Source organism: Dermacentor variabilis, chromosome 10 (genome assembly GCF_050947875.1).
Source record: "Dermacentor variabilis isolate Ectoservices chromosome 10, ASM5094787v1, whole genome shotgun sequence".
In the NCBI taxonomy this organism is placed as follows: Eukaryota; Metazoa; Arthropoda; class Arachnida; order Ixodida; family Ixodidae; genus Dermacentor; species Dermacentor variabilis.
In genome coordinates this window covers 24,067,375-24,273,430 of record NC_134577.1, presented here as the reverse complement: position 1 = coordinate 24,273,430, position 206,056 = coordinate 24,067,375, and the positions used below count along the sequence as shown (strand labels likewise).

The following is a 206,056-nucleotide window of genomic DNA, read 5'->3' as shown; positions in this document are numbered from 1 at the left end:
ATTTAGTGTCCTTTCTTCGTGCACGTATCATAACTTCGCGAACGCCGACGTGTTGTGCATGCTTCCCTGCATGCGCGTTAGGGTTGAGCTGCAAGCGCATGTCGTTACGTAGTCAGTTCCGACGGACTTCTGTAGGCGCCATAACTGGTTGTGAAAGTAAAATGACACGTTTCTTGCAAGATTCGTGAATTGGAGTCCAGAGCACTGTCGAGCCAGCCGCGTTTTAAGTTTCAAATCGCGCGCGCGCGCGTTTCGTAGCCAACCGTCCGCGGTTACGTTTTCGAAACGACGCTCGCGCCACCTACGTCACGCGTCGCGAAGCTCCAGCCAGTTTCGGATTGCGAGGGGATCCGCCGCGTCGTCTGCCGGAATTTTACGCGACCGAATCGCCGCCGAAACGTGGTGGCGACGTTTCCGCCCCGTTTTGGTTTTTCTAATCGCGCCCAAATAACGCGCACTTCAACAACGCTAAACGCAGCCGAGATCGTTTTTTTTATTTTCGGGACCCGGGGACCCTGGGTCCGGCGGCAAAGACGCGAGCAGCAAGAACAAGCGAAAGCGAATGAACGCGCGCGCTCGGCGACAGTCTCCCACAAAAAAGAAAATACCGCTCGGCGCTCGGAGCCGAAGGGGGATGGCTGGCTAGCAGCCGAGAAAATGGCGAACAGCTGTTCCCCCACGGAGCGGTTGCTACGGTTGTGTTGGCTTCTGCACTCCGCTCGCCTTGCAGTTCCGCTAGGTGAGTACGTAAGTCGTTTACGTCACCGTTTAAACGGCTCGCGAATGCGTGTGACAGCTCGGCCGCACAGTCAGTGCGATATGCGGATGCGGCTCGAGGAAGGAGAGGCGATGCATCCTTCCTCCTGCCTTTTCTGCTTTATTTTTCATTTCTCCGTCGTTCATTTTATCCGTCGCAATCGCTCAGTGCAGCTGTGGGGTTTCGCGCGGGAAGCTGCTCGTGCTCGGCACTTCTCGTTTCGTAAAGCGCCAAGTGTACGAGCCCGAGTTGGTTCAACGCGCTGCGCTAGCCTGAAACTACGATGACCAAGTGATTCCGCGGCTGAGAGCAGTCGTGCAACGGCTTTAGAAAGGGAAAGAAAAAGAGAAACTTGGTAAACGATACTTGTGGCTGTACGTCTGCAGTGCAACGTCGATATTTGCGGCTTGTTTTCTGGAGTTGGAGGCCAGCTTCGATCGTAGTTTAGCGTGCTCGCGCCTTTACAACGGGTTGAGTCGATCCCCGCACCCCGTACTGTGAAATATGCCATTGGTATAAGCCGTGTCAGCGTGAGTTTGAAGTGATCAATAGCTATTCATCTCTCATTAGCCATAAGCGAATTGCGGGACATGCTCTGAACTTAAATATTCGTGTTCGTATTCCGCAATGTGCTCCCATTCATTCACAGCGGGCGCGTTTGTAAATGGCAGAAATGTTCCACTAATATTATTCACACGCGCACTTGTGTGTGTGTGTGTGTGTGTGTGTGTGTGTGTGTGTGTGTGTGTGTGTGTGTGTGTGTGTGTGTGTGGCAGAAAATGCGATAAAAAAATAAAATGCAATACTTAAGCATAATCAAGTCAGCTTGAGTGGTATATGTAAAATGTTCAGTCAATGGGCAGCCAGCTAAGAATGAAACACAATCTCATGACTGTACAGTTTCTTAACACTACTGAAACCACCATGATGACTGCATTGACAGCCTAAAAGTTACACCTAGACTGCGACTGCATGGTCAGTTGCAACATTGATTCTACTGCAGCTGCAGCCCATAGTTTACTGCAATACCTGTTCTCTTTTCTTTCGTATAACCAGCCAAGTGTTTTGTGTGTGTATATGCCACAACATTGTTATAAAGCCAGTGCACTTGTCAGTGCTCATCATTCATCTTCACTTCTTCCTGGCCTTGTGCCTTGCCTCACTTGACTTGCTCTCAAATGCCCTCCAATGCCACTGCTTCTATGCGTTTCAGTCGCTGATGTAATTTAACTTGCTATGCAGCATTTAAACAAGCCCCATCAATTACAACTTGGGCCAGTGGCATTAAAGGGGGATGTTTCAGTCTCCAAAACACTTTCGAAAGTTCATTGAACCTTACGACACCACCCTTTTAAGAAATAGAATTGACTTGAATCCACAAACCATAACAGCTACTTATAATTGGCCATATCGTCTTCTTAGAATCTGCTCCAGCATGCTAGTTTCTCTGATTTTAATCATACATTTCCTATGTGTTAAAGACACCCCTTTATTTAAATAGTTACAGCAACTTCACTGGCTTCTGTGTTCACTTATACTTTCATTCTGAGATGAAATAATCACGGTGAAACTTCTTTTCTACCTTGCACTGCTGCTTACCTTCTTGGGCGCTCCAGTGTACACCCCTTCAGATGCCTACCAGGAGAGCCTTCTGCGGCCATATCGGACATTCAGCGATGTGGCCATCTTCCACTTCACAGTGCCTGCTCAAACGTCCCGGGCAGCGTGGCAGTTTGTGGCCTTCATGGACGATAAGCACTGTCCGTCACAACCAGTTTACATGTCAGTACGCCTTTCATCATCGTCCGCAGCCTATTTTAATCCCACTGCACAAAAAAAAAAAACTTTTGTTTTATCTCCCAGAGCTCTTCACTTACCCTTGTCATGCACCAAACAAACCCGTCCCATGCCTCCAAATTTCCTAGTTCCGTGACTCCATCTAATCCACTGCTGTTTTATACAATACACAGCGACAACATAAAAACTCACTATAAGGTGTACCCACGGAACCTTACTGTTGTGTGCCTCTGCACTCCAAAACATGTACAACTCCAGAGAGGTGCTGATGTTGAAGTTTGTCTCCTATGTGATGTCATAGAAATGAGCAAACATAATTGGTGTTGCATCCTTACGAATTCTCTGAGTTGGGCAGCGGTGGGTTTCTTAGGCCGTCATTGCCTATAGACTACACTTTCCTACCCTTGGCTTCTAGCTTCTATTCTAGAGTACTTATTTCAATAGATGAACAGTTATGTGCTTTACATATTGCTTAACCTGCTGAACAAGTGCTGATATTAAACATGATAAGCGTAATGTTAAAAAGCCACTAAAGAACATTAGCTTGACTGTTACTAGTAAATTGTACCTGTGCAATAGGCAGAATGGCCACTCTTAGTTACTGTGAGATGATGCTTGGCGAACCAGAAAAGATGCAAGAATGAAATGGTGGTGTTGATGCCACGCTGAGGTTGTTGCATCATTTCAGTCGTGTATTTTGACTGCATTTGCTTGGACGTAGTTAATTCTTTGCCATTGAAAGACTAGATGACATTCAAAAGCCACCAAGGACTCAGCTTAGCAAATTTCAACAGGTTTTCTTGCGCTGAAACAGCCTAAGTGGCATGAGAAACCATTTTGAAATCTGTGACATTGCACTGATATATCACTGTCAAGGTTTTGGCATGAACTTTTTAAAAGAGAAAGGTTTGTCTTTTCCTTGTCCAGTAATAATCAACCCTTTATTGCCCAATGAATAAAAAGAAGGATTTTCAAAGAGTGATTTATCAGTTTGAACTGATTTCGTTTTGCTATTTAGCGTCTTTTGTCAGTATAAACTGCAGGTAACATGTCGGTACAGGAACTAGACAGTTTTGGCATAGTATTTTTCACTTTATGTAATTTAAAAGCAATTGCCCTGTAGGACACAAGTTTTTTTTTTTCCTATCCCTTGAATACATTCAGTTAGTAGGCAGGGTGCCATCTGGTGTCTCGTGTTGAAGGTGTCTAAGCCAAGACTATACGTGAGGACCCATCCTGTTGTTTCTTTGTTGACATGTTTCATCAGGTTTGCAGACGCCAGATTCAGTGAACAGTCTCTGAAATTTGAAGGGCTAACCACTCGTAGCTTGTGTTTCAGTTGAGCTTAGAGAAAATGAAAGGAAAATGCACCATTTATTGGTGATCAACAGTAGTGAAAATGCAGCCATCTCAACATTTCACACTGTAGTAGGAGCCAAGGGTACCACCATGCTAAACAATTTTGTTTCTTATACGTAAACACTACCTATGTTAAACTAGCCGACTAGTATATGTTAGGACAGTGTATGTAAGCCACTGAAACCAAACAGCGTATGCTAGAAGAGAAAATAAAATGTGGTAATTTGATCAATATCAAATCGATCAATGCTGAAAGACTGCCAGCTTCTGTATTCTTTTATAACACGGAGCATATGCAGTGAAGAGAACACTGTTTCTTCGTGTACGTTAGTGTTCATGTTTGCTTGCGAACGCTATGTGATGTGTGCAAAGTGTTCAAGTTTGCTTTGTGAGCGCTATTCTGAAATTCCCTAATCGGTCCACAGCTGCGGGAGTTGCTGAAGTCTGTTGTTTTTTGTTCTGTTTTGCAGCTACCTCAGGCATGGCAGCTATCCCGTGGTGGCAGCAGACAACAGCTCTTTTCCCACTCATACTCACCTTCCGAGCCAGTCCCTATATCACCTCAAGACAGAGACCAAGTTTCAGCCCACGGAAATGCCAGAATTCCACGTGCTCAACCCCCTGCCTGGCAGCTGGTTTGTCATTGCCTTTCTTCAGGAGTCGAGCCGGCAGATCAAACAGCAGGTACTCAGTGTCTCCTATTATTGGTGCACACACTTACACACTTTAGGGTCGTGCTAATACTGAGACCAAATCAAATGTGACTCAAACATTCCCAGAATCAAATCAAATATTTAATGGTTGACGAATAATGAATAAATAGCTTTTCTCATTATTATTAAACTGAGAAAACCCTAACACCATTCCACATCAAGGACACCTGGCGAGCTTTACCTCGGCAGTGGAGAGAACATTGGAACCATTGTCTCAGGAAACGTTCTCGAAACTTCTTTTTGCTCATTTAGAATACGATGAAGTCCATATTTACCAATAAAAAGAAATTAACTGCGCTTGAGCAGACACTGTGAAAATTCTTGGCATAATGACGAGCTGGTGCAGGAACTTCGAGGCAGTGTCGCTGCCTGTCTTCGGTGTTGCGTCCTTTATGGCTTGCAAGGCCTTTCTTTAATCCAAGAGTGTCTTTCTTGGTATTGCAAAACGGTAATTTACTTATGCAACTCAAGTTATATTTCCATTTAGTGCCCCTCTAAGAGTTTGCTATCCTCTACGTTGTGTCAAGGAAACCACATTACAATCTGTGGTCTTATTGGTTCACACTTTCTTCCTTCGCTTATTTCACTTTTATTTCTTTCATCATTTTATAAGACTGTCCATCTTTTCACTTATTTCAGGGAATTCACCGAAGCTGCCAGTACAGCCTAGGTAGTATGGCTGCATGGACGCACCACCATGAGGTCATATTGCTCAACGTTGGTATGCACCTCAACGTTACTTCGCCGCCTCAGCTGACTGTGTTCAAGTGAGTATAGCGTATTTGTTAACCAGTACTTAAACCTTAATCTTTTGGTACTAAGCATGTACCTTGCACCACTTTGGTAAATGGCATGCACTTCAAATGGGCCATGAATAGTCACAGTTATGTTTTATTACTGTCTATATTTTTTTTTATTAACAGTGCATGCAGAAACTAAAACAGCAGTGCATTTTCTTGCACTTGTTTCTTGTTATTGGTGCAAGGCGGAAGGTTTCTAGCTAAAGGTTCTGCCTTGAAGAGTGGCTGACCTCAATTCTGCAATTACAACATTCCCCCTAGAGTCTGTAATAGATGATTTTAATTAGTTAGATGCTGTTAATTGCTGTGTTGCTGTTTATTGTACAAATGATGATGCCCACTGTTGCTGTGATGTTAATACAGTCATTTTGTCTCGAATCCTCTGTTTTTAATAACCCGAGAGAGGCAGTCATTGCAGAAACATGCAGTATATTGCAGCCTGAAAACTTGTGCAAGCTGACACTGTTTTATATATAAATGCCACATGTACATTACAATGTACTGTTAGACAGAGCACCCATTTAGTATTTAGCTAAAAGTTGAAGCTCATATAGGGCATAAAGGCATGCAGATTATGTATTTGTATTTCTTAGTTGTTAGTCTAATGCACCCTGTGAGCACCCCCCCCCCCTTTTTTTTTCACTGCAGTAGAAGAGTTTCATTTATGTTGACTTTAAGAGTAGTGCTTACTGTACACTGAAATAACAATACTTCTTAGGGCATGGAAGTCATGAAAAGCATAAAGCACGAAGTATCTTCACCACTTGTCGTGTAATTGAGAAGAGGTGTATCGAGATTGTACTGAGAGATCGACACTGCATCTTTCAATTCTAGGGTGAACGTGTTGACCACAAGAAGGTTCTTGCGGATGCCATATTCTGAAAACTTTGGAGATTAAAGTTATGGCCATAGACAAATGAAACTACAGCTCTAAGATATTGAGATAGATCAGAAGAACACGTGACAGGTTCACAATATTACAGTTGAGGCTGGTGTAATATTAACTTTTATTCTATCATTTCTTTTATTTGATTTCTGTAAAATGTGCACATGTGCGTATTAACATGGTGTGCTGTTGGTCATATAAATGTTATGGGTAATTCTGAATTATAAGGTAATTTTCTTTTCTCTCGTTCTCATGCAGAGTCTACGTTCCCGACGGTGCATGGCAGCTGCTAGTGAAGATATCGGGTTGCGTCAACATTTCTTCAAATTTCTCCTCAATCAAAAGCAAGGCGGTTGCGCCTTGCATACGAAAGTTTGCGCTGCGTGCGAGGGCCCTGCCGTACGCGGAAGACGTTAACGTCACCGGAAGCGACTTCTACAGCATTGTTCCACAGCCGGAGGTGGAAGCATATTACTACATCGCCGTTGCTGCCGACATGCATGTTGGCTACTCTATTGTTGCCGACATAAAAGGTACGTGCAGAAGAATGTTCGCAGGTTATGTGGGATCAGGTTACAGCCGAACACACTTGTAGCGATACTGGTTTTAACAGTGTATCAGATATAGGTGGTACACCATCAACTTTTGTATGTGTTCTATGGCGAAATAAACAGCTTGCTACAATACTACTCCAATGCAGCGTTATCGATTATGACAATTAGATCTGCCTACTGGTTGTGTGTGAGTCACCTACCGGTGTTGTGAAAGGGAAAGGAATGCAGAAAAAAGAAAACGAAAATGTGAGGTGCCACATTTGCCGTTGCCTTAGTGCCATGCACACCGCATGGAACGCCTTTGTCTTAGTGCTACACTGTAGCATCTCCGTACGCATTGCTGGCTGCGTACCCTTCTCCCTTCCACCTCTCTGAATTGGTGCAGTCGACTCACTGTAGGCTCACTGGGGTAGGAGGGAGACAGGAGAGGGGGCATGCAATGTATAGGGTGGGGCAACAGAGGCATGCCATGCAGGGTGCAGGACACAATGGAGAATGTGGTGAAGGTGTGGGGCACGCCAGGTTGATGTCCTAGCTCGCATTTTTCGTTCCTTCTTTCTTCTTCTCTTTGGGATCTGTCATGACAACTTCTTAGAAGTTCTGTATCGCTTAAAGGAGCCAGGTGCTCTTTACTCAAAGCTGTTTCGTCAAGCAGCCTTTTTAAACGTGTGACATGGCTTCCATTTGCACTATCTTCTTCTCAGTGTGAGCATTCTTATTTCATTTAAGCTCTTTAAACTTGAGAATTCCTACTTATCAGTTTTACAACATTTCGATGCCCTTCTGCTTGTGCTACAAAGGCCTCTTGACGCTCTCAAACTATATCTTATTGCAGACTGCCCAACCCCATGGCACTTCCCAAACCGCAAATCGAGTCGACAGCCACGCCATTTGGCCTCCGGTTTCAACGAGTCGGACTCCAGCAACGAGACCTCGTCCAATCAGACGGCTTCCGCCCTGTCCGCCGTCAGCCAGCTGCACGAGGATCACCAGAAAGTGGCGTCGGGTCCCAGCGCCACCGCGACCACGACTCCCACGGAGTTTCAGGCCCACACGGCCCACTTCGTGAAGGAGATCTTGGGAGAACAGGGCATACTGGCCGCCATGCAAGGATGCCTGCCGATGATACCCCTGACACGAATCAAACATGCGCAGGACTTCTTGGACTCTTTCCTGGTGCAGGTACGTGATAAACTGTTCCTGTTTGTTCACATATTAAAAGGGGCACATTAAAGAAAAATAAATTGACCTGCGTTAGTAGGTGTCACCCTTCTACAGTAATAATAAAAAAAAAGCTCTTGCCGCGAGAGGATCCCTAGAAAAAAGAAAAAACACAGCAACAGAAGATGGATTGCAATGCCCTCCTAATGTCCCCGCACTAGCACGCTGTGTCGTCTTGGATTTCGATACTGTTTTCTCAGGCCTAGATAATTTTTTATCAGTAAAGATGGACTACATTGTATTGTAAAGAAACAATAGACCACATTGTTTTGAAAGCTTTTACTGTGCTACAATGACCCAATTACAAGAAAATGCATTGCAATCCGTAATGTCATGCTGATGTACTGTTGCTGTGATTTTGGTGCCGAATTTTAAGAAATGGAGGTTTGGCCTTCAGTGTCTCTCCAAATAATCGACCTTACCACGAAATTAATGAAAATAGAGCTTTTAAACAATGCATAATCAGTCGATACTGATTTAGTGTCTCTCATGAGTGTTGATAGTGCCGCATTGTGATGTTGACACGAGTGACCCTCTGATCCAGCGAACGAAACGTAAGATCCTCATTATTCAGGACTCGTGACATTGTGTACAAGACTAGGGCCCAACGTTGGCAAGTGCCAAGCAGAACCTAGCACAAGGGTTGTTTGTTCATGATGGTTTTTAAAGCCGTCATTAAACAGTTGGTATGGGCGCTTGTTTTATGCCTGCCTCTTCTCTCTTTCTCATTGATTACATTGTGCCAAGTGGAATAATCTATAGCAAACCAGAATACCAACTTGCCTGAGAACAAGTTCCTTTAGTTGTGAAATGTAACTGTTAGCTCTACCAGCGCTATGTCTCTGGTGTTATTGTATGCCGTAAATGGTGATACATCTCCAGGCAGGCTGAAAATCGTTCTTTTCATTTGCCCAGCATGCTGCATTTGTATGGGGTACCAGTGTGTTCCCATGCATCCCGTTTTTTTGTGTGTGTGAAATCATACAGGCAATGTGCCAAGCTCTTCAAGGCTTCCGTATAATTTTTCTAGGGACCAGAATGGTTTTCGTCATGGCTTGGCCTCACAGATGCATTCCCAGTCGTGGTTGGCCTGCAGCTGGAACCATTTGTGGACATAGGGGGCACGCTACAGACAAAGATACATCTGGACAGCATGGTTAAGGTAATGGGGCTCTTCTTGACCTGTCACTTGCCGCAATAGCTGAGTGTCTATGGCGTTGTGCCGCTGAGATCAAACTCGCTGGTCTGATTGCGGGTGTGGCGGCTGCATTTCAATGGATGCAAAAGACAAGACCATCTGTGTACTTATGTTTAAATGCTCATTAAAGAACCCCAGGTAGTCACAACTGATCCTTAATCCCCCTGCTACGACATGCCCCATTATCACATTGTGGTTTTTATATGCAATACCTCAGAATTTAGTTAACATTTTTTTCCCTCTTGACCTGTCGTTGTGCAGCATGACAATAACAGTATCACTGTGCAGTGTGGAGTGTTGTAAATGTTCTTGTGAAGTTTCATGTTATAGTTCAGTAATGAGCCTGGTGTAGAATATTCGTTTGGGTTTTAAGATTAGCTTCTCGCCATGTTTAAACTTGCTTTCAATGACGCTTTTCTCCAGCCATAATGTTGCAAACTGCAAACTAGGAGTCAGTAGCCAACAGAAAAAAGACCACGAGATGAAAATTTTTGCCGACTTCACTCCAGAAAGCTTTGAATACAGCCATGAGACTACATAGTCATGTACACATCTAGAATTTCCTGACTTAAGCACAACTGTTACAGAAAACCACTGTTTGTGTGAACCCATGCCTTCAAGTACTCATCTCTTTTTTTTTTTTTTTTTTTTTCTGGAAACAATCTCTCATTGGAACGCATTGCCCGAAAATTCTTGTTAATTGCAGCCACCTGTGTGATGTATTTTTTGTTTACTATCTTGGTATCTTTGCTGACTGCTGATATTATTTGCGTATTCACTTTTTGTTTTTTGTCTATCTGTGTTCATCTTGCAGCCACCTCCTGCTTGGATATTATGACTTCAGTGTCGTGAAAATAAATAATAAAGCAAGACTACAACCATAGCTTGTTTCTGAGCAGTGTACTCGGTCTTCTTTGATGAAGGCACTTCCATCGTGCGCATAAATAACTTGTCTTTTTCTTCTCCTTTTAGAATCTAACATCCCAGGTGGTCATCGTAAACATCTGCATTCACCACAATAGCCCGCCGCCATACCTGTCGGGACGCATTCAGTGCCCCCCAGGACTCGCGCTAACCGTCGCCACCAACGACAGCTTGGTTGCAATCAAGTACTTCCCTTTTCCGGAGCCCGGCACTTGGTTCCTATCCTTCACGGCAGCATGCTTCAACGGTTCCAGGTTAGTGGCCTTGAAGAGCGTCAGCGCTGATCCTAATTCCAAGGGCAATGAGTATGATAGCACATGCGAGCGTTGCTCAAAGAGCAAGGCAACAAAAGCCCTCAGAGGCAAAGTCGTCCCCTTGTTAGTAATGTTTTCTGCGGCAAATGACCGCACCATGCGAACACCACTGATAGACAAAGAAAATATTGCACCAGCTCAATGAGACCTTGGTTTTAATATGTCTCCGCTAACGATATCATGTTTAATAGTTCAGGTACGGACTGGGGTAAGGTCATTTGCATTTAATGTCGTCAGCTCATGGAAGTGTGCTCGGTGCTTCCACAAGAGAGCTGGCTCCATGGTTTGGAGCGTGCCTGGTCAAGCATCGTGAAGCATGTTCAGAATGGCTCCATTCTTCTCAGCATTGTGTGTGTTGGTGGGGCTTACGAAGTATACGAGACAGAAAAGTGCAAATTTCCTCTGCGCTCTGCGATTCGCATCAGACTGGCCTGGTAGTGTATGTTACTCTCTGCAGTTCATGTCAGATTTGCAAAGTCTGACGAATACCGAGTAACTGCGGCCGTTGGCTTTCAGGAGTAATATTGTGCTATTAGTTGTGTTACTGGGTTTGTAATTGTTAGGAGAATTTTAGCTAGCGCAAGTATATTTAGCATTATCGTTTTAACGAAATACTATTGCAGAGCCATTAACTACAGCACTCACCGTGACATAGATTCTGTGCCCAACCAATATACAGTCGCACCCATTTATAACAAAATTAATGTGCCAGAGAAATCTCATTGTTATAACTGGTAATTGTTATAACTGCAGGCACCTAAACATTTTAATTAGGCAATAAAAAGTACAGTTGAACCCACTTCTAGTATTACTGGTTTTAACTGTACTTGTATATAACAATGAGCAACTTTTCTTTCTGTGGTGAAAAAAACCGCTAATTAAAATGCTCCCATGCTGCATTATCAGTTATAACAATTAAATCTAGCTACTGAATGTGTGGTGGTAGAGCGGCAGGTGGTGCAGCATTAGAATATGAGGCTTTTAATCTAAAGGTCGTAAGTTCAAATCCTTGTCCAGGCCGCTACATTTTTCAGGCTCGGAATGGCACCTCGCCCTGCGTATTGCCAGCCTAGCATGCATTTCTTCCTTTCTATTTTTTAGGAATTTTGCTTTCTTTCTTTTTCAGAGCACACACCAAGTAGCTGCATTTAATTTTTATACCTGACAATTTGGCATGGAAGCATTGTAGTAAGCAGCTTGTTTTGCTGTAGAACATATACAGTAGTTTAGGTGCATCGGCGACTCATTGTTGTATCCGATATAGTGTCAAAACTGGCATCGTTATACAGGATGTATTATTGGCACTTTTCTGCGTCCAAAATTTTGTTTCAAATAAAGACATTGCTTAGGTACACAAAATACTAACTGCATTACTAATACAGCGAATCCGTACCAACTTGCCAAAATATCAACATCACCATTCAACAAAGTCACGCAGACCTCCAGTTTCACTTTCCATATTTGTGCTTTATTATGTGCCATGTTCGTAACCCTGAATTGCTTTTCCTCATTTAGAGGTATTGCGTAGCAGAAGGGTGTCCCAGCACATTGTCTTGTTCAAACACAGCTTCAGGAGGTGCTGCCACCAGCGCTGCCAGTAAAACAAAAATGTATACATGCTGCTTAGAAAACTCTTGTGTGCGATGTAGTTCTGCAGCATCCTGTGGGAAACCTTAACGTCCCCCCTCCCCCCGTTTCATTCTCTCCACAGCTCGTGGGCGCCCGTACGATGCGAGTTGGAGCAGACCATAGTGGACCTTCGCATCCGACTTCAGCCGTGCGTCTTCGAAGGTTCGCCCTGTGGCCAGCACGGCTACTGCCAGGAGAATCACTTCCGGCAGTTCTACTTCAGCTCCTGCCACTGTGTTGGAGGTGTGAAGTGTTACCTTTTTTTTTTTAACATTTCCTCTCTTTACCTGCCCCAGTGGCTGCTGGGCATTAGGTCATGGGTTGGATACCCAGCCGCGACAGCTGCATTCTGATGTGACGGATTACAGCACCACTTGTACGTATACCGTGATTTCAGTGTGGGGTCTGTGGAGTTGTAAGGCAAAAGTGAATATTCGTATAAGGCAAATATTCGAAATTTATATAATGTAATAAGGGCGAATAGCCCTTGCATTTCGTTTCATATTCAGTTTACCTCGTTAAAGCAAAACCCTGTTAACATAGATGGCATTAAAAATCTTGAAAAAAAATTTTGAGATGGGTGGAGTCTCAAGATAAGTGAATTCACGCAAATATAAATCCCTGGCTGTGCATAGACCACAGAGAGCCTTTCAAAATAGGCACCTCTAGCTGCTAAAATTTTCGCAAAAGCTCAATATACCAGGAGTGGTATATTCGGTGTATCGCTTATGACTCGGCACTCAACACGTTGGGCGTCCATGGCCAACAATCAATCCTCACACTGAGCCAAGTAAACACTGTTGCATGTAGGCACTGATGTGTCCAAATCCTAGTCATGTGAAATATCGCGAAATTGCTCACATCAGAAAAAAAAAAAAATAATAATCAACCAGGAATACCGCCCCAGGGCCACAGTCTTGTAGCCCTGCTTTCTGCTCTGGTATACGCCACTCTTTCATCCGCCGTTTTCAGCTGGCTTGTCCCATTGATGATGCAGGCCAAGCGTCTCTATCACCACTGATGAAGTGCAATAAGAAAAGACGTTGGAAGAGGCATCGCTACGAACTTGTGGTCCCGTCACTTTTTGGCAATGTCGCTAGTGCGTACAAAGCATGGAAAGCTTTTTGGTAGGGACTTTTTCCCAACATTTTAGCACTTAAGATTTCAAGATACATGTTTGGACCACAGTGCTAAAGTATATTGAGATAGGTTGAAAAATACATGCGGTTCACACTGAGCCAGGAAAAAATTTCGACTTAACTGACGTTTCGAGATAGTATCAGAGTTGATGTTAACCAGGGTTTACTCTATAAGAAATAAGAACACTCATTGGATTCTAGATGAGGGACGATCGAGGCAAGCAATGGCCATTCTAAATGGCTCTGCTCTTTTTGAACTGCAGTTCTTTGACTTTATCGAAAGAAATGTTACCAACATGAGAACTTGAAAAAAGGGGGTACCAGCGAAACACAAAGGACGCGCACACAAGGAAAAGGTGTTAGACACGGACGGACGCTGGACTTTCAACTGTGCTTTATTGAAATTTACATTGCCGCACATAACCTCCAACGCACGCGCATCTTTAACTCCTCCCAAGACATGTGCACAGATAACATCTCGAAGATACATTACCATGTGAAAAACAGCCAACGCATGCGCAACTTCTACTCCTCCGAAGACCTGTAGTTTTTTATTAATCAAATTTACCTACTCGATAGTTAAGCATGTTTCTTGTTTACCAACACTAATTAGTTACCAACACTAATGCGCCCACTTTATGAACAATGTCCCACGTCATTCTAGGCTGGCGTGGCTGGGGTTGCACCGACAACAGCAGAGCAACACCGGCTCCTCTCCTTCTGATGCGGACTCTGCTGCTGACACTCAGCAACCTGTTCTTCCTGCCTGCCATCGTCCTGGCGACCAGACGTCAGTTCTACACCGAGGCTGTTGTCTACGGCGTCACCATGTTCTTTTCAATGGTAGGTCTCCCATTTGAGCCAACCTTTACCCACTAAAGGCCCATGGGAGTACTGTAGGAAAATTTTCAGCAATTAAGGGGAAATCTTCGGTCAAGTATGATTTTGCCGTCCGAATGTACATGTGAAACACAAGCACTTTCGAATGAAGCGCATGCTAATGCAAAGTATGGGCAAAAACATGGTGGGAGGACATACATCAGACAGATTTGTTTGTTTGTGTTATGTGTCCAGTCACTCCGTTTGCCCATTTTTGTGCTCAGCATGCCTTTCATGTGAGACCATGACAAATTATCATTTCCACATCATTTCAGGATATAACAATTTTCCTTTTGCAGCTTCTGAGCCAATTTCAATTATATTTGTTGCATTTGAGAGAGGAAGTTACATTCTATGAAGTGTTCGAAAGATAACTTTGGTTTGGTAACCTAAATATTTTATAAATGCTGCAGGAAATTCGCAAATCTTTAAAATGTTGAAGTATGGTCTCTCCTATCATCTCTTAAATGCCACTCTCATAGTCATTGTGTTGCTTGGAAATGTTAGATGCCATCAATCAATCGGTTGATGACACCTCTCCAATGCTCAGCATAACATTGTAGGTGTGATTTCTGGCTGTAAACCTGCGTTTTGACGCATGCAAAATACAAGAACACTTGTGTACTTGCTAGATTTAGGTGTGCGAAATAAGAAACCCAAGCAGTTGAAATGAATCCAGAGGCTTCTGCTGTAGCATGTTTCATAGCCCTGGTGTTTTTGTGAAACAGGAAGTCCCAGAAAGCAGTTGGTAATCATGGCACTGAAATGTTTTAGAAAATTGCAGAAAATTGGCAGTTGAAGCACTTTTTGTTACAGCATATCCCAAACATGGCTCTCTTAGCTCTCTTAGTCACAATCTTACTTTAGTACAGGAAACCCCAGGAAGCAGTCAGTGATTAAGACATTAAAATATTTTACAGATATTGCTCGAGGTTGGTCAATTTTTTAAAATTTGAAGCACTCATTCACGTGGCAGCCATTGAACATGGCTCTCATAGCCACAGTTCTGCTTCGGGATTTTCAAATCCCATGAATCAGTCCTATGTAATAAGGAGGCCACAAAATCATAAAACTCTCAGGAGATCACTCTGACAGTTTTGTAACTGCGCGACCTCTTTAAGGTACTAATAACAAATGAATAAATGAAACAAAATCGGTTGTTGACACCTCTCCCTGGCCTGTTCCGCAGTTCTACCATGCCTGTGATGTGGACATGTTTGGCTTCTGCCTCCTGCGCTACGAGGTGCTCCAGTTCTGCGACTTCTTCTCGGCCGTGCTCTCGTTCTGGGTCACCCTGGTGGCCATGGCTCACGTGCCACCCACGCTGGCCTCCATCGCTCACGTGCTGGGCGCCCTGGGCGTGGCCCTTGGCGTCCAGTGCCAGCGCACCAGCCTGCTGGTGTTTGCCGTACCGGCAGGTGTCGGAGCCTTCCTGCTGTCCGTGTCGTGGGTGAGGCCCTCTTTACTCATTAGTTTCGGCGGCATTGTTAATCGGGTCAAGTAGCCATGGGGGCATCTGGAGAGGAAAACTTCCAGGCCAGTAAAGATGGGCTTGTGCTAATATTCGAAAGTTTCGAATATTCTATCAAATATTATGCTATTTGATGTTCGCTTCGACTTGCATTTCATGTTTTATGCAAATCCCACAACCATTCGAACTATTCGCTTCTAAAATTTTCAACACAAATTACTATTCCCTTTGACTTTGCTTCGAACCAAAATATTGATATTTGCACAAGCCTAGTACATACCCATAAGGCTAAAGTGTTGCATATAATACAGAAAGTTAAGAAGCTGAGGATTGTGCTATGAGCAGTGGTCTGGAAGATGATGGGCATAACATTAAGAGATGGGAAGACAGCGACATGGACTAGAATTTCTGCTCCCCAAATGCAACACAAGCGAATGGGGATGATTTATATTCCACTTGAGTCTCTGTGGAAGAAGTCGGCACTCCACATAGTGCATTGAGTAGGTACCACGGTGGTCTTTAGATTGGCAGAATGGGTGCCAAAAGAACAAAAACAGTCCAGAATGGCACAGAATTAGGTGGTGTGATCAAATTAGGGAATTGGCAGGCATAGGACAGGGTAGGATGACTCACTTGGAGATTACTGGGAGGGTAGGATGACTCACTGAGAGATTACTGGGAGAGGCCTTCATTCTGCTGTGAACATCAATTAGGCTGATGATGATGACACTAGGTTTTTACAGCGTTAGCTGGTATGGTTTGAGCTCTCGACGTGTCTCTATGCCTAGTCAGACCGTCCCACAGAACAAACTCTTGTACACAACCTCCATGGTTGCTTTAACAACATGGACACTGCCTAAATCTTTCTGCAGCACTTATACTGGCCGACATTCATACTTCAACACTCGTACTATAAGTAAAAGGCATGCAAAGTGGACAAGCATGATCGATTGCACCCGCAGGTACGCAGGTGCTACCAGTCCCACTCGTGCCAGCCAACACTGCGCGAGTGGCTGACCAACCTAATTCCTGGGGTTCTCCTCGCCGCTGTCGGCCTAGTCCTTTTCGCCTTCGTGGAGACCGAGGACAACTACAAGTACATCCACAGTGCGTGGCACATTGTGATTTCTCTCTCCATCAGTTTCCTGCTCCCCAAGCGCAACATGAGCAACGTGACGCAGTGCAAGAACGGCTGCAGCGCCTCCGTCATCAGCGGGGACACCATGCAGTCCATCTACGAGCGGGTGCAACCCGTGCTGAACAACGACTCAGAGCTCGTCGACATAGCCGACTACCGACTCGATACGGATCTAACGTCGCTGATCAGGGGCCTCCATCCTTAATTCACCCGCCCAAGGTCCAGCAGCTAATGTGTTGTTATCGTGCTTGAGTGAGATCCACCCGACGATCTGCACGAGTTCGCTCTGCAATCTGTGGGACGAATTCTCAGTGAACTTATTGTTGGAGTGAACTGCTGGTTCAATTGCGAGGTCAGAGTGAGACGCGCAGCTGTGTATGACATGACGTCATATGTTGTGAGGCATGTTTAAAACATCAGAGCAGTGCTTGGGTGCAGTCGAAGCATCTAAAAGCATTAACTCAAGCTTCAAAGTCCTCTGAACGGCCAGAAAATTAATGCAGCCAGCTTCTGTTAAGATGAACACAGCGCCGTGCAAACTTGGTTCAAATGCAGGGGCACCTTTACAGATCTCTGAACAACGTCGAGTTAAGGATGGGTCAGATTCATTGGTGTCGAATTGCTGGAACTTGACGGTACCTGCAACTGCATGGGCTAAATTCTGGAAGCTCAAACTGGCTTTGCAAATCTATTGCACCTGATTATCCAATTTGCACGTCGACACTCGTGTTTCAGCAAACCTGTATGCAAAAATGTGTTCACGACTAAACGTCGACCTGACGTGCTCCAACTTTAAACTGTTGCAAACTGCGTTATGTGAGCCCATGTTGGCAAGCAGCCAGCAAACGCAATTGGTGAAATCATACTGCCTGTCGCATCACAATGACAATGCTTACTAGCATTGCTTTCCAACCGAGCATGCGTTACGAGGCTTCATGCATGAAGGCCACACTAACATGCCAACTTGTCAGAGCTGCACCGTCTTTCTGCGCCACTGTATGTACATAGTCTTCTTAGAGTGTGCCCCTGGCAGCTGCTAGTCACATAAATCTTTCAGCTTTCAATTTATTTACACATCGAAATGAGCAAGCAGTCCACGCTTGAGCCATAGATTTCTTTGGGAAAAGTGATATGGATGGGCTTCGGTCTTTCTGGCAGTCGAGCAGCTATGTCTAAGCAGCTTGGAAGTTCTTGGCAGGCAGCGTCTGGTATTTAGTGTCTATACCCTATTGCAAAAAAGCAAAAGGTCACTGGCTTTGGCCAGGTAGCCTTTATCGACTATGACTTGACCGCTTTCCACTAAGACCTGAAAGGCACTTGCAACCTACGACTCAGGTGGCCTCTACCGGTGACACCTTGGTTGGCTTTAACTGGAGTGGCTTTTACCGGTGACACCTTGGGTGGCTTTAACTGGCAACGACTTGGATGTCCTTTTAATGACCAAGGCCAACTTTTATTGGCTACGGCCTGCTAAGCTTTACTGGCTACAGCTGGTTAGCCCTTACTGGCTACTGCTGGCTGGCCTTTATGTTTCTGTGGCAGTGTATACTATTGGCAATAAATAGTTAGGTGCACAATATCCACAAAAAAAAACTGGATGTTTCGGCAGCCTGGGCATGCAAGCTGTGCCATTGTATGCAACTAACATGGTGTGTCACTGTTTTGCTGACCTTAGGCACAAACCGCATGCAAATCTGATCTTTTTCTCTTTTTTTTTCCTTGTTATTTAATGTTACCAGACAAGAATGACATTCTCATTCAAGTGAGTTCAGTGAGATTATTAGCATCTGTTTCTGAACTAAATCTGTAGCCTCAGCCAAAGGGCAGCTGCAAAACGCACAAACCTACTACGGTATATAGTAAACTGAAAAGTTGCGATTTCTGGTAATACAAGTGCTCCTTTCTTTGCCGTGGGAAAGTACTGATGTTGTAAAGCCAAGAGAGCTGAAATCATCTTTAATTAAGGAAATGTGACCCAAGACACTTCGTAAATCCTTTTGGCGTGCTCTCTGTGTGGTATTTTGTTTTTCATGTCGTCATTGTGCTCACCCACAACTGTCATTATTCCGATCGCTTTTTATAATTGCCTAGCATTGAATGCCATGTTATGTGCTGAATGTTGTTTACTAGTATTATAATTACATTGAATTTTGTTATGTCACCTTACCGTAAAACTGCCTGTACTCTTAAGCGCAAACTGCACTTGAAAAGCTGCAATCTAAATGCGGAGCGATTCAAAAGTTATGGGGAAAATAAGCTTAGATAGCACAAAAAGTATAAACTATAGCAAGATGTGGTTTTCAATGCATAGGAAGGCCTAGGGTTTTCTTTTCTTTTTAATGATAAAGAATGTCTTGCTGCCAGAGCAGTTGCATTTGTCCCAGCAAGGTGCTAATGTTTTAGCCCAATAGCCACCTTGTTTCAGCAGTGATGCCATTAGAAATCATTGTCATAAAGCACCACCTGCTAGTGGAAAAAGATATAATCTGGCTAAGAAGTGTATTGTAAAAAATTCCACGTCTTTTTGTGCATATTTAGGAAAACTGCATCTTGCAATGCTCTATACTTTTTATTTAAAAATTTTGAGTTTTTTTCCTGCTACTTTTGGTTCACCCATTGGAATAGAGATAAGGCTTTGCTTGGAAGCCACTGTACCAACTCTAATAAGGTTCACTGCATTTGAAAGAGGAAGTTGCCTATAGGAGTAGATCTGCCTACTTGAAGTAGACTGCCTACTTAAAGCAGATCTTTAATGTAGACCCTCAATTTTTGTTTTTCACAATTAGAATTACTTCCAGGAAAGAAAAAAAAATTGTCACCCACCTGACTCTAGCACGAAGCCACAGAGGAAATCCAATATGGATTTCTCAACAAGAAAGCTTCGCAATTTAGAAAAATTTGTCCTGCTCTAGGGATCGAACTAGGGACCAACGCCTTTCTGAGGCAGTCGCTCTACCATGTGAGCTTACCACGAGGCTAGCAGATCACGGAACAAGGCTGAATCAATGGAAAACCTGAAGCACAGGGACACCGAATATGGAAAATCAGTTCTGCAGTGATTTGAGAGTTGGAGTAAGGGAAGGACCATGTGAGGTAAAAAATTGTTATCTGCCTTACTGTAGCACCAAGCTACATAGGATTGCAACAAAAAATTACTTCCTCTTTTGAATGGAACAGATTTAGTTCCTATTTGTACACTTGTCTAATTGGTTCCTACACTGTGCGTGTATTTTAATTGGGAAATCGGAGTTGGCCCCAAGCATGTTTCTTCTGAAAGGAGTACAGACATCACATTTTCAACATTTTTTTCATTAAATAAAGGTCCAAACTCTCTAAATCCTTTTAAATATACTGCCCAGCATCAGCGCATCCCAAATAATATACTGTAAGACCTACTTCTCTGAATCAGTTTTGGTATCGGTAACCAGCAGTTCTATGCATCATTGCGTCCTGATACACTGAATTGCCCTATTCCTGCAGTCACTGTGGCTTCCTCACAGGACTGCAGCCAGAAGGTACATGCAAAACATTTATGTTCATTTTTCATGGGCAGCATCGTCATATGTAGGCTTAAAACTACACGGCGTCAGCAAATTTTGCTATGTCTTGGGACGGCGCAATAATGTCAATGACGCCACGGCAGCATTTTGAGAGCAGCTTTAATATCAAATTAAAATGTTTTACGAGTGTATTGAAACCTTCACACTTGCTAAGTATCAACCGTCTACATGTGAGAAGCATGGGGTAGAGTTTCTACAACCTCAGAAGTGTATGCAGTACTCTTTGAAACAGCATAAAAAATGTCATGGCATTGTTTCTTTCACTGCTAGGCAGCCGCTTTCTCATTTTAAATATTGCGAGAGATTGTGCACATGTCTGTCAACCTTTGTCTAGCGCTTCTGTACACTGTTAACACATTTTCGCGCATTGCGCAGCAATCTGGCAAACTGTCGCCAAACTGTAATGTTTCTCACCCAGCCCAGACTGCTCAGTCAAAATAGGCAGTCCTGCACTCAAGCTCATGATAAGACTCTGGTCAGTTTTTGTCTGGTGTGGGATATAGGCAGCAAATAGCAGATTGTGCAGAGTCATGGCCATGGCTGCCAGGTCTGCCAAACTTGTGCTGAACTGGCTTCTTTTAGGACCCCTTATTATGCAACATATATGCCTTCTTTTAAATTTAGCTACTAGTTGTCTACTTTTCACACTGGTATGGGGCAATTCATTAGTGCTATAAAATTGCTGCTAATGTTAGATTTTGCTAGAGGAGTTATGTTTTGCACTTGAATAGCAACAAATCGGCAGCTACACTACATATCGCTGTCTCCCCAGGTATGCCAAGGAGCAATATTTCTGTCATTGTTCAACGGCATCTTTTATGTCCACTCGAGTCATGTAAGTGATGATACCTGCGGTGGCTGTTTAGTCTAGGCTTGGCTACTGTTCTCGCTTGTGACCCTGGCAGTGTTTGGGGAAATATTGTGACTAGGTTCTGAGTCTTAGACCTGGCAACTCTGGTCATGGTCAACTGCTCCTGAGGCAAGCGGGCAGAGGTCAGCAGATTGAAGTGCTCAAGGTGTTCTCTAGTGATGTCAAAACATGAAGGTTTCGGACTTAAAGGGATGCCAAAGGCTAACTCATTGCCTCCTCAATTTAAAGTTCCTGAGGAACGGAGAGGCGGAAACATTGTCTAAATATAAGACAGCAGAGCCAAGAAATACTGTACTGCTCAACGATCTCCGAGGTCTTGCTTTACCAGAAGCTGCTGCATTTGGTGATTCAGTTTATGGCAGACAGTGGCATGCTCCTACAAATAGCTGCATGCAGTTTAGTGTGAAGGGTGTCATAACTGGAAAATCCATTGCAAAAAAAGTTCAATTAAATTTACAGTTATTATCTGCTGTTAACCATCAGCAAGTTGTTGACAAGATTATTTATGTCACTGGGGTCCTGTATCCCACATTTTCAAAGTGGTTGTGCTATTCCTTGTTGGTGGTTACAGCATTTCCTCGCTTAGTGAAACTGTTCTGTGGCAGACTTATTACTTTTGTTATTGTGCTATTTTGAAACACTATATTCTGTGAATATTCTGTGAATGCTGTGCTGTCGGTGCAAAATGTGCAAGATGGCATACCCCATGGCAAGTTTCTGAAGGGATCCATATTAGCCCAGTCTCAAGCTTTGCAACTTTTTTCTCAAGCAAGCCAATTGTATCATGCTAGAAGACAACAAAAGCGGCTCACCGTTGCTTTGGTTTGCTTTTGCTTCACTGATTATTTCATTAGTTCTAGCTAGTCAAATATCAATTTGTTGTTTGCCACGTCTGCCAAGTGTTTATCGTATTGATTCCAGCAAGCTGGAACAGAACAAAAAAAAAATTGTTTGTGTTTGCTAGTCCTTCTGCAGAGGCTTAATTTTCCTTGTGTGCATTTATGCTTTGTACAGTATCATCTATTGTTTTATAAGCATCTAGTCAACCATTACATTATTTTACATTTTAAGTTGTGTTATCGTATTTTTCACAGCAAGCCTTTTTCTGCTTGCTTCAAAAGAGAGCCCTTGCCCAGAACGACGATCACACAATAATGTTGTCAATCCAACAAAATATTCTAGCAAAGATGTTGTATCAGAGCGCATTTGTTCAACTCATTATGCACAATGCTTGCTGTGTCGACGCTGTTTGTCTGCTTCGCTAAGAGGAAGCATTTTGGCTCTTTGCCTGCTTGCCGGGCTGAAACGAATGTGAAATGCAGGAATGCTCTAGTTAGCCATGCAATCTACCATTTTGTGTGAAGTATATTGGATCTAAAAGTTGAAATTGTAGTAAGTTATTGGGAGCTGATGTTTTATTTAGGCACTAATTCTTTGTTAGAAAATTGCTGAAATGGAAACTTTTTGAAAATAGAAGCATATTGTTATCAGCTGTGTAACAAAAAGTGGTATGGCAGTTACACAAACCAAATTGACCAGGGTGCGTAAAGCGAACATGCATTTCTGTGGGCCCAAATGTTCGTTATTTCGATCCTAGAATTGGCCTTCACCGAGTAATCCAAACTTGAGCCAGCAGCATGCATGAACCTGCCCCTTACGGCGACCCTAATAGCGATCCCATTGCTTGCAGCGTATGTCTCGGGAGAGCTTAAGTGACAGTGAATGTGTTTACGTCAAATCTCATGTCGGTAAAGCCAATTTTTGGCCTGCCCTAGGGCGATTTTCAAGCAATAATGGTACCTCACAATGTCTGATGACGGTATTTACCAAATTCTAAGGCGTGACCCCCCCACCTCTCCCGCTAATACGGTAGGCCGAAACCGCCTACATGGCGATTGCATGCTTTTGGCATAATACAGCTGTACTGCGGTGAAGCTGGCTTTAGAAATTCGGCCGCCACTGTGCAAGACATTTAGACCCTTGCTGATTTGTCTTGCTAGACAATCGAGTGCAGGTTATATTTCTGCTTTGTTTTCGGAGGTGTAATATTATCTGTACGTTACTTTTCTACTTTGTACACGTAGAAAGCTGGCACACGTTTGTTTTGGGGGCATGTTAGAATTGATGTTAGAATTGGGCAAATACTGCAAATAATTAATTGTAGTGTGTTTAAGTATTTCCATTTTTATTTAACTTGTTTCACTCAACCTACCAGATAATTCGGTCCATTTTGGCGTTCCCGTCAGGGTCGAATTAATGGACACCAATTGTATTATAAATTTCTTGGAAACATCCGTACAATTCGTGTACTGCAGAAATTTCGATAAACCTGCATAAACGATGCGAGGATTTCACCTGAGTAAAAAAGTAGTGCTTCAGAAACTGTAAGAGGTACAGTTTATGGCATTGTGATATCTGCTCTTTGTGCGGAATTAGTGGCTAAACTTATTTACCGACTTTTGGTAATTTGCATTAAAAATTTGAAGACCTAAATTAAATGTCTTCCTCAAACAGTCACTAAAGCAGAACTTTTCCTTTAAAATTCAACAAATTTCATTCAAATTGGTTCAGCAGCTGCCTGACGAGGATTTCTGCGTGTCACACATACTCGAGTTGCAAAATAAGAGTTGGCAACAAGAAGCTCGCTCATAAGAGCTCCGTTTGATTCAGAAGCACTACTGCACAAAATTTGCCCTTGCAACATGAAGGAGCCCCACATATCAGCAATACACAATGTACAAGCCATCTTTGTTCCTGTTTCACCAAGTTGTTCCATGTCATCACTGTGAGTGTGTGTGTTACTAGCCGCCAACAAATGTCCATTCGTACTAGACAAAAGCAGATACGCTTTCCGAAGCATTGTAAGGCAGCGTTAAGTTTTAAGAATGTTGTTCTGTGTGTTTGATGGCTTACTTAGCAGGAGGTTTTCTCTCTCCCACCAAATGAAAACGAAACCACTTGTTTTGTGCATTCGTTAAGTGTACACTCATCGTCGTCGGGAGGCAGCTTGTGCACTTTGTGCGTGCGCAGGTCGTGAAACGCTGATGTAATTTTTTGCAGCAGTAAAAAAAAAAAACACTGATATTTTCTTTTTCCCAACAAATGTGTCTTGTCTTCTTCATAATTATCATCCTAATTTATTTTTCAGTGCAGGATGAAGGTCTCTCCGAGCGATATCCAGTTTACAGACGTCTTGGACTTGATGACTCCGTTGAGTGCCTGCAAGTTTCCCAATTTTATCACGCCACTCAATTATCTGCGGTATTCGTCTGCAGTCTTTCTTTTTCCCCATTCCCATGTCACCTGTTCAATTACCCTTGTAGGCTGCCAGTTATCTGCTCTAAACATTACATGACCTGCCAGACTATTTCTTACTCCTAAGCCTACACAGCCCAACCTATCATTCTTGATATGCTCTATTTTATCATCATCATCATCATCAGCCTGGTTACGCCACTGCAGGGCAAAGGCCTCTCCCATACTTCTCCAACTACCCTGGTCATGTACTAATAGTAGCCATGTTCTCCCTGCAAACTTCTTAATCTCATCCGCCCACCTAACTCTCTGCCGCCCTCTGCTACGCTTCCCTTCCCTTGGAATCCATTCCGTAACTCTTAATGACCATCGGTTATCTTCCCTCCTCATTACGTGTCCTGCCCATGCCCATTTCTTTTTCTTGATTTCAACTAAGATATCATTAACTCGCGTTTGTTCCCTCACCCAATCTGCTCGTTTCTTATCCCTTAACGTTACACCCATCATTCTTCTTTCAATAGCTCGTTGCGTCGTCCTCAATTTAAGTAGAACCCTTTTCGTAAGCCTCCAGGTTTCTGCCCCGTAGGTGAGTACTGGTAATACACAGCTGTTATACACTTTTCTCTTGAGGGATAATGGCAACCTGCTGTTCATGATCTGAGAATGCCTGCCAAACGCACCCGAGCCCATTCTTATTCTTCTGATTATTTCCGTCTCGTGATCTGGATCCGCCGTCACTACCTGCCCTAAGTAGATGTATTCCCTTACCACTTCCAGTGCCTCGCTACCTATTGTAAATTTCTGTTCTCTTCCGAGACTGTTAAACATTACTTTAGTTTTCTGCAGGTTAATTTTTAGACCCACTCTTATGCTTTGCCTCTTCAGGTCAGTGAGCATGCATTGCAATTGGTCCCCTGAGTTACTAAGCAAAGCAATATCATCAGCGAATCGCAAGTTACTAAGGTATTCTCCATTAACATTTATCCCCAATTCTTCCCAATCCAGGTCTCTGAATACCTCCTGTAAACACGCTGTGAATAGCATTGGAGAGATCGTATCTCCCTGCCTGACGCCTTTCTTTATTGGGATTTTGTTGCTTTCTTTATGGAGGACTACGGTGGCTGTGGAGCCGCTATAGATGCTCTATTTGCTGCCTCCAGACTCTGATGTAAGTGGGGCAAAGTTAACACAAAGCCACTACGGCAGACTCCACTTAAATGGAACTCAAAATGACAGGAAATACAGTTTTGTTTTATCAGAAGTCTCGTTTGTGTCAAGGACGCAACAATATCAAAAAATGGTTTTATTTCACAAGCATCAAGTGTTCTTAATCTCACTGTGGTTAAAAAAGAAAGACATTATTGAACTCTGCTTGGAGTAGCGCAGTTTCTTTTGCACAAGGTTCATGTACTCTCGGTTTTTGACTGTCGCCATCATGATGCAGAACAGCCGCTGATGTTCTTGGCTATTTGGCATCACCACTTGAAGTTCTTGTCAACCTAATGCTATTTCATATCAAATATGACAACCAGTGAGGTAGGTGCAGTTTCGATTCCAGTTCCATTTAACCAGTGTTTAGAAAAAGAAGTGTTCCGTATAAATGAAGCTTGTTAACATTTTTCCTATCGGTGGCCAACCAAGGTCGGTACCCTCATCCCGTTTATCCGGCATTTCCATTGAAGAGGGTTTTGCTTATCTGAGGTCCACTGTAGTAGAATTTTTTGATACACTGAATCAAGTTTTCAGTTGTAGGTAGTTCACTATTATTCATTACTGTACTAATCATTTGTGCAAAATTTATCTTTCTCTTTAAAAGACAGGAAAACTCCAAATTTAAAATAAATTTTGATTGGAGTTTTCTTTGCTCTTTAATTCAGCTGTCCCCTACCAAGCAGATATCTGCCGAATGTTTACCTTTATATATATATATATATATATATATATATATATATATATATATATATATATATATATATATATATATAAGAAGAAAGGGGGTTATTCAAGGGGCCTGATATGTATTAATCATGTCATAAGAAGCCAATAAACAATGACACCAAGGACAACATGGAGGAACTTACCTTTACTTAATAATTGAATTAAAGGAATAATAAATTAATGGAAATGAAAGTGGATGAAAAAAACTATATATATATATATATATATATATATCGGCAAGGTATTGTCACTGTGCACCTCGGCTCTGTGCAATACAAGTTAAGTAAACTCCTAGACAAAATCTTGACACATAATATCTGAACATAAGTATCTGAAGCACACAGACGTCCTAATGATTGAGCACATTGTAATTGATTGATTATTTAGGGCTCTTGCTTTTCATTGAATTGGCCATTCGGAATGTTCGACAGGGTTCGTGCCGATTCCTGACCAATCCTGCAGAATGGTTATGTGCCACTGACACCAGACATACATATCCCTAAATGTATCTAAACGTGTGTCTTAGCTCTGCGCATACACCTGTCATAGCCATTCTTGCATCGACAAGATTCGTATGTTGCCTTTACCCGCCGTGGTTGCTCAGTGGCTATGGTGTTGGGCTGCTGAACACGAGGTCGCGGGATCGAATCCCGGCCACGGTGGCCGCATTTCGATGGGGGCGAAATGCGAAAACACCCGTGTGCTTAGATTTAGGTGCACGTTAAAGAACCCCAGGTGGTCAAAATTTCCGGAGTCCTCCACTACAGCGTGTCTCATAATCAGAAAGTGGTTTTGGCACGTAAAACCCCAAATATTATTATTATATATATATATATATAGTTTCTTTTTGTACAAATGTGCTCTCCATGACCATAAGTAAAGGTGAAGTTTTTAATTTTTCTTGTGGAATGGTAATAAGCCTTTGTGGGGTTAACTTTATATATGTGCCGAATAGTTACACCCCGCTATAATAAAGTTGCATCCCACACAAAAATATATTCGTATTTTATTATGTACTTTGTTACAAGTGTATGTCCATCACATGTTGGTACTATCAGGAAGACCCATTTGAGATTTACTTTGTTCATTCGTGTCTGTCAGTTATTTGATCAAGCTTTGACTGTACTGGCCACCGTTGTTTGAAGGTGGAGTAACATCTTAGTAAAACCTATCAAAGCTGAGCTAACGGTGACAGCACCTGCGACACATAGTTGAGATTGCTGCTTGTTTCACATCAGACAGCACAATGCTGTTGTGCACGCTGCTACAATGTGGTCGCTAGGTTTTAGAATTTATCCCTGTATCTAGCTCTTTGTAAGATGTAAGTGGCACCCGCCTAGTTACTCAAGAACTTATTGTAAAGGCCGAAGCTACTCCCCCCCTCCACCCTGCTTGGGCCCCTTAACTTCTTTCTCAGTAAAGATGGACTACATTGTACTGTATTCTCAAGAAGCCAAAGACTAAACTTACCCAAGTTTCAAGAACTTTTACTCTGCCACAGCCATATAAATTCATGAAAGTACTTTGAAATCTGTGACATCAATCAGATGTACAGGCATAAAGGTTCTGGAGCAAAATTTAAAAAGAGTACTTTGGCGGTTATCTTGTATTGCAGTAAAGAGCCTCGAACCACAAAAGTACGGAGAATAAAAGAGTTTCGCTAAAATAATTTAGCAGTGTAAACTGACCTCGCATTTCTCATTAGTATGCCTTTAAATACACACAACACATAGCGGTGTCAATATCCAGAGGCAGCTTTTCATCCACACCAAAGAAAGCGAGTACAAAAGCAATTTATTTACAAAAAACATTCTTTTTTAAAAAGCAACTTTTTTACATCTATTAGCCCAGCTTCATCAACATGTATATGACAAGAAACACAAACAGGGAGAACATCATGAGGTAAAAGATGTAGCGGTTGTGGCCAGACCGGCTCATCTTCACGAGTCGGCCCATCGTCGATTTCAATATGCCCTCGCCAGCGTCGAAGTCCATGCCCATTTCATTTAGCATCTTGTTTTGGTACTTGACTTCCTGGCCAATGTCTATTGACACCTGTTGCATAACAGGTAAAGAAAAAAACACTGACAATCAAATTTAGTGTCTCAAGTCAAGGTTAAAGACTAAGAAAGATATTGAGCACTATAAGTTAACGTGCACAGCCTAATCGAAAGGCTTCACTGATTTAAGAGGCAGTGATAGGATGGTGAACGTTGTAGTTGGTGTTGCATTACCGCTGGTTTGTCTAATGAATCTGATCATTTATGCCAGGCATAACATTTCACAGAATGACCTGCAGCGCAATTAACGGCAACAATGCTTAGTTTGTTCCTGAAAAAAAAATGCCATTAGTAACAGGAAGACTTAACAAAAAGCTCACATCACATCCCATCAAGCATAATTAGGGTCTTGGTGTGTTCCAGTAAATATTAGATTGGTTTTACAACTGGTCAGCCAGGTATTCTGTTGAATTACATTACCAAGACGTGATACTAACAGTCTCTCCGAAAATTTTGTTGTGAAGGCCTTTGCAACATTTACGGTAAAACACGTTTTTATTTCCCCCCATTTTTCTTCACCGTCACACAGTTCTGTAACATATTGCTTTGTATTTAAACATGCGCTGCAACTTAAAAACTGGAACTGACGTACTTTAGCAATGCACCACATCGATCCTTACGTTTAATAGTCAGCTGACAGGTCAGCGACTTTAGACACTGGGAACTTTCCATTTCTTTCATACAATGAGGTGCATGGACATAGAGGAATTGGAAGCTGGTTAACACAGACGTAAACTGTTTAGTTCCATTGCATGTTACTGAGCCACTGGTATTTATTAGGTCACTTCTGTCGTGCCGTCGCACAATTCAACAAGGTACTACATTATCAGATAACAGAATGTTGTATACCGTCTTCAGAGCAGAGATCTTAGATTTCAGGCCGTCAATCAGCTGAGTATTGTCCTCCTCCACCGTGTCTCTGTAACTGGATCCATCTGAAAGGTCATTTACGTGAAATTGCAGACGAGGAACAATTCCACCCGGGATGATATCACGTGCATGCTCATGAGTAAGGTGACAGGCAGGAAACGCCGGCGACTAGTCTTCCTCCAAGCGCCACTGAATGAGGAAATAAAACTTCTTTTCCTTTTTTCTATTTAGTTACACTAGAGCAACAACGGCTGTCAGCGTGGTCACTGAGTTCAACTGCTGTCGCTGCACCCGTCCACTTGAAACTACACATTGCAGAAGCGAAGTTTCCATTGAGTTGTGGTTTGCAAGTAAGTAGGAAGTGTCGATTTTCAATCGGTATGACCTGGCCTTGATCCCCAATAAGTTCACCACTCGTAGCACTGAACTGCCAAAGCACGCGTCACTGTGATACCAGCGCGTAACTGATCGTGCCAACGTAGCGAAACTTCAGTTTGATCGTGTTTGACCAACATCCTAAACACAGCTGCTCCAATCGACACGCCAGCGTTGACAAACACTTAGTACCACAGAGTTTAAAAGGTAAGGCGCACTCACTGGCATATCCTTGCGATGACGTTTGGGCTCGCCGCATTTTTTGCTAAGTTTGGATTTTGCTAGAGTATCAATATTTCCTGATAAATGCCAAATCCATCCGGCACACAGGTGATTTCGCAGCGCTCGGCGCTCAAGTTGGCTCAAGCAAACAGGGCTTGCGCTACGTCATCAGTGCGCGCTGCTACGTCATTTACGATGTCAGCGTTGCCTGATTGCAGCTTTCAGACACAGCTTTAGGTGGTGTCCAAACGTCTATGACGTGTTTCGGCTCTCGCAATCGCTTCCGCCGCTTACAAACAGCAAAAGCATTGCCTTCAAGATTTACATTTTTTAAATATATGAGACCTTACTGCTGGAGTCTAAATAGATGGTGTCCGAAATCCGACGTGTATGATATGTTTTTCGGCTTTCGAAGTCTCATTCGGCGCCTTCAACCAGCAAAAGCCATGAGCAAAAAGCACAGCCTTTAAGGCTAGTATTTTAAATTCAGAGGGCGCCACCACATAAGGCGTGAATTCGGACACCACTTATTTGGCCACTTATGCGCCCTCGCGTATGTTTAAAGTGATCACAAAGTACTTCAAAGCTTTATATGTGCTCAAAGAGGACTTGTTTTAATGAAGAAGCCGATAAGCTGATCTTCGATAGGTGGGGTCCAAAACGGGATATCTTTTCAGCTTCCGCCGCATGGAACCAGTGAAAGCATAGCCTTTAAGATCTGCATTTTAAATTCAGAGGGCGTTACTCTATGATGCGTTATTTCTACTATAAGCCGAGCCAATCCACAATATGTTATGACGGGATTTGAGCGTCTGTTTGCTGTGATGGGTTTTTCGGTTATGATGATTCCTTGTATGTAGATATTTCAGCTAGGAATACCAGCGTGTCGTGCGGCAGGGCTTCAAGATTACTGTGACAGCCATCCTGTGTTCGTGAGACCCAGCGGTTTCGGTCCCTGACCTCCCAAAATGGTAGGTCGACAGCTTTCGTGCGTGTTGCTTGTTTACGCATTTGAGCAGTAAGGAATGATCGTTGTCTTCAGATTATTCTGATGCTGAGACGGTGACACTTGCACTCTTGTGTGTGCATCCCTTCTGTATCAATAGTAAGGAATGATCGTTGTAATCTAATTTTTTTCTGATACTGAGACGGTGACAGTTCGACTAGTGTGTGTGCCTCCCTGTCTGAAACACGCTCTTCTGTATCGGCATTAACATTGTCTTCTAATGATTCTGATGCTGAGACGGTGACAGTTCGACTAGCGTGCCTCCCTCAGCAACATCCTTTTCTGTATCAATACATTTCTGGGTGGAAACAGCTGACAGAATTCAATGCTTGCTTACCTGCTGCTTGACCGGCTACCTCATTAGAAAGCCTTGTGGCGGTGGATGTTGTCGTCTAATATTATTGAATTATAGTCAACTCTCTTTAATTCGACCTCGGTGTATTCGGCTTTTTCGCTTATTTCGAACGCATTGAAAAGTCCAGTCGAAAAACCATACTTTGCTATGGAAGAAAAACTTTGCTTAATTCGAATGCGAAAGCATGCCGCTTTGATTAATTCGACCCCTGCCAGCGTTACCTCATGCGCACAACTGTTACTAAGGCTAGAAAACACAAGATAGTCAGCATACGGCGCTAGCGCCTCCCTAGGTGTCAGGCAATTTTACTTTACTTTTTGGAACTTTCGGAACTACTATTCTTTTTTTGTTCAACGCTGAGGCAGCGTTTAAACATGCCGCTCGTCACCGCATGCCAGTTGTGCCGCGCTTCAGCAGTGTGAAGAAGAAAGACATTACAGGCTACTTTGAGCAATAAAAGTATATTTGGATTCAATAATTGTGTCTCGTTTATTAATTCGACCTTTCGGATGATTAGACCAAGTCTTGCTGTATTTGACTGTATTTGGTTGCAGGAATTCGAATGATGAATGCAGCAAACTTTCTTGTAATTTATTGATTCTTCTTCTCCAGGCGGAAAGGAAGGCAGTGAACAAATACTACCCGCCGGAATGGACTCCTGGGCACGGCTCCATCAACAAGTTTCGAAACTCCCACCCATTGCGAGACAGAGCCCGCAAGTTGCACTTGGGAATTCTGGTCATCAGGTGCATGCACTCTTTCATCCTCAACTGGCTTAACATGTTTCTTTTGATCAAACATGACAACCCCGCGATTCTTACTTTGAGAGACAGTTTGGTAAACAGGGCTTTGAAAGTCTCCAGGTTGCTGTGCTGAGGATCTATGTTTGGAAAACTTGATGCAGCAGCGTTTGGACATATATCCGGTTGATCAAGACATGATCGTCCTGTTGCCATAGTTAAAAAAAATTGGAGTTAAGTTCAGACGAGCGTGACATTTATTTGCCAGGTACGAAACTCACCAAGATTGTTTGCAACTCGCCAATAATTTCGAAAGCTATGTTGTAAAGTGTTTTCCAGATGTGGAAATTTGAATGTCACAAACGAATCTTTCTTGTAGTATTCGTTTGGGAAAGACGTTCTTGTGAAGACCCGTCACGACGACTCAGTGGTTATATTGTGCTGCCACCGACCACAAGGTCATTGATTTGATCCCAGGGACGCAGCAACCGCATTTTGATTAGGGCGGAAAGCTAAGTCATTGTGTACTGCACCTTTGCTGCACATTAAAAAGTCCCAAGCAATCAACCTCTCTCGTAGCCTCTGTGTTGCTTTGGTTCGTTAAGCCTCATCAGTGACCATCAGTCATTCATGTGAAACCAATTCATTCACATATGACTGCTTTTGACCAGTGCAACTCAAAGAAACTATTTCAATGATGCTACGACACCCGATTTTACTGTACGGTCGTGAGTAGTAAGACTAATTATTGTCTGCTTAGGTTCGAGATGCCGTACAACATATGGTGCGATGGCTGTGGCAACCACATTGGTACGGGCGTGCGCTACAACGCGGAGAAGTCCAAGGTGGGCATGTACTACTCAACGCCCGTGTACAAGTTCCGCATGAAGTGTCACTTGTGCGACAACCACTTTGAAATCAAGACCGATCCACAGGTAAGCTGCAGTAACTATTGCTCAGAAATAAATTCACCACAATTTATTTTTTTGTAACTTTGCTGTGATGTTTCTATTAACCTTAAACCTCAAGCTGAAGCTGTGCTCATCCTGCCAGTTTGTACCGATGTTCCCACGGATGAGTTCTACTCATTCGTGACGCACTTTGCATCACTGTGGTAACATGTGTTGCGTGTTGGCTCATTTCACCCATAGCTGCTAGCTTTGCGCAGTCGTGGAGGTCATTGTGTAGCTTACACTTTGTTTGCAGCTATGAGTTTAGAGTATGGTAATACAGGCTCATATGTTCTCTGAGAGAAGCTCGGCTGATGTCTTACTCATTGTTTCCATTGACTACGAAAAAAATAAGATTTTAGTTATTTTATTTAATGAGAACACTATATGGCGATAAACTAAGTGAAAATATTTAGTAGTTTTTGTGAACTTTCTTCTGGAAAAAACCCCGGAGTTAGTCAAAGGGTAAACTTTAACTTAGCTAGTAGTAGACAAGAATACACAGAGATAGATAAAAATTGTTTCCTCGCCCGTGCAAGTGTTTTGGCCAATCCTGTCGAAGCTAAATTTGAGTTGGTGGTTGTGTTGTATCGGCAGTTCTTGCATGAAATAAATAGTGCTTAGGTAAAAAAAGAGTATTCACATTTCACTATCTGAAATCTAGATATGTTGCATCATTTTACAGTGGTAAAACCAGGTTGTGTCGAAACCAATTAAAACCAACAATCTTGTATGTGCAGCATTTTCTGAACATTCTTAAGCTGCAGTGAGAATGCATAACAAAACAGACAGCTACATAGACTTAAAATTGTGGCCACTCCCTCAGTGTCAGATGGTTCGATGACTTGGCTTTACCTATGTAAACAGACTGCTACCACACCTGTCTTGAGGATAAAAGAAGTTTTCATCGAACCGTGGTCTGCGCAGTGTGCACATAGAAGTTGAAAATTTTATTTCCCTTTCTTCAAAAATTACATAAAGAAGTGCAAATACACCGTGGCCATGCCTTGTCATGTTAGCAACACCTCAAAAATAAAATATGGTTACCTGTCGCATCAGGGGCCTGTGTGCATCAGCTAATAGATGCGCAAGATCCTGATGTCAGAAAGTTAGCCAAACAGCTAGCCAGCATCTCTCTAAAGATTACAACACAAAAAGAAAGAAGGAAGGAAGCCTCACTCATACGTGTTTTAGGGGCAAGTATTATAAAACTTTAATACCATATTGCAAGCTATATTGAAATTGCAGGCACTTTTCGTGATTTTAATATAAACGAGCCTGACTGTATGTGAAAAATTTGAATACTAGGCTAGAAATGCTTGTTTTCACAGACGGTTCAGATGGTGCCTTAAAAAGCATCACTTGCTCTGGAATAAGAAAAAAAGAATTGGATGCTTTTTATTAGGAACTATTTAAAACGAAAGAAATAACAGGACAAATAACGACCGGACAAGTTGCTTACGTGCTGTTGTTTCTCGTCTCATCTTTTCGTTGTGCTTGAAGAAGTTCTTAAGCTGAACGTCTACCAATTAGCCTGTTTGTCTGCCTTGCTGTATTCAAGGCTTTACTAACTATGTGTTTGAATATGTTCCTTCATGCCTAAAAGGTGAGGCAGCACTGAGCTCATGAGACAGCTCTAGCATTGGAGACTTGGTCCACAATCAGAAAACTTTAATTCATTTTCTAGCGTAGTGGTTATGGCTTTGTCTTTAGTTCATTAGCTCCAGTTGCAAAAACTGAAGCATAATGTCTTTCGCTTCCTCTGTTGCCATTCAGAATAGGGACTACGAAATCATATCAGGAGCAAGACGTCAAGAGAGGCGATGGGACCCCAGTGAGAACGAGCAGGTTGCCCCAGATGGTGAGCTTTCTTGTTTTCTGTCGCTGTTATGGCACATCCTACTCATCGTATTGGAGCAGTTGCCTGAATCCTTAAGTTAGCATTTGGATTTTGCGAATCCAAATTTGTGAGAAAAAAAATGAAAACTCCATGCTTGGTTACACTCAAGCTGTTGCATGGGGCCAGCAGTACACAGTGTGCTCTAGAATGGCTTCTTGTCGAATCCATGCCTCGACAGCAAATAAAAAAAGAAAGAGTGACCTGCCAAGGAAGCAGGATGATTTGAAGTGTCTACTGTGAAACCATCTTGCCGCCTCGAAGCCAAAAAGCTGTGAAGAACAAGACGGGCATGTTTGCTGAAAGTTACGGCGAAGTCTCTGAAAAAAAAAAAGTTAATAAAGGACAACGGAATTAAAACTTCAGTGCTACCGTTAAAAGTGGTACATGTTTCCCTATCTGCCTTCAAGCTCCACATATGGTTACCATAACGACAAAGTAATAACTGTGAGTTATAGCAGTGAGTCAGAAAGACAAGTCGATAAAAAAGTTGGGTGATGGGGGGGGGGGAGCACTGCTACTCTTGATAACAGTGGCACTGAGATTTCTGTCTGGTGACCTATTCGTATTGCGTAATTTGATTTAGGTGCACATTAAAGAACTCCAACTGGTCAAGATAATCCATGGCCCTCCACTATAATGTTTTCCATAACCCACAGTGCATTCTATTATTAACATATACCATTCTTTGGCTAGGTGCCTCTGGTAATTTTCTGCTTTGTTCCTTAGGTCCTTCCATTTCGTGTTCCGAAAAACCTATAACGCCATGTAGGCTTGAATAGATTAATTTCTGTCTGGTGACCTATTCGTATTGCGTAATTTGATTTAGGTGCACATTAAAGAACTCCAACTGGTCAAGATAATCCATGGCCCTCCACTATAATGTTTTCCATAACCCACAGTGCATTCTATTATTAACATATACCATTCTTTGGCTAGGTGCCTCTGGTAATTTTCTGCTTTGTTCCTTAGGTCCTTCCATTTCGTGTTCCAAAAACCCTATAACGCCATGTAGGCTTGAATAGATTAATTTCTGTGAATACATAAACTTTTGTATACTTACTGCCGCCTACTTGTGGCACCATGAATCGCCAGCATAGGTAATATTCTGTCAGAAAGCTTCAAGGTGGCGACACACATCAGCACAAAGAGTTTTGTACAATAATTACTAGAGGAAACTCTGGCGCTGGTGTCTACAAGAGCCATAAGTGGGGCAGTTCTGCCAGCATGGGAGTAAACTCATCATTTTAAACGAAGTACTGTGTTATAAATAATCAAATAAACGAAAATAAAACCATCTGACTGCAAGATTCGAACACACCACGTCTAGTACAGAAGCTCGCCATTGAAACCATTATGCCACGGACGCATATGCATCGACAAGCAGCATGGAACACCCTCACAAATTTCTCGCGGGCACGTGAGTGCATCGAGACACCCAGCGCATCTTGATTCGGCCTTACCGAAGCGCAGTTAGAGCACAGACAAGAGCTTGCGTGGGCAAGGTGTGCGTGGAAAACACAAACAACCAGGGAATTGTGTCTGTAACAACAGGGAGAGACTTCTGACGAGGATGCATTGGAATGCAGGCGAGCGTGGCAGCAGGCAAATTATGCAAGAAAAAAAAGCATTACATCAACATTTATTTTATTTACCAAAAGCAAGATTGGTAGTAAAAATGAGTTTACTAGGGAGATTGTCATATTTTGCACGATAGTTTTTTTCATTTGCAGTCTTGTTTTCAAGGGTAGAGTATAAGCTTCCCAAGTAAGGATTATAAAGAATGCTGTGCACTATATGGCAATTCCCCATTGGGGAGTTCGTGCCCTAATTATTATTATTATTATTATTATTATTATTAATGTTGTTGTTGTTGTTACCTGTTGTAGCCTGTTCAGCCTCTCGAACCACATGCATCTGCAATTCCCCCCTCCCCCTCACATAGGATTAATGGTTGAAGTACTACCTCAAGAAAACAATTTTTTCTGCAGGCTGTGTATTAGAAAACAGTTCATGCTGAATAGCTTGAAGTTTCGAGGCTTCAAATCGTAATTCCAGTAACAGTGCACGGTTGGAAATTGACTTCTTATGGCAAATCAGTTATGTAGAACTCCGCAAGGTGCAGGAAGTTAAATGAAAGAATAAAATTGTCATCTGTCCAAGAGTAATACAAACCTACAAAGGGAACCAAAACATATTTCTAAGACAGAAAGCTTTGTAGTTTAAGAAAAGTTTGACCTGGTCGGGACATTGAACCCATTGCCACTGCCTTTTCAGGGCATTGGCCGTCATAGTCTGGGCATCGAATCTGCAACTACTGCCTTTTAGAGGTGGTCGCTCTATTGTACGCACTGACAAGGTGGCTAGCGGGTTGACAAGTGAGGCCAAATCAATGAACAACAGGAAGCGCTGTCACACTGAATATGTCAAATCAGGCTGATATGGCATAGGAGATTGATTGGGTTTCCTTTGGTAACTTCATGCTACTGTTAGGTGGCTCACAATTTTCTTCATTTCAGGCTACTTCGTGTGCTATTTCGTCATGCCAAGCACATTGCATATGACTTTTCAACACATAGTTGCTTTATATTTGAATCCATTGTTAAGAGCGTTGCGCGTTCAACTTTGGGCAGAAATTTATCAGTCACCGGCACTGGAGTGTCTGTGCCCTTCCGTGAGACACTTGTGACGGTTGTGTCCTTCATGTCACACTATTGTGTGCCTTGAACATTGATCGCAACTTTTGCAAAAAGCTTGATCTCACTTTTATTTAATTTTACATTGGACAGGAATGCAGGCCTTTTCAGTATTCAGTAAATGACAAAAGTGATTCAGACAATGGTAAATGATAAGATTCTGACATTGAGAAAGTAAGGAGCTGTTTATTGTTTTTGCAAAGGACATTCCCATGGCCCCATCTTCTGTTTACAGCTTTAAGCAAGGTTATCAAAGTTGTATGAGTAAGTAAGTAACTATATAATAATTATTGCTCTTGTATTATTTTGTAGCATATCCTTCATAGCTGTCAGGTTAGTGAATTTGATTGTACTCTGTTGTGGCATGCACTCATTCATTCTATCTTTTTTTTTTTTCTCAGACAAGGAAATTGGCAAGAAAATGGCCACGGATGCCATGTTCAAGCTCGAGCACGATGTTGATGACAAGGCCAAAGTTAAGGTCGCAACACCTGCTCTGGCCAGGCTAGAACATCTGCAAGATCGTTGGCGAGACGACTACACTGCCAACCAGTTACTGCGAAAGTCATTTCGGGTATAAAAGTACTTTCTGCTGTCTTGAACGTTGTCTAAAGGGAATAATTCTCATTTATTAGACAACTTAATAGCAGGTGCATAGCCAACTAATTAACGCATTCAACTGTGGTCGACTTCCACTATCTCAAACATATTGGGGTGTCCAGAAGCAGTGCAAATTACATACGAGGTACGTATTACTCGTTCTGGTTAACTCAAAATATCTTGTGATGGCAGTTGGCACTTGCGCCTGGAAGTGGACTTTTTGCGAGAGACATCAGGGCATACAGTGGGAGGGGGTGATGCCGAAAGTTTACAGGACACCACTTCCCCATAAAATCCGAGTTTCCACACAGTTTTACAGTGCAGCTTATCAAGCAGTTGAGTAATTTTCCGGTGGGACATTATTCTATAGGAGGCTGCAATTTGCAGTTCCAGGCTAAATGCCTGGACTTAGCAGAAATTGGGCTTTCTTAAAAGATTTCATGCCCTGTAAACTTTTGACATCAACGTAATTTGTCATAGTAGTTCTGCGGAAACCCGCAAGGTGGAGAGAAGTAATTAATAAAGGGAAAATCAGACATTCACCCGTTCGTAGCAGTTGCTACAAAGTAAGGGTTTCCTTTGTAGCAACTGCTACAAACGGGTGGATGCCTGATTTTCCCTTTATTCACAACGTAATTTGTAGGGCATCGCCTGCATTGTATTGTTGTGGCTTTACCACAAGGCCATCTCTGATTTCCTTATTCAACTACATGTGAAACGCATAGATGTTCTCATTAGATAGCTACTCAATTGATTTGAATTAAGTGTGTTGCATTCAAAAAAGAAGGCTGAATTCAACTGACTGCAGAAATCACAATGTTGATCTGTTGCTTCAAATTTCCACCCAAAATTGGCGGGTTTAAACAATGATTTAAGCAGGAAGTTTACAAATATGTAACTCTGCAACAAAAACAGATGCAATCAAAGCTTTTTAAGCTACACCTGTTAAATCATCTGAAGTAGACAAATATGATGTATTGATTTATAGCTTGTGTGAAATTGGTCGCATCGTTTATCGGCTTTGGCGAAGGTTTACTCTCAGATAAGTGGTATATCTGGAGTGGTTTATTATACATTGGACTGATCCGCTTTAGATGTTTCAATAGGTGCAGGTTACAGAATTGCTATATATATTTTTTTTCTTTATTCCTGAATTGCAGAGTTAACTTGATACTTGACTTTGATTTCCAGAAATATTGTGCAGAAATTAATTGCCTAAATATAAAAATAAACTTCCTGCAGTCGGTTGACTTTAACACTTCCATATGGAAACACAAAGGTACTCATCTATACCAAGATTTTAAAACTTTGTAAGGATAATCAGGTGTTCAAAATCAGATTGTAGCCCTCCACTATGGCGCATACTATAGCCCCTGCACTGTGTTTGGTTTAGTCAGTTAATCGATTGGTGATTTAAATTCCAAAGAAATCCTCTCATTTCGCCACTGCTCGACTGATTTCTATTAGATCTGTTGCATTTAGAGGGAGAAGTTCAGTTTGGGTCACTTTTGGGGGCAGTTTTAAGCTTAAAGACCGCGTTAAGGTTAAAGGTAGTGGACAAAAAGACATGGTTGACATGGACTTGTTGCCATTCCATATTTCTTCAAGCATTTCTTGCTTGCTCTCTTGCAGTGTGTTGAATGTGCAACACCTCTTGCAAGTTGAAATGATAAAAGTGACCTTGCACCACAATATACACACAGAGGAAGCCATTGTAAGACTAATAAAACTGCCATGTTTTTCTGTGTGTAACCTGCACCCTCAATAAATACACCCCAAAAAGAAAGAAATCCACACATAAAATAGCCCACAGAAATAAGTGAACGTGAACACAACGACACTCGAATGCTTATAACAGTCTCGCACATGCACAACTCTTCCACATCATCTCTTCGGTCAATGGCTCTGGTCCCCACCTCTTCAGCAACACTGATAACCTTCTGCTAGACTGTAAATGACTGCCGTCGAGTGCAGCTCTCGTGATCCTTCGAGTTCTGGTTCGCTGGTGTCACTTGCACTATTCGCCAAGTGCTAACACAGTGAAAATGTGTTCAAAAAGAGAATAGGTGACCACGAAAGAGGGTAAAGGGAGCTTCAACATACGTGGGTTGGGCTCCCTAGCAGACAATGAAACCTTAAATGGCAGAGAACTTTGCCTTGATGTGTGGATTCACGCCAGCATGTTTCACACTGACGTGAAGCCATGCCTCCAGGAGAAATTTGCATATGCTACCAATCTGCTTCTTGACTTTATTGCTCAATATTATAATTTTCCTGTGGGTTACACGCACAGAAATATGGTAATTTGGTCATTTTTATCGCTAATGTCTCATTCATGTGCATAAAACCAGCTCCGCTATGTTTATTGACTGTGTCACTGAATTTAGACCATACTTCTTATATAGAAGTACGATGTGTTGGGCACTGTTAAATCAGCCTTTTGCTGGGTCCAAGACCTGTGCCAACAGGTCGAATAGCTGTTCTATCACTTCTGGGAATACTTGAGGCCTCGGTGGCTTGAATTTGACTCAGTGGGCTAAGCTCACGAGGCTGCAGGTTCAATTCCAGATGGAGTGGTTCAGTGAGCACAAGATACAAAAAGGCTCATGTACCATTCATTGAATGCACATTGAAGCAACCCAGGCGGTCAGAATTAATTTGGAGTCCCCCCCCCCCCCCTACTATGGCTTGCCTCATAATTAGATTGGGGTTAGGACACATAAAACTGCAAATTAAATTTTTTTTATATTTGGGGCTGAAAGCGTTTCTAGTACAACCACTTTGCTAATGGCATTGTGTCTCTTATCTTTCATGACCCATTTGCAACAGAACAAAAAGAAAGACCTGCACGTACAAGCCGAGAAGGACAGAGCACTGCTGAAGAAGTCGTCGCTTCACATAAACCTCATGCCAGAGACACCGGAGGATAGTCGCATTGCCAAGCTGCTCACGTTGATGCCCACACAAAGTATGGGGACCTCATTGATTCTTAGCTGTTTCGGCGCTTACCATTGAGTGCTATAAGGACAACTGCAATGAAATTTTTTGTTATGTTAGTATCAATTTCGTATTGTATGCATAGAGGCAGCCTCCACATGAAATTTTACATGGGAAATGCTTATGCTGCAGCACTAAAATTTAGCCAAAATTTATGTTTGTTATACAGAAACTTAAGAAAACACCACCGTTACTGCTTGCTGAAGTCGATGCAGAACCCAGAACAGCAAGTACTAGCATGCCAGTGCCTCAGCATGACCTCCAAGACCAGGTGGTGCCCACGCTGCACTGAACATCTCGGAGGCTGTGTTCCAGGATCTTTGATAGTGTGTATGCTGCTCATTTGTGACCAATTTAGCCAAAGTGATATTTTGTTGACCTTTAGCTGTATACTGAGCAAAGGCATCACACTTTCAATAAAATTTGGCAGACTAAACTGTAGTCGACATCTGCGTAATGCGAAGCATTCATGGTCTGCAGAGAACATTTGTAGAAATAATGTAATTTGTTGTGTAGTAAACGGTTGTGTAGAGGTTATAGGCTGTATATATTAATAGTTAGTAAGACGATGTTTGTAATCACAAGTTATAATATTGAAAGCAAACTAAGACCCAGTGGCGCCAGTGTACAAACCCAATTAATTGCCCCTGTGGCGCCTAATTTTAGACGACATTATCACCGGGATCGGCTCGCCCGCCAAAATGTGACTGGGCCCAGAGAAGAATACTTTGCATTAATAGTGTGGGCAGGAACACCTCTTTTCAGTCTTTTAGAACAATCTTTTAAAGCCAGTTGTCACCTGTCGTCACCTGCTGTCACCTCAGTGTAGAGCTTTCCTGCATGACATTGTTATGGCAGTTTTCAAAAGGTTGAAATGTATGCCATGTCCACTCAAAGATGCGCAGGGCTATTTGCAACAGGCGTTTAACACTTTATTCAGAAAATCACTTTCTTTAGATGGCACTAGCTTTTAGCCATTCTCATAAATGCTGTGACTCCAGGTGCGTAGGGCTATTTGCAAAAAGCATTTAACACTTTATTCAAAAAAACACACACGCACACACACAGGCGTAAAGGTATATTGGTGGCAGTGTTTGGATTTAGATTTACAGGCTAACGCATTCTCTCAGCAGTTGAAGGTCACTTTGCTAAGGGTGGCAGGCAATCCATGGCCACCAGCACCGTGATGGTTCCACTCAGGGCACACGCTTGAAAATGTAATCGCTTACCTGTGACCACTGTAGTACATAACAGCGGTGTGCTGCATGTGGGGAGTAGCTTTTAGAAGACGTGCAGGATGTTCGTGAATATTAAAGTGGTACTTCTGGCTGAGGCAGTATGTGACAAGGTTCTCCTGTGCGAGCTGGACCAAAGGAACTTCAAGGAGCACATTTCATATCTAATGCGTACATTTGGACAGCGGAACCTGTATTGTTCTTTGCCGAGGTCTTGACCGAAATGAGGCCATTTGTCAAGAGCTCAAAAATGTTCACTCCAATCTGAGGCTGTGCCTTCTTCCTTCTCTCATCCGTATCTTTAGGAGTGCTATCTTGTTATTTTGCTTGCCCTGTGCCAGTAAGATTTCAGGTCAATGCATAAAATGGTTGAGCTCTATCCACGAGCAGTTTGTTTGTGCCTGCGCAAAATGCTTTCGTACAGCCTCAGGAGAAAATCCCCCCCTCCATCCCCCCAAAAAAAAGCTACAAAAACACGGTGCAGGATACAATTATCAGACCTACGATGTTTAGTCGCCAGAGGTCTGATGGCTAAACACCATAAGGCTTATAATTGACATAAAAGTTCTGCGGAAGCCCGTAAGGTGGAGAGAAGTAATTAATCGAGTAAATACGGTACACACAAGTGTTAAATTAGACATATTTTTCTGATTTTCTCTTCCGTGTTTATGCAAATGCGAAACCGTCATGCATAGAAGCTATGCTGAGAGTGAGAGATAATAAAAGTCTTTATTACGTGAATGTAGCTTTGGGCACTCATTCCAGAATGCCTTGAGCTCGGCCGTTACCTGATTCAGTATTGGTTCCAAAAAACCGAAAGCACTGTCAAACGCTGCCCGACATCTTGGTGCAGTAGAACATGTGCCCCACCCCTGTAGCCTTCTCTTCATTGCCACAGATAGTTTCTCGTTGGCATAGTCGGACGAGAGATATGTGTGCTTGGCAATGTGCGAAGAATGCCGTCACCCGTAGATGCGTATGCATCTTGTGCTAGTCACGTGAAACTGAAAGTACCCCCTAATTTGCCGAAGAAAACTGCACACCTTTTCTTGGGCACTTGTGAAGCAAAGCGGCTTATTTTCAGGCAGCCATGTTTCGGGCCCTCAATATATTCAGACAATCTAATCTGAATATATATTCAGACAAGGTTGCTGAATTGTACTTCCTGGTGGCTTTGCTTCATGGCAGAACATGTCCAGACGGAAGCGTGAGAGAAGAGCTCGGCTACAATGCACACTTTAGGCATTTTGGCTTTGGTGATACGGTGTGTCGCTGCACGCTCCTCCATTGTTGATCGCATTAACGTCAACAAATATCTTAAGCTGGTTGCTGCCGGGATGTTTTCTTGTGAAGTTGCACAGTTAGAAACTTGGCCTTTTAATTTCCCTTCACAAGGTTTTTTTTTCAATCTGTACATGAATCCACGAGTTTTGGTAAAGAATGAAATTCACTTTGAGTGTCTTCATACCTTTTGCAGCATCTGACGAAAGGCAGAAGCTGAAAAGAACAGAGATAGCCGTCCGACCGCTGTTTGCGTCGCAAGCACCAAGCACTAGCGCTGCAAAACAGTCTTTCACAGCGCAAGGCCTCGATTCCACTAAGTTGGAGCTTGATTCTGGGACGTCAACGCCGCTGCAAAAGGACCTTGTCAGAAAACATGCAGAAGACGAAGCCAAGGCACTGTCTTCCCCCCGATCACTGTCTCCAGAAAGGACAATCTCCTTGGTTTCCGACGCTTACTTTGACGACTCCTCTGATGGTGAAACGTAGCGCTCTTGTGTGTTTATTGCAAATAACCTGGAGCAGTCTATTGTACAGTATTTCGTTATGCAGGCATAAATACAAGGTGTATATAAAGCAATATTCAGAGTGAAGCATGTGTCTTCTGTTTTCTTTTCCACCACTGAAGGTTGGCCAGAGAGCTAAAGGTAGGTGGAAAGGCTGCTCACCACGGCAACAACCAGTGAGGAGCACACTTAAACAGGTAGGTCTTTGCTCACGACCGACCCATATTTTCCATTCCAAATAACAGGTTCAATACAAAAATGCCCTTAATGTGCAGTTGTAGAAACTACTTCAAGAAAGTTTGTTGATTCAACAGAGTATGTCAAATTCTAGCTGTTGATGATGATGGCACTCGTAGAATAAATTATTTCTTTAAAACGAATTTAGTTAGCTTTTGACATAATCAGTGACGCAGTTCACAATATTGGAATATCTACTTTCATTTCATAGTTGCAGAGTTGTAAATTTAATTATATAGTGTTCCTACTTTCTAGCTGCACCATTTTTCTTTAATTAGAGCAATATAAGTAATGCTTACATCATGTTTACCTTTTGAGTGTCCAGACTGGTAATCTGTAGATTAGTATTCTGTGCAATTATCTGCTGAATGAAGCTGTGTTAATTACCTCATAAAATTTGATCTAGGGGGCTGATGCATTCGAACAGTTTTAAACCGGACCTCTGTCACGGCGAACAAGTTTTCCATTACAAGTCTCGTGAGATGTACGCAGACAATTATTTCAACTTTGCAGGCTTAGTGAAAGTGCATTCCTTATTGAACAGTAATAACTTGCCAACAGCTATACAACTTGCGAACACTACCAATGCTACAACAGACAAACCCCATAGTATTGGCTGGCCCACCAACATGTTCAATGTTGAAACGTGCGGCATATGGCAGTTTTGCAGCTGATATGATCAGAAAACATGAAACTGAGTTGGCGAATAAAAAAACAGTATACACCGCTTTTTTTTTTAAACTGGTAACACTACAATCGACAAACTCGGTAGTGCTTGCCCACCAGTATGTTACGTGTTGAAACACGCTGCCTGGGAAGTTTCTCAACTCGCATAATTAAATGCTACAAATCAATTGCAAGAAATACACATAACCAAGTAGTTTATTTGATGGCCGACAGTTACCATTGCAGTCAGACAAGTGAAAGGGGCTAGGCAACTTTTGTCACTGCCCCATATCAAAGGGGATGCCAGTAGGTCGTGATAATCGTCACCCTGGTGTTGACCTACAAGCGTGGCGAATGTTAAATGTGCTGCCTGTTGGAGTTCACAACTTGCGTAGCTTTAAATACGTACAATTGAGCTGTAAACATTAACGTATAGTTCATTCCTTTGCCAACAGGTGGCTCTGCGATCAGCAAACACCGTATTATTGATCAAAACCGTGTCGAATTTCGCAGCATGAGGCCTCTGATCAGCATAGTTGAAAAACATAAGTCTGTGTTGAAAAATAATGAGAAAGAAAACAAACCATTAATTAGTTTATGTATTTGCCAACAGGTAGCGCTAGCATCAATAAACCCCTTATATTTGACCCAAAAGGGGGGAGCGCCCGCAGGATGGTCAAAAACGGAAATGATAAAAATATTGCTGCAGAAACTCCGCAGGGAGACTTGTCAGACAGTGAGTAAGCATTCTCTCCAGCCGCTCATTTTGCACGCGTACGTACCTCTCTGACGTATCCGAACGCTTCTAGTCGTATAATGGCGACGCTTGCTCGTTTATTTGTAATTAAAACTAATTAGTTGAGTAATTAATATCAATTATACTTAATCAGTTCGGATTAGCCTTAATTCAATGTTGGCCATTCGAAACTAGGCTTAATTAACCTCAAGTACCCTGAATTTACCTTCATTATTAGTTACCGTAACCTCAACTTATCTTCTTTGGGCTAGTTAGCATAAACAATTTAATTAGCATCACTATTCTTTAATATCCTCGCTTAATCGCCATTCAATCGCCTTTAATTGATAATGTTTAACCTTACTTTATTTAATGTTAATCGAAATGAGGTAAAGGAACATTAACTACCCTTTATTAATTTTGATTAGCCATAATTAATGACTTGTCTAATTAGACTTCATTGTTGTGGCAACTGTAACAGCTAGCTTTATTTCTGCACAGACTGCACGGTACGTTTGTTGCAACAGCTATAGCGGCACACTTTCTTTTTGCACTAACTGTACGATATAGTTACTTATTGTGGCAACTGTAGCGGCCGGCCTTATTTCTTCACCGACAGTATGGTTTACTTACTTGTTGTGGAAGCTGTACGGATCAGCTTTCTTTCTGCGCCGACTGTATGGTATACTTGTCGCAACAGCTTTAGTATGGTATGGTATGGTATGAAGAACTTTATTGAGGTCCTGAGGAGTTCACGCAGAAAGAAAGCAGGTCAGACAGTGACCTGCTTTCTTTCTGCGTGAACTGTATGGTATGGCTGGTTGTATGGCATACTTACTGCGCAAGCTGTAGTGGCCTAGCTTCTCTCTGCATTATCTTTACGTATAGTACAAAGAAGAAAGAGCGGAGAGCCTGCACAGTGGCAGCGAACTTCAAAAGACTGGCGCTACTTAGCTATTTTGTCGTCCGAAAGAGCGAAATCGCCCTGAAAAAATTTTCCCACGGTCTGTGCTGTTGTGAAGCCAACTTCTCGACGAATCCTGTGCTGCGGCGAAGCCGACACACGGTTCCGGAAGGCAGCAGCGTCGCCGTTGAGGATGGTGACAGCTTTGCTTTTACCTTTGTTCGTTACGCCTGTTAATTAAATCTCAAGATGGTGGTAGGTTGCGGCGACCCTTTGTGCGTGGTATCGACCCAAAAGTGCCCCATAATAGTCACTTTACAATCAAGAGAGAAAAGAAATTAAGAAAGTGTGAGGGCCTATCTGAAACGATCGGCTCTAAAGCACGGTGAGTGGTATGCAAAACAAAATGTACTAGCAAGAAGCATTTTTTTCAATTCAATTCAATTTGTATTTTTAAATATACATTCGTTAAATGCAGCATTCAATTCTTTGTAACCGTCCCCAAATACATTTGTTAAAGGTAGCATTCAAATGTTTGTAACCGTCCTCCTCATCCTCTGGGATATTGCTAAGCTACCTACGAAATGTAATGCTTAACTCGCACAAAGGAAAGCGGCACACACATTAACCAATTCTCTTTCCGAGGTCTCCACGCGATTACGGTCGCTTAATCGAGACGAGCGACAATCCTGATTCACGGCGCTGATGTCGGCGCTACGCGTCTGCTTTCCCGCAACACAGGACGCGACGAGAAGTTGCCTTCACTACAATACAGACCGTGGGAAAATTTTTCGGCCCGTTTCGGACGATAGATAAGGCAAGTAGCAGCATCATTTTGAAGTTTCCCGCCCTCACGCCGGCTCTTGCCCTTTCTCCTCTTCCCGTAACTCGCCCCCCCCCCCTAATCTCCTCTCTTCTATTGGGCAACAGACTCCACGTCACAACGCGCGCTTTTTGGAAGTTATTGTGACTCTGTGTAATATGCACTGTGAGCATGCGATAGTTTTACTCCAAGATGAGGCCTATTTACACCACACGTCTCGAAACGATGTGATTTTTTTTTTTTTTTGCCATAGCAATTACAGAAGCGCTTGAGGCGCGCTCACGCCGTCGGCGCCGCCGCCGCTGTCACGCTGACGGTGCGTGCGCGACTCCCGCGCGGCGAGAGTGAGGGTAAGCGTTTGGAGGAGGAGGAATGAGCGTTTATTTAAGGTCAGTAATTTCACACGGTGGGTGGTGTCCTCAGTCCAGGACCTCCGGTGATCTTGATTCCGCAGACGCCAGGTCTACCAGCCGGAGCTGGTCCTCGGGGAGAGCGCTGTCTCTCCCACTGCTCGTAAGAATGATTAGGAAGTGCGTCTGGTAGGATATGATTACGCTGACAGGCCCATACCACGCGGTAGAGCGTTGCTGGCTCGCAACAGACAGGATTGCGCGCGGAGGATCACATTGTCTCCTGATACGCATGGAGCGTTTCAATGCAAGAGCGACGAAGGGAAGTGGAGCGCTGGCACTCAGTCATCTTGGTGGCGGAGCAAGTGCTACGTTATGCCTTCTGCTGCAAGGATGAGCGCGCGCACGATGCAAGCACACTATAGGCGCTTCTGCTTAGCTGTTTCTATGTGCTCTGGTCTGAGCAGTGAACGTCAAGCTAACGTTATATATTATTACACTGGGCGCTGGCTAACGCCGGCGGTTTCCCGTCGGTCTCCGCGTCTCATGCAGCGTCGAGGTACCACTCCTGCGACGCCCCCTGGCGGCGCTCACGACGCCAGCATTCTGAGACGCCTGGTCGCAAGGGCGTTGTTCCTTCTGCAGAGCAGGCGTTGTTTTGCGGGCTGCGTCGCGCCAGCATGTGGCCCTCGCTTATGGTTAGAACCATGGCTAGAAAAACCGTTAGAGGAGTTCAAGCAACGAAACGCTTTTTTTTTTCTGAAATAACCAATGGGCCGGTTTTAATGAAACTTGTTACGCTTGAGAGAGAAAGTTATACTCTAGTGACCGGTGGCAGTAAAATTCTTATTTAGGGCTCGAATTCTTTGAAATGAATTTCCAAGAATTTCTAAACTTGAAAAAAAATATATATAGAACAACGAAGTTTACAAATTCGCAGTTCTGCAGCAGTAAGAGTTTTGCAGTTACATAAACTGCATCCGCTAGAGCATCTAGAGCGAGCAAATTTGATATACGAATTTGTATGTTACGTGAGTTTGTTACATTCTTTAAAAGGGTTTTGCGAAAGTCATACTCGCATATTAGAGGTCTATTTCAGAATCGGGTATTATACATAAATTTTGAATTATTTAGATGTGCTATTAAATGCAATTTGCAGAATTCTCATAGCGTTTTTCATTGCTGAATTAGAGTTGTAAGCTTGTTAGTTTCGTTGCCTGAACATTTGTGGTTTTCAATAACTTCTATTAAATATTGACGGCCTAAACCAAAACTTCGCTAGCAACAGTCACTACATTGTAACTTCTTCTCTTAAATTCAACATACCTCATCAAATTTGATGCAGTGGTTGCCGAGAAAAGCCATTTCTCCTTTCCCATCATCATCATCATCATCAGCCTGGTTGCGCCCACTGCAGGGCAAAGGCCTCTCCCATGCTTCTCCAACAACCCCGGTCATGTACTAATTGTGGCCATGCCGTCCCTGCAAACTTCTTAATCTCATCCGCCCACCTAACTTTCTGCCGCCCCCTGCTACGCTTCCCTTCCCTTGGGATCCAGTCCGTAACCCTTAATGACCGTCGGTTATCTTCCCTCCTCATTACATGTCCTGCCCATGCCCATTTCTTTTTCTTGATTTCAACTAAGATGTCATTAACTCGCGTTTGTTCCCTCACCCAATCTGCTCTTTTCTTATCCCTTAACGTTACACCTATCATTCTTCTTTCATGTGTTTATAAAGGAGCGCCCGAGCTAAAGCTTCCTCTTAATGCCAAAACGCCCGTGTACTGCGCTTTGGGTACACGTTAAAGAACCACAGGTGGTCTAAATTAACCTATGGTCCCTACAACGGCGTGCCTCATTATCATATTGTGGTTTTGGCACGCAAAACACCAGAATTTAATTTTTTGTCTGCTGTCCGTGTAAGTGCACGCCCTGCCCTCAAACTGTGAAGTTTATTCACTCACTGTCGTTTTTCTTGTCACCACTGAACAGAAACGGCAAAAAGATAATAGCGTAGTGTCACGAATGAATATAGCAGATAGTATTCAATATATGATTGCAAGCTTCAACGTAGTCAGATATCACGTTCTCAAACGTTCATAAGAACTACGAATTACTGATAGTGCGAACGTGTCGATGAAGTGCACAGCGTAGCGCACGATGGGCGATAACGATAGCAGAAACGAAGAGCGCTATTGAAGAAAAAGAAATGGCCACGAGACCTATGTTGCCGAGATTAACTCGGCTCGGTCGCCTAGGAAACCGACGCGCATGCGTACTGCCGTGTGGCAGCGGCAGAAGGCAGTCGGCGACCAGGCGACTGTCTGGGAACGACGTGGCTGCAACTGCGGTAAGTGGAACCGATTTTTTTTTTTCCTTTGCCCTAATAAGCCGAATGTTGTGTTTGCGAGCATGGTTACGGTACTTAGGTTATCAGAAAAATGTGTACGCATTGGTGTAAAGTAGGGAGGGAATGCAATTTCGCTCGGAAGTGCTGAAAAACGCTTTCGCGCTGCTGATTTTGGTAACACTAATGATTGCCTTGCCCTCAAACACGTACAGACTCTTTTCTATCTGATGGCATCGCCTCACTACGCGCAATAATAGCACAAGTGTGTCAGTTGTAAACCGCAGGCTTTTAAGGCGACGGAGTCTCTCCTGCTTGAAGAGCTTGCATCTAACGTGTGTAAACTGACTGATTTTAGGAAAATGATCTCGTTGAGGATGTTTAGTTAGTGCCTACAGTGAGTGGTAGCGAGAACTAAAAAAAAAAAAAAAAGAGTAGCTGAAACAATATGCAGCTACTCGCCTTGAGCGCATTTTTCTGCTTCACCGGTGGACTGTGATCGACATTTCTGCTTGGGGTACCTTTGATGTGCTAATGCCTAATCCGTCTTCCTTCCGAAGCATTCAGTTTTCGTCTCATCGGTTGAATTAATTCGATGTGTGGCGTCAATTCCACAGCTGTGATCGGCGCCGACAGCGGGAATCGTACGCTGATTTCTGGCTCGCCTATCGTGATTGCTTCACTTCAGTAACTCGACACGACGTTTATCATTCCTTCAACTTCAATTCCGTCTTGTGTCAGCTATGAGCGCGCAAAGAGAAATGCAGTTAGCTTGAACCGTGGTTAGCCACGGAAATTTCGGAACTTTCTCATCGGAGCCGCAGGATATACTATGGTGGCCGGAGTGTTTACGTGCGAAGAGTTTGATGCTACGAGGCACGAAGATGATGTTCACTTGCTTATATAGGTCGGTTGTGTCAAGTATTAACTAATGCGAATTTGTTCGCGTCTGTCGCAGCTATCAATATTGACACGCGAGCGTTCTTTGGCTTCTGAACGGTGACCGCTTCCATATCGAAATGACCTTGTTAGATTATCGCTCTGTACGCAAGAGGCGATTGCTGCGTTCGGAACTTCGGGAACGTTGTCCCCAATTCGATAGCGAGACAGGCTTAAGATTGCACGTGCTACAACGTTCAGAACGAGCTGCATACGCGCGAGCCGTGGTTGGAGGGCTCACCGGGTCGAGCCTAGAGCTGGCGGCCCTTGTGCTTGAGACGTCATGCTAACGCTGTCGAGAAAAAAAACAAAAACAAATGGAGAGCGGTTTGCCGTTCCAGCAGCGTGCATACCGCCCCCCCCCTCCCCCCCCCCCCCCCGATTGCTTTCTACCCTCTGCTTTATTTGCGGATCAGTACGGTGGCTCGCTGGTGAGCTATCGTTCCACCGCAAATAAAAGACGGAGAGATAGCGAGAATTTAGTTACAAAGCATGCTTCGCTGAGGTTTATAGATGACGCCGAGCCTGGGCCGAGCTATGACAGATAGGGTATGTATAGGTACTTTCGTGAAATCTCAGCTACAAGTGCGACTTCTCTACTGCGTGGCTACATTCATATCGTCATAAGTTTTTATTCAGAGGGATGTATTGACCAACCTTCCTCGGTGGCCATTGATGTGAGAGACTTGTACCGGCAGCTTGAGACGGCTTCGTTGCTGATCTACGTTGCAGCCTGCGAAGGAAGGACACTTCGCTTCTACCCTCCAGGGTAGCTGTTTCGGTCAGTCTGCTACCGCTGAGTCACGAACATGTTGAGCCAAGATATTAAAAAAAAAAAAACACTATCGAGGCTTCCCCGTTTCGCACGCGGTCTGTCATAACTACGAGAACAACAATAACAAAGACACGGGGCAGATCTGGTGAAGCTCGGAGTTCTCTCAAGCAACCACACAGTTCACGGCTTCGGGTGCAGTGCTAGGACTGCCCCAGTTCCACCAGAGCTGTCCACTAGAGCACTTCACAAGAAAAAGCAGTCCGCCAAAGCGGTTCACCGGGGAAATCGGAGCTTGCCGTAGTCACGTCAGCACTTTCGAACGCGTGGGTTCGGCTGGGCCGAACAGCGTATACAGAGTCGATATCCTTGGACGGAGCGCGGAACGCGGTCTTCCGCGGAGATATTGCACATTGCCGCCACGTGGCACTTTGGCTGCTTTCAAGACACACTGCAAAACACAGAGAACAGAAAAAAAGAAAGAGCCAGTTGAGCAACACATTGTGACGATGAAGAAGACTGCGTCACAGGCACTTATATCGACTATCTGCAAAAGTCGACCCCCCTCTGCTCTTCCCTTTTGGGCGTTCTCCTTTGTGTGTACAAGGTCGTGGGTTCGTTTTCCTGCCTCAGCGGTCGTGCGCACGTTGGCATCCATCTAAGGAATATAACGCGAAAGTGCAGCAAGGGGGAAAGTGTACGGGTTCTATTGAATAACTGCATTGTGTTCCGAGTATCGAAGCAGCTATTTCCATTTTTCCCAGGATCGCTGTACCCATTGAGTTAGCTAACCGTGCAGGAAGCAAGCAGGTGATATTGTCGCGTTGTAGTGACCGTCAAGAATACAGTCGGAAAACTTACTTTTATTGGGCGAACTTGTGCCCACAAGAGCAAGTGGCAATGAAACCACAACGAAAGCGTCGGCTTTTGTACGTGAGTCATTGACGGTTCCAGAATAATCGCTAGTGCCGGCGTATCTTCCAGTAAGTACTACACAATTCGCGCCGCGCGTACAATCAGATTACACGAGGTTCGGTGACAACAAAGATAGAACCATCGATAACATTCGAGCAACTTCCGATATATGCAGCCGCGTCCTGAACTGAGCGATAACGTTTAACCTTTGTTGGCCGCTGCAAAACCCGTCACTCGAGGAGGGTAAACAAGTACACGTGTCAATATGACTATAGGACGACTTTATTGAAACTCCATACATAACTTTAGCGACAACGCCGAGTGCTGTCTTTTACCCTTTCGTTTTGTCAGCAGCGATAGGTTTCCTAGGCGATTCACACCTTGTTTGGTACATCTGGAGACGTTAATTAAACTGGTACTTCTCTCAAGGGTATTATAGCGATAATCAGAGTAACTGGCGGTATCTGTGGAATGCGATATGCGAGACACATTTGGAAAGCCATTCGCATTACGGCATCATTTGTTGATATGCAATGTTCGTCCTGCACATGGTGAAGCACCGAGCAATTACTGGCGCAGACAGTAGCGGCAACGCCATCGAAATCGAAAGCGTGGCGCGTTGCTTCACCGGAGACCTCGGGCGCTTATGAGTCGGCCCGTGGCCTCCGAGATTGCACCGGTGCACTGTTGCAATCTCGGAGGTCACGGTCGGCCGATCCTGCTTGTTGTAACCGCCGTGCTACGCGTCAGACAGCTGAACCTTGCAATGCTCAAGCCACACGAAGCTGTCGTCACCGCGATAGTGGTAGTGACACTAGTATATTGAGAAATGTGGGATAAGCCAAGGTACTATTACAGAAACGTGAGTAGAGGCTCTTCGATTCCGGTGCTGCAATAAAGAAGGGAGAGGGTGGCTAAATGTTTGCCCGAAAAGCAAAAAAAAAAAAAGAAAGTGGGAAGATGATTTTTAGTGCTTAGGAACAGGCTCATCTTAGGAAGAGCGCGAGAAAATGGGACACGCGAGGAGGCGCGGCACGGCCCGTTTTATGGCGCTCAAAATTTCAACAGCAAACCAGCGAAAAACACGCGTACGCAATGCAAGATTTAGAAAGAATTGAAATAAGTTACGCAGAAGGGAAATCCTGCAAAATGAAAATAAACATATTATGTCTTCTGTTCAGATACTGTTGTTTTGTCTCCAATGGTTTTGCGCACGAGCTATGTTCTTCTGTGAATTTTTCCTTTTATTTGTGTGTGTGTGTGTGTGTGTGTGTGTGTGAGCTCAGATGTCGTCCTTCTTACTTCCTCCCTCGAGTACGCGCCTTTCTCGCTCATTTCCAGTTCATTATTTTTTTTAAATGCGCACCGACTCGCCCAACAAGAACTCGGCTGTTCAAGAAACGAATCAACACCAATTCACTCAGCTCGCAATCACACTTTGAACAGAGTAAATCAGTTCTGCGGAATCCCACAAGGTAGAGGGAGCGTTGCGAAAGCAAAAAAGAAAAGAGAAGGAAAAAATTTCGTCTACCTGAATGTAGCACGAAGCTACAGAGGAAACCTTTACGGATTTCTTAGAAAGTTTGGCAGTCGATTAACAATTATATCGTCCTGGCCCGGGACTGGAACCCAGACCCAACCACCCTGGAAAGGCGTTGGCCCCGCGTTCGAACCCCGGACCAGGCCGAATTCCTTATCAACTGCGAATCTTCCTCTGAAATGAAATTTGTCACGTCGCAACAATCTGTGGTCCTTTCATCGTACTGAGGCAGCAAGCATCCTTGTCCGACCGCACTGACAGACACAAAGCATCAAGTAAAACTCTTGCTTGGGCTATTTGGTTCATGCTTGAATGTGTAAAGAGCCGGGCGCAAAGATCAGGACAGAAGAAGAACAGGCGCTGGTCCTGTCGTTCGTGTTTTTCTTCTGTGCTGATCTTTGAGCCCTGCTCTTTAACACATTCAAACAAAGCATCAAACCGAGCACGTACCCTCCGAAGTGGGGCAAGTCGTCGAGCAGCAGGCAGGACGAGTAGAAGCTGGCGTCGAACGGGGGCAGGGGCTGCTGGTCCAGGGGCAGCGGCGGTGCCTCGTCGGCCGAATCCTCTCGCGAGCTCAGCGAGTCCCCCAGGTGGCCCAGCGCGCGCAGGTCGCACATGTTGAGCGTGGCCAGGGGCTCCTGGATGTCGTCGTCGGTCTGGTCCATCGAGGACGTCCGCTGCTGCAGCGGCACGGGAACTTCCAACGAACACTGCTGTCCTGCGGGCAGGGGGTCGGTACATCGTCCACGCTATTATACGGGACTCCGGACTCGATGCGCGGTTGTGCAGGAAACGCATGAGTGAGAATTATGCTGAGTTAACCGGAGCAGGCGTTTCCTCACTCCATGTCTAAGCTGCCCTACAGGCACGTTGCCGGAATTGAAGTAATTAATCCGCTGTATATACCAATGCCTTATTCGCGATCCTAGTCCAAGGTCCGCCATCTTTATTTGGTCATGCGATATGGTATGTACGCACTTGGGAAACACGACTGCGGAACTTTGGATACCCCCTTTCGTGGTCTTCTAAGAGGGCCCTGAACGACACAAATTGAACGTGGTTTTCCGAGGCTACCAGTTCAAGGAAATAGGCCCGACAGAATCACCTCGAATCACCATGGTGGCCCGGTTCCGAAGGCATTCTGCCAAGAACGGCGTCTCGACGTTGGTTCCTAGCCATATCGGCCACGTTTCAAAAAGCATAGAGTGGAAAAAAAAGTTTATGGAGGTTGCTGCACTATGGTGGCCATTTCAGGCAAACCAAATCAATTACCTAGCTCACCGGCAATGTCACCGGAGGATATTTCCGAACGTGGAGGGCACTGCCTTCTTTCCAAGTTCTCATTTTCATTTTGCATTATATAGTTGCCACACATTGCTCTACGGTGGCAATCTCAGTTGCCTTGCACGTAACGAGTTTTCGTTCTGTATGACTGCAGTATTGAGACAGGAAGCCCGCTAGGAAGTGCCAAAACGTGAGCTCACCTCCTATGGACGTGAAGTGGACGTCCGAGCGCGGCACTTCGAGCAGGACGCTGGTCGTGGGACTACGGGGAAGGCAGGTGTCCGTGAACGAACTCGTCCGGAACAGAGGAATCGGGTAACCTTGAGGGTGGAGCCTGTGCCGACGTAGATTCGACTGTTAGAACTCACGCTTATAGGTTTCTTACGTAAAGAAACTGGGTCTGCGTTCACCTTACACGTACGCTCTCAAAAGAGTTTACACCCTTTGGGGCTTATCTTGTGCCCAAACAGTAATCGTTATTTGCCTCGCTTGCGTTTTCTCTCTTGAAAACTCGGCGCTCGCTACTTTCCTGCTGTGAATGCTGTGTCAAGCTTGTACAACGCGCAAGGCGTTCGTGACTAGGAAGTACCGGCTCGCAGCGTTAAAGAAAGGAAATGCGGGCAAGACAGATGACGGTTATTGTTTGGGGACAAAATACAACCCAAAGAGTGTAAGCTTTTGTAGAGTGTATTGTAAACTGGTTTACACCCGTAAGGGTGCTTTATGTCTCTAACTCACACTATTACACCCTTACAACTGGAAAGTGTGAGTTATATACCCATTTGCACCTTTGTGTTTCTGCAGACCGCATTATTCCTATAGACTTCGCTCATGTTGGCAATGCCAATAAAAAAACAACGATAATATATAGTGTACAAACAGTGTCGTGTGCGGACCAGTGACCTCATTTCGTGTACACGCGGTGTACTCACTTGTCGTCCGAGAGTCCCGGACTGCGGCCGTAGCGGCTGTTTGGTGACGAGCGGCAACGGATGTCGTTGTCGCTGTGGCTCAGCTGGAGCGCTCTCGACGCTGGACCTGCAGCGTGCAGACGCGAAACCAGAGCGCCAGCTGTTAGGTGCAACGAGCAAGCAAAACCACATCAAATCTTTATTTTCCACCATGTACGTTACAGATGGAGTTTCAAAGCCCGACCCTTACAATGACGACCTTACACAGTCCACGGATCGCCTACATTTTTTTTTCTTGCAGGCTGTTTGCCTTTCTGACGTTATTTTGTCCGTATGGAGAATATACGCCGTCTTCAGACAGGTTACCTACTTCCTCTGATGTATTGTAGTCAATGAATTTGCGAACGTATGTGTTGTGTTGTGCTCAGGAAGTCTGCATATATATTAGCACACGTTGCCTCGTCCTCCGTTGCCGTTCGAATATCGTGCTAATTTCATTTTACGTAGACAGTTGAACGCCGTGCAGATATATAGTGCATCTCCTATAGCCGGGATTCAGACAAAACGAAGAGCAGCGGCAGTGAGGGAGATTAAGACTGGAGGTGGCGTTGACGCACGGTTATACGTACACCTCATGCGACGTACCGAGTCTCCAGACTGTGAGCTGTCATATGCTTTGTGACTGCCCTCGGTACGTGGAAGGGCGACAAATGTTGAGCAATGACCTTACGCGCCTCGACAGCCCGCCGCTGTCGGAGGAGGTTATTTTAGTCCCTGGCCGTTACTTTAGGCCCTTGGCCAGACGTTAAACCGAGATTTAAGGCCATCCAGGCCTTACTTGACCTTTTTTAAAACGTATATTGGTCTGGACTGTAGGTGTTGAGCAGACAGAATTGCTTGCCATCAGGTTTACGTCCTCTTTCTCTCGTCATCGTCGCCCATCGTACGCCTCTTCCTTCCCTCTTTCTTTCCCTGTTCCACTTCCCCCAGCGCAGGGTCGCTGGCTAGAGGAATGTACCTCAGCCCTACATCTCTGCCTGTCGTATCAATAAACCCCCCCCCCCTCTCTCTCTCTCTCTCTCTCTCTCTCTCTCTCTCTCTCTCTCTCTCTCTCTCTCGCTGGCGCCTCACCTGGCCGGTAGCAGCACTCGTTGACGGAGCTGGCGCCGGGAGACCGCCCGATGCCGCTGTCCGCGTGTTCCAGCTTGGGTCGATCGCGTAACGCATAGGCCGGCTGAAGGCAGGAATCCAGACAGCTGTCGGCCATGCCGGTGTTGCCGCTGCTCGCGGAGTCAGGGTCGTTCTCGCTGCGTATCTGTGGAACGACGTGCAACGTGCTTCGATGAGTCCGCTGTCCATAATGTTGATTCTTTACTGCGCCGGTATAACCCGAGGCTATCTGTCAGATTGGCTATTCGTCTCCCGCCCTCATGCAGCCGCGTACTCAAGTCCGTCAGTCGAAGCTGGTGTCTCCCTATATAGCGTATCTCTCACTTCGGGGTCGGGGTATCCGCGCACCCGGTGGGAACCGATCAATCGATCGATTTATTTATTTATTTATTTATTATCTGACTGATGCCTGAAGAAATTGTCTAATAATTAGTTGATTTTATGGAAAATTGCGAAATAACGAATTCCCTGAGGAATAGCTTGGTTGAATAATCCCCTGAAACACTCCCCGATCGATTCATTCTCAGAGAAACTGCCCGAATAACATATTGATTGACTACGGCTTAATGTGTAAAAGCGACATTCTGCCCATGTGACAAGTCTTAATCGGGGGGATTTCCGGATTAATTTTGGCCACTTGGATTACCCTAACCTGCACCTGAAGAACGACAGAGCGGTTTTGCCAAGCCGATCCTATCGCAGTACAGTCGCCACGATAGGGAAGTTGAACCGGCGACCTCGTTTTCTGCAGCACAATTGCGCCATAGCCGTCTAGAACAAAAGCGGCTGGTAAACACTGCACCAAGCCAAGGCATAATTACGTAACGATCCGTTATTGCTATCGCAACATCACGAGCTCGGTCGCAACAAGACCGGCCACAGAGGACGCCACTGTGCGTTCACGCTTAAGCTCCCGAGATAAAAAAAAAAGAAAACTTGTTTTATCTAGGGACCTTGCTCACGCTTAAAAGTTTGGCGCTTTCATTTTCCTAATGGCCTAATCGTCTCTAAATCAAATACAGTCGGCGTGGCGAGTCGGGGCTAAACCGCGGTCCACGACGCGAGGGACTAACCCGTGGTCCAGGACCACGGTTTAGTCCCTCTCCATTTGCACGAAACGCTGTGTGGAATTGAAGGCCACCGTAATGCTTAACACCACCGACATCAGGGGAGAAAGAAACGCATTTGTTTCCAAATTTGCTACGAGGTTTGCCATTCTTATAGAGCAAGACATCGCAAGTCAGCTCACGTGCAATAAAAAAATTATTCATCACGCAGCTCATGCATTTTGAAACACGGCCTTAAAATGTCTGACAGGTAACTTTTTCTTTTCACTTTCGTTCAGAACAGCTGTCTAGTATTGATGTAACTTTTGCTTGTACCAAGACTTATAGCTCGTCCGCTACGATCCGCTGGCCCGCTCATTCCAACATTGTGGGTTGTGTCTGCGCGTATTAGTGTCTGCCTAAAGGCTGATTCTCTCAGAAATAGAATCACTTTTCTGCGTCAATGTGTGGCGTGCTTACTTTTTTTCTCGCTGTGTCTTCGTTGGAGAGATGGTTTTTATAGTGCTTCCGTAACGAGCTGGGGTCCGTGTACCGCTTGCAGCAGCCGGGAACTTGGCAAGCGTACGGCTTCTGGAAGAGACCAGCACACACAGGCAGAAGTTAGGATACTAGAGTTGGACTAGAGCATAGCCAGATATATGGCAGCTATCGTCGTAAAGAAATGAAGAAAAAACAAACGACTCGTCGACTTCTCAGTCGCGTTCCTTCCTTGTAAAGCAAAAACAATTAGCATTCGCCTCTCCGTTAGCGCTTGTCCTGGTATCCAAGAATAACTGAACTGTACGTAGCCCGAAGTATATTTCTATTACGCGGAGTTCGAAACCTCAGTATTCTGTTATAAGCCCGGGAGAATTAACGCAAAGCCCACAGTAGGTTTTACCCGTATCAGGGCTGGATCGACGTTTCAGTTTTGAATAGTGTAGAATACCAGTTACTCATTAATTATTTACCATGCTTATTAATTTCATTGAATTACCACTTTTTTTTTGTAAGAATTTGATCTCTATGGCCACAAATAAAGGTGAACACGAGTTGTTTTAAGGTTTCCTGACGTCGGTTGTTGTTCGGGCTCTGTGGAGTTAAGTAAAAATTAAAACTAAATTCTGGGGTTTAACATCCCCTGGCTGCGCAATTGGCTATGCGGGACTCCGTATAGTGGGTAGCTCCCGGATTATTTTGGTCACCTGGGGTTCTTTAACCTATTCTCAAAGCCTGGTACCTGGTAACCACACACATTCATTCATTCATCTCAATCGGAATGCGATGCATCGCAGTCGAGAATCGAACCGACGACCTCGCGCACGGCGTCAGAACGCCATAGCCACCAAGCCACAGCCAGTCCACTGGCTAGGCGTGTGACTTCTAAGACAACTATTGAACGAGCAGTAAAAGTAACGCTTAAGGCTAACGCTGTACCAGGCAACGCGTCGAAAACGCCTCACCGTGTCCTGGTGGGTCCGCTGGTGCTTGGCGCGGTCCGAGGAGTTGCTGAACGCCTTTGGGCAGCCCGGGAACTGGCAGGAGTACGGACGCTCGCCCGTGTGGGACCGAAGATGGATCTTGAGGTTCTCGAGCCGGGAGAAGGCCTTCGTGCAGCCGTCGAACTGCGAACAGAGCGACACGCGTATTCGTACACACACACACACACACACACAACAGAGCGAGATCTGACCACTGCTCTCGCAGGTTTGCACTGCATCGACACCCGACTCCGTATTCAGAGAGCTTTAGTATTGCCCCGTGGGGCACAGTTACTCTGTACAGACAGATAATCAGAGATGAATGTAGGAAAGCCAGAGAGGATAATCAAAAGCGAGCACGAGTAAGTACTCAACACTGGAGGTGGGCGAAGGTGGAGGAAAGCATAAAATGGGGGGGGGGGAGATGAGAATTCAGGCGCTCTGGAGATGCAGACGACCTGGGATGTTCATCACTGCCTCAGAGAAGACCGCTTAGTCCAGTTGACTTCAGAAACGTCAGCAGTGCGTTCGTGATTGTGGCTTCCTGCTGCTGCGACGCATGAGGCCTTGGTCTGAAGATCTCGCTCTCAAGCAAGATCTTCACGGCCTTTGTGAAGGTGTACAAGTGCGCGAAGAGTAAGCGTTCTCTTCTTGGGCGCACGGCAGAGTGAAGACCGTCTGTGCAGTAACACGAGAAGTCCCGGAGTGAAGGTCTAGGAGCACTAAATAAAACTCTCGTGAACGTTAGTTAAACTTGAACCACGCTGTTAATACATTGAAATTGTGTTGTCGGGAACGTCTCTCTTCATTTTTTTCTCTTGGAGTGCACATATCGGAGGACTTACACAAAATATTCGTCGCAGTTACGGTCGCTGATGTTGGAAACACGAGATATTGTCTAGTGTGTCATATTTTGACCTGTTTGACTGGGACACCTGCTAGTACTCCTGGCCTATTATGGTATTACTGTACGGTCCGAACAGACATGCAGTTCCCCTAGAAAGTTATTTGTGTCGGCGTCGGTTTGTTTAAGCTAGTGACGGCCTGTCTCGTTACCGCGCGACTTCTGGAACTGCCGATGAAACCCTAGGAACACAGTCCCTATTCTTATGCTTTCCTGCGTGTTTTACTCATGTAATTAATCGTTCTTTCAACCTTTCATAACCTTGAAGCCTTATAAAATTAAGAGTAGTTGAACAAGCATTCGTTATTCTTTTTAGCTAGCTCCATGCAAAGCTATGGCGAACCAGTGAACAGGTAGTCTTCATTTCGGGTTGATGAAGTGAGCCCACTTTTTACCGAAATTCAAACTCTGTGTTTGAAAATTCCGAATTGATTTGAGCCGCTCCTCTTAGTGGAACGACTCGAATAAATTGTTATTCGTTAATCAACATTGTCGTTAAACAAAATCTTTTTTTAACCCTTATGGAATTTTTCGCGCTCCCATGCGAGTTTCTTTAATCAACCTTCGAGTTCCTTCACTTAACCTAAGTGCGAAGTGGCTTCATCAAGTCTGCTTTCTAATGACGTTTGCGGGTCTGCCTTCAACATGTGTGCGCCTCGATTATGATGCTGAAGCGGAAGCGGTTAAAGCTGTAGCTTTGTTCCTGATACATCGTGCTGAGCGCAGGATGCGGAAACGTCTCTGCCATCAATCCGGCCGTCAAAACGCGCGAGCTTCCAGGCTGCACCCCTTTTCAGCCACAAACCGCCGTGAACCCACTGGCACCGCCCGACTGTCGTCGTCTCCGAAAACGCCATACCTAAACTATTTGTACACGCAGCTTGTTAGCTACGCCATATGTGTTCCGCACTTCGAGTTCCCAGGCTCCGAGGACGGCGAGTCATCACTGAACGATATAGGAAGCAACTGCCTAGATGCGGGTGAGCCTGTATACTCTCGCATGCATGCACATGCAAAACGCATTGCAGCCAGGAAGAGAGAGAGAGAGAGAGAGAGAGAGAGAGAGAGAGAGAGAGAGAGAGAGAGAGAGAGAGAGAGAGCACCACGTGCTCAGACATGCGAAGTAAGAACGTTGCGGTCTCCAGACTTTCCCACCGTTTCGGGTCCGTGAGAGTTCTGCCGCAAAAGAAAAAAAAAAAAAAAAACACGGAGCCCGAACTAGGATCGTCACCCCCGACATCACCCATGCACTAACCCCATCTCGCCCTGTTTAGGAACCTGGTGTTGCTGCTGCCACGACGCCCCGTACGCGTAACGCGATACGACGCTGCTCTCGCCCCCCCACCACCCTCTTTTCGACGGGTCTGGGTGCTACACGCCGCCTTGTATGCTGGGAAGGGTGACGCGCCGAGCGGACCCAAAAGCAATGCCTCGCATGCAATCGCTGCACAACAAAAATAATATAGGCAAGCAGAGTGCGAACGAAGGTGGGGGAAAGAGCTATTTGAAGAGCAACAAACGAAACAAAAAAAAAAAGTATTCTTTGAGCGGTGGTCTTCCTTATGGGCAGAGTCAGTGGCTCTATTTACACGGCACCACTTTTATGGATCTCTTACACTCTGCCGGTTCTTGAAAAAATGAGGAGGAGGGGGGGGGGGAGAGAGAGATACGCGGGGAACCACTTCGTATCACGCGTCGTGCTCAAACCGTGATGAGTGTTTTATGGGCGAGGTTTGGGCTCCCCGGGCCCCACGAGGCGTGAATTTCGGGTCCATTAAAAACGCGGCACATGTGTGGTTCGGTGTGCGCGGTCCCGAAAGCGTTACATCTTCAGTAGCACCGACGTTGCGCCTTCGTATTCCCGGTATGTTTTTGACATTGCCCTTTCTTTTTCCTTGCAATTAATTTTGGTTGTTGCGGTGCTTGAAACCACGTGACGCGCTTCGTTCAATGAACCTGTCGTGCGCGCTCTGATGAACTCTTGCGAGCCTTTCCCGATACGCCAGGGTAGCTGAATCCCGCGTCCTTTGTTATATCGTGTCTTTGCCACACTGAAGCCATGATAGTCGTTAAAGTTTATTTCGCACCAGTTATTTGCGTTTTAATTGACGATGGTGCACCACGCATGTAACATGTATATCAGCGATTCAAACGCGATACTTGGAGCGCGTGGCTGTCGGCGCTTTGCTGCGTTGTACAGGAGGTGCGCTGGGGACACCGAGCTGATGCACTGTGGTATATGAAGAAAGCGAGCGCTTTTGCCTAGCGACCACCCGCAGCGCTCACTTTAGGCGCGAAAAGCACTCACTGGCCTCCACGCGCTGCGATTATCGCGCTTGAGTCGCTGCGCACTGTGTATACATTTCCTGCATAGGTCGAGACTTTGCAGAGGGTCTACTCTAAATCGTATGTTGAAATTTTATGCGCACACTTCCCCGAAACACTTCTTATTGCTCCAACGCCGTGCGGGGTTTCTTTTCTCTCGTTTTTTTTTTTATGCGATTGCTACTTCCCAAACAGCAACCTATCCAACGCTGGGTCGAGGGTCACATAAGTATAAAGCATCATTTCGCCAATAACTATTACATCTTCAGTCGTTCCTGGATGGGCTAGCAGTTAAAACGTTACGTAGACAAGGCAAGGGAAATGCTATATACAGTTGTATCTACAGGCGCACTGTACCACTGCTCGGAACGAACAGTCCGCGCAAGGTTACGTAGGTGTAGATGTAAGGTCATCGGCGTCGTCGTCTTCGCTGCCATGGCATGGCAGGCCTGCTCTTAATCAGCAGGAACCGCGCTGAAAATTCGGGTCAGCTGGAGACAAATACAAACATCGTCTCTGTCTCATGCAGCACGACTGCCAGGAAAGGCTGAAGCAGTGAAGCAGCCTAGATTCAACATTTCCCTGCGAGTTTTTTCGCGGTGTTCTTCACGAAACAGCTTCTCTTCCCGACACACGCTTACATACGTCCAGTCTGTCCCACTGAAAGTATAGCGTCACGAAATTTCCTGCATCTCCAGAATCACGAGAAGAGTAACGCTCTGGAACGGATTGAGAGCTTTGAATGATTCATTGAGTTTCGTTGAATTTACGAAATGCGGACTATATGCGAGAGCTTTTCACTGAAACGTCAGATGTGAAACAACAATAATTTCAGGTATAGCATGAAAGTACGTATCTAGAGACTCGAGAAACACGCCTGATGTAAAACACTGTGAAAAACAATGAAACAAATGAACCCTTCGCTTGAATACATACCTGACGCCCTTACCAGGTACCCCGACGTCTACCTTTCAGCTCGTTTTACTAAAAGATTTAGCACATATTGCTATTCAGTTTTGTAGCATAGTTAGAATCATGTGTGTTTCAAGGTTAATGTTTGTGATATTTTCATCAGTTCTCTTGCTGTTGATGCACTATCATCGCGCGAGCAACTGCGCACAGAGCACCTGAAGAGGTTACCCAGACATGCCACACAAATTCCTGGAAGTGGAGTTCCACTTACACAGGCCGTGGAAAGCAAAGAGCCGCTGCTTTTGTAAAAGAGAAGCCGAACTGGCACTTGGACAGAAGAAGCGTAGCTGGGACGTACATTGTGCATGAGGAAGGGTAAGATAAGTACCTGTTGATAGCCAGTGTTAGGTGGGGTAGAGGTTGTAGGTCACGTGGTCGAAACAACGTCCTCGCGATCTATGCCACGGCGCAGGATCTGTATGTGGTCACTGGACAAACGACATTGCCACCTAAAACCAGTAGCATGGAAGACCGACAAAGATGTTAGCGCGCAACAGGGATCCGTGACACCGGGCGTTTTCAAGTCACAATGACGAAGGAGATGGCTGCGCAGACAACGGTCAAACACAACGAAGTCTCGCAAGCGATAGTTTCGTCGATTTGGCCGCTGCCTCCTGCATTGCACGGCATATATCTCCAGCAGGTGTCCATTGCTTGCTCCCCCCAATGAAAAGTGTTAGCGGTGTTCCACATGGTGAACATATTTACGAGAAGGTTGCCAGGGACCTTATTGTAGTATGATGCTTCGAAGAAAGTCTAGTACGGTTACCACTGGAAGTAACTTCGCTTAGCGTAAACTTCCCTATACAAATACGAAATCATTCAAGTGCCAAAATTTCTTTCTTAGGAACACAAGTTGTTTTCTCTTGTGGCATTATGAGTGGAATAAGAGGGCAACATTTCTTTACATGGCATGCCGCACATATTAGTTTGTTGAACCTTCATTGATACATCATAGGCAGATCATGTGATATTATTCACATATGTACTCTACTTTTAGACCTGAGGTGCTATTCTAGACAGTCAGATTCCGCCATTTTGTCACATTCGCCATCTTTCCAGTTCTCGTTGGCTAACATGGCAGCTACGCCCTCCGATTGCCTCGAAGCCTCATGATGGTAGAAATTAGCCGCATGGTGAAATTTTCTCAGCATCCAGATTAGCACCCCAGGATTGACCTCGAGCTCATTGGCCCTGCCAGCCTTGAATTAACGAAAATGATATAAAGGTGCCGCAGGCAGCTTACCGTGCACCGGTTGGGCTTCTCGCCGGAGTGGACGCGCATGTGTATGAGAAGCTTGTAGCGGGCGTTGAACGGCCGGTGACGGCGTGGGCAGCCCTGCCAGAAGCACGTGTACTCGTCTCGGACCCGCTGGTCGATGTGGCACGACTCGATGTGACGCACCAGGCTCTCCTGCTCGTCGAACAGGGCCCGGCACTCGATCCACTGGCAGTCGTACGAGCGCGCCTGTTGTTGGATTTGCTGCTGTAAGACCTCGCCGCCCGTGGTCGAGTCGACCTCCGCGACCTCGGCCGCGTCCGCCGACCCGGTGCTCTCGAAGCTCGAGTAGTTCGACGGCTGGCTGCTGTCCGAGGAGTACATCTTCTGGAAGGCGAGCTTCCGGGCCATGTGCTGGTCGTACGAAGGCGGCGGCGGCTTCTGCAGGTCCACGAGCAGAGACGCGACGCTGGGAAGGGGTTGAGTCGAGTCGACGACGGCCTCGCCGTACTCGACCACTCTCGACGCGGGGCCGGCGCCTTCTCTCGCGCCATCGGCGACGACCGCCGCAGGTGGCACTCTGTCTGCTTCCTGCTGCTTGATGACGGCCAGGTTGTCCTCGGGTTCCAGGAAGTCGTAGTCCCTGAAGTCGGCCAGCTGGTCGACTTCGTCGATTGCCTGCAGGACGAGACCAGCGTTGTCGAAGGGAGAGCCGGGTTCTTCTTTGGCGGCCATCTTGAGGAGGGTAGGCGAGTAAGGCGTGCTTATTCGGTGCTGCGCGTTGCAGCGCGGACTGGTGGGCCTAGCCGACAGGTGCCCGTACGCTCCCAGAGCTGCAGTCGCCGTCGCGAGGCTTGACGCTGACGAGACAGAGGAAGGACACCGGTTGCCATTGAGGTACGCCACAAGTGAGGTGGGTGAAGAGCGGATGATGGTGTTGAGGTCCATGCCGTCCGTGGATGTTGGAGATATGGACAGCGACCTCTTGCTCCGACGGCTCGTGAACGAAGAGCGAGCCGAGCTGCGGTTACTGGTGAAGGTGGACAACGTCGGAGAGGAACTCGTCATGGCAGACAGGTCCGAGCAGCTGGACCCGATGTCCGGCGCCATTCTGAGCTGTTCGTCGGCCTCGAAGAGTGCAGCCACAGGAGACTCTTCTTCTATCAGACTGCCAGTGGCTCTGCCAACGTCCTCTCTCGCGGCGGCGCCTTCTGGAAGAGGGAACCGGTGAGACTCGAGGCTGTTGTCGCTCCTGACCAGATGCTCAGCTGGACTGGCGGCGTCGAACACTTGGTCGTGCTGAACGAAGAGACCCAATGAACTAAGGTCTTCGCAGAAGGGCTGCTTCTCAGTGACGAACACCGAGTCTTTGACGTCACCAACTATGGCGTCTTGAGCGAAGAATTCTTCTTCCTGGAAGTCTGCGAAGCAGCCGAAGGCGTCTTCGGGGCTGGCCGAGTGAGGAACAGAAGCCGAGTGGCCCGAGGTGTACGAGGAGCAGGGGCTCGGCACGAAACAGCCCTGGGACGAGGCTATGGGGTCGTTGCCGCCACAGGAGGACAGGTCTCGAGCGCAGCAGTCCTGAGACGGCGACAGGTCGAGGTGCATTGCGGTGACCGCCTTGGACCGGGTCAGCCGGGCTCGAGGTCGGCTGCGCTCCGAAAAGCACTTGTGCGGCTGGTCCTGGACTGCGGATGGCATGCGACGAAAAACTCGTGAGTCTTTATGTCAGTACATAAGAGATTATCTATCTTGACCAAACGCATTGCACTAGAATGCAAGCGTCATTGACCTGTCTGAAAGCGACCAATTGTTGAACATATAGCGAGAGAAAGCGTATCGAAGTGGAAATCAACGTCTTTCATATTCTTATAATATTCAAATTGTACACATTTCTCTACCACACCACTGATGTTACAAACAATCATGCAAAACATTCGAATCTTCGATGTTATGGTTGCGCCCTTTTGCCTAAACCGTCTTCACTAATAGTGTGCGCTGCGTTTCCTATATCTCGGTGAGGCCCAGAAGGCGGCTGATTTGGCCTACGTTGTGCCGGTACTTGCTTTGGCCTGCGGCATTGTTTAAAAGCGTTCCTGCACTTTCCATCACCTACAGGTGTGAGTGAGCAAACCAGAAAAGCCGGTGAATTGCTATGGCTAGACATCTTGCTGCCGACTTGGAGTTGGCTTCTGACAAACTACGGCGTCGTATTTCCGTGGCTTCAACGTTTTCGTAGAGAATTGCAATATCAGTAAATAAGCAAGCTTTGATCAGAATAACATTATATACCGCCATACTTACGTGTCAGTCCATGAGCATTATACGGTTCTGCAAAGTGTGCTCCGCGGTAGGCGAGAAACGACAACACCCGAACCGGCACCAAACGCGGAAGTGCGTCAAACAGATCTGACCTCGTCGCGAAGTTCTCGAAGAGTCGCATGAACTCCGCGCTCACCAACTTTTGGAACTCAAAAAAAAAGCGCGGAACGGGTCTCGGCGCGCAAACTCCGCCCTCCAAGCCGGTGTCCCAATGCCGCTCCCGAGCAGGCATCGAGAAGGAAGCGGCCAATCCTTGCGCCGCTCGCTCATACACTGCTTCTTCGCCTTCTTCCTCCTTTCACCGCGTCGCATGTGCGGGGGCTCCTTTTGTTTTATGATGCAACAGCGCGCGAACGCGGCGCTTAGGAAGAGACGTTTCGGCTCACGACGACGACGGGTACACCACCGCGCGTGTCTGTGCGCATGAATGTGCGCGCGCGCGCGCTTCTTTGCACATGTGGTGTGTGTGTGTGTGTGTGTGTGTGTGTGTGTGTGTGTGTGTGTGTGTGTGTGTGTGTGTGTGTGTGTGTGTGTGTGTGTGTGTCGTATACTGCTGTTCTGGTTATTGCTTTCAACTTCGTCGAGCAGTGTCTTGACGGGCCAGCTTCGAGAGCTCCCGACTCCTAGAGCCCCGAGCACGCGTGTTTGAAACCCGAAGACGCGTGCACGTGCGACGCATGGGGCACGCCCATGCAAAATAGCGCGCTCGCTGCCTACTTTTTTTTTCTTTTTTTTTGGGGGGGGGAGGGGGGCGGAGTGTTCCTTTCATTTTTGTGCGTGTGTGTGGTGAAGGGGCAAGTCATGCTGCCTTTCTGTAGGCCTTCTCAAACGAACACTGTCGCGACCAAAGCGCACCCCCTTCTCATTTTTTAATGGTGATTTTTTTTTCTTGCCTCACTACTTGTCCGGAGGCTTCGTTGCAAAGCAGTGCGGCTTCTCGAGCATACTGCTCCTACTGCTGCGCTCTCCTCTTTTTTTTTTTATCCTTTTCAAACACAGAATGCACATGTGCCGATTTTTGCACTACTGCTGAAACCATGCTGTGCCTTTCTGCAGCGAAACTTCCTTATCAGGGTCTGCGTCTACTATGCTATCTTGGTTTTTTACGAGCTAGCTGTGCTAGACTCCCCCCTGGCAGAGCTAATTACGACAGAGCTAATTACGGCTGGCGAGTGAGTCGCAGATGCGATCAGCTCATGCAGTCATTAAGAACGGTGGTATTTTTCTCCGGCGGCGTACCACAGCGAAGGTACAAAATGCGTATTAGAAAAGCCAGTCGAATGCCCTGAAACAAATTCCACGGCCTCCTCATGCTATCAACTGAGTGAGATATAATGCGACAGAATATTTGCGAATCTGTCAGTCGAGGACCTAAAGCTTTTCTGCAAGCAGCATACTATTGTACGCGAAAAAACAAACATAAATTTATGAGCAAAAATAACATTTATGAGAGCCACAGTATATAACGCACACTGAAGGCGTGGCTGAAGTCGTTTTCCACAAGCCTACGGTTGAAACCCTGGTAGCAGACACGAACGGCGTGTTCCCGCCCACTTGTTATTGTGAGACCCTCCTGAGACCCCTTGTACAATATATTGCACGTTACCTTCAGTTATTTTTTGAACGTTCATTCGGAAGCGATTACTCAAAATATTCATTGTGGATATGAATTCCGGTGAATGTGCAACTTTATGGATATGGTTTACTCATATAATTGTCATCCGCTTTCGAGAAATTTCACATTAAAGTGATCTTGACCTCTGCGTTGTCACAGACGGTTGTAAGCAACATTGAAATGTGTTTCGTATTCTTTGAGATTGCGTGAAAATCCAGGACGCAGCAGCAACATTGCCATGTACAGCCCATAGAACCATTTTCACCACAACTGTAGTTTTTACCACAACAAACATGAGCAGAGGGTTACTACATGGACATACAACTTCTGGCATATAGCCATAGTATTTAAATTTCCAAATATGCCTTTTACGTTTGTAACATACCAGTAGACAATAAAAACCAGCTTGAAATTGTTGAAACCAGCTCACAGCTGCATTCGGGTCTCTGAAGGATATTAGCGTATATCCTCTTGTATGCAGTCACACAGCCCCCCTGACCACAAGAGCTTCTTACGAAGATTAACTTCTTTCGCAATCCCTTGCATTTTGATTTGAATTGTAACGAACATTCCTCATACTTGTGCCTTCACTGGTGACTTATATTCATTTGGAAAGGTGCATGAAATGGTCCTATGATATTAGGTCCTGTTAGTTTTCTAATTCATGGCGATCACCCACCCTGGCATAAGCCATAACTAAGGCTGAATCATTTCTTGTTCATGTTCGCAATCGCGTTTGAGTTCGGTTCACCTGAATCAGGTTCGGGTACTTCTAGGTGCCTGATCTAGTGGTAGGATATGGGACATCATTAGTGTTCGCATTCAACGCGAGCACTTCGACAGAAGTCAGAACAACAGTTAAGTCACTTCTGTGGGTTTCAAACAGCATCCGAAAGCGCTCGAGAGAAAACAAATAAAAGACAATTCCGCCGTAGAAGAAAGAATCTGCCGCGAAGCACCCAATCCAGAAACACGACAACTTAAATATGAGCACGAAGTAGTTTTGTTTTATCTTATTTACTTAGGTGAAGCTGAAGATGCTGGAAATCGGTGCGCCCACGGATACTCCGCGAATGACAAATGTTTTAAATAAAATTGGACGTATTTGAAAACAGGAACATGAGGTAATATGAAACCGTTCTGTCAATAAAGCAATTTTCGAAAACTTCTTGCACATTAAATGCCGGGAGAGAAAGAAACAGCAATAAAACGGCAAGTTTTACAGCTTCTGCGATTAGACACAAGACAATAAAGTCTGTAACAAAAAAAAAAAAAGAGCAGATACGGAATTTGAACTCGGATCTATTGGACCACAAATAAAGTGTTCCAGAACACTCCGCTATGAATCCTCACTGGGATTTTTTTTTTTTTTTTGACGAACACTCCATGTCTTCACACACCGTTTACGTAGGCTGCCGTAATTGCATCCTACGTGATTGAGTTAGGTATTTCATGATACCGGAAACCTTCAGCGCCAGATTTTCCCCAGCATTCGATTGTCATTGGCGTTAACTCATAAAAATGGCACGAGGAAATGGGGGAGGTGGGGAAAATGGTGGTTGCCATGTTTGGTTATATGAGAATGCCATAACATTTGGGCGTTGCAGTGAATCACGGCACAGTTCATAAGCTTGTGCTATGTTTGTTACGACTACATCTGGCGACGTTTAGAGTGGTAATGGTGCTACGCTAGAGAGCACGGGAAGGTGTATGCTAATTTTCTTAATTTCAAATTTGATACACCTTCTTCCGAATACGTATTGTCCGTACTTGCGATCGCTATTAAGTGTCAGGTTTAGTTCTTTCCACAAAAGAAAAAAAGAATTTATGTTTTGCGGTGCTATCATTAATGTGACCCGTTAAAACTCTGCTGTGAACTCGGAGGATATGATTATGACACAGCTTTTGTTTCCTTCAGTCAGAAGGGGGTTTGAAGGAAACGGAGGGAAGCCGGCCGAAACGTGGGGATAGCAATGACACATAACCGACACTGCACGCCTGTCATGTTTATACCATTTCTTTAGGTGCACCGAACTTTTTTAAAAATTGCCTTTGACAGGTAATTCTCACCATTGAACTAGATTACTCGATGAGGTGGTCATTACCTCTACAAGAAATAAAAGATGATCTAGTGAATAATTATTATGATTACACTAATTAACATTTTAATTACCTACTTTACGCGTCACATGTTTAAATTTGCGACTTGTAGCCGGTGAGTTTGCGAGGCGATGTATCCACTTGGAACGAATTCTCAGGGCTCCACCAGTTTCGAGATTAATTTTCGAAGGGTCCATGCATTGAACGTCCCAGTTGCTCTTGTGCTTCAATGCGTAAAACAGCGTTGTCTTACAAAGGTAACTGAAACAACAATGCATTTTTTTTACCGCATGTTTGACGGTGTATATCTCCAAACTGGTGCCATCCTCAGAATTCGTTCTAAGCGGATATGCCTTGCATACTCACTAGCTACAAGTCGTTGATTGAAATATTGAAAAAAATTAACAAGTTCATTAGTATGACTATTTTAATTATTCATTTCTGAATTTTGATGTCTCGTATGTCTCGAAGTAATGGCCGCCTCATCGAGTAATATAGCTTAATAAATATAATTGTGCTATCTCCTACAGGCAACTTTTGAAAAATTTGGTGCAGCTAAAAAAAATCTATTTTCTGTCTCGTCGTCTGCTTCTGATCGCCATGCTCAATATAAAACAGTTAGCCGAGCTTTCAGTTCTCGTGCGTGATCAAGTATACTTGAAATTTGAGGAGGAATTGATTTCATTTTTATGAATCAGCTTTACCTTACAAATTCTGTCATTTGGTAACCGCCGAACACATTTGCAATTCATTTGATTTTTGTTAAAGATAAAAGTAAAAATGTAGTCACTTTTGTGAGTGTGGAGACTCGGGCTAGTGGATGATTCATGGTATTCTTGGTCGCTCTGAAGTTGACGAATACTTGGATAGTACCGTAACTAAACTTGGCAAATTAAGAATTGCAAGTTAACGATACCTTAACGTGTTGCTAGCAAACGATACCTTAACGCGTTAGATTTCTGATCTTTAGGAGTTCTCTCGCATTACGTTTAGGAAGTTGCGATACCTGTATGTTCTTGCTACGAGTGAGAGCTATAAACATGGTGTATTTCAAATGTTCTCTCCTTCTTTAGCGATTTTGGAAATTCTTTTAAAGGATTGAACACCTGTATAGAAATAATATACCCCAAACGGCAACAAGGATCTGACCCAATTTTTATTCTGCGCGCCTCGTTCAAACCGGTTCGTCCGTTGCCCGATAAAGGCCCATACGTGTGCATCACGTGCGTGTGAATGTATAAATTGGAGCTGAGCGAGAACTGAAACTCTTTTTTTTAGCGGGCTAGAGGGCTTCAACTGTCTAGCCGACTGGTTGGGTCCTCGTCGTCAAGGCAAAACGCGGAACGGATACTGCGTGAATGAAGCAAGCTGTATTCTATAGTCACAAGATAAAGCTTTACGATTGCTAGAAGCTCGCGCACGCATCTTTTTTTTTATGCGTGCGTGCGCGTCTGTGACACGACTGAGACAGGGGGGGGGGGGGGGTGCGAGCACTTTCGTATGCGTGCGCATTGGAGGCGAGGGTCGCCCGCCTAGACGCCGAATCATGCGCACAGGGGGGTCGTCGTCGTCGCCCTCGGAAAACCCGAGACTCCGACCACGGGCCCTAGACCAGCCCGTCTGTGTCCCTCGGACGCCGTATGGACACCAGGCGCGCTGCGCAATCAGTCAGCAGCAAGTTGCAGGACCGAAATAGGTCACCGCTTCGTATGAGCAGCGTTTACTGCCGAGTAGGTTTACCGTTAATGCAGACGAAAGCGAAATAATTTGACGCCGCACTAACGATTAACAATTGTCAGTTTTCATTCGTGTGTATATATCGTGTGATGTATTTTAATGGAAACAAATAAAAAGAAGGATTTACTTCAACCCGGTGATGCTTTCTTCCCATTTGTTCTTTCAGCACGGCGGACACTAGAGGGTCGAGTAGCCGTCGCAGTCCCTTTGCATGTTAACGAAGACTAGTTAACTTTTTCTTTTAGTTACTGGTTCTAACGCCAACCTTGCAATGGCACTGTTGGAGCAAGACACGCCGCAGGTGACAAAAACAATTTACGTGGTTTTGAGAAAAAAAAAGAACGTCATCCGCTGTTGAGATATATTCTATGACCAAAAAAAAAAAAAGTCTTTCGAGATGGAAACCGAAGGGAAGAAAGTGTTACGATTGGTCAGCGTCCAAAAGAAGGGGTTACATAAATTGAAATTGACGTTCACGGTGGAGCAGTAGGCGCCAGCTGCTCAGCGGGAACGCTATGCGTTGTGCAGGCCGCGTATGTGGCGTCAATAAAATGACAGCACGAAGACGACGATGACGACGACGCATTTGCGTTATGGAGAAAGAAATCTCTCTCTATGCTTGAGCCTCGAACGTGCGTATAATTGATATGGCAATAAAATGTTTTGTTTTTTTTTCTCCGCCGAAGTAGTGCGTAGGTGGCTGGTCTTCAAACTGGGATCTACCATCAACGTAATCAAACACATTTTTTTGCCCGTCGCGTTCTTCTCATGCTGTCTAATCACACAAGACGTGCTACTGCTTGGATATTTTGTGTACTTGCCCGGCGCGTGGTCTTGACGAAGCCACATCACCCAATTACAAAACTTGAAAAAATTTCAGAGATACAAAACGTTCGAAAAATTTGCGAAAGAAAGAAATCACAAATTTGATGCCATGCTCACAAAATTCCTTGCGTGATATTGGCGGTGACGCCAAACTGCGTATACGACGACGACAGCACCAGGGCTCGTATTTTGTGACGAATATTTGCGCTACCATTCCTTCAGCCTCATTGCCTCTTCGGGCGAGGGCAACAGGCACCTGCTAGCTACTGCCAACACCCTCACAGTAAAGGCAGATTAGGTTAACTGCCAACTGCGTAGCGTTCGCGTTCGCTTAAACGGTGACTTGTTTGTACAATTTAAAGTTCATAAACGTAGCATAACTTTGAGCCCGTTAAACAGTACCACCGCTCCCCACAGCGCCTGAGGAAATTTCGATTGCGATGTGTAGAGTTAGTGAGGAATAAGAGCTCACTGCCGACTCCATTATAGCAACATGGTTTCTGGGCGCGGAGCTCAGTAACCAAATCTGTATTAGTTAGTCCAGGTACAAGTCGCCCTCGCACGATGAAATAGCAAGACGAACCTTACTCTGTGGCCACCGGTTCTGGCAGACGTGCAGCCTTGCGACAGAGTTGTCCTCGGAAAGAAGCTGCCGGAAGGCAGACGTGCCACCTCTTGCATGGATCTGGGGAAGTGTTTCAAACCGTGGCTGCAACCTCCTTATATACCCCGCCAACTGCGCGGACCCCCGGTCCGCTCGAGACGATCCTAAAATAAGCAGGTGGTTTCGACTCTGCTTTCTGGGGCCAGACTGTCGGCGGTTGTCGGTATATTCTTCTGGCAACAGGTTGCCCCTTCGCAGGATGGCCGGGACGCCGGGGTATTTTCGGGAGAAGGCGAAGACCTCCCCTGGGTGGTAAAGATCACGCGGTCCCCTCATCATGTTTCCGTTTAGGGGATAGCGCATGCGCAGTACGCGCGCCAGAGGGGCACACTCACTCCTGGAAACACGGTGAGTCACCGTGTCTTCCGCGAGAGTCGGGACAGCAAAACGTCTAAGACAGGACAATCGTGGTGTGAGGGTACAAACGTCTTTATTGAAAAACAAAGCGTTGAGACGCGAAGGAAACTGATGGAGCGCAGTGGACAGCTATCTCATGGACTGCATCTGAGTTCCAGTTCCGCGTCATTTGACCACTTCGTTCCCCTCCACTTAGATTTACGTGCAAGTTTCGAGGTGGGATTCTCCCAACGGGATGTCGTGGCTGCGCCAAATAACTATAGGCCGTGATTCTGGTGCTGACATCCGTAATGACACTGCTTATTGCACGATTGGGTTTGCTTTATTACACGCAGTGTTTGTTTGATTTGTTTGCTATTTGTTATTGTTACCTTGTCCGCTCTTCTTTTCTTTATTTATTTAAAGACAATGTCTTCCTTGGCGAGTTACCGCCACTTTTTCCATATCGGGTACGTTATTTCTGACGTCTATTTCTAGCCTTTTTCGTGGGTCGATGCCGGATATAATGCAGTGTAAATATAAGATCCCCTCCAGCCACTGAGCATGCGCCATCGGGTATGTAACGACTGCGATAATGACGATAGTTACGATTATGATTGTGATGCTGATGCGATGATGCTGGCGATGATTATGATAGCGCTGATGCTGGCAATGATGTCGATTGTGACGACGACGGAGATATTTATTATGACCATGATAAGTGATGACAAGAATGCGGAAGGCGATTCAATGTCTAGTTCACGTCGATCAAACGTTGTCGCTCCAGCGCGATTCTGTCACTAAATCATACCATTAACGCAGCCCATTCTAACCCCCAGCTGGCCCAGGAAGACGTTGTCTTTCATCGAATTCAACTGGACGCTGAATCGCCTTCTACCTTGTGTTTCTTCTTAGTAGTGTATCGGACTTCGAAGTAGATGGTTCTAGAGAGACCTAAATTCTTATTTTTCTTAAATTCATAGTAAATAATAACTTGCATAGTAATAACTTTGGCATACATACACCATGGTCACATCACTTGTGGGCGTTAAGCCCTTGTGTAGCTTAGTACCATTCAATAAGACTCAGACATTTTACCGGTCGTTGGTCGACTGGTGCAGAACCGAACAATGTCGGTCACTCTCTTGGCCAATACCCCTTTAGTTTACAAAATATATGTTTCTTTAACTATTTGAGGATAGTTTGGTTGATGTTACGCGAAGCGCGGAGATAACGAAACTATATTACGCGGTTCTCCATTCCAAGTTGAACGTGCCAAGTGCGATCGAATGCCAACGGTATGCTTGCTCCCACAGAGTCATACAGAGAAGTTTGTTCCGGCGTGAGTGATGCCACATGTAATTCGTAGAGCTTTTTCTGGTCGCAACGACAAACAGTTATATATGCCTAGGTCTACTTCGCCACTGTTACTCCGACAAATACACTTAAAGAATGACCATTCTGCGCCAATTACACCAATCTAACCCGCGCACACTCTATGGGAGGGCCAACAGAACCACGCGACAGAACCACTTCGTCTTTCTGGTGAGGACTACATTGAACCATTTTCTCTCTCTCTCTCCCTCTTTCTCTCTCTCTCTCTCTCTCTCTCTCCTAGACTTGTTTGTCGCTTAAGCTTGGAAGGTTGCTGTTCGCGCACACTCATGGTAGAGATTTCTGATATGCTGAAGTCGCCTTCGTAACAAGAAACATGAAGAAGCGAGGGGCTGGGACGCCTCAGCCTGTCGCCACCTCTTTGACAGAGCAATTCACCTACCTGAAGGAGTACAGAGGTCACTCTTCGAGAGTTACTATACTGTGGCCACGGATCAGCGCTGCATAGCCTTTGAGGGCGGCAAGTTTTCACGCCGAAACGTCGGTACCAGACTGATGCGTTCCAGTTCCATCATGTTCTCTCATACTTCATGTTCAATACGTAAAAGCTTATACTGGGGGTAGGTTGTGCAGATCGCAGAATATACGGTGCCATACGGGAAACTGCACTTTTCTTCATTTACCAACTGGCCACAGGAAAGCGTAATTCAGTGTGGCTATTCATGCAGCTTGTCATGATTGTCTGCGAAAGATATCAAATACACAGGGAGATGCTTACAGGGCGAGCGAAATCGAGCTGCGCTCGTGCTGTAAAAAAAAAAAAAAATAAGAAGAAGGTGTCCTTCTGTGGTTGCGTTTTCTTCGCGCAATCATGCAAATAGAAACGCTTCAACCTGTCCATCGAAGTGTTCGTGTCCCTTTTTTTTCCCGTCGAGTTGTCCCACGGTTGTCTTCCGTATCAATCGGCACCCAAACTCGTTCGAAAGAGCAGAGCGACAAAGCGACCCCGTCTTTCGTCGCTGCCTCCGCTTCCTTAGCTGATGGCCGTTGCTTCTTCGCGGCGATGGCGCTATAATTGGCAGCTCCTTTTGTTTCGCGCTCGCCGTGACAGCGCTTGCACGGTCCGCTGGGGGTCTCTCTCTCTCTCTCTCTCTCTCTCTCTCTCTCTCTCTCTCTCTCTCTCTCTCTCTCTCTCTCGTGTGGCACCGAGCTCTCTCCGTCTCCCCTCGTATTTATAATAACAATTAAAAAAATACGCCTACTTTATCCTCGCACCACCAACGCCACGGGCTCGTCTCTAGCGCTGACATGTACCCCCCCCCACACACACACATACGCACACACATGCGCACACGCACACACACTCGTCCGAAGGGCGCGCCTGCATGTCATCGCCGAGGGTACTCCGTTGCGTGACGCAACGTCTGGGCAACAGGCAGTGCACCACGCAGGCCGTAAATCAAAAGCTGCAACGCGTCGTTTTTTTTCTTTACTGCACCTTGAAAGCGGGGCTTATACCAAGCCGGTCGCCTACGACGAGAGGGCAACCAATGTGCGTAAAGTTCGGAGATCGTTCGGACCCGCCACGATATGTACACGATTTTCTGTGCACCTAGTGGCACATGTCCACTTCGTCTGCTGCTGAAGTGCTGATTGGCTGTGCTGAAGTACCAGCGAGAAGGGAACAGGCGCCAACAGTCAGTTTGCTCCTCGCTGGTTCAGCTACGTACAGCCAATCAGCCGCGGCCCGATGGGCAGTCCACTAAGTGGACACTAGAGTTACTGTAAATCACTAGGGTCATATACAGTAACTCTAGTGGAGACTTGAATATTCTCCCTGGTGAAATGCGAAAACATCCGTGTACTTAAATTCACGTGCACAATTAAGAACTCCATGGGGTCCAAATTTCCGTAGTCCCCCGTAACGGCGTGTCTCACGTAAAATACCTCAATTTAATTTTTTAATACTACCCTGGTGGTCAAAATTAAGCCGAAACCCTCCACTACAGCGTCTCTCAACTATCTGTGCTGTTTTGGTACATTAAACGCCGCACATTAACTAATCTAACGGACCTCATCAGGAAAATACTAGCCTCGACTGCCGGTATCGATTGCTGAGGCGAATAGGCATATACCTATTCGCCTCATCTTGCTGGAATACCGCGGTCAGACATCGGTGTTGCATTAAGTGTCGGTGCGCTCCTATCAATGAGTGGTGTATACGTTCCTGTAACCTACCAATGACGTCACGTGTTGTGAGCGCAGCGTAAGCAATAGAGATGTTTAGCGTGTGCGCTACTTCGACAAACGGGGATGGTTTGGGCTGATTGCCGAATGGGCGTATTGCCGGATAGGCGGGGACGTAAACGTGAGCGACCGGAGCGATGCAGCCGCCTGGTGCCTTAGAGCTCAACTAGACAAATGCAGAGCTAAAATTGCAGCAACCTACTGCGTTCTGCTTCGCTACTGGCGCAAATTTTCGGCAGCGGTGTAATTATGAACACGATTACGTCGCTGTCGAAAATTTACGCCAGCAGCTAAGCAGAATAGTAATTGGCTCTGTGTTTGTGTGGTTGAGCTTTGCAACCAGCTGGCGCCACCAGTATGGCCGCTCACGTTTGCGCCCCCGCTCTCCGGCAAAGCGCCCGCGTTTTCCGGAATATCGGACGCTCTAAAATTCCCTAATAACAGGTTGCTGCGCCGACTAATTAGTTCACCGGCGTTACATCGAACTCGCTGCGTAGTGTATAGCGTCGATGGAAACATAAATATATTTCCGTTTTCTTTTTTTTCTTTTTTGTAGTCGGTCTTCAGCAATAATTTTTCGAAGCGCGCCCCCTACCTATATGACAAAAGTTGCATCACGTTACTTACGGCTGTAGCACAATGTTCACTTTTTGAAAGCAATGTTCACTTTTGCGGTATTCCGAACAACTGTTTACCAATGCTGACTTTTGAAAGCAATGTTCACTTTTGCGGTATTCCGAACAACTATTTACCAATGTTCAGTTTTTTAGCCGTTCCAACAGAGGAAGTGGCTCGCGTCTACAAATACAATCTGATATTCGAGCCGGCAGCTCGCACAAAAATCGGTAGGGCGGACCACTTTGCGATGCTCATGATGGCACCAACTGAATCAGCCAATGTTAGATGACCGTCGCAAAAACGTTCGATAGATAATTTCTGGCTGTAGGTAATTTCTGGCACACTAATGGTGAATGTATTCCGAGCCCGGCCTTTGACGGCTAAGTACATCACCAACGTCTGCCTGTTTCTGGGTCCACTGCAATGCGAAGTCAGTGGTGTCGCGCCACTTAAATATATCATATGCCTGTAGTTTCATTTCCTAGCACAAACTATTCCTTTGCCATTCTCGGCTGCTCTACCCTGTCCGGTGGCACCGGTTCTGTTACTTTAACAGAGGGCCGGCTACGTGCTCCACGCATTATACATGCCCTGCCCAACGCTGCGCTTCCTTAATCTCAAGGGGAATACCGGCTACCCACGTTTGCTCTATAATCAATATCATCATCTTGTCTCCTAAAGGGACAGTAATGATAAACACTAAAACTGTTTAGGCTGACAAAGTGCTTCTTTCAAAACTCTATTTCTGTTAATTTCGTCGTAATAGGTTGACTACTAGAACAGAAAATGAACGGCACATTTCTGTTTCATGAATTTCGCGCCGGTAACGCCAGAGAAGGAACTTCAGTATGACGTCACAAATTACAAAGCATTGTCTCGTACTTGCGCCGGCTTGTGGCTCAGTCGGAGTTATTGGAACTTGCGAAGTTCGCACTCTCGCTTTTCTGGGATGCAATGTAGTCTACCTGTGCCGATGAAAAGTAACCAGGCCCGGGAAGACGATGACGCTAGAGTCCATGACGTCACGGCAAGCTGAAGCCGGGAACCCGTCTTTCGTTCTGCCGTCTTTTTTGACATACAAGCAAGTTCTCGCGGTAAGATTGACTTTCTTTTATGTTGCAGAAGGGTAATTTAGTAATACAGCTCAAATTATTTTTCTTTCTGTATTGCCACTTTAAGGTTACGCCTATAGTTTCGTTTTCCGTTCCACCGCACTTATGGCATGCCCGCTATGAGGGCGACATGTCGGTCGTTCTGGTAGCTGCGCAACGATCGCGCCAGAAGTCAGCGGTTTATATACACATACAACATTCGAACATTTCTGAGTTTGAAAGAAGCGCGCGTTGTCGTATTCTTACCCTTGAAGTTCAGAATGTCTGTTCCGATGACTCTATGACGTCAGGGGTCGTCCAACAGCTTCCAGCGGGCCATGCACGCCGCGACATGGACCAGATTGGCGATGAGCGTCGGCCCAACATCGGCGCACCGTAGTCAGCCGGTGTGACGATGACGAGAATCCCCGTGTAACCTTTATTATTATTATTTTTGTTACATACTGCGGATTCAAGGTCTCAGCAGGGTAGGCGACTTAATCGAACACATATACAGAGTAAGCGGATAAACAATGAACAGTAATTTAAGAAAATATTAAGGGCAATTATTTCAGTCAATTATTGTACGGGGGAAAAAAGAATTCCAGAGTCCTTCCACTATGTGAAGATGGAAGAGCGGGGCAGCTGTATTGCTGAATAGCTATATTAAGTTCTATATGGTGGTTTTGCTATGTTGGTTGAATAAAGGCAGGAACACATAACTTCGTTGTTTATTTCGTCGTTTTTTATATTTCTTTGTATTCATTTACTTTTTTTACTTTTTTTACTCATTATTATTTTCTTTTAATTTATACCTACACACTGACGTTTCGATACGCATCGTCGTAGACAGGCGTTTGGGCAACAGCATTCAACGCTCCGACGCATTGCTTTTGTTAACAGCATAACTTCGTTGTTCGTTTCGTGCTTTAAAATTTTTTCGTATATTTTTTTCATTTTTTCATTTCTCTTTTTCTTTCTTTATTTCTTTTTATTTTTGTAATATTTTTTCTTTCTGTTTTTCTCTTCTGTATTTCTTTTTTGTTCTTTTTTTCTTTATCTTTTTCGTTCTCTTTCTTTCTTCTGTATTTCTTCTTTTTCTTTATCTTCTTTCTTTTTTCTTTTTCTTTATTTCTTATTTTTCTTTTGTTTCTCTTCCTTCTTCCTTTATTTTTCTTCTCATTTTTTCTTTCTCTTTTCTTTCTTTTTTTTCTTTTACTTCATTCATATACACTCGCGTTTAGACACATGAGTCCCACGAGTGATAACAGCAGTTCAAAGGCGCGTTCAGGTCCCCGAGCCCACAGGGGTGGGGGCCATTGAGCTTGGACCCTTTCACCAGGATCGGCCCACATGATATTTTTTTCTCAACACCTCGGAAACATTTTTTTCCCGATCTTAGCCCTAGACAGCTTCACTGTAAAAAAAAAAAAAAAAAACCTAAATGTGCCTGTTCGTTCAAAATCAGATTCCTTGGCTAAGCTTACCTAATACAGACTTTAGTGGCCATCATAGGTTTCACTAAGGCTGGGCCTGTTAAATTTTGAATCGGGCAACCAGAAAGTATGGACTGCAGAATTGATCGCTGCTATGAAGAGGACCGGTCACTTTATCAGACAATTCAATAAGCTGCGAGCACAACCAGTTGTGCGACTCATTTTTTTCATTCTTCATCAGACCAGAAAAAGAAAAAAAAAAGAGGGGGCCTCCTATTCGACTATTATGTCGCTTCCCAAAAGAGCGAATATGAAGAATATGTTGGCTCCTATGGAATGAATACGTCAGGCGCTATTAACGGGGTCCAAGGAATGAAAGCTGTGCTCTAGCAACGCTTGTTTACCGGCGATATGGCAGAATTTATGCAATAGGGGAAGCGGGCTATGCTTCTGTTCCGAAAAAACAAGAATGTAGACGGCGGAACCCCGTGGCAGAAACAAAATTAATTCAAGCGAAGTAATCGAGGCTTGCTTCAGTAAGGCAGGGTACAGAGACGAAAGATGCCTGAAGGCTCTGAACGATCCACCGTATAGAGCAGTACATAACCTACTTGATTTCAAGGCCGCAAAGCCCTCTTCAACGAGCTGCTGTGGTGGTATATGGGCGTCGTCAACATGTACGTGCGTGCTTTTGTTCCAAATAAACTTTTGTTGAAAGTTATAGCCTTCCTGTTTTGTCCTCCTTCGTCGTCCTCCGCTTTTTAATCGCTCTATAATTTATGCAGCGCTATGCAAACAAGGCTGAACGTCAACCCTTGTCGTGCCGTTGTTCTTGAAGTATTGAGGAAGGTGGCAAACTGAGCTTGTTGGTACATACTCGTACTATCTACGTGAATACTTCGGAACGACGCGAAAAAAAAAAAAAGAAACACGAAAGGAAAAGCTATACTGGGACCAGCGCGGACTTTAAAACTTCTTTTTATTTTAAAGTACGTTATATCATTTCTGCGTCTTTTTTAATAAATAGTTTTGTTAGTTTGCGCTCGTGCGCTTTAATCTTGTCCCGTTTATTAGAATGTGTAAGGTACTGATGTCCGTCCTCGGCGCCTATGTATCGCTGGGAAACAAATTTAACTGTAAGTGGCCAGCTCCACTGCACGTTGTCATCCTTTGGTGGCTGCTATATATGGAGACCAAGATCCGTTTCCAAGGCTTGTATCCGCTCAGAAGTAGACGGGCAATCACCATTCGAATCCAATTTGCAGCCACCGCGAATGTCACGAGTATAGTCAGTCGTGCGGAGTCGTAACTGGCATTCCGAAATTGTTTCTCGTACTTTATTCAGTATTCTCGTATTGCCTCATGTTTGCGCGCCCAAATAAAACAGTTGTTCGCAGGAAGATGGAGTTTCAAAGTGGTAAACTGTGGTTGAACAAGGAGTGTATCCGGATCCAACGTCTCTGCGAGGGGAAAATGGAAGACATGTCGCCTTGTGGAAACATTGGCTCGGGCCATATTCCTCGTTCGACAACTGTTGATCACATTGTCTGTCTGTCTGTATGTATGTATGTATGTATGTATGTATGTATGTATGTATGTGTGTGTGTGTGTGTGTGTGTGTGTGTGTGTGTGTGTGTGTGTGTGTGTGTGTGTGTGTGTGTGTGTGTGTGTGTGTGTGTGTGTGTGTGTGTGTGTGTGTGTGTGTGTGTGTGTGTGTGTGTGTGTGTGTGTGTGTGTGTGTGTGTGTGTGTGTGTGTGTGTGTTTGTTTGTTTGTTTGTTTGTTTGTTTGTTTGTTTGTTTGTTTGTTTGTTTGTTTGTTTGTTTGTTTGTTTGTTTGTTTGTTTGTTTGTTTGTTTGTTTGTTTGTTTGTTTGTTTGTTTGTTTGTTTGTTTGTTTGTTTGTTTGTTTGTTTGTACTTGCATTCTTGTACATTCGATTTCTTCGAGCTCTGGTCTTGAGCATTCTGGGGACTGTAAGACAAACCAATCTTTCCGTAGTCAGTGACATTAAACCCCTAGCTGTTCCTTAGAAGCAAAGGTCTTTGAGCCTGCGTCATGCGGGCCTAGTGTAATACCGGTGTCACACGGCGTACGTTTGATCGCGATCAAGCGCGATCCGTATCGAAATTCTCTACTGCGATTGGCTCCCTCGCGCAGCTTGCGCAAAGGAGCCAATCACGGTGCATTTTTGGTCGCGATCAAAAGTGCGCCCTGTGACATTGGTGTAAGAGAAAAACGTGGATGCCAGTGTGCACGAGATGGCAAGATGAGACTCTTCAAGCCACCGGGAAGCGTGTCGGTGCAGCCTAAAGAACTTGCCCTCAAGCAGATCTCACTGGCGTTCGCCTGTTCACAGCGTCGCCAAGAGCCAAAAGCGACTCGACGGCGTCGTAACGCAACTCACTTCCTAGCCAGCAAAAGCGCCGGGCTCGCAGGATTATTCAGCCCCGCACCACAACCAATGCTAGCGGCAGCTGCGGCCAGTAGGCTCATGCTCAATCTAGAAACGGTCTCGCGACCCCCACGTGGCTAGGGGAACCCGTCTCAAGCCCGCGCGCGAGTGAGCGAGCGAGCTCGCGACAGCGTACGTACCGGGCCTATACGCCACTCGGAAACGCGAGCACGCGGCAACGTCGCGTGGGGCCTGGAGGACGCGCGACGCGGGCAGAACACGTGCGCGACGCGAGCAGTACGCGCCACGAGTTTGACTGTTTTTTTTTTTAAATTTTACTCGCTGCGATATTTCTTTTTTATTTACAGGCGCAGACTTAGAGACGACACGAGAGCCCTTTGTCCTCCGTCCATGTGGGCGCCATTCTGACTGTCTCGATGCTGTGTGTACGCTTTAGGCCAGCGGTTCAAACAAATTATGCAGGTAATTTACGAGGACTGCTGTTCTTTATAGTTATTGCGTTTGGTGGGAAAGCGTATCGAGTCAGCTTCTTGTATAACGTATTTGGACTTAAAAACCACCAGTAAGATTAACTGTCCATAACACGCGCGCGAAGGCCTGTGAGAAACGGCACTTTTCGCGAAGGAAGCTAACAAGTTAGCCTTCAAATGGTAACAGAGAGAGAGAGAGAGAAAAAACATTTATTAAAATAAAGGGAAGCTTGACGCATATCGAACCCTTTCTCGCCGAGTCCTTGAGTACGCTGCTATCGTGTGGGGTCCTAGTTATTACAAAGATGTGAGAATTAAGCGCATGGCGCCGACTTGCACCTAGGCTCACTTTATCAAGTTACCCAGCCGTGTCCTCAGTTTCTAATATGTTGCCGTCCCTCGAGCTTTAGCCATTTAAAGTGCGGCGGCGAATCGGAAAACTAATTTTTTCGTTTTTGTTTTTTATCAGCCATGTTGTTCTAAAACAGGTCTGGAACGGGATACACAACTGCCTGCTCCACCAAAACGGTCCTCACGGCTAAATCGCAGCGTGGTCGTACGCCCATACCTTGCTAGGAAGAATCTTTTCCAACAATTCTTTTCTTTTTCTACCATCGCTAAGGCTATTAAATTCTCTACCTACATCACCTGTTGAGTGTAATAATACCCACCGTGGTTGCCTAGTGGCTACGGTGTTGGGCTACTAAGCACGAGGTGGTTTTGGAACATGAAACACCATAGTTCCTTTTTCTTTTTTTTAGTTTGAGTGCAGTAATGTTTCATTGCTTAAAAAGTGCTTACAAGTGTACGTTGTGTAACCTGTCCTGCTAAGGCAGCGTTGCTGACTGCAGTATTGTAAAATAAATAAATAGTATAAGGTTTAATGCATACCAAGAAGTGTTGAGGAGCTGGCGACTTCCCCGACATTTTTTCTTGAGGAGGGGTGTCGCAAGGGCTCGGTTGTGCTATTTGTGCGAACATATTGCGTTCCCGGGGGTCAAATGTTCAATTACTGAAGGCCCACCTGAGTCATCCAAGTCGTCAGAGAGTCATTAGAGACAAACCAGAGCAGGAGGAGCTTCGCGTGTCTTTTTCGTGGTGGTTTAAAGTCAATATAGCTCCCCGTCGAGAAATGTCGTGACACAAGCGTGTGCCTCATACCTAGTAATCTCGTATGATCACATGAGAACGCACATAAAACGTAAGTGTTCGTATGAGATTATTGAATATGGAAAAAAAAATCTGGTCGTATGTGATTTTTTGTAAGCGTGGCAAACTAATAAATGGCATCCTCTATCTTGGATCTCTACCTTCGATTTCAATGCTGTATTCAAGAGTATGTTCTGCCCGACCACACTGAGCGTTGTGGACAAGTCTAGGGTGTTAAGATGTCATCGTGGTTCGGCGAAGTGGCTTTAAACTTGTATCCAGCTAGTCTTAAATGCTCGTAATTTCGCCTTATCCGTATGTAAAACTCCACAACTGGATGTCATGTTTTCGGACTTCTCTGAAGCTTTTCATAAAATGCGTGATTTCCTAACGTGTCTAATGTTTAGTAAAATCAGGCAGCATGAGTGGCACGCTCACGGAAAGGGCTTGTGTGCTCTCCCACTGCCCTTTCTCTTTCTTCCGCACTTCGTTTTCTGGGGAGCTTGCGCGATAGAATGAAATACGAATGGAAGTAGGGCCGCTCAAAACCTTGTAGCGATGCCTTTCACTCGATTACGTGTCACTCTATCATCCACTGTTCACGCCCTGCTGATGCCATTGACAGCGCGGCCTGAGCGTCGCTCTGACCCTAGAAGCAACGCGAAAACCTAAAAACAAACAAACAAACAAGGCAAAAGCAGAACAGAATAGCATCGGAAAAGTTCGTCGGTGGCTACCGAGTGGTCAGGTGGTCTGACAGTACTCGCGGGAAGATGAGCCGACGCCTCCGCTACTGCGCGTGGTTATTTCGTGTGACGTGTTGCGTTTACCACTTCCTTTGTCATCGATCATTGTCTCCCGCTGTGTGAGCCACAGACTTTTTTGGTGTCTTCGACTGATCAGTGACTGCGCGCAGGTATGTTGCTGGCTCAACATTTGTGCGATTTACGTTGTGCTTATTTGCAAGTGAAGTGGTGCTGAGCGTGTGCCTACACGTATAGCGTGACACCGGACAGGAACGAACACGTGAGCGTTCAGGGACTTGTGTGTAAAAACCAAAGACGATGCGCTTCTTAGTGGTTCACTTCGCGGGTGCCGTTTGTTCATGCACCGATGCGCGTATACCTGGAACTTGTGACGTTCGCGCGACAAAGCTGGGAGTCGGGCCGCCGGCTCGATGCAGGAAAATACGGAGGTCGCAGCAGTATCATGTTTGTGGCCCCGGGAAGACGTAGCCTTGCACAACATCACTGCTTGGCAGGTAATGCTGAACGTCGTTACTAATTATTGGCAGTTTTAGAAAACTTCGATAGTCACTTAATCACGTTTTGTTAAAATAAATTGAAACCAACTCCAGCGAAGGGAGCACCACATTGCAACTTTGCTTATGACCAAGAGTACATTGCGCGGAGAACATTTGTGGTAGACACTACATTCATATCTTCTCATGGATTTAAAAGCTCCACAAAATTTGTGAAGTTCAAGTCGACGTTGTTTACGCATGTGTACGTTAAGATTTAATATGAGGACACCTTGCTCACCGGCAAACGAACTTCATATATATGATACAAGTGATTTGCTTACTTTAAGATGTTATTATCTTATCACGCAAATTGTTTGTGATGGGGTTACATATAAAGAAACTAATTATCCTCTTCAGTTTCTAGAACTGTGAGCACCAATAACTGCTCCTGTAACGTGCTCTCTAACACGGGGTCAACAGGTATATTTAAATGTTTGTCATAGGTATACGACTTCTTTTAGTTCATAATAAATTATTAGGACAGCATTATGGTGGAACATATATAATTTGGTAAACTTCTGTATGGTCATGGCATGTTCTCCGAAGAGCTCATTTTTCTGCAACATTGGCACGACCTGTGAGCTCTCACGATTCTCGGCTTTGTCACCTTTAGTACCGCAGATAATCCAGAATTGCTAAACCAAGTCAACTTTCCATCTTGAGAGGAGTCAAATATTTGGTGGGCTGCGCTGCGGACTCCTATTTAACCTGAACATGGCTGAGTAAGTTCAATGACCCCGAGTAGTCAGTGACATATGAAATGGTAATCCACTGCCGCAGCATTACGGTGCATTATATAATTACCCCACCATACATATCAGTACGCATGCTGCTTGCACTTACGATGCGTAAAATAATAATGTACAGCGTGTATGGTGTTTGCCTCTGTTGCGTTGCACCTAAGCATTCGACAAGATAACTCTTGATCTTTTTTTTTGTTGTTGTTGTTCATCAGACAACAAGACAAACAAGTGCATACGTGAAACACAGCTACTCTAATTAAGTGCTTTCTATCTCATTTCGCATTTCGCATCTCACTGCATCTCGTGCTTTCTTGGTAATTTTGAATATCGTGGGGTTCCTAAGAAACACGACGTCTCAAGCGCGATCCTGCGAAGCGCTAATTTTGCTGTTTCTGTCTGTACCGTAATTTTCAACTTAATCGCATAAAAGGATAAACAATGGAATTTTTTTTAGATTGAGTAGTTTGCTTTGGGGGAGGGGGGGGCAGCGACGCGCAGAAAGTGGAAATTTGTTTCCTTTTTAGGTACACGTCATGAACATACACATTAAATGAAGAAATTAACTAGGCATTACTTCTCCATGGAAGCAGGTGCAAATTAGGAGCAAAGCCGCTTACAGCATGGGCAATGCGCTCTTTCCTACGCGAAGTTGCAGGCAAATTTGGGCACCACATTCACAGAATATAAGTTGATATAAATAATACAATAAATAATACAATAAATAAGTAATATAAATAATACGTTCATATAAAATATACACTAAAACCCCTGTAAAAACAACCGACTGTTGTGTGCTTCTAAAAATGAAATTTTTTACGGAGTGCTGTAAGTTTCAGACGAAGTTTCGTATTATGAAAAAAAAAAAACAGTCCGCTGTTAATTTTACAGGACAACGTTCGAAGCCGAATGTGCCGGTCAAATACCTGTAAAAACGACAGCGACACCCTCTACAGAATGTACACGGTTGGCCTGGTGCCTCATATTTAGTTATATGCGCCTCGCATCGATTCTCGCGTCCCCCAAAGTTCGTTTGGGCTGCTTCAATATATTTAAATTACAAGTGTCATGGCGCAGTACACTGCTGTTTAATCAAACATATGATGATTTTGTGTATCAAATGAAACCATTACTGTTTCGCAAAATAAATGTGCAGATATATGTTTTTTAGCAGCTCTCCCTTTTCGCACGACAGGGAAAATATTTAGACAATCAGGAAACGGTGGAGCGTGTTGCCCAGAATCCAGAATGTACGGTGAACATTTTCTGCGACCCTCTACGGAATGTCATGTTGCAGAAGTTCCACTTACTCCCATACTTCTCGAAGTTTACTACGGTGTCTTCGTTGTAGATACGTATGTGGATATTTCGAGAACACAAAAGCCCTACCTACGCTCAGAAAACGTTCGTACATTTTACGATCGTTGTCTATTTGCCGAGGAGCTGACAGACCAGCGATGGGTCAAGAAAAACTAAGCGCGTTACAGGGAACACGCCTGCAGGTGCTCGCGCATTCTGTGCTGGTTCTATCCGTGACATAAATATATGCAATTATTTATTAATGCTTGTACCATTTCGCATGAGTGGAAACCATCAAAGTTGTAAGCATGTCGATGTCTCTTCCGTCGTTCCTCTTGTCCATCGCATATGAAGCTGGAAATCTTGGTTGCCAATCAAGCCCGACGTGGCAGTGCATCAAACCAGCAGCGTACGTAGTTTTGGAACAATAAGGCGGTGTTGTCAAGTGGTGCACAATATTGCGAATTTTCGGGTATTCGTCTGGTCATTACGCACGTGGCTGTTCTCATATGTAATTCCATGATAAAACCATAAGCTCCATATCCAATAATCCCATGCGAACACATAGGATCCCACATAAAGCCCCGCATGTTCCTATGTATCATATGGGGAATGTCCCATGTGATCCCCATATGAATACATGTGGGTCCCATATAAAAGCCCATATCGGCCCATATTACATACGGTGCATGTCCCATATGATGACCATATGATCATAAGGGAGTATCATACAAAAACGGAATAAAGAATGGAATTATTTGTGGGTAATGAATACCTTCTTCCGCAAGCGGGATACCCGAAAGTGGACGTGGAGGAGCCCGAATGGCGAGACTAGAAATGAAATAGACCTCATACTCTGCTCTAACCCTGGCATTATACAAGATGTGGACGTGCTCGGCAAGGTGCGCTGCAGTGACCATAGGATGGTAAGACCTCGAATTAGCCTAGACTTGAGGAGGGGACGGAAGAAACTGGTACATAAGAAGAAGCCGATCAATGAGTTACCGGTAAGAGGAAAAATAGAGGAATTCCGGATCAAACTAGAGAACAGGTATTCGGCTTTAACTCGGGAAGAGGACCTTAGTGTTGAAGCAATGAACGACAGTATTATGGGCATCATTGAGGAGTGTCCAATAGAAGTCGGTGGTAACTTCGTTAGACAGGATACCGGTAAGCTATCGCAGGAGACGAGAAAGATCTGAGCATCATCGACAACGTCTACGTACGATGTCTGTCAAGCATGGCACTGTTCGATTGCGTGTCGTACTACACCACGCATCGGCCAGTGCTCATCTTCCACGAAGCAGCGGCATCATCCAAACCCACCATCATCCCATTTGAAGGTCAAGAAGAAACCCAACAAGAAGAACCAAGCGAGAGACAGTGTACATAATAAATGTTGTAAATATTTGCTTCATTTACATAATCTCTCTCATCATTTCATCTCACGTCCACATCCTATGGGATCCAGTTTTCTATACCACGAGTGGACATTGCTACGACTTGCCTCTTCGTCGTCTCATGCTGGTCTCGGTTAACAGACCACAAAAATCTACATTTCGGTGTTGCAACCAGGCTTCGCCGTTTCACGGTTCCTTCGTGGTGTTTCTCGCAATTATAACAAACACAACAACATACGACGATGAAACAGCAGGTGATTGGTACTAAATGCTTACGCATCGTTTAGACAATTTCCGCAGAAGATTGTGCGCATAATTTTCGTTGTATAATCACATGCGTTCATATGAGATTATTGGATACGGGGCGTAGATGTTTCTTGGATAGACTAGGATTACAAATTTCTTAAAGAATTTTGAGAAGTTACGACTTGCAATTTGTGACGAAGACATGAACAATATGGCGGTAACTTTTTGTATAATGTCCAAATGAATAATTGTCTGAAAGATGTTTTTCCTGACACTTCATCTCGAAGTGGCAGGATATATAAAATGTGCCACCACATAACACGAGGCCTCTCCGAAATAATATGCTAAAAATGTTTGAAAAAAAAAAACGCATTGATAACTAATTTTATATTCGCTGCTGATGGGACAGAGCTGCCCGTGTTGAGACGTGAGGTTAGAGCTGGAAAACCGCCTACCAGACCATTTCGCCAAGAAAACTGTTGTTGACATGCTTCTGCGCAGAACCTCTAACCCCGGTCGTAACCGCTGCTTGAACTCATTCCTCGCAGCAACAACTCAGCGGAATGACGCCGGGGAGACACAATTTGCGCATTCACCGAAGTGTTGGGCGCAGCAGTCAGCTTCGTGTCGGGGGGGGGGGGGGGGGGGGAGGGAGGCCTTTCCGAGAAACCAAAACTGCGGAGGTGGGCCGATCGCCATTTGGGATCCTCGCGAACCTGCCGACAGGGATGAGCCAACTCTTCAGCCACGTTTTTCACCCACCCACCTATATGCTCTCTCCACTTGTTTTTCAATGACGTCATTCGACCGCCCCGCAGCTGCGACACAACCGCGGCCAAGGTGGTACCACCGACTTCGTTCTGGGCGTTGCACAATCAAACTTCTTCTTCGTCGGCGGCGTCATCAGAGAGGGGCAGGGGTTGAGGAGGACGACCGCATCACCTGCATGCACGTCACTGCGCATTGCAGACGATTCACTTTGTTATTCCCGGCGCCGCCGCGGTGTCCATTCACACACGGCGATGACGTCATTGGCGCCGCTGGCTCGCGAGCCAGAACGCACGCTTGCGGGAACGCGGTTAGGCACGTTGCCTCGGCAGTAGCGTGCAGTACTGAGTGCGCTAGAGGTAGCGTGGGCATGGGCCCTGCGTTTGCCAGCTCCGCGCGCATGCGCGACATCTGTCGTCTGCTCTCGACTGCAGGGGAAGCAGACGGCGATGGGCATCGCTAGGTGTGAAATTGACCCTGCATATCTCAGACTCTTCCAGAAATGCGCACAACAGAAAATTATGGCCGATATTTGTTGAGTCATCTTTTTTGTGTCTAACACATTTTCACTTCACACAATATGCCTCCTTCTGAAAAAACGATGCTTTCCCTCAACACTCCCATAAGTTTCATGTGTAATTGCCCAGCACATGATGATGAAAAAGTGTACACTCGGATAAATGTTTACGCTTAAATGCACGTCATTAAACCGATTAATTTAGACAAGCATATTTCGTGATATTTGTATAAGCTATTAGAAGTGCTACTCTGGCTTCGAAGCTACAACGTTTGATAACGACCTTATTTTAAGTCTTTACAAATTAACAGTGCAAGCGGTTCCTAAGGGAACATTTGTGAAATTTTACCAGCGTCTACGACTACACAACCTATCATTTCTTTCGCACGAGGTGTCAGCTGGATTGGGAAAGAAAGTCGCAGCTATTTTGTCCTGAGTCTGGGAGACCAACTCGGTAAGCCTTCTAGCGAGTCTTTCGTTCATTCCAGACGACGTACAAAGAGTTGCGGAGATCAAACATGCACGTTGGAATCTACGTGAAGCGAGGCTTATACGTGACGCGGGTAATCAGGTGACATGTACACTGCGTAAGACTAGGAACGCCTTTGCGGGCTGCGTGACAGCGCCCACAGAAATAGTTCGTGTGTACGTGCGTGTGTGTGTTTAGGTTCTTCTTTTATCCTTCTTTCTTTCTCACCTATTGCATCCTCTTGCCCCTCCCCCAGTACAGGGTAGCCAACCGGAGATAATCTCTGGTTAACCTCCCTGTCTTTCCTTTGCCTCTCTCTCTCTCTCTCTCTCTCTCTCTCTCTCTCTCTCTCTCTCTCTCTCTCTCTCTCTCTCTCTCTCTCTCAGGTGACAGTAAACCTGCCCATCACACTCCCGCGTCTTTGGCGCGGAGGAAAAGCGGGACGAATTCGGCAAATCCAACCGGTACGCCCTGGGACGACGACGATTGGATGAAACGGCGCATTTGGGGCGCCCCCTGGTGTGCGCACCGGTGCGATTTGCCGAATTCGCCATAAAGTGCTCGCGCATGCGCTGACGCGCGTGGCGACCAATCTCTAAACCGGTTGGCGTTGGCCCGATATAAGTACACTCGTGCACGAGCGAGGGTGACCTAATGGTACAATTAAAAAGGAATCGTGCCTGACGCTTAAAGCATCGGGCTGCTGCGCTGGGAGACCGAGGTTCGACACCGCCATCGGGCACGCATGATTCATTTTTTTTGTTTTCATTTTGATCGCGAGCTGTTGCAGAAGACAGCAGCCTCCCAGCAGCCACGGTTAGAAAAATCCGGGAAAGTTCGCAAAGGAAGCTTCGCTTCAGAAAAAAAAGAAAACTATTTTACATACCCAATGACATAGCGACAGTCGGCTCAAGAATCCCCGTGTTTAACGCAACACGTTAGAAAAAACGCCTTGCAGGGAAACACGAAACGGGAGACGGAATAAAGATGAGCACTTCGCATCGCGTGGAAATATCGTATTCTGAAAAAGACAAAAATATTTTTTTTTTTACGCGTAGCATTTAGTATACCGCTATCGAACGAAACAAAATATCATTTACATCTGCGGCCGAGTTGATAGATATCAACTAAATTCCAATGTCGCAAATTTTCACTTTTGTAAAACAACGTTCCAATGCTACTTTTATACCGCCTAAACTAGGTATATGTAGTCCTTGAAATTAGTGCCCCGCTGACTACATTTACAAATGAGGGAACTTTCGTGCGGCGTGGCAAGCCAATTTCTCAAATAACTATGAATACTTATAAACGACATAGCGCACTTCACTTTGCCTGAGAGATTAATAAGCCTTCCATAACTCTTCTTCGGGAATTCCGTTCCTTGATTGCAAAGTGATGGGTGTCAGCACCTACCTTTCCACTCGAAACACCAAGACGAAAAATCAAAAGGGTGGACGGAGGTCAACTTGATCCGGCCTGTGATGGTAGGTTTACGGACTATAGCCCATGGCTTGGTTTGGGATCCTCGCCTCCGGTGTTATCGCATATCGGGCAGGGGCATGGCGGAGCTGAGGGATTGCAACCTTACTTTGAATCCAATTTCATTTTCATTTTTTTTTTCTGTACTAGAAGCGTCGTGGCTGCAGCGCCGACGCTTCTCGTAACGCAAGCCCGTTGTGAGCGTCGGTATATAGCAGTCCGAACGCTGTTTCGGCCGTGCCGCAGTAGCTGCCGCTCAGGCAGCGTAGCTACGCCAACATGCCGCCACGTATAGTACCGTTAGAAACACCGACCCAGCAGCACAAGCGCAGCGTAAGACGCTACTATCGCCGTCGACATTTTCCCCTTTCGAGCGAAGGGGAACTGCTAATATTTTGAAAAGCGAATGTAGCTTTTATTTTGCCATTTCGCACGTTGAATGGTAACTCGGTAATCAATGTATAGCATTTAAAGCCAGCCTCTGCTGAATACTACACGGGGCAAAGTTTAAAACTTGCGCTGCCCAACCTTCCCGCGGGCAGCTAGCCCTGTCCCGCATACAAGCATCGATGCTTTCCTGCGGGATGGGTTCGGCGTTTGTATGCGAAAGTTACGAGAAGGAATGAGCGCTATTTATAGAAGTGAGCCGACGCTAGAAACGCCAGATATTTCAAAGCAAATTTAGAACAAATCACAATCAGTCTCAACGATGCTGCACGTTTTCTTACAGAGGCGGCTGGGGGGGGGGGGGGGAGAGGACACGAACACCGTAAGAAGAGCTAAAACAAACATCAAAATATGGCAACGAAAGCAACAGCAAGAGGTGGAGAAAGAGAAAGCAGCGAAGGAAAGGGCGGACTGGGCCACGAAAATACCGGGCCGGCGAGAGGAGGCGTTCACGTCTGCAGCATTCTGGAACGCGGCCATCTTGGAGGTAGCTCAAGTGCACGAGGTCTGGGGTGCTTGCGGACATTCTTTTCCGGCCTCTCGATGAATATATCTCTCTCCCGAACCCGAGAGTAGAGCGCATATTCTTTCTCATCGACTGTCTTTCTTTGAGCATCTATAAAGTCTGTTTGTTCGGTGTAGTCTTCATTTAGAAATCGAACCTTTCTCTCGGTCTTATTTTTTTTAGCGAGATAACCATAAATACAAAACCCAAATACCTCATATTGAGGTTCTCATATGATTGTACGCATGTGATTGTGTGAGAGAACGAGTGGTGTTACTAACTAAACAAAACCGTATGTTTCATATACGTAATTCCACACGATCATACGGGATCCCGTAAAAAAACTAGTACATTCCTATCTAAGCACCATTCAAAACCCTTATGGAAATTGATTTATTCGTAATAGGTTACATGTTATAAAGAACAATAATGTACAGGAGGAGGTCCCATAGTCAATGACTGTATCTGGACCTCCTGTTATTTACAAATATGCTTTTTCTAAAGCAAAGAGGAACACCACATTGAAATCTTATACAAGGAAACATGGAAGAAAGTAAGTAATGGGGCATACAAAACAAGATACACAAACAAGAAACAAGCATACAAACAAAACTTGCGCATTTGGAAGTTACAATAGGTCTAACGCAGGATATTACACAATCGCAAGGACCAAGTGCAGTAAAACTAAATGTACTAAACGAAATTGACAGTAACGGACAGGGAAGGAAATAATACAAAAAACTTCACCAGATGTGGAACAATACAAACAACAAGAAACTTCAAAAAATACATAACGATCAATAAAGAAGAAAGATTCCGGAACAACGATATATTTGAAGTAATAGGGGTGAAAAAAGAAAAAAAGTTAATGGTGAATATTTTCTGTTAGAAGATTCTTCGGATGGTTTTTGAAATATGGACGTTGAGCGTGATGTCCTGACGCAAGGTGGTGTGGAATTCCAACATGAAGAACCTCCTGGGGAGTTGCAGGGTAGGCAAAAAATGAATGCGGCACACGTTTCCACGCGTTTTATATATATATATATATATATATATATATATATATATATATATATATATCAATAATTTTGTATTGCATGAGATCCTGTGCAAGACCCCGTATGTTCTCATCTAAGCACCATTTAGAACCCGTGTGTATCATATCCGTATTCTCGTATTATATGAGACCCAGTATAGTAGCCCGTATGTTGTCATACAGTTGAAACTCGATTTAACACGCTCGAATTATTTCGTTAAATCGGGAAGTTCGGAAAATCGAGGAAGAGATTTTTCGGTCCTTCGAAGTCTAAAATATTGCGCAGTGACCCCCTAAAAGTACTGCGGCATTGCATTTGCCGCCAACCCACGTCTGCGCGTGTAAAAAGTCCGCGAGGGTGGCCTAACTACCACCGCCCCTAGCGCCATCTGGTGCGTAAGAACGCTAGCGACTGCTGAGTCCGTTGTTCCGTGCATGGGCGTGGCGTGCAACCTGGTTAAGATAAAACTAGGGCCGTGGCTAGAGTGCCTAGATGTTCTAACGCGATAGCCTTAGAGAGCACGCTCGAAGAAAAGCCAGTCTGCGTCAAAATTAGAAGTCACAGTTTTTTTTACTCATTTATTTATGGAAAAGTTTCCTTAAATCGGGTTTGATGCAAGCTAGTTCTCTTAATTCGGGTCAATGACAACACTGAACCTTATGAGTAGTTTGCCGGGGAATAGAAATTTGTTCGTTAGATCGGGAACTTCGTAAAATCTCGTTTCGTTCGATCGAGTTTTAACATTATGATTACTGTTCAGAACCATTATGTATCATACCGTAATCTCATATGAAATCCTGCACAACACCCTGTGTGTTCTCATCTAAGCACCATTCAGTCAATATTCAAGGCACATGATACTGAGCATGTCGAACAAACAAATGACTGATGCACATATTGCTTAACACTGCTCAGATATTCCCAAGCAGTCAACGTGACCTCGTCATGGCACAACACGCAAGATTCCAGTGTAAACAGGGTGAAAGAAGGGTGAGCAAGCGCTCATTGGCTGGTTCGACGCCTATAGCGTATCTGTGATCTCGTAGTACGGCACGTGGACTGATTCACGCGCTTTCCAAACGCCAAGCAAGCCTTCTCGAACGGGCTTCACAACTTATCTCTCTGCAGTGAGGTCATTTGTCATATCTCTTTCCCGTGTCACTATCATCATCAGTTTATTACAATACAGGGTTACAGAACTATGCACCAACAAACACACGTTGCACCTCTGATTCGTGAGTACTGCCACTCCGAAGCAACCAGGGGTGCTGCTCCGGACATTGTCAGATTCCGCCATGTTTCTGAATCCGCCATCTTGCCAGCTCTGATTGGAGCAGAGGGCGGCTACGGCGTCTCTGATTGGTTTAAAATGTTGTCATTACGGAATTTCGACAATATGGCGTAATTTTCGACGATGGACGGTATAGCAAACCCTGAATTAAAATTATACACATTCTCGAAGTTACTTACTTGAAATGTCTTGCGCGTGACCGTGCCGTTACCGGGAGCGGAAATTACGTTGTAGCGTAAACTTTACGTAAGCGTCTATTTATAAATCCGTGGGGAGGAACGCGTGAAACGGAGAACAATGAGAGAACAGGCGTTCCAGGGGAAAGAGCCCCCAATGATATGCGCCTAAATTCCAACAAAAATGACGAAGTGAGTCAGTCGGTGTTAATTCCTAACCCTGAATCCACACCATCACTCGCCCAGCAGTTCACCATTTTGTTCAAGCGTGCAAATCAAATGGTCGTGACTCTAGGGAATGCAAAATAGGGAAATGTGTCTTCCTCGTTTCTCGTCTGCTTCCTCGTGCTCGCGTTTCATTCCTCAGCATGATGGTATAGCATACGGACCCGCCAATCACTTCTTGGTGCAGCTGCAGTAAGCATACATAAGTCACGTGAGATTTTGATAACCCAATTATTTCTCTAATGACGAATAACACATTTGATGCAGTTAGTCGGCAGGTAGTCGTCGCGTCTGCCATATGATAGAAGCGTGTCAGCCTAAAGCAAAGAGTTGTTCAAGGAGAGTGTCGGTGTTGTTTGCGTGTCATTTATAAAAGAACAGATCAAGCAGAGTTCTTCGTTATTTTTTTGAGTGACGGTGCTGACAGACGGTGCAGTGAGGAAAAGCGCGAGCAGGAAGTTATAGAAAACAGGCAAAAAGCAGCTGGCTGTCTTAGGGGCAGCACCTCCTCAACAATATCAGTTCTAAAGAGGCTTTCCTTCTGGGCCACCCCTCACATCACGATTCAAATAGCAAATGAGTAATGCAGAAATGATCTTACTAAGCAACCGCTCAGCAGAGATGCACGAAATATGTTGCATTTAATAGGGACAGTTTAACTGTACCGACTACTGCAAACAAAATTTTAATTTGTAGCCTGCAGTACTATGCAGGGATTGTGAAATGTTTGTCAAATTAATATACTCTCAAGCCTGAAGATTTCTTAACTCCTAGTCAAAAACAGACATCACAGTTGTGTAGGTTGTTTAAAGAAGAATGTGTAAAGTGGACAAATGTTATGTGCTACGCATGAACTCATGTCTATATCAGTTCTGCACAAACTTTATTAACAGATTAATGGTATTGGTTGTTCACAATGGGGCTTAATATACCAGTATTGTCTGCGTTGAATGTCATTATTAATGCAGTCCATAGTACACGCATAAGACACACCTGTTTTCTTCAAGAATATAGAGTTGCAATTTTGATGCTTTCTATAATGGTTCCATTTTAGAAAGTTCTCGCACAAGATATCTCAGACGAAAATAAAAAAAATATCCACTTCAAACACTCGACAAAATTCAATTCAAAGCAATCGTTCTCGTGTGCTCATGTCGGGACTGACGAGATGAAGCTTGCTCCTAAAACTGCACTCTGCTATTGAAGTAATCGTGTTCGTATTCACGCCTGTTTCACCCATAGCACGCATAACGTCTTACAACAGCTCATGCACTGTTGCATTATGTACACGTGTTTTAGACTTCACTGCATTGTGTCCTAGTTTGTTGATTTATTATTTTATAGATACCTTATTGGTGGCATGCGCGTACATGTCGCGACCACTCCGTGTCCTCGAAACGTTCGCCTCGAAATAAGACAGCAGACTTCGCGCTGTTTTAGGCAAACTTGACGCGTAACTGCACGTGTATCGTCCGCGTAATCGCTGCATCTGTGAGCAACACACTCCTCTGTTCACCTGTGCATGCTCGGACTGGTGGAAGTGACCAGCCCAACTATGCGCAGTGTGGGAATGTTGGTGATGATAATGACGATGGTAATGGTAATGACTATTTCTGTGCCGGGTCCCGTGATGTTAGGGTTACCTGACATATATATATATATATATATATATATATATATATATATATATATATATATATATATTGCTACGGCATGAGCCGGGCTTGGAGAAGAGGAAGAAGACGTTAGCTGGTGCAGCCTCGGGACTCCATCTTGACTTCGCCGTCAATCTCGTCCCTTAAATAAAGCCGGTTCAACATTAACCGTAACAGTTTTGTGGTGGAGGTGCCGGGCTACTTCGACCAAGACGGCGGCGCTGCTGCAACAAGTGCCACGCCAGAGCCGACGCCTCGCTCGACTGCCTCCAACACCACCCGAGATCCCCTTGTCCCACAGCGGCGACCAACAGCCTTCTCTGGCTGCTCCAGTGCTAACAATCGGTGCCTGGATGCATCAGATGGCGCCTCGCCCTTTCTCGGGAAAACTCGGCGAGGACGTGGAGGAATGGTTCACCCACTACAAGCGTGTGAGCAAGTACAACGGCTGGAACTCCACGGCTCAGCTCGACAATGGGGTTCTGTTCCTCACAGACACTGCGCTAGTGTGGTTCGAGAACCATGAAGATACGTTCACAACGTGGGACAGCTTCGTTACTCACCTCACAGAGTACTTTGGCGATTCCACCACGAGAAGGAAGCGGGCGGAGCAGACGTTGCTTCAGCGCGCTCAAGTCCCAGGTGAGACCTGTACTACGTACATAGAGGCGATCCTGAAGCTTTGCAAAACGGCCAATCCTCGAATGTCCTAAGTGGACAAGGTTGGACACCTTCTCAAAGGCATAGCCGACGATGTTTACAATTATTTAATCGAAAAGGAGAGTCTCGCCTCGGTCGCCGACCTCGTCAAGCATTGCCGCACATTTGAGGCCTTGAAGCTGCGCCGTATCACGCCAAAGTTCGGCAGGTTAGCAAATGTCACAACGGTGGCAAGCGTTGACGAAAACGACAACTACAGCTTTCAATTTGACCTTGCGGCAACTATAAGGCAAATTGTCAGCGAAGAACTTGAACGACACACCAAAGGGGCGGATGTCGAACAGCTTGGTTGCGCTTCCAACCAACCTCAAGAACATGCATCTGCTGTGTCAGCATTGTCTGCCATGCCAGGCGTTGCAGACTGTCGAGTCGATCAGCTACGACAGCACCGACGTACCTTTCCCGACGACATGACGCACGATCAACTCAATGAACTCGTCAAGCGTGCCATATATATATATATATATATATATATATATATATATATATATATATATATATATAGAGAGAGAGAGAGAGAGAGAGAGAGAGAGAGAGAGTCCCAGCTAATGTTAGCCAAGGTATTATGCGAGCAACAGGAAGAAAAACGAACACGTAGAGAAGTACGTTACAAGACTTACGGTATTTATTCGTTAGACATACGACGACGACCGAACACCATGCGTTTTGTAACTGTATCTTGCAGCATGCATTTTCATTCATTTTTTTTCTCCTACCAGCGCGGCTAATGTTAGCTGGGACGCACGGTATAGTACACGACACCGAAAATCATGGAGCGAAAATATGTAGATGTGCAGTTTGGTTCAGGACCGTTTATTTTCCAGATGCCGGGGGCGTTACATGGAAGGTGTGACACAGCATGAGATACGAATTGCCTACGTACATTGGTAGTCGTGCTCGGGCATCGTAGTCAGTGATGCCCTGGAAAAAAAAAAAAACGAAACTGTGATCGCCGGGAGACGTCAGCAATGACGGTATGGCAGGCCTTCTGGTGTGCAGAGGGTTTTGGAAAGAAATAGAGCTTCCTGCGAATGACCAGCATCTCGCGATACGAGCATTTCGGTTCCGATGTAGTCCTCCCGGAGGGAACTGCGAAGAGCTCCTGGTAAATCGCGAGGCTGTTGATCCGTAGAACCAGACTCTAACGTGGTGCACGCGTATTCTCTCACAACAGAAATGTTCATTCTACGTGAGCGTGAAAAATGACTTAACCTATGCGGCAATTTTTTTTAACAGGTGCAACAGCATTGAGCAGGCATTCTTAGTACTTGTTGTAGACAGCGGATGCTCGTTCTTTGAAGTGTAGTGTCGCACAAAAATACAGTAGCCTTGCTGAAGGGCAGTGCGAGAAAAGTGATAAACGGTGAGGTTATTAATACTTCTACTTCAGTAAGCTGTATTATATGGTGACCTTAATCATATTAACCCTTTGAGACGCTGTCTGCATAATTGTGCACAGCAGGAGAGTGCATCAATAGCAAAAGCACTGATGAAAGTAATGGCGTTTAAGATGTGTTTCATACGTATTAAAACACTTATTATTGTAACTGTGCTACAATTTTGAATAACGTGCAGAATGTTTTAGCAAAATGAGTGGGAAGGTAGACGGCTTGGTGTTCTTACTGTATGTGAGCATGGTGTACAAAGCGGGTTCACTTCTTTCATTTTTTTTTTTCACAATGTCATGCACCAGGCATAATTTTCAAGTGGCTGTATAAGTGCTCTTCAAGCTTTTCAAAACACGAAATAGTATATGTTCTCATATTTTGTGTTCCTGTAGTGAGTTTTCGCATTGAGTCGTAATTTTGTAGACTTGACAAAACTCGCTAAACAATTGAAAATTCTTAATCGTTCCTGCAACGGTACACTTTCTATGATTCTGAAGATACAAGAGATATGGCCAAAGCAAATTTTCAATCAACGGTATAAAGTGGAGTCTGAAAGAGTTAACTGAGACTGACGTGCGCTCAAGATGATTATGCGTTGAGATCGATCATTGCTTCGACATTTGTGAGACAGTAACTCCTCAGGTGTGTTATATGCTAAGTAGTGCAAGGCTGGGGATTTACAGCAGCGAAATACTGTTAGCCTTGAAGTTCGTTAGCTGATTTTTGCACAATTTTATTTATATTCGCAATATCAACCTGTCAAGGACTTTGGTCAGGCGTCTTACCTATGGCTGAAGAGGCTATTATATTATTCGCAATGCAATACACACGAAGGAATAAATCGCTGACATTTATAAAAAGATATCAGCGCTGAGGCCAAGTTTGCGGGATCGAATCCCGGCTGCTGATGTCGCGTTTCGATGGGGACGAAATGCAAAACACGCGCACACACACACACACACGTGTACCATGCATTGGGTGCACGTGCAAGAACTAATTTTGAATTATTTCAATTTTTTATTAACCTGTTTCATGCCAGCTGATGATGAATGGTTAACTTCGCCTGTAATAGAAGAAATGCGCATTACGCTGATAATGATTGCTCAGGCGGAATAATTAAGTTAATCAGTGCTAAAATTGATATGACTGTGTTCTTCGGTTAAAACTATATTGTGAGTAAGACCAGTCATTTATACAGGGTGTTCCCACTAACGTTAGCCAAGCTTTCCAACGACAAAAAAAAATGAAAAACCAAGTTGAACGATACGGTCTTCGTCGTTAGACCACCGACGACCAAACATCGTAGGCTTATATAGCTGTATGTTGAGCCATGTTCCTAAATTTTTTTTTTCGTCGAACAACTTCGGTAAAGCTAGCTGGGATACCCTGTATAATACCTATGTTACGCATTGAATATAATTTTCCGGTGCTATTTCAACCTAACCAGCATTTCGTTACTTCGTCGCCTTTTGCTTAGTGCTCTTTTTATCTGCCACGCATTATCCCGATTACTGATGTGCACGGAATAATGTTGCATAATTAGCGCCCCCCCCCCCCCCCATTTTTCTTTTCATCGCGTCATCTCTTTCTATCAGTTACTTTGTAACCGCTACTCCGTATAATGTCTTCGCACGTGAAGGCGCAGCAAAAAATGAATGAATATACTCTCACGCTGTACTCGCGGTCAGGAGGAACACAGTAGCGAAACTGTGAATGACGGAACTCTTTATTAGCCGAGCCTGTGCCCACAAAAAACAGGCTATGCACTGAAACTTGAACGACAACGGCGAGCACAATCAGCGACCGTCGAAACCAGATCAGCGGGTCAAGCGCGTCGGCTTTTGCAGGCACGTCGACGGTCCCGGCGTAATCGCTGGTGTCCGCGTGCCTTCCAGAAAGTTCGAGACAATTCGTGTCGCGCATACAATCTGATTACACGGGGTTCGGCGAGAACGTGCACAATACAGAATCAACGATAACTTTCGAGTAAACTCCAAATAATGCCGGCGCGTCCCCGAAAAAGGATAAGTACCTGTGTCAATACGATCAGCTTACACTATAATCCAACCCGCCGTGGTTGCTCAGTGGCTATGGTGTTGGGCTGCTGAGCACGAGGTCGCGGGACCGAATCCCGGCCACGGCGGCCGCATTTCGATGGGGGCGAAATGCGAAAACACCCGTGTGCTTAGATTTAGGTGCACGTTAAAGAACCCCAGGTGGTCAAAATTTCCGGAGTCCTCCACTACGGCGTGCCTCATAATCAGAAAGTGGTTTTGGCACGTAAAACCCTAAATATTATTATTATTATTATTACACTATAATCCAATAAGTGCACGCAATTTATCAGGTTGATAATTTCACTCAACGTGGAACATTAGATGTATAGCACGTAATAGGCTTGCATTCTTCTTTCACTCGAAAAATTTGATTACAAGGTAGATGAACTTAAGTATTGAACATTAAAAGGTCCAGTTTCGTTCAAATTTGCGAATCACGGTTTAAAATAATGTACGCCCTTTGAGACGTATCGTTTCCCAACCAATAATCCCCGTCCCTCTTACTTTAGTTTCCTTTCTCGAAAACGCTGCGCTGGCTACTTTTCTTTCAAGAATGCAATGTCACGCTGATAAAGCGCTTGCCGTTCACCTGGAAGTACCGGGGTCATGCAGCGTTAAAAGGGAAAAAAAAAAACAGGCACGCAAAATAGATCTGCACAGGCTCATGCGTGGCTCCTGTCTTTAGTGATATTTCTTTAGCGCATTGTGGCAGACTAATTTTTCACCGCCTCAAAGATTTTAGTAATGCGAGTGTTTTTAAATATGTGGACAATTTTGTTTTCAATTTTAATTCAAGGAAGCGAAGATGGTTTCCCAGCCGCCGTAAATAATCTCCTAGCGCTTTTTGACAAATGTTGCAATCCTCTGAAATTAACGCATGCAATTCCAGAAGATGGTGTTTTACGGTTTGTTGATTCGAAGCTAAAACTCGCTAGCTATCATGTGTGCTGGGAGTACCATACAAGGGCATGTAAAGCCCTGTTACCTTATCATTAATCCCGTTCGAAGCTTGTTAAAAGAGCAATAGCTATGGGCGGTGCTTAGATAACGCCCTGAAGAAATCTTTTTATTCCGTGATGCAAGAAGTTTCGAAAGTAAATTGAAACGACTTTTGTCAGCAGGGTATCCTGACAGTGTTCTAGTATCTACAGCTGAGGGGAAATTGAAGAAAGAGACAAGAAATGAAGGCTGCTTTCAAGAAGGAAATAGATACCGCACTGTAGCGATTCTGTACACGCACAATATCTCGCACCACCCAAAAATAATGTTGGCCTGATGCAGTCTCTAAGAATGGTAATAAATAACTCGGCTCGTTTTACACGGCTTATAGCTACAGCCGAACCGGTAAGCATCGCAATCATGAATTCGAACTTGCCGCTGTAGCTTCACTTGCGTCACGCCGTACGTTGGTGCTACGCCTAAGCGTTTTTTTTTTTTTTTTTTAAGCTGTCTTATCACCCCTTCTTGCGTCATGCGCTGGTCCTTCCCACTACGTTAAATTTCGCGCCGTTCAGGCCATGCCCGTAAGGTTGGCATACCGTTATGTAAAACCGCTTCGTTTAGCCACTCTTACATACAGCGAACGTCTAATGATTGGAATTGTCTTCCCGCACCATTAGAACGATCCCAAATATGGAAAAAATTGGTGAACGCATTGGCCAATATTGCATAACAGTTTCTCTCGCACTTTTGTTCTTTTTTTTTAAATTTTGTATAATTAGAAAAACTCTTATGCTTCTTATATTATTTTGTTCTGTAGATTAACCACGTCCCCCTGTAAAGTCTATTGACCCTTAGGGCAATATAAGTAAGATGTGTGATAAGAAAAACGTAAATGCATTAGTAATTAGTTCCCGTCGGTTGTGCATAGCAGACCATGCTAATTAGAACGCCCAGGTAAGCAGATCGGCTTTTTTTTTTTTTTTTTGCGAATGAGTTGGGTTTTTTTTTTTTTATTACGCGAATAATGTTTATGCTTACCTCTTGAAGCACTTTACCGTGCTGCTTCTAGTGAACATGCGAAACACTCAATTGTCCTCAATAAAAAAATTAGTTTACCATTTTTCGTCTCATTTGCTGTCGCTGCCGTTGGACATAGCCTACCGTAGCGCATTTGTTGATCCAGTCTCTCATCTATAATTTTTTTTTCTTCCCAAACCGAAGAGCTTCATAGTGAAAAGGCAGGCGTTTACACAATAATAAGACTTCTTTAAAAAATAAGCCCGGCACGCGCATTTTAGTCGCAACTTGCAATGACATTTTTCTGAGATAATCACTTACTGGTGCTCGTTAACACCGTGTTCATTTCGAACCCCTGTAATCATCCCACTGAGGGCATTGGTAGTACGATCAGATCAACAAAAAATATTTCAAGCGCAAGCAAGTTCGGCAGACGACGCCGCGATCTGCATTGACGCGAACAGGTGATAAATAGCTCGCGTAAACTTTCACTGCAGTCCGCCAATTATTCCTCAACGTGGTTTGGTGGCCACGTGGTGGGCTCGCCGAACGACGCCTACGAGTAAATGGAAAAAACCTTACCCATGGCCGAAAAACGCCGTCGCGGTATCCGCTCTCCATGCTCCGTCCAGATGATGCGACCATGACGACTCGAGAGAACCGACTCTTCTTAGAAATTTCGTCCGTTTAGTGACTCGTCGAGGCACTAGCCCGCACAGTGTCGTCTACACGTTCTACTGTCATCGACTCACTATCCGTCAATGCCTTGGGGGCACGATAGACAGTATCGGGAAAGCACCCAAACACAGTAGGCTGGCTTTTGTAAAGAGTACGTGCTTATCTTATCTTCTAGAAGGCCCTGACACCGTGTCCATATGACTCGCTTCCTAAACTTAGAACTTGTGACGGCAATTGACCCGCTCGTTGGAGTAATACCAGCGCCACCCAGATAGCGCGAGGCCAGTTCACTCCGATCCATGACGTCACGCTACCTGGCATGACGGCCATAAAATCTAATGGGGATGCTCCCGAGTAAGCCTTGATTATTTTGACGTCACCGATTTCGTCACGCCGGCCTTGGCGATGGAAATTTCGGGGCCAGGTAGCATGACGTCGTGGATCGGAGGGAACAGGCCTTGTGCTGTCTAGGTGGTGCTGGTAATTAATTCTCGAATTGCTAAATATAACCGGGCCTATATTTGTAAAACTTCTGTTACGTACCGGCCGCGCATTTTGGCATGTAAAAACCCGCCAATTTAGGTACCTTAATTTAGTGATGGGTGCACACGCAGGGTTGCCACAAACGTTAAACGCAGTAACATCATTAAGTAGCGCATTCTTGAAATTGCAAAGGTGAACATGTGTTCTTTACTTTAAGTAACGCTGGCAGCCGCGCGGTCTGGGATGTATTGGTTATATTTTGTTAGGTCTCAAGGTAGCACTCACATTATTCGAAATTAAAGGGATAATGGTGCGTTTGATTCCTCCGTCAGGCGATATTACTATACCAGCTGTTCCGTTACGTTTTGCGAGCCACAAGAGCTGCGGTTTACAGATTCCGTAAGGTGTGCTTCCAATTAATGTCAAGTTCAGAGCTGTCGAAGACATATTTCAAGCATTCAAGCTCGGGCTGACATTACCAGTCTTCGAGGTAGAAAACTCGGCTCGCTTTTTGAAATGTGAATGATGTGCATTTTCTTTTCACAATATTATGGAGCTTTCGGTTAATTTATATGTCGACGTGCTTGGCACTGAACCCGGCGATCGCCTATAGTTACGTCGGTCGCTACAGTTTGTCCAACACATTGAGGAAATTAGATGATCGTCCTCTAAGTGAACAGACAGTAGTAGAGCACCGTCCCCATCGATCATCGGCTCAGACGGCAGTGAAGGCACTTTTGTGTTTTCTCAGAACGTCTGGTTTGCGAGAGTGGCTTTAGCTCAAGTACTGTCCGTACACGTATCTACACCTTCTCTCTCTTCCTCTTCTCCCTTCCCCCAGCGTAGGGTAGCCAACCTGACCCTTGACTGGTTAACATCCCTGCCTTCCTATATTCCCCCCCCTCTCTCTCTCTCTCTCTCTCTCTCTACAGCGGGACGACGTTTCCCAAAGCCAGCCGCTGAGAAAGAATTCTTGCCTATGAGGGTTGTTTTACGATTAACCGATTTGATCGCTCTATATGTCTGTGTTCTTGTTTATTTTTTCGCAGTTTCGGAAACCGGCAGTTTCCTTTTAAGTTATCTGTGTTAGTTTCTAGCAATAGCCAACAAAAGTCACTGTTTATAGAAATAACTAATAATTAACCTGATCTTTGCCCGCTGCGGTGACTCGCCGGAAATGGCTCCCTTCGATCGAGCGCGAGGTCATGGGCTTGATCCCCAATCGCGGGCCGGTCGTGTAAAATGTAGAGCATGCAGATAACCGATGGTCTGTCAGAAAAAAAAATATATAGAATGGTTCTTTGCCCATTCCAAGCCCTGATGCGCCTTGTGATTTTAGTACAGTCTCAAGGTTTATGGCAGACGTAAATGCCGTACACATCGTCTGACCATGTTATCTGTAGCGCAACCTCGCCTTGCACGCTGCAGTGCAAGAGGTTTTCACAGCACGTGCTTCTCGGCCCTTGGCTTCAAGACCCGCCGTGGTTGCTCAGCGGCTATGGTGTTTGGCTGCTGAGTACGAGGTCGCGGGATCGAACCTCGGCCACGGCGCGGCCGCATTTCGATGGGGGCGAAATACAAAAAACCCGTGTACTAAGATTTAGGTGCACGTGAAAGAACCCCAGGCGGTCAAAATTTCCGGAGTCGTCCACTACGGCGTGCCTCATAATGAGAAAGTGGTTTTGGCACGTAAAACCCCATAATTAATTATTGACTTCAAGGACCCTCTTGAGGCACTAGTTTTATTGTATAAGTTTTGTTATGTCACCTACTCCTAAGGGAACATTTATGATCATAGCTGAAATCAATAGTCGTTTTCATTATTTTGATACTCGCATGTTTCACCCAATTTACAGCGACTTAATTTTAGGCCTTTTTACAGCCATGTTGCGTCTAGCATTTACAACTCATTTTCTCATTGTCCGCTCCATTCATAATACATTGAGAAACTAACACCATATGTCATGGCGCTCCTGGGCCACATCTGGCCCTTGCGAAATGATTGTCATTTGAACACATAAAATGTCATTGCAGCTTTGTTTGTGATCTTCGTGTACCGGTATACAAACGACGTGTGTGATCACAATTAATTATTGATGATAGCAATTGATTGATTGATTGATTGATTGATTGATTGATTGATTGATTGATTGATTGATTGATTGATTGATTGATTGATTGATTGATTGATTGATTGATTGATTGATTGATTGATTGTGCTATTGTAACCCTACAAACGGCTTCCCAAGTATTCGTCACTTTTGCTGTTGGCATGTTACTCTCAGTCTATGCTCAGTAGTCATGCGTTCAAATTTCACTGATGCCTCGATTTTCTTCCGCTTCAAGTTGTCAGACTCCACGTTATTTTATGTAAGCGCAAGAAATTAAAGCTGGACGATTGATATGGACGGCGTTTACACAGCAATGCAACGCGTAGCTAAGCAGCAGGGCCTACCACCTAATTTCAAAATTATCGCCTTCTGGACGCTTGCGAAGTTCATTCATGGTGGCATTTGCAACGCCATCGTTTCCGAAATCCAGTCATCTGCATCGACAAATCTTCGCAAGATACATCATGTTGCTGTCGTCTGTTTGAAAACGCGTTGTCGAGGCCCGAACGCCCCTGACGTCTCAAAATTGGACTGCTCAGTGGTTAATCTTGGTGCAAAGACAAATGGCCACCTTGTCGTTGGCTACGTCCGATCGATTAAGGATCACTCACACTAGGCCGACCCGGCACCGATTTCGGTCTGCCGACTGTCGGCGACAACGTTTTTTATATTCGTGTCGGCGCCTCTGTCACACTGCTCTCCGCCGACCGTCGGCAGTTTGTCGGCGTCGGTATACAATGGGACAGAGACGCCGACACGAAAGAAAAAAATGCTGTCGCGGACAGAAGGCAGACCGAAATCGGTGTCGTGTCGGCCTAGTGTGAGTGAGCCTTTAGCAAAGCGACACAGGAAAGTGTGAAGGAAAGATACTGTGAACAGGCGATAACACACAAGCTATATATACCTGCTTCGGCCGGTCAGTCCGAGCCTGCCTTTCGGCGGGACCGACAAAAGGCGTTCCCATATTCATTCATTCATTCATTCATTCATTCATTCATTCATTCATTCATTCATTCATTCATTCATTCATTCATTCATTCAGCAATCGTTCTTACTGAGACGATAAACGGCATGTCGGTACCGACAAATGAATACGTAGAGACAGCGGACGAGGATTGCGAACACAGGTATTCAGCGCTGATAGGCACTATGTCCATCGATAACGCAGAGCCAAAGTCTGGAGATCAGGGTCTGATAAAAAGCTCCGCTAATTAGGAAGACCCGCCACAGGCAGCCGTGGCCCATCTCTTTGTATTTCTTGGCACACAGTGATACGCGATTCTCATTTTGGCTTATATAGTTAGGTAATATTTATTTCGCTATCAGGGTTTTACAATATCTCTATAATTGTTGCTTAGCACTGTAACCATGTTTCACAAAAGAAAACAGTATAAGAGCAATAGATGCACGCACAAGCTAAGATGCCCACCGAGTTTACAAACGGTCGTAAAGACTTTTGGACTAGAACTGCAGCTACGCTCTCAGCGGTTCCTGCGCAAGCGACATATACGGTCATAGTCAAATGATCCCCGCCTATGAAGGTGGCCTTGAGCCTAATCGGTTTCATGTTATCCGAAGAGGGCGGGGTGCTGGACGCCGTAGCTGGATCAAAGGCACGATAGGTGTTTAGTAATCAATCCGCTCCCGCGAGAGTCGCACTTAGGTGGTCAAATCTTCCGCGTTGGGTCACCACTCGGGATTTCAGGATGTATGGCGAGTCCATGCACTCTGTGGTGCCGGTCATAAAGCTGACTTGATTTACGCGTATTCGCGCTAAGTGCAAGTGTGGAAAGACCACCAGTCATCTTCTGTGCCACTGTTCTCGCTTCGATAACCAATGTCAGACTCTCCAGTGTGCCTTGAATCGACTGCACGATGGGCCATTCACAGAAGCAAAGTTCAGTAGCCTGGAAATCCATTCGATCGCTTCTTCACTTCCCGAAGGCAACATGCATGAGTGCCCAACTGTAGGCATGCTGCACCTAACTTAGTGCATGCGAAAGTGCGATATGGACTCATGTTTTCTCTCTATCTCTTTCACTCCCCCGTCCCTCTCCCCACGTGTAGAGTAGCAAACTGGACTTAGTTTAGTTAACCTCCCTGTCTTTCCTTCCTCCCTCTCTCTCCCCCTCTCTCTTTCTCTCTCTCTGAATCGCATTTTAAGGAATTATCTATATTGCTAAATCTATTCAACTACTGCATAAGCTTGTCGTTGGCGCATCATATGTTCAGTTGATTTCGCTCCATAAAACCCAACAAAACTAATCTATACCTGGCTTATGTCAGCCTGTCTAACTTACCATGCCATGTGGGTCTCTCTCTAACCTAATCTATTATGTAATCTGTGCACCTTTTTTTTTCTATCCAGCGTGCGTATCAAGGAAGAGGACTTGACTGCCACTCACATGGAAGGAAGTTCTCGTCTTCGCCGCTTGCGTCTGTGGACAGGTGAGACAGGTCTGGCAGAGTGGCCGGCCTTGGCAGTGCTGCTGGCGCATCGCGCGGTGGAATGAACGGAGGTACTCGGCAGTCTAACGATGAACCCAGGCCGTGCGGTATCCGGGACACGGCCTGGTACCGGAGGAACAAGTCTTGAGGCTGTTGCTGGTGCTGCTGTCCGTATCCAGAGACCAGCGAACCTTCGGCGACAGTCCCTACCGGTGTCGGAGGCGGACCCGCGGCGACAGCCACGTGACGGGCCTCCCTGGCGCTGGCGCCACCCGGAAGTCCACCGCTGCAGCCGTCCATACTTGAGGCCGGGCAGGACATCCTGGGCAATCGAGAGGCACGGTCGCTTTCCATATTTGAAGGACATTGCGCGCCGACAGCGTCTCGCCCTAGAGATGAGTACCACACCGGTGCTCGTCTGTGGAACGTAAAGTTGAATGCTAAGGGAAACAAGTTTACGGATTTTATTCTAAACTACTTCGCCGTAGAACCGAAAAGTCATAACCGAACGAACAACCATAACGAACATAACGAACAACCTATGAAAATATTCCGCGCTGTGGCGTGGCGCTCTTTTCCGGTATCAGTGGATTGATTGATTGATTGATTGATTGATTGATTGATTGATTGATTGATTGATTGATTGATTGATTGATTTCTCGCAAAGAAATAAATGTAAATTAGCTTTGCAGATCTTGCAAGCGACATTATCTCTTTAAGATGGATAACAAATAGACTTAGCTGTAAAAAAAAAAATTTTGAAAGAACTTGAAAAGTGACTCACGAGAAAGGCGCCTCTTACAAATAGCGAGTCCTAAATTTTACTTCCATCATTTTTAGATGTCTTCGCCGACTTCCCGCTTAGCCCTTATCGCTTTTGGCGCATATTTAGCTTGGGACATAAACAACGCCTCCAAAACAGAACTCGTACGTATGCACACTAAAAACGGCGTAAAAAGAGCGGCAACACGAGGCAGAGAAATACACACGACAGCCGCTGAACGAAGAAGTGACCTGTGTACTTCCCTGACTTGCGTTGCCAATGTTATTTTTGCGCTACTTTTTACTATGATGGTCAACCAACTCGCCCAATTTTTACACTCTATTGTAGTATTTATTACACCAAGTGTTCTGAAGATATGAGAACACCTTCATTATGGCTTAAACTACGGATGGCGAGAAATTAGGATTTACTTTATCGCGGCGCAGTTACGATGGTGAAGGAGCAAGCATGCTACCAGAAACAATGAATCTACGGGTGAATATGTGCCGTATCATAGCGTACTTGAAGGCACTGAGTATGTCCAAAAAGCACGCGCTCGGAACGCTGTAAAGAGTTTTGCGGTTACGTACTGATGCTAACTTTTCGATTTAGTGCTGCGGACATTGCGTAGCTTACGTGACAAGCGTAACAGCATGGGGGCGCTTGGTCCGCCCTTTTTCGATCGAAACTGGGCATTGTTACTCTTCTTTCGTCGCGAGCGAAAAAAACATGAACGGTAAAATCGGCTTTCGCTTAGTCTCCTCTCGCCTTGAAAACCAAGTATTGGCGATGTATTGCCCTAGTTGTGGAGTCGGTCAATCTGTTCTGGCGCTGCCAGCCCTAGCAATAGGCACCCCCTTGCTACCGCGAAAGGTGCTTCAATTTCTGTAACTATACTAAACAGAGCCACAACATTTAGGTTGTTCATCCGTTTGACGTGCGTACACGCGTAATCTCCTACTAAGTACGCTTTTATAGCATGGCCGTAACCAGTTAGCCTGCGACCAATTTAACAACCGCAATGCTATACTTAGAATGTCTAAATGTATACAGGCGAGCACGATCGGAAGGTGGCCGAGTGTAATCGCACAGCTCAGGTCGGTCACGTGTATACACACACGTCACCGTGCATTCCAGAGCAATTACTGGCACTCACGTAGACTGAAGAATTAATGTACAACAATACTCGCGCAGCGCGTTTACTTTTTTTCTTTACTTCTTTTTCTTCTTTTACTTGCACGATAGAAGTATATGTTGGCACACAGATACGATGCCGGGTACTCATTGGCTATTGGACATGTGCAGTGACGTGTATAGTTTTGCACACTTTCTTCACATAGTTTGATAGGAAAAAGAGCCAAAGAACAGTTAATACACGTACAGTGACGTTATCACAAAGCAGTAAAACAACACCGCAATGTTGCAAAGAAACGCTCAGAGAAACAATGCGAACGACAGCGCTATCACTTAACAAAGCAACACTAAAAGAAACTCATTAAGTGACATTGCGAACAACTATAATGTCAATAATTATACAAACTTGCAGTACAAATAAAAAGCACTCTCATAAAAAAAAGATTTTTTTTATTTTTACGTGCGTCGATAACGCCCAGCAATGTTGCCGTCTTCAAAACAATGTTGGTACTATCCCATTTGATTAGGCCACTACTAAGCAGTATCGAGAATACATCTATCTTAGATACTCTTTGGGTATCTTGTATCTGTATCATGGTACGTCTGGGAAGACTTGTATCAGCATCTGTATTTCCGAAATATGAAAGAATCTATCGTGTATATTAAGATAGAAGATACTGACTATCGCAACATCACCGTGCGAAACTATAAACGTTTGCTGAACTCTGCTTCTCAAGTGATATTGCTGCCAATGTGCCAACTGGATAAATTTAAAGGAATTAAGCGACATTATTTTATCTTTCCGTCAGAACCCTCCAGCGAGGGCAGGCGTAATAACTGCAGACGGTGAAACTCCAGACGGTGAAACTCCAGACGGTGAAACTCCAGACGGTAAAACTCCAGACGGTAAAACTCCAGACGGTAAAACTCCAGACGGTAAAACTCCAGACGGTAAAACTCCAGACGGTAAAACTCCACAGCAGTATTTGTGTCATAGTGCAGAGGCTTCTTATTGATGTTCTTGTAGTTACTGACGACCCGCCAGCTGGCCGGCAAGCAGAGCAGCGACTCCTTTCAACTACAAAAGCGACAAGCAAAAACCGCTGACAGCGCAGCGTAAAGAGAGTTTTAATGTTAAGCAGCTAAAGCAACCTCAATAAACTATTTAAAATATTATACTTTGAGTAAGAGAAAAATTTTGAGATACTAACAGACATTTCATTAAAATGAAACTAGGTTAGTCTGAATTAAGAAATTTCCAAGCTAGCATTTCAGTGCATACGCGTTTGCTTCTACATTATATTAGATCTATGATAAGAAATTTGCTAACGTATCGAAGTATCTTAACATATAGATGAAACGTATAGTATCGCATACAATAATTGCGGTAGTATCCTGTTTCTGCATCTGAAATACTTGTTGCCCTAGTATCTTGTATCGTATCATGATACAATTGCAAAGTATCTTTGCCCAGCCCTCGATTAGGCTCATTTGTCTCGGTATCGAGTTAGCGACATGGTCCACTTAGTTTCAAAAACTACGCCTTGCTCGGCAATAGCAACCTGACAGTAACCCTCAAAACAGTAGAACAATGTACAAGGAACAGAATGCTACAGAAATTCTGTCTACTAATGCATAAGCATTCTTTGGCGCGGCTGTTAATTCGGTTTTGCTTGCTTATTTAGCTAATTTATGCGTGTCTACCCGTCGCCTCCGATCATTTACTGTTACGCTATTATAACGATCAAACGTGTTAACTTGACCAATTATGCATTTATTTTGCAGGTACAAAGGCGTCACGGGATGGACAAATTTTGCAGGGGTGCTCGCCAAAGAATGCTTACGTAGTAATAGGAACAATTAGGGCTCCTTTCAATATCTTGACGCTCGTCTTTGTGCTTTGGGCAATATTGGCACTCTTCCACTGAGTTACTTAGTAGCAAGTGGCTCCACTTGCAGCGATTCGAATGCCCGTTGTCAGAACGTGGATTTTCCTAAAAAGTGTCCTTCCGGCTTCGGACGGCTTCGCGGATTTGAAAGTCATTTTTCCACAATATATTACGTTAAATATGCAACAGTTTGCACTGAATAGGAATTGGGAATGTATAAAGATAAAGCGCAGTCAACAAAGCCACAAGCACGAAGATTATACAAATGCACTGACTGCCCATCCTTGCCATGGAAGCTGAACAATAATAAGTTATTGACATCCCCTTCTGACCGGGATAAGGACAGATAGCCACCCAGCCTGCTTGAGCGAATCGGATAATCTATACTTGCTTATCAGTCTAACATTTTGCCTATATCTCCCTAATCTTTCCTTTATTCTTAAACCTATATATCCACCTTGTACAGTTACATATGCCTGTAACGGATCCGGCCTTATCAATCTCTTCCCTGATATTTTTTTTTCACCAACACTCTAAACATATCTCAACTGCTGATCGGTTAATGCTTCCATCCGCTTTGAATTCCAGCGCCCCGGGGAGGTAGGCCTTCCATACGGGCCTCGCTGGAGGAATACCTTCGCATGCGAATACTATCGCAAAGAAACTCTATGACAGCAAGGGCACCGAGTCTCGAAGCGTAGGCAGGGTTCGAATGATTTGCAGTCGTGTGAAAACTAGACAGGGTTCGTATAGTGACATCTTCTAGTGGCATCAAATATGGCAATTAAAAGAGAAAAAAAAGAGAGGTTTTCGAATATGGCGTCATACGCTGATTTTGTTTACACTTCAATCATTATGGGGACGATTTTACGCAGGTAAATGGTCGAAAAAAAAAAGACAGCTGATTTTTATCAATGCGGGTAGTCCTATTCGGAAGTCAGTCAAACTGGAAACCTCGTTGGTGTAGGATTAATGAAGTCACCGCAGTTTGTGTGTGAGTGTAAGAGATAGAGAGAGAGGGAGAGGTTGTGTTTGCTTGCTTGTTAGTTAGTTAGTTAGTTAGTTAGTTAGTTAGTTAGTTAGTTAGTTAGTTAGTTAGTTAGTTAGTTAGTTAGTTAGTTAGTTAGTTAGTTAGTTAGTTAGTTAGTTAGTTAGTTAGTTAGTTAGTTAGTTAGTTAGTTATTGTCCTCATTTTTGTTCGTTGAACTGAGATTTCATTCGCACTCAGTGCCCCCGGTGAGCTATAAAGACGAAGTCGTCTTTTTACGCCGCAGGCAGGGTACAATAATCGTATTAATCCCGTATATTCCACCGTAATTGAATATTTTCATTGAAATAGCTTTTGTTGCACTGGCTGCATCCGCTTCTAGTTCGATATATCAGTGTCCTGTTCGCTATGAGCGAGTTATTTTACGTGAGTATAGATATGTAAGGTTCATGCGTCTGATGTAGAGTATAACTAATTTTATTCGTGTTTGTTATATTCGGCGTCGACTATACCCGGCCGTCAAATCGATCCCTACCTATTCCGTCTCTCGACAATTACTCTCTAAACATACACGTTATGCGACCGCCGAAGGCACATCATTTTTGCCATTCGCGAACAGTCAAAGAACCCTAGGCATACGATGTAAGCGTGAACGTCCTCACAGCATGTTGTGCGTGCGGCTTTGAGAGGTTCTAGCAGAAGATGGCGACGTTTCACCAATGGCCAGAGTAATCACGCTCAGCCCGCAGCTTTGAGGTGACGTGTTCGAATTTCATGACGTCACTGCGCAGTGCCGCGTGGTACTCGTTCGCAGTGGCCTCTCTGACGCCGCCTCGCAAGGCAGAAGGTTCCCATTGCAAGCTTTGCAACTTCCGAGTGGAAGAGTTAGTTGCGAGTCGTTAACGAGCTAGAAGTAGACCAGAAAGAGAGAAAGAAAGAAAAAAATGCAAAAATTCAAGAAAAGCTCCTGAAGAAATCGATGTGAGCGACCTCTGGGTGATTTGATGCGTTTACGCGCACGGGGAGTGTATACAGCGAGAAGAGAAGCGAGACTTTGCGTGAGCAGAAGAAGCTATCACGTGAGAAGTTGCGGATGCTAATTTTGAAACGGTCGTTGGTTTTCCTCCCGGTCGCTTGCACCCCTTTACAACTCTGCGTTAAATAAACGGCATTCGTTTTACGACGGAGGAACCGGGACGAACCCGAGTGCATAGCACCGTAGTGCGCGGCGACCGAAAAACAACAAAGTGAAGAAATGACCGAGCGCTCGAGGAAACCATCTCGAGCCGCGAGTTTACACGGTACTCTAGGTAAACAGAAAATCGACGTTCGTGCAAATCTTCGGAGGATACAGAGACAGAGACGGCGAGAGATTCAGCTCCTTTCCAGTCTCACTTTTTCTGTGAGCAAAGAAAGCCATAATCGCCAGTGCGGTTTGTAGGCTGGCGCGCTTCAGAATTTCAGTTCTCTCTTCTTTTTTTTTTTTTCTTTTGGTTGCAAGAGGGCGCCAGGAGAGTTTCAGGGGAAGTCGCCGAAAAGGCAACTCAGCGCGCGCTCCCGAAAGCCTGGCACGGCAGCGTTGGAGACGCATGCTTTTTAGGTCGGAGCCTAGAAAATTTTTGGCTTTTCACCAAGTTCGTCGCGTCGTGGATAAAGCCTCTCCGTCATGGAGGAAAGTTTTGATAATAATGGAAGTTTGCGTAGCTTCGAGTTGGGCTCGAAATGTCTGTAGTATCTTCAGACAGCCCTTAGTCTCCCAAGAGTTTCACCGATATACAATCGACACATTCCAGGAGCGAAAGGTGAGATGTGTCACCCGGCGTCTAATAGCGCGAGTCCCTCTTTCAAGCGGAGTGTGTGTACTGTGGTGCCTGCTTCCAGTGCTTTTTACTTACGGTAGAACGGACTTGGGCTGATCGGTACATCTTATGTTGCTAAGGAAACATAGCGAGGACGGTGCAAAGGACAGACACAGACTTAAGGCTGACATAAGCTACAGAAAGAACGTGCAGATGGCAAGGTAAGAAAGTCTTGTTTCCTCGCCTTGCATTCTTACCTTGCAGAGTGGAAGGTAAGGAGGGAAGGTATGCGTCCTCGTCCTTCTGCCACCTTCTGCATTCCGTTTGCGCTACACTACACATAAGGTAACGAGGTTAACTGGATATGCGTCCGGTTTGCTACCTTACACAGGGGAAGGAGCAGGTGGGCGATGGCAGAGAAAGGTTACCCAAACACGTGCCCACGCAATAAAATTGGCACCCATTAGAATCTTGAGAGTATTGTATGCCGATGAACGGCGAGGCTGAAGTATACTTGTACAGTCCACCTGTATAGTGGATCGGCTCTCGTTCAGCCACTTGCTTTATGGTTCTGGTTATTGCTTCCTCTGCACCTTACGTCCGACCCGTCCACGTGGCTTACTCTTACGGCGCTATCGTAAGAGTGAGCTCTGAGGCCAGACTTTTCCCAATTTTGTGTCGCCAGTCTGAACGCATGCTCGGTGGCAAACCCTGTCACTGAGATGAAAGCAGCATTTTTTGAGGCCACGCTTACGCAGACGTACGTCATCTGTCCCATCGCCTGAAGAAGACAGCCGAAAAGTGGGATACCCCCGTCGCTTTTTATGCTCTGGGTAAGCTTGCCGAAACGTGCCCAAAAGTAAACAACGGGGAAAGAGAAAGCGGCCTGCGGAGATGAGGCATGCTAGAAAGTTTGTCGCCTGTGCAACGGGCCTGGTATACAAGATACCGCTGCCCCGCGGAAATGATTATATCGCTGTCTCACTGATAGGCTTAGCGAGCATTGCGCATCTGCATGTAAAGGCGCCCAATGGCGGGCGTGTCCATCGTTGCCGAAGATGCGGGTGCGCTCCGGAACTGACAGTTACACGCGTGCCACGAAAACATGCGCTTGAGTCTGAAAGAGCAATTTCAAAGCGTTCAGTATCCACCAAGATGCAGATAAGTGCGCGCAATTGTGGCCTGAATATCGCTAACGGAAAGGGAGATACGGTTATCTCCGCCATTTCTGGTGCCCATGCCTACTCGTGTCTGTTTCCTCGTTCTTGTTCCGCCTGTTTGATGTAATCGTAGGATGTTCATTTCCCTTCTATGCCTATTAGTTGAAAGTCTAGCGTTTGTCCTTCACGTCGTTAGTCTGTGTCAGATTGTTTTCTTTTTTTGCGCATGTATTTCAACAGAAACCAACTAGCCTAACTTACGGCCTTACCCAATATCCGTTACTCTTACTGTTACTTCAAGTACTCGTTACTTGAAGTACTGTTACTTCAAAGCGCGTGTCAACGAATTAGGCTCTTTTCCGTATAGTTTGTCTCCGATAAGAGACGCAACGGCGCCACCGTAACGATAAGCTCTGGCGCGGGACATTTCCCCAATTTTGTATAGCCCAGCCAGCCCAGCTGACGCACGCTAGGCGACAAGCCCTATCACTCACGCAGGCGAAACTCGCATTGTGTCGCCCGCATGCATCTCGTGCTTCTAAAGAAACCGCCGGTGAAATGACGACCAGAGCAACAGGAATTCTCCTGCCATCACACGGCGCTGCGAGCGTGAAAGATTCAAGGCAGGCTGCGCCCGCTTTTCTTTCTTTCCTTCTTTCTTTCTTTCTTCTTTATTTTTTCGTTCTCCATACGAGTGAGTCAGTTCATGCGCAGAACACTTGCGAGACTAAACTTCGCCAAGTTCGCTGATTTTTGGCACAGATCCCGCACGGCACATAAGCGTCCGAGCTCTGAGAACAGATCGGCTATAAAGACCCTGTATAGCTCCAAAGCTTTCCCCGCGCTATAGCTCACGGGAAGCACGCAGCACAGCCGTGCTTAAGGAGGCCGGACGCTCCCAAGGTCGGCAATGCGAAAAGCATCCAGCTTAAACAGGGCCGCCGGAAATACGGAAACTTGGCACGGTGCGGCCTTGCGCAAATCGCTGAAACATCTCGGGCAAAGTGTGCGCGAGCGCGCGTCTCTCCGCAGCATTCGGGCTTCTGAATGTGCACCCTCGTCAGTCTAAACGCTTCTTTTGGCTAGTTGGTGCGACACGCAGAGCGCGAGTAGAGGAAGGCACAGCAAGGAACGAAACACGTTCACCGATCTGTCTTCGCCCTGTGTGTACCTGCAGCCTCGTCTGTCTGTCTGTCTGTCTGTCTGTCTGTCTGTCTGTCTGTCTGTCTGTCTGTCTGTCTGTCTGTCTGTCTGTCTGTCTGTCTGTCTGTCTGTCTGTCTGTCTGTCTGTGGGTCTGTCTGTCTGACTGTGGGTCTGTCTGTCTGACTGTGGGTCTGTCTGTCTGACTGTGGGTCTGTCTGTGGGTCTGTCTGTGGGTCTGTCTGTGGGTCTGTCTGTGGGTCTGTCTGTGGGTCTGTCTGTGGGTCTGTCTGTCTGTCTGTGGGTCTGTCTGTCTGTCTGTGGGTCTGTCTGTCTGTGGGTCTGTCTGTCTGTGGGTCTGTCTGTCTGTCTGTCTGTCTGTCTGTCTGTCTGTCTGTCTGTCTGTCTGTCTGTCTGTCTGTCTGTCTGTCTGTCTGTCTGTCTGTCAGCTTATTACCATAATGGAAAGTGGAACTGTGCGAGCAAAAAGAAAATGATTTAGTCGGGCGCCCAAGAGATGAGTTTTCCCAACACGTACTGCGCAGGGAATGCTCCGTCCGTCCGTCCGTCCGTCCGTCCGAAGGAACGATCGCTCGCTCGCTCGCGTATAGTGCTTTGTGCGCACGCTATAGAGAAAACCCTAGGACGCTAAAAGATTTATTCGTAGCCCTCCATTATATCGCGCACCCCATAACGTACTGTGCAGTTTCTCGACGTTAGACGCCACAGTTTAATTACCTTCATTCTTCCAGCTTTCTATTTATCTCTGCTCCTGCTACGGCAGTTATGTCCTACAAGCTTTACACTCGCTGTGTCCGTCTGTTCTTTCCGTTAGGCCTTTCCGTTAGTGCGCCTAGTGCCAGTAGCTTCGTATGCGCTGTGCTTTCGGCGTTTCGTACGCGTTGAAGCGGCATATATGCTCGGAGGTCAATTGGTTCGCGGCTGCTGGCGCGATTCCTAACTCCAGCGTTTTCACAGACAGTTTCCGCTGTCGTCGAGCGATCTGCGTTCATGTTTGCCTGTGTGCGCGCGACACTATGCTGGTTAATTCAGTTAAAACACGTTGACGGGCTAGTTGGCTTGAATCCATGATAGAATGTGTAAGCCCGACTGGACAAGGACGTAGAAAGAAGCAGACACACAAAGACGGCGCTGTCTCCACCTGTCTCTTTCTTTCTACGTTCTCGTTGATTCAAGCTTACGCATTCTATCATTGTTAATTTAGTTAGTAAGCGAATGTTTACAAGTTTATACGGCCGACCGATAAACCTACTAATCTTACTTCGTACATATCTGCAAATTCGCTATCGCAATCGGTGCTTGGCCTTTCCGGCGGAACTGCGAATTTTTATGAGTCACTGAAGGTTTCCAGGATAATCGCTGGCGCCCGTGTGTCTTCCAGAAAGTTCTAAACAATTCGGGTCGCGCATACAATCAGTTAACACAAGGTTCGGTGACAACAGATAATGGATAGAAGCATCGATAACATTGCAGTAAGTTGCAACCACGTAGGCGCGTCTTGCGCTGACCGATAACTTAAGTTGATAGCGGGTGAAGTGCAGTCCCCGAGAAGAGGTTAACTAAGTATGCATAACATTGTCCTGATACCGTTGTAGTTAAACCGTTTCTCTCGTACCAGCGACGTCACTCCTTCCTCGTTTTCCCATCGTCGTCACTGCGTCAGCGTCATGCAGTCGTTAAAAATTATGGGGTTTTACGCGCCAAAACCACTTTCCGATTATGAGGCACACCGTAGTGGGGGACTCCAGAAATTTGGACCACCTGAGGTTCTTTAACATTCTCTTAAACCTAAGTACACGGGTGTTTTCGCATTTCGCCCCCATCGAAATGCGGCCGCCGTGGCCGGGATGCCATCCCGCGACCTCGTGCTCAGCAGCTCAACACCATACCACTAAGCAGCCGCGGCGGGTATACAGTCGTTGTCATGCCGCCATGATCATGGACGATCTTGGCAAGCGAATGTCATAACAAACGGGGATGATATCGGAGTATACGGGGCACACAGCCGAAGCAACGAAAGTATCAGATACCAGTGCACGTGTTAAACAAACGTGACGCCAAGAATGCGGTCTGTCGCTACATTGCTCGAATGCTAATCGCACTACCGTGGAAAGTCATCGTCAGATGAGTTCTGCCGTAATTTTTTTTCTTTCTTTGCAACCCATGCGTCTGCTGCCGGCAACTTAAACGAACCTGCTCCGTTTAAACTATATATATAGACCATGCGTTTTCCGAACGTGCGGTGAAAGGTTGCCAGACGGTGTCTGACAATGCTGCTCCGCGTCAACATCCACATCCTATGTGCGTGTCGTCTGTATTCTTTTCGTTCCTTGTTTTAAATTTCAATTCATTTGTGACGTAGCCGCGGCTGCGGGAGCCATGCTTAAAGGTAGTAAAAACAGTGCCAGAACAGGCTGGAACAGCGAGTGCTCCTCTATAGCCCAAATTTGTGAAATGTCAACAGTATACCACTGCACATCGGTAGAAGCCACAAATCAACGTGGTGATACAAACTTAGGCACTCCGTCTTCTTTTTAAAAATTTTTGCGCCCTCTGAGGATGGCAAAAAAAAAAAAAATGCTTGAAAGTGACTCATATTAGGTTTCTCATAGTTCGGGCGCAAGCGGTGCCAATTTATCGCACTCGAGAAGAATCAGGATTGTGTTCAACGTTAACGGCTCGTATCCGAAAGCACTTCGTACGTTGCCGTTGTTAGTAAGACCAGGTGCCGAGCAATTGTAATAGCGAACATAATATCATCGAAGGTACTAAACAGAACAGCTATCCTTTATGGTTTAAAGGCTTTGTGTATTTGATCGCAGGTCTTGCTTCCTTGCATACAGGTTCCTTGTTCGGGTTAATGACGCTGCTACCCCAATGATTACGATAGGCGGTGCCAAGAATCGAGGCGCGCCTAGGTTCAGCGGTATGTTCGTTTCGTCTCAATTATGAACCTCAGAAAGACGGGAGAGCGCTTAGATTCGCGAGGTGCCGGAATTCGCGTGAAATGCAGTGCTTTTCGCAGCAATCGCGCGATGTAACCAAGTTTCGTAATTCGAATCGATCGCGCGTTTCAAGGCAGACGAAAACGAAGGGAAATACGGCGACTTGTAAAGGGACTGGAGGCGAACAGGGCCTCCGGCCGGTGCCAACGGTTCGACAGCGAGGCTTGTCTTCCGCGAGCCGAAGACAAGTGCTCCTGTCGAAACGTTGGCAAACGTTGGCACTGGACCGAGGATCCTTCCTTGTTCGCCTGCAGCCCTCACTTTTGGGGATCCACTTTTAGCCGGCTCCGATTGTCTAATGACCGTCCGCTCCGGCGCTCCCATTGGTCACCGAGAGCTGTCACCGTTTAAACTTGTCGAGCCCGCGCACGAAAATGAAAGCCCCCCCCCCCCCTCCCCCTCACTCCCCCAGGCCGAACGAAATTGTTCACTTGTCCTGGGAAGCTACTCAATGAATGTCATCGCGTCTGAATGCGGGGCTGTGGCTATTATTGGACGTTATACGGTTTCAGCAAGGTCATACGCGATAGTGCTCTGTGGATATTTTTCGTGAAACCAATGATTGGACGACACCTCGTCTGGTAGGGACGTGGATTCGAACAGACCGCCGACCAAAATGATGTTTGTCGAAGGGGCTATAGACGTTTCGGCTTCCGTGTGAACATTGTTAGGGCGTGTGCGACTCGAGTGTTAGATAGCGCAGGTGGTCACTTATGGATAACCTCCTAGTTCTAAAGAAGGGGGCCAAGGGCATAGTGCTATAGCAAAATGATCAGTCGAGACGGTTTGGTTTTTTCTTCGCTGTTCTTCGCTTTGCCAAGCAACTCGTTAAAAAACTTGGCCGAAGGTGTGAACCTCGCTATGCTATGAAAAAAATATTTGCTTTCCCTTTCTGATTGACATTGCGCTAAATGGTTTCTTGTGTGTTTTATGTATAATTAGTTTAAGTCCGTTTCATATTGCGCTGTATATATATATATATATATATATATATATATAGTTGAGCAATGTATGGGTGACAGGGCCTTAATCAGGCAGACAATGTACTGCCTTTAGCCTCGCCATCCAAGACCTTCACTGTGTCTAAATCAATGCTGAATAAATAAATAAATAAAACCTTGCTTTTTGGGAGAAAATGCGTCGGTAGAGATGTAAGATTTTTTTTTCGCTTGCACTGCATGCTGTAGTAGCACCGCCATGTCTTCATGACGTCACGCTCTGCAGCTGGTCGATAAGAAGAGCACGGCATGTCTCTTGTAAACCAGACTAGGTGGGACAACCTAACGGCGTTGTGGTCGCGGCGGCAGAGCTTGATTGTTTTGTGCCTAAATCGCACCATCGGCTAGCAGCGACTTCTGAATCTGAGCCATTTGCTACATAATTGGGGGCACAGAAAAACTCGAACCAAAATTTATTTTCATTGTAAAAACCCGGCATTTCTGAGCCCGATCGGGTCCTTCTTCATGTATGAGGATGTGAAGCGTAGTAGGGCTTATATGCGTTATTTTTCTTCATTTTTTTTTCTTAATCTTTAGCGCTGCGACAGACACGCGGACACTTATCGCAGCCCTTGAGAGTAAGCGGCGGGAAGTGTTTCTGACGAACGATTGACGTGACCCGACAACTTTTGGATGGGCCAGGATCCCAAAACCAGCCGTCGCCAGTGGTTTTCGCTCTCCAAGACGACGGCGGTATATTTTTTTAATAAAATAAATTTTGATTGGAGTCTTTCTGTGCTCTTTACTTCAGTTGTCCCCAACCAGGCAGATATCTGCCGAATGTTTACGTTTCGTTTGCTACATATCCATAGAATTTTTTTTTCTGAAGAAACGAGCAGTACGGAGCAGAACACGCTTCACCCAACATGACAACCTACTAACCCCCCCCCCCCGCCCCCTTTTGTTCCGTATGCATTATCTCTCGTATTATCTTATCTCTCGCTTGTATTATCGGCACATCTTAAAAAGTGAGCAAGTTCGAAAGTAATCTAATGCACTGTTTCGTTTGTAAGTTCACCGTCATTTGCAACAGTGGCTTAATTCTGACTCAAAAACATGCACTTGTGACTACCTTATGCTTATAGAAACCAGCTAACGAGTGATATCACCTGCCACTCCAATGTAGTGTTGCGCGACAGGTATTCAGATCAGGTGTTTGTTTGTTTGTTTGCTTGTTTGTTTATTCGCGTCGCAATGTATGCTCATGGTACGCCTTTCACTGTGAGTAAAACTTACTGCTTTTCGTCAGCGCTTCGTCCCGGCAGTACGTTTTGTACCGCGTTCCTCGACTCTACCAAGTCTTTTATTTGACTAGCCTTTGGCTTTGGCAGGTGAAGTGACTGTACTTTCGTCAGTACAGTAACTGAGAAAATAAAAACAAAATTAGAGCAGTTTAGCAGTGTAACTCTGTGGTCCAACTGCAGTTCCGATTTACTCGCTGCGACCGCTTCCACTCCCAGACCAGCTGATCCCGCGGACGTCGTAGAGGGGGGTGCACTAGCCTGTACGGTCCACGAAAAGCAACCGGCAGGCCGGTGTTTGCAGCGAGGGAAGTGTGCAAGTGACGAGGGAATGGAAGGTATATAATGAGGTGTGTGTGTGTGTTTGGAGGGGGGGGTGAGAGGGGAAGGGGGGAGTTGCTGAGACTCCAGGCGGGCGGGCGCGCGCGTTTCAAGGCCCTCACCTTGAGGCCACGCCGAGTCGGATGCCGCGCAGAGATTAGGAACGCTCGCGTGCGATCCGCCGGTTCTTGCTGAGCTGGTGTCGGAGGGGCGATCGAGTGCTCACGAGTGAGGGGGGGGAGGCGTCCCCCCCCCTCCCGGTCCCTTCCGGGCCACCCCGACCAAGCGTGGCTTCGCGGTTCCTGCTTCGAGCTATTGCTGCTGTTGCTCTCGGCCTGTGGCTCTTTTGTGTAGCCGCCGCTGCCGCGTTTGTACCGCCGGAAGGAAGGCCAACGCGCCGCGCATCTCGAAGAATCGTGTCAGTGTCAGAGGGACTCGTATTTTTATCGTACGCTCCCTTACGACGGCCCGCTCAAAATAGGGAGTCGTCGCCGGGCCCACTGCGCGAGCGTCCGAAACAACCGGCGAGGAGGAGGAGGAGGAGGAGGAGGTGAGGGAGCCCGCACGCGGGACACCCGACCGAGGAAGTTGCCCGGCATTGCACAAGACGTTGTAGTACGACGATTGTCCTTGGTGCGCAGACGTGTTTATCGGGAGAGCGGAGGGAGTCTGCGGGCGATTTCGAGTGCTGACGCACTAGCGTAGCTGACGAGGGTGGTCCAGTGCAGGGGCGATATCGAGTGGTATATCACAGCGATGGAGAAACCCAGATAGCGGAGATGTGGACGATAGCGGGTCTACAGCGAGGCTGGCGAAGTACATGTTGAACTTCGACTGGTCTATCGGGACAGTGGCGATGTCTGTGGGAAGTTCTGACTGGTTTATAAAGCTGGCGACAACTGCAAATGATTGCGACTAACCTCTGAGCTTAGCTGACTGCGGGTGACACACCACATGGACGATATTAAATGGTCTATCACGACATTGCAGAAACCAGGAGACCTAAAAAGCATATACATAAACAAAAAGCATATATAAAGATTTATACAGGCAGTATATAAGGACACTGGCGAAGTAGGTGGGCAATTTCAACTGGTCTGTCAGATCAGTGGCGAAGCTTATGGGCATGCTGGTAAGCTGAGCAGCATTATAGGACAAGGACGGAGATGCAATGCGACGGCACACTGCACGAACTTTTTAGTATGTCAGACCAACAAACTGGAATGACCGTCTTGATCTATGAGCAGTTCCAACAGGTCCGTAGTGCACTGTGTGGGCGATTCTGACTGGCCTGTGGCCACAGCTGACCAAGCGTCCCGCACCGCATGGACGATATTAAGAGGTCCATCGTGACAGTGGATAAATGGAGCGAGTGCAGGACGCACGTTGGCGATGTTGACATGTCTAAAGGAGACTGGCGAAGGACACGTACAACTTCAGCGGGTCTGTTAGAACAATGAAGAAGCATATGGGAGACTTTAGCTGGTTTGCAATGCTGGCAAAATCTATGGATGATTTGGAGTGGCCTATAAGAACAGGTTACGCAGGGCGACGACACTCGTATGCGATTTTAAATGGTCCAATGACAGTAGCCAAGCCTCCTGACGACTTTCACTGGCCTATCAGGAGAAAATAAAAGCATGTGGACAATCTTAGCTGGCCTATAAGGAGACTGGTGTAGTACGCGGACAGGTTCAAGTGGTCATCAGGACAGTGGCGAGGTAAATGGGTTGTCTCGATTGGTCTGTAGTGAAGGGGGTGAAATTTCGGAGCATTTCCAACCGATCAATCAGTACAGGACTTTTTCTGGCTAGTCTGTCAGAACGGCGTCAAAATCTACAAATGGTTATGTTGACGTGAAACGTATTTGAAAAGCTAAAAGGGGGTCGCTTGCTGAAACCGATGTAAAGAAAACATGTTAAAGTATTATCGCTTTACATGTGCAACAATACTACCCACGTACACCTTACTTTGCTATCGTTGTTTAGAAGAAAGAAGCCATTACTCGAGCGCGCATATATCGAGTGGACAGATGGCGCTGTTGTCACGCCGCTCATGACGCAATCGGAGTTAAACACAGCCTCGCACGCTGCGTTCGGAGAGGCGCATCTCGGCAGTAGTGGTTCAGTATGAGCTACAACGTGAAAGCGCGCGGCAGAGCGGTCGCGCGTTGTAACTCTTGCTGAGTGCGGCAGTACGTTTGTCCATCCGAGTAGGAATGGTCGGGCTTGCGAAAGCTCACTACACCATAGTTTATATAATTCATCAAACTCAAACAGGTGTTCTGCAGGAGTTAGCCTACAGATATACAATATGTAGCGAAAATTTCACGCTTGCTCGGCTAAGAGTTGGTGAAACATACGGCAACTTTAACTGGTCTTTCCGGGTAGCTTCCAAGTCTGTGAGTGATATTAAGTGGCCCGTTAAGTATAGTGGTGAAAATTGCGGATCGTTTTAACTGGAATATAAGGACACCGACGGAGCCCATTGGCAATTTTAACTGTCGTCTGCAGTGCTTGTATTTGAAGCCGTGGATAACGAGGGGGCGTTAAATAAGTAGGCTAACGGTAATAGCTTAGTTTTATTTTGTTAGAACGAGAACACGGGGAAATCAAGTTCACAGCACAAAAGCTACGCGAAAGCTTTCTTGCGTTGACGCCTTGTCGTACGTCCCCTCAAGAAGGTAAGTGCTCTTGTCGAAACGTCAGTTCGAGGCCGAAGCTTCCCTCTTTCGTCTATACTAGCTGTTTATTACACTGACCGCGACTATCGTTTTACAGCACCTCAGAGGGTCATAATTAGGCAAAGTAATATTTCTTTAATGTATGCGGAGCCTCACGGCAACGCCGACGCTGACAACGTAGAAAATTTTCTTGGAGTGTCCATGTAGTTGCTATCACAGTAAAAAAAAGAAACATTCATGACGCGGATTCATGCACGCTGCGTTTTGCTCACGATCACCAAAAACGTATCTGCATCCTACCGAGCAGATAAAAAAAAGATTGAAGATGTGTGTGTGTGTTTGTGTGTGTGTGTGTGTGTGTGTGTGTGTGTGTGTGTGTGTGTGTGTGTGTGTGTGTGTGTGTGTGTGTGTGTGTGTGTGTGTGTGTGTGTGTGTTTCTGGCGGCACCCCCTTAATGCCTCGATTCGGATAAAGCGCCTGTTGGCGAAAGACGAAAGGGGCGACGATATCCGAAGCACCCAAGCGCACCACGTGCGTAACAGCAGCGGCTCGCAATTCGGCAAAGACGCTCAGGGTTCAACGCCCCCACTGTAAGCAGTGCGAAGCCCCCTTCTTTCTGGTGCTGCTGCCACAACACGACGTAACCGAACACGGTCACCGACGGCATGCCGCCTGCAAGGAGTGCAGGCAGCGGGCGACAGCCGTACCCTCCGGCCTCGAGACAGTTCTGTGCAGTGAGAGCTGCACGCCACCTGCTTCGTTCCACCGAAAGATGTGCCGCTCTCCACTTGTTGCGGTCCGTTGTACGTTTCGCAGCCGCTATAGGTTGAGGTTTGCTTTGGTTAAGGTTGAATGGGTAATTTTGTAAAGTTTTCCGACCACTTCCTCGCCTTGCCTTTTCTTTCTTTTTTTTTCCTCTCTTCTTTTTTTCTTGGCTGAGCAGCAGCCCTGCTGTTTAGGAGCTGAGCACAAACTCCCGTCGAGAAGTAACGAAGTAACTGTCATTTGTTGTTCAGAGTCATATGCAGGAACGCTTATTCACTGCTTATCGAAACAGCTGACATTGACGCGCAACTTCTGTGGTAGCGACCAATCTGTAGATTACCTTCTGTGTCAAAGCTTTTTATTTATTTATTTATTTGTCAATGCGCGCAGTGTTTCTCGAAGGAACAGCAAAAGCCGATCGTACAACAAGTCGCTGACTCGGTAGAAGAAGACCTTGAGACCCTGCACCGGGAAAGCTGATGCATGCAGTAAACCGCTAGAGTTACTTCGTTTCTTCGAGACGAAGTATCCCGCATGCGCCTTTGACTGGTTGACGAACGCTTCGTTGCGTGTGAGCGCGAATTCGCTGCACCTCTGTTCGTTTGTTCAGCCACTGTCGTCATCGTCATCATCATTGTCATCACCAGCCTCGTTTACGTCCACTGCAAGGAACTAGCGCCTCTCCCAGCGGCCTCCAATCACACCGGTCTTGCGTCGGCTGACTTCACCGTATGCCTGCGAATTTCCTAATTGCATCGGACAACCTTATCACAGCCGTCGCAATCTTATCACAGCCTTATCACAACCGTCCTCGGCCACGTTCCCCCTTCTCAAGGTACGCGTTCTGCAGCTTTAATAGACCACTGTTTTCCCGCTTCACAAACGCTATATGGCATGCCTTATTCCATGTGTTCCTCTTAATATCAACGACAATATCGACTACCTCCGTTTGCTCACTAATCTACACCGCTGTGTCTTCCTGTTTCTTAACATTATGCCTATTATTTATTTATGTTTGTTCAAGCTTGTCTGCTACCCAAGTTCCTATATCCTATAGGTTATAGCATTGACAGAATGCAATTATTGTACGCTTTTCTTTTTAAGGATTACGTTAAGCTCCCGTTCATGACTTGGGGGTCAGGACTACTTCAGTAGGAAGGTCCCACGATTATTCGGACTGCGGGACTTTCTCCTGTACATAAGCGCCCGTAATCGTCAATCACGTATTGAAACGAACAGATTCTGATATGTGTAGATTAAATTATGACACCCTGACTGGTGTGATTCCCTGCGCTTCATCGTGTCGACATTGATGTTTCTTCATCGCTTATGCGTGCAGGAAATGGTAATGTAAAACTCAATGGCACATGGGGAGGCGAAAAAATTGCAATAGTATAACTCGGTACGTGTGAAGATAGCATCTTTAACACTGCACAGCTGAAAAAAAGGCAATGGAAATTGACCTACAAACGCGCTCATCACGGACTGTCCATATGTATAGCGTGATTCGCATTGCGTATGGTTAGTATCAACAGGATTACTTATCCTGTATAAGTTTTTTGCATGTGCAGTGCAATGCCGAAGTCACCGTAGATTGCAGAAGCCGCCAGATCTGCACTGCGAGTCAACCCTTCTTCATCGTCGGCTCCTAAGAATAACGACCCAGCGCTTGTGGATGCACTGCCATTAGCGAACGTCGTCGCTGCTGCAAACAACTACGCAATTGCTGCGCGACGTGGCCCCAGCCCATCTACGGCGGCGCTAAAGGACCTCGCGCGCGCACGTTTTTTCGGCAAGTGGCGCGTCGAAAGACGGGAGGCGACGCAGCAGACGCGTACATACCACGCGCTGCTGCTGCTGCCGGCTGCCGCCTTCGTCTGCGCGTCTCGTGTCGTTTTTATGCAGGGTGAACGTTCGCCGCGAGGACATCTCACGTTGCGCGGCGGCGGCGCGTAGATCATAATTAGGAAGCGCCATCGCCAGCATCGCGCGCGCAGCACGGCAGGCGGTGAGCGAAATCAAGAACAAATAGAGTGCCAACAGGTGGCGCTGCAGTGGCAGCACGTACGCCGCGAGAGCGCGCGCGAGTCGACGCGAAGCCCGCGCCACCATGCGGCGCACGCGAACTTGAGACGGCGTAGTGCTATGTGGTGCTATCGTCGTCTGCTTCGAAGACGCATTGCGGAAGGAACTGCCCTGAAAGCGTGGTTGCAGAAGACAAATAAAAGAAAATGGCGCAGTTAAAAACTATGTAAAGGAGTAGCAAAAAGAAAATAGAGAAAGAGGAGAGAGGTCGGGGCGTGTGTCGTCGACACTCGTGCACCAGCGGGCATGTTGGGACTTGCACAAGCTGCACTGCCTGCAGCATGCGTGTAAGGACTAGGGACGTCTGTCTGTCTGTCTGTCTGTCTTGTCTGTCTTGTCTGTCTTGTCTGTCTGTCTGTCTGTCTGTCTGTCTGTCTGTCTGTGCGTGCGCGCATGTATACTACTAATTACTGAGCTGATAGTTTGGTGCGTACGATTTTATAAAATATGTATGACCGAAAAATCACAAATTCTTAATGTGCACGATAGTTAGTCGGCGAACTGCGTCGTTTAACACACACCATCTTGAAAGGATCGTTAGAGCGGTTTTGTAAACCCGTATGTATATGTCTTACTAATGATGAAATACGAATGCTGTTTACATTCGAACGCCGCTACAACGAAATGACCTGTAAACGAAGGAATAAATTGTGTTACTATGAGTGCTTCTTACTTTTTCTCCTTCTTATTTACGTCTGAACTGCGGCAAAGTTTGTGTCGGCTCTTGTATTTTTTTCTTCATACCAGTACCACTTACCCTCAAACGTTTGGCTAACTTGCACTCCATTTATGACACCAAGTGTGACATCGATGATCTTTCATCCGCTGCCCCCGCTTCCGCTCTTTAATGTCCCGACGGATCTTTAGAGTACTCAAAAATAAACAAACAGGTAAATGCATATGATCCCTAGGAGAGAAGTTTGGGCTCGCTGTCATCAAAACAACTGGCGCCTCTTTCCGTTCGCCGCGCCGATGACTGCGCCTGTGGCAACGCATCTTGCAACATGCCACAAACTCTTTCACAAGTCGAACGCAACATGTCAAGCCTGGCGGGCTCGCACGCGCATTGGGCGTTGAAGACGCGCAGCCGAGTTTACGGTTCTCAGGTGAAAGTCAGCAGCCTTATACTGGGGAAGCCCAAGCTTTCTTGGCACTTAATCAAGGTTTCTGCACTACGCGTAAGGGAGCGCTGCTTTCACATCCGTTACTGCGCAATACAAAAAAATAAAAACTACGTCTAGACGTTTTCTCTCTTTCTTCATGAGATGCGAGAACTACGCACGCGAGCTGGAGTTAAGTTTCAGACTTTTATAAACGGCCATATCTGAAGCTAGCAGGCGATGATGCCAAGGATAACGTAAACGAAATTAACTCTTCTGCTCTTTCGATGAGGAAATGCCCCATTCCAAAAATTGGCGAGGAAACTGTGCTCATTTGAACTTTACAAAAACCACTTAGAGACAAGTTTGTGCTTTATTATCTTTTTGTCCCTTTCAACAGAATGTCTGCTGGCATGCAAATGAAAACTGCAAAAGGATTGCGAAAACGCTCGTGTACCGAGCATTACTGTGTATGTTAGTGAACTCTAGATGGTTCAAAATGAAGCCGAATCCGTCGATAGCGACGATAGTTGCGGCTACCCTGATACCCTATCGGAAGAGAACAGCAGTTTACGATATGTAGTGAGGCACTGGAAGTGGTAAGGGAATACATCGACTTAGGACAGATAGTGACTGCGGATCCGGATCATGAGACTGAAATAATCAGAAGAATAAGAATGGGCTGGGGTGCGTTTGGCAGGCATTCTCAGATCATGAACAGCAGGTTGCCATTATCCCTCAAGAGGAAAGTTTATAACAGCTGCGCCTTACCAGTACTCACGTACGGGGCAGAAACCTGGAGGCTTACGAAAAGGGTTCTACTTAAATTGAGGACGACGCAACGAGCTATGGAAAGAAGAATGACAGGTGTAACGTTAAGGGATAAGAAAAAGCAGATTGGGCGAGGGAAAAAACGCGAGTTAATGATATCTTAGTTGAAATCAAGAAAAAGAAATGGGGGGCATGGGCAGGACACGTAATGAGGAGGGAAGATAACCGATGGTCATTAAGAGTTACGGAATGGATTCCAAGGGAAGGGAAGCGTAGCAGAGGGCGGCAGAAAGTTAGGTGGGCGGATGAGATTAAGAAGTTTGCAGGGACAACATGGCCACAATTAGCACATGGCCGGCGTAGTTGGAGAAGTATGGGAGAGGCCTTTGCCCTGCAGTGGGCTTAACCAGGCTGATGATGATGATGATGATGATGATGATGATGATGATGATGATGATGATGATGATGATAACCCCTGCGTTGCAGGGGGCGTTCAACAGGAACAACCGCCTCTATTTCTCCAACAATATACGCTCTCCCCCGTACAGGGCAGCCAATTAGAGCTGTCTCCCGTTAACCTTCTGGCATGTCTACGCCTCCTTTCTCTCTTCCTCATCGAATGTATAACACAATGCAATTGTGGATGTCATATATACGTATATAAATGGTTCTTTTTTTTTTTTTTGTATGCACAAAGTGGACAACTTCCTCTGGCAATGAAGGGAAAGGTATACGGGGGCGGAGTTTCTGCACATGTGTTACTTCGCCAAGTAGTCCGGCAGCATTTTGGCAGCGCTTTGAGTTTCTCGGAACAGACGCTGAATCGACGCAGCTTCCACGTGCGATGGTTTCGTGTTAGCCAAGACCGCGGGAGGGAAAAGCCGCCAAATAGGTCAACTTCAACACACCGTGGTGTGTTTTGTTTTACTTAGCGGTTGTACGTAAATTACGCGTTTATGTATTCCCTACCCCAGCTTGAACTAACGCGGATGAAAATGTGGAACTCTATTTTTCAGAAGCGTTCTCGCTGGTGTGTTCGTGTTGCCTCCGTAGCTTTCCCTTCGTTCCCACAGAAGGTCGTCCGCGAGTTAATATAGGAAAGCTCATAAAAGTTCACAAGCGTAAGCTTCCGACATATAAAATAGTATGGTTTTTTTTAATTATGGCTGTCACGTGACAGAGAAAGAGAGACATGGGTTTTCATGAAAAGCTGGAGGTGCTAACACGGCTGACTGCCTGGCGTCATACTTCAGGCGCTGGTTGATAAGTATGACATAATATGCAGTCATTTCATAAACACTCAACCTACACGCACGTCCACGGAGACAAACATACAGAATAAAGCTTGACAAAGTTTCGCAGACTGGAGACGAACGGGGCGAACGTTCTTCAGACAGCGCGGCCGACGCCATAAACTGTGTGCAGTGCTAACCTTCTAAGTACTCGCCATGGATCTACATGAGTACGCGACAATGTTGACTTACGGGGAGGAAGCAACCAAGTCAACCGCAGAGAAGACTACACACAAGGCGACGCAGTGTTCCTTTCTGTGTAGCTGTCTCCGTTGTCCCTTACAGATGCGACTTTAAGCAGCATAATAGGGAAACCGAATTCGTGAGTACGTTAGTGTATGCCCAGTAGTTCTCCTGCCGAATATTTACTCTCATGGAACACTTTTACGCCGCACGTTGAGCGTATTTAACCGGTACGGCGTTTTAAAAACCAATTCGCTTGTTCCCTTTCGTATTCCAAAAAACCGCCGGCTTGTATGCCGGTAAATACGGCACACGGATACGGTGCTTCACGCGAAACAAGCGCTGGCGTCGCAGCGTATCCAGAGGCATGTATACGTCAGGTAGTGGAGCATGTGGCCATTCAGTTCGACCTATAGCGACAAACACAAGACTCTCATTCTAGCGAGCGCCTGACCCTGCCCGTACGGCGGACCTGTGGCACGCTCCGCGTCCCACGCCGTCTCGGAAAGCAGGCACACCGTGCCGAGTAAGTTTGTTTACGCAGAGGGACGAACACGGGGCAGCTTGCGTCCCCCCCCCTCCCCTTTCGGGTGCACGTACATCGCGCAAGCAGGCAAACAAGAACGGCCGGCCAGCCGGCTCGGCGTATACAGGCACTCGCGTCTTGAACCCGGGCTTGCGTTAGCAGCGGCTGCTTCGACCTGGAAATAAACATCTGCTCGGCCCGCCGCTTTCTGACGGCTCCCAGGATCGACGACGGCAGCCAGTCTGGGCGGCCCGTTCCCCCGTTCCGCCAAAGTAGTCGTACGCCTCCTCTTGCGCTTCCCTGCCTGTGGATTCTTGTTCGCCCGTCGTTACGCTCCCTCGCAGTTCTGATTCATTCTCGCCTCGGTGCACGGTACGTTGATTGAGACAGTCTGCCGTTAAGTCTGATAAGCCAGGTTTCGGTTGCGAACGCAAAGACTATGTTCTTGCGTGCGGTGTCTCTTCTCCGTTGTGAAAGAGCGGACTCTACAGGTACGGCCTCTGGAGGGAGGCGAGAGGGATGCGGCTGACTCCCCAATATCTCCTTCCCTGTTTATCACTGGTGGCCCCTGTTTACCACTGCAAGTCTCCGCGTTCCTATGAAGCAGGGCTTCCTTTGTATTGTCTAGGCCTATGTAAACCAAAGCTGACAGAGAAAACGACACAATCGATCCCCATTTCATGCCTGATCATAACTGCTGGTCGCAGTATTTTGGTTGCGAAGTCGGAAGTTCCCGCGGGGGCTAGAGAGATCACACACCGTCCGGCCAGAACATTTCACGCGACAAGTTACGACTCTTGTAAGTAGCAGCCTTCCAGCATTCCAGAACTGGCCACGAAATCTTCTTGTTACGGCCCTGGATAACGAACGAAGAGCGAGGCTACCGTCTTTCGGTGCAATCAAGGAGTCATAAAGAGAGAGAGAGAGAGAGAGAGAGAGAGATGCACAATATTTTGTTCCATGTCCCGAACGCACATATTGCTATAATCGTTCAGATCGAGCATTTATGTGCTGTCTCAGATGGCTCAAGTGTGTGCGTCGTAGGGTGTAATGGAGAGTTAACCATTCCTTTAAGGAGTATACTCAGATTAGGAGGTCAGAAAACGGCCTGTAATGAATGTTGAATGGGGAAGCAAGCTCAAGGCTCGTGCTCTGTGTTCTGGTAACCGTGGTAGTGAGAGCATGCGGTGAGGAGTTCTGAGAAAACTTATTTATGGAGAATCACTGTAATGTATGAAGCTTACGAAGAAGATACAGAAACAATACGCAAAACCGTTTCGGCCTGAGCCCCGAAGGTCCGGAAAATCTACTTCCCAACGTGTTTCGATGGACCACAATCGTTTTCTATAGCTGGCCCCCAAACACTTCCATCTCGACACATATTTGTCCGTTCTGTCTCGTGGAATCCTAGCAGGCCTTTTACAGGAACGCAGTAACTTAACAACGAAGTCACGACAGGCATTCGGTCATGAGACGCATGCGAGCAGCGTTTCTTTCTTTCTTTCTTTCTTTCTTTGTTTTCTTTTTTCTTTTTTTCTTTTTTTTTTGAGAAGGGAAGTGCCGACGGCCACGTTTACTTGACACCGCGACGGAGACCCACTTACACAACCTACGAAGGGTCCGCTCAGTTCCAAAATTGACGTCACCTCTCCGTTCTCCCACGCATCAAGAAAAGGGGCGCAGCAATGTCGATAGCGGAACGTGGGCTTCGTGATGAAGATCACAAAGCTTACGGTTGTGCCTCAACCTCAACAGTGATTCAATCTCGCCAACTGTGAGCTTAAATTCGGCCTTGGCAGCGTGTCAGCGTGGCAGAAACGCACGTACGAGGTTATTACCATATCTTGGCAACCATCCGAGAGGGGGCCAGTCCTTTGGAGCTTTTCAGGCATCCTAACTGCACTCGACGACCGTCAAGAAAGTCCGAAGTAAGGACGCCTTTTTGGCAATTAAACTTTAGGTTCCCCACAACTAAGCACTTATACCCGTGGACGACTCGTCACTCAATCTGAGAGGCGCCACATAGTCATGTATAGTGTCAATGTCCTACTGAGACATAAAAACGCAACATGGATAGGGACGTGGTAAGGCGATGACTATCTACCGACCTTCATTCAGGCGGTGAAGTATAGCTTACGTACACGAGTCGGTATAGCTTATCCGGTAGACGGCGCTCTATATCGCCCCGCGTGCTTATTGAGTCCGTGTTGCTTTGCGTTCACGGATGCCATCATGAATACATGCCGGCCTGTTCAACTTTCCGTACACAGTTACCTTCCGCAGTGTACCAGTGGATATGGCGTTCTGCCACTGCGGAAGGGGTTGGGGGCTCGATTCCCAACCACGGCGGTTACATTCCGTTGACGCCAGAATGAAAAAAAAAAAAAGCGCGCGTGTATTCAGATTTGCATGCCCGTTAAAGAACCCCAAGTAGTCGAAACTATTCTGTAACCCCCCCCCCCCTTCCCTACCTTCGTGCACTACGGCGTCCCCTATACCCCATGACGTTAAACACTGTAATTTGTATAATTTTGGCTTTGAAGTTTCTTCAGTTCTGCTCCGAAAAAGAGAGTTAAGTCCAATGGTTATGTTTTGCAGAGGTTTTTTGCCCGCAGCTGATCGCACGTCTGACAGGCTCCTTGGGTTCGCATCGGCCACCGCCGTCGCACGACACGTGCACGAAACAAACGACAAAGAGGAGAAAGTTCCGAGCTGCGCGACATCCACTCACCTCAGGTTGACAGCCGGTTGACAACGGCGTTTATTCCTCTCTCCGAGATCGACGCCGCCGCCGCCTCTCGCGCGCGCGCCCCGTCGAACAAAAAACTGGAGCAGCGAGCCGCCAGGTCAAGCGCAAGCCCACGGCGACAGCTCACTCCGCCGGGACGAAGCGAAGAAGAACAAGAGCAGGCAGGCGAGACGTCAGTGACGAGCGAGCACGACAGCAAACACAACGGGCACAGCGCCGTTCTTCGGGCCCGACCAGGAGATGCGAATCGACAACATCCACGACGACAAGGACACCTCCCCGCTGTCGCGCACTCACCGTCCGTCGAGGGTGTCGCGTCACGAATCCGTCATTCCGCGTCGTCAGCGGCGGCAGCATCCCGATCCCACGTCGGGAGCGCACTGTAACGACCACTTCGCCGACATCGAATCAGAACAGTCCTCGCTCGGTCACTCCGAGCACGCCACTTCTTTGACGTCCCAAGCACTCGGCGCCTGTAGTCTCCGGTCGACACTCACGAGGCTTAGCGCGACTGGGTGTTCCGTTCGACAGCGTTCCGAAAGGGCCCATCGGGGGCCTGTCTATTTCGTCTCTCTCGCGAGTGTTCTTCGGTACCTTTCCTCTCGCATCTGGGGTCCGGCGCTTCGGCCCTGGGCCCGACGGTTGATAGTAGAGGGAAAGTTTTCAGTCAGATGCGTGTGGTGGGACGGCTCCTGTGTGGAGCGGTGAAGAATAAGTCGACCACGGCTGCGGGAAAGGAGCCCAATGTTAGCCCCGGAGGAAGAGAACCACCGTCGGGGGCGAAGGAGCAGCGCATCGGAGGAAAACGGCCCGGTGCGCACGCTCGGGCTCGAGAGAGAAGGGTGCGTTTGCAAGAGGAGTGGGACGAGGTGGGGTGCGGGGAAAGGGATGACCTCCATGGATTTAAAATTATCTCGCAGCCGCCGCGGCCCGACCGACTTTTTGGCAGGAACCACCGCGGAACGGAAGCGCTCGCCCGAACAAACGCGCGCGCCTCTCCGCCCTGCGTGGCGTTTTGTCGTCGATTCTGCGAGATGTCGTTGATGCCTGAGCCGCTGATGACTTGCGTCGTTGATGTTGCTTGGTCGTTCTCCCCGCAATGAAACTGCAGCGACCGTCGAAGGAGGGTCGCTGCAGTTAGCGACCACCTTGCTCCGTGGCGGTAACTTCTGAAAGCGTATGCGTCACTGTGTCGGTGACGTTGATGCTGTCCATATACGCTGTTGATGCGTGTGGTGTTCGTGCTCCAGTTTTGCGTCTTGCTCAGCACCAGCAACGATGGCAGAGCAGCGCTTGACCCAAGTTCTGTTAAAGAAAGTGCGTGAAGATATGGTTTTTAATGTGATCGCGTATGATATATGGTATAACCGGAAGTCAGTGTTGTAGAACTTATATTTATTTAATATGGAGCTTTGCCTTCCTTCATTTCTTTCTTTCTTTCTTTCTTTCTTTCTTTCTTTCTTTCTTTCTTTCTTTCTTTCTTTCTTTCTTTCTTTCTTTCTTTCTTTCTTTCTTTCTTTCTTTCTTTACATGTCTATGTGCAGGAACCACAGCAACAAGAAAAGTACCGAATGGCCCTAGACAAAGTTCGTAAAATCTTCTAACCAAATTGATGGCTGGGATATTTTAAAAAAAATGAACGCAGACCTTTGTTCCAGCTCGAAAGTCATTGCAATCACGAAAACAAATGGTTCAGATTCAGACACTTCGTAACCTGAAGAAGGGGGCATTCGCTCAAAATTGTACAGTTCGGCACGCAGCCTCCCATAGCATATATAACGAGAAGCTGTTGGCAGTCGCGGTTGTTGATTCTGTGTCACACTCTTACGCCGTTTGTCGGAACTGTCGATGGGAGTGTCCACGTTGTTTCGTCAAAGTCTTGGCTGGGGAATCCGCGCCAGCGGAGAAAGGGCGCCGACTGGAGGCTGCGCGTTGTTTTGGAACTGCACGGAGCGGACGTACGGCAACGGCACCAGGGGTTTGGGACAGTGCCCTTCGCCATCCTCGACCTCCTTTCTTCCAATCTCCATCTGTTCTTTCTCTTTCTTTCCGTTGGCACTTTTTTTTTTTTCGGAAGGTGTCTCCCTCTTCTTGTTTCCTTGTTCTTTGAAGAAACGTTCGTGGAGGGCGGCGTCCTTCTCCGCTCTTCTGAGAACGTCGAAGGCGTCTCGGTTTTGGGTGGCGGCCGCTGTCTGGTTCTTGCTGTTCCGCGCTTGTCAGCCGCGCTCACCCTCGCCGACGCTGCAGCTGCTGCTGCCGCCGCTGCTAACCCACTTTGTTTTCGAGTGATTGAGCGTGTCGCCCCCCTTCCCGCTATACGCTCGTCCTACGTGCGAACGACGAGCTTTCCTCGCCTGATAGGTGAGCCGCGGGTGTTTCCGCACTGCTCTTTGGGCGGGGGAGGGAAGTGATATGTTAAGCAGTCGCGTCGCGACCGTAATTTGATACTTAGCAGCAGAAGCCGCTCTGCTCGTCTCGCCGTGCCTGAAACTAGCGAAGGTGCGCAGACGAAGGAAACGGGACAGACGCCGACCGAGATTTTTTTTTTAAATAATGTTTTTAACCTTAGAACTTGTTGCTTCGTAACCCACACAGAAAGTTGGTTCAGAAGAATGTGTGCAATACTCCCTTGTGTGGGGCCGAAACATCAAGTTTTCGATAACTTCTTCAGCCTGCTCGGCGTCTGTGTCGTTTTGTTCGTGATTCTTCGAGACCATGGCGAGGTTTCGCCAGAATCTCGACTTTGAAGTGCAGACGAATGCACTGTTAGAAAATTCATTCAAGTTAGGGAGAAAGCCCAATCATGACTTATCTGTTTCAGTGACATAATTTGCAGCGCGGTATTTTTATTCGAAAATGGGGCATTTTGCCCGATTATGTGGTGGAAGGTTCAAAGTGAACGTGAGTCTCCATTCGTGAGTCAGTGCACGCTACGTACTATCGGGGCTAAACTTATTACACTCCTTACTAACATTACTATTAATTCATTCCTTCTTATTACGTTATTTCAGCTTACAATATTTCTTAAGGAAGCAGCCTTTCTTGATGCGAGAAAGCTCCACTGCTTTCGAGAAGTCTGATGATGGTCCTGCTTTCTCGGTTCATGTCGTGTGCTTGAGCAAAAGCGGAACATGTTCTCAGACCAAGGTAAACTTTTCGTTCTCAACGCAGGCAGTTATGGGAACTGTTCCATACACACTGTTACGAAACATTTCCCGGCGGCGGGGTGGGCATACCTGCGTGCTATAATACATACCGACTCTATTTTCAGGTGCAGCGTACATCGCCCGGACGGTCCTCCTGCTGCCATCGACGCTTGCAGAATCTCGTGCTAGTGTGTCGCACACCAGGTCCGTCGACCGAAGTACGCCTGTGGCACACAATCTTTAAGCCTACCATCTAATGACATGTGCGGTGATTAAATGCTAGCGACATGTGAGACGTCCTTCAACGCGCGCTGCTCGTAGCACGGGTGTTTTCTCCGGCAGACACAGGTAAGTGTGTAACAGTGGGAGCCCATTTGCATTGCGGCGTGACCTTCTCGGGTGAGATATTTTTTTTTTTTTGGGGGGGGGGGAGTTATTCCGAGGCTCTCTTTATTGTCTTGGTTTATTTTTCCTCTCTCTCCTTCTAAACTTCTAAACGTGTTTGATGATCAGCGGCCACAAGATATATTCTATCATCCCTTATGGTGGAGACCACAACGCTATTATCCTAGGAAAACGCGGGAGTCGTTTTACAACAGACGCCGATGACGATGACGGTGCCGTACATTTCGGAAATTACTACGATCCCACGGCAGCTGCACTTATAGAACGCTAAAGTAGCAATAACGTTAAACATGTGTCAACAGAACATGCTCAAACGGCGGAAGGAAGCAACATGAGTGATATTGTACATTCAGGACAATTTTGCGCTATTAAGCCCCAAAGAAGAACTTAGAGAGAGCATTCTTTGACGTCGCTGTTATACACGATACTTTCCTCTGTTCGATCAATTTTTTCTGGGTTCAGCTTTCACTACATAAAAAAAAAAAAAAAGACGATGAAAAGGTTACCAAGATATGCCGCTTGTGACGTTCACTGTAAAGCTTTCTTCACCTTGCGCAGTGTTGCTCTGCAACAGAGCACGCTTTACCGGAATTTTTCATTTGCGTGTATTGCGGCCGCGGTTGGTTTTACCGAACACAGTTACCATGTTAGGGGTCTTACGCTGTTATATGAGCTATTCATTCATAGCGAGTAGCTTCAGTACATGTTTGTTTGTTTGTTATTGTTGTTTCATTCTCCGCGCCAGCGAGACCTTCATGCTCGCGGCGAAACTCTGCTAAAAAATTTGCTCGTGCCTCAAGCTGCTGAAAAGTATTTAGCAAAACACTTTTATAGGAAACCCGAAAAGAGCTGTCACGAAACCTTAATCTTACTGGGTAATGTAACGTTGCGATCCTAACTTGCTATACATTACCGCGCAGCATTACGTAAGCTTCGCATGAGATTGCTGAGGATTGTGTGGGAATGCGCAAGAGCTTGAATGTAAATTATCTCTTTACTGTACATGCCCATGTAAGCAACAACATGTGCACAAATGTAGTTTTTTTAGTTCTAATTGAAGTGCTTTTGACTCACAAAATAGTCTCTCTCTCTCTCTCTCTCTCTCTTATCTGGTATTTTATTTAAATTATAGCCTTTTCACCTGCGACGCTTTGCCAACTCTAACTCTAATACATTCCATCGTGCGAATTGTTTCTTCTTTTACGTTTTCAATATACTTCGTTTTTTTGATTAACCTGGTACAAAAAACAATTCTATTTTCTCGTTTTGCAATTATTTAGAGCACATAATTCAATAGAGACTCCGAAGTCATTCAGTCGTGGCGTTATGAAAACATAAATATAACACGAACGTATCGCAATTTGTAATAAGCAGTGCATAAGAGAAAGAAAAGCGCATTGATAGCTGCTGTACTGGATCTAGATTTCATAAAAAGCTGCAGTTACCGCACCTAAATTTCAAGGCTACTTCTATATTTATTTTTATTTTATTATTTTCAGTCTGTGCAAGCAAGAGCTTTGTGCATGAGCGGACGTATTGAAGTGTGACCGACCTTCGCGGAAATATTGACGCAGGCAAAATAATCGTGCGTTTCGCGCTTAATATTTATTTTAGGACGTATGGAAGAATGCTAGTAGCTAGCGCAAACTTCAATCGGCCAAACTTACAGGAACGTAGAAAATATAATCTCAAGAATTGAATTGGCCCATATCATTTATAACTGCAAAGTCTGCATCGAAACGGAGAGCTACCTTATTGAATCAACATACGAGTTTGAACCCTCCCCCCCCCCCCTCACCTCCATAATCAAAATGGACTATATTCAAAAGAACAAAAATATATTTTCGTTTAGAATTCAAGGCACTTAGTCTTATTTAAGATAATGTCGAACGGAGTCGATGCACTTGTCCAGCATCTTCTCCCACTGTTCTATGCAACTCCCACTGATCGATGCAATTTCTCGAGCTTAAAGCTTTCTAGTTTTCCCCCTGCGAAGTTGCCTTCGGCTCGTGCAGAGTGATCAATCTCTTTTCTTTATTGAATTTCCTTTTTAAAAATATATATAAAAGGGAACGCGGTCCGGCGAATATGGTGCATGGAGAATGCCAGCCCATCCTAGGGAGGCTAAATGCCGCGTCATAGTCCAAAACAGTGTAAGCTGCGTCGCTGTCGCGTAGGAGAAACCAATCACCCGCATACCATAATTTTTAGCGTTTCCATCGCATCTCATCCTTCTTTCGCACGCTGTTCCTTAATCGCCTTAATACGCCCAAGTAAAGCTACTGCTGGACAGTGAGGCCAGGAGGAACGAATTCTTGCTGTACGATTCCACAAACGCCGAAGAAGAAAGGGAAGTCGAAGATCGTCGTGTTCACATGAACGCCCTCGTCGCATTTATTTATTTATTGTTCGTCTTAGTGACGAAGGCGTCTTTAGCTGGCTCGATACTTGCTTGGTTTCGGGTTCATAACCATAACACGAAGTTTCATCTGCGGTGATCCTTGGAAGAAGCTCTTTGTCGCTTTCGATGAGATTTTTTTTTTTCAAATCTTGACACGAAATGGAATAAGTGCTTTTTTTATTTTGCTTTGGTTTTTTAGATGGTGTGGTTGAGCTTCATCATAACCATAATGGCGCCCCCCCACAAAATAAAAATAAACAAACCAAGACAAAGGAACATTTTTCATTCCCATTTCCAGTTCCCATTTCAAAACGTTGGCTCGTCCGTACTGAAGCTTCCCTTGTTCGCTCATTGTTCATCAGCTCGTTTCCATCATGCCGCGGCAGCTGTGACGTGCTCTTGGGGTGGCACGTAAGTAACCTAGCAAGAAACACAGTTCGATTTGCTTCAATGCAATTATCTCGTATATTTCCTTGGCAATTGGTGCATTTTAGATGTAACAAGCCGCTTCTCTGGTAAGACAACGTATGAACGCGAGACAGCACCGGCTGAGCCGAGCCTAAATCCCCTTAAGTGCCGTCATACGTTGCAAGATCGCAAAGTATTCGGCAAGCGTTGGCGGATGGAGGCAGGAACAAGAGAGCATTGATTGATTGATTGATTGATTGATTGATTGATTGATTGATTGATTGATTGATTGATTGATTGATTGATTGATTGATTGATTGATTGATTGATTGATTGATTGATTGAACCCACTAGCTACGGTGGTCATTCAAGAAGGAGCATAGTACTGGATCATAATCGGTTGGTATTACGCTCCCGTCATGTCTGTTACCTTTCGGATTGCCTCACTCACGCCGCGGTTCCTCAGGCATTTTTCTACTCGAACTATTTCCGTCTTCTTCCGTCTGTCTAGCCGTGTTTATCTGTCTAGCTGGCTATATCTATTTTCAAATAGCCCTTAATTTAATTCCTTCTTTATCTGTGTCTTTCTCCGCCTACGCTTATTTCCGTTCGTGCTTGCCCACCCTCCCGCATTGATTGTATCCGTGCACTTTTGAGCCTGCTTCGCCACGTCCCCCTCAGCCTTCTTCCGGCAGCGCCTCTTCACGACTTGCACCGATCGCTTCGGCCCATCGCCCTTGTCGCACGACAACTGCGCGTCGTTTCAAGGCGAGCGCAATTCGAAGCAGCTACTTGTGATAGCGGTGTCTGCCCGGCCGTCGGAGACCCTCCGCGTTGGCAGTGCTAAATTCAGTATCGAACAGCCTTGCTTGTCTCGAGGCTTCGCGAATAGCCTTGCGCGATCTCTGCTCCGCTGGCGCAGCATAAGTGGCTGCGCCTCATTGGACTACACGCTCCCCCCCCCCCCCTCCCTACTCGAACCGTTGCACGGCTGTCAAAATCGCCCCATTTGCTTTATATTTACCACTTTGGGAGCTACGACAATGTGACTTATTGTTATTTATCATAAATTCAACTGTCAACCGCACATTACCTTGTAGGCGCGCGCTTATGATCGGATCGTGGTTCTGTCACGTGAGACTTCAGATTTTAGTTTTTAACATTATACTTTGTATAACAGTAGCTTGGAACAGCGTGCTACTGAATAGCCCTTGTAAAAGAGAGGGAACAAAAGACCTGCGGATCCCACGCACTATGGGAATCGATGTGCGCGAAGCTTTCTTTTTTGTTTGCTTTGATTGACGAAAATTAGCGGTGATGTCGACAGCGAATGTTTAACTTCGTGAGTGTTTAGTCCAATGCGAGAGCGGTGAGTTAAAAATTAAGCGTTGCCTTGCGTGTACCACTGCTGTTTGTCTGCGTATAGTACATAGAACACACAGGGAGGCGTGTTTGCTTGAGGCGTTGTTGTGCGCCATTGTTCATAATCGCAGAGAGGATTGAGCCTCGTCATTGCCTCACATGGCACATCGCATGGTGGCAGAAGTGTTAAGCTTCAGTTGAAGCACGCGACTGTGTGTGCCGAAACCACGATCGGATTATGAGGCACGCCGTAGTGACGTGACACCCCAGTTTAACACCCCGGTTTTCATTAACGTGTCCTCAAATTTAAATACATGTTCGTTTTTTTATATATTTTTTTTTCACCCCCGTCGAAATGTGGCTGCCGCGGTTGGGATCAAGCCCGCGACCTCGAGCAACGCCATAGCCGCAAAACTACCGCGGCGGGCACAAAAATGTTGGTTTGACGTATGACTCCTTCCATAGTGTCGCCTAGACCCTATGGTGCGCTTTAATGCGACTTTCCTCTGTATTTGCACGTTAGTTCAAAGGTAAGCGCTGCAATTTCTGCATTGACTTTGCTGGGGCAACAGATAATTATAGCTGTCAAGTGACTAATGTGACGACGTCCAGGGAGCTCCAGATGGCATTGTGCACGTTCATGCGGTTCAAAGGTCCAAACGAGTTTTTCGCGTCGCTTTTCCTCTCTGCCGCGCTCCTGTCAAATATGCACACGCTCTGAACCATTCCCCGACGCGGTGTGCCAGACAGCAGCAGCAGCAGTCGGAAAGCCGAAGGAAGAGTTGCAAACAAAGCTTCGCCTTAATAAGCGAAATAGTGTGAGTAGAGTGCAGTGTTAGTAATCAGTACATGTCTTTTTGTGGCGGTAGCTTAGTTATCTTGAACTAAATGTACAAACAAAAAGTCGGGCACCTCTGTTACCCTTTCGTTCGTTCATTGCATAGCGAGGACCTCGACTCCTGCAGGTAGCACATATGGACGTACTCAGCAGCCTTGCTGCTAAAAAGTTGACGTACTACGTGACACCGTCGGTCGGGAGAAGTTTCCACATCCGCCGTCATAGCCATGAGTAGCGCTGCAGGCTAACACTCCATGAAGCCCTTCCTTTATGTGACACTTTTATGTAGCACGTGTTGAGCAACAGGAAGTTGTATCGGGAGCTTTTCGTGTCGCTCTGCTTTCCTCATGGCCACTTTTTATCTAAATATAATATTTGGGAAGCTGTATAATTAATTAATTAAAACTATGTATCTAATTAGGAGGAATTAAAACTATAATTTGATTATCTCCGAGCGACGGCAAACAACATTACCTTGCTTCTGTCCAGCTACGTCGCATTCGCATATTTTGATAAACTCTGGTTTTACCCTCCTCCTCCCCCCTCGAAAAATAGTTGGTATGCCCCTGGCTGAAAGTACGATACTTGAATATTTTCTACTTCGACGGCGACTCGTGCTCCTGTGTAATACATATAGCATTTCAAAAATATGCAGACAGCAATGGCTGTCGTCCTTTCAGAATCTAAGCACGCATTTGTGTTGCGATAGAATGAGGCTAAAAGCTATAAAGTTACCTGGTAAGTGTCTCTTGGGATAAAAGTAAATGAGAGTTCCAGTTGTGAGTCGGATGCACCCTTCTCTTTATTTCGCCGATCCGTGTGATAAGGTCACTTCTGTCCGACGACTGGCGCGTGTTTGTATTCGCATTATACGCAGCGTTCGAAGTAGGGCTCGGGTTTGGGAACACAGCAGACACTCGCCGCCTTTAAGGAGTCACCAAACCCTGGTGAAAAGTCGAGAACGTATAAGTATAAACAACCAACCAGACAAAGTTGCGTTTCTTTCGTCAGGTTTTCGAAATTTAGCGATACTGCATTTTGAGCGAAGTCATTATAGTATTGGTGTAACTGCTTGACTTCGAAACGAATTCAACCATGTTGTAACGGAATTTAGCGGCGGGCAGTGACGAAAAGCAAACTGGAGGCGCTAGCTGTGCACAGGTCATGTGCTCCAAAGCTGGAACGAGCGCTGTTGCTATAGTAGCTCCCAAATGTCTTTCGAGCAAATCAACTGACAACTCACTATGCTGAATGGCAAAACGGCATCTTCTGCTTACACATCAAAAAAGCATGTTATCGAAGCGATATGTCGCTTCGCGGCCTAGCGTGCATAACCGCATAAGTACTGCCGTGCCCGTAGCAGACAAAAGTGCATTAGCGAAAATGGTCCTGTTGCTTGAAGCATTAGTAACACGTGGCAGAAAAAGTCTTCCGACATCCCTCCTCTTTTTTTACGGGGGGGGGGTGGGGGGGTGAGCTTGAGCGAGGCGTCATCACGAAGATTTGAGAACTACGAGGCAACTTTACAGTGGTCGCAATTCAAGCCTGAACTCGTGCCTGAACCACAGAAAAGATATATGCCTGAACTATGGCGTACTGGAATGGGGCAGTGTGTCGTCCGTGCAGCAAAACAATGGAAGAACCGGGGATGCTTCTGCGATGACGCCACCAGTAGGGCGCTGCGATCGACCGGTGCGCATAGCGCGCGAAATTTACACATGTTGTGCACAACTTTCAACATTCATAAATTAAAACGCTCTCAAAACAATTGAAATTAATATAATTAAAAAATAAATACTACAAACTGTTAGGATACATCAATAACGGCGTCTAACCTTGCACGTGTCCAACCTAAGATCATGCAGTGTTCCTGATCGTCTGCTCAGCGTTTCGGTTGCAGAGGACAAACACTCGTTTACTCGTTCCGTTCGGTAAGCACGCATATGTTTTTAGTATTTCGAAACGCACGACGATAAGAAGCCTGGAAGGAGCACCTGCGCTGTGGCTGGTGGGTTGCGTCAGCCAGAAAGGCGGTGGCCAGTTTCACTGAAGAAAAAAAGTCAAACGCATATGCACACACAAAGATATTTACAAATCGAGGGCTTCCCGCGCATATAAAGAATATGCGAACGCGACAGGAAAAGCCACAGCAAGCAATCAGCGGGCTCCGTACGTACATGCATGACCTCCGCGACAATCGTAACTGCAAATCTCGGAGGCCCTGTGTTGCACCATGATTTTTCCGCTTGCCAGCAGCTGCAGTAGAATGGCGGGCTCGAGCACCCCCGGCAATTGCCTCGGCCGTCATCGCAATAAAAGGCACGTTTTCGCCGCCGGACAACGCACTGCCCTATTCCAGTACACCGTACCTGAACCACAGAGGAAAACATTAGCGTCTTTATCTGTGCCTGAACCACGCCAGAACTGCCTGAACCTGGAGCGGCTGTTAGAGAACAAGCAATAAGGTAGAGTCACCCAAAATATTCTAGGCTTAAACCTGGCCTGAACTCACTCTGTAGTTTCCCCAATATATTATTATTTTTGACGCTTAATTTGACCACTTTCATTTTATGGCTTGCAGGTTGCGGTGGCGCTTATCATCATTCCGTTTCAAGGTACTTAATTCTGCGCTTGCTCTACTTCTTGCTTTAAAACATGGCGGCGCCCGCTGGCGCAATAATTTCTACTCGAAGCACTGAGAGCACTTAAAGCTTCTGATAGTCTGCGTCGCTGCTTCTTTGTTTTTGTTTCTACCGTCCAGTTTGTTCAAGAACAGTACGCCACAATGGATGCAGTATGGTCACCTATCGCTCGTATTTACGACCCCCTAAAGGCTGGCAGCATCGATGGGACAGACGTCAAACCTCACGACCACGGCATCGTCCGTGCAATGGAAGTAAGTTTTTGGCATATCGGTATAAAATGCTGGCGTGCGTCGTGAACAGTTAACTTAAGCAGCCAGTCAATTAACTTATTTGTTTCTTTGTCGTGTGTAACGCCTACACTGTTCATACGTCATTGACCTATCTGCTATTGGTTTCATTTCGCTGAACTACCGCCGCTATAGCTCGCGCTGGCGTTGAGGGTCTGCCAGAGTCACTGTATATGCTACTTGGTAGCATATGCAGTAACTCTGGGGTCGGCTGCAGTCAATTATTCTTTTTGTTTTGGAGGCGTCATCATCTGCCCCAACGCAGTCCCCTTCCTGCCGTCATTTTTGGCTATGAGCTGTGTGTTGCTGTGTGTTGCTGTGCGTCGCTAGGACGGCCTCTTGTCTACTTTCCATCATAACAATATGGTTTTTGTTCGTTTTTGCTTTTTGAAATTATTTGAAAGTTCACTAAACGTTGGGAGGAGTACGAGTATGAACATTGTTAAATCGAATGCAGCTATCTGAGAGGGGAACCGGGCGATCAATTTCTTCTCCATCAAACAGCAGAATTCTTCTTTAAAAAAAAAAGGAAATACTAAAACGTGATTAGTAATTTAATCTGTAGCTAACTATATACATACACGCTGAAATACAGAAAAATGAGTCTGCAAATTGTACACACATACTTATCTAATGGCAAGTAGCACAAACTTAGATATAGACACTTTCAAGTTCCCCTCTGTAGAACCGAAATACGGAACCAAGCAACTTATGTAATACCTACTTTTTAATATGAAAAGACGCAAGATCTAATTAATGTGAAAGAACGTATGTCAACGTCTCTGTTCGGAAATGTTGGTAAATCTTATCTGTTGCCCTGTGCAGCTGCATAGAATATGTATGTCCTTAAGTAGCATGTAGCTTACGTTGCATGTAACAAAAAATGTGTGTGTGTGTGTTATTAATTGTCGCTTATTTTCTGTACCAAGTTATTTCCATACAGTGCATCCTCTATCTACTATATATTTTCTGACAGAATGTTCACGCTACTGCTGAACAATGCATGATAGGTAGGGCCTTTGTCAGGCAGTCCTTTCTGCCTTTAGCCATGCCTTTCCCTGACCTTCAATGTGCTGGAGACAATAAAATTGAAATCAAATTGAATGTGCATAAAATGAAAAGTATTCACTGCCTTTACGACCATGAAAATGACTATAGCAGAACTAAGGAGTTGCACTTAGAAAGTTCATTGGGTTCACACTATATGAAGGCTGGTGCAACCCAGAAGAAATAACTTTACATATAACATTACATCAGTGCAAACCACGTCTGTGAGGCAAAAGTGGCCTGGCACATTAAGCTTGGAAATGAGAGAGAGAAGCTTTATGCAAATCGAGGTAAGAAAATTTGTGAGCAACCAAGAAACAAGGCATCCTTACTCGGGCTAGCAAAAGTTAGAAACGGTAATAACTACTTCATATACTTGTTCAATGATTGACCCCTTTACACATTTGTACACCTGCTGCACAAAGAGACTCAGTTTAGCAACCAGCACTTTAGGCTACCAGTAGATAGTTCTTACTGGCAATGCCTGTAAGAATGCAGTATAGAAAACCATGAAAAAATATTCAGAGGTACCTAATATTTCATTTTATGGGTGCGCAAAAGCAGTTGTCGAAACCGAATCAAATAGGAACAGAGTAGAGCCAGAAGTGAATCAAATATTAAATACTTTTTCTATTGTGATGAGCCATTTTCACCATTAACATAAAACAATGTTCGCATATGCAAGTATATATTCACAATGTTAGCAAGTTTTTGTCAATACATTGCACATTACAAAGAGTTGTTCATTAAAAACACAAATGGACCAATAGAAGTATATTAAAAGTTTATTCGCATACTCGGAACTAATTCGTGTATGGGAATTAAGGCAGTTTAGCTTGAAAAGTCTGCCTGCCTGTGTGAGGTAGCATGTTCCACTACGTAACTTCCCATGTCTCATGACTATTGGGGCCACCACAATTAAACTTTCACACTTTTGCTCCAGTCTTATACTTGATTATGCAAAATTGGCAATTTGAAGTATTAGTAAACTGTTGGAAAACATTCGTGTCTATGTATAGTGACTATCTGATTTGAAACGAATAGAGCAATATTCCGTTTGTTATTTGAAAGTTTTGAATATTTGCGCACTCATATTTATTTCTTGAAAAAAATGAACTGTGACTTTTATTTTTTATTTATTTATTTTTTTCTCATAAGGCTTGACCTGCAGTGTACAGTGAAACCCAGATATGTCGAACCCACATACAATGAATTATTGCATATATTGAACAGCTGTAAAATCCCCTTGAAAATTTTTTTGTAAAATTTTTATATTATATATTGAGTTACTTATGTATCGAACTTTTTTATAGTCCCCTTCATATTCCGAGTTGGGCTGTAGTTGTTCACTTATATAGAAGTGTGAAAGCCTGCCTCATACCGAAGTTGCAGCAGAGGCTTGGTGAAGTTGTCGTCCGTGAGACAACGCCGGTATCTGTCTTCCTGGTGCATTCGGGGCTCGGCAGTTTAGCAACCTTTTGAATGACCAAAAAATATTTTACTCATGCTCTTAATTTTGAACCTCGATGAATCTCTGCAGCATACACACAGCTGAAGTTGTCCAGTGACATCCCTTTACAATGCAGATCACGCTTCAATCATCTTGATTTATAGCTTTTTTGACACCACAAGGAATGTTGGTGAAGTCCTGAGCTGGGTGATGTCAGCAACTTGGTATGCTCTTTAGTGTGTTGTCGTTTGTCTTTATGGATTGCTCATTGGTCTTCCATTGTACTTCACTTTCAGGCTACCTATAAAACTAACAAGTACGTCAAAACTGACCCACGCTTGACAATCTTTGTATCTCGGCTGTGTCCAACTACAACTGAGGACACCATCAAAGAGGTTGGTTACGAGAACATTTTGTAAATTTCAGGTGCTACGACAAGCATGAGTACCGTTGTGGACATTGATAAAGTCTGCCACATTGTCAAATTCACCATCTAGTCAACCCTGTCTGGCTGAGAGAGCTGCTACGGCCTCTCTGATTGGCTCTAAATGCCGCCATTACAGAATTTGACAATATGGCCCCATAATACCTCAGTGCAGGTGCACCATCCTAACTATTGTCCATCATTAGCGGCCACATTTACTCGCATAATGTTAGTACTGACATCAAAACAGACAAACGACTGTCCCTGCAGCAGTTTTCGGAGGTGCGATGATCACTCGAGAAAAACATTTCTCGATTTTTTATGTCCATTGGGTGGGTTGTGATCATTAGGTGAGTAACTACAGTAGTAAACATTGTTGTTTAACCAGCTGTGTTTAGTTTTTTTATACTGCTGCAGTTTTGGGTGGGTTGCGTACACTTTACTATGCCCTAACAAGACTGACGTTTACAAAAGGATGGAGGCTTGAAGTGATGGACATTCGTCAAACAAGGAATGTTGCTGGAACTAATATTTCAACAGGAGGACTTGTCTTTGTCAGGGCGGCAATCTACATGTCTTGTGATGGTAAGCAGTGTGGAAAATGAAGGCAAGCATAAAGACTAATTATGTGTGTTTTCCTTCTGCTGAGATGAGTTTTAAACCACTGAACTGAAAAACAAAGGACTAAGGAAGACAGACAAACGCAGCTGTGCTCAGAGAACTAGAAAGGAATGTCAGAATGTAGGATTTATTCGAGCTAGTTGGTTCATAGCTAAGACAAGTTTTCAACAGCTTAACTGAAAAACAAAGGACTAATGAAGACGGAGCAGGACGTCACTGTGTTAGAGAACTAGAAAGGGACGCCAGAACCTAGTTGGTTCATAGCTAAGATGAGTTTTTAGACTGCCTTCCTTAGGCCCTTGTTTTTCAGTTAAGCTGTTCAAAACTCTTCTTAGCTATGGACCAACTAACTCAGTTAAATACTATCCTTCTGCTTGTCTTCGTTTTTCGTGGTGCTTACCATCATGACACTTTAAATTTTTTTTCTTACAAGTTCGGCTTTTCATAATTTATAGGGTCTATGATGAGTTAATCCCATCACCTGTTATAATACCTTGTGTGGCTTCTGATGGACCCAATTTTTCATGAAGTTCCTTGAGCCATTTGCACAGTTTGTGAGATTACATTATTACTAAATGTGATTTTTTTTTCTTTGAGGGTATGAGAAGCATCATAGAGCGGGGGGAAAAAATTTATTGTTGCTTTTGCCTGCTTTTTGTCACTGGCATTTTGCCATATTGCGGACATCGCTATCTGGTCTTATGTGACTGTGAAACTAAAGTAAAACTATACACCTGAATCACTAGTACAGTTCAATGGTAAAGAGAACCCCGACTTTGTATTTCGGGACTTATTGCAGCTTAGTTTTGATGCCGAGACCGCAGGAATAATTTTTTGCCACTACAGGTTTGCCTAACCTAACACTTCAAGCACTTTTTTACTGGGAACTCGTCAACTACATGACAATTTAGGTTATGTTAGGCTTAATACTAATTTAGTTTTTACTTTAACAATGCACTGTACTTACTGTATGTTACAATGGTTATTACTTACACTGTTAAAATTCAGCTGTGCTTTAGATTTCAAGGGTGCTCCTTCAGTGATTTCGTTGCCTCATTTTCACATTTTCTCGTTGCCCATGGCACCCCTGGTAGCTCTAGTTTCAGTGAAAATGGCTGTTCAGGTTGTGTCATGAAATGCTAATGCTCGAAACTTTTTTTTTTTCTCCCTTTCTTGGTTCTCACAGTTCTTTACTCATTATGGAGACGTGAAGAGCTGTCACTTGGTCAGGGACGTCGTCACAGGATTCTCGAAACGCTACGCTTTTGTTGAGTTCTACGATGCGAGGGATGCCCTGGCTGCAAGCAGCGCAAACAATATGCTCATCGATGATTGTAAAGTCTTTGTAGACTTTGAAAAAGAGAGAATGCTACCCGGTTGGATACCCCGTAGGCTCGGTGAGTTATCAACCGTTTTTCTTAGTGTGCTACTCTCGTCAAGGGGGCATGTCAATGCACTTTCAAAGCAAGAAAGGACAAAGCTTTTAAGAAAGCATTAGTTGAACAATAAAGAGGATTGCTAAGTTAAGCTGGATTTGTAAACTACATCTCCAGAATACTATCATAAAAGTCAGCCTTGCTGTGATGTGTGATTTGGTAATCCAAAAGCAATGCAAAGACAAAAGATGACTGGCAGCACTGATGTGACATCATGAATTTTGACAGTTCAAGCTTTAGTCTGGTTAATAATTTGTTCATAAATGATGATTATGTTGCACTCTAACTTAACTCAACCTGGGCTTTTACTTTGTAGCGATGCCTTCTTTTATCATCATCATCATCACAATCATCATCATCATCAGCCTGTTCTATGTCCACTGCAAGATGAAGGCCTCTCCCTGCGATTTCCAATTACCCCTGTCCTGCGCCAACCGATTCCAACTAGCGCCCGTTAATTTTATAATTTCATCAGTCCACCTAGTCTTCTGTCATCCTCGATTGCATTTCCCTTAGTACCCATCCTGTAACCCTAATGGTCGAACGGTTATCCAACTGGCGCATTACATGACCTGCCCAGCTGCATTTCTTTTTATAGAAATGCTTGTCGATGCTTTTTGCTTTCGTGTGTGGCCGCGTTTCATGCTCCACCCCAGACAGGTTGTTGATTGACCACTCAAAAACACGAAAAGTACTGGAAGGCATTAATGTTGGGAAAAGGCATCGCTACAATATGGCAGCCCTGGTGAGTTTCATAAAGTTTTTCTAAACTATAATACGCAAAGGTGCAAAAATTACTTTGAAGTCTGTGACATCCTAACATTCCAGTGCAGCAGTTAGGGCACAAAATTCAAATATGGGAAATTTACCCATTATTTACACCAATATAATGGCGACCTTTCTTCTGATAAATGAATGCAGATCAAGTGTTCAAAAAGTACTTCTCCAGGATAGCCTAACATATTGTTAGAAATACACATAAATGTGATCATGTCTTTTACCTTGTCTTTCTTAATGTGCTTACATATGTCTAAGCACATGAACCAACTCGCCCATCAACATTTAACTTATCACACTTTAGCATCCCTTTAGCATGGCTTTTATCCAAAATTACTGAAGTCCTTGTTGCAGCTTTGTTTTCTTTATGGAACTGATTTTGAGATGGAAATGTGCTGTAGGAAAGAAACTCTGGCTGCAGTGATAACCTGGATTCACCAAATAATGTACTTGTCGTTGCGGTACAGGCCACATTGTACAAAGCCACATAACCATTAGCATTCTTTGATAGTTCTGTGAAAATACTGTGATAATGTCTCATAACATCGTTTTTATCATCAGAGAAGCATTTGTATCAGAAACAGTAGGAAACAGTCTTCCCTCCAAACAGCTTTAGAAAAAAAATTGCATTCTCTGAAATCAATGGTCTCTAAGAAGTTCACTGGTAAGTCATTAAATTTCAATTTTATCTTCAAATTTTGAGAAATACCTGCCACTATAGCTCAATGTCTACAGCGCTGTGCCTTTAAGCACAAGGTCGTAGTTTTGATTTCTGCTCCCGACAATTGCATTCCAAGTACGGCAAAAGGCAAAAAACACATTTTTACTTGTGGTGCACACTAAAAAACTGCAAGCGGTCGAAAATTGCCTGCAGTCCTCCCCTACAACAGCTCTCATAATGCCAGTGCTGCTTTAAATAAATTGTTTCATTTAATCATGAATTAAACAATCTATCAATCTATCCCAAAGTGAAAAATGACGAATGCACACAGTATCTTTGGCTCATGTCCTTGCTTTTTTTCCTTGCTTTCCAGGTGGCGGCTTTGGAGGAAAGAAAGAGTCGGGACAGCTGAGGTTCGGTGGCCTCGACCGTCCTTTCAAAAAGCCCATCATCCTCGGTTCCAAAGGTGGAGCTTACTCATCGGAGACATTTAACGATAGAAGTCGCCAGTTCCCTCATCGCCGCGAAGGCCGTTACTTGGCATCCGACCACAGGGCGAGGGATCATGACAGGAGAGACGATTTTATCCGTGAGAAAAAGTTGAGCTACGAACGGTCACGTGACCGCCACCACGAAGGGGATCACAGAAGTGACCGCTCTGAGAGGTCGTACGGTCGACCCTACGAGAGCAGCAGTGACCGCCGGAGGAAGCAGGAAGGCCACTCTGGCTGGAAACACCGGGACGAATACGAGAACAGAGAACGCAGAAGTCGCAGGTGTGCGCATTTCTTTTACTGCGATGGTAGTTGGAAACCCAAAACTGGGTGTTTGCTCTGGCTAATGTCGTCATCGTCAAGTTGTCATTATCTCAGCCTAGTCACTGGGACACCTTTCTCATCCTCAGCATCACATTTTTCATATGGCAAAGTAAAACAAAACTGTGTCCACCACCGCAGGGATTCAAACTTGTGTCGCTGTGGCTATTTGCTGTTGGAAACTGGCCACACTGACCACCGCAATATCGTGTAGCTTTGGCGATCGGTACTTTTTGTGAGGTTTTGCACTCTACACAGACTCATAGTGGTGGTGCCTGTGCATATGCATTGTCTGTTTGTGAAGTTCTGAGACTGATTTATTTTCTTCTGTAGAAGTGATTGCCTGAAGCATATATTGGTGCACGCGTGACACCATCTTTTGGCACTAACTTGTATTATTTTTGTTGTTTACCTTGACAGCTGCTAGTTGGCATTACATGGGGGAAGATCCATTGCGCCTAGTCGTTGGCACATTCAACTGTGAGTGACTGTGTAGAGATGGACGTCCACCTTGAACAGCGTGTGAACTTCAGTGAGAAGCTTGGCAAAGTTGCCACACACGTGTATGAGCTTTTTCGTGGCACTTACGGCAACAAGACATTGTCACAGGCGTGAGTGTACGAGTAGCGCATGAGTTTTGTTTCAGGGAGAATGTCAGTGGAAGATGACACAAGACAGACATGCCCTTCAACCTCACGGAATGAAGAAGACGTTTCTCAGGTCAGGGAACTCGTGCAGCTATATCGCACCATTACAGTCCACATGCTACCAGATGCCCTCAACATCAATAAGGCAACATTCCAACAAGTTTTGCTTCAGAACAAAAGCTGAATGCCAGATTAGTGCTGCATTCTCTCACACAAGACCAGAACAAACATTCGTTTTGTGCTGATTTGCTCTCTGAGGCACACAAGGATGCCTCATTCATTGACAGCGTCTTTGCTAAAAACAAAACATGGTGCTTTTAGTACAGCCCTTGAACAAAGAGTCAGAGTGCCAAATGGCAGTCCAGGAGCTCTCCGGCATCGGAAAAGGTGTGCCAGGAGAAGTCGAGAACAAAAACAATGTTGCTTTTTTTTTTCCGAATGCGAGAGGTCTCAGCACCATGAGTTCATCCCACAAGGGCAGGTAGTGAATGAACAGTTATATATCTATGCGCTCAAACACATAGCGCAATTCACTGCGACGTCGTCACCCTGATGTATGGGCATGTGGACAATGGAGTCTTCTGCAGGATGATACAAGGCAGTGCGCTGTCCTGACTCACAAAATTTCGCACCAAGCACAGTGTAACTGTGCTTCCGCATTTTCTACACTCCCCTGACCTCTCCCCTGCAATTTTTCTCTTTACATACGTGAAGAGAAACCTAAAAGGATGCTGTACGGAGAGTGTTGAGGCCATAAGATGACCCAACAAAGGCGCTGAGGGCCCTGCCAAAAGAAGCTTTCTCTGACTGCTTCCAAGACCACAAAAAGCATCGGAAGCTGTGTATAAACTGAAAGACAGACTACATCGAAGGGGAGCTGCACAAGAGATTTCAATCTAAACCTTTTTTTCACGGACTCGTTCTTGTAACCTTACGGACAAAAGTTTTATTTCAGAGGCAGCAACTGGGAATACTGTAGTAAGTGAGGACAATGTTGTGTGCATAACAAAGAAGCTTTTGCAAAGTACAATATGAAAGCTAATGTCTGCAAAAGTAAGACTAAGCAAACACACGCGCAAAGAAAAATTTGGTGTTGAGCAAAGTTGTCCTATAACTAATTACCATTCTTAGAAAGTAAAAATGCTTAATAATGTCTACCCGCAGTGTTGCAAGATAATGGCCATGTAGTTCTACTGGTGTGAACAGTGATGTAGAAGATAGGAAAAAAAAAACAGTTAATAAGTGATAGCAGGCGTGATGATTTGTTGGCTTGCAAGAAAGATAACAGGGTATAACGAATGCCGTAAATGTTGATTCAGTGAAGAAATTGTTTGAAGCGGATCTTAGCTGCAACTGACAGATCGCTTTCATCAAAGTCTGTCAATATTTGTTCTGTGCCCATGGATGACTTATTCATCAAATGCAAGGGAAGAGAGCTCATCTGCTGACAATTTGAAATCACCCAAGAAAATGAAGGGACTTGCAGTCGAATCACAGTAAATCAAAAATTCTATGCTCCATACACTTTAGTTTGAATTATCTAAAGCCGTGTAAGTCACAGTCCAGAATAGTTTAGGTTAACTGCACATACAGGTATGCACACGTACTGTCAAACCTGTTTATAACGATCACATGTTACGCAAAAATACCTTTGCTATATCTGATATTCGTTATAAGCATATATTCATTACATACTGATGATGGAACATTTTATAATTTGTTATATCTGATAATTTGTTGCATCCATGATAGTTGTATTGAGCTTCAACATTCGTAACCTTGGAACAAGCTTTCCAAGTATACAAACAAAACATGGTCGCTTGCTGAGCAACTGGTTCGCTGGCACCATTTCCAAGTAGCTTCCATTTGCGGGAATATGCTTTGACGTAACCAAGTGGCTCCAAACATTGCGGCAACCTATTTACACACAACTTGGGCATCATGTGTGTGCAGTGCTCAGCGATTGAAACACGATACTCATACAGCGTGGCAGCCAGCGCTTTTTGCGCCACCGGTGATCGATGGGTGATCACTGAGGAGGCTGAATGCAGTCACGGTGCATCAAACAAATTCTCACTTTCGTGTGGCACAAAAACGCATCATCTCAGTGTCACCAGCGCCCACCAGTGGCGAAAGTACTGGCCTCCATGTTGTCAGAGTATCGCATTTCAGTCGCTGAGCGCTGTACATGAGGTAGCTCTCATGAGCTGCCTCATTTAATATAAGGAATGTACGAGAGCTGCACCACCTTTGCTTGACGATTGTGCATATGTGCCAATTGCGATAGAGAAATCAGGGAGCTGTATAGGTACCACGGAGGAGTATGCGCTTTGCTCCGTTTGTCCCTATGTTATGGCAGCGTGCACTATGCGAAAACCCGTGTTTAAGTTCTGTTCAAACAGATCACAGTGGTGAAGACATAGTCTGTCATGGGGAAGCATGCAAAACAACAAATTAGCAGTAACAATGTGTCATTATTCATTGGTCTGTGGCCGGCATCTACCTAAGCCTCCACCCTGTCACTCCCCTTAGCAGGAACCTTCCATGTCAGGCCTGGTGGTGAGGTATAGGTAAACAACAATTTCTGCAAAAGGGAAAGCATGTAATAATGCAGTTTTTTTTTTTAAGGGAAAAAAGAAACATATTATCATGCATTTGGAGGACTGACCTCCCAATCACCAGCACAGTTCTCTGACCGCTATGCCATGAAAGATGAACAGAGAGAAGCTTATTCCAGAGTATTTATCAGCAATCACGTAGTGCAGCTTTGTTAGGGACAAACGGGCCAAAACATGTTTGCCTCTGTAGTACCTAGGTGCAGTGCCCACATTTTTCTCGTGCATGTGCACGTGCGTCAGGGAAACACGGCATTTCTCTCTTGTGTCTGTGCCATTGACAAAATGGAAACAAGCAATATATGCAGACAAGCACCTCTACAACGAAATTACTTTTATAATTAAGAAATAATTCTGTCCAGATTCTATCGTGAGTTGTGCAGTACAAAACCTTTACAACCAAGTGACCTGTATAGCAAATGATTTCAGACTCCTCAAGTGCTTTGTTGTAAAGATGTTCACCTGTATGTTGAACTAGTTGGTCCATATTGCTCTGGTGATTGTGAGTGAGCGTGAACGGTACTGAAATTCACACAGATGTTGAATATGTGTGCCGTTTCAAAGCGAAGTTGTTAAGGGGAGTTCCACAATGGTTCACATGCCGCAGCAGCAAAGGCCGGCATGTGGCATTGTGGTTGGTATGAAATGTCAATCAAGCAGCAGCCAGTAGCACAGCCTGAGTAGGAGCCCCGAAATGGCCACATGACTGGGACACTAGCATCGCTGATAAGCTATCACTGAAAGAAGCTATCATAGCTTCTTACAATATCGACTGGAGGGAAATCTGGTGCCTCCATCTATGTGAATTTTCTAAAGGGCGATGTGCCACCTTGGGAATGCTGATGGTAGTGTATGGGTGTGCAAGACTTTGTCTCAAACTTGACTTGGCCTGAATCATGGCCATGGCTGCACTATAATAAACCTTTCTTAAAATAAATCTTTCATAAAATGTGTTCATGCACCTTTATTACTTCATCCAATGAAGTTAACTCATTGGATTAGCTTTCATAAAATGTTTTCATGCACCATTATTATTTCATCCAATGAAGTTAACTGATGTAAGCAAGCGAGGAAAATGAAAACGGACAACAAACTGTCACACAGCCGGCACGAACAAACCTTGTCGTTTGTCCTCCAACTTAAGCATCCAGCCAGTAATATTTAGGTTTTATATAGTTGTACATCCGAGCACAGGCACCTATGTATAAGTAAAAAAATGATTATTTTAATGTTACCAAAAGAAAGACTGCTGTTTACATGCTGTTTTAGTATAGAATCAACGACTGTGACAAACGAAACGGGGCTAGCCAAGCAAGCTTTCTTTGCCCATCTAGAAAAATGCCAATCGGACGCCACCACATCCCAACATTCCCATGCATACATTGCAAGAAACTTTATGGTTGGAATGGGTGCAGACTTGAATATCTGTGAATTCTTGAATTCATGTACATGTGCAAAACAAGTATAAGTATGGCCACTTTTAGGACATGCTACCATACTTGTCCATATTGTAGTACTACATCAATTTTGAATCATTCTAATTCCTGTACTTGTTTTTTTACCAATATTGCTTCTCTGGTATTGGCGCTCTTGTGTGTGCCATGCCAGCACAGTAGCTTTTTTTTTTTTTATGGCAGTCACAATAGCCAACACTTGTTCCATGCGTGCATTCCCTGCATCTCTTGCGGTAACACAGCACTTATGAAACTGGCTCTTACTTGCATAAATGAACTGCCCTGTGGTTGCCTTGGGTATACTGTAGTGTTAAGCAACATGTCAATCCCTAAAGTGCTTCGATTTTCATATAGCATGGAGCAATGCAGTCAGTCAAGCACCAAATGCTAGAGATTAAGCATGCAAAATTTTTTTTATCGAAAACAATTTCATTTTGTGTTCCTTTTTCTTTTCACAGGTCACCTGTTTAACAAGAGTGTTGCATCTCTGTGGGGCACCCTTCTTAATAAAGTGATCATGTGATGCGTAGTGCCTTGCACTTGATTCCTTCTTGCAGTATCTGACCTGAATAAAAGGACTTTATCATTTGTTAGTGCGTGTTACCTGCCCTCCTGTGCATTTGCTCACAAAACTGGTGCCCCCTGCTCAACAACAGCAGCCTTCCTGTAGCAGAATAATTCGGAATGTTCTCATTTCCATCGTTCGATACCCTCAAGACTCCAATAAGTGTTTTTATTCTTTAGATATTAAAACGAAACAAATATCTGACATCAAATAGTGAATTCCTGAATCGAATACGAAGCAAATAGCAGCAGCTAGTCTATTCATATTCGTATTTTCTAGTATGCACCCAGCCCTACTCTTTGTGTGTTTTGTAGTGCATCGTGTAAGGAGTTCCAGCCTTTTTCCACCATTTTGCCGCCCAGCCGCTATCGGTGTTTTATTGCGTAGGCATTCTAGGGTAACTTTCCTAGGAAATCTGTTCATCCATCCGTCCGCCTGTGTGTAACACATGACACGATGCACTCCATAGGTATAAATGGTGTCCCACATAGAGTTTCTCACTATAACACCTAGAGGGAAATCTGGCGCCACTGTCTATGGGAGTTTCTTAAGGGGGCACCGTGCCGTCATGGGAATGACTGTATGTGTCTGCGAGGCTTGTGTTGGCTGGTGTTGTAAGAGGCTTCGTCTAAAACGTGGATATGGTAACACAAATACCGCGTTCTCAAAGTAAAATCTTCTTAAAATGTTTCCATTCACGCATATCGCATATTTACTCACACATAATGCATGACCAAGCGAAGAAAAGCAAGAACAGACGACAAACTGTTTCAAAGCGAGCGCAAACCTCGTCGTCTGTCCTCCAACTTTAGCGGCCAGCTGATACTTTTTACGTAACATATAATCGTGCACGCAGTAACAAGTTCTCATAGTTAAACAAAACATGTTTTTGCGTAATGATAAAGTCAAAACAGCTTTTCACGTGCTGTTTTAGTAGAAAATGAATCATTGTGACAGACTGAACGGTGCTGGCCAAGCTTTTCTTCAAGATGTCCTGTCTCTCCGAGAACAATGCCAATCCGAAGTCACAATATACCGGCATTCCCATGCATACCACAGCGCAGCAGCGCCAGATTTCCCTCTAGGCAATGTAGTGAGAAACTCTATGGGGTCCCATTCAGGTGCTGTGTACAGAATTGTGTACACCAAGTTAGTACATCAGAATGAAAGCTCTGATGAAAATATAAATATTTAAACTGTGTCGCAAACATATTCAGACAATTTTGATTAGAGCTGGTCTACAAGATTGAATTATATGTGTATGTTGTTTTAGTAATACCAGCTGTCTTTCTGCTGGGCCGTTTTGACCTAGCAGTAAAAGTTCTCAAACCTTGCTAGGTGTTCTCTCCTTCAAAAAATCAATGCAGTGTGATCCCGCGCTGTGCCTTTAAACAATCACTTAGTCCCAAAGTATACACTTTCAAAATATGTGACGTCACTACGCCGTAGTGCCCAACCTCAGGGCTGTGATGCCACTTTCATTTTTGTGCGTTTTCCAACTTATTAAGGCTCTTCTCGTAATAAGGGTGGCTGTTTCAAATGTGTCATTTATCTAATGCAGGTTAATACTCCAGTTTAGTGTCCCCTTAATTTTACAGATCAGTCAGTCTATCATCACGTTTGCCATCGCAATGTACGAGCCCGTGAGAACGGTTGAAATTTAAAATCTTGGTTTTCCTGGACGCTGAGTGACTGTTTCCCGCGAAAGTGACATGCATCACGGAAACCCTGCAAGCGCACAAACATGGCTTTCCAGTTCCCGCCATTTTACCCTATAGAAGGGCCATACTGGCCATACTGGCCGACTGGCTGGCCTACTGGCTATCGGTCCAAGTATCTTTTTATTTTATTGTAAACACTTATAATGTGTGAATAAAGCTTCTTCAATTAATAAATAAATCAAAATGTGCTTCAAGGCTTTACGTCTGCTACAGTGAGCCAGCTATACTACATTTGGTTTCCCTCTCACAACCTCTGAAGTGTCTGAGGTTAGCGTCCTCGAACGTGGTCAGCCATCTTGAAGGCCATACCAATGTGCCGGCATGTGTCAGCGTTCTAAGACTTTATTAAAACATCTGTAACATTGGTAGTGACAAAAATGATAGAAAGTAAATGAACATAAGGGCATAATGCTTATATTCGTAAAACAGTTTATTCCTACTGTTAAATAACAATGTGTTGCAAGTAAAAGGTGGCGCTTGCTACTACACCCATGCAGGTGCAGTATCGCGCATGTTTACTTCAGTTAAAATCTTATCAACTGATTGTATGCATTTCATATAGATGTGTCACGTTTTTTTGTTACATGAACTCATTTCATTCTTTGGATGACAGTATAAGCTAGGGTACCAAAGATTTTCTTTCGAAGTTGGTTTGGGTCAAATATCTCTTGTCGTCTGCACTATTTTAATACGTCTAGATATCTTTGCGAACCAATGAGAGGCGTGCGTTTTGCCGGCACTTTCTGCATTCCGACCAATCCCAGGGCCATTCTTTCAGGACCGGCGCAAGAGGCTGCAAGGAAAAAAACCGAGCGGGCATTCTTCATTTTTGTGTTGTTTTGCCTCGTGTCGTGTGTTGTGTCTGGTCGTGCAGTTGCCGTGTTCTCGTGTCGTCGTCTTCGATGCACGAACTGTCGCCGTTTCAGCATGTGACCCTGTGAAGCGGTCGCTCGCCAAAGCCGACAACTTGCTACGCTATCCACCCGCCGCCAGTACCAAAGAACTTTTCTTCGGCGGCGTCTGACAGTCACGGAGCAGACCGCGATGATCGAGTCGAGCGCCTTGAGTACAAGGTAACGTCACCGTCTCCAGCTGCTCTTCCTTACCGCGACGCCAACACACCGGTTGCGCAGCGTTCAATGCGGCGAAGCGGCTGCGCGAACTCGTTCGCTGCGGCCGGTTGCCCCCAAAACCACGTGTCAGCGGCGCCTTTTAACGTGGCGCGTTCGGGTCCTCGCGGTCAGCGTTTTGTCAGATAAGCTGGCCGTTAGGCCTAGGGCAGCTGTCGAACGCGCAGCGTTGCAATCTCTGAGCGCGCTTCTGCGCGGTTAGCTCCCACTGCCACGGTCTCGGCGAAGGCGGGGTGGCGGGCCCGGCCCGGCGTTTGACGTAGCGACGGCGTGCGGGGTGTGTCGGCGTCGGAGAAGCCCTTGAACTCCATACGCACATTGGGTCGTTCCAGCCGCGGCATTTATCGGCACGCTGCGATCGGAACCGTGTCCTCCGAATACGTGGTCTCTTTTTGCAAACCATATGGTAGCCACCGGCGGGAATTATCCTTTCTGTGAAGCTTCCTGTTTTGCGACGTCGTGGAGGCCGTGCATTGTAGTTTGCTCGCCACGATGCATGCCTTGGCAACGAGCCTTGCCACCTGTTTCCGGTACCTGCCCGAACGTGCACACTTGTCACGTAAGTCCAGTGCCGCCGCTAGGTTGCAGGAGCCCTGTGTTGGGACCCCAGTTGCGACACGCGCTGCGCTGACCCATATTTGTTTTCTTGCGCTGGACGTGTCCCTCACCGTCGAGGGCGTGAAATGAACGAGGCGCGAAAACTGCCGCTTTGTCATCCTTAGCCTACAGCTGTATTGAAGTCAGCTGTTGATCGCTAGTGGTGCGATGCGCGCCTTTTTCTGTGCGTTTCCTTTTGTGCGCGCACATGCGCTAGCTTGTTGCGGTCTCCTTATTACAGTTGACGCATATGCTAAATTGCTAGCAAGCAGACCACGTGACAAATTTTCGCCCCACGTGTTTCCATTACAATGGATAGCACCGGTGGACAGTGTTACATTTCCGGACACTTTTCACATGTGCCGTGCGTGAACAATACACGTGAGCTAGCTAGCACGACCTGCGTGGTTGTCATTAAAAAATGATTTACCAAGAAACCGCGTCAACTGCCATGCAGTGCCGACCACTTGTTGCTTTCCCAATATTGGGCACTGGTACAGAGGTACTGCACGCGTTCAATAGCATCCCTAGGCACGTGGTTGCGAATGACGATCGGTTGCCTAAAAGCGCAAAGCAACTGTGCTGGTGTTCAAGAAAAGGCTATGCGTGGTGCAGAGGGCGGTGTTGAAATTTTTGACAGAGGGTTCTTCTAGTGAAATCTGGGCAATCACACAGGCCATCATAAATAAAACAAATACATGTTTTCAGTCTGAAAGGCTATTCCATGAAGAGGTTAGGTCGGTCGTGTGCAGGATTGAGTGTTCGCTCGTCTTCTTTCGGCAACCTTGCTAAATGATGGCCCAGTCTCTAACATGACAAATGCTGGAATTAATATTCTCCCAGCAAAAGGCCAGTGTGGCATAGTAAAGGTGGGATTGAAGTGAAAAGTTACTGCCTACGCCCGACCTCAGACACTAGCTGCAACCACTTTGCAAGCTATAGTTTGGCCGCAATGCTTGGCGACGACTGGAACATGCATTCAGTTGCTAACACACCACTTCCCAACTGAGAAAAATTTGTATCGATGCACCGTTCAATTTTGCTATCTCACTTCTGCATCACCACAACAGTGAACTTCCAGCATCGCACCTCTTGCACTCTAAGAAAGGTTTACACCCTTTGGAGTGTATATTTGCCACACAACAATAATCGTCGTCTGTCTTGCCTGCATTTCCTTTCTTGAAAACGCTGCGCTCATTACTTTCCTGTGGGGAATGCTATGTCATGCTGATAATGAGCATGCCGTTCGTTACTGGAAAGTACCAGGCTCGCCGTGTTCTGGAAAGGAAATGCGAACAAGACAGATGACAATTATTGTTGTGTGGCAGATATACACCCCAGAGGGTGCAACTGTTTTTAGAGCGTGTGAACTATGTATAGATAGTTTGCTCATGGGAGCTAGGATCATATCAGTATCCTATTCACTGTGCCTTGGGTAACCTACTTCAATGGGTCAACGTGACAGTCTGAATGCTACTGGTAGCAGATGCCACTTCTTGCCATGCTGGTCCTCCAACATGGTGTCTAGGATGTCCAGGAGAGGCTTGGAGAGCAGGTGCCTATGCTGAATTTTTGTTGCCACAAATTACAGGTTGTGGGATGTCCATTATCAATATTTGTTTATATGCATAGCTGGATTGATTTAATGTGGTGTGTTGCAGTCCTTGGAACTTGGACTTCTGGAAAGATGGCAGCACTTCGTCCTTGGGGTTCGAGGACCTCCTGGATACAGAAATCTGGTAAGCAAGAACAGTTGTGCCTTCTGCTGTGGGCACTAATGAATAGCTTGTCCATTGTGCTAACGACAAGAGCAGCCTGCATAATGCCATTTCATATTGTCAGGCTGCATTGTATTTATAACAGTGCTTTGTATTTGTGAAGCATACTTAACGTGCAAGAAAACAAACTTGCATAACTAGGGTTAACAGTCTTGAACCCAGTTCTAAGCACCAACTGCTGTCGCTGTAAAAATCTTTAGTTATGCCACATTGGCTCAAAATATGACGCCAATTATCAATGCCATACGTTCTAGCTTTGTTTTGCTCGGACCAACTAAAATGTCATTTGCCGTAATACTATTCAGTGTTCTGTCATCATGCAAAGCTTTCGCCAGCAGTTTGAGAATCTCCTATAAATTTTGAAGCATTCCACTTTCGGTGAAGCGTAAGCGTCCTCCCTAATTATTTGAGCATGGAATAGACCTAAGTCTAAATTCTTGAGCCTGAACTTGCAAACAAATCTATCTAGAGTCGCAGATTTGCTTACTGTTGTCAGTGACAGGCTCAGAAATGCAGCGGCAAGTGTCGCTCCAAAGAAACATGTATACGTTTAGCAGCAATTCACCTCATCGCTGTTTCTTCTCCTGCCTAATCAAATCCTGGCCACGGCAGCCGCACTTCAGTGGGGGCAAAATCTGAAAACACCCGTGTGCTTACATTTAGATGCATGTTAAAGAACCTCAGGTGGTCCAAATTATTCCAGAATCCCCCCTACCGCCTGCCTCATGATCAAATCGTGGTTTTGGCATGTAAAGCCCCATAATTTGAAATTCCTCCTTCCCAATCCTGGCACTTAGTTGGCACAAAACCCCTCGCCATCTTTGGAGGAGCTTTTTAATTCCCCTTTAAATCTTGCATGTGGTTGACGGTCAGAGATAGGTGGTGGTTGGACTTTCACCACCATTACAAAGGCACAGACTTGCACTGTGCGTGCTCTCGCCCTGATGAGTTGTGGCACACATTCGTTGTGGAACAGCAGCTGTTATAGCTCTTCAAGATGCACATGTTATCACAATAGAGCTTAGGCACATCTGAAAGTTTAGAAGTGATGGTCGTTGGTTATGCCAGTGCTTGTGCCAGACAACACAATGTTTAATCAGCTTATGTGTTGGGATTATATTGGTTAATGGTTGTTCTCTGTGGAATTATAGAGTGAAACAACAAATCCTACCTAAATATTCTCACTGCATTGCAGCATGCTTTAAAGGTGCACTATGCTAAAGTGAATAGCTTTCTAGAAATGTTCGGCTATTCCCTTACATTGACAATCATTGTCGATGCTTTCTGCACAATTTTTGTGCATCGGGTGTGCGTGATAGGGGTCATACAATCAGTCAGTCCATTCAGCCTTTGCTGGTACGTGTTGACTGTGGCATGCACCCACGCATGAAGGGAGAGGGGGCGGGCAAGCATTTGTGAATGAGGTCAGTTAAATCTTTGAGGTTTTGGCTGTTTGTGCATGGAGCATGCTTTCTATTGCTGAAGAGCTAAAGCTCCCACTTGTGCCGATCAAATATGCATACTTGCCAACCATCATGAATTTTGCATAACATTTTGAAATTTTGGCTCATTTGACGGTTTTACGAATGTTGCTGTAGCTTTGGATGTCGCCCGTGCTGCGACTATCGTCATTGTATGTTTATTAACTAGTCATTGATGCTGAACCACAGCCTAGATGAACCACAGGGCAATAGTATAAGGGCATATCTGTGAAACGAATGTTTATACATACAAAACTGATCTCCAGGGCTGAATGTAGGCTCCTATGTATGCATTACTCAGGGTGCTTCGTCCACCTCACTCGTGTCAGGAACTGTGGCCACGTTAAGTTAAATCCCTTCAATATGTCTCGCATAATCGTTTCCGACATAGAAGACATCACATCATGCTAATGCTAAGTAGACCATGCCAGCACAAAAACAGTCGCCAGAACTGCTGCCAAGTGTGTACCTGGCACAGAACAGTGCATTCGCGCAAGCCAATATGGTGGTGCCCTCGAAAAAAAGGTTATAGGTACAGTACAGGGAAGGCAAGATGGACAATGCATCTACTCCTTTAAGTCTTGTCCTTCTCATGCTGTGCCTATAGCTAACGCAAGATTTCTTGGAAGGTGCGTGTCCTGTGTTCACTTGTCACTGACTATGGTCACCGCGTTTCTGATGCAGCCTGCCTTCCGAAATCCTCGCCATCCAAAACGGGCCCTTGCCTCTTGAGCGGCCAGCAAGTGCTGCCAGTTCGGGACCAATGGATCCGGGCTTTGGCTGTTGGGAGGACTTTGAGGACTTGCTCAAAAGGGACACCAGCACTACAGGTAAGTGCTAGTTCATATAGCTCGTATTCCCACGTGCTGTCTTGGTCTCAAAATTGTTATTGTTACCATCTTGCTTAATTTTTCTTGCCCTTCGATGTCAGCTTGTACATCACCATTGTATCTGGAATCATCTTCTTAGTGTTTGCAGGTCGGAATAGGACAGAAACGGAGAATTGTTACGAAATTTGTGCATTCTACATATTTTAAAGGCCTACGAAATTTTTTCCTGTAATAAAAGCCCAGTTTAAGATAACTTACACAAATCTTACGTTTTTTGAAATATGAGTGGCTGTGTCACAAAACGCTTGCAAAAATATTTTTTTGGTACCAAAACTGAAAAAAAAAATCCCGGTGTCCATAGCTATCTCGTAAGAGCTGTGAAGGCCTTTTAAAGACTACTGTAATTCACCTTAAACACTCTAATCCACCTTAATCACTCTAAACCCGCCGTGGTTGCTCAGTGGCTACGGTGTTGGGCTGCTGAGCACGAGGTCTCAAGATTAAATCCCGGCCGTGGCTGCCGCATTTCGATGGGGGCAAAATGCGTGAACAGCCGAGAACAGCCGTGGCTGCATTGGCGCTGTGTAAAGCTAATGAGGAACTTGGACAATTACCAGCTCTGCGACTTTGACAGGATTACTTTGGTAGTATATGCCATGCATTTATAGCTAACTTAGCCTGAATGAAATTTCATTGCGGTTGGCCCTTAAGGAGTAATATCGGATAGGGACTTACAAGTAGCAAAATATTCTGGCCTGGAAATGGGGATGTGCTGTACTCATCTGGTACCAAGTAGGCATTTAAAAAATATATTCTACTGCAAGCACACAGTGGAATAAAGGGAACTGTGAAAATACACAGTATTTCCTGCTTCCGCTTGCTATTTCATTTTTGCATTCGTGTCTGCGTGTGTTTAGTGTTTAGACGTGATATGAAGGAGCACGGCACACCATGGTGGCAATGCCAGTGCCGACAGCAACTCAGTGATGCTGCTGGTCAATGTAGCTGAACTTTTTGACAGTGCGTTAAAGGATGAGGCGTTCAAGCGAAGTGCATTAAATGTCTGTTTCGTGCACCTAGGAGGAGTGCTGTTTCAAGGTTTATTCTGCTAGAATTTGCAGCTTGTAAAAAGTTTTATGTGGAAATTTAGTGCCCTGAAATTTGTGAGTGACATTTTGTAATGAGGTGCATGTTAAAGGTGGGTAAATACAGCACTACTTAAACCTAAGATGGCAGGGCACATTTACAGAAGTATTAGAAAAAATGGCATACCCACTCCTGTGATCATAACGTCTCTTGGCATCACAGTGTTGCTTATGGCACCAAGGGTGATAGAAAGCCATTCATCCTGTACTTATCGCAAGCTCTTGCACAGGTGATTTGGATCTCGACGAGTGGAGCCTGGATTTTACCGAATCCTCGGAGGTTCTCTCAGACTGGAGCAGCAGTGGTGGTGCCACAACTTTTGAGGGTGTTGAGGGCCACTACTCGCGACCTCGTTCGCGGCGGGGTCCCTCACCGACCCCTTTGGATGTGGAGCAAGCTTCCTCAACCAGGAGCTGGTAGGTGGCATGCCACACTCGAAGAGCATGTTCACTTGCATTGTTGTTTTCTGTAAGTGGTGTTTGTATATTTGGACGATGCATGCAGTGCGTAAAGGGCTCCCGAGCCCCCTGTGATGTTTTGAGCATATTTTAACCCCACAAAGCCCAGCATAGCACGTTTGATCACAAACGTGCATTGTATACACAATGCTGTGACGGTCATCTCTGGCAAACAAGGCAGCGCGCTTGTGCCTTTCTGGGCTTTTTGGTCTCCTTTTCACACGTAGTGAAGTCGCCAGGGCAAAAGTCGTTAGTCAATTGACATTACATAAGAGCACCAACATGAACACTGGAAGTACGTGTTCAGAAGGGAGCAAGTATGGCCCATTTCTGCACCACTTATCCATCTGCGACTCTTCCATTCAACAGGCCTACAGGGGGCTATCAGAGGTGCACACTGAGTGGGTGTTCCTCAAGTGTTGTGTTTGGTTGTCTGGCGCAAGCATAGCTTTTGCAGGTCTTTGCACCATTGAAGTAAACGGCAAGGGCCAGAGTGTGCCTATGGTAAGGGTAACGAAAGCAATTGAGAAACAGTGGCAGCTGTCATCTCACCGTGAGGACGAAATTTGATTAGCAGTGCTTTGTTTCTATTCTGTCTGTTCTAATGCTGTTAGGCCTATCAAAAGAGGGCACCATTGCTGTCAGACAAAATTATTTGACTTTTAGTACCAGACGGTGCCATAGAATTTAGTCTTGTCTGTGCATTGAAGGTGCAGAATGTTGTGAATCTAGTGAGGCCTATTTTGCATGCACGCACGTGAATGACCAATACTACACTGTGCTAAAACTGTCAGCTTATCGTATTTGTAGAAAACTGGTATATGATCACAAATACAAAAATAACTTTGCCGACAAATGCACATTATAACAGGCCAGCAACAGTGCTGTTGGTGCCAAATATAAGTCAACTCCTGGTTTGAGGTGAATATCATTTGAAAAATATATACAGTGGAACCTCGCTTATATGTCACCCGGTTTTGTGACGACCTGGGTTTTATGACGGATTGGCGCAGTCCTGGAAAAGTCCCCATAGAAGCATTGGATTAAAAACCCCGCGATGCCCGCTGTGCTGAAATAGCACCTTTTCTTCTCCACGATCACTTTCTCTCTCTTTCTCTGTGGTGTCTCCTCTGTGGGGGTTCCACTCTGCGTGCGGCTAGGGCTGAAGGCGAGCTCCGGATCTAGCCCCACGCAGTCGCTTCGTGGTACTCCCAACCCGTAGCGCGGGAATCGCGGCTAAGCCGGGTTCGGACGAATAAGGCAACCAGCGGTGTCAACGGTAACAATGTTTATTGCTATTAGCAATAGCGAACACTCGCAGAGGGACGTCCTCTCAGTAATAATAGTAAAAAGGCTTGCCTCGTTGTCTGGGTGGGTCAGACAAACGAGATCACTCACGGGATGCGGCAGGTGCTGTCGTCCAGGCGGTCGAAGGTGTCGGCGTCCCAAGAGAGCGAGTCTCCCCCGGTGGCGCGCCGCTTTTATGCTTTTTTACCTTTGTGTAAGGGGAAGTCTTCCTCGCCCGCCGGATACATTTCCCTTTCCCGTGAGCCGTGTAGGGGAAGAGGGGTACGCGCGTCATCAGAGCGACGGAGAAAGGGAGGGCGCGTAGTGCCTCTCTCCCATGTCTACGCCGGCCCGACCCGTCGCCACGTGCGAACGGGATGCCGCGGGTATGTGGGAGGAAATGGAGGCGGGTGCTCCCACACCTCTCATTGCGTTGGGGAAGCGTTTCTCTCCTTCCAGTTTCCCAGCAGCAGATCGTTGACAAGGTAGCGCGGAGAGGCCTAGGTTTATCGCACATGTTCTTCGTCATAATCCTAGCAACCAGCGTTCAGCGGACAGTTCTGTAGCTCTGCGATAAGCTGAATATTATCGAAGAAGCACAAAAGCGGCATGGAGCCACGAAAGCCAGCATTGCCCGGGACTTCAAGATATCAGAATCTTCGCTTAAGACTATCCTGGCAAACAACACGGTGATATTGCAGAATGCCAACAAGTTCAGGCTCAAGCGGAAAATGGCAAAAGAACAGCATGAGAAGTTAGAAAAGTTCTCGTCAAGTGGCTGCATCAAGCATGGAGCTCTGCGATCAACATTGACGCCGCCATTCTAAACGAAAAGGCGCGGACCTTGTGGCATTGCGTCTGGGCATCGACGACCTTCAGACATCGAACAGGTGGCTGGATCGCTTTAAAAAACGAAACAGGATTGTGTACAGCCACTCCTGTGGAGAAAGCACTTCCGTGGACGTTTCGACGGTGAACGAGTAGATGGAGTCGCTACCGGAGATGATTGCTGCATACAATCCCTGCAGTGTTTTCAACGCCAATGAGAGCGGTGTTTTTTACCATATGCAGCCCGAGCAAGCCCTTGTGTTTAAGGGTGACAGCTGTCATGGTGGCAAGCATAGTAAAGAGTGTGTGACAGCACTATTCTGTGCTAACGAGGATGGTTAATGAGGACGGTAACGAGAGGCTGCCCGTGCTTGTTGTTGGAAAGTTTGCAAAGCCACGGTGCTTTAAGAACTTGAAGACGCTGCCGGGCAGCTACTTCAACAAAAAGGCGTGGATGACGTCTTTCTTCAGCAATTTTTTGCAGCAGCTTGATAACAATATGGGTGCTAAGGCAAGGAAAATATTGCTTTTCGTTGATAATGCACTGTGCCACCCACCCGATACGTCCAGCCTGAGGAACATAAAGGTTGTTTTTTTTTCCGCCCAACTGCACAAGCTGCCTGCAGCCGCTGGATGCCGGCATCATTAAGTGCGTCAAGCAAGGGTACCGGAAGCGGTTAGTGCAGCGTTGGCTGGCGGCTATGGAGCGCAGCAAGTCGGAAAAAAAGATCACTGGGCCCGACACCATGAATTTTATTGTCAGTTCGTGGAACACAGTGTCGCGAAGCACATTCGTTAACTCGTTCAAGTACTGTGGCTTTAAGCGAGAGACTGCCTCCTCTGATGGGGATGCAACAACCTCGATGCCGCTGAAGTCTTGGCGGATGACAATTTCCAGGGTTTAAACCTCACGACGACCTTTGCCAAGTTGCGATCTGTGGTGAGGTGTTGCTGGATGACACCATCGAGGTTTTGTCTAGTGCAGACACAGGTGTCGTGCCTGTGCCTACCACGTTCGCCGAGGTGCTACGGCACAGATAGCATCCGGAACTTCATCTGTTCATGCGACGCCGCGGAGGACCTTCCTTTGGATGTTGCCCAACTCGAGCGAAAGCTCTTGGTACACGGATCAAACAAGGTCCAAAAGAAACTTACCGACTTTTTTTAAAGTTTGCGCCGGCTGTCTGGAATCGTGGCAGTGGGCAGTACAGTGCTGTAAAGGTTCGTTTGAATAAAGCATGATTGGCACCTGTACTGCAGCATTAATTCTTATTGCATTAACCTTTTGGGTAATTCGGGTTCCCAAGCGCTGCAGAGTATGTTAGTAGTTTACATTGAAGTTTCTTGGAAATCCGTAGTCCGAAATAAGCTTTATTTTTATAGGCATAATTTATGTTTGGATTTTACAACGCCCGCATATTACGACACTTTTTCGCGGTCCCAAGAAAGTCGTATAATCGGGGTTTCACTGTATCTATATTTGGTGCAGTAGACTACAGAACAATTTTTTTTTTTTTAAGGGGTGACACTGGTCTTAGGGACCAAGAAATTGTGGAAAAATCATTCTTGAAAACATTATTTTTGGATTCTGTATTGTGTGATACATCATCTGAAATTCTTGCGCATCTTGGACCAATATTTTTGTTGTAATGGCATTTTATGTCGCGTCGGCAGGCTGTATTTTGCAAATATTTCGTCGTGTCGCATGAGCATACACACGCCTACAGAGTAGTGATAATTTTTCTGGGACAGAAAAAAAACAACAACTTTAATGTCTACTTTAATGCCTATCTTCTTCAAGCTGTACAATATCTTGTGAGCACCGCGACTGGCTTATTGTCTCTGGCAGTGCCGGAGAAACAAGCTGGCAGACGAAGCACCAGCTGACAGTGCTGCCAGAGGCAATAAGCTAGTCGTGGTGCTCCCTTACTTACACAAGATATCTCACAGCTTGAAGATAGGCAGTAAAGTAGATGTTAGTTATTTTTTCTGCCATGGAAAAGTTATCACTGCTCTGTAGGCGTGTGAATGCTCATCCCACACAACAAAATATTTGCACTACTAACCATAGGAAGCGGTTTGGAGTATGTGTCCTGGGAGTGGTTTACATACTTGCCAACCCTCCTGATTCGCCCGGGAGACTCCGGATTTTTCACTGAACTTTCCAATTGCACGATCACTGTCTTGCATCTCCCGAAAAGTGGTATCCGTTCGCGCAATAATGTTTTTTTGCGAAACCAGCACCGCGGAATCTACAGCAACATCGTAATCGTCAGCATCACAAACAACAGCTGCACTATCACCATATGTATCATCGACTAAGCAGCCGACCACGGTGCCTAGTAAGCCGACCAGAGCCAGAGCCAATGTAGCTCTTGCATTTCATGCATGCCTTCCTCGATGGCGCATCTTGTTGCTGCTACTTGTGTGTGCGATTAGTTTTGTCTAGGCCGTCTGTGTGCGGTGCACTGTGTAAAGTTAGAATCCTCGTGTGCTTGATGCCAGGGCGCTATCAAAGCCCAAGGAAAGGTATTTGCATAAGTTTTTGCAATCTTACACTTCTGAATTTGCATTTTGCAATTTTGCAATTGCATTTTGTACAGCGTGTGGATGCGACGTCAGCGTGTCTCGTGGTGTCAAAGGCGACTTGAAACTGCACGTTTCCGCGCCGAAGCAGCAAAGCTATGTTCGCACCACTGAGCAACAAGGCAACATAATGAACTTTCTCCGTAACAAGTGCAACGACAGTTTTATACGTGTGGAGTGCCTGTTTACAGGATTTCTCGTCGAACACAACCTACCCCTTTGTGTCAGCGACTACGTTGGGCCTCTTCTAGGAAGATATTTCCGAAATTCAACGAGGCGAAGCGCTATGGATGTGGACGCCACTCTGATGATACGCTACTCTGAAGAATGCAGAGGTGGCCAACCTGAAATTTATTTCGCAGGCATCGCTCTCGAGTCTTCATTTCTTTATTCAGGGTTTTTCTCAGCTGCTGCCTCGAGAGAGTTCCTGCTATAAGATGTCATTCTCAAGATGGCTGAAGTTGCTCAAGTACAAGCTCTGGAAACTGCTTCATTCAACAGCATATGTCATTTTATTATGGCGTTCCCTTGTATCCTACCCCAGCAGAGTGGCGAATCAAAAGAAGCACTCGATGCACTTGAATGTCGAGTTTGCCAACTTGCAAGCATATCAGGTTCCAGCCGACATGTTGAATGAGCCAAGGTGCGATGTGCAGTGATCGCAATTAAGAAGCGTTCGAAGTGTTGATGGATTGCTCAGGTTCCGCAGAATTTCTATGGTTATGCTGGGTATTCTCTCCATTCCCCACAGCAATGCTGAATGTGGCAGAATATTCAGCACTGTGAACAAAACTCGTCTCTGTGTGAGAAAACGCTCGAAAGTCTGCTGATGGTCAAGGGGCACCAGAGTGGTACTTGCTTTGAGCAAACTTACGGAGAAGTTTCTGAAGCAGGCAAAGTCGGCAACAGCAAAATCATTGCAAAAATAAATTGTGCCCCAGTGGAGTTTTCGCTCTTTACTCCAAGACACAGATTTCACTTGCGGTTGTGAAAACGTGAGTAAGCTTGTCGCAAAAGGTAAATCCTTTTAAAAGAAAAAATGCTACCGTGCACCCCTGCCGTGATAGTTTTAAAAATTTCCAAATCTTCAGGTTGGCAGGTATGCTCATGAAACTGAGCCTGGTCTCTGAATTCATCATTCACTTAATTAGAAAAATAAGTACAGTAAAAGCTCGTTAATTCGAACCGCAAGGGGAAGCCGATTCAGTTCGAATTAACGAAAGTTCGAACTAACGAAAGTGAAGGAGAGCAACAGTACACTGCGATTTGGAAGCAGTAGGGCATGTCAGAAATTTGGCGTGTCAGAAAGTGATGGCGTGTGCCGCGGGCACACGCCATCTTCAAGTCGAAGCTCTGGGTCCGACTGTGCCACACCACCGATGTCCACCGAAACGAACGTTAGCCGGGGCTTAACAGTATCACAATGATTCGCGACGGCCGATACCTCCTAAGCTGAAAACAGAGGTGCACAACCGATGAAGACTGCCGAGACAAAGACGCTGAACATGTGAAGGTGGCGAAGGCCCTGATTCGTTGGTTCTTGATTGCAAGCGCAGCTGCGACGTACTTGATTCGCTGTGTTTTGGCGCTTGCCGTGCCATTTCGGCAAAACATTTGCAGCTGTACAAGATTTGCAAAGCCTCCGAGATTCACAACGGCCAAGAAGTCTTGGAGATTACGTAGAACGGAGAGGCGGCAGCCGCCACTGCCTTCTGGCTGACCCCGCGTCGGTTAGATTTTTTTCCGATTTTGCCATCTCTCGCCGTTCTCTCCGTTTCGGAGACAATATAGCCTTGTGTGTAGGCAGTAGGCGCTTTTCTCTGGCCGTGTGCCAGGTGAGCGTAGTTCGAATTATCCGTGAGGGAACCTTCTCGCGTTCGAATTAACGGACTTTTTTATACATAGACTTCTGTGGAGCTTGGCCGGACCAAATCGTACAGTTCGAATTATCCATAAATTCGAATTATTGAAGTTCGAATTAACGAGCTTTCACTGTACTGTGCTTCTATCGCTTCCTTGTTTCGAAAATTTTTGCATGTGAACCAAGAACCATTATAGACTGTTACGGACCTTTTTTCTTCCGGAGCGGAACCAAAACGGAACTTTTTTCACTGGAAAGAAACTAAAACCAGAACGAAAAACATTTTGTTCCGACACCCTGCTTGATATAACAAAATTGCTTTGGCATATTGCTTCGTTCGAAGTTTTTCGGGGTACTGACTGCAGTGCATGCATTTTAGGCCTGGTGATTCGAAGTGCAATAACACCGGACTCTGCTTAGTGCAAAGCCACATATACATAAAGGACTACTTGGTGCAACATACACCCTTTGCATTTCTTTGGACCAACCTGCTGATGCAAAGAGCACTGCGGCTGCCGCAAGGCGGTAGCTCCTTGGAACTAACTGTATCACTTGATTGTAACTGTTAGACGAGTCAACTGTTCATGAGCACCAGCAGAATTTTGCCCCTGCCATGTCAATAATCGCCACTATGGAGTGCTCTGTTTCAATAAGTTTTATGAGCTGCCTCGCTGTTACAGGTCACTACTATAATTGTTGTACAGCTTGTCCACTTTTAACAAAATGCCGCTTATAAAGAATTCAGCTTTGTGTCAAGCAACCTTGTTATAACGGGTTTAGTGAACGAATAAAGAAGGCACTGCAATGTTTTAGGCTCTTGTTGTGTATTGGAACCTTTCCCATTTGTGGCCTGTGTTTTGTGATGCATACTGTGCATCTCTTGTTGTTCTTCGCCAACAGGTCTTCAATGACCAGCGGGGAGCAACTGAGGACAGTGGAGGCTCTGACAGAAGCAATCAACCACCGCCTAGGGCTGCGGGAACAGCTAGATGTGCTCCGCATCATCGACCCAGCAGCCACTGTTGACCCATCTGCTCACCGGGAGTTTGCTGTCGGTCAGTTCGCTTCTGCGCTGCTGGAAATTAAGCGAATAGCATTGTTTATAGTGACGGTTTTTTTTTTCTTCTTATCTCGCCGGCGGACAAGAGGGGAGGATTGCGCAGAAGTGCAGAGGGTTTTTAAAAAGGGCCGAACAAGCGGAGTGCTAGTTAATCGCTGCAAGAAAAGGGTGTGGTGGTGTTGCATCATGCTGGCGTTCATGGGAAAAGAAGTGAGAAGAGCGGTGCCAGCATTTGCGATTGGGCCCGCTTCCATTCGCTTAGATGGCAGTGGCTCCTGGGTGATAGAAGCGTGCAGTGGGCTGCAAAAAAATGCCGCCAATGTGGATCTTCATCCAAGAGGCGCTGATGGAGTGACGTTAACTAAGGAGTGCGTTCTTGCTGGTGGCTCTAAATAGCCAGTGTCAGAGAGATCTGCAGGCAGCCATTTGCTATTCCTTTCACAATGGTGCAGTCTCATGTTGCGCAAAAAAAAAATCTGTTGTGATGGGCACAGCAATTCGTTTTTAGTGTGTGCATGTCATTTTGATGTGGTGAGTTGTGCTTTTGTGACGTCGTGACAGATTGGTGAAGTGGGCGCAGCCTGAGACATTTTGACCAATAGCAGAGGACAAATGACCATAAAGGTATAGCATTTGAAGTCATTTTTCTTTCATTAAGCCTAATCATGCATCAGCATTGCATATACGTCATTTTGAAATGGGGCATCCTCGCTGTTTCCTTCAACAGCGAGGATATAAAAATCAACAGCGAGGAGAAATAAAACTCTGCCTTTGAAACTTCTTAAAGAAACATTCAAGCAGTGCTAGGTTCATCTGGATTGCTAAGTTGCTTCTGAGCAAATTGCAGTTGTGTTATAAAAGGCCTCACGTTTTATGTAGTAGCACATCTTGTGGCAGCCAGTGTTATGTTAGGCTTGGAATTGTGTAGATTATTCCTTAGTTGATGTTCAGAAGTCACGTTTATGATATCCGTGAGGCTTCCCTCTGAAATGTGGTGCCTTGTTTTTGACGTTCCTGCAGACCTAAGGCGTCTTGACGACCACAAGCTTCGGCAGATCGCCGACTATGTGCGGCACAATAGCATCGCAGCCATGGAGCTGGCAGCCGACAAAGCAGAGGCTACGGGGGAGAGCTCTCGGAAAAGAGGCCGTTGTAGGCAAAGCAACTCTTATTCAGCCTCTGGTCGCAGCAGCCCTGCTTCGGCAAACGCACCTGTCCACAAAGTAAGAACCGCACACTACACTGACAACCCTGTTCTTACAGAAAGGCTGAACAGAAAGTTAAGTCTGCCTGTATTAGTAAATCTCTCTTCTAAATACAGTGCCATCTCGTTAATTTTGGAACCCTCTTGGACTACCCTAAATAGAAGTGATGCAGTGTGGTCCTGTCAGAATCGGAATGTCCTGTGCAGTGACGCCCGGTAATTCGAATATGTAAATGCTTGTGACGGTTCATTTGAACATACGGTAAAAAACCCTGTATGATACGAACCTGCATATAGTATGAGGCGAAATTTTTGGGATGCGAAATGGGAAAAAAAGTTTTATTCGCATATAATGCAAGTTAGGAAAACTCAAGTAAAGCATTTATTTAAATTGCACTCCGCACTTCAATCACTGTCTTCCTCAGCTGCGCTCTCTTCGGATAGTTCTTTGTTAGACATATCTTCCCAGAGGCACTCATCCTCTGTGCCACCGAGCACGTTTGAGATGCTGCACTTGCATGCGCGATGCCCAAAGTCCTCTGGTATGCTGGCCCATGCGTCCACAATCCACTTGCGTAGCGTGGCAGACGAAGCCCACTTCAGTTGCCCGGTCGGCATCACTACAGGCTCGCCTGAGCGCATCCAATCTGCTTAACACCGCTTGGCCGCATCCTTGAATGGCTTGTTCACGCAAACAGCTAAAGGCTGCAGCTGAGGCGTCATCCTACCCGGGTTAAGGACGAGTTCAGTGCCGGATTCACGCAACAGCCTCTTCATTTAGTCAGCCAAATGGCAACGAAATGTGTCCAGCACGAGGATGGACGGAAATGACAACAGTGCACCAGGCCGTCTACGCCAGACGGACTTTTCCAGTAGCTGAGCACGAGATTCTCATTCATCGAGCCTTTCTCGTGGCATCTGACGACCACATTTTCTGGCAGCTCCTCACCTTTAGGCACTGTCTCGCGCTTGAAGATGACATAGGGCGGAAGCTTACGTCTGCCTGCCGTGCATGACAACGTGATGGTAACTCGCATTTTCTCGTTGCCAGTGGATGAGACATAAATTTGTTTAGAGCCCTTTTCGTGCACGGTGAGGAGCGATGGCATGTCCAGATAAATTGGTGTTTGGTCAGCATTGCCGATTTGCCCAGCTGGAAGTTCTTGTACTTGCGCAGCGAAATAATGCGGCCCTGGAAAGCCACAAGCAGCCCTTCGAATGACTTGGGCGGCTTTTGCAAAATCGAAGTTCGGCGGGGTAAGGAAAAACCAGCACAGCACTGTAGCGATAAATCCAGTGCTTGCTCGCTGAGGAGGCGGAGCTCGGTAGCCCTTTTTCTCTTGCAAGCTCCTTAGCTTTTGTCTACATAAGCTCCACACTCACAGCTAGATGAGCGGCTCGCTGTTGCCCTATGAACTCTGTCAGTGCAAGTTCGATATCCGGGAATGTCCCGCTCTTCAGGCCGCGAAAGCTTCTTCATATTCCGTTGCACACGAAAAGAGCTTCCTTCTGTCGATGCCATCCGCGAATGCTTCCCTCGTTGACGCCAAACTGCTTCCTGGCTGCACTGTTGCCGATGTCCTGTGCAGCTGAAATAACCTTTCTCTTGAAAGCAGCCAAGTACTGTTTTCGTGGTCTGGACATCTTGGTCCATCATCATCAGCCTGGCTACGCTCACTGCAGGGCAAAGGCCTCTCCCATACTTCTCCAACTACCCCGGTCATGTATTAATTGTGACCATGTTGTCCCTTCAAACTTCTTAATCTCATCTGCCCACCTAACTTTCTGCCACCTCCTGCTATGCTTCCCTTGGAATCCAGTCCGTAACCCTTAATGACCATCGGTTATCTTCCCTCCTCATTACATGTCCTGCCCATGCCCATTTCTTTTTCTTGATTTCTACTAAGACGTCATTAACTCACGTTTGTTCCGTCACCCAATCTGCTCTTTTCTTATCCCTTAACTTCTTTCCGTAGCTCATTGCATCGTCCTCAATTTAAGTAGAACCCTTTGCTACTTAAATGGTCCTTTAATGCGTAATAAAAAGGATGCACTTCACAAAGCATGGTTTGCATGTGTGCTGCCAAGGTGTGCACTCCACAATAAAGAAACGATGCTTTAGTCATGCAGCAATAACGGAATCAAGCCATAGCCACGCAGTAGTAAGAAAACCAAAACTTCCAGCCCAAATTTCTCAATGAAGTTTTCGTTCGGATCCACATATACTACGAGGCGAAAATTTGGGTTGCTAATAATAGGGAAAAAGCCTCGTGTTATACCCGGGTTTTTACGGTACTGTTCTGCCGGACGTGCTTTCAGTGGCATGCCAACTCGCACAGTGGTGCTTCCCACCCAGAAGTACGTCCATGCGCTAGCTGCTGCTCCCATCTGTTGCAAGCGCTGTTTCTTAGCAAGTTGAACTGGAACAAAAAAATAAAAAGAATTGTCTACGAATTTCACCTAGAAGTGTGGCTTTGCGGCTTCACCTGCAAGTGGCACTTTGCGGCTTCACCTGCAAGTGGCGCTTTGGGGCTTCACCAGAAGTGTGGCTTTGCGGCTTCACCAAAAGTGTGGCTTTGCGGCTTCACCAAAAGTGTGGCTTTGCCGCTTCACCAAAAGTGTGGCTTTGCCGCTTCACCTGCAAGTGTGGCTTTGCCGCTTCACCTGCAAGTGTCGCTTCACCTGCAAGTGTCGCTTCACCTGCAAGTGTCGCTTCACCTGCAAGTGTCGCTTTGCGGCTTCACCTGCAAGTGTCGCTTTGCGGCTTCACCTGCAAGTGTCGCTTTGCGGCTTCACCTGCAAGTGTCGCTTTGCGGCTTCACCTGCAAGTGTCGCTTTGCGGCTTCACCTGCAAGTGTCGCTTTGCGGCTTCACCTGCAAGTGTCGCTTTGCGGCTTCACCTGCAAGTGTCGCTTTGCGGCTTCACCTGCAAGTGTCGCTTTGCGGCTTCACCTGCAAGTGTCGCGTTGCGGGTTCACCTGCAAGTGTGGCTTTGCGGGTTCACCTGGAAGTGTGGCTTTGCGGGTTCACCTGGAAGTGTGGCTTTGCGGGTTCACCTGGAAGTGAGGCTTTGCAGCTTCACCTACAAGTGAGGCTTCAAAGGTAGCTGGAGATTTTAAACTCCTTTGTAAATTGTATTGCTGATCTAACCAAACAGAATGGTGAAATTTTTGTGCAATCTGCAAGTTCTTTTTACGAATGGCTTTAAAATTTACTACTCCTGATGTCCGCATGACTGCATATAAAGCGCTTGTTCTCCCATCATTAGATTATGCAGCCATAATCTGGGACCCCTTCACCAGGACCAATATTAACAAGATTGACAGCGTACAGAAAAAGGGTGTGCGATTCATATATATCAGCTTTGGACGTTCTTCTGTTTCTGCCCTTTTAACCAGAGTCCAGTTCTGATGTCCGCATGACTGCATATAAAGCGCTTGTTCTCCCATCATTAGATTATGCAGCCATAATCTGGGACCCCTTCACCAGGACCAATATTAACAAGATTGACAGCGTACAGAAAAAGGGTGTGCGATTCATATATATCAGCTTTGGACGTTCTTCTGTTTCTGCCCTTTTAACCAGAGTCCAGTTGCCACAAATAACCCAAAGAAACCGGTCATCTAGGCTAAAATTTATGTATCAGGTTGTAAAGGTTCACTATAAGTTAGACACTTCAGACGTAATAACCTTTTTATCGGGGTATGCCACTAGACAGAGACCAATTAACTATTGCTCCATTTCGCACACGTAACAACTCCTTTAAATACTCCATCTTTCCGCAGACAATAACTGAATGGAACGAGCTCACTAACACCCAAGTTCAACAGCCTTCACTTACCTTGTTTACATCGTGTCTTAGTACTTACCGTATGCCTTCTATTTTAGTTTATATTAGTTTATTTACTCTCATGTATCTATGTATTTGTCGGTTGCCATTTTTGCGATCTTTTCAACATTTGTACCCTCCTGCCAAAATCCCCAGTGGGATTGCAGTATCAATAAATGAAAATAAAAAAATAAATTTCTTGTTACTGCTGCATGCCTGTTCTTTCTTTCCTTTTCTTTTTTTTAAACCTTAATTTGATGTTATGAAATGTTTGTCTTCATAGAATTGTATATTGTATTGCATCCAGCACAAACTCATGGCTGTTAATGTTTGGTTTAGCGTGTTTTTCAGTGGTACACGTGAGGACATGTTGCATGTGAGCGTTGCTTGTTTTCTCCCTTATGCATAACCTATGTGCATAATCGATATGGGACAGACTACTAGCTTTTAAGCTATCGGTCCGAACGTCATTTTGTAAATTCCTTTCTGGTTTTTTAAATAAGGTGTTTCCTCCTCAAAAAAAGAAGTGTGGCTTCACAACAGCATGCACTGCGCTGCCATGAAGCCACACTTCCGGAATTTCTCACTCGTGTTAGCTCAGCGCACATGCACTGCTTAACACATTCAAGCCCCTTCAATTTCGATTTATCAAGACTCAACTGTACCAAGAAGGCCGCTCTTTTTTGAAATCTTCCTCTGCGGCATAACAGAACCTTGTGTCATCAAGCAGGCTCGCTGTCTTGACCACTGGGAGGGCTAGGGGTTTCTGTCACCACCCCCGGAATGATGGCTGCAGTGATGTGCCATTTAGTACAACTTGCACATATGTCAGGTTATGTATATGTCGTAGTATATTGTATTTTTGTGCGACTGACCTTCTAGTGATCTTGATTCTTGTGCAAAAATAAGTTAATGTTTCAGAATGGCCGCCACTGTCCCCATGAAACCCCTCCCGAAAATTAATCCTGGACACGGCCCTGGCTCTGACATTGTAGATTTCTCCTGTACTCTCACTGGTTTCATTTGATAGTTAATATTGTTAAATCATGCCCCTCAGTTACCCTAATTATTCCTAGTGTCGATGTGCACTTTGGCTGTTTTGTTAATAATTCTCCAAGTACTCATAAGCCCTCTGGCTTGGCAACGGTTACAGAAGGAGAGGTGCAAGCGCCCGCGGCAGCGGCCGCAGCAGAGGCGGCGGCGGCGGCGTGCAGTGCAGACGGAGCAGACAGAGCAGGAAAAAGCACACAAGCAGATGCTCAAGGAACAGCGCAGCGGTCTGTTCGTGCGCGAGGAAGTGCTCACCCTGACAAGCGCGACTGCGTCATCCTCGTCTAGGGGCAACTCCTCCCACCCTAGCATAGCAGGAACAGACGACGAAGAGGAAGTCGACATTCTGCACTGAGTGGTTGCAGGGTTGTAAAAGTGAAATAAAGGAGGGTGCGCTGGGAGAGGGTAGGAGGATGTTAGTGTTGCTCTTTTGTAATTTAAGTACCTTACGAGCTTGCTTCTCTCATACCCTGCCATCTCTCTGCCTGGTCACACGAGAGTGAAAGTTCACTTCCTCACTTGCGGCATACTGTGCTGGTCTTTTTTTGGTGTCTTTTGCTTCCTCCACAGGTTGAAGGGTATGTGCTTAGTGCGGTCGACTCGGTCGGTGGGAGGTTGTACCAATTATTTTCCATTATCCAAATCAGTAAAAGCAGTCGTATTTGTTTTGGTGAGTACCGCATCTTTACCTGTATAGCTTGCACCTCCAATTAAAACCTCTGGAAAGAAAATCTTAGCCTTAACTCGTAGAGACAACTGTGCTTAACATGCACTTATTCATAGAGCAACTCCGCAGTATTGCTGTGAGAAAGGAATGCTCAAGAAACAAAAGTGGCTCGTACCTTTTGCCAACACTGATCTCGCTAGTACTGCTGTCTATGGCTTCAAAGCAACACGTCGGTCATTTGTAGGCAGATTTTGCCTGTGACGGCTTTGCACTTTGTTCCCACTTTATATTTAAATTCAATAAAATTTTGGTGCAGGTTCTACATGCAGCAGCACAGTGCATTCTCACCTGATGGCGTAAGCAAAAACCACTCGAAGGAAATGGTAATGCAGGCTGTAGTCACCGGGACTGGGAGAGTTGGCTGGGAAAAACTCGAGGTGCATTGGAAGTGATCACACTTATTGCTGTGGTACTGCCTTTGCAAGGGTCAGAATGAGTTTGCATTTTTGTTTTTCACTCGCACGCTTGCTGTAAAACATCAAAACATCAATTCGTGTTGTGTTTGAAAGTGTTGTCCTCGTTTTGTTCAAATTGCTTCTTCAATCCCTTGCATACTGGCTCAAGAATTCGGAGTTTCTTTGAGAAGTTCAAAGCACCTCTTGTGCATTTCTGCGATTCAAACATCTGTATTTTTTTTTTTTTTTTTTCTGTTTACGCTGTTAGGTTCCCTCATAAGCCAAGGGGAATAGTGTTGTTAAGCTGTCTGGTCATAGGGCGAATTGGGCATGTTAATTTGATGGGCGTTCCCACTGTGGAACTACACTTGTTCTTTCTCTTGGGTTTAGCGATTCATCTGCAAACAATTATTTCTTACCTTTTTATTTGGGCTTTTTTGTTTTCACGTGCTGCCACTCTTTTTTTTTTTTTCACCTTTATTGCTGCATTTTTTAAACAAAGAAAAGCAGTTTGTGTTGTAATTTGGCATTTTTGTGTGGTTGGTTGTTTTGCCATCTGTGTTGCAGTGTTGATGCAGGCGTGACTGTGTGTGTTAATCGCACGTGGACAGCATGTCCTGGTGCAGAAAGTGATTTAACGCTCTTTGCCTGGGCAGTGACCCGGCCGTTCTTTATTAGACACTGTGACGGGTCGACTTCTGTGATGTACTGCCATTAAAGCCACTAAAAGGGAAATTCTATTCTGGGCTGTACATACCAAATGTCCCTTGTGCTTCGTGTGCGATCACTCATTACACAACACAGCAATAGTTATTTTCTCGTTTCTTTTTTTTTTTTTTTTTTCCTTAATCCCACCTCCAAGTGTCTGAGCACAGCTGTGTTTGTTGCCTTTGCTGTTTTCAGAGTGAGAATTCTGAAAAACTGGGCTTGGAAAGGCTGCCCCGTTTCGTGATCATGTGCAAGCGCAAGATATTCAAGTTGTGTGCTGTAAAAAATTGTGTTAGATAAGCATTAATTCATTCATGTTTTACATGCCGGTTGACTATTGTGATGAACTGGAGTGCCATATTATGAGGCAGGCACTGGCCTTTGTCATGCCATCAGGCTCAATTGGTTGAACCGCAAACATTGTGAAATTGGCCTTTCTGCGTTCTCTCGCTGCTCAAATTAGGATAGTGAACAAGTCTGTGAAACAGATGGTGCAAGTAGTTAATTTGTGTTTCTTGCAATCAAAGCATATGAAAAGCGCCTGACAATTGCTTAATGTGAGCTCATTTTGGTGGAGGCCATGTTCTGCGCATTGTGTGGCTGTTTCCTATGAAAATGACTAGAAGGAACCCTGCTGCTACCGTAGGTACGATTGCTAGTAGTACATGGATTTGTCCAATCTTCGGGTTTGTGGGTTCAAGTGTTGTAGCATTATTCTCAGCTTCCAAGCAATCGGGTTTCTAAACACGACCTTAAATTACTCTGTATACATAACCGTTGCAAACCATTGCATTCGTAATGCAACATACAAATCAATGTATGCTGCCTTCGTACTCGTGCCGATTGAACCATTACGCTTAAAACTTGCGTGGATGCTAGCGCTAGAGTTGCTTCTAATAAATTTTGTATGAAGTTTTATGGTGTGGGTTGCTAAAAACTGAACATCACGTCAAGGGGTCTGTTTGCTGTTGAAGGCAGGCAAGAAAGTCTGTCGTCTATCGCTGCAGTTGTGGGAATTGTATCTAAAGAGCAGTTGGAAATGGTGTGCTAGCAGAGTATTTCAACCTATCCAGGCAGCCTTTTTTTTTTAACTGTATAGTTAGAGCCTGCCAATATTTTGTTAAAACATTGAACACGAGTGTGACCAAATGTCAACTCAGGCTTGGCTGTGAGAAGGCCGATGGACTTGTCATGTATAGGTTGGATGGTGTAGTGAAAGGAAAGTCAGTGCTGCCAGAGAAGTTTGTGGAACATGAAATGAGTTTATTTGCCACCACATACAGCGAATACAATTGGTAGGACTGCAGATAAAAGCTGCACCTATGCAGCACGGCGAGCTTGCAGCCCTTTTCATGTTCATCAGATGAGTTTCAAGGCTTGGACATGGCATCCTTGAATTAAGCAATACACGAAGGGTTGGCTGTAGCTTCTGTGGTGCTCACTTGTCAGGTATGGATACCGTGATTTGAGCATTGTCTCTGGTGGATTGTTAATGCATGGCATGTTCCGCAAACTTTGCCAGTCGGTGGTACACAGTTGTGCCGTGGCCACGACCTGTGGCGCCAGTGCACAGTCGTCAATAAATAATTTTTGCCATGAATGGAGAGCACATTGTGTGGTCATTGGTTTTGCTAAATGAACTTTCAGCATGGGGCAGCTTCTGCAATAAGTTGCACATTTTATTGACATGGATAATGATGGCATGATGTCTTGAATGATGGTGCTGCTTAGACCAGAGGATACATGAAACATAGTTCCAGAAAGCATTTTGGTGCAAGATGGTCTGTCTCGGCAGCATTTCTGAAGTACGGTGTATGTCAGTGCCACCCGTCTGTGTGATGCGCTGCACACACTACTGTGTGCCAAATGCATACGATGTGGCCCTTGCAATTGGCAAGCCAGGCTTTTCTTAAAGAAATGCGTTGCGTGCAGTTGACAAGTAGATTGCAAGACTCAAGAAGCTCGCATAGTCCAGCGTAACATGCCTCTTCTGTCCCCTAACCTAAATCTAATAGTGCTTGTCTTGCACACCCAGCAGCAGCACCCGTTTTATGAAGTGCAAAGGCTGACCTGCATGGTGGGCTTTTTTTTTACTTTTGAGAATAGTTTTGCGTGATGTGGCGTCTGACTTGCCTCGCTGAAGCGACGAGTGCTCTGCCCGCTGACTTATTGGCCTGAAAGTGGTCGTTCAAGGCATGTCACGTGACCGCTCGTGCTCCAACGCTGTACATTGGTGTTCTGTGGCTGTACTTATCCGTTTTACAGCAAGAATACCTGTACAGCTGTGGTGCGCTTCACCATATGACGGAGCGCGTAGTTTGACATCGACCTGCATTTATGCAGGTCGATGCCTAGGTGTAATTATGAAAATTGTAGCTAGACATGTCCGTCGCAGCATTGCTAGTGTTTATAGATAAATCGTACATTTGTCCTTTGGCTGTCATTTGGCAGCCCTATGAGTAACGCAGTATGCATGCACTGCATCCGCTGCGGTGGATCCATGGCGTTCCCCTGCTGAGGAGCTATAGGTAGCGAGTGATTTCTGACCGTGGCGGTTGCACTCCAAACATTACCGAATACATTGCTGCTAAATTTGTTGCGTTAACCATCATAGTTCGATATTGCCAGCAGGCTTTACTGGCTCTAGGCTTCTTGGATGAATGTCTTCATGAAGACATACTTGCGCTAGTGGTATGCTTCTGAAAGCACGTACGGGGAAACTGTTTAGGGGTTCAGCACTTTGCCCATGGCTATGACCAGTCCGCTGACATTGTCCACGACGAAGTAAAGGAACGGCCTGTCGAGCGCGATGTCGATGGTCTCTTCGGAGGGGCCGACGAACGACGGCTCGCGGCGTCGGTTGCTCGGCTTTGGCGGCGGTGGCGCCACCTGCCCGCCGCCACCGGCGACGGTTGCACGCGGCCCCTTGATGTCCAGGGACGTTTTGTGCACCACGTTGGTCACGTGCAGCCAAGGCACGTCGCTCATGTCGAACAGCTGCGCCCTGCCGGGGCCGAACAGCGAGGCGAGGCCCATGCGTGCCAGTGACTGTGTCAGGTTCTCGTGGCTGTGCTCGATCTTGATGCGGGGCAGCTGCGAGCACGCGGTGGCGAGACAAAAGGGTCAATACTGCCGCTTTCAGCATTCATTATATAAGGCGCTTGTTATTTCCTCCTGTTTACACAAAAAGTATGCTGAAGACAGTAAGGACTCTTTGCATAAGGTCTGTTTTGATGCTACGAATTGCGATAGTAACTCGGTCAAGGGGGGTATTCTGTCCATCTAGTGGACTGTCGATTTCGGCAGCTGCTGATTGGCTGGGGCCGCTCGTCTCCTCTCGTACAGCTGCATTTAATCAGCAGCAGCCGAAATGGACCGTCCACTAGGTGGACTCTTACAGACTACCCCCCCCCCCCCCCCAGGTCTCTGGCATACAGAGCCTCTGACATTACCGCGTGCTCTCGGAAACCTATTTCCGAGCAGTTTGTGAACGTAGACGATAAAACCGTACACTGTATGTTCGCGTGTATTATAAAGGCCAGAAATTCGAACGGAAATATGCTGCGGAAATATTCAGCGTTCTCTCGGATCCCGCACCCCGCTCACATTTGACGCCGACGAGCCGTACGTGCTCTTGTTCGTCGATCGCCGCTTCCGTTGCCTGTTGCTTGCGCTGGCAAGACGCAATTATTGCGCGCCTTTGTGAAGCATGCACTGTGCGAATGCTGGCAGTTGCCTCCGCAATTTCTTTGCGCACCTTTGAATTTCTTTATCGTTTTTTTTTTTTGCGTTAGCAGGCGTATGACTCGCGAGAGGCTTCAGACAAGATGACCAGTAACATTGGATCCATAGCCGACATGACGGGGTCGAATGGAGAGATTAAATTTTTAAGAAAGTGTGTTGCCCATGTGTCACTTATGTACAGTTTCTTGGCGCCTTCGGCAGTAATACGTACAAAATTTTAAAACACTAGGTGGTGTCGAAATCCATGCCCCATATGATGGCGCCCTTTGGATTTTAAATGCGAATCTTAAATGCCATGCTTTTGCCGGTTGAATGTGGCGGAAACGATTTGGCGAGCCGGAAACGCGCCATAGGCGTCGAGTTCACGGAAAGTACTGACACAACATTTACTTTTTTTTTGTGCTAAATGAATGTTCTCGACCTCGAAACACCAGGAAAATACTCACAGACCTGAAAGTGCCCTAAATAGTTTGTTATAATAGCTTTTCTGCGAACCAGTTTCGTGTTTGTCGTGACGTAATGAGGGCAGAAGGTGGTCACGTGGGACAGAACATCGTGGTATTTTGACACTCGCTTGGTCGTCTGCTATGTTTCTACATCAGGTCCGCACGATGAGTAGCAGGCACATACCCTGTGATTTCAATAGCATATTTGTTCGCTGTGATTAAACGTAACGTTACGAGGTGACACCCGCCAGCGCTGCTGCTAACGTCTGCATCTTCGGTATTCCGCAAATCGTAATACTTATACGCACAAGCTGAAACCATGAAGTCCTAGCTTGCCCATAAACGTATAATTGCCCTTTGCGGAATACCGGAGTAAACGCGAGCGGCCTAGAGTTGTCGGGTTGGTGGTGCAGAGTTTAGATGACGCGAAGCTATTGTTGCAGTAATCAACCATATTTTACTAAGCTTCTGGTGACAAAATGTCGGCAGCGACGTAACCGTTAACATGCAGCCTTTAAAGAAAACATTTACGATAAGAACGCCCGTATAACACGGGACAGATTTCTAACGAGTTGTGGTTGGACAAAACGACACAGGATGTAACCACCGGTGTTGTCGCTGCCGGTCGCGTCTCTGGTAAGCCTTGTTTCCTTGAAGGTTAATACATTTGCGGGCAAGGTAAAACTCTGCTCTTTAACCTAAAGGATCGCGCTCCACTCTACTGAAAACTGAAATACCGCAGTATTAAAATGGACCTTTTTCATCTCTCTCAGGCACAAAGGCAAAAACAAGTAGGATGACAAAAAAAAAAAAAACATCCCAGAGAAGCTTTGGCTGTGAAATTATATGACGGACAGCTCTCCCTCCCCTGCCTTCGGGAAGGAACTCGTATAAACCATGCCGATGATGACCGTTGTTGCCTTGACAAGTCCTCTTGTTAAAACATTGGCACCGGACTGAGGCAGTCCTCCTGTTTCCTTTAGTTTAAACGAAGTCTCCAACTGACTAGCAGAGTGTTCTTTCAAAAGTCTATATTCGTTATTTTCGCGCCAAAACCGCAACGCCGGTATGTTAATCTATTTTCTCGTGTTTGGGCGTGGCCTCGGAGATTGCCGCACAAGGTGCGCCATTACAATCAGAGAGGCAACAATCTGGCCCGTTGTGACGCAGTAAAAGCGCTAAAAACCTGCTAAAGGTCAGTTATTGGCTCTTTAAAAAAAATTGGAGGACGTTTAAGCTTCGCCTTTAAGAGCGGAACGCGATAAGATTCCCGACTGCCTTCTCACGCTTCCTGGCAACTGCAGCTTATGTAACCGTAATGTTTACCGGGTAACGCTGGCGGCGAAAGCTATGCACTAAGGCGAGCGGGCGTGCTTTCTTGTAGAAACGCGGCCTCTTGCGCGGACCGCGGATGCGCGGAGGCGAGCGCCATCTGGATGGTGGTGTTGCAAGGAACCCAGCGCAGCTTGCCGCTCTATGAAGTGTAGAAACGCTGGAAAAGGGGTTTATGTTTGAGTTTCCGCGTAACAGAGTTATGTTTTCTGGTACATCTAAATTACAATCCGACGCTCTCCTGTCTGTAGGTTGTGTTTACGTTGTACTTTACGATTTTTCCGGCGCAACTTACTTTGCAAAACTCAATTAGTTCAGCAACACCTCTGTGCCATACAGAGGGCCCGCGTGGTTGTGATTCGGAATGTTTTTTTTTTTCGCCAAACGACGTCCAACGCAAGCATTAAGGGCGTGCAGCCCTTAATGCTGTCGCGATAATTAATATATATATATATATATATATATATATATATCGCTGTATCTCTACGGGAATTCCAGGAGGAATAATTTAGCTTCTATCTACCATTTCATAATATCCACGTTTCGTTATAACGAGGTTTGACTGTACTGCTTTTTTGGTGTTTATGTAATGTCTGGTCTGAAGTAGTTATTGTGTCTAACTGAGGACTGTCGACGCCCTAAATGCGTCAACGGATGCAATGTGCACAAATTAATGAATCTCTAATTAATGACTAACCACATTGGCCGTGAGTTTTGTCTAAATACAACGTTAACACTCGGAACCAAATGTTCAAACTCTTCCTGCCGGTGAATATCATTCAAAGCGGTACAGTGGAGGAGTAGCGAGAGTCGCTGCATTCGCCTGCTTTCTTTTTCTTTAACACCCCTGTTATGCCTTAACAATTGGCGCTTTTCTACACGTAAAACCGTGTATGCGTCTAAGCAGTGGTTTGTTCGGGAGCGCTTAGATCTCAGAGGTACCAGAGATGCTGGCAAAAAAAAGGAAATAATTACATTGACTTCCTGCTGCTTCGGTGTTCGTCTATATATAGAAACATGGCATCACTCTGAGTCCACGAAAGCGCCAGGCTATGGTATAGCCGGCGCGTATGCAACAAAAGAAAAAAAGGCGTAACAAATACACGCCACCCATTTGTAAACGTGTTCAGTAACTTTTAGGGGTGTGCGAATATTCTCCTATTCGATCCTGCCTTCGGATCGAATAGTCACTATTAGAAAATGCGAACACCTTTCAAATATTTGAGAATGTCAACTGCGCCGAATTAAACATAAAATTGGAGCAAAACTACAGTAAATTTTCACCCCCGCGGGTATAGAATAGACATGAAACTGAGAGCCTGCTTAGTAAAGACTGCTATGTCGCTTGAGTAGTCGTACTTCGCTCCTAATGCTCCAGTTGTGCTTTTTTTTTATACAGAACGCTTCGTAACGTACTATGCAATATCAGAAACTTTAAGAATTTTCATAAGAAAACTAGGAGGTGAACGCCGTTTTTTATTAATTGTGATGACGGCCGTTCATTATTCGAAAAGTATTCGATTCGATTCTTGCATTATTCGATTCGTATTTGATTTTGTCTCAAAAATAATTGATTGCACACCCCTAGTAACTACGTCTGCTCATATTCTAGATAGATATATGACAGAGCCTCCTTTGGTCTCTACATATTACGTTTTAATCACACCGTGACTGCTTTAAATATTTCAGTGCTTCCTATATATCTTTGCGTTTGCCTTGTCTATTTGGAGCAGAATGACATAACACTTTATTGAAATATGTTGCATCGTTTCCCTCGCTTGAATGCAAGGCAAATATAGCCTACGTTGTCGAACATGAGACCGCAACATTTTGTTTTCAAATTCCCTGCCTTATATATATATATATATATAGAGAGAGAGAGAGAGAGAGAGAGAGAAGCCAACAAACACTGATACCAAGGGCAACATAGGGGACATTACTTGTGCTTAATAAATGAAATAAAGAAACGATAAATTAATGGAAATTAAAGTGGATGAAAAAACAACTTGCCGCAGGTGGGAACCGAACCCACAACCTCCGCATTTCGCGTGCGATGCTCTACCAATTGTGCTACCGCGGCTTCGTTTCCCCATCCACTTGGGTATTTATGTTGTGTGCTAGTAAAACCTTGGGAGTGTTTCGGGCCCCTCGGTTAACCTCCTTTCTTCTCGTTTACATATATATATATATATATATATTAGCGTCCCGTAGCTCATCGCACACACATTGTACTGCGCGTCTCACAACTGCTATTCGCACGGAAGCTTAGAGCTTTGACTGTCGCGTTTCAAGCTTATACACAGCATCAAAGGGGCCCTCGAATGATACAGCGCGCACCGGTGCAGGTACAAACATGCAAGTGCGTTTGTACACTGTATCCACACTCGACTCGGAGACGCACCTTGACGTTTGCCCTGCGCACGTGCATGTCTCCGAGGATGTCGCTGATCCTCTGGGCGCTGAGGCGCGTCTCCAGCAGGCCCATGTCGTCGTGTTGGTTGGGCGTGAGGGTCAGCAGGGAGACCAGCCCTCCGCCGGCTAGCGGCACCTCGACCGCGGTGCAGTTGAGGTAGTCGTGGCGCGCGTACCGCACCCGGGTCCAGCGGGCCTCCAGCATCGCCGGGTTTCCGCCCAGCGACTCGATCACTTCCGCGGCCGCTGAGGTCGTGTCTGCGAGTTTGGGGGGGGGGGGGGGGGGACAAGTAAGTGAGCTCTGACGAAGGTTTGGTGTGAGGTTCGCGCGCCACTTGACTGATAGCAAAATCTTCGGTCGGTGTACCTCGAGGCACCCCAGGGCTGGTTCTACGGTAAAAGGGTATACATCCGAATCAAAGGCATGCAGAATTGACGAACGTTCTACAAAATGGGCACGAGATATGTTGCGGAAGGTACGGTACTATACACGCGGCGACACGCGTGTCGGCGCGTTTGTTTTTTGCTTGCTTGCTTGCTTGGGCCATCCATGTATATGGTCTGTGCAAGTCCCACCCGGGTTTAAGCTGCAGCCCCATGTTCGCTTGTATATAGCTGCCAGAAAGACGCTAAATCTCAATGGCCTAATCATTCAAGGAATGCGAGATGGAATCCCAGCAAAAGAACATTGGAGGATCGAGGAATGGGGCACGCGATGTGCCGCGTGACTCCCTGCGCGGCAAATTAAAAAAAACAAACGCTCAAGACGTCGTTTATTTTGCGTCAGCACTTAGTGCGGCGCTTTGTTGCTTTTCGTTTTTCTTTTAGAAGAAAGGCTCGGGGCAGGATACAACCTGTGGAAGGCCAAAGCGGCCTTCCACAGAGAGCCGCCTCTCCCACACTGAAAATCGAGGGGAAATCGTGTTTATATAAACACCGTCACGCCAGCCACAGTACGACGGCGTGCAGGCATATATATATATATACGGGCTCACCTTCCAAAGAGGCGGGGTCGGCCCGTCTTCCGAGCTGAAGGAGCGTCGGGGGCGCCGGGTCGACCAGCGGCTGCGCCTTCCAGCGGACCCCTTCGGCGGGCACCAGGTCGAGCTCGATGTGCGAGTCCAGGTGCAGGCCGGACAGGAGCAGCAGCTGCGTCCACGGCGGCGGCGTGTCCGGCAGCAGGTTGGCCAGCTGCGCGTGGCTGGCCTTCTCGACCACGGCGTTGATGTGCTGGCGCGCCTCCTCGGCGTTGGCCGCGAAGTCCAGCGAGTGGACGGACGCGTTGTAGAAGTGGTACAGCGACCGCTGGAACGGGTACTTGACGCCGAAGTCGCGCTGCACGTACAGACTCCTGCGCGACAGAGCTTGCGTGTGACGTCGCCCGTGTGCGCTCGCGGACGCAGCTTGTCACCGTGCTGGCCCTCCAGCGTAGCGAAAGGTTCTAGCACGCTCTAACATATATCTATGGATGGGATGACGCCAGTGTGTCCACTTCCGTGGGCGAACCGCTTCAATATGTTATGGAAACTCCGCAGGAACGCTCCTGGCGTGTGTGCCAGAACCACCGCGCGAGGTGCCGACAGACGCAGCTTCTCGCCGTGCTGGGGAGGCATTCTGTAAGAGTCCACCTGATGGACCTGTCCATTTGTCTGCTGTTGAAGTTCTGATTGGCAAGGCTGGGCTGCGCGTCCGCAGCCGCGAGGCGCCACAGCCAATCGGCACTTCAGCAGTAGACGAAATGGACGACATGTCCACTAGGTGCACTCTTTCCCTGGTCACAATTCATTGCGGCTAGGATGACGTCAGGGCAGACGTCATCTATATGGGCTGACTGTACATACTGAAACGGTTTCATATGCAGTCCAGCAATTCTGTAGACCTCGCATGCTTATGTCTTCCGCACCATTGTTGCTGAAGTGAGGCGAATCTCGTGTAAGTCCCACATCCTCACATTGAGCTACGGCCCGGTTAACGTAGCAGGGGGCCCCACGAGTTGCAGACATCCCCCCTTTCCGACGTCTTTACGCTGGGCGAGCTGCTTCATCAATTCTTTGAGAGAGTTTATGTAGAATCCTAAGCCTTTCACCACGGCGTCTATATACGCAGTGTTGCTTTAGGACGTTAAACACAATCAATCAATCGGACAATCAATCCGTACAAAAATCGATGCAGCGCGCGTACCTGAATATGAGCAGGTTGGCGTCTCTCAGGTTGTGCGCCAGGTGCGCGGACAGGTCGCGCACCGCGAGGTGCACGTGCTGCATCCCCCACAGGTAGAGCACGTGGCGCAGCGCCATGGCCGACGAGCCCCGGGCTCCCAGCAGCAGCATGCCCAGCGACGAGCTCACGCAGAACGGGCACAGGGCCACGTTGCCCTCGGCCTGCGGCTGGCGTGACTCGGCTCCGGCGTCCCGCAGCGCCCGGTACAGGTCCAGCCCGAACTGGTTCGCCGAGAAGGCCAGCTTGCGCGTGCCGAACGGCAGGCCCTGCTGCGCGTCGGCCGGCTGGACGCAGGTCAGCGCCAGCAAGGTTACGTAGAAGGCGGCCCGCAGCGCCAGCGCCGTGGTCTTGCGGACTCCTGGAGACCAGTTCGAGATGGTCGCCGCCCGCGGCGCCATGTCGCGAGTGGTGGTCTCAGATCCGCAGGCTGGCGTCGCGCTGCCTGCATACAAGCGTGTTATATATGCGTCAGGCAGGCTGCAGAGGCATATGTTGGTAATCTTGAAGCATAAGGGTAACAGCGGAAACAGCTGGACGACCGCAAGAAGGGAGACACGTATACACACAAGCGCTCCCTTCACAAGCCTCCCTTCACAAGTCTCCCTTCTTGTGGACGTCTGTTGGCGCTGTTACCCATATGTTTCAGGATGAACTAACTCCCCCCAAAGGAAGTATTGGTAAATGTTGGTAGATTGAGTACTATAGAAAGACTCCCACTGCCCCTAAACTTAGTAGTAGTACTAGCAGTATGTAGCGCTATAGTTGGCCGGGCATGGGGGAAAATTAAAACCGTCGTCCTCTACTTGGGACAGTTAAGTTACTTTCAGGTTCGGTCGATGTTGACGCCATCATGCCTACATTTTGCATATAGTTGACCTTCGGGGAGACCTAACTGGCACGGAAGCATGGCTTCTTTAGGCTCACTAAGTATACGTATTTATTAATTTGTTTGATTGTTTACTGACTTGTTTGTTTGTTTCTTGTGTTTTTCTTAAGAACCAAATGAATCCTCTTCGATATTAGGGACTGACAGGTGACAGAATTATCTCCAAAGAGCGACGTCGCTGAGATCAGAGTGGCGGATTGACAGACTATAGATTGCATTTCAAGCAATTGAGCGGTATATAGTCGAATCAAGTAGTCTGCGTGTTAACGGCCGGGGCGCTTTTAGTGAAAATCTTGTTCACTCTTATAGGGCGACAATCTCCAAACGTAAACACACGACGAGACAACAATAAATATCACGACACAGAGAGAACGATGGAATGACGTTGATGGAACGACGAAGGCGGTATATATGACGGCATTCGGGATGACAATTCTGAAACGATGACATCGCGACGGCATCGCGATGACGATGGCTACGAGTGCATGACAAGAATTGGATGATGGAGTTGGAGCTAGTGACGACAATGGAACGATCACAATGGCATCACGACGGCGACGCAGTATGACAATGAACGTATGACAACTGTATAACGACGAAGGCATGACGACGGCAGCATAATCACGATTGAATAACGAACAAGGAAATGACGCCGATGGAACGACGAAGGTGGTGTGACCGACGAAGGCGGTGTGACGACGTCGTAACAATGACAGGACGATTGTATGACGATTCATAGCGTGACCGCGACGGTGTGACGAGATTATAATGTAGCTCTCGAAGTACACTGCACCTTTAACGCAGCGCGCTGGGGAAAAAATGCTTAAACAACACGTAAGCGTATTTAGCATGTGTTCACAAGTGAAGTGACCTGTTTCTTTTTTCTTTTTTTTAATTTGTGTCACTATTTTTGTGTCGGATTTGCTTAAGTTTTCTTCGCGCTTCTGATTTATGTATTTGGATGCCATGTGTTATAATGAAAAATTAAACACTTATGAGCAATATACGTGCTCGCCTGCGCATAACCTGCCCTGTGTTACGCTACGAAGCAGCACTTATAGCCATGAAAGCCTTTGCTCGTATGTGCAAAGCTTTAGCAGAACATATTGTCTAAGGCATATATGGTTTGCATTGTACCTTAATATGTTTGCGTCCTTTCTAAGCGGATGTGTACCTGTGCTCTGTGCAAGTTGCCTCTTGCGAAAACTCGGAATTCTCGGAAGCCGAAAAAACAAACTGACGTGCACTGTAATACGACTGCCGTCACTGAATTCGAACTTGTCAATGGCAGCCCGCACAGCAGCTTTAGGGACACATGTAGCGTCATGAGTGCTATTTAGTTAGTTTTGTGCGGCACAGCATCAACAGATGACTTAAAATTTGTTGTGTGGGCGGCTTCGCAGGCAGTGTTTCACGCACACGCGCATTATCTTCGAAACGCCCGCGTTGTACGTCACAGGTCGTGCGAGTCTGTTGGAACGCACGTTTTTTTTTTTGTTTTGGTAATTTTGCTTTGCTTTGCTTCGCTTCTATGTTGAACTGTTCACGCGAAGTCTGCCTCCCTCGAGCTCAAAGTGTGCGCCGAAATCATGGTCAACAAACCACTTGCCGCCGTTGTCTAGGCTTAATAATAGCTATTTTGGCCCGAGCAGGCCGTTGGGGGTGTAGCTCAGATGGTAGAGCGCTCGCTTAGCATGCGAGAGGTACGGGGATCGATACCCCGCACCTCCACATCTTTTTTTTTTTCTCTCTCTCTTTTTATTTTTTGTTCTTACATTGATTAATGAATCGCGCACTGAGGTATCATATCCTCAATCGACATCGAAGCTGCGCACGATTTCTGTTTCGCGCGTTGTAGCGTTATGCCCCCCCCCCCCACCCTCCCTTAAAAAAAAAAAAAGAAATAACAGCAGCAAGGCCCGGAAATCTTGATTGTCTGTGTCATTACCTCGCACGTGCGCAGATGCCCAGACCACAAACGCAAAAACGTATACCTCGCTGACCAGTAAACGAACAACCAGAACCAGCAACACGAGTGTGTGTCTGACAACGGTCGCCACACATTTTTGTTCCCTGCAGTCTGTGTGACATCAAAGCACGCAAATAAAAATGTCTGTAAAAAAAAAAGAAAAAGATTTATATTAAGTGGGGGAAAAAAAGAAGTGGAGGTGCGGGGTATCGATCCCCGTACCTCTCGCATGCTAAGCGAGCGCTCTACCATCTGAGCTACACCCCCAACGACGGCAGAGCGGAAATTTTGCGCATAATAGCCTTTATCGCAATAATGTCCTCAATCGCACACTTATGTTGTGAGTTTATCTATATAAGTAATTAGGTGTCAATAAGTATTCACATAACTTTTGTTCACCCCATATTATGCAGCAATTCCGAGTAGTAATTACTCGCTGTACGACGGGTACCTTTCCTTTTCACTACATAGATGGCGCTAGCTGTCTATACAAGCCGTGTTGGCGCCGAAATGAGTGCGTTCAAATGTTTTCAAACTCGATGGTTCACCGTTCAACCTGCAGGCCATTCTACAGAAAGTCGAAACAGAATGTCAGGCTTCCCCCAATCTCTGGCGTTATTTACGTTAGAAATTTAGCGGATGCCTACAGTCTGGCCCAGTCTAAATACCATCGATAATCAGCTTAATCATCCTGATGGGTGGGTCATATTACCACATTATGCCAGTCAGACAAACATGGTATCTGTTACATTATTCAGGAAACCCGATGCACAGGTGATTGTAGCGATATTTGTTTGCGCAGACCGTCCTATTATGATCCTGCACGCTGAAAAAAAAAATGGGGGGGGGGATGCAGTTGTACGAGGAACAGTTAGAATTCGCGTCCACTTTCACCATCTGCTTTTCTCTTTAGGTAACCAATGTTGACGTGCCCGCCAGTTTAAATGTTCACGCAACTGAGTCGTCGTACTCCACTACTGGATTTTTATTTGCGCAGGCCTGGTTTCACATGGGTCTCCTCCTTGCTTCGATGGATCGGACGGGCAAGGAGAGAACCAACAGCTCAGCACGAGACGCTCCTGATCAACTGATAGCTTGAGTAAGTGGCTAACGTATACCGCAATCTGTGAGTTACATTGTTGGCATGCTTCATTACCCTTCTCGTCACCGTGTAGTGATGGGATAAACAGAATTTTCACACGAATGTAACGTTGCCCCTGCCGCCATTCGCAGGCGTCACAGTCCTTGTGGCTTCTCTCTATTTTTGTTGTTGTTGTTGTTGTTGTTGTACACTCACACGTATTGAAACAGCAATTACATTATCACCATCGTTGTTGTCGTCGTTGCTGGTGTAAAGGCGCATAGTGATGGCGAGCAGAAACTTTCCCAGCCGACGATAATTTTTTTTTCTCGCATCTGCTACATCAACAGCACGTAAAATTATCAAACTTTTTATTCGTATACGATCGACCTATAGTACATTATTTTCTTTCAAATCACAACACCCTTCCCCACTTTAACCATCATACGGACGTCGCACACTCACTTTGAAGTTTGTATATCTATAACCTCTTTCACCCATTGACCAAAGTTGTCTACTAGCTCGGGCCACTAAGTCGTCTGCTGGCTGCTGTTTTATATCCAATACTATTATTCCCTTACGGGCTGTTACAGAGTGGGAGGAGAACACTTCAGACACATTTACACAAAAAGCATTTCCAGCCTCTGCTGGAACATTTCGGCTGAGTGGCATGCTGTGAACGCATTGGCGTCGAGTCTGTTCCATTCAACAATGGTTCGAATGAGACATGAACATTTTAATGTGTCCACCCTTGGGCGTGCAAGGCTGAATTGCATGAAGGTGATTTGTACGAGCTGATACTTATACTGGACGTCGTTGCTAGATATGCGTCTGGATGTATTTTCAAGCTTTTATTGTAAATTCAGCCGCGCTATTTTTCTTCGTTGAGACAAGGGTGTTGCCGGGCAGGCAACACGGGCACATTGGGTATGCGCCTGAATAGACAACTTGCTGCTGGCTGGCCTGCGGCTGGGTCATCGGGTAACTTGGGTCACTGGGTATGGTGCCACTATAGGCATATGTGTGGCCGAATAGACAACTTAGGCACTGCGTATATGTGATTGTGGTATGCACCCACTCTGGGCCAATCCCGCAGACTTTGCCAAGGTGACACAAGGGGCCACGTGCCATTTACAGCGAAAGCGCCCCACACGCAGCGGACACTGCCGCCTCGAACGCAGCCGCTTGATGGTTGAGGCTGTTGCAAAGAAGCTGCAGCCCGGATACTATGGGGATACTGCGGATACAGCCAGATAATATTGTGTCGCAATATCATTTGGCATTGTGGTTGACAGCGAGATTGCCATCTTCGTGTGTCTGCAGTGGCAACACAATATGTCGGTAATCGGTGCACTGCTTTAACGCTTCATTTATTTTAATAGAGTAGAGATGGAAGGGGAGTAGTTGGTCAAATTCGAGAAAACACAGCGTTTCTGGTCAATTTTTTTTTTTTTAACCAGGGCCCATCGGAAACTGCTATTACAATGCTATTACTGCTTGTTAGTTACTCTTACTTGTTACTTCTGTTGCTTGCGTGTCTCGACTAAGTGTTTGTTTGCTAATAGAACCTAACTTAATATTCGTCATTCGTTTTCCTTTAGTTCGTTATCGTCTTGAACTGTCTTTGTCCTCTATCTTTGTTGGGCCCACAGACACTGGCCTGCTTGGTGATCTTTGCTTTCGGGAACGCGGCGGCGTTCCTCGCAGTGCGCCCCCTGCGGGCGGTGGTCCGCGGTCCGTAACAAGCGCTGACCCGTGAATCGCCGGAGAATGACACCCGTCGTTATATACACGGAGCACGTGATGAGGGCACCGTCATCATCGCGAGCTGCCCCATCCGGTCGCGAGAAAGCAAACCCATATAGACACGCGAGCTGGCGACGAATGCGCGCTCCCCGAAATAGACCTTCGCCGCACACTGGCAGTAGTATAGTGAAGAGAGAGAGAGAGAGAGAGAGAGAGAGAGAGAGAGAGAAAGAGAGAGAGACAGTATGGCGTGAGAACGCCGTGACGTCATGGTGGGGAAAGCGGGCGGTTACGCATTCTTGCATGTGCGCGGGAGAAGTTTACCGTGCAAGTAAGGCTACATGGTATAGCACGAAGTTAACTGTATATATGTTAAACATTGCCTCCGGCCCGTTATCCCCTTGTACTTGTAAATCTACCCTGGAACATCACGTGCAACGCGTATGCAAGAAAAGGGCACTGGAATTTTAGCACTGTGAATGAATGAAGGATGTTGGAGATAATGATTAAAACTCACAGTAGGACCCGGAAAAAGAGCGCAAAACAGATGAAGACCCAAAGGCTCGCTTGCAATTTTGATCTGCTGTGGATTAAAAAAAAAAATGCCTTGTATATACCGCCTTTTGAACGTCGCCAAACCAACGTAAATACTATCACCTCTGACACGTGGATTATTCTGCCTTCATCAAAATTTTCCGAACGCCAATATTTAGTGCAAAACCTGTCTCTTAAACATTTGCCCTAGACGGCGACAGTATCCCTGATATGTTTCTATCTGTGACGATGTTTTTTTTTTATGCTTCTTTTTTTTTGCAATACTGTTCGTCCTACCGTTGGAAGTCTTTACAGCGATTTAGTGAGAATGGGTAGTGTGTGTACGTCTGCATGTTCTGAATGAGTTCCCTAAAACATTTCAGATTTTTAAACGTGTAAGAGACATTGGAGTCTTTAACTGGCGCTGGCTACACCTTTACACATGCACACAAATACAAATAATGAAGGCTATAAGTATTAAAAAGGTCACGTTAGAAAACCGCTTAGACTTTAAGTTCACGGATATAGTATCTCAATCTCATTTAAGTTATGCTGCTAGCACAATTGACCAGCCGCGGTGCCCCAGTGATTATATAACGTTCTGCTGCTGAACAAGAGGTAGCAGGTTCGATTCCCACCCAAGGTTTCTCTGCGAGCGTCCTTGAACGCACATTGCCGTCAAACATTTTGACAGCCACCTCGGAAGCAATTACGTAAACTATTCTGGCCGAATCAAAATGCGATGCATGCGAAACTGTGTATCGGTGTAGTTTTATCGTATATTCATGTTGTCATGCTAGATTTCGTGATAAGCTCACACTAAAGAAAAATATATTTACAGAACAGATTATATCTAGACTGTTCTGTCGTCACAGACGACGAAAAGCACCCGCGAAGTGCGTTACGTATGCCGTCAGTAGAAATTAAAATGCCGGATGGGTAGCATCGACGTGGCCAACTGACCACACTTTGTTTTACTTTCACATCTGCGTTTACACAAATAAAAGTGATGTTTGCAACAAGAAAATTCAATCGGTTCCTTTCGCATACGTGGAGAAACTGCTTTCTGCTTCAAACCATGGGGATTAAAAAAAAGAAATCTCATTTTTCCGTTGTAATAAGAACCGACTTGGGAAATGATCATGTCCCTGATCTGTATTCCTGTTTGAAGAGGATACATGTGAGGTTCCATTTCAATGCACCCTTTTCAATACTGTTCATCGGTTTTAGGTTTAGGTTGATTAACTGTGTAATGGATGATTAGGAAGAAACCTCACACACTGACATTTCCTGTGGGATCAGCACGGTACTGTACTACCGCTTCATTCGACGTTTTATCAGCAGGTTAGTGAAGTTCATGCTACCGAAAGGCTTTCGCGAACTAAGTTCGGGATATTCAATGCACCAGCCACCGGCATGGCGAATGCGCGCGCATTCTTTTTGCTGGATGCTGCGCGTTAGAGGTCACAGAGCTCGACCTTGAAAAAGGGGCGCTGAGAATCGACCAGAAGTGCGAGTGTGAAAACCGTCCACACCTCTACTCGCCTTTCGACCGCACGAAAAACGTAGCGCAGCGCATTCCACGGGGACCTCACCTTGCGCGTCTTCCGTAAGGACAAGCGGCTCCCCGCTGACAGCCGAACCGGCGACCTCCTCGCGATGGTCTTCGCGCGCACCGAAGTCTCCTTGTTCTTCTTCGAAGGAAAACTCCTACTTCGTCAAGTCAGCGTCGTGTGTGTACCCTTCACGTATAACTTTCGGTGGAAAGCGCACCAATGAACACGCACGTATGCCAGCAGCAGTTTGATTGAACTGCGACTAAAACACGCTTTTTGGTCACTGAATGGGGTCACCCTGCAGACCAAGACTACACAGCCATCTAAACACAAGGGGATTCTCACGTGGTCCAATGGTGGTGGTGGCAGATCTTCAACCTCCGCTTCTCCTCGACCTTCCGAACTGCAGACACGTCAGTGGAAGAGACCAGCCGGCTGTGCGCACTCCGTCGACGTTAGGACGACGCTGTGTCCGACCGGGCCTCGGACCGTCTGCCAGGTTTATTGAACGTATCGGCGTCCACACTATCAAGGCGCGGCAAGCATCCACGGTCACCACCGTGCGTGGTGTCGATGACGTCGACGCCCCAAGCGCTTCCCGCGGCGTTTTGCGACCGATTCGCACGGTTTGTCTTCGCGCTTTGCGGAGCACGTGGTCCTCTCGGTCCACGACACAGACGGACAGACAACGAACGAGTATCCCCCGCCGAGAACAGTCCTGCTGCGCTCTTTGTTGCTGCTGCCGCTATACCAGTGGCGCGGTTGGCCGACTGCTGGGCTACGGATGCTGGCTGGCGGGGAGGAAGGTTGCTATAACCCAGTTTGTCCCTCCAGCGGCGCGGTTGCGTTTGCACGGCGACGAAAGGGGCTGTTGCACTTGGGCGTGTTGCAGAGAGCTTGGAAAGAGGAGGGCGCTTGGATGTGCGCCACCCTTCCCGACACGGACGCTCCCGTTGGTCGGCGTGGCGTGAGAGTCCGTCGCGGACCGCCGCGTCTGGCGCCCGGGGCAACGGCCCATGGACGAGGCACGTCGTCGACGTCGGCGAAGCTCCGCGAGCGACGGTGGCGGCTTGCTTTGCGGACGCCCTTCATTCCCCCCCCCCTCCTGTTCTCTTTCACGCCGATAGCGCTGGCGTGTCCGTGCAATCCTGCTGAGCGCATCCATGGCCGCACCGGGTCTTAGTGCTGTTGCATATGCGCTGCACGCATTCTTGCCGCAGGAACGCGTAGAGATGCCAGGACTAAAACCGGCGTTTTCTTTCTTCTGTTACGAGTGCCGTGGCAACAGGAAGGAGTGGTTACATGGTCCTAATGGAACTGTTTGTTCGTGCCGCGCAGCTG

The 206,056-nt window shown here is 45.8% G+C and overlaps 7 protein-coding genes, 1 long non-coding RNA gene and 2 other non-coding genes across 20 annotated transcripts; 6 read left to right on the top strand and 4 right to left on the bottom strand.

The window, feature by feature from the left end:
- The first annotated feature begins 419 nt into the window (after positions 1-419).
- LOC142560153 (transmembrane protein 8B-like) lies at positions 420-22,759 on the top strand. 2 transcript variants are annotated; one of them, XM_075672020.1, is made up of 12 exons: positions 420-739; positions 2,374-2,539; positions 4,384-4,597; positions 5,266-5,393; positions 6,571-6,845; positions 7,702-8,048; positions 9,118-9,249; positions 10,258-10,463; positions 12,235-12,395; positions 13,956-14,134; positions 15,360-15,620; positions 16,604-22,759. In XM_075672020.1, exons 1-12 carry the CDS (start codon positions 658-660, stop codon positions 16,982-16,984), a joined length of 2,532 nt encoding a protein of 843 aa, XP_075528135.1. In that variant the 5' UTR covers positions 420-657; the 3' UTR covers positions 16,985-22,759. The 2 variants fall into 2 exon arrangements, with proteins under 2 accessions (XP_075528135.1, XP_075528136.1); XM_075672021.1 differs by lacking the exon at positions 420-739 and adding an exon at positions 848-1,112.
- A 5,418-nt stretch (positions 22,760-28,177) lies between these two features.
- LOC142560152 (BET1 homolog) lies at positions 28,178-30,106 on the bottom strand. The gene is made up of 3 exons (XM_075672019.1): positions 29,931-30,106; positions 29,313-29,398; positions 28,178-28,458 (listed from the first exon to the last, which is right to left on the bottom strand). The coding sequence occupies exons 1-3, from the start codon at positions 29,965-29,967 to the stop codon at positions 28,246-28,248; spliced, it is 336 nt and encodes a 111-aa protein (XP_075528134.1). The 5' UTR covers positions 29,968-30,106; the 3' UTR covers positions 28,178-28,245.
- A 594-nt stretch (positions 30,107-30,700) lies between these two features.
- LOC142560151 (coiled-coil domain-containing protein 130 homolog) lies at positions 30,701-44,280 on the top strand. Its single transcript, XM_075672018.1, has 7 exons — positions 30,701-30,901; positions 31,904-32,037; positions 32,792-32,966; positions 34,758-34,842; positions 37,976-38,148; positions 41,004-41,142; positions 43,884-44,280. Exons 1-7 carry the CDS (start codon positions 30,899-30,901, stop codon positions 44,174-44,176), a joined length of 1,002 nt encoding a protein of 333 aa, XP_075528133.1. The 5' UTR covers positions 30,701-30,898; the 3' UTR covers positions 44,177-44,280.
- Positions 44,281-50,172: 5,892 nt separating this feature from the next.
- Positions 50,173-111,495, top strand: LOC142560150 (uncharacterized). The gene is made up of 3 exons (XR_012823308.1): positions 50,173-50,261; positions 84,823-84,937; positions 111,416-111,495. It is a non-coding gene; the product is annotated as an uncharacterized LOC142560150 (long non-coding RNA).
- Positions 51,806-138,927, bottom strand: LOC142560149 (uncharacterized). Of its 4 annotated transcripts, none has more exons than XM_075672016.1 (10): positions 138,407-138,927; positions 111,453-111,817; positions 65,764-67,424; positions 60,299-60,460; positions 59,316-59,426; positions 57,751-57,934; positions 56,641-56,746; positions 55,909-56,042; positions 54,875-55,142; positions 51,806-52,420 (listed from the first exon to the last, which is right to left on the bottom strand). In XM_075672016.1, the coding sequence occupies exons 2-10, from the start codon at positions 111,814-111,816 to the stop codon at positions 52,411-52,413; spliced, it is 3,000 nt and encodes a 999-aa protein (XP_075528131.1). In that variant the 5' UTR covers position 111,817; positions 138,407-138,927; the 3' UTR covers positions 51,806-52,410. The 4 variants fall into 4 exon arrangements, with proteins under 4 accessions (XP_075528131.1, XP_075528128.1, XP_075528129.1 ...); XM_075672013.1 differs by having other exon boundaries at positions 138,092-138,926; XM_075672014.1 differs by lacking the exon at positions 138,407-138,927 and having other exon boundaries at positions 111,453-111,829.
- A 2,464-nt stretch (positions 138,928-141,391) lies between these two features.
- Positions 141,392-162,141, top strand: LOC142560148 (U11/U12 small nuclear ribonucleoprotein 35 kDa protein-like). Of its 4 annotated transcripts, none has more exons than XM_075672010.1 (7): positions 141,392-141,603; positions 149,251-149,284; positions 149,431-149,565; positions 152,395-152,493; positions 154,330-154,540; positions 156,391-156,793; positions 162,007-162,141. In XM_075672010.1, the coding sequence occupies exons 3-7, from the start codon at positions 149,455-149,457 to the stop codon at positions 162,017-162,019; spliced, it is 837 nt and encodes a 278-aa protein (XP_075528125.1). In that variant the 5' UTR covers positions 141,392-141,603; positions 149,251-149,284; positions 149,431-149,454; the 3' UTR covers positions 162,020-162,141. The 4 variants fall into 4 exon arrangements, with proteins under 4 accessions (XP_075528125.1, XP_075528127.1, XP_075528126.1 ...); XM_075672011.1 differs by lacking the exon at positions 141,392-141,603 and adding an exon at positions 148,975-149,134; XM_075672012.1 differs by lacking the exon at positions 149,251-149,284.
- A 2,442-nt stretch (positions 162,142-164,583) lies between these two features.
- Positions 164,584-188,389, top strand: LOC142560147 (uncharacterized). 2 transcript variants are annotated; one of them, XM_075672008.1, is made up of 7 exons: positions 164,584-164,907; positions 167,223-167,300; positions 169,505-169,650; positions 171,026-171,212; positions 178,717-178,871; positions 179,897-180,099; positions 185,063-188,389. In XM_075672008.1, exons 1-7 carry the CDS (start codon positions 164,879-164,881, stop codon positions 185,312-185,314), a joined length of 1,050 nt encoding a protein of 349 aa, XP_075528123.1. In that variant the 5' UTR covers positions 164,584-164,878; the 3' UTR covers positions 185,315-188,389. The 2 variants fall into 2 exon arrangements, with proteins under 2 accessions (XP_075528123.1, XP_075528122.1); XM_075672007.1 differs by lacking the exon at positions 164,584-164,907 and adding an exon at positions 166,958-167,116.
- LOC142560146 (leukocyte elastase inhibitor-like) lies at positions 188,172-205,714 on the bottom strand. 3 transcript variants are annotated; one of them, XM_075672004.1, is made up of 5 exons: positions 205,061-205,714; positions 196,905-197,385; positions 195,719-196,074; positions 194,713-194,981; positions 188,172-189,882 (listed from the first exon to the last, which is right to left on the bottom strand). In XM_075672004.1, the coding sequence occupies exons 2-5, from the start codon at positions 197,339-197,341 to the stop codon at positions 189,514-189,516; spliced, it is 1,431 nt and encodes a 476-aa protein (XP_075528119.1). In that variant the 5' UTR covers positions 197,342-197,385; positions 205,061-205,714; the 3' UTR covers positions 188,172-189,513. The 3 variants fall into 3 exon arrangements, with proteins under 3 accessions (XP_075528119.1, XP_075528118.1, XP_075528120.1); XM_075672003.1 differs by lacking the exon at positions 205,061-205,714 and adding an exon at positions 204,755-205,033; XM_075672005.1 differs by lacking the exon at positions 205,061-205,714 and adding an exon at positions 204,755-205,033 and having other exon boundaries at positions 196,905-197,381.
- TRNAA-AGC (transfer RNA alanine (anticodon AGC)) lies at positions 199,488-199,560 on the top strand. Its single transcript has one exon. It is a non-coding gene; the product is annotated as a tRNA-Ala (tRNA).
- TRNAA-AGC (transfer RNA alanine (anticodon AGC)) lies at positions 199,993-200,065 on the bottom strand. The gene has a single exon. It is a non-coding gene; the product is annotated as a tRNA-Ala (tRNA).
- Positions 205,715-206,056: the final 342 nt, after the last annotated feature.

Coding starts and splice junctions, on each gene's coding strand:
- LOC142560153 (XM_075672020.1), top strand. CDS start 658: ATGGCGAACAGCTGTTCCCCCACGGAGCGGTTGCTACGGTTGTGTTGG. Junction 2,540..4,383: donor CCGTCACAACCAGTTTACAT/GTCAGTACGCCT, acceptor TCTGTTTTGCAG/CTACCTCAGGCATGGCAGCT. Junction 8,049..9,117: donor TGGACTCTTTCCTGGTGCAG/GTACGTGATAAA, acceptor TAATTTTTCTAG/GGACCAGAATGGTTTTCGTC.
- LOC142560152 (XM_075672019.1), bottom strand. CDS start 29,967: ATGCGGCGAGCCCAAACGTCATCGCAAGGATATGCCA. Junction 29,399..29,930: donor GTCATCGCAAGGATATGCCA/GTGAGTGCGCCT, acceptor ATGACCTTTCAG/ATGGATCCAGTTACAGAGAC. Junction 28,459..29,312: donor AGATCTCTGCTCTGAAGACG/GTATACAACATT, acceptor GTTATGCAACAG/GTGTCAATAGACATTGGCCA.
- LOC142560151 (XM_075672018.1), top strand. Junction 32,038..32,791: donor TTGGGAATTCTGGTCATCAG/GTGCATGCACTC, acceptor TTGTCTGCTTAG/GTTCGAGATGCCGTACAACA. Junction 32,967..34,757: donor AAATCAAGACCGATCCACAG/GTAAGCTGCAGT, acceptor GTTGCCATTCAG/AATAGGGACTACGAAATCAT.
- LOC142560149 (XM_075672016.1), bottom strand. CDS start 111,816: ATGTCCTGCCCGGCCTCAAGTATGGACGGCTGCAGCGGTGGACTTCCG. Junction 67,425..111,452: donor AGACGAGAACTTCCTTCCAT/GTGAGTGGCAGT, acceptor TGCCATCCGCAG/TCCAGGACCAGCCGCACAAG. Junction 56,043..56,640: donor CCGGGACTCTCGGACGACAA/GTGAGTACACCG, acceptor ACGTCGGCACAG/GCTCCACCCTCAAGGTTACC.
- LOC142560148 (XM_075672012.1), top strand. CDS start 149,455: ATGGATGCAGTATGGTCACCTATCGCTCGTATTTACGACCCCCTAAAG. Junction 149,566..152,394: donor GCATCGTCCGTGCAATGGAA/GTAAGTTTTTGG, acceptor CTTCACTTTCAG/GCTACCTATAAAACTAACAA. Junction 154,541..156,390: donor TTGGATACCCCGTAGGCTCG/GTGAGTTATCAA, acceptor CTTGCTTTCCAG/GTGGCGGCTTTGGAGGAAAG.
- LOC142560147 (XM_075672007.1), top strand. CDS start 167,010: ATGGGTCAACGTGACAGTCTGAATGCTACTGGTAGCAGATGCCACTTC. Junction 169,651..171,025: donor AAGGGACACCAGCACTACAG/GTAAGTGCTAGT, acceptor GCTCTTGCACAG/GTGATTTGGATCTCGACGAG. Junction 171,213..178,716: donor GCTTCCTCAACCAGGAGCTG/GTAGGTGGCATG, acceptor CTTCGCCAACAG/GTCTTCAATGACCAGCGGGG.
- LOC142560146 (XM_075672004.1), bottom strand. CDS start 197,341: ATGGCGCCGCGGGCGGCGACCATCTCGAACTGGTCTCCAGGAGTCCGC. Junction 196,075..196,904: donor GCCAACCTGCTCATATTCAG/GTACGCGCGCTG, acceptor TCTGTCGCGCAG/GAGTCTGTACGTGCAGCGCG. Junction 194,982..195,718: donor CGACCCCGCCTCTTTGGAAG/GTGAGCCCGTAT, acceptor CCAAACTCGCAG/ACACGACCTCAGCGGCCGCG.